Source organism: Silene latifolia, chromosome Y, assembly GCF_048544455.1.
Source record: "Silene latifolia isolate original U9 population chromosome Y, ASM4854445v1, whole genome shotgun sequence".
In the NCBI taxonomy this organism is placed as follows: Eukaryota; Viridiplantae; Streptophyta; class Magnoliopsida; order Caryophyllales; family Caryophyllaceae; genus Silene; species Silene latifolia.
In genome coordinates, this window is record NC_133538.1 from 9,227,934 (window position 1) to 9,516,291 (window position 288,358).

At 38.6% G+C, this 288,358-nt stretch overlaps 4 protein-coding genes, 1 long non-coding RNA gene and 1 other non-coding gene across 8 annotated transcripts; 4 read left to right on the top strand and 2 right to left on the bottom strand.

Annotated features, from left to right (window-relative positions):
• Positions 1–56,030: 56,030 nt before the first annotated feature.
• Positions 56,031–66,205, top strand: LOC141627569 (pentatricopeptide repeat-containing protein At4g21190-like; the record flags this gene model as incomplete). Its single annotated transcript, XM_074440808.1, has 3 exons — positions 56,031–56,171; positions 62,670–62,882; positions 66,008–66,205. Coding segments are annotated over 3 exons (552 nt in total), but the record flags the coding sequence as incomplete, so codon positions are not given.
• A 421-nt stretch (positions 66,206–66,626) lies between these two features.
• LOC141630053 (uncharacterized) lies at positions 66,627–175,482 on the top strand. The gene is made up of 3 exons (XR_012537417.1): positions 66,627–66,697; positions 175,142–175,284; positions 175,331–175,482. It is a non-coding gene; the product is annotated as an uncharacterized LOC141630053 (long non-coding RNA).
• Positions 106,897–107,003, bottom strand: LOC141634985 (small nucleolar RNA R71). The gene has a single exon (XR_012539698.1). It is a non-coding gene; the product is annotated as a small nucleolar RNA R71 (small nucleolar RNA).
• A 32,301-nt stretch (positions 175,483–207,783) lies between the features above and the next one.
• Positions 207,784–208,707, bottom strand: LOC141627570 (uncharacterized). Its single transcript, XM_074440809.1, has one exon. The coding sequence runs from the start codon at positions 208,705–208,707 to the stop codon at positions 207,784–207,786; it is 924 nt and encodes a 307-aa protein (XP_074296910.1).
• Positions 208,708–222,553: 13,846 nt separating this feature from the next.
• LOC141633704 (uncharacterized) lies at positions 222,554–237,599 on the top strand. Of its 3 annotated transcripts, none has more exons than XM_074446129.1 (3): positions 222,554–222,986; positions 224,384–225,860; positions 233,047–237,599. In XM_074446129.1, the coding sequence occupies exons 2-3, from the start codon at positions 224,388–224,390 to the stop codon at positions 234,265–234,267; spliced, it is 2,694 nt and encodes an 897-aa protein (XP_074302230.1). In that variant the 5' UTR covers positions 222,554–222,986; positions 224,384–224,387; the 3' UTR covers positions 234,268–237,599. The 3 variants fall into 3 exon arrangements, with proteins under 3 accessions (XP_074302230.1, XP_074302229.1, XP_074302228.1); XM_074446128.1 differs by lacking the exon at positions 222,554–222,986 and adding an exon at positions 224,088–224,276; XM_074446127.1 differs by lacking the exon at positions 222,554–222,986 and having other exon boundaries at positions 224,264–225,860.
• Positions 236,463–236,858, top strand: LOC141627571 (uncharacterized). Its single transcript, XM_074440810.1, has one exon. The coding sequence runs from the start codon at positions 236,463–236,465 to the stop codon at positions 236,856–236,858; it is 396 nt and encodes a 131-aa protein (XP_074296911.1).
• Positions 237,600–288,358: the final 50,759 nt, after the last annotated feature.

Here is a 288,358-nt window from a genome sequence, read left to right on the forward strand (position 1 = left end):
ATAATCAATATAATCATCTCAGACACGAGCTGAGGTAGTCAATAATAAAATCATCTCAGTCACGAGCTGAGGTAGTCACAATCAATTCATCTCAATGCAATCATCCAACAATCATATATCATCCATCCAAGTAATTCAACCAATTCATTCAGATAATATCATTCAAGTAAACATTAAAGTAGTTGAGTAGCTATCCTACCTCAATAGCAAATCCGAGTCCAAGCAATATTAAAATAATAACAATTAAAAGCGATCTCCTTCTACGAATCTGTCACCTATCAAAGTAATAATAATAGCAATAATTATATTTATGCCCCAAATAAATTAATTAACTAACTACGTTTCAATTTACGATTTAAATATTAAAACCCGTCACCAAACCAAAATATTATAATAATAATTATTATATCCATGCGCGAATAAACTAATTAATTAATTAAAATAACAATTCCCATACGAATTATTAATATTACGATTTACACTATTTGAAACGGTTTCAACAAATATACTAACCCCTCTCCTCAAACCCGGTTTCCCCTTGAACGCGACACCAATACAACCAAGTCACCACCACCTAGTCCCCACCAGGCCGTGGCAGCCACCCTTTGCCATGCCTGCCACCACCTGGCCGAGTCCAAGACCACCAACCAACACCTACTACAGCCGCCAAAAACAACACCGAATCCCTTCTTCAACAATCAAGCAATAAATCCCCTCCTCCCACCTTCACCAACCTCGACACAACCAGACCCGCCACCAAGGCCACTACCATGGTCGACCACTTGACCCACGGTGGAGCCCATAGGTCGGTCATGGCTGTGTCGAAGTAAGGCTGATATCTCGACCTGCAAACAACACCACCACCACGCACAGTAACAACAACAACCCGACAATACACAGCATGCGACACCTCCTGCCACCACGACAACCACCAGTGACAGCCCTAGCATCACCTTGAACCACTCTAGTTAGTCGACCCACCAGCCCAGTACGTAGGGGTCACTAAAACGGGTCTGACAGTTCCTGTTTTTAAAGCAGCAACCAATCGACACTAACCCGTAAAACAGACCGCCACAGCCTACTACCACCTTAACCTCCGCCAAAAACACCACCTTCACGACCCCCATACACCACCCTAGCCCTGCCCTTAAGTCACTTGGGTCGAAATAGTCAATGGGTTGGGTTTTGGGGTCTCTTAAGATGGGTCCAAGTATAAACAACAACAATAATATGCTTTGATTAAATCCTAAACTAAAGCTGGTCAACGGTCAACGGGTCATGGTCAACGAGTCAAGGTCAGTCTAGGTCGAGCCCATGGTCAAAGTCGGGTCTTGGGTCGAGTCAACATATTATTTAAATAAGTGAATTATAATATAAAAGGTTTATGAGACGGTTACCTTAAGACAGTTTTAAGATAGATATATAGCTCCCTTTTTCTTCTTATTTCTCTCTCTCTCACTTTTAATTGTGATTTATGTATATGAGTGACAAACGAATAGCCAGAGGGTCCTATTTATACTAATAGGTAGGTGGAGGAACTTTCCTTATCTTATTTATTATTATTATTATTATTATTATTATTATTATTATTATTATTATTATTATTATTATTATTATTATTATTATTATTATTATTATTATTATTATTATTATTATTATTATTATTATTATTATTATTATTATTATTATTATTATTATTATTATTATTATTATTATTATTATTATTATTATTATTATTATTATTATTATTATTATTATTATTATTATTATTATTATTATTATTATTATTATTATCATCACCTTTGACCATCCTCTAAAATACAGAGTATTACAATTTTCATCTAAATCTATAATTCGTTCCCTTCTCTTTGCCTCTTTATCCCCACTTACCATGTTCGCAATCTTTAAAATCCAAAACGAATATTACCATACAATATCTTAGTTCATAAATACTACAAATTTGTTGGCAAAAACAGTGTGTCTCACACATATAAGGCACACACCTTCCTTTCACTAAAGGGGGATTAGATAACTATTGACTGACACGAATGAAGTATGAAATAAACTAGCTCAAAGTCCGATAAATTAATCCACAAAAAGGATTAAACAAGGTACTAATAAGGGGTCATTATTAACACATATCAACGATAATGAAGGATGATTTAGATTGAAATCATACTTATATATACAATAGCGCCGTTAAATTCAGTCAATCCTAAAAGCTACTTCTATAATATACACTTGATTGAATTCCTCAACTAATCTATATATTCAAACACAAACAATCACAAAACGTAAACAAACGATTAGAATAAGATGAAACAACAACCGATAACTAATGTAATACACAAATAAACAAAACTCACAAAATCAGAAACTCATTATACCCAACAAGCTTCATCTCCTCAAAGCTAAGTAAAATTAACCCTTGTAACGAAATTGTAATTACTTGTTAAGACCGTCTTACACCTTTGTCTAATCCTCCCTTATTCATCTTATGTTAACATAATAAGCTCTAATTTGTAAGGATTAAACTAAAATATTAAAACTAGATTAAAAGTTTAAGGTTAACTTACAAAAATAAAATGGATGATGGTAATGAATTGGGATGAATATGCATGATTTTCCTCTTGTTTCCTCTTGTTTCCTCTTCTTTCTCTCCTACGTTTCCTGCCCTTTCTACACACTTCCAGGGACTTTCTTTTTTCTTTTTTCTTTTTTGTTATTATGAGGTAATTGGTGAGGGAAAAAAACGAGAATTGAGAAAGGAGGGTTTGGTTATATATAATAAAGTTAGTTCTAATTGTATTCGGGCCAATTTTAGTTACGAAACGATACTAACGTTAAGTTATATAGCTTGACTCCCGAGTACTTCACCTTGAAGTAAGGTTTTAAATACGAGGTAGTTTGCGTTCTTAATTATAGTTATCGCACGTCCTTTGTTTTCTTTCCCTTTTTCGTTTCAAGTTATTATTGGTTTTCAATTCGATTTCCAAATTGATGTACGATTTTCTTTGATATTCAAATTTGAATTTTGCATTACAAATATTCTCCTTTCTCTTTCTAAAATTTTTAAACTGACTCAAATTTTTGGGGTGTTACAGTCACTCGCCCTAAAAAGAAGTTTCGTCTTCGAAACTTGAAAATACGAAATGATGAAGTTGTAAGGACAAAAATCAGCTTTCAAAACCAACAATTACAAATATACTCGAAGTGAAAATCCTTTAAAATTCTGTTTTTCCAAAAAGCGTAAGTAAAGTTGTTAAAAAGTGCAGTCTTCATAATTGGAACAAAAGGGTTCCTGCTGCAATGAAGAACACTACCATCCATAATGAAGACTTGTCAAAACCGAACAGTCCACCCACCTTAAGATAAAGTTCAACTTTGAATTTAAAATTCAAACAAATTGCATCTCAAGATTTTTAAAAAGAGTTTGAAAACTAAAATTAGCGATGTTAAGATGTCGATAATTTTCATCTAAATCTGTAATTCGTTCCCTTCGCTTTGCCTCTTTATCCCCACTTCCCATGCTCGCAATCTTTAAAAACCAAAACGAATATTACCATACAATATCTTAGTTCATAAATACTACAAGTTTGTTATCAAAAACAGTGTGTCTCACACATATAAGGCACACACCTTCCTTTCACTAAAAGGGAAATAGATAACTATTGACTGACACGGACGAAGTATGAAATAAACTAGCTCAAAGTCCGATAAATTAATCCACATAAAGGATTAAACAAGGTACTAATAAGGGAGCAATATTAACACATATCAACGATAATGAATGATAATTTAGATTGAAATCATACTTAAATATACAACAGCGCCGTTAAATCCAGTCAATCCTGAAAGTTACTACTATAATATAGACTTGATTGCATTCCTCAACTAATCTCTATATTCAAACATAAACAATCACAAAACGTAAACAAATGATTCGAATAAGATGAAACAACAACCGATAACTAATCTAATACACAAATAAACAAAACTCACAAAATCAGAAACTCATTATACCCAACAAGCTTCATCTCCTCAAAGATAAGTAAAATTAACCCTTGTAACGAAATTGTAATTACTTGTTAAGACCGTCTTACACCTTTGTCTAATCCTCCCTTATTCATCTTTTATTAACATAATAAGCTCTAATTAGTAAGGATTAAACTAAAATATTAAAATTAGATTAAAAGTTTAAGGTTAACTTACAAAAATATAATGGATGATGGTAATGAATTGGGATGAATAAGCATGATTTTCCTCTTGTTTCCTCTTCTTTCTCTCCTACAGTTTCTGCCCTTTCTACACACTTCCAGGGACTTTCTTTTTTATTTTTATTTTTTTGTTATTATGAGGTAATTGGTGAGGAAAAAAACGAGAATTGAGAAAGGGGAGTTTGGTTATATATAATAAAGTTAGTTCTAATTGTATTCGGGTCAATTTTAATTACGAAACGATACTAACATTAAGTTATATAGCTTGACTCCCGAGTGCTTCACCTTGAAGTAAGGTTTTAAATACGAGGTAGTTTGCGTTCTTAATTATAGTTATCGCACGTCCTTTGTTTTCTTTCCCTTTTCCGGTTCAAGTTATTATTGGTTTTCAATTCGATTTCCAAATCGATGTACGATTTTCTTTACTATTCAAATTTGAAATTTGAATTAAAATTATTCTCCTTTCTCTTTCTAAAATTTCAGTTTAGCGAAATTATTTTCCACATATTTCTAAACTGACTCAAATTTTTGGGGTGTTACAGACTCCTATAGAAGGACGCCCAGACCGAACAGATAAAGTCGGGAGGGACACCCGTTAAGGGACACCCTGACCGAAATACCGGAGTAGGCAGGGACTCCCCTAGAGGGACGCCTGAACCAAAACAAAGAGTACGCGGAGACACCCCTAGAGGAATACTCTGACTGAAAATGGCCGGAGTAGGCGTGGACACCCCTAGAGGGACTCCTAGACGAAAACGATGGAAGTAGGCAAGGGCACCGCAAAAAGAACCTTGATCGAAAATTTCGGAGTAGTCAGGGACAAACCCGTAAAGGGACGACCCTGGCAAAACAACGTAAGTAGGGACACCCGAGAAGGGACGCACAACGTTAGGCGAGAACGCGCATGCAAATCTAGAAAGTGACCAAAGCAGAACATTCAACAAAATAAATGTTAACAAATGTTATAAGCCAACCGACCGAATAAGGACCCAACTCCGCCTACGCTAAGCTGAAAACCAAAGTAAGCAAAAATGCAGATAAAAGGTAGGCAGGAAGAGGACCAATGAAGCCCCACGAGAGGACGACCCAGTTGTGTCTTGAAGACTCGGATCTGGTTATCCCGGCACAGAGCACGAATAGTAGGATGATAGCCCGAATCCCTATTTAGGGGATAAGCCCTCCAGCCTCGAATCAGCATCATTTTGGGCATAAAGAGCTCCATCTTCTGCAGAATCTTTATTCACGGCCTCGGCAATAGAGGAAACTACACCCCCCTCGGGTCCAGGAGCCACGACCTCGCCAAAACAACTTCCTCGTTGTCGGCAATAGCTAAAAGGTCATTTTGGTTCCAGCCGAAGTTAGGATCAACTCGAGCAATTCAATCACGCATCTCCTGCTCGCACTCCTCATGGTCTCTAATTACTACCGCAGTTGACAACTCCTCCTAGAAAGCAACGGTCTCTCCTACCTCTGTCCTAAGCTCAGCAATACGAGACGCCATCTCGGCCTCCGACTCACGGGTAGTAGCTCGCGTTTCTTCAAGCTCAGACAACACCCTCTGGTTAATCAAACTAACCCGGGCCAACTCAGCTATTGCCTCACCAGCTTATCGCTTGGAGTGAGCAACCTGACCCAGCAAGTCAGAAGAAGACGTTCTCAAAGCCATCACCTGAGTCTGGACATCCCTAAGGGACGCATTAGAGCAAGATAAGCGCTCCTCCAAATAGCCAACCTTCTTCTCTACCAACTTAAGTGCTGACGCCACCTCCTCCTGTTTCTCAGTCGCAAGCTGGGCCTCGCCCTCGGCGTCTGCCTTGGCCTTCAACGCCAAGTCCCTCTCACGAACAATACCTTGGAGATCCAAAGAAGCACCCTGAATACGCCGATAAGACTGAGAAACATACTCATAGGCAATCAAGGCCCTCTGCATAATGACACCTAGATCCCCCATACAGCCAAAAATGTCCTCAACAGGCCTAGGACGCGGAGGAAGAGGGTCGGGAAGACCCATGTAGCTCATGAAAGAGCTCGAAGGAGGGCCGCTAGTTTCCGCCATAAGCACTCCCTCACGAGGTGCAGAATCGACTTGATCATTGCTAGGAACGACCTTGCCCGACTCCAAGATAAAGTTAGAAAAGTTGATAAACGAGCATTTGAGCCCAGAAAACTTGGGGCTAGTCAAGTCACCAACAGGATGAAGTGGAGGATCCTTGCTAATAAGGACCCCCTTCTCTACGAAATGCACCCTTTTAGCCAAGTGCTCCCTAGGCTCGGAACTTGGTTTACGCTTACCATCCTCGGGACAAGAGCTAATTACAACAACAGTGATACTCCGCCTAGAGACATGAGCGGCAAACTCCTTGTAAGAGGCCGACGACGACTACCGCTGCCGATGAGCGAGGGGGAACGCATGTCGACCCACAGGAGATGTTTGTTCTAGGATGTATGAGGCACAGAGTAGAGGCGCAGGTAACAGAACGAAAACTGGCTTAGCCGCCCGACGAGATCGGGTCACAGGTCGAACTCCAGACGAGGGCTCACCGTGATCACGATCCAAAGATCGAGGCAGCGCCTGAGCTAACGAACGAGTCACACGCACCTGACGACCGCCCCGACTAACCATGTTCAAATTCGCGTCCCTATCCCAGCCGGCACGCCTTATCAACTTGTCAAGGCCAATTTTCTGAAGATCTTGCCTGATCGGAGGAATCCGCTCAAGGATTTCCCAGTTCATCGAAAGCCCGATCATCCTAAGTTCATCGACCATGAACTCCATAGCGCAAAACTCTGCAAGATAGATTACATGCATCAGGAAGACAAAAAACAAAAAGGGAAAGCGCAATGGTTAGAAAACGCGAATGGAAGAGGGTCGGTTAATGACCCTCCCATACCTGAGCGACGGGTCGGAACTAGTCCCACCCGACAAAGGAAATCATCTCTTAGAATCACATCAGTAATAGGCAGCCATTACTTTGGCTCAGGAGCCTTAGCATTATAACTCTGCTCAAACAAGTACAACATCACCTTCTCCTCTTCAGAGAGGGCGGCCAAAGGAGAGGAAGAACCGGCTTTCTTGTAATCCAGACCGAGCCGCACGCCGTTCCTAAAATTCTTGGGAAGCCTTTAACATGGAGGGCACCTGATGTAGAAGAAGCAAGCTTTCCAATGATTTACACCGTCCAACGCCTGAAACACGGTGAGATAGTCAAGACCCTTTACCAGAGTATACGAGGATCTGGTCAGGGTAGGGGTCACATTTCTATGGACCACACACCTCTTGAAGACTTCCAAAGAAGGTGTCAGCCCAGCAAAGAGGCATCACCAACCAAAGGCGACCAAATTCCAAATGGACCGAGGAGTCGCCTGACAAAGGGCCGTATTCACCCTAAAGAAGAACTCCTCGACGAAAGGGTCCAAAGGAAAATGAAGACCGAACTCTAGATGATGCAAGTAGACCACCATGTAACCAGCGGGAGGATCACACACTATGTCAGTGTCGGTCGGAAATTTAATGTCATACTCCGGAGGAGTATCGAAATTGCGATAAACAGGCTCCTGCACTGACAGAAGTCGAATCCAACTTGCAAAAGAATAATCAGGATACGAATGAAGGGCAAGGTCGTACTTAACCTTAGCTAAGGTACGACAGACGAAAACCACAATGTCTAGGCCAACGATTTGAGCGGACCCCGACACGTTGATCGGTTCGATATCAAGAAGTTCGTCATCCGAATTCTTGATATCGGACGCCGACCCCTTTTCATGAGCACCAAGCTCTGCAAACTAGTCGGGGTAACCAAGATGGGGAACGGGTCGACCCAATGGAGCGTCACATGAAAAGCCGGAAACGTCAGACGAGTTCCCTTGACCAACGCCAGATGAATCCATCTCACCGGCAACTCTATATTCCATCACGAAAAAGCTAAGTAAGGAAGGAAACAACTAACCTGAAAATCGAATGATGGTGGATAACAGAAGATCGAGTAAAGAGGGAAATAATATACTCTCAGAAAATTTTCTGAGCAGAGTTTTGAAAAGTGCGAAGATGTTGAGGAGGGAGTAGTTTATAGGGTGAACACAAAGCCCTAAATTCTGCGGATACGATGCGCGGGGGCAAGAGAAGTCCATACATCATCAGACACGCGTCAAACATCCACAAGAAAGGAAACAGAACGGCTGCAAAGCAAGGAAAACATAACCGCCCCAGGTTCAAATTCTAAATATCGATAACTGCGAAACGTGTAAGGAAAGGAAGCAAAAATAAAGGAACTTGAGCCGACAAAGAGATGCCAAGCCAAGATCTTATTGAAATTGCACCATTACAAAATTACACACGTGATTACAGATTACATCCGGCGCAAAGATAAAAGCGCTCAAGCTGACAAAGAGACGCTGAGCCAAGACTTTATCTAATCCGAGAAGTCTCCCAAAGGGTACCCGAGAGTAGACCCACCGAAGGAACTATCTGACCGGAAATATGAAGACTTCCTATCAAAGTAATCCTGCGAGGACGACAATTCTAAGTAATCAACCGGAGAGCCACCCCCTCGCCACCAGAGTCGGGGCAGAAGACAAAGGATCAAGATTCTGAGCCTTGGCACGAACAGTTGTCTTGGCCCTCGCCTTATCCACGTCAAAGATGGCAAACCGATGCAACATAGCCATCAAATGGACTCGAGCTCTCCTACGCCACTCCTTCCGAGGTAAAGCAGCCTTTATCCTATTCTTCTGATGTCGAAGCAAAAGCCCGAAAAAGAGACGAGGTATAAGCTAAAGACGAGAGAAGGAATAAATGATTGGGAAAAGAAGGGATGACAAGATTAAACCTCGAGGTGAAAGTTCTCCACTTATAGTGAGGCAATCACCGGACGGTCCATAAATGGCAGAAAGGGGGGAGTCAATGTGGTCCTCCCAACTACCCAGAGTAGTAAAGAGGAGGAGACTCAACGAAACCTGTTCAAATGATTGAATAAGGGCCCACAAAATTAAAGATCTAGAGATGGAAAATAAATAGAATGACACAAATCATTATTTTATTCAATACAATTCTATGCATTACAAAAGTTACAAACACCGATTGTAGAAGGCAAGACAGCAAATGAAAAAGCTAAAGCTACGAGGACCGGCAGGAGATCTTCAAGTAGTAGATCTTCGACAAAGTAACAAAGTAAGCCGGACGCTTCACCTGAATCCTACGGAGCATGCCACCCCTGGCTCAACAACCATAAGAATGAAGAGAAGTAGCGGCCCGAATGGAATAGGGAGCAAACTTCTGACCTAACTCCCCTGGCTCACCCAAAGCTCACCCCTAAATGATGGAAGGAAACCTTCCTTCGGGCGCCGAGAAGCTGAAACCCTTGAGGAGGGACGTCTACAGATCGGCGAAAACCCAGAGACATGGACCGACCTTAAAGCAAGGACGTGCCCTGAGGAGAAACACTGATGCCGGACAAGAGGACAGGTCCTGGAGCTCCAGCCAAATAGGAAAGGACCTCTCCTGAAGGAAAACCACCAGGGAGGAGGACTGCTAAGCAGCTCGAGCGAGGATATAAACATCCAAGAGATGTCCAATCCTCGCCAATAAGCTAGCCACCCGAAGGCAACCGACCTACGCAGGGGCCAGCGACAATCCGACAAGAGAGCTTCGGCTAACTCTCCACGAATAATCCCGCTGATGAGGTACGTGTCCCCAAAAGCGCCCCTCGTCAAGGCACCATCAGGATCAGCGGAACAATGGACACCACTGGGCAACCAGGCCGCACATCCTATCGAGAGACATGCAACAGGGTGGTAGATCATCCAACAACACTGTCGTGACACGGGTCGGATATTACCCAAAATTTCCATCCAAAATCAGACGAGTAATGGAGACAGAAAATCCATAAGGAAGCATTATGAGGGCCGTGATGACTATTTCTGTTTTCTATGAAATGAGTTTTCTTGATAAAGTATAATCTCCCCGATCCCCCCAGGAGTACAGATCAACTGAGGAGGTCTACAATGAGAGAAAAAGGAGTAAAGGAATCGCGTTCTTACACCCATTTCCGCTGAAGTGCGCAACGAGTTATGCAAAAACCCTAGGCAACGACATTCCTATTTATAGCAAAACCAAAGATGGAAAAAAATGCAGTCAACCCCTACCGAATCTCCTGAGGAATCAGAGGGCGACATATGTATAAAAAAGCAAAAAACGGCTATGGATTCAAAGACGTACTGAATCAGGAAAAGCCCAAAGGAAAAGAAGCCGAATCTACAATCAACATATCAGCCGATTAAAAAGAAAGAGAGCTGAACGCATGTATCTATCTAGCGAATATACAAGGATTACATCTAGAAGACTAGGCTCGAGCTCACCTACCGAAGAGACTGCAGGACACTTCTCCTCCTGCAAAAGATCTCTATGTCGAGATAGCCTTACGTCCGAGAGGAAGAGGATTCTGGAGAGCCCGGGCCTTCCCCCGAATCAGAGAGGGAGGACCGGTCCAACGAATCCCGGCCGACCCGACGCTCAAACGCCCATTTAACTTTGCTCTATACTTCCGAACCAGCTTCACAGCCATGCTACAACGGTTAAGAGAAGTCATGATCGAGGTCACTGTTAAATGTCCTAGGGAAAAACTGACCATTAGGCGATGAAGCATGTACTGTAATCGATGCACCTCCCTTTGAAATATCCTACCGGACGAGCTAAGGCCGGACAAATATGCCTTAAGCTCCACAATGTCCGCAGGGGATAGCTCATAAGGAGACGGGGATCGGCTCAGCATACCAACAGTAGACGGTGAAGAACTGCCTGACAGATAGGGGCACAAGTCTTCAATAGACCGAGTGACCACCAACATCAACAAAAATAGGAGGGTACAATGTAAACTTCAGGGAGTCCCCAGAGAGCATTCCCCAAGAAGAAGTAACACATCCTTTTATAAACATGCGGCACAGAGGGGTAAAAATTTCTATTCAATTCTCACGAGCAAAAGAGATGAAGGTACAAAGATTATAAAAGAAGCTACTTAACTCCTAAGTACAAGAATTAGTCTACCATAGACAAAAAGACGAAAACTCCTACACAAGGATTCCTGCGACGCAGGCGCTCTGACCGCCTTGGACAGGGATAGCTCGATCTCGGCAAAACTCACCTCTGCAACATCAAAGCCCTCATCCTTAGCAGTCTCGGAAATGATTCGCATAGCCTCGGCCTACACCACGGTCGACCAACGATCTCCAAAGAGAAGATCCCAGAATGCCTTCCTTACTCGATAATGGGCATCCCTTTGCCGACTCCGAACCTAAGGAAGACCATCCAAAACCTGCTCCTACTCAGGATTCACGGGCTCTGAAGTCGCCTCACCTTCCTCCGGTTCCGCCACAAGAGCATACACTGTAGAGGTGATCGATTCCTTCGATCTGGCTGGCCGCTTACTCCTAGGCACAATACTCCTACTCGATAACGGCATCATGAAAACTCCACGCCCCAAATTCTTTGTAACCCTAACAGACGAAACACTGCAGAAAAATCTCAAAAGATATCTGTGAACTCGCTTACCAGAGGCATTTATAAAGGGATTGCGCAAGAAGTAGGCAGACCACCTCCAAGCCGCGACCTGGCGCAACATCATTCGCAACGACGAAACTCTCACAAAACTGCATACGAAACAAAACCTTGTTGACCCACCATAAAAGGAAAAATACACTCAGGCACCTAGCTCAGACGCCATCCTATTTGGGATAAATTGATGGGGCACGTCAAGTCGACCCGACCCGCATGCCAATCTGTGGGTCAAACGGGTCCGAATGGTAGCCAAGTCAAAAAGTAAGGTACACATCCTCCCACATAAAATATCTTCCTTGAAGTTCTTCTAAGGGAAGACACTTACTTAGGGGCTAAGTTCTTTGTAAGGAACGACAAAGAAAATAACAAGAATCATTCCATCAACAACCACACAACAACAACAACTACTACTTTCTCTCTCTAGAAATAAGACTACCTTAAGCAAATAAGAGAGAGAACCGAGACCGAGCATTAGGCCAAAGCTCTCGGATAATATCTGAGGTTACCTGACTGACTTAGGCATCAGAGATGGGCCCCTAGAGACACCCTCGAGGCCCTTTGTGTTACGTGTGGATGGACAGTTTGAAGGTAGAGGTAGATAGACATCCATCCAACAAACATTTGAAAGGAGTGCGTTGACCTAACTCCGGGTCGGGCAACGCTGACTTGATTGTTTTCAACCCGAAACAGTTGGTATAGGTAAAATAGGTATTTCTGACTCACACGCCATTGACAACGTGTTGTATGTTAAAGGTTTAAGACACAATTTACTAAGCATATCATAGTTGTGTGATTGAGGAAACAAAGTAGTATTGCATTCAAACGCTTGCCGTATTTTTCGTGAAGGATCTAGTAATGTTCTATTAGACGGCAAGAGAAAGGACACCATTTATATTTGTGATGTCAATTCTATACCCTCTTCTTCTCTAACATGTATGAGTGTAGTTATTAATGATCCTACAATATGCCATAAACGGTTCGGTCACATAAGATCTTATAGTTTGAACAAATTGAAAAGGATGGATCTTGTTGACAGTCTTCCCTCCGTAAAATTTGACACTGACAAACTTTCTAATAATTGTGTTGGTTATAAGCATGTTAGATCATTATTCAAGCTGAAAAAGGATGTAAGTACTTATAAACCTTTACAACTTATTCATATGGATTTATACAGTCCTATGAAGGTAAGTAGTAGAGCTGGTCATCGATATGTTTTCGTCTTGATAGATGATTATTCAAGATTTATTTGGCCTATATTTTTAACTTCTAGATCAGAAATTGACAATCAAGCCTTCATTAAGTTTTGTAGAGAACATGGAGTAGATTATAAATTTTATGCTCCACGAACTCCACAACAAAATGGAGTCGTTGAAATAATGAATAGAACTCTCGAAGATATGTCATGCACTATGTTATTTTATAGTGGTGTACCTAGAAATTTCTGGTCAGAAGCTATTAACAGTGCTTGTTATTTACATAATCGTGCTATGATTAGACCAATCAAAAAGAAAACCCCATACGAATTATTACGAGGAAGAAAACCAAATATTGCACATGACAGGCTAACCGTACACCTAATCAAATATAACCAACATGCCTAAACTAATGTAGTAAAGGAATTCGGGATCATATCAACAGGGAGACTAAGATGTTCTTTTTGCTAATATAAAGTCTGTCTAAGTAACAATTCTGGGAGTTGTTTGTCTGGATTACTAAACTATGAGTAATGAAGGAAAGATAAAAGTGTCTAAAAATAAGGAGAAATAGCTAGGATTGTCGGTTCACCATGGTTTAACGGTCAAAGATAGGGTCAAAGATTGGTCAAATTACGGTTTGAAGGGTAGTGATAAGGTCCTCTCGGTCCCCTAACCACCCTAAAATACTTCTAATATGCTCTCGCTCTATTTAGGGTACCCTATTGTTTGTAGCAGGTCTAACTCTCTCCAATCTCTCGATCTAGATCGGAGTTTACCAAATTAATTAACTAGTTACATGCATTTAATCAATTAACCAGATAATAGATGATACAATTAACAATTCAAACACGATAATTAGGCAGATCTAATAATCTAATTAAAACCATCTCAAAACCATGGCTTCCCTAACTCCTAGCAAAAGAGTTTAGCTACGCATATTTAATATTACGATGACAATAACAAGTATGATGATCGATTTAAACATGATAAGCAATTAACAAGAAATAATAAACATAAAATAAACGAGAAAAAAGAGAAAAAACAAATAAGAAGGAAGAATAAGAGAAGAACGAAGGTTAATTGATTACCGAAATAAGGAAAGATTATAGTTCCAGATCCAAAGTTGAGAGAAAAGTAACGTAAAGAAGTTTTAGCAGTAGAGAAAGATGTCCTAATATGTTTAGTAAAACTAGCTTAAATACTAAGTCCAAAAGATTAAATCAAATAAGAGGCTAATGGGCCAAAATTATAAAGCATATTTCGATCAAACTGGAGATAAATCGATCGACCAATCAGAAAAGTCGATCGACTATTTATCATCGCGCAGTACCTGGAATGCACACATAACTTCAAACAGCCGCCATTTCTTCGTTACTTTGGTAAATAGAGCGTTTTTGGTGGTGTTGGAAAGCTAACAGGATAATCTTTCACCTCCAATTTGAATCACTTGATTATAATTTTAGAACTCGAGTTACGGCTCTTCAAAGTAGACACTAGTAACGTGAATCCTTTATTTTGATCTATAAGCTACCTTACTTCACTAAGGACTCCAAAAAGGATGGTTTCCTAGCTTATTTCATACCAAGGCAAATATTGCATGCTTTAGTGACGGGTTTTAGCTTGTTTACACTTACTCGAGCCTATAACCTACATAAACACAATACGACCCAAAGTAGCCAAAACAAGGGAGAATAGTAGATAACGCTACTCAATAATGCATAGAAATCCGTGTGTAGATACCCAGTATCTGTCGATTCTCCAACAAACACCCGATGATTATCGGACTACAACATGCTTAGGAATCGCAGTGTTTAATCGACAGTTTTTGTATAACTATACGTCGGAAAACTCAAAACGATTTCAAAAACAAAACATTTCAAAAGTTTTCAAAAGAACCTGGAGTGTTTAACGCACGACGACGGGGTCGCAATGATACTAATTAGAGTCAAAACCGACACCGGACCAAAAACCGACTCAAAAATTCAAATCCTGACTCCAACAACGAGTCAAAACGAGTCAAACACTGTTGGAGTATGTGTCCTCAACAATCGTGTGATGACATGATTTAAAATCATAATTAAATATCATTATAAGAATACGTAAGGGATGATTCATTATAAAGTCAACTGATTAACATTAATCGGTAACGATTGACTTGCTAGAGTTTGACGTTACTGTCGTAGGACGGTGGTGGTCAGTTGATCCCTTAAGGTCACACCTATAGGATAATGCCCCAATCAGTAAAGTTAATTAGTTGTATATTGATACAAGTTAATTAATTCCTTAAATAAGAACAATTTAAATTTATGAGAGGAAATATGTATCTTATTGTAATTCAATTAAATAAGATTCGATTTTGTGGATTAATATATTAATTCACTAAATTATATTGAAGTTCTACAAATAGTTTGAGGTAGAGGTAATTAGTTATTTACATTTACAAGAGGTTGTAAATTTAACTAACTAGCTATTATGGGACCCGCCATTATATGTTGATATAATAATATAATATTACTCAATAAGTTGAGTAAATATATGTTTATTAATTTGTCACATAATTGTTGTATGATCAAATTAATATTTAATTATGTAAGATAATTAAACATAACACTTATAAGCATTTGTGGGACAGATATTATAAGAAAAAAATGGACCCATATACACCAATGTGTACTGTCCAAAACATGAGCATGCTAGAGTTTTGGTTTGTCATTTAGTTGTTGGGAAGATGGTCCAGCATGTTATGACAATACTTTACTAAAGCCTACTACCTACACTATTTTGCATGTGATATTGAGAAGACCAAAAATGCTCTAAAAGAGCATCATGGCCGGAATTTTGAAGGCAAGAGAACACTTTGTTGTTCTCATTTTTTCCTTCATTCTTATTCTCTCTAAGATGCAAAAAATCCCTCTCTCTAATTTTCATCTATCTTTCTCTAAAACTTGAGAAGTTTTGATCCAAATTATTCATAAATACTACAAATATTATTAATGTAATATTTGAGTATTAGTAGTCATTTTTAAGGTAGACTACTAAATAAACATCTAGCAAATATATTTAGTAGTGATAAAGGCTAATCTTGGGTGCATCTCTTGAGGAGGGTTTCTACTTTGAGACCAAGGCTGGAGGATCTTCCATTGAGATTTAAGCTCAAGAACAAGTGAAGGTTGGAGACCTTACTTGTGCCAAAAATCCGAAAACGACAATGTAAGGACCATTGTTTTTCTCATTTTATTCCTTATTTAGTTATGCATGCACTAGATCTAAAGAACACATATTATAATGTTAATTAGTTCACCCTTATAAGAATCTAATAATAGGTTTATGAACCTAACAATTGGTATCAGAGCATAGGATGTTGCATGCATAATCGATTTATAGTTTTTTCGAGTTATTATTAACTTAATTAAAACTAAAAATTTGTGATTTATTAGATAAAGCCACGAAATATTGATGCATGCTGTATATTCTGGTCCTAAAATGGTTTTAGGTCATTTTTATGATTTATGGTATTTTATTGCTCATTTTAATGATTTTTAGTTATTTTATTACATTTTTATGACTAAAATGGAAATTAAAATTCTAAAAATATTTAAGCTAAGTTTCTGACCTTGAAATTTTATATGACCTCACATTCATATTTTACTTATTGTATGTAAAATTTCGTATTAATGTGATTAATATTGCATGATTTATGATTTTTATGAGATAAAAATGAATTAAATGGATGTAAAATGGTTAAATATAGTTAAAATTCGAAATAGGCCATGAAATTTTAATATGTTGTCACATGCAAATTTTACTCAATGTGTGTAAAATTTGAGATGAATTTGATTCATTTAGCATGATTTATGAATTTTTAGTTTAAAAATGGCATAAATAGTGACTATTTAGCATAAATAGCTAAAACAAATTACATTGTATGAGAAACTTATTTTAGGTTGAATTTATATCCCACTTATCAGATCTAAAGTTGTAAAATTGATTTGATTAATTTTTGTATACTTTTGATGTTTTATTTGATAAAACCGATAAATCGCAACTATATTTTTCTCGGAATAAATTCAAAAATTTTAACCATGATTTTTGACATTATGAGTGTCTTGGATATATTCCAGAATGTTCAAAAATTTAAAATTCAAATTTTGAAATTATTGTAATTAAATTTGGATTTATTTCATAAATGTTATGATTTTAGGGTAAAAAATGAGCATAAAATTAAATCAAGTTGAATTATTGTCAAAGATTGAGTGATGACTAATTTTTGAGACCTAAGAGTGTTAGGATAATTAACTTGGACTAACATTAGATTTTATTGTTAATTTACGATTTCAATAAGTTAAAATCGTGCATTTCCATAAAACCGGGTTATATAATCGATATAAGTTAAATAGGGCGATTTGACACATAATTTGGCATGATAGACACATATTATAATGCTGCATATTTCATTGTTGAAAGTCATATTTTATTTATATAATTTTGAATTATGTAATTTTATCTTAGTATGGCCTTAGTTTTAATCAATATTATCCGTAATGTAAGGTAATATTGATTCGGTTGTACTTTAATGTGATCTCGTATCACTTTTATTTTCACTAGTTTTTCATTTTAAAAATTTATAATAGGAATAGTTATGTATTTTTATTATTATTTGTAATTCCGGAGTTGCTTCAAGACGGTGCCATTCAGAAAGGCGTTCCGATGAACACGGTGTTCTTGGGAGGCGTGCCACTTGAACATTCAAGAGAGCAAAGGAGTTGGTTTCCGAATATGTAATAGAATATTAGATTTTCTATTTTAGGAAGGCCATACTAGGAAATTTATTATTTGCTTTGCATTTCATTTAATATGTTGCATGCATTGCCAAATCGCCATAACAACACATACATATTATACCGAGTCATCGACCGTGTCAATTATAATTATCGAGAATTGGACTTTTAGTTCACTTAAAATTGATAGATAATAAATTGACAAGACCTTTACTTTTAAAAGATTTAGACTTAGCCTTACCAAATAGTAGGAGCCCATGAATCTAAATTTCATATAAGTACAATACGGTATTGAAATATTATACCGGGGTGCTTGTTTTGATGTTGGGTAAGTTGGGTAATAAGTAGTTATTACACTTTGAAAATTTGGTTGATCTCAACGAAGGTATTTTGAGACCGTAGCCGCAAAAGGTTCGGGCTAAAGACGAACTTAACGTAAATTCATCGACCGAGAGTTCTAATTGTAGAATCGGTTAAGGGGGTTAACCCACCAAAGTTATATTAGTAAAGATGTAGTGGGCCCGTAGGCTCACATCCAAGTTAAAATGAATTTTGGATCTCGGAATCATTTATTATAGTTGGGTAGAGGTCACTATATAAGTTCTTTACTTGTACTAAAATTTACAAGTATTATAACGTTAAATGTTAAATTTTCCTTCGTATCCGTTTTGTAGTCATCTTTTACCGCAATGGATCCATCAAAATCACTTACACCAATCACCATTAATTCATGGCTCCAATCATTCATTGAAAAATGCTCCTTGTATGACAATGACCCGACTAGAGAACTACGCTTTGGCATAGGTGAGGATGTAAATCTTTGCTACCTTACTACTTTCACACCTCCCACTCCTATATTCATGCCCACGTCCTTGGTAAGAGAATCTTGTGAAAAGAATCCCACAAATTCCAAGGCATCCTCGTTTGTAGAAGCAAGGAGAAATATCACATTGAGTGGGAGTTCTAGCAAGAATGTCCTTGCAACTGAAAGGAGTAATGGTATTACTAAAGAAAAAGCAAAGAAGAGTAAGAAACCCAAACCCGATAATGGATTGGAAGTAGATAGTGAGACTACCACAACCAAAACCAAGAAGGGTGCTCAATCCTACGATGAATGTCATTATTGTAATGTCATGGGCCATTGGAAGCGTAATTGCCCCAAGTATTTAGAAGATATCAATGTTGGACTTGTCACTCCACTTGGTAATATTTCTTCCGAAATCTTTCTTATTGATATAAATTATACCTCCACTTCAACGTGGGTATTGGATACCGGTTGTGGTTTTCACCTTTGTAATCATTTACAGGGGCTTGGAAATTTGGAAAAGCTAAACAAGGGTGATGTAGATCTCCGACTAGGAAATGAAGCTAGGGTAGCCGCCACTTCAAGAGGGACTTATGTACTTGGTTTAGTTAATAACTTTGAGTTGTACTAACATAATTGTAATTATGTACCCACTTTGTCTAAAAACATTATTTCCATGTTAGACATGGAAGGATCATTCTTTTGCCATAAAAAACAATCGTTATATTTTGAAAATGACTTGGCCATGAGCCAAGCCACTTCTATAAATGGTATTTATGTTTTAGACACCTTCAACTCAACTAAATATATCTATAACATACAATCCAAAAGACTTATAATAAGTGATCCAAATGAATTGTACATTTGTCTTTTTTTATTAGGTCACATAAATGAGAAACGCATTAAAAGACTAGTGTCGACTGGATTTATTGGACCATTTTATTTTCAATCATATGGAATATACGAATCTTGTCTCATTCGCAAAATGATTAGTACTCCCTTTAGAGGTAAAGGAACACGAGCAAGTGATTTATTGGAACTAATACATGCCGATGTATGTGGTCAAATGAGCATCACCGCAAGGGGAAATTATGACTACTTCGTCACTTTTACCGATGATTTAAGTAGATATGGGTATGTTTACTTAATCAAATATAAAGTGAAGCGTTTGAGAAATTTAAAGAATTTCTAAATGACGTAGAGAACGAATTGAACAAAAGTATTAAAGCATTACGATCCGATCGTCGTGGCAAATATCTAAGTAATGAATTTGATTTATTATATATGGATTATGACCTTGTGTCACTACCCATAAGATCAAACTAATATGAGTCGGGTTGAGTTGTCGAACTCAATTTTGGGGATTTGTGGTCCAAAATGGACACACATTATTTAAACGAAAGGTCAACCTGGAGATACCTAAAATAGCAAGTCTATTTAACATATGACATGAATCAGACTTGCATATTACATGAATCAAGCTGCCATAATAGAGCCGGTATATTTATGAGCTAACATGTTATTCTAGACGAACTTATATTACTTCACCATATATGTTCGTGACTCACAAAGCTATCTCTTAAGAAGATAGAAGTATTTCTAAGAGATAGAGTGGGAGTAGATCGTCACAAACATGTCTTATAGTTAATGTGTTACTTTTTGAAAGTAATGGAACTATAATCTATTGAGATAGAGTGGGAGTAAAGTACACATGTCTTATTGTCAATATGTTACTTTTCGAAAGTAATGGAATTATGACCTATTGAATGATCAATTGCGAGTAATCCCAATATCGACTTTGTTGCATAATAACCATAGCATTACAATCTGAAGAGTAGATTTACTTTAAGGCGATGGTCTCTTTAAAGTAAATAGAGCTTTAGAGTACTTAAATGCATACATTGACATGAAGATGTTGATCAAGATAAATCATGTTAGGAATTGCCACATTTCATTTTGATGAAGAATAGCAAATGATATTAAAAATGTGCTTTTCTAAAATGGGAATTTAGAGAAGGAAGTGTATGGAACACAAAACCTTAGATAAAGATCTAAGAATCCTAACATATTATGCAAAGCTTACTTAAGCGATCCTAGAATGGTCTTAAGCAAGCATCAAAGGATTGTAATTATCATACTTTTCATTCATGTGATAATTGAGAATGGTTTCATTCACATGATTGAAGAATCATGTTTATACATGAATTTAAGTGGGAGCCAGAATTATTTTTCCATGTCTTATTTGTTGATCACATATTACCCATTGAGAATATTGTACCAATGCACTCCTCTGTGAAAGAGTGATTGGGAGACTGGGAAAAGGTGTAATGTATTTGAGATTTCCGAATCTATGTGTTAAATTTGAGAGAATATTGGCATAGAGTCGAGAGCCTTATGATGATAAGTTCTGTCATATCTGTTTAAACATCAACAAGGTTGAGTAGGTTGTTCATAGAGATGAAATTGGAATTACTATGATAGAGTCATAGTCATTCACTGAACCTAAATAAGTTGTTGATAACATGAAATCGATTTCTAATGTTTCCGCCATTAGAACGATTATGTATGCCATTAAATGCACACGACGTGATGAATCAATGCTTGGAGCATAATAAGTCAATAACAAGTTAATTCAAATAAAGTTATTTTGAAAGCCATAAAGAACATCCTTTAAAATTCTTGAGAAGAATTGAGGATTCGTTCTTATGTTTGGATAATATACTAAGTTGTATGTTGAAGGATTACACAAACTTTAGTTTCCAAACCTATAAGGATTTATCGAAATCCTAGGCTGATTTTATTGACTTAAGAGTAAGAGACTAGAGAAATGTTTTAGTTTCAACCATTGCAAGTTCTACAAACAGAATCTAAGTACATTGTGATAAGATGGTCAACATAGGGACTAGGAGTAGATCCCTCTACCATTGACTTTATAACAAGTTATATGATAACAGTGGGAGCATCTTCCAAGTATAAGAGCCCAAGTCTAGTAAGATGACTAGACATCTACTTAGATAAATTCATGTCATTAGAAATGACATTGAATAGGAGGAAATAGTAATTCATAAAGTTGGAAAGTATGGATACATGGTATATCCACTTACCATGCTTTTAATGCATTTTAACTAGTGTAAAAGGTACACTATAAATTATAAGATATGAGGTAGTAATAGTGTATTGACTATTCATATATGATAATCGCATTTATCGTTTTAGTTTCTTTAAATTCACCCATTACTTTTTTACATCCAAATGGGTTGTTGAGACAATATTGAACCCCATTGAAGTGAACTGGATTGACATAGTATGAGCCCCTGGTTACTTATAGGAGGTGACGTCTCGAATTGACTAGAGTGTGATGCGATTGATGGCAAGTTCAAGTGCCATAGAGTCATATGGGATGACTAGTCGATCACATAGACAGACTGTATGGGACAGTTTATCAGGAAGTGACCGCTTATAGAGTTCTGGAAATTCATAAAGCCTGGTCATGGCAAGAGCTACTATATTATTCTTATGAATCGGTTCTTATGACTAGAGACTATTCGCCCAAGTTGGCACAAGTTTCTGATTGGCTTTGATTTATACTCTACGACTGTCGTAACTGAAGTCAAATGAGTATATTTTGGGTCATGATGAACTGTGGCTATACGAAGGGAATAGTGCGACAGTAATTGTCCACCCCCTTGTCAGGGTTGTTTGAAATCTCAGGGCCACCCGAGGAGTAGTGAACTATAAATGTGTGGCCACGCTCGGAAGGTATCTACGGTAGATAATTCCGGTCAGACAGTTACTCTCCAGATCGAGGAAACCACTCAAGATATGATCAAATGCAAATACGACCTGCAAAACACCTTGCATTGAGTGGGAGATTGTAATAGGACAAGAGAATTAGTGACGCACACTTGTCTTGGACAAGTGGGAGATTGTTGGAGTATGTGTCCTCAACAATAGTGCGATCACATGATTTAAACCCATAATTAAATCTCATTATAAGAATATATAAGGGATGATTTATTATATAGTCAACTGATCAACATTAATCGGTAAAGATTGGCTTGCTAGAGTTTGACGTTACTGTCGTAGGACGGTGGTGGTCAGTTGATCCCTTAAAGTCACACCTATAGGATGATGCCCTAAGCAGTAAACTTAATTAGTTGTATATTGATACAAGTTAATTAATTCCTTAAATAAGAACAATTTAAATTTATGAGAGGAAATATGTATCTTATTGTAATTCAATTAAATAAGATTCGATTTAGTGGATTAATATATTAATTCACTAAATTATATTGAAGTTTTACAAATATTTTGAGGTAGAGGTAATTAGTTATTTACATTTACAAGAGGTTGTAAATTTAACTAACTAGCTATTATGGGACCTATTATATGTTTATATAATGATATAATATTACTCAATAAGTTGAGTGAATATATGTTTATTAATTTATCACACAATTGTTGTATGATCAAATTAATATTTAATTATGTAAGATAATTAAACATAAGACTTATAAGCATTTGTGGGACAAATATTGTAAGACAAAAATGGACCCATACACACCAATGTGTACTATCCAAAACATGAGCATGCTAGAGTTTTGGTTTTGTCATTTAGTTGTTGGAAAGATGCTCTAACATCTTATGACAATAATCTAAAGCCTGCTACCTACACTATTTTGCATGTGATATTGAGAAGACAAAAAATGCTCTAAAAGAGCATCATGGCCGGAATTTTGAAGGCAAGAGAACACTTTGTTTTTCTCATGTTTTCCTTCATTCTTATTCTCTGTAAGATGCAAAAAATCCCTCTCTCTAATATTCATCTATCTTTATCTAAAACTTGATAAGTTTTGATCCAAAATGTTCATAAATACTACTAATATTATTAATGTAATATGAGTATTAGTAGTCATTTTTAAGGTAGACTACTAAAAAAACATCTAGCAAATATTATTTAGTAGTGATAAGGGTTAATCTTGGGTGCATCTCTTAACGAGGGTTTCTACTTTGAGACCAAGGCTGGAGGATCTTCCATTGACATTTAAGCTCAAGAACAAGTGAAGGTTGGAGACCTTACTTATGCCCAAAATCCGAAAACAATCATGTAAGGACCATTGTTTTTCTCATTTTATTCCTTATTTAGTTATGCATGCACTAGATCTAAAGAACACATATTAAAATGTTAATTAGGTCACAATTAGAAGAGTCTAATAATAGGTTTATGAACCTAACAAACACAAACTTCTCAAAACTTCCATGTTAAGTATTTTCGGAATGCTTAATGATCAAGTACAAATCATGTCATCCAAAACATAGGATAGAACAAATCATGATTTCATTTCCGTGATAGTGACAAGACAGCTACAAGACCCGCGAAATGGCTCGCGCCTCTTCGAGTAGCCCATGCGGCCACGTCGCTCAAAACACACACAACCATCCATTTCTCTATAAATACCCACCTTCACACCTTACGCGAGTGTCCGCCTCCTCATCTCTCCCTTAAAATTCTAGACTCGACTTCTTAAATCACAAACCGACACGTGTTTTCGACCTACCGATCGAAAACACATGCCTTACACATTGTTTTGTACCGTCATCGAGCATTAAATCACTTGACCGACCATCTCAACCACTAAACTATCACTAAACTTAACAAAACACTCTTTTACATTGCTAAAACAGTATTCAAACCCAGTTTTCCGACCAAACAAGTTCATACACTTTCGTCGATTTCTCTTCTCAAGCCTAGCATGCAAGTATGAGGGTGTAAAAGTTTTTATCTTTCATGTTTTTCATCTGTTTCATGACTATAACATGCTAAAACATGCATAACATGGTTCAAATATAGGTTAGTTGAGCCAAAACCGGATTTTGGCCGGAGATAAGGGTGCTTGTATAGTAGGAGGGCTCGCACCTCATTCCCCTCTCAGGCCTTAATCCAGCCGTGTTTGGTCTCATATTTCCTTCTTTAATTCATTTCTTATTTGTAATCGGTTTTTACCTTTTCAAATATTTCAAATTATTTTCATGACATTTTCATGATAAACTTTTAACCATAAAACACTTTCACCCTTGGTTCCTCATACCATGGCGGTTTAATCCGTATTTCGGTGATAATATTTGGTTAATTACATTTTAAAAGATATTTTAAAGCCTTTTATTTCATTTCTTTACCTTTCAGAACAAACATATTAATCATAAATACAAAGTCATCCTTGGTTCCACATACCATATCGGTTTTAAACCCGAGTACGATGATAAACATTGACTAATTACAAACAAATGAACTTAAAACAATTAGTTCATAATCATTTTCAAAACTTTTCATGTTATGTTTGCAAAACCGAACCCGACATCGAATATCATCAATACAATGGTGATTATTGAAGTCCCGTTCCTCACGATAGCATAAAAAACGGTCTAAACGACCTTTTCAAATCAAGACGGGTCCAAACACCCTCTTTTCAAACCGTTTTAAAAATATTTTAATAGTTAGAAGACGTCCCTTGAACAGTCTGCTGACTCGCGCCTAAACAGGCCAACTATTTTCCAATTTTCAAACCAGGATAGGCCTGTTTGCATTGCCTAACGGCTCGCGCCTCAATAGGCTGCCAGATGTAGACCCTGTTTCCCTTCCAACACTTGTCTAGGACGATCCTGACTTCGGTTAACCCGAATACAGGACGGATCAGATGACAAATCTGCCTTTTTCGTATTGTATTTGCAAAACGCCTTTATAAGACAAATGGATCACGTTATGCACCATAAACCTAACTCGGTAAATGGATGTTTAATTTCCATCTTGCATCCAAATCAACATTAAATTCAACTTGACATCAATTACTTGATATTTGGATAAACAAACCGACACATAAAGCTCACGTGTTAGGTTCAAACTTGTGGATGCGCATTCATGCATTTACCCGTTTTTATCAACTTTTGTATTTAACCAACCAAGATCGATCAGTAGAAGCCGCTACCGCAGGCGGGATTGGGTGTCCGATTAAAAGGACTTCCCAATACGTACCTTAACCTCTTACTCAGAAACTTTGTATAGTGGACGACCTTATCCAAAGGGCGTATGAGAGTCATTCTAGAGATAGGATGCGAAAGAGGGACGACTCCTTATCTTTAGTACCTATGTCAAACACCGCTTTTTGCCTTGGTTGACCTTGGTATAAAGTGGATTCTAACGGGTTCTAAGCATCCCACAAATGCTTGGTGGCGACTCCGAACATCTCTTGCATCGTTTCGAGACCCTTGCCGAGACGAAACCGACCGATCTAAAGCGATCCGGTCAAAAGCATTTTTACGCCGCCGAGCGTGGCTTTCAAAAGACCGCTGCATGTTCACACATGGGCTTGGCGTGCAGGTGGCCCATGTCCACAGATTAGCGACTCCACTGGAGAAATCTAGGACAGTTGTGTCTTTGTGTTCCCTAGATGGTGAGACTCGAACGAGGTCTTGGTTGTAATGCATTAATTGATATTACGGTCATAAGTCGGGTTTCTTGTCTGGGCCCACAACCTAAACCATTTCGACCAATTGGCTCGTCTCGTCGGCGTGAGTTTTCTCATCCCCGCGTTTCGAATCCCGATTGAGTCAAGCATGCCGTTGACGTTAGACATTTCTGTTTCGTCAAAGAGAGTTCATTTCCTTCGAGCACGAGGCTAGGGCACCCTCCTTACACATTTTGTTTCGATTGGTATCCCTCTCGAAAATCGGGGTTTGATCGCTTGGTGTGTAACCAGCCCTTTTACGCCAAAACCCGTGTCAGCATTATGCATAATATAATGAAACTGCAAGTGCTTATGTGTCATGTGATCATAAGTCCTTCCGTGTCATTTTAAACTTTCAAAAACCCCTTTTGCGCCGTTGTAATGGCCGTTTCAAACCTCGGTCTTTCGCCGACCGTCACATTTCAAAAAACACGCCTTTTTAGGCCGTCGTAATGAAGATTTTCAAACATAGTTTTCTACAACCATTTAAAAAAAGCACGCCTTTTTAGGCCGTCGTAATGACTATTTTCAAACTCGGTTTCCTACAACCATTTCAAAAAGCACGCCTTTTTAGGCCGTCGTAATGACGATTTTCAAACCTGGTTTGTACAACCATTTTAAAAAAAAGCACGCCTTTTTAGGCCGTCGGAATGACGATTTTCAAACCCGATTTCCTACAACCATTTCAAAAAGCACGCCTTTTTAGGCCGTCGTAATGACGATTTTCAAACCTGGTTTTCTACAACCATTTCAAAAAACACGCCTTTTAGGCCGTCGTAATGACGATTTTCAAACTCGGTTTCCTACAACCATTTCAAAAAAGCACGCCTTTTTAGGCCGTCGTAAGGACGATTTTCAAACCCGGTTTTCTATAACCGTTCCAAAAACACCTTTTAACGTCGTTATAATCGTCGGGTCAAGACACAGATTTTAACCCATCTCGCGCCGACATAATGGCTCTTTTAAAACCCAAAAAGGCACACACCCCTTTTCGTGGCTTTTTGAAATCCCGAGGACCATACACTGTCCCTGAGACCTTTTCAAACCTTTCAAAACTTGATTTTCAAAACATACAATTTTGAATTTCAAAAACCGTCAAACAACACATTGTTTTCAGACCACCGCAACTCAAACTCAAACCGTCTTTTGAAAAGAAACTTAAGACAACCTTTTCAACTGGTCGACTTTTGAAGGTCCCTATTCTTTGGGAGCCGTCCATAAAGAGACAAACACATCTTTTCTAAAATCTCTATGTTCGAAGTCGTCTCACCTCGAGACACGTTCAACAGTGTCACACCACCACGTTCAATGCGAGTCAAAGTCCGGTCAACACCGTCACATTATAAATCGAGTCAACACCGAGGCACCACACGCGGTCGCCCTCGTCTTGTTGAGATTGATCTGTTTTTCCGTCTCTTGTGTTGTCCGCGTTGAGCCGTTAAACCGTGTCGGATTGGGATGTAACGTGAGCCATTTTTGTGCCTCATAGCCATGGCCCCATCTTCAGCTTCGTCCAACAACAACGATGACAACAGAGATCTCACGACTACTCAGCTAGCCAGCCTACTCACTGCTCTTAAGGTCACCCTAGACCGTGTCGAGACCCGTATCAACACCCTGGAAAACAAGTAAACCGGAGAACAGAACACTCCGCCTTTAACTGAAACCGAGAAGAGGCTCATGCTCTTGGAATAACAACTCCTAGCCCGTGGTAACAACATCTACCTTGAGAACAATCGAAGATTCGAGCCCGTTGGAAATCAACTACCTGACAATTTCACCTTGACTGATGTGCCCAAGTTCAAGGGAGTGGAGGACCCACTCAACCACATTCGAGCCTTCAAGGATTACATGTCCATCCAGTGGGTCAAACAGGAACTCTTCACCCGGATCTTCCCATCATCTCTGGAACCAATTCCCCATCAATGGTACTATTCCCTCGACCCTAAGAACCTCACTACTAGGGACGAAGTCTCCGTTGAATTCACCAAACAATATGCCGACAACATCGAAATCCAAGCTAACACCCGCACTCTTGAGGTCCTGACTCAGAATGATAAGGAAGGGTTCCCAGAATTCCTAACCCGTTGGAGAAGGGTAAGCACTCAATTGATCATTAATCCATGTGAATCAGCTCTGGTGGAGAAATTTGTCAACAACCTCCGCCTAGTTTATGCAACCTGCTGAGATATCGAAACATCAAAACATTCTAGCACCTACAAATCCTTGGCACCCACATCGAAGACGATCTCCGCAAGAGTGTCCTAACCAAAGCCACTGGTAGAGGCTATCAAGGGTCTACATCAACTGGATTTCACCACTATGGTCAAACAAACAAAATCAATGAGGTTAACCTCCTCGAACAACCCACAAATAAAATTGAGCGTCCTCAAACGGTATTCACAAACTTGGGGTCAACCTATGCCAGTGCCCTAAAAAGACTCATGGACCAAGGGAAACTACAACCGATTGGGCCTACTTCGGACCCGTCCGAGGCCAAGAAAACCCGTTTCTGGAATCCCAATGCCTACTGCCAATACCACCAGGGTAAAGGTCATGACACAGAGGCCTGCTTTAAGCTGAAGTACGCCATTCAAGATATGATCGAGAAAGGGGAACTACCTTTACCTCCACCAACCGAACCAAACAACAAGACGAACCCCTTGGGAATCTGCGCCATCTCTGATGATGAGCCAACCTTGATTGCTCACACCTCATCCGGCCAATTGATGACGAGGTGAATGCCTTGGGAAAGGATACCCCGGACGGGATGTTCGTATTCAGCGCCGCAACTATGGTCACCATGTTCCAACAGGTTGAGGAAGTCATAGCCAGTCTCTCAGAAAGGATTACCCGACTTGAGGACGCCTACCACCGGTTGATTTTCAACCCACCAACACCAACACCATGCCCGAGAGAGGGTCCTCCGAACACCCTAAACTACCCTCACCAGAAAGGATTGCTCCTGCGACCATTCTGGCATGGACCCCGCAATAATCCACCCCATAATAATCAACCCCACAATAATTAACCCCACAATAATTACCCCCACAAGAACTTCCCCTACAAAAAAATACCCACCGAGGAATACTCCTCCAATGTATCCTCGCGACCCCGAAATCAACAGTATCTGGAGAGACGACGCAGAGGATGTCTACATGGTTCCGGGAAAGGGCAAACAAGCAAAAGAGATCGTTCATCTTAACTGGTCCGGACGCCCCTACCAAAATCCGAACAATACAACATCCGTTCCAACAACGAATGACCAAGTTGTCCCGGACGTGGATACTCAATCCAAGGTTCCCGAAAACTCGATCCTTAACAACTGCAGAAAGAAAAGGTCAAAATTTCAATTTGGCAACTGATTGCTACATCCTTTGCTACAAGCCTTGGGAAAGTTAACAGTTCCCTCTACCTCCTCTCCAGAAGAAGTGGTAGCACACATGACAAAGCATGTCCCCGACCTGAGCAACCCGGTCATCTTTTCCGACTAAGATATCCCTCCATTCGGAGCCAACTTTAACCTGGCCCTATACATTACTGTAAAATGCCTCCAGAAGAATGTGCTTATGGTTCTAGTGGATGGCGGATATGCGGTCAATGTTATTCCCCTCAAGACGGCTCACAAACTTGGTATCAAAGAAGTTGATTTGGTCCCAACTAACCAAGGAGTACGCGCCTATGACAACACTTGTCGTATGGTTACCGGGCTTATCACCTTGACCATCGCAACTGGACCCTTGGAAAAACAAGACAATTTTCAGGTGGTCGACATCGACGCATCTTCCAATATGCTTCTGGGACGCACCTAGAATCACACCGTCAAGGCCGTCACCTCAACACTTCATCAAAAAATCCGGGTCTCTTTCAACGGGAAGACAATCACAATTTTCGCTTCCCCAATCAAGGCTATCATGAAGAAGGGAATAGCCTCTCAGATCATTGAAGAGGACGACAGCGAAATGTGGGTTGAGGTAAGACATCAGAAGCAACATCTCATGATTGTTCAGTTTACTAATATCCGGTCTCTCATAAAGGAGGTTCGAAATAGAACGAAGAAAGATCCTCAAGGTAACATGTTGAACATCATTAATCAACATGTTGCTTGAGGTGGGAGCTGGCTTTCCGGTAAGACAAGTCATTAGGCGGCAGACACCGCACTCAGAAGGGATCTCACTGATGGAATCCTTGGGAGGCTTGGCCAACCCAAGGTGAGACGCAAAAAGGTCCATGGTCAACAGGAAACTTGTGTTCATCAAACGAAACTCAACAGTTTGTGCAGCTGGCTCGTAGTTAAACGAGCTCATAAACTCCAAAGTCAGGAAAGAGTATGAATGCTTCCTCAACCGATACAACCCCATGAATCCCAAAGTCTCAAAGATGTGACGGACATCCATCTCAATTCCCCAGTCAGTAAGAAGTGTGGTATCCACACAACGGGTAGGCCTCATTTTGCGTTTCTGTAACGCCACAAATCGCTCTCTCTGCTTAAAGTCTACAAACACCACCGAAGGGTACTCCGGTACCGCGGGTACTACGGGTCCACTACCTTCCCCAAGCTCGGGCTGTGAAGCCCTCCCCCTCTTAATCTGACGGGTCCCTATGTTTAGTCTCGGCATTTGTTTCAGCATACGATTTAAACAAACTTGCATAGGCATGTAAAGCACATAATTCACACAATTAAACTTTAAATACTCAGCTAAGTACACACTTTCACCAACAAATTCCCAATTTGATATGTATCAATTCAGTTTATGGCATTCAGACGATCTCTATGACTGTGAAAAGTTTAACCTAATAAACATAATTTACTCGACCAATTCAGCTATCATGGCTTGGCTCAAATGCTACTTCATACACATACTTGATAACATGTGAAATATTATATGTTCATAGAAAGGCAACTCAAAACATGTCATCATCGACCTTCAACTTTAGCAGCAAATAACTCCACTGAAATAGTCAGACGGTCTCTACAGCTGTAACAAATTGACACATTCATTAAGAATTAACATCACAATTACTATACCAAAGTTTAACTCTTTCATATACATTCATATCCAACACTAAATCGCAATTATAGAAAACGAAATTCAATTTGGGGCACTTTTAAGACGAAATTTTAAGGCAATTTTTAAGGTGAAAATCACCAAAATCCATCTTTCAACATGATATATACAGCATATAGTGCTCAATTTCACCATCCAACATGTAGAAAACAACCAAAAATCAATTTTGATTTTGTAAACCCTAGAAAATTCGTCCCAATTTGGCAATTTCTATACTGTTTTTGGAGCAATTAATCATTAATAATCATGAAAGGGAAGCATATGAATCACATTACAACAATTAAACGCAATGATTCGCCCATATGAATAGAAATTTCAGTTAATTCTACTATTCTAACATGTTCCAAGTGATAAAACATGTAAATAAGGAAGAAGTTCATACCTTGATTAGATAGGAAAGTAAAAGAACGAAATTAAACAAGCAAACAACCCAACTAATCACCACCAACACAAGAAGAGGAGAGTTTTGAGAGAGATTTAGGGCTTAGGGTTCGAATAGAAGAAGAAAGAATGAGAGGAATGAGAAAAAATAAGGGTTTTAAGAAACCCGTAAGAGGCTCTGTACTGTAGCCTACTCGATCGAGTGCCCAGGGTACTCGATCGAATGCCCTCTACTCGGTCGAGTAGGTGCTATTTCGTCGAGTAACTGCATAAAATTTCTACATCCCGACGTCATAGTTTCCTAACTAGATCGAGTGAGGTCTACTCGGTCTAGTAAGCACTCGCACTCGGTCAAGTAAGGCTGAGTACTCGGTCAGAAATACGAAGTAAATTGAATATTCCTGCAAAAACAATATCGCGTGTCGATTCCAAACTATATTCGGAATTCGTCACTAGTTAACATACTTACTCATGTATTAACATTACTACTCAAGCATATCATACCGTCTCATCAGATAAGATTCATGTCATATTACGCTACAACAAACTTACCCAACTCGGTTTACCTGCTTTCGAGTCATTCATATACATAATCACGTCATTATACCATATCTAAACTCGTCTTACCACATTGTTATCAGCATATTCTCATGTTAATGCAAAACATATATTTAACGATAATTATTCTTCCATATGTCATTCAAAGGTATTACTAACATGTTCCAATTTCAATCATAAGCAAATTATTCTACACAAATTAATCACCACGCAAGCGGAAATTTTCAATCATAAACATTGCACAAACGCATCTCTATTGGTTATTTCTCACATTATAACTCGACAGTTTTAACTATCCTCATTATAGCTACAGTAGAACTCATAAACTCACATAGGATTACCATTACCAACAACTTGAAAAAAACACCAATATATTCACTTTTCATACTACAGCATACACTTCCACACTTTTCACGCATTCCTATTAAATAAAACCTACATCGCATAAGTTCACTAATTCTACCCAACTTCACCATATACGATCCCAGTGCAACTATCATGCTTATACCAACTTCAACAAGACTCATCCACAGGTAGTCCCAACGAAATTAACATACACATTAGACATACACACGGACTCCACATTCCCATACCCAGTGACTGACTTAAGTACAGTGGGGGCACGATTTTGAAATGAGGGCGCCTACTCACCCAAAATCTAGCATTAGCTGGGGCTCCCATTAAACATACACCAGGTTCATTTTATTAGACTCACTACGTTCAATATGTTCATTGGTTACAAGTTCCAAAATCGTCGCTCTGATACCACTTTGTAACACCCCTATATTCAGAGGAACCTTAACTAGGCCTTCCTTAGCATATAAGGGCGTTACCATCTCGATTGCCCGAGGTAAGTAATCATCAAAAGTCGATAGAAGAACAATTATAGTTATATTACAAGCGTTACAACCAACTTAACAGAATAAAGATACAACTCGTGAGCTACACACTATCTATATCGTAACTCGTGAGAACTCCTCCCGCCAGGACTCCAGCTATCAATGACATCAACACCTGCTATGACTGACTGCTCACCATAAGGGATCACGGCAGACACATAGAAACAACAAGACAACCACACAAGGTCAGTACTGAGATAAGATATGACAAAACCAACAACATCTATCAACACAACACAATCAGTCACACACACAATCACACCCACTCCAACCAATCTCCGTCACCGACTGTCCACTGGACCAGCCCTGCCAGTGGGGACCGCAGCCGTACCCACCAAATCCCCGCTCATCATACCGAGCGATAACCATGTCTCATTAATGTGCACATCCCCTCCCGTGGCGGGTTCCACGGAGGGCAAAACTAGGGCATGAAGTCACTTCCGCAAGTGACTCCACTCAGCCGAGGACGCACCTCGAGAACCAGAGACAAACAATCACAGACAGCTGCAATACAGCAACAACCAACAGACTGTATACACCAACCGACTAATGCATATACGCTGCCACACAAACACAACCATAATACAACAACCACGACACGACAACCGACACACTAGACTATCCACAGAAACTGAGTAGGCGAACCTACCTTTAAGCAACTGCAACCACTCCATGCCAACATACGAAATATCCACCAATCAAGCAACACCTATATCCACAACACAATCATCTATCACTACCAAGCAAACCCTAACTGCAAAGACAAGGATACGGATGATGATGACGACATACCTACAACAAGAAACCTGGCAAAAGACCGCTACCCGACTCAAGCTATGCTCTCCTTAGGCACAAGAACCTTCAAAGGCTTCCATGGAGGTTATATGGTGAAGGGAAGGGAAAGAGGCGGCCTAAGGATCTGAAGAAATGAGGCGGAAATGATTTGCGGATTTAACAAAATGCGATTATAAACCCTCGCTGAAAACCCGTTACTCGATCGAGTGGCCCACATACTCGATCGAGTGTCCCTACTCGATCGAGTATCCAAGCTACTCGATCGAGTAGCCTCTACTCTATCGAGTACCACACATAACTCACAACCCAAGGTAACTTTAGCACGCACTTCTAAGGACTATTACTGCTCCCAAGGTCAGTCAACGCTGGTCAAAGGGTCTCTAAAAGGGCGAGTATTACATCTTCTTTTGGTCTCCTCACGTAGTTCCCTCAAGAACATCTTCTTTTGGTTGCCTCTATGCGAAGAGTTTGTGGCTAAATTCACTCCCACTCTATCTATAGGAAAAATGCCTTTTTTCTTCAAAGATAGCTTTTGAGCCACAAAACAATTTAATAGTGATGGAGAAGGAGGAAAAACGTAGCACATATCAACATAATAATGATTTAATCGAGAAATATTGAAAGCATATCATAAACTAGACGATTTAAATTCTGATAGGTGTATCAAATAAGGTTGGCAACCTTCCCTTGTGTGAGTTCAGCAACTCAATCATAACTTCATAATTGATCTCATAAAAGTAAGTTGTGACTTTTGGTCACAAAGGCATAAGGAGAATTTAATTCATAGCTTATGGATATATAATGACTCTATCATTATAATTGTCTATTGGATCAATTTAAATAGATATTCATATGTTTCTACGTCAAGCATATAAAGATGAATTTTAGAGCAATTAAAATACGACAAACGTAATGAATTGGGTTGCAAACCAAGTCACTATTAATCCAAAATTACAACAATTGTTAAAAGGATTAAAACAAATTTCCATGTCAAACAAGGAAATTAAAATAGTTCTAGAATTCAAGACACAACATGAAATTAAAGACCATAAATAAAGCCAAGCTTCATGGGTGACTACTCCTAGCTCCCTCACGATCTCTTAAGCTTGATTTTCCTCACCCTTGTTGTTGCTTGGAGGAGGCCCTAATTACAATAAAAAGGGGATACTTTATCACAACTTGTATCAAAATACCAAAGTTGAATTAGAAACATAAAAGAAGGGATAGTCATTTACCTACTGGAGTGATCTTTCCAGATTTGATGTCGCCTAGGTACTTAGGAGAATTCCTCATCCAATGCCCAACCCCATTACAATAGTGGCATTTGTCCCCGGAGGGGGCACCCTTCTTGGGCTTTGAGGAGCTAGCTTCGCAAGCCTTTCCTTTGTTTTTGTAGGGAGTTTGCTTCTTTCCCTTGTGACCACCTTTCTTGAAATTCCCTTTGCTCTTTTGATTAATGTTGAGCACATCCTCGGTGGTGCTAGCATTTAGCCCCATGTCCCTCTCGGCTTGCACAAGCATTTTGTGCAATTCATCGAGGGACACTTTCAAGTTTTGCATATTAAAATTCACCCTGAATTGGACATATTCTTTAACCTTGTTCAAGGATTGAAGAATTCGATCAATGATAAGTTCCTCGGGAATCTTTACCTTTTGCATTTTCAAGGTCTCAACATGCTCCATCAACTTGAGCACATGAGGGCTAACTTTTTTGCCCTCCTTGATGTTGAGATCAAAGAATGCGGAAGCCGCTTCATATTGAATGATCCTCGGAGCTTGTGAAAACATGGTCACAAGCTTCGTATAGATCTCATAGGCGGTGCTAATCTTTATAGCACTCCTTTGGAGTTCGGCCTCCATTGAGAAGATCAACACATTTTTGATCGCGGTTGACTCTTTTTGGTAAGTCTCATAGGCTTGCCTAGCGGCGGGGGTAGACCTAGCGGTAGGTGCGGCGGGAGAGGCCTCGATAAGGTAACGAAGCTTGTCGTCACCCTCCGCGGCCAAGCGAAGTTGCGCGTCCTAATCGGCGAAATTGGACCCATTCTTTTCTAATTTATAACGATCCATGAAGGATCGGAGCCATGAAACATTGGTGAGAGTGTTTGAGCTAGCGGTTGCGTTTGAATTTGGAGTTGCCATTGCAATAGAGAAAACAAATTTGACTACAAAATAAAAGTGAAGGAATTAATAAACATCTATTGTTTGATAATACTTGTAAACATTTTAAACAAGTTTTAAGCATTTATATAGTGACCTCTACCCAACTAGTATAAATGATCCCGAGATCCAAATTCATATTAACTCGGGCACGGTGAGCCGATTCATCCCTTATCAATATAACTCGGTGGATTAACTCTTTAATCGATTCTACTTCTAGAACTCTCGATCGATAAAATTACTCTAATATTTATCTTTAGCCCGGAACACATGCGACTACGGTCACGAATACTTCCGTTGAGCTCAATTCAAATTTCGATGTAATAACATTTTACTACCCTCTTACCCAACGTAACAAGTTTAGCACCCCGGTGAGCCGAGCCTACTTCCTTATGAAATTGGGATTCATGGTTTTTACTATTTGGTAAGGCTAATTCTCAATTATTAATTTAGTGAGAGGTCTTGTCAATTTGTTATCTATCACGTTTTAAGGGAACTAAAGCGGTGAACTACGATAGTTATAATTGACACGGTCGATGACTCGATAAAATAAAATGCATGTTTAGTTATGGCGATTTAGCGATGCATGCAAACATATAAATAAATGCAAAACATAAAATATAAAATCCTAGTATGGCCTTCCTAAAAAGAAAATTTAATTAACTATTACAAATTCGGAAACCAAATCCATTGGTCCCTTGAACTTTACTTGGCACACATTCCAAGGCAACACCGTCTTGTCGGAACGCCTTTCCTAATGGCACCGTCTTCAAGGATCTCCGGAATTACAAGTAATAATTAAAAATTACATAATTTCTTATTATAAATTTGTAATAAAAATTAAATCTATTAAATTATAAAAAGGTGATACGAGATCACAAAAAATTACAACCGAATCGATCTTCCCATACATTCCGGGTAATACCAATTAAAAACTATGGCCATACTAAGTAAAATTACATAATTCAAAAATTATATAAATCAAAATATGACAATCATAAATAAAATGCATCATTATAATATGTATGAACATGATTAATTTTATACTAAATCGCCTTTTAAGAGCCAATATCGTATATTACATCGGTTTTTATGGATTTGCGTGATTTAACTTATTAAAATCACAATATGTTACATAAATTCATATTTATGTTCAAGTTAATTACCCTAACCATCTTAGGACTCAAAACTTAGTCTTCACTAACATTTTGACAATGATTCAACTTGATTTCTTAATATTGTTCATAATGGACATTCTAATAATTTCAAAACTTAGTCTTCACTCCAAATTAAATTATAATAATTTCAAAATTTGAAATTCAAACTCATGAACATTCTGAAAAGATACCATGACACTCATAATGTTTAAAACTTAGGTTAAAAATTTCGAAAAATTTTCGAGAAAAACATCGTTGCGGTTTATCGGTTTTATCAAATATGACCATTAAAATATGAGAAAATTAATTTTAATCAACTTTTCACTTTTAGATCTGAAATGTGGGATAAAATGCAACATATAAAGTTTTTCTTTAGTCATGAAATATGTTTTAGCATTATATACTAAATTAAAGCCTCTATTTATCAAATTTGTACTCAAAAAATCATAAATCATGCAAAAATGGTTCAAAACAGCCAAAGATTTAACACACATTGAGTAAATATGCATGTGACAACATATTAAAATTTCATGACCGAATTCAAAATATAACTCATATTAAGCTAATAAACCCTTTAAATTCGATTTTGACTTATAAAATTCATACTTTATGCAAAATAACTTAGTTTTTCACAAAATTTAACATGCAACCAGTAGATAATATATGTGAAGTCATGTCTAAAAATTACTAAAAAAACTCGAAATTTAGCTATTTTTCGTCCAAAAATGACATTTTTCTCATAAAAAACACATTTTAATGCCAATAATATATATAGTGAACAATAAAATCCATAAATCATCCCATATGACCTAAAATCCATTTAGGACCAGAAACTTTTAACATGCAAAATTATTTCGTGATTTATCTTCATAAATCCTAAATAACAAGTTTTATTTGTTAACTAATTAACTCGGAATAACAAACCCGATTTTGCATGCAACAAGCTTGTGCTCTGATACCACTTGTTGGGATTCATTAATCTCATTTGATTACATATTGAATATCTGAATAATTAATTTAGTCATAAAATTAATTCAAGATCTTATGCATGCATAACAAAAGCAAGAGTAAGGAGAAAATCAATTCTTACATTGAGTATTTCGGATCAAAGGGCACTAGGAAGTTCACCTTCTTACTAGATCTTGAGCTTTCCAAAGGTGGAAGAACAAGATTCAAGTGGAGAATCTCTCCCAAGGAATTATACCCAAAGTAACACCCTTAATAATTTTAATTAATATGATCTAGTATTAATTAAAATCTAACTTAAACTTGACACAAAAATTGGATTTTGTTCTCTCCTTTTTCGGTTAAGAGGAGAGGATTTTATTAGTGTTTCTTTCTCTAAAAAATTTCACAAATGTAGAGAGTTCTCTATATTTTCTAACACTAAAAAACTATGTAGTGTAGAGGTGAATAATTATAGATGAACCCTTGGCTTCCTCTAGGTAGAAAAATCGGGTGGGGGTGGGACTTTTGGGAGCCAATGCATGCAAAAGTTGCTCTTCTCAAAAGCTATAGGATTGCATGGCTATAAACTAGAGTGATCATTGTGTTTTCTATTTAAAATAATCAACACAATTTAAAACCCTAACCCTCCCCATTTTCGGTACACCCAACATAAAATGGAAGGTCTATTTTATATTTGTCAATTGTCAATTTTGTCATATGTCACATGTTACATGACATGTTACACTATAGTGTATTTTTACCATATTAAAAATCAACATATTAATAAAATATGTCACATACAAAATTAACTAGTAATTCTTAATTACTTGTACCAAAATGGTTTATCGAATTATAAATTACAACAACTTGTATTTATAATAAATTATTCAACCTGTTTCAATTGTTTCGTAAACAATAATTTAATCTAAGTAATAAAACGATTCGATTACTTAGAACGTATCTTATTTAATCGAATTACAATAAGATATTTAATTTTACTCACAAAATCATCCGTCTATTTTAAGCAATTTAATTAACTCGTATCGGCATACGATTAATTAAATAATCAATTAAGAGCATTACCCTATAGGTATGACCTTAGGGGATCAATTGATCACCACCGTCGTACGACAGTAATGTCAAACTCTATTCAGCCAATCATTACCGATATGTGTGGACCAGTTGACTAAGAAGTATTACTTTCCCTCATGTATTCTTAATATGAGATTTAAACATGTGATCTCAATATGATCAACAATGTGATCGCATTATTGTCGGGGACACTCCAACATATTACTACTGTCACAACCACAAACGAAACCAAGGAAGATGATGATGATGATGATGATGATGATGAAATTCCTATACATAGCATTCCGGCGACAAGACCGCTACCCGACTCATGCTTCCCATCCCCATGGTGTCTCCACTCTCAAAAGCTCCAAAAAGCGTGAATATAGATGAAGGAATAGAGAGATGACGGCAACAAGGTATAAGAAAAATAAAATGAAATGATTTGGGTTTCACGATATCACGATTTATATTTCCCCGCTGAACTCTCGTAACTCAATCGAGTATGTAACTTACTCGATCGAGTGACTGAGCTACTCGATCAAGTAGCCTCCGCTAGATCGACCCTCCAGAACTAAAAAGGTTACTACGTCACAAGGTTAACTCGTAAGGTTTCCGAAGGTCAAATCAGGTGTCTAAGGTCAGTTAACGACGGTCAACGGGTCCCTAAAAGGACAGGTATTATAGCCTTAATTTATTGGAACCTCGCATGACACCCCAAATTCTTAAAACCATTACGCATTATATGCCAAAGACACAAGCGACAGGGCGGATTAGGAAATACGGTCTTTACAGCCAAACCAATTCTCCTACACTAATCAGTGATTATAACCGAATGAGTTGTTCCCATACAATCTAACCAGCTCCTAAACACCCAAGTAAAGCTAACTGCATCCTCGTGTGAAATCAAAGCGGATGCAAGTACAACAGTACTCCAAGATGATTTACGCCAACAAATGGAGTAAACGACATTTTGTACCTATTGAAACAAAACTTGTTAGTAATGTAAATTTTTTAAAAAAAAAACAGAACTTAATTAGAATCGAATGGATTTCTTTCAGGTTTGAAATTATTGCCCTCGTATTTCCACTACAGATCCTTTACGTGGAAAAAATAAAATAATTAGGGTTTAGTCGAAATAATTTTAATTAAACTAATTAGGGTTCTTAAATTAACTCATTTCAATTGATGAAAACTAAGTAGACATTAGGTTTGATTACAAACAAAAGAGTCACATTATCAACTCCAAATTTCAACTAAAATTTTGAACCTAATTCGAACAACTTCTTGTAATTTAGGGCATGTGATTTCTAGTTGAATTTGAATAGTAAATTATTCATTAAAAATTACAAGTGACATTCTACTAATTCGAGCGGCGGAATTAAATTTGATTAATTAACATAATATTGTTACCTGTTACAAAAGAACGTAGCGTCATAATAAACCGCATCGCCAAATATCTTTGCCATATTCCTGCAATGTCCATCGGCCCAAAATACATTAACCAGCATCCCTTTTTGATCTGTCTCGATGGCATAGTAAAAATCGGGATCGACTTCTTTTAACTTAATAAATCTTTCTTCAAGAACATCAACATCACCTTGAATTCTACTACGCCGTCATTCTTGATTGAGCATATTTCTTAAATCACGCTCAATGATAGGTAAATTCTCATGACCACCAACTTCTCTAACCAAAGTGTGAAAGTTTTTAGCAATTGGGATGCCGACTTCATCATTCATCACAGCTCGTCTTTTAAAAAAATCATCCATAGCCTGTATCCGACCATATGACGACTATTTACAGGATCGAGATCATTATGGTTGTGCTCTAATCTAGCCTGCTTGATGACGATGAAATCATTTAGTAACGTGGCTTCTATGACACATTCACATTGTGTACATGAGGAGACGTTCATGACTCCGTTCTTTTTGCTTTAGCCGCCCTAGTGCAACATAATCTGACTCGTTTATACATGTAGAAATGAGGTTCATTCTTCCCCGAACCATTACGCTTTACCCCTTTCCCCGAATAGTAATCCAAAATTTTGCTAGTCCTAATATAAAATTGAAAGCCAAGGTTATAGGCATATAGGTAACAATATGCACCAACTCATCACCATTGGCAAACTGCATTCCTTTTGTCGGAGGATCAACTTCCACAGTGTCAGTGTATCCATTGTTTAGCAACTTAGCGACCTTATGTACAACCCCCCCCCCCCCCCCTTCAACAACAGAATGTTCCTGCAACTCATCTTCAACAACCTCATTGTCGCCAACAACCTCATCGTTGACGTGAGCTTGATTATTCACAGGAGCACCAGCGACACCGTCGTCATATAACAAATCATCTAAGCTAAAGTCATTAAAGCTAACAACCTCCTCTTGATCATTCCCGTCCTGTTGATCTTCCCCGTTATTATCAACATCATCTAACCTAATATTATCAAGATCATCTTTAATATCGTTGTCATCATGAACTTCGTCTTCCCACGACATATTAAAATCGACATTCATCTTTTTAATTAATGATTGGTTTTTTTATCTCTTTGTATTTCCGTTTCAAGTTCCACGTTCAACTACAATCAAATAAAATATTTTTTGAAATCTATAACCTAAACTCTCGGCAAAAAAAAAATTTAAAAACAGAATAATTTAGAAATATTTAAATTTCAAAAATAAAGATACGGATTTAATGTTTCAAAATAAGGAATAATTATATATTATCAAAAGATTCCTTAAATAATTCGGTATTTATTTCCATAAATTAAGCTCATTTACAAAAATAAGGAAAATAAAATCATCAACCATAATGGAAACAATTATGGCCGAAAATTAGGGCTTCTAAATAGGAAACTTTGACTTTTTATAAACAAAGATTAATTATCAAGTGATATAATAAAATGAAATTGGTTAGTAATTGTGCTGATACTCCTTGCTTAATAGGTTACGAGTATACATGCAAAGACTTAAACCCTACTAATACATTGCGTGTTCGAACCTTACTAAAAACATATTTTTTAATTTTTTTTCTTCATTTTCCCCCTAACTCCACGTTAACCTATGCAATTCACCCAAAAATTCGAATTAGGGTTCAATAATAAAATTCGAATTCAATTAGAGTTAATCATCCAATTCACGACATTTTTTTAAAAATTTCGATTTTCTTTATTTTTACCTAATTCCACGCTAACCTATGCAATTCACCCAGAAATTGAATTAGGGTTCATTATTATTAATAAAAAAAATTTAAATTAATTAGGGTTAATTATCAATTTCACGAATTCAATTAGGGGCCATCATCAATTGATGGATCGATTTTTCTGATTAATTGAAATATGGCTAAATTAGGGCTATATGTGAACGAATTAGAAAAATTAGTCGAATTTTTGAACGATTTTGATTACATTGAAAAATTTCTCTCTATTTTCAACGATTTTGATTAATTGTATAAGGGATCAGCAACTTTGTTAATACAATAAAATTAGAGTTCATCAATTGATTGATCAATTTTGATGAATTTGGGTTAGGCAAATCGAATTAAATTAGGGGAAAAAAGTTTGACGAAATTCATTATTTTTAACACTAATTCAATTTTTGGATGAACCCTAATTTAATTTAAAATATTTAGGCAAGTTAGGAAATTCGTTTTTAATTACTTACAATTGCTAAATGTGGAAAATAAATCAAGTATAAAAAAACTAACCTTAAATGATGTAAACTAGGCTACTTAATGAATTAACTATATTTTCAAAATGACTAACCTAACCCTAAACTAATCAAACCTAAATAACTATGGTTTGCCGCGTGTCAAATTGTTATTGGTTTGTGTATGAAAATTCTATACACCATGTGTATGTGTATCATCTTCCTGTTTGTTGAATCTCCCATGTTGAATCTCTTTTGTGTTGGTTTAATTTGCTTAAGTATGAGTAAGTAGTACCCATCTAAGGTTTAGGGGGATTCTTGGTGGGATTATTTGGTTGATTCATGTTGGGATAGTTGGGAAATTTGTTGTAGAGATTGTCTTCTAAGTCATGCATATGAAGTGTTTGTTAGAATGCTAGAATGAAAATTCTAGTATTCATTACCTTATCTACTTGTTTTGGTGAAAACTCTTGTTCTTAGACCTTGTATGAAGAATTGGGTTTTGGTTAGTTTAAGTGAAGATTTGACTAGGCTTGACCTAAAGACCAACTCACAACCGCAATTCCTCACTAATCTCGACCTAGATCAACCCACTCCTACTATGGTGAACCCAACTACCCTAGTTTTACTTTATTTCATTAAGAGATCATCCACTTAGTTTAATTTGCATCTAGTTTACATCGTAGTTTAGTATCAATCAATCAAATCAACTTCTTAGGCTAGACTTAGATTTAGACTACCTTAGTTAGCATAAACCCCTGACATCTTCATGTTCGACCCCGACTTATACTACGTTTATTCGTTGGGATTATATATTATTGTTTGATATATTTGGGAGCACGACAAACCGATTATCAACAATCCCTTGTCAAGATGTCCTCGAGGTTGCTACTCCGCATGTTATAACTAGTTACTTTTGCTTCGGGGTTGCCCCTTAATTGTAAAAAATAAAAAAAAGTGAACAAGTATCAAGGCAAAAAAGAGAAGATACTATGAAGTCGAATTTTATTCCAAAGCGGAAAGAAGCATAATTGCCAACACATCACACATGTGGCGGGTTGTGGAAAAATTGTCACCACTTTGATTGTCCATTACATTATAGGGGTGAGCAAAACCGTTGATACGTGCATTTTATATAATCCTTTTTGGCCTTTTTATGCGCGTATTTCTATGCTATTATCGTAGTTTTATGCTACGAAATGCCCCGAATATGCTACATTTGGTTTGTTTTGTCTTATTTGCAGGAATGAACCAGAAAATAGTGAAATCGAGTCTTTTACCATCCGTTTAGCATTCATTTGGAGGAAGAGTGAATTTTGAGCGGGAATGTAGATGTCTTGAGATGCGCAAAGAAGTACGATAGCTAGGCGAGCAAGGGAAGAACTTCAAATCACTAGTGCCTACTTTGAAGAGCCATATATCGAGTTCTACAACTGATTTTCAGGTGATTCTAATTGGAGATGAAAGGTTGTCCTCTTAGCTTTCCAATGACACCAGAATCGCCCTGTTTTCCCAAGTAACGAAGAAATGGCAGCCGTTTGAAGTTCAGTGCTCGAAGCAGGAAATGTGCGCTGGAAAGTACTCGATCGAGTACAATTATGTTCGATCGAGTCCTTTTTCTAGTCGATCGAGTAGTTGCATTTTAAGGTTTACTCGATCGAGTAGATTTTCTACTCGATCGTGTGGTTTGAGCTTAATTTTACTCGATCGAGTGATATAAAGTTACTCGATCGAGTGGTTTTGATGTTACGCGGGATTAATTAACCCGTGTTGGGCTTAATTTCGGGATAGACTTTGGTTTTCCTATTTAAGATTTGATAATTAGGTTATTTTCGACTCTTCTGAGAACGCATCTCTCACACATCTCTGATCACCTAATACACTGTTTCCGTTACTTTTCTCCTGTTACTTTGTTCATCTTCAATTTCCGGATTTATTTCTGTAATTCTTTCTTTCCCTTTTCTCATTAATTTAATTAATGTTTATTGTTCTTCTTCCTTTTATTCTTGTTCTTTATTTATTCATGTCTAGCTAATTCTCTCTGCTAGGATTAGGTGATTCGATGAATGAATGTTAATTGCTAATTAGGTTTATAGATTTGTCGTTGTTGTTTTAGTTTATGTTGTTAATCACTGCTATAATTGTATCCTGCTAGTTGAGTCGACACAATTAGCCTTTTAACATTGGTAAGCCTTGACTTAGACCGGAAGGTAGAGAGGGGTGAGACCTGCAGCGAACAATAGGATGCTTTAGTGAGGGCAGAAGTTAAGCTAATAACATTTTAGGGCGAATTGAGACCGGAAGGAGATATCTGTTGCCCCTTAGACCGACACATCGACTAATCTGTGATCTTAGCTGCATTTGACTGATAGTCATCGATGACCCGAAATCCTAGTTTCCTTTCTCTTACTGTTAATCCCTCTTTTTATTTCCTCTTGCCTTATTTCAGTAGTTTAGTTAAAACAATCAAAACCCCCATACTGTGACATTAGACAGACCGAATAGACAAGTGAATAGTGACCGCCTCCCTGTGGAGATCGACCCTACTTACCGCTGACTTCTGTTAGTAGTATCTAGGTATTTATTTTTGGTACTGAAATGACGGTATCAACCGTATCGGATATTCGGTTTTCAAAATATCATTTTTGATTTTCCTTATCCGATACGAATTTTCCGTATAACTGAAACCGTATATACGGTATCCGGTTTTCAGTTCAATTTATGTAAGTTTATGTCTTATTTTTAATTTTTTTACGTGATTTTAGGATTTTTCTTAATAACTTAACAAAGTACTCCCTCCTATTCACAATAAACCTCCCATTTCATATTGGCATAAATATTAAGGAAACACACTACCCCACCATATAATTAAATTTCCGTAACAAAAAGAGTAAATTCGATTTCAAATTTTGTTGATGCGTATCTAATACTACCTCCTATTCTACATAAACTTCCCTCTTTCCTTTTTCATCTATTCACAATAACTTCCCTATTTCTTTATTTAGTAAAGTTTTATACGTATTTTAATCACCTTACCCCACAACAATACCCCACCTCAACCCACAACAATACTTATTTTAATCACCCCACCCACAATAATACCCCACAATACCTTCCATATCTCCAATTACCAAACTCCACTACAATACTTTACTTTATTTTAATCACTCTCCTTAATTCTAGTTGTAACACCCCCTCATACCAAGGTGCCTTACCAGGACCACCCTACCATGAAAGTGTGTTACCATCTCGGTTGCCCGAGGTTAGTACATATCAAAAGCGTCTGAACTGAGCACATTTATTAAAGTACTGTAAAGTATAAAGTTTATATCAACCAAATCCAAAAACTTATTCAACTAAATACAACTCCAATGTCTAACAATAAAAGAAATCAACTAAGACTCAAACGGTGATACTATGACTGGTGATGACAATACTCCCATGACTGTCCCCAAGCTCATCACTAGCAATACCTATCAAGCCTGCTCACCATCCGCGAATGGATCACCGCAGATTCCACAAACAACGACGGGGTCAGTATTACTCAATCAATATCAGACAAACAAACGAAGTAATCAACTGATCATCGCCCAATCCCAATCTTTCGTTCTCACATCAGAATCGACTACACACCAAAGTGTGTAGCCCTGCCAGATTACCCATCGCAACAGGTAATCCTCGCCGCCAGTGGGTGACCACAGCCGATCCCACCTAGTCCAGCTCCTCAACGAGCGACAAACAATCCCTGTCCCTTAATGTGCACATCCCCTCCCGTGGCGGGTTCCACGGAGGGCGAACTAGGGTGTGAAGCCACTCCCGCAAGTGACTCCACCACAATCACAATCACAATCACACGATATCACAGCCGTCACAACACCCTCACACCAACATCGTCACAACAATCTCCATACTCCGATGATCAACAGATAACAATAGTCACACAACAAATATGTCTTAACAATGAACAGTAAACTGAGTAGGGAAACCCTACCTTAGCAATCAACAGTAGAATGAACTCGTACAGTCAGAAAGGTTCCTCTACGAAGTCTTCTCTTATACAATAATCACATAACACAATTACACATTGCACAACCCCCATATTCCCAATTCCGTAAATGTACACAGTAACCCCAAAGAATACGAATAACATAGAAATAGAACTTACCAACAGTAGAATGAGGAATTATACGCAAGAACTCCGAAGATTACACACACAACAACGCTATGGAATGATTAGGAAGTGATTAGGGAGAGATTAGGGTTAACGTAGAAATGATGAAGTTTGAAATGATGTTTAGAAACTGACGCGGGATATAAAAATAATCTTAAACACTCCCTAATCAAACCGTCAAAATAACACTCGCCAGACCGGATACTCGGTCGAGTAAAGTTATACTCGGCCGAGTATCCTCTACTCGGTCGAGTATTCACTATACTCGGCCGAGTATTCCTCGGCAGAACCAAAACAACCCACGACAACAGCACTACTCGGCCGAGTAGGCTCTACTCGGTCGAGTAGTCACCAAATAAAATCCGTAGTATTACAGTCTTCCCCCTTAAAAAAAACTTCGTCTTGAAGTTCACACTCCACTCTAAAACAAGGCACAACACAACGCAACAAGACTATACTAACCACATGTAACAACGCCGAAGAACTACACAAGTCACCACAAAATTCACTACCCCGGCTCAAAACAAAACAACAAAACAAGACAAAACACGACCGCGACCATCTCCTACCGCCCTAAAAAGACAACGGTTACGTCCCCGTAACCAAACATACCTGATCAAAAACGGTAGGAAAACGTCCTCGCATAGTTTCCTCAGGTTCCCATGTGGCTTCCTCCACAGTATGATTAGACCAAAGGACCTTGAGTAAAACCGTCTCACCATTCTGGGTCTTACGAACCTTGCGATCAAGAATCTCCTTAGGAATCTCGGCGTAGGACAAGGATTCATCAAGCTCGATGTTCTCCATCTCAAGGATATGCGAAGGATCGCTCACATACTTCCGAAGTTGAGATATATGAAAAACATTGTGTACCCTATCCAAAGCTGGTGGCGACGCTAACCTGTAAGCTACCTCGCCTACACGGTCCAAAATCTCATAAAGACCTATAAACTTTTAGCTTAGCTTACCTTTCTTCCCAAACCTCATAACACCTCGCATAGGTGACACTTTAAAAAGGACCTTGTCACCTACCGTAAACTCAATGTCCCTGCGGTGTAAATCGGCATAGCTCTTCTGACGATCTTGAGCTGCTCTCATCTTTTGCCGAATTAACTGGACTTGCTCAACCATATCTTGTACCAGTTGTGGCCCTAAAACCACTGTCTCAGAACTATCATCCCAACAAACTAGACTTCGGCACTTCCGGCCATACAAAGCTTCAAAAGGTGCCATCCCGATGCTCGTATGATAACTGTTATTGTATGAAAACTCGATCAGATCAAGCCTGTCTTCCCAACTGCCCCTAAACTCCATAACACATGCCCTCAACATGTCCTCAAAGGTCTTGATGGTACGTTCTGTCTGACCATCGGTTGCCGGATAAAAGGCTGTACTCATCTTCAAAGTTGTACCCATCAACTCTTGCAGATCTTGCCAAAACTTGGATATGAACCTCGCATCACGATCAGATTCGATATCTTTAGGTATACCAAGTAACCGAACCACATGCCTCCTGTAACCCAATGCCAGCTGCATCTTAGACCAAGTATCTTTCATGGGAACGAAATGGGCTGACTTGGTTAACCGATCAACAATCACCCAAATCATGTTGTTACCTTGCTGTGACGTAGGCAACCCCACAATGAAGTCCATGGATATCGACTCCCACTTCCACTCGGGTACTTCGAAAGACTGTATCTTACCTTGTGGTCTCCTTTGTTCACCCTTGACCCTTTAACAGGTCAAACATCTGGCTACAAACTCAGCTACATCTCTCTTCATGTTTGGCCACCAAAAAGTCTTCTTAAGGTCTTTGTAAAGCTTGTCACCACCCAGGTGAACTGAATAAGGAGTGCAATGAGCCTCCGTCAACATCACTCTCCGCAACTCTGCATCCTCATGAACACACCATCTCCCATCAAAATGAACACTCCCATCTGTATGGGTAGAAAACCTGGAAACCGTTCCACTCTCTACCCTTGACTTCCACTCCTGAATCTTAGGATCAAGCTCTTGCTTACTTTTGATGTTCTCATACAACTCTGGCTCGATCGTCAAATCCCCGATGGTATCTCCCTTTCGTATCATAAAGATCTCCATCCTAGACATCTCATCCCTCAATTTCAGCAAAGACATGGTTGTACATAGCGAATGGACGCTCTTCCTACTCAGTGCATCTGCAACAACATTAGCCTTACCCTCGTGATAGATGATCTCCATATCGTAATCTCCGATCAGCTCCATCCACCGTCTCTGTCGCATGTTAAGCTCCTTCTGAGTGTACATATATTTTAGACTCTTATGATCAGAGAACACCTTAAAAGTTGCTCCATAAAGGTAGTGCCTCCAAATCTTAAGAGCGAAAACAATCGCACCACTCCGAGTCATGAGTAGGGTAGTTCTCCTCATATTGCTTCAGCTGCCTCGAAGCATAAGCTATGACTTTCCCTTCCTGCATCAAAACACAACCCAGACCATTCTTTGAAGCATCGGTATATACCTCAAAGTTCTCACATCCCTCGGGCAAGGCTAGGATAGGGGCTGTGGTCAAGCGTTCCTTTCAGGTCTGAAACACCGTCTCACAACTCGCATCCCAAAAAAATCTGACTTCCTTCCTCATCAAAGATGTCATAGGCCGTGCTATGGTAGAGAAATCTTTCACGAATCTCCTGTAGTAGCCAGCAAGGCCTAAGAAACTCCGAATCTCAGCAACGTTCTTCGGCGATTCCCACTTGGTTACGGCCTCAATCTTACTAGGATGCACAGAGACCCCCTTCTTAGATATCACATGGCCTAGAAAAGCCACCTCCTCTAACCAGAACTCGCACTTAGATAGCTTGGCATATAGTTGATTCTCTCTAAAAGTCTGCAAGACTATCCTCAAGTGCTCCTCATGCTCTTCCTTAGTCATAGAATAGACTAAGATATCGTCGATGAAAACAACCACAAACCTATCCAAGAACGGTGTAAAGATCCGATTCATTAAATCCATAAAAGCTGCTGGTGCATTGGTCAACCCAAAAGGCATCACCACGTACTCGTAATGACCATATCGAGATCGGAACGCTGTCTTAGGAATATCCTCATCTGCTATCCTCAACTGGAGATATCCTGAACTCAAATCAATCTTGGAAAACACACCTGCTCCACTTAGCTGATCAAACAGGTCATCAATCCTAGGCAACGGATACTTGTTCTTCACTGTGACACGATTGAGCTCTCTGTAATTAATGCACAGTCTCATACCCCCATCTTTCTTCTTTACAAAAAGAACTGGGGCTCCCCATGGTGACACACTAGGCCTGATATAACCCTTGCCTAGCAACTCATGTATCTGCTTTTTCAACTCTGCCAACTCTTTAGGTGCCATACGGTAAGGTGCTTTAGATATAGGACATGTTCCTGGTTTAAGCTCCACGCTGAAATCAACATCCCTCTTGGGAGGCAAACTCGGTATCTCCTCAGGAAAAACGTCTTCGAACTCTCGCACCATAGATATCTCAGAAGCTGTCGGCGGCTCTACTCGGTGGTCTCTCACATGACAGAGAATTAAAGGACACTTCTTCCTCAAACATGACTTTAAAGTCATCACAGCTATGAACCTACACTTAGGCTTTTTCACAAACCCTCTATAGGACACCCTAACACCCTTGGGACCCTTTAAGGACACTCTCTTTTACCGACAATCTATCCTGGCATCATACTTACCCAGCCAATCCATCCCGACAATCACGTCGAACCCATCCATAGGAAACTCTAACAGGTCTACTGGTAAATCTACCCCTCCAACTACTATAGATACTCCCTTATACAACTTGAGACACGACACAGACTCTCCCGAAGGTATGAACACGTCATCTTTAACAACCTCAAACTTTCCCAAACCCATAGACACAGCATGACTCTTAGACACAAAAGAGTGTGTAGCCCCTGAATCAAACAAAACAAAGGACGGTACGTTATGAACAAGAAAGGTACCGATAACTACATGAGCATCATCATGTGCTTCCTGCTTGTCCATCATGAAAATCTTCCCACTGTTTTTCTGTCCTCCACCCTGAACTGAAGCATTGGAGGTACTTGGCTTGGCTGCCGAATCCTGGTGGTCTTTGTTATTCTGCGCGCCGATATGATCCACTACCACCGCGGTTGTAAATCGCCCTGTTGCCCCTGTCCACCTCTGTTGCCCCATGAACCTCCCGGTTGGTTACTAGCAAAACTCTGAGTTGGCCCCTGAGAAAAATCCCCTGGCCGAGCTCCTGAACCAGTGTCGGGCTTGTAACTCGTGCATTCCCGTCTTTCGTGGCCTATCCCACCACAGTTGAAGCATGTAAGATTGGAGTTGTCACTCACACTCCGACCTCCATTCTTTCCCCAGCCACGAGATCCTCTCGAGAAACCAGCTCCACCAGAAAAAGCCTTGGCATGGTTGAAGTTCCCTTTCTTGTTGGCCGACCGATTGTTGCTTCCACCGGCACCTTCCTCTTTCCGCAAAGAGTCCTCTCATCGATCTCTCTTGAGAGATCTACCATTCTCTCAGCTTGACCCGCTCTCAGATACACTTCCTTGAGGTTAGTAGCAACCCCGGCTGGCATACGACTCACGATCTTAGCAGATAAACCCCTCTCAAAACGGAGAGCCAAACCTCTCTGTCCTAGCTGCATGTCCTCAATGTAGTGAGATAGCTCCAGGAACCGATGATAGTAGTCCGTGACTGTCTCCTCAGTCATGGTAAAGGAATCAAAGTCGGATCTCATCTTGTACCGGATATGCTCCGGCAAAAACTGCTCCCTCATAGCACTCTTCAACCCAGACCAAGGAATAGCTCCTTCAGCCTGGTAAAAAGCTCTAGCATCTTCCTTGACGTTTTGCCACCAAACTGCAGCTTCACCTCTTAGATAGTACACTACCTACTCGACGATCATGTCTTCAGGGCACTTAACCATTTCCATGAGAGCTTCAATCTCATGGTGCCACTTCTCGAGTAGCTTTGGTTCACCTACCCCATCATATGTGGGAGGGTTGAAGCGAGCAATGATGATGCTGAGCTGAGTAGCATCCATCGACTTCTCATTCCCCTTTCCCACATTTTTGAGAGCTTCAAGGAGAGCCTCTTGTTGCTCAATCATGCGAGCAACCTCGTCAAGAGTCATCTCCAAAGCTTGGATCTGCGCGGGAGTTCTTTTGGGCGGCATTTTGAGCTGACAAGAAATAAGGAAACGTAAGCACAAAAGGCTACGGCTCAAAACGTAACAATCTTCCGCCAAAGGAACACTCGGCCGAGTATACAACCATACTCGGTCGAGTAAAGACTACTCGGTCGAGTATCCTAGATACTCGGTCGAGTATTCAACTCCAGAAGCAAACGTCAAAAACTCAGAAACAACACTCGGTCGAGTAAAACAACACTCGGCCGAGTAGTCACTACTTGGTCGAGTATACGTACTTACTCGGTCGAGTTATCATATACAGTAGCCACTGCTACTCACTGCCAAACAACACTCGGTCGAGTGCTTGGTTACTCGGCCCAGTGCTCCCTACTCGGTGGAGTACCTACCTTGCTCGGCCGAGCAACACTATAGACGGGTATACGGTATAAAGTTCTCTATCATGCTCACTATTCCCACAGCAAACATATAACATCAAGAACTTAAATGCCACGTTATAATCATATCAACATACAATTCATGCATATTCTAAATCCAACATAACAAACATTCACAAACCCGTCACCTACACCATTTCTCCAATCACCGCACTTACAAATTTAAACACATACCCTTTCAACTATCAACTATTACCAACATGCATCTTCACATACATGTACATACAAAACCCAACTCTCATCACACTTCCCCCATGTTACCGGCTCGAGTTAATGAGGGCCAATTTGCGACTCCGGGACGTCTCCCGAGTCTTTGCGGTAGCTATAAACAACTCTCCCCGGGTTCATTTTATTTAGACTCCCTAAGTTCATTAAATTCATTTGTTTAGGTGCCGGAATCTTCGGCTCTGATACCACTTAGTAACACCCCCTCATACCAAGGTGCCTTACCAGGACCACCCTACCATGAAAGTGTGTTAACATCTCGGTTGCCCGAGGTTAGTACATATCAAAAGCGTCTGACCTGAGCACATTTATTAAAGTACTATAAAGTATAAAGTTTACATCAACCATATCCAAAAACTTATTCAACTAAATACAACTCCAATGTCTAACAATAAAAAAAATCAACTAAGACTCAGACGGTGATACTATGACTGGTGATGACAATACTCCCATGACTGTCCCCAAGCTCATCACTAGCAATACCTGTCAAGCCTGCTCACCATCCCCGAATGGATCACCGCAGATTCCACAAACAACAACGGGGTCAGTATTACCCAATCAATATCAGACAAACAAATGAAGTTATCAACTGATCATCGCCCAATCCCAATCTTTCGTTCTCACACTGTAACCGACTACACACCGAAGTGTCTAACCCTGTCAGATTACCCATCGCAACAGGTAATCCTCGCCGCCAGTGGGTGACCGCAGCCGATCCCACCTAGTCCAGCTCCTCAACGAGCGACAAACAATCCATGTCCCTTAATGTGCACATCCCCTCCCGTGGCGGGTTCCACGGAGGGCGAACTAGAGTGTGAAGCCACTCCCGCAAGTGACTCCACCACAATCACAATCACATGACATCACAGCCGTCACAACACTCTCACATCAACATCGTCACAACAATCTCCATACTCCGATGATCAACAGATAACAATAGTCACACAACAAACATGTCTTAACAATGAACAGTAAACTGAGTAGGGAAACCCTACCTTAGCGATCAACAGTAGAATGAACTCGAACAATCAGAAAGGCTCCTCTACGAAGTCTTCTCCTATACAATAATCACATAACACAATTACACATTGCACAACCCCCATATTCCCAATTCCGTAAATGTACACAGTAACCCCAACGAATACGAATAACATAGAAATAGAACTTACCAACAGTAGAATGAGGAATTATACGCAAGAACTCCGAAGATTACACACACAACAATGCTATGGAATGATTAGGAAGTGATTAGGGAGAGATTAGGGTTAACGTAGAAATGATGAAGTTTGAAATGATGTTTAGAAACTGACGCGGGATATAAAAATAATTTTAAACACTCCCTAATCAAACCTTCAAAATAACAGTCGCCAGACCGGATACTCGGTCGAGTAAAGTTATACTCGGCCGAGTATCCTCTACTCGGTCGAGTATTCACTATACTCGGCCGAGTATTCCTCGGCAGAACCAAAACAACCCACGACAACAGCACTACTCGGCCGAGTAGGCTCTACTCGGTCGAGTAGTCACCAAAGAAAATCCGTAGTATTACACTAGTGCCCCCCATGAATAGGGAGGTTTATCTAGAATAGGAGGGAGTATATATTTTGTATAAAACGTATCTTATATACGGAAGTTTATATCGAATATACGGAATTTCGTATAGTTAAAACGGTATACCATATCGTATGCATATAACCAAACCAAACCAAACCGTACCGTATAATTTATTTTTTTCACCCCAACACTACATCAATTAGTAGATTATACAACTGGTTGTATGTAGTTTATATACTACCTTTTCATTGTTGTCGAGTTTTGGTATAAAGTTGTCGAACTTTACTAACAAAATTGTCGAGTTACAATACAAAGTTATTGAGTTTAAGAGGAATAATTATTAAACTCAATAACTTTTTAAATTAGCTCAATAACTTATAAAATAGCTCGACAACTTTGTGTAAAGAACTCAACAACTTTGAGGCGGTTGTACAATGCTAATATACAACTGGTAAGATAGTATTTGTGAACTCTACATAGCATAGGCATGAAATAAAATAGAGATAAAGGCAAAGGGAAAGCGAAGCTCGCAGAAGCATTGAAAGAATACAAAATCTCATTAAAGACGGCACGTATCCGTCACTTTGGAGTGACGGATATCATTTCCTCTCACAAATGACCCAAATAGAGGAGAGAGGAAGCACATGGGGTGCCCCACCTTGTCCCCCTATCCGTTTTGTGAGTGACATTACCCGTCACTTACTCCGACCTGTCTTCAGCAAGACTAACTGAAGAAAGAAAGCCGTCACCGAGGTTAAGTGACAAGAGCACTTAGCATCTACAGTTTCTGATGTTGAAATCAATTGCACTATTCCTACTCCCTCCATTCAACTCCACTTTACATGTTTGCTTTATCACGTTTGCCAACGCGAGTTTTTCGTGGTAAATATCTTTAGCTACGTATTTGCAAAAATTATAAAAGTTATATATTTTTAATGTAATCTTAAAGACGAATCAAATAAGATCCCACATGAATATATTTTAACTTATGTATCGAGAGAAATTTGAAGTTTAATGTCCGCTTGTGAATAGTGTGCAAATGAGAAACCTGCAAAGTGGAGTTGAATGGAGGGAGTAGTAAACTCCATTTTTACGCTTCTTTTTCTTCTTTATTGATTTTATTAATTTTCTATGTTGTAAATCAATCAGAATTTGTTGTTGTTGTTGTTGTTGTTGTTATTGTTGTTGTTGTTGTTGTTTGTGGTTGTTTGTCAGACTCGGACGTCGCGAAATCGAATTGGTGTGATTCGATGCCAATCCCACATATTTTGGTTCACTACTATCGCTAATCCACCTGCACCAACACCAACGCCAACGCCAATGCCAACGCCAAAACGAACACCAACACTAACACCAACATTGATTCGGGTTTTACTCGATTTTCCTATTTTCCTCTTTTATTTTGTTCTGATTTATTCATGTCGTGTTCGAAAGGGAGGTAATTGTTACCGCGGTAGTGGACCTCTAAACAACCTAGTATAGATGTTATTCCAATTTCATTCTTCTTGCTCACTTTAGCAATTTGTGCAGTCCAACAATATAAAGGATCAAAAGTGGGTGCAAACTAGAACGCCGCAATAATAAGAAATGAAATACCCAAACCTGTTGATCACAAGCTTTCCAGAAAATAGAAGACTACCCTTCTCATCAAAACTCTGTGTTTTATATACCACTCTTCCTACTATTCTTTTCCGTCAAACTCATTATGTTTGAGCATATTCAATTTTACTTTAATCACAACTTTTAGAGCCGGGAGATAGTAAAGATGATATCTATGGTGCGCTAGACACTTATGTCGCATGGGAACAGAATTTTCCAATTGCCGCCCTTAAGAATGTTTTGCTTACTCTAGAGAGGGAGCAGCAGTGGCATAGAGTTGTGCAGGTATCGTTTCGTTTCTGAGTGTTGTATTCCTGATTGTATACTCACATTTGCTTGAACTTGATATAAGTTGGAAGACAAATACCCATACCAATTACTATAATTTATGAAGCACTTGTTTGTATTTGTGTTATGAAGTTTAGCTATATCTGCTTCCATTTTCAGAGGTAATGCTGATGCTGTGTAGGTGTGAGAAATCCATGATCATGACGTTTTTGTTTGAATTTCCTGAGAAAGTCTGCCAGCAAAACCGTTTCATATAACTTGCTTCCTTTATCTTGAGAGTATTCCGTATGTTGTCTAGATGCCCTTGTTCTTTCGAGATTTAATTATTTTTTTGTTATGAAAGAAAGTATGTGGCAAGGGAAAGGGAGTAAGGGTTACTACAAAGTTGTCGAGGTAGTTGGTTTGAGATTGTTTCTTACTTCCTTGATTCTACTTTTTTAAAATTTATAATATATTTTTCCTTATCTGACAATCATATCTGGTAGCAGAGCCTTTCATGAGCCTTCCTGATACGCTAATGAGTGATGCAGAGACGGATATTAGCTTGGATGTGCGGGATGTGCAAGGTACAAGCTCGAGAGAACAAGAAACAGGTTCGATGCTCGGTTCGATGGTTGTTGCTAATAACATGGGCAGTGGTGTCAGTATGCTGGTCGTTGGTACTATTGCAGCAGATTATTGTTAGGATTAATTAATTAATTATTATTATGATTTAGGATATAATTATTAGGGTCTAAGAAAAATATTAGGAACTAATAAGAGGCAATTGTGATGCCTGTAGGAGTTTATTAGATGATCAGTTAGAGGTTGGATCAAGTTAGTTGTCCTACTCTTAATAAATTACGTTTAGCGTACTATAAATAGGGAGGTTGTTTTATCTATCAAGTTGGTTCAGAGATTAATAATAAATTCAGAAAACGATCAAAGTTTTGATCAAAATCCCTGACTTGAGAACGTACTTCAAGTGCCGTTCGATACTAAATAGGTCTTTGGTATTGAGCAAACATTGAACCGATTTTTAGGCGAAATTCAATTCAAATATCTGTTACAATTCGTTACCAATTACCGTTGGTTAGTGCGAGACAAACGTCCCGCATTCGTGTTCGTTATTTAACCGTTTTACTTCCGCTCGCGTATCATTAGTGGTATCAGAGCTTCGGCTCTTGATCCTTTATCGGTATGGATTATAGTAATCCCGAGTTTATGAATACCCTTCGTAGGGCATTGGAAAATTTTCATGAGGCCAATCCGCGTTGGCAGCCAAGGCGTGGAAAACCACCACGACCAGTGGACGAATTCAAGATTACAGAGTTGCCCGAGTTTGAAGGAGGCACGGAACCAGAGGATTACCTGGAGTGGGAAAGAAAGATCGAACGTATGTTCGAATTTAAAGATTTGTCTGATGAAAAGAGTTGCAAGTATGCCATATTGAAGTTGAGCAAAAACGCTTCATTATGGTACGAGAACCTGAAATCCGAGCGTGCACGAGAGGGCAAGGAAAAAATCACGTCTTGGGAAACTCTCAAGCGGAAATTGAGGAAGCGATATGTGCCTAAAACACAAAAATTGGAGTTGTATCGTAAGGTGGCATTATTGATGCAAGGAACCAGAAGCATAGCTGAGTACATCGCGGAATTTGAGAAATTAAATTTGATGAGTGAAATTGAGGAACAAGAAGAGCAGAAGATGGCTCGCTTCTGTCGGGGATTGAACCAAAACATAGCAAAGGTTGTTGACCTACAATAGTATGTTTCGTTTGATATGCTATGTAATCTGTGTTTGAAGGTAGAGGGACAACAAAAGGTTAATCGTTCATCGGTTAAGAACTATTCCAAGCCTTCAACTTGGTCCAAACCCGAGGCTCCCAAGGCAACAGGTGCTAGTTCGAGCACACCCTCGAAACCAGCTACCTTACAAACCAGTCCCACTGACGGTAAGCAAATTATCGATCCAAAGGAGCGTAACTTGTCTAAGGTACGTTGTTTCAAATGTCAGGGATTTGGACACTTACAAAGTTCCTGTCCCAATAAAAGAAACATAACTCTGAGGGAGGTCATGGCAATTAGGGACAAGCTTTATGATACATGCATTGAAGATAAGGGTTTGTTTGTCACAGGAGATGAAGAAAAAGAAATTGAGGAAGAGGAGTTCGTTACGTATGACGCACCTATCTATGACACAACTCTAGTTTTATGCCGCACTTTGCAAGCTTTGAATGAACCCATAAAGAACGAACAGAGGGCCCAAATTTTCCATACAAAGTGCCAGATTGGAGACAAATGGTGCAGTGTCATTATCGACAGGGGGAAGTTGTACTAATGTCGCATCTTCCGATCTGGTAAGTAAATTAGCATTAAAAACTACAGCCCATCCCAGACCGTATGACCTGCATTGGCTTGACGATGGAAATAAGGTAAAAGTTACAAGGCAAGCTCAGGTGGATTTTTCTATGGGGCCTTATCAGGACGAAGTAATTTGTGACGTAATTCCCATGGATGCATGTCACATCTTGTTGGGTCGACCTTCGCAATTTGACCGAGATGTGGTTCACAAGGGAAGGAGCAATGAATATGTTTTATTGTCAAAGGGCAGGAATGTCGTTCTTAAACCTATGTCGCCCGAAGCTATCCGGAAAATGCAATCTGTCAAAGGGAAAAGGCCAAACCTTTCTATATTTGCTAGTAGGCGTGAGGTTGAGCAGCACTTAAATAGTGGGGAGCAATTATTTATATTAATTGCCAAAGGGCAGGCACATGCACAAGGGAAGTTAGAAGTGGATGAACGATTGAAGGGGCTGTTAAAGGAATTTGCGGATGTATTTCCAGATGACTTGCCGCCAGATTTACCTCCTTTTTGTGGTATCGAACATCAGATTGATTTAGTTCCTGGCGCCCCGATACCCAACAAAGCAGCTTATCGTAGTAATCCGGAGGAAACTAAGGAAATACAACGACAAATAGAGGAACTGATGGAGCGGGGTTATATCCAGGAAAGTTTAAGTCCGCGCGCGGTTCCAACCTTGTTGGTTCCAAAGAAAGACGGATCATAGAGAATGTGTATAGACAGCCGCGCGGTGAACAACATTACAATTAAATACCGGTTTCCGATTCCCAGGTTAGATGACATGCTCGATGAACTATATGGCTCTGTTATATTTTCCAAAATAGATTTGAGGAGTGGATATCATCAAATTCGGATGCGGGAAGGGGATGAGTGGAAAACGGCATTTAAAACAAAACATGGTCTGTATGAGTGGTTAGTTATGCCTTTTGGTCTTACTAACGCCCCAAGTACTTTTATGCGATTAATGAATGAGGTGTTGAAGCCGTTTCTTGGTCATTTTGTGGTTGTATATTTGGATGATATTTTAATATACAGTAAAAGCATTGAAGATCACTTGACCCATCTCAGGCGGGTGTTTGAAAGGCTTAGAGACCAGAAACTGTACGGTAAAATCGAGAAATGCTCATTCATGGTGGATGAGGTCGTATTTCTAGGCTATGTTGTGTCCAAAGAAGGAGTGTCAGTGGATCACTCTAAGGTAGAAGCAATCCGGTCTTGGCCCACACCACAATCCGTCACGGCGGTACGTTCTTTTCATGGTTTAGCGTCTTTCTATCGTCGCTTTATTAGGGATTTCAGTTCCGTTATGTTTCCTATCACGGAATGCTTGAAGAAGGGTCCATTTAATTGGTCTAAGGAAGCAGCTGAAGCGTTCAAATTAATCAAGCAGAAATTATGTGAAGCTTCGATTCTTGCCTTGCCCAATTTTTCTATGCCATTCGAGGTCGAGTGTGATGCAAGTGGGGTCGGTATTGGGGCAGTTTTGTTGCAATCAGGTCGTCCCATAGCATTTTTCTCAGAAAAATTAGGAGGAGCGAGGTGCAATTACTCCACTTACGATAAGGAATTTTATGCGATTGTTCGAGCTCTTGATCATTGGAGTCATTATCTCCGTCCTAACCATTTTATTTTGCACTCGGATCACGAATCATTGAAGTACATCCATGGGCAACAGAAGCTAAATCCGCGTCATGCCAAATGGGTCGAATTTCTCCAGTCTTTTAATTTTTCATCAAAATATAAGGCGGGAAAGAGTAATGTGGTCGCCGACGCTTTAACAAGGCGCTATTCGCTGATCACTGTGTTGGGAATTCGATTGTTAGGATTTGAAGTGTTAAAAAATTATTACGCTGATGACGGTGATTTCGGGGAAATTTATGCAGCTTGTAAGACAGGTACCAAGCAGGATTTTGTGCTGCAAGATGGATATTTGTTCAAGGGTAATAAGCTTTGTGTTCCTAAACATCCTGTGCGTGAGCTGTTGGTCCGGGAAGCACACGGTGGGGGACTTGCGGGGCACTTCGGAGTTCAGAAAACTTTAGAAGTATTGCGAGAGCATTTTTATTGGCCGCGAATGCAAGGGAATATCCAGACGATAGTGAGTCGATGCGTTACGTGTCACCTTGCAAAGAGTATTTTTAGGCCAGGCGAATATACACCGCTGCCCGTACCTACCCGTCCTTGGGAAGATGTGTCAATGGACTTTATAATTGCTTTACCCCGCACACAACGGGGCAAGGACGCAATTATGGTAGTGGTAGACCGTTTTTCCAAAATGGCTCACTTTTTAGCTTGCCACAAGACCGATGATGCTAGTAATGTCGCAGATTTATACTATCGGGAAATTGTGAGGTTACACGGAATTCCAAAGATAATAGTGTCAGATCGAGATGTTAAATTTTTGAGCTATTTCTGGAATACGCTTTGGAGGAAGGTGGGCACGAAATTGTTGTTTAGTACGTCACACCATCCTCAAACAGACGGTTAGACGGAAGTAACCAATCGTATCTTGGGAACGATCTTGCGGGGACTGGTTAACAAAGCACAAAAGGACTGGGATCAGAAGCTCGCACACGCCGAATTTACATACAATAGGTCGCCTACATTTGCTACTGGTCGTTCTCCGTTTGAGGTTGTGTATGGCATAAACCCATATTTGCCGATTGATTTATTGCCTATGCCACGTGAGGAACTGGTGCATGATGATGCAGAAGCTAAGTTGCAAGCCATGAGACGATTACATGATCAGGTGAAAGCTCGTATAGAAAAGGTGAAAGAAGCATATAAACGACGTGCTAATCGACATCGCAGACCACGCATTTTTGCCCCAGGTGATTTAGTTTGGTTACATTTAGGAGGTGAACGTTTTCAAAGCAAGAGGAAAAATAAACTAATGCCAAGAGCAAAGGGTCCTTATAAAGTGATAAACCGAGTCAATGACAACGCTTATAAGATCGAACTTCCGGGGGACTATGGAGTTCACGCTACTTTTAATGTTGGGGACTTGGCGCCATACTTGGATGATGATGGCATATCGGAATTGAGGTCAATTCCGTTCAAAGGAGGAGAGGATGATACGCTAATGAGTGATGCAGAGACGGATATTAGCTTGGATGTGCGAGATGTGCAAGGTACAAGCTCGAGAGAACAAGAAACAGGTTCGATGCTCGGTTCGATGGTTGTTGCTAGTAACATGGGCAGTGGTGTCAGCATGCTGGTCGTTGGTACTATTGCAGCAGATTATTGTTAGGATTAATTAATTAATTATTATTATGATTTAGGATATAATTATTAGGGTCTAAGATAAATATTAGGAACTAATAAGAGGCAATTGTGATGCCTGTAGGAGTTTAATAGATGATCAGTTAGAGGTTGGGTCAAGTTAGTTGTCCTACTCTTAATAATTACGTTTAGACTATAAATAGGGAGGTTGTTTTATCTATCAAGTTGGTTCACAGATTAATAATAAATTCAGAAAACGATCAAAGTTTTGATCAAAACCCCTGACTTGAGAACGTACTTCAAGTCCCGTTCGATACTAAATAGGTCTTTGGTATTGAGCAAACATTGAACCGATTTTTAGGCGAAATTCGATTCAAATATCTGTTACAATTCGTTACCAATTACCGTTGGTTAGTGCGAGACAAACATCCCGCATTCGTGTTCGTTATTTAACCGTTTTATTTCCGCTCGCGTATCACTTCCACTTTAATTTTTGAATTATAGCATGCATTATGTATGAATCCGGTGCTCTTAATGCGGTTCCATTTCCCTTCATTTTGTTATTTCTGGCTAAATAATAATCTGAAGGATGAGGTATCTCTTCTTTCATCTGGCGTTTTTGTTTCACATCATTAATAGGGAGGATCTTTGTGCTAAGGAGCCAACTTTCAAATTATTACTTCCATTGTACTCCAAAGTCAAAGAATTGCGAATCTTTGGCTTAAATGCTTAATATTTAAACCAGAGCTTTTGACTGTGGGTCGTCCAAAAAGTCGAAAACCTTTGTGGCTAAGGTCGTTGACTAACTTGACTCACTGCCATAGGTGTAATCATTGAGGCACAGCATAATGTTGCTTGTGTATGTTGTTGTTGTTGATGCATGCCATTGGTTTGACACATATCTCACGAGGCCAGTTTCTGGTTTTGAAGGTTATAAAATGGATGTTAAGTAAAGGTCAAGGCAACACCATGGGAACATACCAGCAGCTTATACTGGCTTTAGACAAGGATCACAGAGCCGATGAAGCTCATAATTTTTGGATGAAAAATATGGGTAATGATCTGCATTCAGTACCATGGCAAGCTTGCCATCTCATGATTTCTGTTTATTTGCGAAACGCTATGTTGGACCATATTGTCAAGGTAATTTCCCTCCTTCCACACCATTTCATTAAGCTGCCGGTTTAGATTTTTCCTGCTGATCTGTTTTCATTCATTTTCGTTATTTAGTATGGGCCATTTCTAGTTTCCATTTCCAATGGAGCCAAATAATCACTATTCTTTGGTTCAAATTACTATAGAATGAAGCAAAAAGGTTTACTACATTGGTTGCGTTTCTATTTGTTGTGATGTAAGAGGCATTCGATGCTAATCTAAATACAATTTTATCATGGGTCATTTAGAACAATTTCTCTTTGTTGTTATACACAAGAGTAAGGTTGCATATGTTCGACCTCCCTTGATCTTGTCATTTGCAGGAGCTCTTGAAGCATAGAGTAATGGTGTCTTACCAGTATGGGCCATGTTTGTTATGTAATGTTGGAATATTTCATATACAAGCAAATTTCACCACTTGGTATTGATGCTTAGGGGGATTGGTATGAAACATTTTATAGAGATGTCTACTAAGTTCAGGTTGTTGTTGTAGTGTGTTTATTGTCTTCATAGACTTATCGATTTCATTTTTGGGCTGATTGCAGCATGTTTATGTTGATTCTCCATGTCTGTATTCTTCATTGTGTTCCTTATATAGTAGATCTTCTCACTAGTCACTAGTACGCTCTCTCATTTCCCTAAATCACTAACTTTTGTGTCACCTCATACAAGTTGAAAAGATAGCTAATTCTATCATGGGTTTGAGTCTTTGAAATCAAGAAGTTAACTATGATCACCTACGGATCAGAAATGAGTCAAATGACTTCTTTACATCATTAGAAGAGTTCATTTGGCCCATCTAATACTTCACGAAGGGGAGACAAAGAAGTTAGTGAAAATAGGAACCTTTATTCACTTTCTGAATTCTGCCTGATAACCCGCTTGAAGGGCGCCAGGACTCTGCAATGTTATGAACAAGTTCCAGTGCATCAGTTACTACTTACTAGGGGGCTGGCAGAAACCACACTTCTCTGGAAACTCATCTGTTGCTGTTGCAAACATCCAAAAGTTTTCTTAAAATCTCTCTCTTTTTGTTTTTCCTCGAGTAAAATTATTTTTGAATGAAACTGAAGATTGTTTGTAATTCCATCACATTTATTCTTATGGTCACCAGCATGTGTTATGTTCATAATATAATGTTTTCTCGTGTTATGAAATCATCTCGTTTCATATAACTATATTTACTAATTTCCATCGTCCCAAGACCAGTGATCATTATTACAATTTGTTTGTCCCATATTCATTGGTGACTTGTTATAGTAGGTTATTGCAATTATAATCTAGCTATATCACCATCTATCAATAACATCAATTGGAAGGGGCAGACAAGAGTACCATTTCACCTGGGGTGAAGATGGGTATCAAGGGTTGGCTAGTTCCACTCATTTAATGAAAACTGGACCTCAATGGAACTGTTAATCGTTTTGGGATGAAGAGACTGATGCTTAGCTTTGAGTTTTGAAGAGTTTTGACTATCTTTGACTTGAAGTCCATTTTTGGAGTCAATGATTAAGAACTTTAGTGCCTGGAATATAGTGGACTGAATCAAAATGTCTCTACGAACCCTTTGTCCATCCTTTAATGAAGTAGCACATGGTCGTCCAGTCGTCCCATTTTTCAATTAACAGGGTCACTTGGAAATAATATCTTTGCTGTTACAAGTGAAAAACCCTGTACATCCAACCCCTCTTACCCCGCTATTTGTGGGAGCCTCTCCAGGCATTGGGGTAATGATGTCAAAGTTTACTTATCATGGTTTAAGTCTTTTTTTGTATGTATTTCTTTTATTCTTCTTTTATTTCCCCTCCATTTCCAGTGGTTTTCCGTGGAAAGATTATGCAAGTTTGAGTTTCCACTTTTGAAAACATGGGCTTGAGACTTGAGTAGATCCTATATTTTTCATAAGTTATATCATTCTTATATGACTAGTGTAGATCCCGAGATCCCGCACATTTGCGGTATATATAGAGGTTTTGTTTTTAGTTATTATTTAAATATTTTAAATTGATACGTCATTAATTTGTCACATACCCCATTGTATTTCGATATAAGGAAAAAATGAACTATGAACTAATCAAGATAATTTAGTAAAGTTATAAAATATATTTAATGATTTTTTTTCTTTAACATAAAACGAATGATTACAAATAATAATTTTTCTCAAATTATGTTAATGATTTTTTTTTTTAACGAAGCTAATAATATCAGTTTAATGTTTTAGTTTGTTTTATACAATATGTGTCAAGTCATTCTCTAATATACTCCCTCCAATTCTATGTATTCTTCCCATTGTTTATGTGCACGGGAATTAAGGAGAGTAATAAAATAAGAGTAAAAAGTTGGGTGGGTTTAATAATTGGAGAGAAAGATGAATAATTATGAGTTAAATAAGGAATGGTGGGGCCAAAACTTTAAGAAAAGTAATAAAATAGGAGTAAAAGTGTTGGGTGGGGTTTGGTGATAGGAGAGAGAAATGAATATAATAAGAGTAAAAGTTTCCAAAATAAGAAATGGGAAGAAAATCTGAATAATCCGTTTTAGGAAATAGGGAAGAATACATAGAATAGGAGGGAGTATAATAATACATAATAAAAATTTATAAATTTACAGTTTATAAAATTATAGTGAATTTATCTTATTTTAATTAAAATATTAAAATTTAGATTTTAAAGAAAATATTATTTTTTGATTAAAAGATTATTATATACTTCCTCCATTCAACTCCACTCTACCACTTTTAATTTTCTACACTATTCACAAATAAACATTCAATTTTAATTTTCGCTTAATACATAAGTGAAAATATATTCATGTGGGATCTTGTTTGATTCATCTTTACGAGTACATTAAAAATATCTTAACTTTTATAATTTTTGTAAATACGTAGCTAACGATATTTACCGCGTAAAACACGTGTTGGCAAACGTGATAAAATAAAGTGGTAGAATGGAGTTGAATGGAGGAAGTATTGATGAAATGATAATAATTTAAAGAAAGAAGTATTTTTGTTTCCTTATTTAACTTGATGCCTTTTAAAGGAAAAATTTTGGAAGTTTTATTCTCTTAGTATATAGGGGGACGCTTGTTTAACGTTCCTAATCTCTACTTTGCAGCTTTTTAAGCGCCTTGAGGCTTTTGGTCGTAAGCCCCCTGATAAGTCAATAGTGCATAAGGTTGTTGATGCATATGATTTGCTGGACTTGAAAAAAGACAAAGAAAGGTTGTTGGAAAAGTATGATGCTCTATTGAAAGAGTCCATTTTTGAAATAATGGTCAAAAATAATATATTTGTTGTTTTGGGTCGGTTTTGAAAATATTTGTCAAAATGGTGTCCACGTAGGTTCGGGATTTCTAGGCCTGAAACACGCCACTACTAATGGCATGTTTTGTGAAGGAAACACGCCATTAGCAGTGGCGTGTCTTTACAACAATTTTTTCCTCAACTGACTGAACTTAAGAATAAAAAAAAAACAAAATTCACATAAGACACGCCATAGGGGGTGGTGTGTTTCCCCTCCGACACCCGCCTTTCCCAATGGCGTGTTTGTTTTAGTCCATTTTTTAATGAAGTTTCTTTCCCTACTCATTATAAACACGTCATTGGTAGTTGCGTGTTTTAGGTCCAGGAATCCCGAGCCTACGTGGACACCATTTTGACAAATATTTTCAAAACCGACTCAAAACAACAAATATTTTATTTTTGACCATTATTTCAAAAATAGATTCCTATTAAAAAACAAAAGAAAGTGACAACTCTGACAAGAAACCCAAGAAAGTGAAATCCAGAATGCATACACTATCAGGTAACACAAATTCTCATTGAAGACATGACATATCCGTCACAAACTTGTGACGGATACCATTTTACCTCACAATATATCCACTTTTTCTCTCTCTGCAACACTATTTATGTGGTCCTCTTTCTCCACTAACCCATTTTGTTACCATTTTATCTCACAAAATATCCGTCACAAATGGTAACCCGTCACAAGGGAGACCAATTGATCAGGTAATGGCTCTTGTCCTTGGAAAATAACTGTTTAGTGATACTTTGTTTATCGGAAAAGTGGATATTGCCATGCACAAGGACTTGTATATATATGTCCCATGATAATACTCGTATTAGTGTGCCTTTATTGCCAAGGGTAATGCCGTAATGGTATATGGTCTGCAGTCTGCACCACATAAGTATTAGTATAGGCGTATAGCCACAAGAATGTGCCCTACTCTAGGACTGTCCATAATTCGGCCGAGGCTAGGACAGGACGGTTCAAACTGACCCGGATCTACCTCATCTCGGTCCGGTCTTTTGATTTGGAATTTATTGAGGTTTGCTCTCCGGTCTGTACTGGTCCAAAAACTCAAAATAGTTTCTCTCTGTTAGAACACACTTGGTTGATGATGCCAAGTTTCATTATGATTTAATCGTTTGCCTCTTAGTTTAATGCTTAGCAAATTGAAGCATCCAATGATAGATCAAAGAAGTTCAAAGATGATCAGGATGAAGAACAAGTCAAGCATGCCCATAGTCTAGAACAAATGTTGTAAACGAGGTAGTTCAACATATTCTTTTTTACGCATAAGTTATGGCAAAACCGTGCAACAGTTCCTGTGACTGTTGCACCATGGTTTTTGGTACTAACGAATGGAGAAATTTTCGGGAAAATTCACAAGTGTTTGAAATTCTTTAAAAAGTTTTTCTATATTCAAGAGGAACATTATTTCAAAACTGAAGAACAAAAAGAACAAAAAGAATATGCTTGCACAATAATTTAAAAGATGTCAATCCCATTTGTGCAAGTTGTTTTTCATGCTAAAAATGGGTCTTATGCTTTTTCCATTTGTGGCAAAATTGTGAGTTCCCATATTTTATGGAAAACACTCCTTCTCTTTGGAAAAACACAGCCACCTTGAGCCTCTCAAACCTGATTGTTCTTTTATATTTTTTAAATGAAAATGCATACTACAAACTTGTGGATATTAGATTAATGTAGTGTTAAGATCCTTCTCTTACACACTACCTTTCTCTATAAATAGCCACTTCATTTTTCATTTATTGCAAGACTTTGAAAGAGCATTCATTGAAAATACTTTGCAAATCTTTTCAGCATTAAAAGCTTTATTCTTCAATCATTTGCAAAACCGTTTTCTGTTTTTCAAAAGTCTTCAATTGTTTTTCAAAGCTGTAAAATCTCCAAGTATCAGTTTGCTTAACTGTTGCATAAACGAATATGTTCAATGATTCTCGTGTTTAGGTCTTAATTGTAATCTCCATGTTCTTAAGTGAACCACTAAGATTCTGACTCTGTAAACCGTTGAGATAGAACCTTAAGTCTTGAAGCGGAGTAACTTTGAGCAAGAGAAAGTCTTGAAGCGGAGTAGCTTTAAGAAATTGCAACCGGAGTAGGTTGGCGAGTTGTTTTCATTGTAATGGTTTAGTTAAGTTTGAATAAATTTCTAAACAAGCAATAAAATAACGGTTGGACGTAGGCTCTGGAGTAGGAGCTGAACCAATTTTTAAACATCGTCTTGTTTTTTTATTTACTTTCACGTTCTCTTATCATTCTTCTTTTACACGTTAATCTCACTCTCAGTACTGTGCAATAGTCTCTCATACTGTTGCATAGACCTGTTGTAACGTTTGTGAACTTACAATCCATTAAGTTTCTCAAACTCGTATTAATAGATCTTACTTGTGTTAGTCATTTACCAAGTAAAGGAGAAAATTTTTAAAAGTTACACCTAATTCACCCCCTCCCCTCTTAGGTGTTTATCGTTCTTAACTCTTCAATTGGTATCAGATCCTAGTGCTCTTCATATTGGTTAAAACCAAAGAGTTGATCCCATAGTTATGGACGATTCAAAACACACTAAGTATCCCATCTTTAAAGGAGAAAACTATGCCTAGTGGAAACATTGCATGGAGCACTATGTTAAAAGTACGGACTACGAATGTTGGTTGATCATTCAAAATGGTCCCCTCAAGATTGAGGTGACTAATGCCGATGGCACTAAGTCTATCAAAAGTGAGGACAAATATGTTGAGGCCGATTATAGAAAAGTCGAGAAAAACTCTAAAGCCATGTCCATCCTTCAATATGGCATCGGTGAACAAGAGATCAACCGGATATCCGGATGTGACTCGGCAAAAGCAATATGGGACACCCTAAATCTTGCTTATGAGGGAACGTCACAAGTCAAAAAGTACCGTGTTGATCTTCTCATGCAACAATATGAGATGTTCAACATGGGAAAAGATGAGTCAATCAATAGTTTGTCTTCTCGTTTCTCTAGTATTGTTAATGACCTCAAGAGTCTAGGTAGAAACTTTGAATCCAAGGATTTAGTACGTAAAATCCTTCGTAGCCTATCTGAAAAATGGCAACCGAAGGTTACAGCTATTGAGGAAGCTAAAGACTTTTCTTTGCTATCCCTTGATGAACTTATGGGCTCACTCATGGCTCATGAGTTAACTCTCATGAAGCGTTCTGGTGAAAACTCTAAAGGGAAAGGACTTGCTCTTTATGCTCTCTCAAGTGATGAGGAGGATGAAGATGACGAGTTTGCAATGTTCACTAAAAACATTGTTGGCATGATTAATGGTCGAAACTCACAAAGATCTAATAACTATACTAGCAAACGCCGCTTTCCCAAAAGAAAGTCTACTTCCACTGTTGGTTGCTTCAAATGTGGTGACAAAGGTCACCAAATCAAAGAATGCCCAAAGTGGAATGACATTAAATCTAAAGAAAAGCGTGAGTTTGCTAAAAGAGAATACAAAAGCAAAGTAATGACTGCCATTTGGGGAATGTCTGATTCTGATGAGGACGATGTCCTTGAGGTAGAATTGGATGCCAAACTTAGCATCTCGTCTCAGTCAAGCAATGATGTTCCAAAGTCAACAAATAAAGAAAGTGTCAAATGTCTTATGGCTCACTCCGTGGACTCAGATTCAGATTCTGACATTGAGGTAAATAAGCTCAAGAAAAAGGTTCGATCTTTCTCTATAGACAAAATCTACCATCTCCTAGACCAATTCATTGATCAGTGTCGTGTCCAAAGCAATAAATTAGAGGCTATGCAAACTGAAATTGAAGACATAGCCGAAGAAAATGTTGGTCTAAAAGAATGTCTAAATGAGGTAGATCAACCTAGTTCATCATCGAGTCTTGAAAAGGAGATTAAAAGGCTCCGAAAACAGAATCTGTTTCTTGCTAAAAGAGTGGATGAATTACATGCAACAGATCAATGCAATGTTGCATCTGTGTCTAACAAGGGAGAAGAGTCCTTTGACAAAGCTGTGTCTTCACTAACCAAAGAACGTGACCAACTTTTGATTGATCTTGCAATATGTCAAAACGAAAAAGAGGAACTTGTCAAAATTGCTGAAATGTTAAATGATGAGTCAAGTCATGCTAAAAGTACTTTAGATCAAGTGCAAAATTCAAATAATGATCTTCTCGTTCAAATTGAAAGTCTGAAAAAGGTTGAACAACTCCATGCAACAGATGATGCGACTGTTGCATCTGAGTCTATGAAGGAAATTGAGACTCTCACAAAACATGTGTCTTCACTAACTAAAGAACGTGACTCTTTGTTAGCTGACCTTACCTTGTGCAAAAGAGACAACAAGCAACTTGAGAAAATTGGCTTATTGCTTAGTAATGAAGTGAGACATGCTAAATATGCGTTCGACAAAGTAGGTCAATTAAATTTTAATCATCTTGCTAAAATTGAAAAACTAACCAAAGAGCTAGATGAGGCTAAGATGTTCTATTTGAAATGGGAAAGAAGTCAGAATGTCTTGAAGTTTCTTCTTAAACAATCTCAAGAATATAAAAACCGTGCAAAAAATGCTGGACTTGGTTTCAAATGCAACAGTTCTACGCACTGTTGCACTCGAAACCAAGACCCGAGCGTAACTGATTTTGTAGAAGAAAGTATGCTGGCTTCCCTGAGTACATTATCTGCAATTACTGTGGTAAAACTGGTCATGAGTTTAATGGTTGTGAAAAGAGAGTCCTTGACCTAGAAAGAAGTACCAAAGTGGCTAAACATGTTTGGATTAAAAAGAAAGAAGTCAAGAAAGTTGTTGTCAAGAAGGAGCCCAAACTTGTTTGGGTTCCTAAACTAAACGTTTGATTTCTTATAGGCATTAGCGAAAGGTATCAGCAATTGGTACTTAGACAGTGGATGCTCTCGTCACATGACGGGAGATGAAAACCAATTCCTTTCGCTAGAAGCCTACGATGGTGGCATGGTGACTTTAGGTGACAACAAACGAGGTGAAATCATTGGTATTGGAAAAGTTGGTAAGTCAAAGTCACCATGTATCGACAAAGTGTTGCTTGTCAAAGGTTTGAAACACAATCTTCTAAGCATATCACAATTGTGTGATCGAGGTAACATCGTTGAATTTCTTGCTAGTGAATGTAGAATAATTGATGGATAAACTAGAGAACTCATTCTTGAAGGTAAACGTGTCAAAGATGTTTACATGACTAACTTATACTCATTGTCAAGTCAAACACTTTCATGCATGAGTGTCCAAAAGAATGACCCTTGGCTTTGGCATAAACGACTTGGTCATGTAAATGCTAAAACACTTAATACCCTTAAGAGGCTTGATCTAGTTGATGGCATTCCTAACATCAAATTTGAATTCAAATCACTTTGTGACGATTGTGTTAAAGGTAAACAAGTAAAATGCTCCATTAAATCCAAAAAGATTGTTAGCACTTCCTTACCTCTTGAACTCATTCACATAGACTTATGTGGACCTATGCGTATTGTTAGTAAAGGTAGAAGTCGCTATATTTGTGTCATTGTTGATGATTTTACAAGATTTGTTTGGCTTCTTTTCTTAAGTTCTAAAGATCAAACTTTTGATGAATTCTTAATTTGGGTTAAAAAGGTCCAAAACAAATTTGGTTATAAACTTGTCTCCTTGAGATCCGACCATGGAACCGAATTTGAGAATTTATCATTTGAGTCTTATTGCAATGAGTACGGTATTAGCCACAATTTTTCGGTCGCAAGAACCCCTCAACAAAATGGGGTTGTGGAACGAATGAATCGAACTCTTAAAAATATGGCTAGGACCATGCTCATTAGCTCCAAAGTGCCAAGAAACGTTTGGGCCGAGGCCGTTAACACATCTTGTTATATCTATAATCGAGTCATGATTAGAAAAATCATTAACAAAACCCCTTATGAATTACTACGAGGAAGAAAACCTAACATCTCCCATCTAAAGTGCTTTGGTAGTAAATGCTTTGTACATAATAATGGAAAAGACAACCTAGGCAAATTTGATGCTCGTAGTGATGAAGGTTTTTTGTTGGTTATTCCGACCATAGTAAAGCTTACAAAGTTTATAACAAGAGAACCATGAAAATGGAAGAAAGCGTTCATGTAATATTTGACGAATCTAGTCTCTTTGTTTCAAACACTCAGGTTAATGATGAAGATGATGAGGAAGACGATGACTTTGAAATTGGAATGATACGTCATGACATGGATCAAGTCGTGGAAGAAGCTGAGCAACAGTTGGAGCCACTGTTGCTTGAGGAAGCTGGCCAAAATTCAGGGGGAACTAACCCTCCCTCATCTCAAAATGGAGCCAGCTCATCCAGGGGGAATGAGGAGTGCAGTGAACCAACCACTAACCAAATTGAAACCAATCCACAAACACCCTCACACAATATTCCCCATGCAACAGTCACTGACACTGTTGCATCAGAACCAAACGAAACAAATGAGGCCTCTAACACCCTTGTTCCAAAGAAATGAAAGCATCAAGGTTCCCATCCTCTTTCAAATTTAACCAGTGACCTTACCTCTGGAATCAAAACCAGATCATCTCTCCAAAATCACTGTGCTTTCGAATCATTCATATCACAAATTGAACCCACAAATATTACAATGGCACTAGCCGATGAATATTGGGTCACGGCTATGCAAGAATAATTGGAGCAATTTGAGAGAAATAAGGTATGACATCTGGTCCCTGGACCATCTCAACGTACTGTAATTGGTACGAGATGGGTCTATCGCAATAAACTTGATGATGTTGGAGAAATTGTAAGGAATAAAGCTAGACTAGTGGTACAAGGGTTTAATCAACAAGAAGGGATTGATTACGATGAAACCTTTGCACCGGTAGCTAGGCTTGAGGCCATACGAATGCTCATAGCTTTTGCATCTCATGTTGGCATAAAACTTTTTCAAATGGATGTTGAAATCGCTTTCTTAAATGGCTATCTTGAAGAAGAAGTTTTTGTCGAACAACCTCCGGGCTTTATAAACAATGAGTTCCCTAATCACGTATTTAAACTTGACAAAGCACTTTATGGTTTAAAACAGGCTCCCCGAGCCTGGTATGATAGGCTTTCCAAATTCCTATTAGAAAATGATTTTGTACGTGGTTCGGTTGATAAGACATTGTTTATCAAGTCACAGTCAGAGGAACTATTGCTTGTGCAAGTATATGTCGATGACATTATTTTCGGTGCAACTAACAACATTCTTTACAAGTACTTTTCGGATCTTATGACTTCTGAATTTGAAATGAGCATGATGGGAGAACTTGGATTCTTCCTTGTTCTTCAAATTAAGCAAGATGAAAAAGGAACCATGATCCACCAACAAAAGTACTTAAAGGAAATGATAAGTAAGTTTGGGTTAACTAGCTCGAATCCTATGCCTACACCTATGATTGCCAAGCTTAATCTTGACAAAGAAGAAAATGGTAAGAGTGTTAGTGAAAGGGTATATCGAGGTATGATCGGTTCATTGCTTTATTTAACCGCTAGTCGACCCGACATACAATTTAGTGTGTGCGTATGCACTCGTTTCCAATCAAATCCTAAAGAATCACATTTCAAAGCCGTCAAACGGATTTTTAGGTATTCAATTGGACGCAAGGTTTATACCTTTGGTACCCAACTCATTATGACATTGATCTTGTAGGATTTTCGGATGCGGATTATGCCGGGAGTTCGTTGGATAGAAAAAGCACCTCGGGTATTGCCACTTTCTTAGGACCGTGCCTTATCTCATGGGCATCCAAGAAACAAAATACCGTTGCTCTATCCACGGCCGAAAGTGAGTATGTAAGTGCCGCTCTTTGTTGTGCTCAAATTCTTTGGGTACGACAACAATTGCGTGATTACGGTCTTATTTTCGAAACTACTCCCATATTTTTTGATAATACAAGTGCCATTAACATATCGAAAATCCAATAAAACATTCTAGGACAAAACACATTGACATAAGGCATCACTTTTTACGTGATCAAGTCGAAAAAGGAAATATATGCCTAACCTTTTGTAGAACGGAAAATCAAATTGCGGACATTTTTACAAAACCGTTAGAAAGGGAACAATTCGTAAAACTTCGGTTGGAAATTGGTTTGTTAGGCGACATGTGAAACAAATTAAAATTATCTTTCCCATATTATTGACTAGAGATGAGATGATGTATATATGTTCTCAAGTTTAAGAATGTCTAATTTATCATTTGACAAGTGTGCCGAAAAAATTGCCTTGGAACTCCACATTTTGCATTTGAATTATTTGCATTGAGCCTTGCACTTACTTTATGTCCCATCTAGCACATCCTACTCTAGTCGCCCCTATGCCATCATTTCTCTCATTTACACTCCACCTCAACCTTTAACCACTCCCTCTTTAACACTCCAACCGTCCCTAAAATAAAACCCCCATGTAATAACCCCACTTTCCCATTTACCCACAAACTCACTTGAAAATTCAAAAGTTCCCTTAACCTCTTTCATCTCCTAAACCGTCAAACCCATCACCCTCATAATGTCTCCCAAAAAATCAAATAGAGGAGAAATTCAAAACCTTAGAAATACATTCAACGCCAAATATGTTGCCCAGCAAAAAATGGCCACAAAATCCGCTGCAAGTGTTGAAAAATCCGACATACCCACCCCGTCTCCTACCAAGCCGCCAACAGTCAAGCCAAATGTTGCACGAAAGAAATCCATGGCTGTCAAAGGAAGAGGGCGTGGTAGAGGAGGCCGTGGTGGATTAAAACGAAGTCCACCAATCTCGTTGATGTTGGACCCAAATGTTGATGTTGATTCCGAGGAAGACGAGCCCACGCTCAAACAAATAGCAAGCAACATCCACAAAGACAAAGAAATTGATGATGATGATGTGGTTGTTGCTACTGTTATTGAAGAAGAAAAGGAAAATGAGGTTGTTGATGATGTTGTTGAGGAGGAAAAAGAAAAAGAATCAGAAAAAGTGAATGAGAAAGATGTTGAAGAGAAAAATGAAATTGAAAAGAATGATGATAAGGAAGAAAAAATGAGTGAAAAAGATGAGGAGGAAAAAGAGAAAGAAAGTGAACTAGAGAAAGAAAAGGGAACAGTGAATGAGAAAGATGCCGAAAAAATTGATTCCCCAAATCAAAATTCAGAAAAAGAAGTCCTCCATGATGAAGAAGTCATTCCCAACATTGAAACCACAAATGAACCCATTAATGAAGACATTGTTGCTGATAAATTTGACCCCCTTTCCACCGAAAACCCCTAAACCAAATCCCAAATCAAAATCACCGAACTGTTTGGTGATGATGATGATGAAATTATCATTGAAACTCCCACCAAATCAAAGGCAAAATCTAAGGTGGGTATCAAAAGAAAGAAGGAATCAAAGCCAAAAGCGGCTAAAAAGCCGAGGTACCCACAGAAGAAGGAGGTGGTCCTTCCAACGAAAGATGATGATGTTATTGAGGATAAAATTCCTCTCAATACATGCACAGAGTTGATGGTCACCACTCACGATGAGGCATTCAAGAACGAGGTCCTTGCTCATCTCAACTCTCTCGACCTTCCGGTTGACACCCTCAAGCTATGTCACGGCATGCTTACATGTTGCTTCCACAGTGGGAGACGATACAAGAAATCATGGTATGATTCTTCCCCGGCTTTTGAATTCTTCAAAGCCGCTATTTTTTTGTCAGGGTTGGTTTAATCTCCTCGGCAAATACTCTCCGGTTTACATGTTGGAGTTAATTCAGTTCTATGCAACAGTCAAGGTTGATGTTGCATCAGGAACTCTCTCGGCATTTATAAACCAAAAACCCTTTGTCTTGACCATTGACCAACTTGCCTCTTACCTTGAGGTTGAAGACGTGGGTCTTACCACCTTTCCTAAGACTACTTGGGGTGATGTTGATGAAACTATGGCTAGTGAGGTTATGAGAACCCTTCGACCCGACAATGAAAATGGCACCACCAAGATATATGCCCATGAACTTCAAGTCCCCCACCGTTTCACCTTTAACCTTGTTCACCGAGCCATTTTACCAAGCAATAACAGTAGGGGACGATGTTCTCTCCTTGAGATGCTCCTTATTTACCACATTATCAAACGCCGTCCCATCAACGTTCCTCAACTAATCTTCCACTGTATCAATGAGATTGCCCCCGACCTCCAAAAAGGGAAATTTGACAAGAAAACCGTGATTCCATACGGTATGTGGTTGTCCATTGTCTTCATGAAAAGGAAGATAGTCATGAAAGGTAGCCCCGGTATTGAAAAACTCAGTGATGACATGACCATGGGTTTGCTTTCTCAAATGAATTTGGCTATCAACAATGGGAAGTTGACTCGCAAGTACTTGGGTAGAGGTAAAACTGGTGCAACAGTTGGCTCAATCCTGTTGAAATGGGTCTTTGACTCTCGGTAAGTTGGACAAGCTTATGAACATGGTGTCCAAATTGGTTGTGGATAATGAGACCCTTAAGGAAGATGTTGCTGAGCTCCAAACCCTGAATGAAGATCTCATTGAGCGTGTGAAAGCTCTTGGTGGTCATGTGTCCGATGATGAATGAGGCATCCGTACCTACCCTTGCCCTCCTATCCTTTTGGCTCTTTGTTCTTAATTCTTATGCAAACTATGGGCTGTTTCTTTTCTCTTATTTTGAACATTTGTCTTTGGTTTAATTATGTACTACTTGAACATGTTTCTGTCCTTCTCTTGATGATGTCAAGAGGGGGAAGTAGTTAAATTATGTGTTTATGTGTTAACTAACAACTCTTCGGCTAACGTTCACCGTGAATTTGTCTTAGCTATGATGATTAGATGTTCTACTTAGGCCAAGCATGTTGACCCCCATTCACCTTGATCATGTTTAATTGATTTTCTTACTATTTAGTTCAAAGACCGACTCACCATGGGCTTAGGGGGAACTTCACACAGATTTAAAACTTGCCATCATCAAAGGAGGGAATCTGTTAGAACACACTTGGTTGATGATGCCAAGTTTCATTATGATTTAATCGTTTGCCTCTTAGTTTAATGCTTAGCAAATTGAAGCATCCAATGATAGATCAAAGAAATTCAAAGATGATCAAGATGAAGAACAAGTCAAGCATGCCCATAGTCTAGAACAAATATTGTAAACGAGGTAGTTCAACATATTCTTTTTTACGCATAAGTTATGGCAAAACCGTGCAACAGTTCCTGTGACTGTTGCACCATGGTTTCTGGTACTAACGAATGGAGAAATTTTCGGGAAAATTCACAAGTGTTTGAAATTCTTTAAAAGCTTTTCTATATTCAAGAGGAACATTATTTCAAAACCGAAGAACAAAAAGAACAAAAAGAATATGCTTGCACAATAATTTAAAAGATGTCAATCCCATTTGTGCAAGTTGTTTTTCATGCTAAAAATGGGTCTTATGCTTTTTCCATTTGTGGCAAAATTGTGAGTTCCCATATTTTATGGAAAACACTCCTTCTCTTTGGAAAAACGCAGCCACCTTGAGCCTCTCAAACCTGATTGTTCTTTTATATTTTTTAAATGAAAATGCATACTACAAACTTGTGGATATTAGATTAATGTAGTGTTAAGATCCTTCTCTTACACACTACCTTTCTCTATAAATAGCCACTTCATTTTTCATTTATTGCAAGACTTTGAAAGAGCATTCATTGTAAACACTTTGCAAATCTTTTCAGCATTAAAAGCTTTGTTCTTCAATCATTTGCAAAACCGTTTTCTGTTTTTCAAAAGTCTTCAATTGTTTTTCAAAGTCAGTAAAATCTCCAAGTATCGGTTAAACTTAATCGCTGTTGCATAAACGAATATGTTCAATGATTCTCGTGTTTAGGTCTTGATTGTAATCTCCATGTTCTTAAGTGAACCACTAAGATTCTGACTCTGTAAACCGTTGAGATAGAACCTTAAGTCTTGAAGCGAAGTAGCTTTGAGCAAGAGAAAGTCTTGAAGCGGAGTAGTTTTAAGCAATTATTGCAACCGGAGTAGGTTGGCGAGTTGTTTTCATTGTAATGGTTTAGTTAAGTTTGAGTAAATTTCTAAACAAGCAATAAAATAACGGTTGGACGTAGGCTCCGGAGTAGGAGCTGAACCAATTTTTAAACATCATCTTGTTTGTTTATTTACTTTCACGTTCTCTTATCATTCTTCTTTTACACGTTAATCTCGCTCTCAGTACTGTGCAACAGTCTCTCATACTGTTGCATAGACCTGCTGTACCGTTTGTGAACTTACAATCCATTAAGTTTCTCAAACTCGTATTAATAGATCTTACTTGTGTTAGTCATTAACCAAGTAAAAGAGAAAATTTTTAAAAGGTATACCTAATTCACCCTCTCCCCCTCTTAGGTGTTTATCGTTCTTAACTCTTCACTCTCCAATTGTGGTTTTGTCACAATGTTGCCAAATATTTTCCTCTCTTTTCCTTGTTTAAGCCCATGTTGGACGTACCACAAGAGTAAAAGTGCATTTACCCGTGGCAATATGTCTTTGCCCAAATCTTGTCATGTGATTGTTGACCATATGAGAATATAAATGAGGTAGTTATAAGTTAAATGAGACCGTCTCACATTATATTAACATGAGACCGTCTTACGATAGAGTAAGTGTAAAAAGATTTGTTTATTTTTGGTTCATGAGTTAGAATTAGATTTAAATGAAGAATGGTCATTCTTTCATCTTTTTCTTGTCAAAATTATTATTTGTTCATTGGTTTGGAGTTGTATTTCAAAAGAAAATTAAAAAAGGAGGTAAAACTAATGCTCAATACAAAACATAATTCTTAAGCAGGGAGAAAGAGAAGTGTTATAAAAGCCCTGAAACGGAAGCGTGGGACAAGGACTCAGCAAAATGCATGATATTGATGTTTGAGGTGTCAGATATCACCATATGCAAGTTTTCGTGCATCTCGAAGTTTTGTATCATCCATGTGTAGAACTATTGGACAATAAAACACGAATGCTGGGCTCGTGTGAGGAATTGGCACAAAGATCAAATATTTTTCTTATATCTCCAACCCTAGTCACTTGAATCATTCTCAGCCCTGGGATTTGACGTGCATGACGTCCGATCATTCTCAACCTTGGAGCGATTAGTAGGGATATAGGGTCTCTCATATTGGCTCAATATGGGGACGCCAAAGTTTGGTCAACTTTGGGTCAGAATGGGTCAGTTTGAGTTATTTGTCATGTGGGGTTGTGCTTTTGTTTAAGTGAGGTCATGGTTTGAAGTTGGGTCATTTGGGTCCTCATTTTTGTTACCAAGCTGCTACTTGACGTCACAAATTACTAACAATTGGTCTCCCTTATAACGGGTTACCATTTGTGACGGATATTTTGTGAGATAAAATGGTAACAAAATGGGTTAGTGGAGAAAGGGGACCACATAAATAGTGTTGCAGAGAGAGAAAAAGTGGGTACATTGTGAGGTAAAATGGTATCCGTCTTCAGCTTGTGACGGATATGTCATGTCTTCAATGAGAATTTGTGAATTACTAAACAACGTTGATAATATTAAATGGATTTCTTAATTTGCCCCTCTTATTCCAAACATTTCAATTAAACAATCGACAAACAACTTAATAGACAAACCGAAACTAACAACTAATATCGAATGGTAAACAATTGAAGAACCTTAGATTTGATCCATGAATCGAAAAACGTTAAACTAATCGATGGAAAATGAATCGTTTTTTCTAAAATCAAAATAATGAATTACTAAGTGAAATAACGTAAAACGACAAATCGATATTAAGTAATTCCAAGTGGAGGTGATAGCTTATCCTCTTACAGTTCTAATGGTAGGTCATATGCCCTAAATAGACAAGAAACAAGAGAGATATGACCGTTTACGAAAATGCGACGGTGCAAGAAAACGTTGGACGTGGACCATTCACGTCCAAACCCTAGGCCTGGACGTGGACAACTTTGGACGTGGAACATACACGTCCAGACCAAGGTTTGGACGTAAATGGTCCACGTCCAAACCTAGGATCGGATGTGAATGGTCCACGTCTGGGACTAAGTTTGGAATTCTAACGTTTTGCTATTTAAAGGTAGTCCTTCCTCACTAACACAATTATATTAACAATGTTGTAACAGTAATCTTGTTCAGTTTAACATTACTGTTCGACATGAACATCGGGTAAAATTTAACACGATATAATAATGTTAATATATAGGGAGATTGCTCAAAACAATAGAATTTAAGTCATATGCAGTTCATGCCAACCAAAATGCCGCAACGATAGTGTTTAAAACTTGAAACCTCAACCGCATCACTGGACAACTCCGCCACAATGCAGTATATGATGATCAAAGTCGAATAAGATCAATTATAATCGTTGGAGGTGTAAGATTAACTTTACGATTTCAATGATGAAATCAGTCCCAAGAATCAATATAGACTTGAATTAATTCAATCCTAATACAATCAATAGACGGAATAAAGGACTAACTTTGGCCCATGTCTTACAGACGCAATCAATTCAATAATAAGAAGTATAAACCAATTGATTCTCCTCCTTAACCCTTTCTTTAATGTTCCTGGATGATGGAGAAGAAACTGTCTTTCACCCTTATTGGTTTTGATGTACGTATGTTTTGTTTTGGCAGAATAATTGTTTCTGTATTTTATTTCTGTCACGTAGATCCTCTTATTTATATAATGGGCCACGTACCTTTTCGCAAAAACAAACCCGCTCGTACCTTTTCGTGAAAGACGACTTATTAGGGTAAGGTAAGAGGGAATAATAATTCCCGAACTTTAATTACATTAATCGGGACCGATCCATCATGATACCGTCTTTTATATTAAAGTCTCGTAATATTAATGTGAACTTAACTTTTATTAAAACCCGAAACACATAGGCCATACGAATATTATTAATTATTCTAACATTCTCTCACTTGGCCTTTGTGCTGACTTAATGGTTTAATAACTATAATGTGCACTTTTATGTTAAATTCACTAACTTTCATATTCTTAATTGAAATAGAACTAATTGGATCATGGCGGTCACACGTCATTTATTAATCAACATGATTCCTTCCATATATCATAAATCAATTCCAAATCTAGGTAAAACTTTAATTTGAGAAGAACATTAATTCTCACAATTAGTCACATGTAATCTAATAACTGTAATGTATACATATACTATAATGATTAACATGTCTATTATAACAGAAACAATACTATAAGTGAATTCTAGATGTCATATTTATTACAATCATATTAACTTCATAATAACAAGGCCTTTGATACAACACCCATGCGTTCTACATGGCCAATGAACGCCTTGGGTGGTAATCCTTTAGTTAATGGATTTGCCACCATTTTATCCGTTCTTATATGCTCAAATAACACTCTTTGCTTCTGTACTTCCTCTTTGACCGATAAGAACTTTAATTCCATGTGTTTAGCACCCTTGGAGTATTTATCGTTCTTAGGCCCTGTTCTTTTGGACTGAAACGAATCTGATCTGAACTGAACTGAACTTATAGGATCTAAACTGAACTGAACTGAACTTATAGGATCTGAACTGAACTTATAGGATCTGAACTAATGTGAACTTATAGGATCTCGAATCGAACTTATAGAATCAACCCAATCGAACTTATAGGATCTGAATCGAATCGAACTTATAAGATCGAACTTTTCTCGAATCAACTTATAGGAGCCGAACTTAACTTAATTTTATTTTATTTTATTTAACTTAACTATTATTATTATTATTATTATTATTATTATTATTATTATTATTATTATTATTATTATTATTATTATTATTATTATTATTATTATTATTATTATTATTATTATTATTATTATTATTATTATTATTATTATTATTATTATTATTATTATTATTATTATTATTATTATTATTATTATTATTATTATTATTATTATTATTATTATTATTATTATTATTATTATTATTATTATTATTATTATTATTATTATTATTATTATTACTACTACTACTTGCCAAGAGAGAACATTGATAAAAAAAAAATATAGTTTTTGACTATGTTGTTTCGTACCTAATACATGGCCTTATTCCGCTTTTTATCAAATATGCCCAAATCTATTGTGACGCTGAAATTATTAATGAGAGGAGTGATTTTTTTTTAAATAATAATGTATGTATCGAATAATTAATGTCAAATGTTTTTGTATCGGTCTTTAAAAATAAAACTCCGTATATAGCTTTTCTGAACTAAATTTATAGGATCTGAATTTTTTCAAAATGAACTTATAGGATCTCGAATCAATCAACTTATAGGATCTCGAATCAACTTATTGGATCTCGAATCGAATCAACTTATAAGATCTCGAATCGAATCAACTTATTGGATCTGAATCAACTTATAGGATCTCGAATCGAATCGAATCAACTTATAGGATCTCAAGTGAACTGAAATTAAGTGACTTTAAGTCCAAAAGAACAGGGCCTTAGAGAAGAAGACGGTTGCAGAACTGTCAAAATAAATTCTCAGCGGCTTGGCAATTCTATCGACGATTCCAAGTCCTGAGATAAAGTTTCGCAACCACAATGCATGAATAGTGGCCTCAAAGCATGCCACAAATTCGGCTTCCATAGTAGAAGTAGCAATGACAGATCGCTTCCCACTTTTCCATGATAATCGCCCCTTCACTAAAAGGAACAAGTAGCCAAATGTTGATTTTCTACTATCAACACATCCTAAGATAATCAATCAATAACCAATCACCTCAAGATGATCGGATCTCCTATAAGTAAGCATGAGCTCCTTAGTGCCTTGTAAGTACCTAAGGACCTTCTTCGCAGCTTTCCAGTGGTCCATCTCGGGATTACTTTGGTACCGACCCGGATTCCAACAAAGAAAGCGATATCCGGTCGAGTACATGTCCAACATAGTTCAAACTCCCAACCACGAGATGCATAGGGGATTCTCTCCATTTCTTTTCGTTCCAGTTCATTACGGGGACATTGCATTTTACTAAATTTGTCCCCTTTCTGTATAGGAACTATCCCTGCGGAGCATTCATTCATTCTATATCTCTCTAAAACTTTGTCAATGTAAGCTTTCTGAGACAACCCTAACAATCCTTGTGATCTATCACGGAAAATTTCAATTCCGATCACATAGGATGCCTCACTCATATCTTTCATTTCAAAGTTCTTAGATAGATATTTCTTTACATCATGCAACATGCCTAGATCATTCGCAGCAAGCAAAATATCGTCAACATATAAGACTAAAATAACAAATCTGCTCCCACTGATCTTAATGTAGATACACCGATCAACGGTAATCTCTACAAACCCATATGACGTGATGGTATCATTAAACTTTAAATACCATTGTCTGGAAGCTTGTTTTAGCCCATATATCGAGTTTCTCAGCCTACACACCTTATCTTCATTACCTGGGGACGCAAATCCCTCAGGTTGGTCCATATATACTTCTTCCTCAAGCTCACCGTTTAAAAATGCGGTTTTTACATCCATTTGGTGAAGCTCTAGATCATAATGAGCTACCAAAGGCAACACAATTCTTAAAGAATCTTTCTTTGACACCGGAGAGAAAATTTCTTTATAGTCAATGCCATCTTTCTGGGTGAAACATTTGGCAACAAGTCGAGCCTTATACCTTTCAATGTTACCTTTAGAGTCCCTTTTGGTCTTATAGACCCATTTCGACCCAACGGCCTTAGAACCCTCAGGTAACACTACTAAGTCCCATACTTTGTTGTCATCCATAGATTTCATCTCCTCTTTCATGGCAATTAACCACTTTTCAGAATTATCACTTTCCATGGCCTTACAGAATGAGACGGGATCCTAACTAATGCTCAAGTCACATTCAACGTTATATGTCTCGTAGTCATCTGGGATGGCTGATCTTCTTTCTCTTATAGATCGCCTTAATTGTTCCTATGGAACATTGACTACCCTTCTTCGCCTTACAGGTTGCCTTGACTGTTCACGTGACATATTATTCTCCCCTTGAATTGTGACTTGATCATCATTGTTATTGTCATTTTGTGGGTCTTGCACTTCATTTTGTTGTTGTCCCATTATGTCATTTGACTGTGACGACATGATTGGTACAACAATTTCATGTGCAACTTCAAGAGAAGAAACTTTAACCTGAATTTCTTTAATGTCCACTTTTCGTGGTTCAATGATCCCACTAGTTTGACCGTTCTCAATGAATCTAGCATTTTCAGTCTCTACTATTCTCGTACTGTGATTAGGACAGTAAAATCTATACCCCTTTGACTTTTCAGGATAGCCAATGAAATAACCACTGACTGTCCTAGGATCTAGCTTCTTTTTATTTGGGTTATACAACCTTACTTCAGCTGGGAAACCCTAAACTCGAAGATGTCTTAAACTCGGTTTCTTTCCCGTCCATAGTTCATAAGGAGTCTTAGGAACTGCTTTACTAGGAACGCGGTTTAAAACTTAGGTTGCTGTCTTTAATGCATAAATACATAGTGAAAGAGGTAAAGAACAATTACTTAGCATGCTCCTAACCATTTCCATTAAAGTACGGTTCCGCCTTTCAGCAACACCGTTCTGCGGAGGTGTACCGGGCATTGTATATTGTGCACAAATACCCCTACTTTCAAGTAACTTTGCAAATGGACCAGGACATTGTCCATTTTCAGTAAACCTTCCATAAAACTCACCACCTCTATCCGATCTCACAATTTTCACTTTCTTTTCTAGCTGCCTTTCCACCTCATTTATGAATATCTCAAGGACATCCACGGAATGAGCCTTTTCATGCAACAAATACGTGAAACCATACCGCGAAAAATCATCTATAAAAGTGATAAAGTACTTTTCACCACTCCATGATAGAATGTCAAAAGGTCCACAAATATCGGTGTGTATAATTTCTAAAGGCTGAGAGCTCCTTGTAGTTGATTTCTTTACTGTATGTTTAGTCTGCTTACCTTTAATGCAGTCTACACACACATCTAAGTCACTAAAATCCAATTGAGGTAGAATTTTATCTTTTACCAACCTCATTAACCTTTCTTTGGATATGTGACCTAGTCGTTGATGCCACAAGTAAGCTGATTGTTTATTCAATGCACTACGTTTAATACCTTGACTCTCAACAATAAATAGGGAATCAGAAAATTTAACATCAAGATTGAACTTATAAAGTGAATCAATCAAAGTACCACTACCATAAAAGTATTCATTACGGTACATAGAAAATACACCATGTCCAAACTTAAAGTTAAAACCTAAATAATCCAATTTACTTAATGATACAAGATTTCTAGCACAATCGGGTACATAGAGACAATCTGTAAGATCTATATGACAACCATGTTAGAAATATAGATCTCTTTACTAATATATTCATATATGTTTTATGTTAATTTAATCATAAAATTAAATGGTGATCTTATGCATGCAAACAATAATATAATTAAAGAAGAAATCTTCATCTTACATTGTGATTTTCGGATCAATAGGGCACAAGAGAGTTCACCTACTCTCTTGTTCTTGAGCTCTCCTTAAATGGATGAACAAAAGGATACAAGTATAGTATCCCTCCCAAGGAATAATACCCAAGATATACTCTTAATAAAAATTAATATTATTAGTACTAGAATAACATTAACTTAAATAAAATGACCCAAAGATTATTTTGGTCCTCTTGGATTTCGGTCAAGAGGAGGATGAAGAAGGAAGAAATATTTTATCTCTCTAAAATATTTTTGAATGATAGAATGAAAATGAATTGCCACACTAAATTTGCATGTAGTGTATGTTGGGAAAAATAAGAGAAAACCCTTGGCTTCTCTTATGACAAAACCGGGTAGGGTGAGGGCATTAAGCCAATGCATGACATTTTGTCTTACCCATAAAAGTAGGCTTGTAAGAGTAGGCATTAGTGTGATAATTGTGCTTTTAAATAAAATATAAAACCCACTCAAATACACTACTCCACCCTTATATTTCGGTACATATAGTGTAACATGGAAAGTCCATTTTACACATTATTTTGTCAACATGTCACATGTAACATGTTCCATGATATTAGGTGCATAAAATGTATTTTTAACAATTAAAAATCAACATATTAACAAAATATGTCACTTATAAAAATAACCCAGTAATTCATAATTATTTGTACCGAAATGAGTTCCCGAGTTATTAAAATACAACATTCTGTATTAATAATAATAAATTCATTCTGTTTCAATTTGTTTCTGTAAACAATAATTTCATCTAAGTGATAAAACAGTTCGATCACTTAGACCGTATCATATTTAATCATATTATAATGAGATACGCAAATTTTACTTCCAAAATTGTCCGTCAATTTTCAAGTAATTTAATTAACTCGTAACGTTATACGATTAATTAAATGATCAATTAAGAGTATTATCCTTTAGGTATGACCTAGGGGATCAACTGATAACCACCGTCTCACGACAGTAATGTCAAACTCCAGTCAGCCACTCATTACCGATATGTGTGGACCAGTTGACAGTAAAAATACTTCCCAATTGTATTCTTTGAAATGAGACTTAAACATGTGATCATCATGATCAACAGTTGTGATCGCATTATTGTCGGAGGACACATATTCCATCAATCTCCCACTTGTCCTCGACAAGTGTGCGTCACCAATTCTCTTGTCCTATTACTATCTCCCACTCAATGCAAGGTGTCTTTCAGGTCGTACTTGCAAGTGATCATATCGAGAGTGGTTTCCTCGATCTGGAGAATAACTGATTGACCGGATTTATCCACCATGGATACATTCCGAGCGTGGCCACGCATTTCCTGTTCATTACTCCTCGAGTGGCCCTGAGATATTGTTATAACCCTGACTAGGGGTGGACAATTCCTATCGCACTCATTCCCTTTGACTAGCCACATCCATCATAACCCAAAATATGCCCATTTGACCCCATTTACGAAGGTCGTAATAACACAAATCAAAGTTAATTTGAAACTATGCCATCTTAGGCGAATAGTCTTTAGTCAAAAGAATCGACTCATTAGAATACTATAGTAGCTCTCGCCACGACCAGGCTATATAAATTTGCCAGAACTCTATAAGGGATCATAAGGCCCGACAAAATGTTCCTAACAGTCTGCCTATGTGATCGACTAGTCATCTCACATGACTCTATGGCACTTGAACTTGCCATCAATCGCATCACACTCTAGTCACTTCGAGACGTCACCTCATACAAGTGACTATGGGCAAATACTATGTTAATCCATGTTCACTTTAACGGGGTTCAATTGTCACTACAACCCGTTTGGATGTAACAATGTATAAATTAAAGATAAAAGACAAATGTGATTGTGAACATGAACAAAAACAACACTTTTATTTCATTTCAAAATCTAACAAAAACTCGGTACACGTTTAAGTCCCATGGACGCAACATGTCCATCATGCCTGGCCTGCGATAAAGGCTTGGTGAGCGGATCGGCTATGTTGTCATCCGTCCCAACCTTACAAATCGCAATTTCCTTTCTCTCAATGAAATCTCTTATTACATGATATTTTCTAAGTACATGTCTAGATCTATTACTAGACTTTGGCTCCTTAGCTTGGAAGATCGTCCCACTATTATCACAATAGAGAGTGATGGGATCATTGGCGGTAGGTACTACTCTTAGACCTTCCATGAATTGACTGATCCACACAGCTTCCATGGCAGCTTCTGATGCTGCAATGTACTCAGCCTCCGTTGTTGAATCCGCGGTCACAGCTTCCTTGAAGCTTCCCCAGCTAACGACACTACCATTGAGCATGAAAACGAAACCAGCTTGTGATTTCATGTCATCTCTATCTGTTTGAAAACTTGAGTCCGTGTATCCATTAATACGGAGTTCGGTGTCTCCTCCAAACACTAAGATAGAATCCTTAGTCCTTCTCAAGTACTTAAGGTTGTTCTTGACGGCAATCCAGTGACTCTCACCTGGATTTCCTTGATATCTACTCGTTATGCTCAAGGCATACGAGACATCAGGACGTGTGCATATCATGGCATACATGATTGATCCAACAGCGGAAGCGTAAGGGATCATCTTCATGCGTTCAACATCATGGGGTTCAGAGGGAGATTGAGTCTTGCTCAATATAGTCCCAGTTACCATAGGTACCAGACCCCTTTTAGATTTGTCCATGCTGAACCGTCTAAGAATCTTATCGACATAAGACTCTTGACTTAGCGCCAATATCCTCTTGGATCTATCTCTATGGATCCGGATACCTAATATGCGTTGCGCTTCTCCTAAATCCTTCATTTGGAAGTGGTTACCTAACCACTTCTTAACAGAAAGCAACATTGGAATATCATTTCCAATGAGTAGTGATGCGTGTCTATAATATGATGTTTTACATCTTTATTTCCACGCATTTTATGTCTATTATATGTAGTTTATTCTACTATTTCCCCTATTTCTGTCTACTCTCGTATTTTTATGTAATATTGCAGATTATTGCGGAAATGAGCAGAAAATGAACCAAATCTTGACCCCGAAAGCTAAGCTTAGGAAGGACATGAATACTTGACTCGGACTTGAAGTTTAGAATGCATTTCAAGGCCTGAAAGGTGTATTTGCGTGAATTTTAGAAGCGGATTGCCAGCTACAGTGGTCTATAGACTGACCTACAAGGTCTATAGACCATCAGAATGCTTATCGACATTGCAGGCTGCTTCATATGGCTATATCTCGAGTTCTAAAGCAGATAATCGAGTTATTCCAATTGGAGGTGAAAGCTTATCCTCTTAGTTTTCCAACGCCGCGTAGAACGTCTGATTTGACCAAGTAACGAAGAAATGGCAGCTGTTTTAAGATTGGTGCGCGCTGCAGGAATCGTCAGTTGGCAATTCTGTACAGCGCTGTTGGTCGATCGACTGGTCCAAGTGGTCGATCGACCACTCCACGGGTCTGACGAGAATTTAAAGACGAGATTTAGCTTAAGCCCATTGTATATTAGGTTTAGGAATAAGAAGTTGCGTGATATTCCTATATAACGTAGCTTAGTTTTCAGAATATGCATCCAGTTTTTATCAGTTTTAGATCATAAAACAATTAGGGTTCTTGAGATTATTGATCTTTCATTAATAAAGTTTCTGTTTTGCATTCGATCTCTCCTTCACAATTCCTCTTCACGGTACCTTTCTGTTCTTATATTCAGTTTCATTACTTTGTTCGTTTGTAGTATAGAATTGCTAGAGTAGTAATCCCAAAAGCCAATTATCGTTTATTGTTATTTGCTTATTTAATTATTTCTAGCATGAATACATTAGTTTTAATCGTTAATCTTGTTGTTGTTTTTACCAATATCATGAGTAGCTAAATTATTCGTGCTAGGAATTAGGGAATCCATGGCGTCATGAGTTAATTTTATTTAGTCTAGGTTGAACCCGTACCGGCCTTATTTACCTTTGTGAGATTTTTACCCCTTGCTAGATTGAGAAATTAGCAAAGTTTGACTTCTTGCAAGTAATTGAAAAGACTATAGTGCGAAAGTAATTTAGTTTCTTTCTAGGGTGGAAAAGAGACCGAAAGGCTTAATTTGAATAGGGACTTAGACGAACTATTTGACATCCTGAGACGGTATTGGATAGACCTTGACTTTACTAGACTGACCCTTAAGCCATGGTGAACCGAAATTCCTAGGTACCTTTTTATTGTCTATTTTAAACTTCATTTAATTTTCAGTAATTAGTTTACAATCAACCAATCAACCCCCCCCCCCCCCCCCCCCCCCCAAATTTCCCAGACTTAAATTAAGACAACTTTAACTCCCTACCTCCTTGTGGTTCGACCCTTACTATCACTATCTATAGTTTTAGTTTGGATTATAAATTAAATTTTGATACAAAACGACGGTATCAAATTTTGGCGCCGTTGCCGGGGAGGCAGCGCTAGTTTTAGTTGTTTTTATTTTAGTCTGTCTTTAGCCTCAAGGGATTTATTCCTTGAGGCAGTTCTCATCTTTTTCCTTTAGTTTTGTTTTTATAGGTCTTTCAGGTCCTATCTAAGCAAGATTTTGGAAGGAGAACATCAAAGGGAAGGCTTGAGTACCTTTGATTCTTCCACCAAGATGTCTAACGTCTCCAGAATTGTAGCACAATTTGAAGCTCAGAATGCAAAATATGACAAGCTGGAGAGTAGACAGTCGCGGAAAGCAAGTGTAGAGATGAGTACTGTTGCGGCACTTGAGTCTTCTGTTAACGTTCAATCTGAAAAGCTTGAGGTGGCACAATTGAAGCAAGAAAATTTAGAGCAGAATGCTTCGGTTCATGGCACCAATGAGATTGCGGAATTGAGAACGGCAGTCCATGCTCTTATGGCCCATATGGTGAAAATTGAAAGCCAAATAGCAATCTTAACGGCTAATCAGCAAGGAAAGGATTCGGGAAATATGGAGAAGCTTATTAAAATTTCTGATGCGGAAAGAGATCACGTTTCTAGTGCTCATGGTCGATCGACCAACACCACTGGTCGACCGACCATTATACCTGAGCTGAACGCAAATCCGTCAATTAATTTGCATGACACCACAGCTAATGGTAATATGACGAAGGTTTTGAACATGCGCAAGTTCGATGTTGTTGATTTGCGTGATACTTCAGCCCGAGTTATTGACGGGTCGTTCATTTCAAGAGCTATGAAGTCACTTTCGAGAGTTGATAAGGACAAGGTCCTTAATTCAAAGGATGTTTCAAAGAAGGAAGTAGAGGAGCGAGCCGAGTTGTCAATAAAGCCTCCATTTCCTGAGCGGCTCCAGAAGTCGGCAGATGAGGTACACTATCGACTGCATATTTATGATGTCCCATTTTTTATTCCTACCCTTATTACTGCTCTAACACCTCTGCCCCAGATTGGGAGCAAGATGGAGGAAGATTTTGCTGCTTTGACTATTTCAGGAGCTGGTTTGGGGAAGAAAGCGCCACCTGATTTTCCAGCTTTGAAGAAGTCAGAGCGAGGCATGGAGTATGATTTGGAGTTCGATGAGCCGGACGATACTAGAGCATGGAGGGCTAGAGCTGCTGACGATCCATTGAGCTACCTAGATGACGGAGATGGGTGGTCTCCATTTGCTGAGATTAGTATTGCTGAGGCGACTGCATCTAGCCAAAGGCCATGGTCGGAGTTATCCCGCGATTTTTGCGGATAAATATTTTAATGCTTGAGTTTTTAAGACAATTTATCGCATTTAAGACTATTTACTGTTTTTGGTTTGCGCGAGACTTCGCACTTTATATAAGTTTGCTTAGGATTTATTTATGCTTTAGACTATTACTTTGGGTTGTGCGCAATTTTGGGCGCGTTATTTATGTGCATTTGCAGGTTCTAGACCATATTAACTCAATTTATTGAGTTAATTTCGAAGAAAACAAAGCTTCTGCTTAGGTATAGTGGTCGATCGACTGGTCCTTTTGGTCGATCGACCGGATTGCGACTTCCAGGAGCTTCTGTTCATGTTCACTCTGGTCGATCGACTGGGTGATGTGGTCGATCGACCGCCTAGCACTGTTGTACCTATTTTCGATCACTCCCCAGCAGTGTTTGGTCGATTTGCGGAATTGAGGGAGTTTTCTCTCCACTTTATTCCCCGACATATTTCTGTTTTCCTCCGTTTTCTCATTTTCGCACATAATTTTACCGTCCCAATTTTGTTTTCTTGGAATTACGCATGGTATTGTTTGTCTTTTCAGGCACTTATTGGTAGCACTGCTGGCTACTGAAACCTCCTAGCTCACGCTGGTTTGGGGAGGTTTCCTTTTCCTGCGCTTAAAGTCTTGTGAGTTTCTGAGTTTCACTTTATGTCTTATTTCGTTATTTATCACAAATTCCCATTTCCTTTTGCTTCTTTATACATGATTTTGCACAATGGGGACATTGTGTGATTTGGTTTGGGGAAGGGTTTTGCATTGCATTTCATTCTGTTTTGCATTCACGTTTACATTTTTGTCTTGCATTGTTTTTTTTTTTCCATATATACAAAATTTCAAAAAAATTAAATTAGAAAAAATTCAAAAATTCAAAAACATCACGTTTAATTTTGCATATTAGGTTGAGTCAGATTGGAGTATTCATTGCTGATAGTTGTCATTTGCTTAAACCCTGCATTTTATCACATCTTTTAGCAAAAGTTTTTGCAATATCTCGAATTTCGTTTCAAAATTTGTTGAACAATTAGACTTGACTTAAAATTTTGGCAAACTACAAAACTTTCTAAGGAATTAGAGCCTATAAACTTGTGTCATTCATGACCAGTTTCATTTAGGATTGTGAGTAGTTACTCCCTGCATATCGTGTAATATTAATTTGCGCAAGTATGACATTTAATTTCTTTTTGCCTGCATACATTCGGGTTAGTGGTTGGTATTGCATGTTTGGAGAATGCTTGCGAAAATCTCTTTTATTCATTTTACCCATTAGCTTCACATTAGCCAAAAAATTGCCAGTTGACCCTTTAGCTACAATCCATAAACTAAGCCTACCCTTTGCTGAGCTAGTTTAGTAGTTTTAGTGGTATTCGTTGTATTGTATCATTTTTGGCTCGATTTTCACTCTATTAAGTTGGTAATGAATGAAGGAGAAAAGAAAAAGAGAAAAAAAAAATTTTTGAAAAAAAATTAGTGACTGCCGAAGAAAAAACGAAAAAAAAAGAAAACAAAAGAAAAAGAAACGGCAAGGAAAAAAAAAGTTTACTCTTATGTTTGCTCTATATTTTTATGAGGAGTGTTATTTGGATTAGTGAAGTGTTTGCCTAATTCATTAAGGCATTTGAGCTTATTTCATTGAGTTAGAAGTGGATGTTTTATTCGGTTTGTTAGGATGCTAGCTTGGCTATTTCCCTCTCATTCCCATATTGTTTTGCCTCTTCTTACCCATAGCCTCACTTATCCAAATCTTTGCAAGTATTCGGCATGTGACGGACCCTGAATGATTGGAATGTATGTGCACGGTAGCTAGAATTACTTATCATAGTATATTGCATGCATGATCATGTTGGTTGAGTCTAGGTGAGCGACTTTTGTCTCTTTCTCTCTTACATATAAATCGCTTACCATTTGCTTTGTTGAGAGAAGAGTGACCCGGGAGAGTCCAATCTTGAAAGTCTTGCAAGGTCAAAAGTTCAACATATTTTCGAAATATGCATAAATTCGTTTGCGTAACTTTGATCTATTAGTAGTTGATTCATATGCATTAAATTGGTTTAAGTAGACGATTTTCAGTTTGTCCATGTTTTGCTCCTTTCTATCTAGATTTAGTTTTGCATTTAGTTTGCTTGGGGACAAGCAAAGGTTTGGTTTGGGGAAGTTTGACGCGTGTCTATAATATGATGTTTTACATCTTTATTTCCACGCATTTTATGTCTATTATATGTAGTTTATTCTACTATTTCCCCTATTTCTGTCTACTCTCGTATTTTTATGTAATATTGCAGATTATTGCGGAAATGAGCAGAAAATGAACCAAATCTTGACCCCGAAAGCTAAGCTTAGGAAGGACATGAATACTTGACTCGGACTTGAAGTTTAGAATGCATTTCATGGCCTGAAAGGTGTATTTGCATGAGTTTTAGAAGCGGATTGCCAGCTACAGTGGTCTATAGACTGACCTACATGGTCTATAGTCCGTCAGAATGCTTCTCGACATTGCAGGCTGCTTCAGATGGCTATATCTCGAGTTCTAGAGCAGATAATCGAGTGATTCCAATTGGAGGTGAAAGCTTATCCTCTTAGCTTTCCAACACCGCGTAGAACGCCTGATTTGACCAAGTAACGAAGAAATGACAGCTGTTTTAAGATCGGTGCGCGCTGCAGGAATCGTCAGTTGGCAATTCTGTACAGCGCTGTTGGTCGATCGACTGGTCCAAGTGGTCGATCGACCACTCCACGGGTCTGACGAGAATTTAAAGACGAGATTTAGCTTAAGCCCATTGTATATTAGGTTTAGGAATAAGAAGTTGCGTGATATTCCTATATAACGTAGCTTAGTTTTCAGAATATGCATCCAGTTTTTATCAGTTTTAGATCATAAAACAATTAGGGTTCTTGAGATTATTGATCTTTCATTAATAAAGTTTCTGTTTTGCATTCGATCTCTCCTTCACAATTCCTCTTCACGGTACCTTTCTGTTCTTATATTCAGTTTCATTACTTTGTTCGTTTGTAGTATAGAATTGCTAGAGTAGTAATCCCAAAAGCCAATTATCGTTTATTGTTATTTGCTTATTTAATTATTTCTAGCATGAATACATTAGTTTTAATCGTTAATCTTGTTGTTGTTTTTACCAATATCATGAGTAGCTAAATTATTCGTGCTAGGAATTAGGGAATCCATGGCGTCATGAGTTAATTTTATTTAGTCTAGGTTGAACCCGTACCGGCCTTATTTACCTTTGTGAGATTTTTACCCCTTGCTAGATTGAGAAATTAGCAAAGTTTGACTTCTTGCAAGTAATTGAAAAGACTATAGTGCGAAAGTAATTTAGTTTCTTTCTAGGGTGGAAAAGAGACCGAAAGGCTTAATTTGAATAGGGACTTAGACGAACTATTTGACATCCTGAGACGGTATTGGATAGACCTTGACTTTACTAGACTGACCCTTAAGCCATGGTGAACCGAAATTCCTAGGTACCTTTTTATTGTCTATTTTAAACTTCATTTAATTTTCAGTAATTAGTTTATAATCAACCAATCACACCCCCCCCCCCCCAAATTTCATAGACTAAAATTAAGACAACTATAACTCCCTACCTCTTTGTGGTTCGACCCTTACTATCACTATCTATAGTTTTAGTTTGGATTATAAATTTAATTTTGATACAAAACGACGGTATCAAGTAGTATGTCATCGACATACAAGATTAGGAACGCAACATTGCTCCCACTAAAGTTCATGTATAAACATGGTTCCTCAACACTTCGAGTGAAACCATTTTTCTTTATAACATGATTGAATCGATGATTCCAACTTCTAGATGCTTGCTTAAGACCATAAATGGATCTCTTAAGCTTGCACACTTTGTTAGGATTTTTAGAATCAACAAAACCTTCGGGTTGTATCATGTACACCTCCTCTTCTAAATGCCCATTTAGAAAAGCGGTTTTGACATCCATTTGCCATATTTCATAATTATGAAATGCGGCGATCGCAAACAAAATCCGTATGGATCTTAGCATGGCTACGGGCGCGAAGGTCTCATCATAATGGAGACCTTGGACTTGGGTAAATCCTTTTGCCACTAGCCTAGCTTTGTAGACATCATCATGTCCTTCTATGCCATTTTTGACTTTGAATATCCATTTGCATTTAAGAGGTCTTGCCCCTTTAGGCAAATCTACCAAGTCCCAAACTTGGTTTTCATGCATAGAATCCATTTCGGACTTCATGGCTTCAAGCCATAAGAAGGAATTTGGACTAGAGATTGCGGCCTTGTAGGTGGCGGGTTCGTCACTTTCTATAAGCAACACATCGAGTGTTCCATCTTCTTCGATAAGTCCCACATATCGATCGGGATGGCGAGTAACTCGGCCCGTTCTTCTAAGTGGAGGAGGGATAACCGCGTTAGACGACGAAGGAACATATTCTTGTGTCTCTACCTCGGTTTGTGGTTCTTGAACTTCATCAAGTTCAAAATTTCTCCCACTCTGTCTCTTAGAAATGAATTGGCTTTCTAAGAAGACAGCCTCGGAAGACACAAACACTTTGTTTTCTTGAGGTTTGTAGAAGTAGTAACCTCGAGAGGTCAAAGGGTAACCTACAAAGATGCATTTTATGGATCTTGGGGCAAGCTTATTGTCGGTTTTTGCCTTGACATAAGCATCACATCCTCAAATTTTCATGTAGGATAGATTAGGAACTCTTCCTTTCCACATTTCAAATGGAGTCTTTTCGGTGGCTTTAGTGGGACTATTATTCAAAGATAGAATTGCAGTTTGGATTGCAAATCCCCAAAACGAGTTCGGTAACTCGGTTTGACTCATCATGGATCGAACCATATCAAGTAGGGTTCGATTTCTCCTTTCGGCAACACCATTGAGTTGTGGTGTTCCGGGTGGAGAAAGTTGTGATATAATACCACAACCTTTCAAGTGTGAATAGAATTCTAGACTAAGATATTCTCCACCACGATCGGATCGTAGTGCCTTAATCTTTTTGTTCAATTGGTTCTCTACTTCTTTTTGAAATTCCTTGAATTTCTCAAACGCTTTACTCTTATGCTTCATTAAATAGATATACCCATATCTACTTAAATCATCGGTAAAAGTTATGAAGTAGTCATAATTTCCACAAGCGATGATGCTCATTGGTCCATACACATCGGTGTGTATGAGTCCCAATAGTTCACTAGCTCGTGTCCCTTTACCACTAAAAGGATTACGAGTCATTTTGCCAAGAAGGCAATATTCGCACGTACCATATGATTGAAAATCAAATGGTGTAATCACATTAGTCGAAATTAATCTTTTGATGCGATTCTCGTTTATGTGACCTAATCGACAATGCCAAATGAACGCTTCACTTGGGTCACTTGTTTTGAGTTTCTTTGATTGAATGTTATAGATATCATTAGTCGGATTTGAGGTCTCTAAAATGTAAATGCCATTGATGGAAGAAGCTTGGCCTATAACCAAATCATTCCTTGAAATAGTACAACGATTGTTCTTAATGACAAAACAAAAACCGTCCATGTCTAGCATGGCGATTGAAATAATGTTTTTAGAGAGTGTAGGCACATAAAAACAATTATGTAAATACAACTCAAATCCGTTAGGCAAAGCTAAAACATAAGTTCCTTTGGATTCGGCCGCTACTCGAGCTCCATTTCCAAGGCGTAGATCCACATCTCCCTTGCTAAGCCTCTTCAAATCTCTTAAACCCTGTAAATGATTACAAAGGTGAGAACCACAACCGGTATCTAGTACCCATGTTGTAGTGGAAGTATAATTTATATCAATAACATAAATTTCTTTAGAAATTTTACCTTTTGGAACGATGATTCCTTCCCTTATATTTCGCAAATATACGGGAAAATTCCTAAGCCAATGTCCCATGCCATAGCAATAATGGCACTCATCATTAACTTGCTTGAAGTTTTTGACTTTCTTTCCCTTCTTCTTGAACTTTTTGCCCTTTGAAGCAAGAACTTGATTGCTTGAGCTCCCACTAGTTATGGCATCTTTATCTACCAGAGACAAAGACCCTATAGATTGTATAAGGTAATCTTCCTGAGACGGGCTCACACGAGATCTAGTAGTAGTAGGTGGTTTAGAAGAAGTGATGAAGTTAATGTTTCCATCCGAACCTATCCCAAAATGAAGTTCTCTAGTAGTGTCGAAATCATTGTTGGAGCAAACGTCGTCAAAAACATTGTGGTAAGACTTAATAGTTATCGGTGCGGTAGCATTTGATGGATTCATTGTAATGAACTACAAGTATGGAGGAAAAAGGAAATATTAACATTTGTCTTTTTAAATCATACTTGTAAAAAGATTAACAAGATATGAGCATTTATATAGTGAGCTCTACCCAACTATTATAAATGATTCCGAGATCCAAATTCATATTAACTTGGGCACGGGGTAGCCGATGAAACCCTTATCAATATAACTCGGTGGACTAACTTTTTAATCGATTCTACTTTTAGAACTCTCGGTCGATAAAATTACTCTAATATTTATCTATAGCCCAAAACACATCCGACAAGGGCACGGGGTAGCCGATGAAACCCTTATCAAAAACTTTTGTTGAGTTCAATCCAAATTTCGAATAAATGTGTCCATGATCCAAACCCACATTAACTTGGGCACGGGGTAGCCGATGAAACCCTCATCAACATGAATTCGGTGGATAGACATTTATCACCCATTTCCCCTACGTAACAAGGTTTGTACCCCGGGGTGGCCGAGTGCACTCCCTCGCGAAATAGGGTTTCATGGTTTATATTATTTGGTAAGGCTATGTCTCAATTGATTGTTTTAGCGAGAGGTCATGTCAATTTATTATCTATCACGTTTTAAGTGAACTAAAGCGGTGAACTACGATAATTGTAATTGACACGGTCGATATACTCGATTAAAAGATAATGCATGTTTTAGTTATGACGATTTAGCGATCCATGCAACATATAAATAAAATGCAAAGTATAATAAAAATATAAATCCTAGTATGGCCTTCCTAAAATAGAAAATCTAATTAACTATTACATATTCGGAAACCAACTCCATTGGTCCCTTGAACTTCGGTTATGGCACGCATCTAGAGGTAACACCGTCTTTATGTATCGCCTTCTTGAATGACACCGTCTTCAAGGAACTCCGAAATAAATAAAATTACATAACAAATTACATAATTTCCTATTATACATTTGTAAATAAAATAAAATAAATCTATTAAATTACAAAACGGTGATACGAGATCACAATAAATTACAACCGAATCGATAGTCCCATACATTTCGGGTAATACCAATTAAAAACTAAGGCCATACTAAGTAAAATTACATAATTCAAAAAATTACATAAAATAAAATTATGACAATCATAAATAAAATGCAGCATTATAATATGTATGAACATGCCCAATTTTATGCTAAATCGTCTTTAACTAGCCAATATCGTATATTACTCGGTTTTTACGGATTTGTGTGATTCAACATTTTATAATCACAAAAATTACATAAATTCATATTTATGCATAAGTTAATTACCCTAACCTCTTAGGACTCAAAATTTAGTCTTTACTAATTATTTGCCATAATTAACTCATATTTCTAAAATTTGTTTATTAATGGACTTAAAATTACAATAAAATGCTATAAACTTCAAATAAATCACAAAAATTTCAAATAAATTTGAAATTTGAAATTTAAACTCATGAACATTCTGGAAAAATACCATGACACTCATAATGTTCAAAAAACTTAGGTTAAATATTTCGAAATTTATCCGGAAAAACAATGTTGCGGTTTATCGGTTTTAACAAAAATAATCATAAAAACATGAGAAAAATTATATTCATCAACTTTTCAATTTTAGATCTGAAAAATATAATAAAATGCAACATATGAAGTTTTTCCTTAGTCATGGAATATGTTTTATTAATATTTCACTAATTAAGTCACTATTTATGCTATCTTTCTTCAAAAAATCATAAATCATGCATAAAGATTTCAATATAGCCTATTATTTTACACACATCTTGTAAAATTTTATGTGACAACATAATAAATTTCTATGACCAGATTCGAAATTTATCTTATATTAACCTATTTTTCATCTAAATCCGATTTTAATAATGAAAAATCCATTTTTCATGCATAAGAAGTCCAAAAATTATGAATATTTACAGGTCATCTCAAAATAATATATGTGATAACATATCCAAAAATCACTTGAAAATTCAAAATTTAGCTAATTTTAGTCAGAAAATGAAATTTTATTCATAAAATCATATTTTTAATGCCATTATTATATAAGATGAACAATAAAAATCCATAAAACAACCAAAATATCCTAAAAATATTTTAGGATCTGAAACTTTAACATGCGTAATTATTTTCGTGATATATCATAATAACACAAATTTAACAAGTTTTATATGTTAATCGTATAACTCGGAAAAACTTTTAACCGATTTGCATGCAAACAACCAAGGCTCTTGATACCGCTTGTTAGAAATCTAGATCTCTTTACTAACATATTCATATATGTTTTATGTTAATTTAATCATAAAATTAAATGGTGATCTTATGCATGCAAACAATAATATAATTAAAGAAGAAATCTTCATCTTACATTGTGATTTTTGGATCGATAGGGCACAAGAGAGTTCACCTACTCTCTTGTTATTGAGCTCTCCTTAAATGGATGAACAAAAGGATACAAGTATAGTATCCCTCCCAAGGAATAATACCCAAGATATACTCTTAATAAAAATTAATATTATTAGTACTAGAATAACATTAACTTAAATAAAATGACCCAAAGATTATTTTGGTCCTCTTGGATTTCGGTCAAGAGGAGGATGAAGAAGACAAAAATATTTTATCTCTCTAAAATATTTTTGAATGATAGAATGAAAATGAATTGCCACACTAAATTTGCATGTAGTGTATGTTGGGAAAAATAAGAGAAAACTATTGGCTTCTCTTATGACAAAACCGGGTAGGGTGAGGGCATTAGGCCAATGCATGGCATTTTGTCTTACCCATAAAGTAGGCTTGTAAGAGTAGGCATTAGTGTGATAATTGTGCTTTTAAATAAAATATAAAACACACTCAAATACACTACTCCACCCTTATATTTCGGTACATATAGTGTAACATGGAAAGTCCATTTTACACATTATTTTGTCAACATGTCACATGTAACATGTTCCATGATATTAGGTGCATAAAATGTATTTTTAACAATTAAAAATCAACATATTAACAAAATATGTCACTTATAAAAATAACCTAGTAATTCATAATTATTTGTACCGAAATGAGTTCTCGAGTTATTAAAATACAACATTCTGTATTAATAATAATAAATTCATTCTGTTTCAATTTGTTTCTGTAAACAATAATTTCATCTAAGTGATAAAACAATTCGATCACTTAGACCGTATCTTATTTAATCATATTATAATGAGATACGTAAATTTTACTTCCAAAATCTTCCGTCAATTTTCAAGTAATTTAATTAACTCGTAACGTTATACGATTAATTAAATGATCAATTAAGAGTATTATCCTTTAGGTATGACCTAGAGGATCAACTGATCACCACCGTCTCACGACAGTAATGTCAAACTCTAGTCAGCCAATCATTACCGATATGTGTGGACCAGTTGACAGTAAAAATACTTCCCAATTGTATTCTTTAAAATGAGACTTAAACATGTGATCATCATGATCAACAGTTGTGATCGCATTATTGTCGGAGGACACATATTCCAACAAACCAGTGTCTAATATTAATCTGTAAGTCCTAATGCCCTCAATGTGTGCTTTCATCTTGTTTCCCATGGATACAAACTGTTAAGCTTCTCTTATGGGCTGGATTATACGATATCCCTGTTTAATGTGATAAATATGAGTAGTTTCACCAGAATCTAACCACCAAGTATTACTAGGTACTTCTATAAGATTTGATTCAAAGCAAACAAAACTATAATGTTTACCTTTCTTTTCGAACCATGCCTTCCTTTTAGGACAATCCTTCTTGAAGTGTCCAGGTTTCTTGCAAAAGTGACACTTCTTTTCTTTTTGGATCGTACTTTCAGGTCCTTTAAAGAAAGACTTTCCCTTCTTACCCTTCTTACTCGGTTTAGCCTTACTGCTGCTGGCACCATCATGACTCAGGAAATGAACAACTTGATCTTTCATCTTCTTTAATCTCCCCTCCTCCTGTATAAGCATGGCTTTTAACTCTTGATAGTTCCATTTATCTTTTATGGTGTTATAGTTCACCTGAAACTGGCCAAACTCATAAGGTAGAGAGTTAATGATGAATTGTACCAAGAAAGTATCACTTACAGCCATCCCTAAAGTCTTCAACTTTGCTGCCAGGTTAGACATGTGTGTCACATGATCATGAATCGGTTGAGACCAGTCAAACCTTTTAGTAGTCATCTCACTCATTAAACTACCAACAATTTACTTATCAGCTAAATCCGACTGTGAACACTCCTTTACTTTAAGCATGAATTCCCTTGCTTTCTCTGTTTTAGGCATGGAGGGCTTAATGTTATCTGCCATTGTCATCCTCATGAGGTGTAAACCCAATCTGTTAGATTTCTCCCAAGACTGATAATGACACTTTTCGGCTTCGGAGCTCTGAGGTGTAATTTCTGTTGGCACCTCATCTGTCAGGATGGCAATGTCCAAAGTCATTATACCCAGTGTATACTGGATCTTTAAGGCCCATTCATCATAATTAAGCCCATTGAACTTTATAAAAGAGTCAGCAGATGCAAACATATTTGGAGATGCTACAAACATTTATACATGTTACCAATTACTGCTTTGAAAAACTATCATACGGATTCAAATAATATTATATAAACTTTTATACATGTATTTAAATGACCTTTGGGCAACACTTAAATACAAGTAACCATCATTGATGTTAATGTATACTTTAATAATTAATTATAATACACATGAATCACATAAGAATGCTATCTTTGGATATACATACTATTAGACCCACTTTATGAATAATTAATCCTTTTATATTATCAACTATATTTAATGACTCACCTTTGGGTGATCTCCCAAAATATAGATGACAAAAATAAATTGATCAATCTATCTATAATGTCATTTATACATCTCTTTTAATCATGATCAACTAATAACTTTTATTTTAAATGTCTAAATATAATATAAGAAGGCCACTTTGGTGACTACATATCATATGCAAAATAAACATTTGACTTTAATGGTATATTATGTTTCAATGTGTTAATACTTCATAACACTAATTACCTTTTACTTTAATGTTAACTATTCTATTGTTTAACTTCATGTGTGTTAGTATAAGAAATCTGTTAACCTTTATATCTTCCCAAACACACAGCCTAAAGGTAACAATATAATACGAGTAAATATGCTGTCATAGTGCCAAATGGTAATTACTGAACAATAACAAACTATGGTCCTGCAACTTTGACTGGTAATCCATACAATTTGCCAAATGGTAATCACCAAGTCCCCATAACATAATCTATCATTTGCATATAGTTCTTTGATTTATGCAAAAACAATAATAATATTAATGAAAAACATTATTATGTAAAAGTGCATAAAATAAAAAAAACAATACTGATGCAGCGGAAAAGAGAATGTAATGTTCCATCCTTCATACGTAATTTATGGTCATAGAGATTGAGAACATTCCAACATTGTCATACTGATCAAGACAAAAATTTGCAGGGGATCGGATAGTGCTAACAATACAACAAAATATCAATAGTATCACTTGATTATTCGCAATCCCTCATAGCAGACGAACAAAAGATGAATTCAATTCGACTTGCAAAAAATACACTTTTATGGATAAATTAATTAAGTTTATACCGCTCTGATACCAAATGTAAGATTAACTTTACGATTTCAATGATGAAATCAGTCCCAAGAATCAATATAGACTTGAATTAATTCAACCCTAATACAATCAATAGACGGAATAAAGGACTAACCTTGGTCCATGTCTTACAGACGCAATCAATTTAATAATAAGAAGTATAAACCAATTGATTCTCCTCCTTAACCCTTTCTTCAATGTTCCTGGATGATGGAGAAGAAACTGTCTTTCACCCTTCTTGGTTTTGATGTACGTATGTTTTGTTTTGTCAGAATAATTGTTTCTGTATTTTATTTCTGTCACGTAGATCCTCTTATTTATATAATGGGCTACGTACCTTTTCGCAAAAACAAACGCGATCGTACCTTTTCGTGAAAGACGACTTATTAGGGTAAGGTAAGAGGGAATAATAACTCACGAACTTTAATTACATTAATCGGGACCGATCCATCACGATACCGTATTTTATATTAAAGTTTCGTAATATTAATGTGAACTTAACTTTTATTAAAACCCGAAACACATAGGCCATACGAATATTATTAATTATTCTAACAGGAGGAAGTAGCATTTAGAGGACAATGTAACCAGTCGAAACTCCCCCGATTGACACAGTTCTATACGATTCTTATAAACAGTTACTCTGTTATTAAGACTACGATCAGATAGATTGACATGAGCAACGCTGAAAGAATCCCCTTTCTCAATCACAAATTCCCATTCTTGTCTGGAAATCCTAAACCCGTTATTCCCTTCATTTCTAGAAGCTTTTACTTCAATGTAATCTTTGCTCTCTTCTTCCCCCACTAAAATGGGCAAATTATATCCTACTCCAAGGAGTAGGGAGCATCATACTCCCATAAAAGTTATAAACAAAATTAAAAAATAAAAGAAAAAGAAAAATAGTTAACTACCCAGTACATGAATAACTACCACTACTTATTCATTGTACGTTTCTTTTTCTATTCCAAATTACTCAACTTGTCAATTTAAAATCATATAAAATTCATCAAATATATAGTTTCATTTGGTTGTACTCAAATTTACGAAGTTAATAGTTTATAGACATTAAATTAAACCACCACATTCAATGAAATTAAAAATGAATATAATAGGGTCATTGAGTGAATATGACATTAAATCTCTCATATTCATAAAATTGTACTATCATATTCACTGAGCTCAAAGTGAATATGATAGTGAATATGACACTACATCATACAAATTCATCAAATTACACTATCATATTCACTGAATTCAAAGTGAATATAATAGTGTCATATTGTGAATATGACATTCCATAATACATATTCATCAAATTATACTATTATATTCACTGATATGTTCATTTTATATATACTTTTACCCCTCATTTTAGCTCGGTTTCTATTGATTATCATACTTTAATTAGTATATTTTTGAGCTAATTTTGTGTTCTAGGTGTATTGTTGTGTTTGTTACGGTTTTGTAGGAATCTAAGCATTTAGAGGCTTTTCCCTATGATTTTGTACACCAAGTTCACTAAGCTAAACAAGGCCAAATATTGGACTAAGTATGTGAAGATTACTTGGGTTTTGCATGAAGATTAGTGGATTGAAGTAAGGAATTACAAATGAAGCCAAATGCAAAGTCAAGCCCAAAATAAAGGTCCATATCAAGGTGCAAGCATTGGATGCCAAGAGAGCTTAGGATGCTAGGAATTTAGAGCATTAACCGGGTGATTAATCGCACAATTAATCACCAACATTGGATACCCTTAGCAATTAAGAGGAGAATTAAGACAATTGACCGAGGATCACATGACCCCGATCGGGGCCGCCTAACCCCGATCGGGGTTGCATGACCATTGGTGCTTACGTTTTTCTCCTCCTCTCCTATAAATAGGAGAGGTATTCCTAGGTTTACGGCATCCCATTTTACGTCCAAGTTTACTACATTAAGCCTCAAGCATTATAAGTTTTCTCTCATTAGTTTTCATTTCAAATTTAAGTTGTTTAAGCATTCCTTAGTTAATCTTTCAACAATTTGTATTTCAAGAGATTCTCAAGCATTTGTTATTCAATCCTTTGGTTTTAGTTATTTGTTCTTCCATAAAAGTCTTCCTTATTAAGGTATTTCTTATTACAAGTTTACAATTTACATCATTGCTTTAGTTATCACATAGTTATTATAATCAAGTATTTCATATTTACTTAGCTTTATTCTTTTCGTATGTTATATCACCTAATTAGCATAATTCATATAACCATGTTCAACATTACTTACAATTTAGTTTACATTTTACATCTTACTATGAGTAGCTAAATTCTCTAGTCTAAAGGCTAGGGGAGCCATGCAAAATCAAACATATAATATGATTAAATAAAGTTCATAATAATATTGATCAATTGCTTCCATCACATGTTTGCTTTGTCACGCTTAATCTTTGATTATCGGCCGTAGTTGTAGATTAAAACTTTTTTATTCGTTCTAAAGTCGAGAGGCACGGAATTGAATTAGACTAAGCATGTGTGCTAGGACGACCTAGTCATGGACGAGAGTTTTTCTAGGACCCGGTCTATGGTTGATACTAATATCGTAAGGTGGGTATCTTTAAGCCTAAGTAGTTGACAAGATTATTAGTATCAAGTTTATCATGTTCATATGTTTACCTTTGCATGAGTGACCCGAACCCTTTAGACTATCTTTTATCATATTATTTACGTTTCAATTTTCATTAATCATCAAACCAAACAAATCAAACCCAAAACGTAATCGACCTTGATAAAAATCCACCCATTTCCTTGTGTTCGACCCCTATTACTACATTAACTTGTGTCTAGGGAAATTATTTTTGCATAGGTACGCGATAAGCTTATCAAATTTTGGCGCCGTTGCCGGGGAAACGGTTTTATTGCTTTTTGAATTGTCGATTTTTATCTTGTTTTTCTTTGTCTTGGGGAACACTTGTTCCTTGAGACCGTTACTTATCACTTCTCTAGAAATTGTTGTCTTATGCCCAGGTCCTCTCGAAGTGGAGAATTGCTTTCACTGGATTCCGATCCCGAGAAAACATTTAGGAGAAGACGACGTTTTTGGAGGGAAGTGAAAGAAGCCACTTCTCCCGTACAAGTTGAAAGTGCTAGAAAGTCTTATTTAGACGATCTAGAGGTTCTTGAAGAGGAGGAGGTTTCTTGTTCATCAACTCCACCACCATCACCATCTACTACCAAAAAGATGGTGACACTTTCCGATCACTCAAAGCCCACCGCGGCCATGCTTCCGGCCGGAATCACAACCACTCAAATCACCGCGCCGGACTTCGAGATCAAACCGGCTTTCATTAGCCTTGTGGAGAGAAAGCAATTTGGAGGAAGTCCTTTGAAGGATCCCAATTTGCATGTACAAAACTTTTGCGACTATTGCTCCATGATCCGTCAAACGGGCGTCACCCAAGCCCAAATAAGGGAAATACTTTTCCCTTTCTCTTTGAAGGACAAGGCCAAGCTTTGGATCAATAGCCTTGACCGCACCGCCATGGAAATCACCAATTGGGAGACTTTGGCTCTTGCTTTTTATCAAAAGTTTTTTCCACCGGAGAAAACTCAAACTTTGAGGAGCCAAATCACCGGATTCCATCAACAAGCTCTTGAGAGCTTATATGAGGCTTGGGAGAGGTATAAAGAGCTTCAAAGGCAATGCCCACATCATGGGTTAGATGATTGGTTCCTAGCAATAACATTCTACAATGGATGTTGTGCCGAGTCCCGAAGGATTCTTGATTCCGCCAACAATGGGCTGTTTGATCAAATTGACACCGATCTTGCTCATTCCACGATCGAATCTATGGCGATCCATGATGCCCAATATGTCAATTCTCAAGTTGTGCCATCTAAAGGTAAAGAAGAATCCTCTAACAACTCTGTTTTGCTAGCTCAAATTGCTTTGCTCCAACAACAATTGGCGGAAAGGGATGCTAGAGATTCCATTCAACAAGTCAATGCCATGTCTTCAACGAGCCAAATCGTTGTGTGTGAAGGTTGCGGAGGTGCGGGCCACTATGCCGCTCATTGCCAAGCTCCCATTGAAGAGGTAAATGCCTTTTTAGCTTTAAGACAAAATGCACAAAATGCTTATCCACCGGGTACATTCTCAAACACATATAACCCAAATTCAAGGTTTCACCCGAATATGTCTTATAGAAGCAACAATGTGCTAAATCCTCAACCACAACCCCCACCACAACAAAATGCCTATGTCCCTCAACAACAAAAATATATCCCTCCACCGGGGTATCAAAATCAACAAAGGCCCCCACAAAACAATTTCCAACAAACTCAACCTCCACAACAAAATGCCCAACAAAATAACCAAGAGGGAGGTAAGCTTGAGGGCTTGATAATCCGTATGCAAAAGGAATTGTTGGCTCAAATTCAAAAGAATGAGCAAGCTCAAAATGCCGCAATCAAAATGTTGGAGCAACAAATGGCTCAATTGGCCTCATCTAGCTCTTCAAGGAAATCGGGTCAACTACCCCCTCAAGGTGAGCAACCTCATGCTACCCTTAATGCTATCTCCTTAAGAATTGGTACGAAATATGATGGGCCATCCATGCCCAAAGATGATGAGGAGGTACTTGTTGAGTTGGAGGTCTCTCCAAATGATAAGGAAGTTGAAGAAATTCCCAAGAAAGTGGATGACCCACTTGTTGTTGTTGAGAAAGACAAGGAAGTGGAGGATGCTCTTCCAAAGAAAGATATTGAAGCAAAGATTCCGGAAAGAGTCAAAGTGCCATTTCCTCATAGGTTGGCAAAGCATCAAAAGAATTCCCAATTCGGTAAGTTCATGGAAGTTGTGAAGAACTTACAGGTAACCGTTTCTTTTACCGAATTAATCACTCAAATTCCATCTTATACTAAGTTCATGAAAGACATTTTAACTAAGAAGAGGACTTTTGATGAGGTTGAAATAATAGCTCTCACCGCCGAGGTGAGTGCTCTTTTGCAAAACAAGTCCCCTCCTAAGTTAAAAGATCCCAGTAGCTTTTCTATTCCATGCACAATTGGTACCTACCAAATTGATAAAGCCTTATGCGATTTAGGTGCTAGTGTGAGTGTCATACCTTACTCTATTTGTGCTAAGCTTAATATGGGAGTCTTAAAATGCACTAGTGTCACATTGCAAATGGCGGACCGTTCTATAAAACGCCCTTTGGGAGTTTTGGAGGATGTTCCCGTTAAGGTTGGTAAGTTTTTCATTCCGGTTGATTTTATTGTTCTTGACATGGCCGAAGATGCCCAAATCCCAATCATTTTGGGAAGACCATTTTTACACACCGCGGGTGCGTTGATCGATGTCAAGAACGGTAAAATTAAATTGGAAGTGGGTGACGATAAGGTCACATATAATTTGAATAGTGCCATGAAGAGTCCTATTATAGAAGAGTCTTGTTATTCTATTGACATTTTGGATGCCGTTAACATTGTTATAGAAGACTCTACACCTCGATCTTTGTCTAAAGATCCCTTGGAGGCACTCTTGCTTTTAGAATCATTTGCAGGTGATGATGAGATTGGAAATGAAGATATTGATGCTTTGGAGCGAGAATTGGATGGAGAGGAGCTATTATTGGAGGAGAGCTCACGCTTTATAGGCTTGGTTGCTACACCCCAAGATGTTGAGGTACAAAAACCCGAGCTTAAGCCTCTTCCTTCCAATTTGAGGTATGCTTTTCTTGATAATGAGGGAATGTGTCCGGTAATCGTTAGTGCTAAATTAGATGAGAGTCAATTGGCTAAATTGCTTCATGTCTTGAGGTCTCACAAGAAAGCCATTGGTTACAAACTTGACGATTTAAAAGGCATAAGTCCCGAATTTTGCATGCACCGAATCAATCTTGAGGAAGATCATAAACCATGTGTCCAAGGTCAAAGACGACTAAATCCTAACATGCAAGAAGTGGTAAAAAAGGAAGTGCTTAAATTGTTAGATGCGAGAATTATCTATGCGATTTCCGATTCTAAATGGGTGAGTCCGGTCCAAGTGGTTCCTAAGAAAGGAGGAACCACCGTAGCCAAAAATGATAAAAATGAGTTAATTCCAACTAGAATTGTGATGGGTTGGAGAATGTGCATTGACTATAGGAGGCTAAATCTAGCCACTAAGAAAGACCACTACCCACTACCTTTTATTGACCAAATGTTGGAAAGGTTGGCATGTTACAAATACTTTTGCTACCTAGATGGCTATTCCGGGTTCTTTCAAATACCCATTCACCCGGATGACCAAGAGAAGACCACGTTTACATGTCCCTATGGTACATTTGCCTACCGTAGAATGCCTTTTGGTCTTTGTAATGCCCCCTCCACCTTCCAACGTTGCATGATAAGCATATTTTCCGACTACATTGAGTCTATCATGGAGGTGTTTATGGATGACTTTAGTGTTTATGGTTCTTCTTTTGATGCTTGTTTGACTAACTTGTCCAAAGTTTTAAAGCGTTGTGAAGAAGTTGATTTGGTGTTGAATTGGGAAAAGTGCCACTTCATGGTAAATGAAGGAGTGGTACTTAGTCATATTGTTTTGGAAAGAGGAATTGAGGTGGACCGTGCTAAGGTCCAAGTTATTGAGCAACTACCCCCACCGGTAAATGTGAAGAGTGTAAGGAGTTTCCTAGGCCATGCGGGTTTCTACCGCCGTTTTATTAAAGATTTTTCTAAGATTGCCAAACCCCTTACGGAGCTTCTTTTAAAAGATGCTCCCTTTGTGTTTACTAATGATTGTCTTGAGTCTTTTAATAGGATCAAGAAGGCTTTGATTTCCGCACCTATCATCCAATCACCGGATTGGAACTTGCCATTCGAGATCATGTGTGATGCAAGTGACTATGCGGTAGGTGCCGTGCTAGGACAAAGAAAGGACAAGGTTCTCCATGCTATCTACTACGCTAGCAAAACCTTGGATGCGGCTCAAATCAATTATGCCACGACGGAGAAAGAGCTACTTGCCATTGTCTATGCCTTAGACAAATTTCGCTCTTACTTGATTGGTTCCAAAGTCATTGTTCATACCGATCATGCTGCATTGAAGCATCTCCTAGTCAAACAAGAAGCTAAGCCAAGGTTCATTTTATATATACTTTTACCCCTCATTTTAGCTCGGTTTTTATTGATTATCATACTTTAATTAGTATATTTTTGAGCTAATTTTGTGTTCTAGGTGTATTGTTGTGTTTGTTACGGTTTTGTAGGAATTTAAGCATTTAGAGGCTTTTTCCTATGATTTTGTACACCAAGTTCACTAAGATAAACAAGACCAAATATTGGACTAAGTATGTGAAGATTACTTGGGTTTTGCATGAAGATTAGTGGATTGAAGTAAGAAATTACAAATGAAGCCAAATGCAAAGTCAAGCCCAAAATAAAGGTCCATATCAAGGTGCAAGCATTGGATGCCAAGAGAGCTTAGGATGCTAGGAATTTAGAGCATTAACCGGGTGATTAATCGCACAATTTATCACCAACATTGGATACCCTTAGCAATTAAGAGGAGAATTAAGACAATTGACCGAGGATCACACGACCCCGATCGGGGCGGCCTAACCCCGATCGGGGTTGCATGACCATTGGTGCTTACGTTTTTCTCCTCCTCTCCTATAAATAGGAGAGGTATTCATAGGTTTACGGCATCCCATTTTACGTCCAAGTTTACTACATTAAGCCTAAAGCATTATAAGTTTTCTCTCATTAGTTTTCATTTCAAGTTTAAGTTGTTTAAGCATTTCTTAGTTAATCTTTCAACAATTTGTATTTCAAGAGATTCTCAAGCATTTGTTATTCAATCCTTTGGTTTTAGTTATTTGTTCTTCCATACAAGTCTTCCTTATTAAGGTATTTCTTATTACAAGTTTACAATTTACATCATTGCTTTAGTTATCACATAGTTATTATAATCAAGTATTTCATATTTACTTAGCTTTATTCTTTTTGTATGTTATATCACCTAATTAGCATAATTCATATAACCATGTTCACCATTACTTACAATTTAGTTTACATTTTACATCTTAGTATGAGTAGCTAAATTCTCTAGTCTAAAGGCTAGGGGAGCCATGCAAAATCAAACATATAATATGATTAAATAAAGTTCATAATAATATTGATCAATTGCTTCCATCACATGTTTGCTTTGTCACGCTTAATGTTTGATTATCGGCCGTAGTCGTAGATTAAAACTTGTTTATTCGTTCTAAAGTCGAGAGGCACGGAATTGAATAAGACTAAGCATGTGTGGTAGGACGACCTAGTCATGGACGAGAGTTTTTCTAGGACCCGGTCTATGGTTGATACTAATACCGTAAGGTGGGTATCTTTAAGTTTAAGTAGTTGACAAGATTATTAGTATCAAGTTTATCTTGTTCATATGTTTACCTTTGCATGAGTGACCCGAACCCTTTAGACTATCTTTTATCATATTATTTACGTTTCAATTTTCATTAATCATCAAACCAAACAAATCAAACCCAAAACGTAATCGACCTTGATAAAAATCCACCCATAGCAATTCACGACGTAATTTCCGTTTCCTTGTGTTCGACCCCTATTACTACATTAACTTGTGTCTAGGGAAATTATTTTTGCATAGGTACGCGATAAGCCTATCATTCACTAAATTCAAATTGAATATAATAGTGTTATATGATGAATATTACATTAAATGACATGTATTCATCAAACTAAATTATCATATTCACTAAATTAAAAGTGAATATTATACTCTCATATGATGAATTACACCGCCCCAAAATCACAAAACTAACAATGAATAATTAGAGACAAAATATAAAAATCAATTCAATTAATACACTTACCTGATAAGTTAGAAGATAATCAATCAAAATACAAATCTAGGATTACAAAACTAATAGGTTTGGAAATTAAATTTTATGCATAATTTTTTTTGTAATTATGAAATATCTAGGTAGGAAAGGGGAGGAAAAAGGGTTTATACCAAGTGTTGTTAACTGCTTAATATTGTGATTGAATTTTTTATCTTTAAATTTTATTTATTTTATTTTTAATAGTGAGAGTAGGAAGTATCATACACCTGGGTTTATGGTATAAGAATTGACTAAAATGTCATACGGGAATCCTGTCTCCTTTTCTTGATTAACCAACTTCACAGCAGCCCCACCATCTCTTTCAGTGTAGTATCGGAAAGCAGCCTCCTCCCTTTGTCTACCGGTCAATGCGTTCTGAGAGCTACATGTACTTTGTAAGACCGGAGCTTTTCCACTGATTTCTTATTAGATGGATATTGTGCGAAATATCGGGCATATATTAGCAGAATATTCGTTCCTCATTATTAGAGCATCTCCAATGGTTTATCTTGAGAACTTGCTTGCAATTTTATAAAATTGTAAGCTAGTAGCTTAACCATTGGAGTAGTCCAAGTAGACTAGCTTTGCTCAAAATATTTTGAGCTAGTAGCTCCATGGGGCTACTTGCTTAACTGGACCCACTAGATATATGTACCCAATAAGAAAATAATGGCCATACTAATTAAATTTTAATTTTATGTTGAAAATTTGGAACTTAAATAAATAAATAGAAAAATGTGTTAAGTGGGTCCAATCAAGCTATTAGTAAGTTGGCTAAATCATTGGAGCAAATTGTAGCTTAAAATTGTTGTAGCTCAAAAATTTGATGTGGCAAAGGTAAGCTAGTACCAACTAGCTTACCAATGATGATGCTCTTAGTAATTGTTTCCTATTTAATAGCAATTACTTTTATCCATTCCTATTTTCTAGCCATTAGTTTTGGTAACAAATCAATTTGTTACTCCTTTGTACTATAAATTCGGCAGATTATCAATGAGCAAAACAACACAATTACGATGTCTTCTCCTCTGTACTTCACGCTTCAATAGTTATAATGGTATCATCGAGCCAATTTTTCTATAAAAAAAAAAGAAAAAAAAAAGAAAAACACAAAATCAAAACTCAACACACCTCCTTCATGCCATGACTAATGGCGAAGTTGCAATTTCTTCCCAATCGGGAACTTCCACACCTAGAATTAATCCCCTTTCTCCGCTTTATCTCGGTTCAGGGGATCTACAAAACCTTAAACATTCTACAGTTCTCTTAAACACCCATAACTATGATGACTGGAGTCGTTCGATGCGGATGGCGCTGAAATCTCGTCGAAAATTTTGTTTTTGTGACGCGACTGTTGAAAAACCGACGGATGCGTTTATGCTTGGACAATGGGAGGTGGTTCATTGTATAATTGTTTCCTAGCTTCGGGCTACAATTGACCCGTCTGTGCTTGAGAGCGTTCTATATGTCGAGGATGCAGCCGCTATATGGAAGGATTTGGCAGAACGCTTCGCCGTGGTTGATGGTACGTCGATTCATTCTTTAAAAACCGAACTCGGTGAATGTCGGCATAAGAAAGTGTAGGAAATATCGGTATACTTCCAATAACATTATAAAGATTATAACGAAATTATAATTATGAATACGAGTCATAAAAGAAATTACATAAACAAAATAGTAGAGGATTAATAATCAACCTTTGGTCCTTACAAATTCGGCCTAAGAACAATATCAAAATGATATTCGCCTAATCGTTGCACCCAAGATGATATGAGAAATGCCCCTCAAATTGCTAGAATGATATCCCCTTAATGCTTGAAGAGGAACCCTAATTTCGAAAATTTTAGGGTTTTTGTGTTTATTTTGATGAGAGAATTTTTGGTAAAAATTACGTTAAGAAAAATGATCTTCTACCCTCTTATTATAACCGAAATAAGAGAAGTAAATGGGAGATATTTTTCTCCTCATTTTTGGCCAAAACAACCGAAATAATAAGGAGGATTATCTCCTTATTTTCGGTTTGTCCACCTACCAAAATAAGGTGATTATATCTTCTTATTTTTGGTAGTTTACAAAATGTATATAAAGTGTATAATTTATAAATTGTCATTTAATTTATTCCGTATTAATAAGTCTATATACAACAGCTTGCAGTCGATTTATTAATGCCGGTTTGTAATAATTTATTATGACAATATCGTATAATATATATACTTTAACTATAAATATCGCATATTTATAATTAGCTAATTAAATATAACTGGTTACGTTTAATTACGAATTAACATCTTAATTCGTTCAAGCCAACATTATATACATTAATTAAATATAACATATTATATTCAATTTACGAATTGACAGTTAATTCATCTCAGCTAATATTATTTAATTAAATTAAATAATCGTCTCATCAACACATTGACTAACTGTTTAGTCAAATACATGGACTAACCTTTTAGTCAGGCATCAATGTGATTATATTTTCATACAATCACATCTCTCAAACACATCCTTTAGGTGTGACTTTTAGGGATCAGTTGATCACCGCCATCTGTATGATAATAACGTCAAACTTTCTAGCAAACCAACCGTTATTAAGTATTCGTTAATCAACTGATAAAATACGAAGTATACCCTTGTGAACCTATAAGAGGTTTATAAATGTTATCACACTAATTTGTGGAGGACACAAGATCCAACAGAAAGGTATAACTGTTACTGAATATTACGACAAATTAAAAACACTTTGGGATGCTCTTACCATACATGAACCCCCGTTTGCTTGTGAGTGCGGTAAATGCACTTGTGACATCGCTGCCAAAGTCTTTAAGAGACTTGATAATGAACGCCTCCACCAATTTTTTGTGGGCCTCGACCGTAGCTTGTACGGACCACTCCGCAACTAAGAATTTTAACTTGAACCACTCCCTTCTCTTAACCGCGGGTATCATGGCGTACTTCAGGCTGAACGACTTCTTCAAGATTATTCGTCATCTCCTGATGTGACTGATGTTGTCGCTTATGCGGTCCCTGGTGTTCAACGCACTCCTTCCGATTGGAAGGCTTTGCATGAACAGGAAAAATTAGAACGTCGCAAATTGTTTTGTGATCACTGTCAAATTAACGGGCATAATTTAAAATCCTGTTTCATTAAACTCAATAAATTTCCGGATTGGTGGGGTAGTCGACCTCGGACATTGGCTGAATTATGTCGTAGTAAGGGTGCGGTTGCGGGTTCTGCTGCGAGCACGAGTGCAGGGGTAGGAAGTAGCTCGGGGTCTGGGTCACCTGATGACGGCCTGGTCCATGCTAATGCTCTTCATACTCTTTCCTCGGATCGTTTATCTGGTACGTCTGTTTCTTGGATCATAGATACCGGTGCTTCTAACCATGTTACAGATGATTTATCCTTATTTACGGATAGTATGGTTATCCCTCCAAGGGCAGTCGGGCTGCCCAAAGGGAAACGGATTTTGGCGTCCAAAAAGGGCACGGTTTGTATAGATAGCCATATTGTTTTACGACGGGGTCTCTTTGTTCCACATTTAACTTGCAATTTAATTTCCGTTTCTCTATTAACGGAAGACAATGATTATGTGTTGCAATTTACTAAAGATCGTTGTCTCATACAGGACCGTTCCTTGAGGAAGATGATTGGAGTAGGTGAGCTTCGGGATGGACTGTTCTTGCTGTCTTCAACCAATTCGACTACGGTGAACACGCTTGGGTCTTATGATTTGTGGCATCGAAGGCTCGGTCATCTAGGGGCAAATGTGTAATACTCCGTATTTATAAGTCTTGGGGTACTCTATCGAGTAGGCCTTACTCTGTCGAGTAAGGGTAAGTTGCAAAATAAAATAGTTTCTGACCTGTTGGGTACTCGATCGAGTAGCTGGGGCACTCGATTTAGTAAGGGGGTACTCGATCGAGTACCTTGGGTACTCGATCGAGTATCCGGTTTTACGGGGAGTTTTCTCGGGTTTTGTTAATTATGCGATTAAGGTATTTAAGCTTCATCGTCATTATTCTAAATCACTTTTACAAAACCTAAATTCCTGTTTAAGAGAGAAAGCAAACAAGTTCATCATCTTAATCGCATTCTTAGCAATTCCCGGAGTTCAGACGGTCAGTTCTTGTCGTTGTTCGTACCGTTGAGTTCCTTGCGTCGAGGGTAAGATCTATGCACCCTTTTTATTATGTTTCCTTCGTTTCGGTTAAACCCTAATTTAGAGATTGGGGGTTTTTATGTGTAGTATGTGATGTGGTAGTCTCTATGTGTTGTATGATAGGAGGAGGGTTCATAGAAGAGGCTTTTTGACTCGGCGAGAGAGACCGTCGATTGTGTGCATACCAGGTAGGATTTCCTACTCGGTATTAGTCCCATAATGGGATATTGGTTGATGTATTGTATTTGGTTGTTTGATATAATAATTGTCTTGTGATTGTGGTTGTGATCGTTGTTGATGGTTCGCGAGGCGTGGCCTCGGCCGAGTGGGGTCACTTGCGGAGTGGCTTCACGCCTAGTTTCGCCTCTGTGGAACCCGCCACAAAAGGGATGTGCACATTAATGGACAGGGTTTATCGCTCACTATGTGGAGCGGGGATTTGTGGGTACGTACCGCAGTCCCCCACTGGCATGGTCCGGTCCAAAGGGACAGATCAGATTGAGATGATTGGAATCGATGGGTTGTGTGTGTGTGTGTGTGACGCTTAAGTTTGTTTGTTTACCTTATCATTGTTGTTTATATTGATTGTGTGATTACTATCGACCCGGTGTTGTTTTGTAAACCTGCGGTGATCCATTCGGGATGGTGAGCGAGATATTGAGCGGTATTGAGATGAGTACTGGGATAGGCGGATGCCACGACATGATGATAGGAGTCTTCCGCTGTAGCCTTTAGTTTATTTACATTTCATTAGAAATAAATCATTTGAAATCATGTATCGTACTTTTGGTTTGGTTTTGAGGATTGTAACTATTCGCTAAACTATTTATATTAAACGTTGTTTCTTCATTGTTGTTTGATTATCATTGCCTCGAGTAACCGAGATGGTAATGTCTTCATACCTGAGTGGTCCTGGTAAGGCACTTGGAGTATGGGGGTGTTACAAATGGTATCATAGCGACGATCCTGAAACCTGTAACCAATGAACCTAATGAACATAGGGAGTCAATTAAAATGAACCCGGGGTAAAAGTGGTAGGAGCTAGTGCAAAGGCTTGGGAGACGTCCTGAAGTCGCAGGGGTCGCCCTACAACTTTGAACCGGTCACATGGGGGAAGTGTTTGTCGAGTCGTATGTGCGTTTGGTTAACTTGTGTAAGAATGTGGTGAAATGTGTTAATTGTTGGGTGTTGGAGTAGAAAGTTGAGCATGTGAAAGAAAATGGTGATATGTGGGAATTTGTTGAAGAGATGATAACATGTTGGATGATTTACAATGTGGCATTTAATAACATGATGAAATGATCTCGTAGATGGTAGAAAAGATGCGTAGCATGTGTATTATGATATAATGTGGTTTATAAGTTTAGCATGTTAGCATATGACGTAACATGTGGGTAGCTTTTATGTATTAGCGTGACTCGATCGAGTGGGACTGACTCGATCGGGTGGGTTTTTGACGATTTTGAGTCCAGAATCGTGTTTTTGGGCACTCGATCGAGTAACTAGGGGTACTCGATCGAGTAGGGGTCACTCGATCGATGTAGCCTAGATACTCGATCGAGTAGGTAAGAGATCGAAGGTCCATTAAGGTCCGATGTTTGGGTACTCGATCGAGTATGTTGGGCACTCGATCGAGTAGCCCGTTACTCGATCGAGTGTGTTTGGGAACTCGATCGAGTAGGTTCTGGGTGTCGTGTCTTCGTGTTTTGAAGTTTAGTACGTATGTTCATATCTACCCTTTCTTATATATGTATAGTTTCAAGATGCCGCCCAAGAGAACTGCTTTGTATGCGAGAGCTGAGCTTATGACCGTGGATGACATCGTTAAGATGTTAGAGCACCAGGATGCTCTTACTGAGACCCTAAAGAAAGTGAATGAGGATAAGAATAAGGATAAGGAGAAGGAGGTTGACCATTCAAAAATCAGCCTTTACATAGCGAGGTTTAACCCGAAAGAGTACAAGGGAGTTGGGGAGCCTAACCTTCTTGATAGTTGGCTGAGAGAGATGGAGAACATATTAGATTTGGTTCACTGTCCTGATGAGATGAGGGTGGAACAGGCTGCGTTCTATCTGAGGGAGGCAGCAGGCAAGTGGTGGGATTCAGTGAAAGTGAGTGCTAAGGAAATATATACAAACCAAGGCTTACCTGCTATACCTTGGGAGGAGTTTCGTAGGGCTGTGAGGAAGGAGTTTGTACCGGAACATGTGAGGAGTAAGATGAGAGAAGAGTTTGATGGTTTTAAGATGACTGCTGAGATGTCTGTGGCTGAGTATTACAGGCTGTTCAATGAGAAGTCTAGGTATGCTGAGGATATGGGTTTGAGTGAGGAGAATCTGGCATTGAGGTTTGAGAGGGGGTTGACCCCTAAGATTATGGATAAGTTACCCGTGGGAATCCTTACAGATGTTAAGGAAGCTTATGAGAGAGTTGGGAGAGCTGAGAGGTTGGTGGAGATGGCTCGGAGAGGTTAGGTGGTGAGAAGAGGAAGTTCGAGAGCGAGGGTGGTGGCCAATCGAATCACAAGAAAGGCAACCACAATCGATCTAAGGGATTTTCTTCCTGGGTCCGGGTTCGATCTTTGGGGCTTCCTTTGGGCGTGGGCGTGGAAGTGTGAGTAATAGTTGGGGAGTGAACTGCTATAGCTGTGGTGGTGTAGGCCACAAGAGACATGAGTGCACAAGTGCACCGATCTTTCCGCAGATCTCGCGAGCTTCGCGAGCAACAGACCGGCTGGATCATGGCCAAACCGGGGAAGTCAGAGTTACCAGAGTGGAGGCAACCGCAACGGCAGTAATTCTTATCAGAAACCACCAGCGAACAACAACAACAATCAAGGGTCGGGTGCTAAGCCGACCACTTCAGCCAGTACTGTCCAGGGAGGTGGGCAGAAGACCAGTGGCAAGTTATTCATGATGGAGAAGAAAGCAAATGAGGAAGATGCGCACGTTATCACCCCAGACATTCCTTGTTAATGGTATTCCTACCTTTTTTTGTTTGATTCGGGGCTTCTCGACGTTCGTGTCTTCGAGTCATGTCAAACAGTTGGGTTTGAGAGTATATGAGTCTGTTAGTGAGCAAGTTTTCATACCTTCGGGTGAGTCTGTATCGTGTGGGAGATTGTTCAGAGATGTATCTTTGATAGTTGGGCAAGTTGATTTCCCGGTAGACTTGCTAGAGTTTCCTTTTAACGGTTTTGAGATGATAGTTGGGATGGATTGGTTAGGAAAGTATAAAGCTAAGATAGACTGTCATCAAAAGAAAGTGTCTTTAAGAGGTCCTAAGGGTGTTAGTGTGTCTTATCGTGGGTTTCTAGTCAAACCCAAAGTTAAGTTGATTGCAAATCACCTTGAAGTCTTATCTGAGGAAGGGATGTCCTCTGATCTTGTGCCATGTGAGAGATGATCGGATAGAGAGTCCGACGCTTGATGAGATACCAGTGGTGGGGAGTTTGCGAGATGTTTTTCCGGAGGAGATTCCGGGGTTGCCACCGAAGAGGGAGATAGATTTCACTGTTGAGTTGAAGCCAGGGACGGGGCCAATCTCTAAGGCACCGTACCGTATGGGTCCTAAGGAGATGGAGGAACTTAGGAGGCAGTTGGATGATCTAATAGAGAAGGGATACATTAGACCAAGTGTATCGCCGTGGGGAGCACCCGATTCTTTTCGTGAAGAAGAAGGATGGGAGTTTGAGGTTATGCATAGATTACGGGAGCCGAACCGTGACGATAAAGAACAAGTATCCTTTGCCAAGGATAGATGACCTGTTTGATCAGTTGAGCGGTGCAACAGTCTTTTCTAAGATTGATTTGAGGTCGGGGTACCATCAGGTGAAGATTAGAGAGGTGGACATACCAAAGACAACTTTCACGTCGAGGTATGGCCATTATGAGTATGTGGTGATGCCGTTTGGATTGTCTAATGCGCCGGCATTGTTTATGGATTTGATGAACAGAATTTTTAGACAGTTCTTGGACCAGTTTATAGTGGTGTTTATCGATGATATCTTAGTCTACTCTAAGACTAAGGAGGAGCATGAGGAGCATCTGAGGATCGTGTTGCAGACTTTGAGGGATCATGAGTTGTATGCTAAAATTTGTCTAAGTGTGAGTTACGTTAGAGAAAGTTGCTTTTCTGGGGCATGTGATCTCTAAAGATGGGGTAGCTGTGGATCCGGCGAAGATTGAGGCAGTGACAAAGTGGGAAGCACCGAAGAACGTTGCTGAGGTTAGGAGTTTCTTGGGTTTAGCTGGATACTACAGACGGTTCGTGAAGGATTTCTCCAAGATAGCTAGACCGATGACAGCGTTGATGAGGAAAGAGAACAGGTTTCGTTGGGATGAGAGTTGTGAGACGGCGTTCCAAACATTAAAAGAGCGTTTGACCACAGCTCCTGTCTTAGCATTGCCTGAAGGGAGCGAGAACTTTGAGGTTTATACGGATGCCTCGAAGAATGGGCTGGGATGTGTGTTGATGCAGAATGGTAAAGTGATTGCCTATGCTTCTAGGCAATTGACGCCTTATGAGGAGAACTACCCTACTCATGATCTGGAGTTGGGTGCAGTGGTGTTTGCTCTCAAGATTTGGAGACATTACCTTTATGGAGCAATCTTTAAGGTATTTTCTGATCACAAGAGTCTCAAGTACATCTTCACGCAGAAGGAGTTGAACATGAGACAGAGGAGGTGGATGGAGCTGATTGGCGATTATGACATGGAAATCATCTACCATGAAGGGAAAGCCAATGTTGTAGCTGATGCTTTGTGTAGGAAGAGTGTACATTCCCTATGTACAGCTCTGTCTTTGATGAGGCTGAGGGATGAGGTAGCGAGTTTTGGGATACATATGATGCAGAAAGGAGATGCCATGGGTGATATGACAAAGACATCCGGAGTTTTATGATGATATTCGGGGTAAGCAGGCTTTGGATCCTAAGATAGTGGAGTGGAGAGCTGGAGTAGAGAAAGGGACAGTGTCCCGGTTTTCTATTCATACAGATGGTAGTTTGAGGTTTGATGGTAGGTGGTGTGTTCCTAATGACGAGGAGTTGAAAAAGACTATCATGACAGAGGCACATTGCACACCATATTCAGTTCATCCAGGTGGAGACAAGCTATACAAGGATTTGAAGAAAACGTTTTGGTGGCCTGGGATGAAGAAAGAGACAGCTGAGTTTGTGTCCCGTTGTTTGGCATGCCAGAGAGTTAAAGGGGAACAGAGACGACCACAAGGTAAGATTCAGTCTTTAGAGGTACCTGAGTGGAAGTGGGAATCCATTTCCATGGATTTCATTGTGGGTTTACCAAAGAGTCAACAAGGTAACAACATGATTTGGGTGATAGTGAATCGTCTGACCAAGTCAGCTCACTTTGTTCCAATGAAAGATACATGGACTAAGGCACAATTGGCTATGGCTAATCGAAAGAACGTGCTTAAGTTACATGGAGTCCCTAAGGACATAGTGTCTGACAGAGATGCGAGGTTTATATCGAGGTTTTGGAAGGAGTTGCAGGAATCGTTGGGAACAACTTTGAAGATGAGTACAGCATTTCATCCTGCGACAGACGGGCAGACTGAGAGAACAATCAAGACTCTTGAGGATATGTTGCGAGCTTGTGTGATGGATTTTGGTGGTAGCTGGGAGCAGAGGTTGGACTTGATAGAATTTTCTTACAATAACAGTCATCACACCAGTATAGGTATGGCACCGTTTGAGGCTTTGTATGGGAGGAGATGTAGGAGTCCAATTTGTTGGGACGATAGTGCTGAGGCAGTGGTTTTAGGACCAGAGATGGTGTATGAGATGGTGGAACAGATTAAGATGATCAGGGAACGGATGAGAGCAGCCCAGGATCGACAAAAGAGTTATACAGATCTACATCGTCGGGACATAGAGTTTCAAGTTGGGGACAAGGTTCTTTTGAAAGTTTCTCCTATGCGCGGGGTTATGAGATTTGGGAAGAAAGGCAAGCTAAGTCAGAAGTTTATAGGGCCTTATGAGATCTTAGAGCGAGTTGGGGAAGTTGCTTATCGTCTGGCTTTACCAGCTGCGTTAGAGAGAGTGCATAATGTGTTTCATGTATCGCAGCTGCGGAAGTATGTGAGTGACCCGTCACATGTGTTAGAGGCAGAGAGCTTAGAGCTAGATGAGTCCTTATAATATCTTGAAGTGCCTAAGCAGATTCTAGACCGAAAGGTTAGAAAGACTAGGAGTGGTGAGACAGTTTTGCTTAAGATCCTGTGGTCTAACCACGAGACCGAGGAAGCTACATGGGAGCCAGAGGAAGCTTTGAAAGAGCGTTACCCTTTCCTTTTTGATCAGGTATGTATGGTTACGGGGACGTAACCTTGTTTCTTTTAGGGGGGTAGGAGATGATCGCGAGCAGTTTTTAAGAGTTTTATACCCCTTTTATATGTTGTGTCGGTGTGTTGGTCGGGATGAATTGGGTTAGTGTCATGTTTTATGTTGAATTTTGTTTGACTTTTGAGTCGGGAATGTTGTGGGAGTACCTTTGTTTAGTAGTGGTTTGAACTTCGGGGACGAAGTTCCTTTTAAGGAGGGAAGACTGTAATACTCCGTATTTATAAGTCTTGGGGTACTCTATCAAGTAGGCCTTACTCTGTCGAGTAAGAGTAAGTTGCGAAATAAAATAGTTTCTGACCTGTTGGGTACTCGATCGAGTAGTCAGGGGCACTCGATCGAGTAAGGGGTACTCGATCGAGTACCTTGGGTACTCGATCGAGTGTCCGGTTTTACGGGGAGTTTTCTCGGGTTTTGTTAATTATGCGATTAAGGTATTTAAGCTTCATCGTCATTATTCTAAATCACTTTTACAAAACCTAAATTCCTGTTTAAGAGAGAAAGCAAACAAGTTCATCTTCTTAATCGCATTCTTAGCAATTCCCGGAGTTCAGACGGTCAGTTCTTGTCGTTGTTCGTACCGTTGAATTCCTTGCGTCGAGGGTAAGATCTATGCACCCTTTTTATTATGTTTCCTTAGATTCGGTTAAACCCTAATTTAGAGATTGGGGGTTTTTATGTGTAGTATGTGATGTGGTAGTCTCTATGTGTTGTATGATAGGAGGAGGGTTCATAGAAGAGGCTTTTTGACTGAGCAGTAGAGACCGTCTGATTGTGTGCATACCAGGTAGGATTTCCTACTCAGTATTAGTTCCATAATGGGATATTGGTTGATGTATTGTATTTGGTTGTTTGATATAATAATTGTACTGTGATTGTGGTTGTGATCGTTGTTGATGGTTCGCGAGGCGTGGCCTCGGCTGAGTGGGGTCACTTGCGGGAGTGGCTTCACGCCCTAGTTTCGCCTTCTGTGGAACCCGCCACAGAAGGGATGTGCACATTAATGGACAGGGTTTATCGCTCACTATGTGGAGCGGGGATTTGGTGGGTGCAGGCTGCGGTCCCCCATCGGGGCTGGTCCGGTGGACGATCGATATTGAGATGATTGGAATCGATGGGTTGTGTGTGTGTGTGTGACAGATTAAGCTGTCTGCTTACCTTATCATTGTTGTTTATATTGATTGTGTGATTAGTACGACCCGGTGTTGTTTTGTAAACTGCGGTGATCCATTCGGGGATGGTGAGCGATATTGAGCGGTATTGAGATGAGTCTTGATAGCTGGGATGCCACGACATGATGATAGGAGTCTTCCGCTGTAGCCTTTAGTTTATTTACATTTCAGTTAGAACAGTCAGTTTGAAATCATGTATTGTACTTTTGGTTTGGTTTTGAGGATTGTAACTATTCGCTAAACTATTTATATTAAACGTTGTTTCTTCATTGTTGTTTGATTATCATTGCCTCGGGTAACCGAGATGGTAATGTCTTCATACCTGAGTGGTCCTGGTAAGGCACTTGGAGTATGGGGGTGTTACAAAATGTGGTTAAACATATTCCTTTAGCTCAACCTATTCCGGTTAATAAAAACTTGGTGTGCACACAATTTTCGAAACAGGTGAAGGTGGTACGTAGCGATAATAGAAATGAGTTTAATCATATGGCAGATTATTTTTTACAGTAGGGTGTTCAGTTTCAAACTTCTTGCGTTGGCACGCCCCAACAAAATAGGCGTGTTGAACGTAAGCATCGGCATATTCTTAATGTTGCCCGGGCCTTGCCTTTTAAGGGAAATCTTCCAAAGAAGTTTTGGGGTGAGTGCATTCTTACTGCTGCTTATTTAATTAACCGGACACCTTCCGCTATTCTTAATCATAAAACCCCATATGAAATATTATTCGGTATTCCTCCGTCTTACCAGAATGTAAGAGTCTTTGGTTGTCTTTTTTTTGTACATAACCAAAAAACTCGGGGTGATAAGTTTAAGCCTCGTAGCCGGAATTGTATTTTCCTTGGTTACCCACACAATCAAAAAGGTTGGAAGGTCTATGTTATTGAAACAGAGTCTATTACTGTGTCTTGCGATGTCGTTTTTTATGAGGATGTTTTTCACTTTCCTGATCCGAGAAGTACCGCATCTGCTCCGCCACTAGACCTTTTACTTTTTCCACCTAATGACGAGCCTTGTTCGACTCCGTCTCACCCTGTTGTCACCGTCACTCATGACCCTCATACCGAGATGTCAGCCGTGGAAAACACGGGTGTTGAGGAACCCAAAACCACTATAATTGAGCCCGATAATAGTATCATTAACTCGCCCCCTGCCTCTGATCTTGGACGAGGACATCGTCTCAAATTTCCTAACTCACGGCTGCAAGGCTATGTTCTTGACTCGATTAACAGTCCATCTCTTCCCGACTCACCAGAATCTCCTTCATCTCCCTCAGGTACGCCGTATACTTTAGCTAATTATGTCAATTGTCATAAATTTTCATCTCGACATAGGCATTTTTTGGCTGCTATAACCACAGGTGTCGAACCCTCTTCTTTTAAAATTCCGATGCAAGATGATGGTTGGTGCCGGGCTATGCAAGATGAAATTGACGCTCTTGAACATAATGGTACTTGGGAATTAGCCGACCTACCTCCTGGTAAAAAGGCTCTCGGTTTTCGTTGGGTTTATAAGATCAAATATAAATTCGATGATTCTATTGAAAGGTTAAAAGCACGGCTTGTTGTTTTCGGCAATCATCAAGTCGAGGCTCGATTATGGGGAGACTTTTGCACCTATTGTGAAGATGGTGACTGTCTGTACCTTCCTTGCAGTTGCCGCTATTAAAAGATGGGAGTTACATCAAATGGATGTACATAACGACTTTTTACATGGTGATTTAAAAGAAGAAGTGTATATGAAGCTTCCTCCGGGTTTTAGCCGGGGTCACGATGGCAAGGTATGTCGTCTTAAAAAATACCTGTATGGTCTTCGTCAAGCTCCTTGGTGCTGGTTTGCCATGCTCGCTGGGGCTCTTCGCCAATACGGGTTTCGACAATCCTATTCCGATTATTCGCTATTTACATACTCTTTTAATACGGTTCGTTTACATGTTTTAATTTATGTGGACAACCTTGTTATTGCGGGTAGCGACTCCACTACAATCTCGCGGTTTAAAGACTATCTCCATCGTTGCTTCAAAATGAAAGATTTAGGACCTTTGAAGTATTTTCTCGGGCTTGAAGTTCCGCGCAATTCCGAAAGCATCTTCCTAAATCAAAGAAAGTATACTCTCAACATCATTACTGAATCCGGGGTCTTGGGTGATAAACCCGCTTCTACTCCTATGGACCTCGATCACAAACTTGGTGTTTCAACCAGCCCTTTTTTGGGCGAGCCAGAGCGATATAGGCGTTTAATTAGCCGGCTTGTCTAATTAGCTGTTACACGACCAGATTTGTCTTTTTCCGTACATGTTCTCTCGCAGTTTCTCCAGCACCCCCGCGAATCTCAAATGGAGGCCGCCTTAAGGGTTGTGCGCTATCTTAAGGGCAGCCCCGACAAAGGTGTGTTACTTCGTTCCGACAGTTCACTTACGGTCTCCGGTTGGTGCGATTCTGACTACAGAGCGTGTCCTTTAACCCGTTGTTCCGTCACGGGATGGTTTGTCTTCCTCGGTGACTCTCCCGTCTCTTGGAAGACCAAGAAACAACACACGGTCTCATTCTCGTCAGTTGAAGCAGAATATCGCTCCATGGCTGCTCTTGTGTGCGAGTTAAAATGGCTCAAGGGGTTGCTAGCGAGTTTGGATGTTCTTATTTCCGTTCCCATGAAGTTGTTTTGTGACAATCAATCCGCGATACACCTCGCTCAGAATCCCGTATTTCATGAGCGCACTAAACATATCGAAATTGATTGTCACTTTTTTCGGGATGCTATTACGGAAGGTCTCGTCACACAATAACATGTTCCCACAAACGAGCAAGTCGCTGATATTTTCACCAAGCCATTGGGTGTCCGTCAAGTTCACTAGTTACTCCGCAAACTGGGCATTCTTGACCTCCATGCTCCAGTTTAAGGGGAGTATTAGACGGATATTGTGCGAAATATCGGGCATATATTAGCACAATATTTGTTCCTCATTATTAGTAATTGTTTCCTATTTACTAGCAGTTAGTTTTATCCTTTCCTATTTGCTAGCCATTAGTTTTGGTAACAAATCAATTTGTTACTCGTTTGTACTATAAATTCGACAGATTATCAATGAGTAAAACAACACAATTACGATCTCTTCTCCTCTGTTCTTCTTCTCGCTTCACGCTTCAATAGTTATCATTTCTGATGGATCCTCTTCCGCACAAAAAGACTCCAAAGCAATGTCGGAGGGAGCATCAATGGCACCGCCCATGCTTGAACTGGTCCGGTCATTTACCCGACCCATTTGATTTTTGAGAATATTGGGAAGTGTGGGACCCGATTCTGGAACATCATTTGCACCTGGCAAAGTATCAGATTTTTTTAGCAGTATACCATCAGAAACATCATTGTTGCCCAAACTGCCATTATCTTTGCTAGTGATGACAGTTTGCGTCTTTGCACTTGTCTTAGGTTTCCAAATGACAGCAGGCGCGAGTTAAAGAATGTTGGTTTTCCCTTGGTGCCGGTTCGCACTGCTTTTTGAGAGATGGACCCACTGCTTTCTGATGGCTTCCCTTCAAGCTGAAGGGATTCCAAAGCAATGTCGGAGGGATCAACTAAAGCTGCGATGCCCGATCGGGTCAGGTCATCTACCTTAACTGTTTGATTTTCAAGAAGACAATAGAATATCGGAGCAGGATCTAGAACATCATTTGTACTTGGCGGAGCATCAGGTTGTTTAGTACGGAGTAATGAGTCGACCCGACCCGATAACCCAACCCGTTTTTAGGGTTACAGACCCGGTTTTTTCAACCCGCGACCCGTTTGACCCGAACCCGAAATGACTTGATATTTTAGGGTCGAGATCCGACCCGAACGAGTCGACCCGTTCGGTCAAAGGTAAATCAAGAATTTTATTAAAATATTAATATTTATATATTATATTTGAAAAAATATTAAAAAAATATTTTTTTTATCACTTAAAATTACAAAAACAACTAAAAAGTTAATTTTATAATTTATATAAAATTTAATAATAAAATAATTATTAAAAAAAAATATTTTAATAATTATGTCAATATAATTAAGGTAAACATTGAATATGATTAAAATATTAATTTTAAATATGATTTACATTTTTAAAAAATATATTTTTAATTAAAAAAATCGTTTAAAAAAGATGTTAAAAATTATTTCTGGACTCGTATTCTGACCCTAACCCGACCCGTGACCCGTATAAACCGACCAGTATCTGACCCAACCCGTATTTAACCTGACCCGTATTCAGATCCGACCCGTATGACCCGACCCGCCTGACCCGTTTGACAGGTCTAGTAATGACTGTGCGTGACTTCATAGCTGACTTGGGTTTCCAGATAACAGAGAGTGGGGCAGAGGAGGTCGACTTTTCCTTGGACATGCTCGATATCTGATCATTAATGTTAGGACTATCTGGGACCACAGCATCATTCGTAAGCAAGGTAAGTGGAGAGATGATAGACGAGATAGATTCCTCATTCGGTAGTTTTACCATTTTCTGGTTCAGGATAAACAGTTCAATTTGCTCTTTACTTGAACCTGATTTGGCCATGAGAGTTATCATGTGAAGAAAACTGGTGAAATGTGAATTTGGAGTACTATCAAATAGTAACCGAGAGAGTTCCATGAAAATAGAGTGAAGGTCCGAATCCTTTGTTGTGTACAGAAATGTTATCCTACAAAATTGAATCCAATCAGGCAAACATAATACGAATCAATCATATGAAAGAGTGGCAAGAAGCAACGGGGCCACCAAGGTATCTGAAGAACGGAGCTACATTCGAACCGTTTCTTGGATATGCAATAAATTTTCTTTGTGATTATGACTTTTCGATAAAATAACTTTTCCACCGCAACAATCCGCAAGTGACATATTTTGCTGAATCCAGACAGCTTGTGTTGATTGTAACTTTCACGATGCAAATTATAGAGATAGCAGAAGGCAAATGGCAGAACCGCTTTATAACCGAAGTTGTAATGCCAGAATCAATAGGGCTGCAGCATATCTATTAGGAGATTGGGCCTATGCTAGGCCCGACTACCATTAGGGTTGGCCATATTAGATTTAGGGTTTCATTAATTTGGGAGGTATTATAAATAACTCACCATATCGATGTAACTAATGGTGAGTTATTTATAATACCTCCCAAATTAATGAAACCCTAAATCTAATATGGCCAAGCCTAATGGTAGTCGGGCCTAGTATAGGCCCAATATCCTAATAATATCGCTTCACGAGATACAATCTGTATATAACCATACACAATTTCAAGAAAAGGCAGCTTCAAAACTGATAGATGGTTTACCAAAACAAGGAAGAATTAGTCCAACTAGAAGCCGCCTAGTCGAAACCATACCTATAAGAAGATAGAACAAATCTTCCATTTCAATCAGTTATGCCCATTATTCAAAATTCTTTTGCAAATAAGAGAAGCAAATGGGAATAATAGAGTGAAATGAAGTAAAGGGTTGAAAGGTAGAGACACCAAGAGGGAACTCGAAAAGACGATAAGAAAAAAATAAGGCAACTAAGAGAAATAAAAGAAAAGAAAATTGAGACAAGTGAATAAGTTATTTGTGCTTGGGTGTAAGTGAAACCGCAAGGGATTGAAGTTAGGGTTGCGGCTGACTCATTTCAAATTTAAATAATGACTCCTGAGTATCAGCCTTTTAACGGCTTTACGCCTTTACCAACTAAATTTTGCAAACAAACAGAGGTGGTGGAAAGAAGAAGTAAGAGGAAAGAAACTATACATCGGACAGAGAGCGTACTCCCAACTTTTGCAGGAGTACAAAGAGACTAGTACGGAGCATCTCTGTTTCCTTGTCGGTCAGCTCTCCAAAGTATAGAACGCCTATACTCTTAAAGTGGTCAAACTCTCCCTTTAAATTATCATCCCTACACAAACATACCAGCCCAAAAGATGGATGTGCAGAAACCCATTTGTCTTGCATTGCTGGAAGCACACTAAATTGAGAAATGCAGGACTTCAAGTCAACAATGTCATCAGGACTAAGTGTACCACACTCTAAGCCAAAGGACCACTATGAGAGGATTCGGAAAACCTAAAGCAAGAAATGATAATAAGAAATAGAAAGACATGAAAGAGTGCAACCATGGTTTAAAATCTCGGCTGATACGTATCGTATTGTCCAAAAAGTATTGGTATCAGAGCAGCCGATATGAGATGTATACAACAACAACAACAACAACAACAACAACAACAACAACAACAACAACAACAACAACAACAACAACAACAACAACAACAACAACAAAGCCTTAATCCCAAAATGATTTGGGGTCGGCTGACATGAATCATCTTTTAGAACCGTCCATGAGTGAACGCACACCTCAAAATGCGAATAGAAAAGGGAAAAATGAATAACAAAAGGGAGAGCGAAATGTAATACAAAGGCAAGGTAAATTTACAGGTTTTAAAATCGAATTCCGGATTTCTTTTATAGAAACTTAAAACTTAAATCGAGAATAAATATTAAAACCATTTTGAAAACCGAAATAGAATTAAGGATCCGGAATGCCTTAAAAGTAAACAAGTAAAATATATAAGAAAGTGGTTGGTAAAAAGGTGTAATAAAGGAGAGAAGAACAAATAAATTTTTTAAAAATTAAATAAAAATACTAAATATGTAAAAAAAAACATCAAATAATAAAATTCCACATGTATTTTTTCCCTCCATTGTGCCCTCTCCGTCACCATACTCTCCTCAAGCCCCAGAAATCTCATATCGTGCTCTATCACTCTTACCCATGTCTGTCTCGGTCTCCCCCTACCCCTAGGGACCTTGTATCACGTAAATTAAAAATAGGGAAATATCCGCCGAGAGGACGTATTTATAACGTATATCGGCCAACTTGGCCCGATACGAATTGCGATGAACCCTAGATGAATGAGTTATATTCTTGTACCGGCTAAACTTTGTAACAAAAAAACTCTTGAAATTGGTCAATTTAATTATTGTAAATAGATTTTAACCTTACTTTATGTATGAAATAGCCAATAGATGATAAAGACCTACAAAAGCTTCTTAAATAAATATCACTGTGATAACCAAAACTCGTAGCATGACAGTCGAGTCGAGTGCGATTCCGCGATACCGTTACCGTGACTGCGATCGCAGCTGATATCACGATTTTAAACCACGAGTGCAACAGAAATAAAATATACATGCTTTACCGAACTAAATAGAGTTTCTCCCATCGTTATGAAACTAATTGTCCCTATGTGACTTTAGTGGTCAAGTTGATAATTTCTAAAGCAACGCAATACATGGAGGTGGCTGCCAAAAGGTTTCTTATTATTGAATGAGAAGGCAAATAAGAATTACAACATATATATATTAAGCTAACCCTAATGCACACCCTACACTTAAGGTAACAATAAGATACATATAATACATATACCATAACTAAATATATACGATATTCTAATACTCCCCCTCAAGTTGGCGATCTTGGCAAGCCTAATCCCAACTTGAACTGCAAATGCTCAAACAACTAGCCTCCTAATGCCTTCGTAAACAAGTCCGCAATTTTCTCCTTGCTACGAACATGAGTAACATTAATTGTATTGGAAACAAGATGTTGACGCACAAAATGACAATCAACTTCAATGTGCTTCGTTCTATCATGAAAAACCGGGTTCCTAGCAATATGAATGGCCGATTGATTGTCACAAAAGATCATCATAGGTTTCGAATGAAAAACTCCAAGCGATGCCAAAAACGACTTCAACCAAATTAATTCGGCTGTCACCGCTCTCATCGATCTATACTCCGCCTCTGCCGTGGACAGTGCTACCGTGGCCTGCTTCTTAACTTTCCACGAAAGAGGTGACCCGCCAAGAGATGTATAATAACCCGTCAATGATCTCCTCGTTAGTGGACATCTAGCATAATCCGAATCACAATAACCCATCAAACTTAATAGAGCATCTCGCTTCAAAATAATCCCCTTACTCGAATTTCTTTTAAGATAACGAACCACTCTCAAGGCCGCTTCCCAATGCTCTTTCCTCGGTTCATTCACAAATTGCGATAATATGTGCACTGCGTAAACTAAATCCGGTCTTGTGATGGTTAAATATACTAATCTTTCAATGAGACGACGATATTTCATAATACCCTTCAAGACATAACCTTTGGCCAACGCCAAATTATGGTTCGGCTGCATTGGTGTATATGCAATCCGTGCTCCCTTCATCCCCGTCTCTTCAATAATACCAATTGCATATTTTCTTTGATTAAGGAAGAGGCCATCTTTATTATGTTCTACCTCAATACCCAAGAAATAACTAAGTCGTCCTAAGTCCTTTATACCAAAACTCTTGTCTAAGAAAACTTTGAAATTTTGACAAGCTCCTTTATCATTAGTAACAACGATCATATCATCGACATAAACCAACACACCAATAAATACGCCATTTTTGTTGTAAGTAAATAACAAATAATCCGCCAGGGACTGCACGAAATCGTATCCTTTCAACGAGACTGATAATTTGGAAAACCAGTTTCGTGAAGCCTGTTTTAGACCATAGATCGACTTAGTTAATTTACATACCTTGCCCTTCACATTTCTCTCGAAGCCTTGTGGAATCCTCATATACACTTCCTCGTCAAGGTCTCCGTGTAAGAAAGGGTTGTTGACATCCAACTGTTCTATAACCCAACCTTTGGTCACAGCTACTGCCAACAAACACCGTACACTCGTCATCTTTGCCACCGGTGCATAAGTCTCATGGTAATCCACTCCCTCAATTTGAGTAAATCCTTGCGCCACTAGCCGCGCTTTATATCGCTCCACTATACCATCTGCTTTATACTTGATCTTATAAACCCATTTACATCCAATAGGTTTCTTTCCGGCTGGCAAATTTACAATCTTCCACGTCCCATTTTTCTCCAAGGCCTCGACTTCCTTCTTCATAGCTGTTATCCACATTTTATCTTTAACAACCTCCTGATAATTCTTTGGTTCACAAATTTTATCAATTCTTGTCATAAAAGCCTTGTGAGAATCGGAAAAACAATTAGTAATAACATAATCATCTAAACAATAACGCGTACCTGACTTCGAGGAAGTATTTTGGTCGAGATGAGCTTTCGGTGTCGGGGTAATTATTCTTGTCGATTTGCAATAATAATCTTTCTTCCACGCGGGTTCAAATTTTTCCCGTTCACCATGCCCCAATCCCTCCTGTCCATCGTGACCTACACCCTGATTTCCAGCTGCATTCGAAACAGAGCCATCACCATTCTCCCCATTCGAAACAGGGCCATCACCATTCTGCCCACTGTCAACGTGACTATCTCCACTCGCATTACCATTCGTTTCCCCTGTTACTTCACCTTCTGCATCACTCTCGCTCCCCCTTTCAGCTGAGGTCGGATCCTCGGTGGGAACATCAACAAAAATGCCCATTTGGTCAAGTGTAGGGTCTGACCGAGGGCTATCAGCGGAAGACATGATCGCACCATTCGGTGATGCTAAAGAGTAAACATGCTCATAAAATACAACATCACGGGAGACAAAAACTCGATTCTCCTTTAAATCATATACCTTCCATCCTTTCTTACTATGGGGGTACCCTATGAAAATACACCATTTTCCTCGCTCACCAAATTTATCTTTCGGTCTCTCTTTATTATGAGCATAACATAAGAAACCTAATATTTTTAAATTATCCAAATTCGGTTTCTTACGATATAAGATCTCATATGGTGTTTTCCCATCAAGTAAAGAGGTAGGTGTCCTATTGATCAAATATGCAGCTGTCATAATGCATTCTCCCCAAAACTGGAGTGGCAATCCTCCTTGAAAACGTAACGCTCTAGCTTTTTCTAGAATATGTCGGTGTTTTCTCTCGACTCTACCATTTTTCTGAGGTGTATCGACATTGGTAGTTTGAAAAACAATTCCATTCTCTTCATAGTATTCTCTCATATTTCCCGCTAACAACTCCGTTCCATTATCACTTTGAATTATTTTAACTATTTTGTCAAATTGTGTTTTAACCATTTGACAAAAAATTTTCAAATAATTCCCTGCTTCGCTCTTTTCTTTCATCAAATAAATCCAAACGGCTCTACTATGGTCATCAACAATAGTTAGGAAATAATGAGCTCGGGTTAAACTAGCAACTCGATATGGCCCCCAAATATCACAGTGTATGAGACCAAATAAAACATCGCACTTTTTATCATTAAGCTTAAACGGGTTACGTGTTTGTTTAGCCCTACAACATGAATCACAAACAATATCCAAATTCCAATGCAAATCACAACCAACTAAACTAGAAAAGCGAGAAAAAATACTCTTTGACGGATGCCCCAATCTCATGTGCCACATCCGACTATCTTTCGACACTATAGCTTTATTCGCCACATTATGCTGCTTCACTTGCAAATAATATACCCCTTGCCTATGCTCACCTCGTCCAATCTCCATCCTCGTAGTCGGGTCCTGCATTAGACAATATTTAGAATGAAAAGTTACTACACAATTGTTTTCACAAATCAATTGTTGAACCGAAATCAAATTACAAGTAAGAGATGGCACATATAAAACGTCCTTGAGTACAAAATCGGCACTCAATTTAATTTCTCCATGGACTTTGGCTGCTATCGTCCGACCGTCAGGGAGACTCACTGTCGACGCCTTATCGATCCATTCATTCACCAAAAATTCTCGCTTTCCTGTCATATGGTGCGAAGCACTACTGTCAATTAACCATTCTATATTTGATTTACTACCTTCCAGCTTTTCATTACCAGATGGACTGTCACCTAAGAGGGAACGAATTTTCTCCATCTCCTCGGGTGTGAACGCAACACCTTTTGAGGTGCTCGCCTCTTTGCCATCGCCTGACCTAACAGCGCGTGCCTTCTCTTTGGAGCCACGACCTCTGCCATCCAGACCGTTCTTCACCACTTCGGCCCACATGTCATAATTTTCTCCATTGAAAATTATCTGCGTCACATTCATGCTTGGATTATCGGAAGAATGCAAATACAAAGACGACGTCATTGCAATAGTCTTTGGACCACTGCCTCCTTGCCCTTTGTTCTTCTCGATTCCTCCAGTCATATCGATTGATCGTATGATTTTTGTTTTGATTGAATTTGTGTGATTTATTTATTTTGTTTGATTGGATCGAGCTTATTGCTCTGATACCATGATAATTTCTAAAGCAACGCAATACATGGAGGTGGCTGCCAAAAGGTTTCTTATTATTGAATGAGAAGGCAAATAAGAATTACAACATATATATATATATATATATATATATATATATATATATATATATATATATATATATATATATAAACATATATATATTAAGCTAACCCTAATGCACACCCTACACTTAAGGTAACAATAAGATACATATAATACATATACCATAACTAAATATATACGATATTCTAATAGTCGTATCACATTGATCACTCATTTCTCCAAACATGTATAGAATGTTAAATTTTTGATGTTATGATTTATCAATACAACTATTTTCATAGCCAATTTTAAAAGTTGTAGAAATGATATATTTTGGAAAAATATCGGTCAAAGTTGACAATGTTTAACCACCAAAATGAAATGGAGACCACATAAACAGGATGAAGTATGACATACCATTTTTGCTACCCGTTTAGAAAGAGGAATGATAGATAAATGCTTCAAAATCTGAATGTACTGATGAAATGAAGGAGCCACATTCACGCTACACTCAGCGACAAAGAACTTATGAAGGCTTGGATATATAGAGCACAATGCCCTATTCAAATGGATGCTACTCTTCTTGACTGATTCTCAATGTTTTTCAAATTCAGACACGATGCAATTTTGTAGTACTTGTTAGAACACATTTAGTTGATGATGGCAAGTCCCTTTGTTATTTGATTGTTTGCTTTTAGTTGAAAATGATTAGTAATTGAAGCAGTCAAATGGACTCTTAATGACGGCTCAACATGATCAAGATGAAGCAATCAAGAAATCAAGACAATAATATTATCCTAGCCTTAGTCGAAAATTGTAAGAGTAAGTGTAACACTCTCATTTATGTCAAGTAGCTGCAAAACCATTCAACAGTGCACTGCACTGTGGTTTCTGATACTACCGTATGGAGGAGCTTTTTACTCGAAATGTTTTAAGTGTTAAAACTTTACAAATTTCATATTATCAAAACTTTAACATTTGAATCTAAAAGAGTTTATTCCTTGATTTGCATAAGTGAATATTACCTACAATATATACATTCTAAGCTTCCTAAGTTAAGGGATTACAATCCCACTGATTGAGGCTAAGATACAGGAAGTCAACATCTAATTAGCTACATAATCTCTAAATTAGGTACTACAAAATATTTGCTAATAATATAAAAGATATATGAATGAATATAGACATATTCATATTCTAATACGCCCCCGCAGTCGAAGCGGGTGGTGGTCGGATGCTTAGTCTGGCTCGAAAATCATCGAAAAGAATTTTGGGCAGGCCTTTGGTGAAGATGTCCGCAAATTGGTAGCGCGAGGGGACATGTCGGACTTGAACTTTCCCGAGGGCTACCTGTTCCCGTACAAAATGTATATCGATTTCGATATGTTTTGTGCGTTGGTGATTGACGGGATTTCTAGATAAGTAAATGGTCGAAACATTGTCACATTAGACCATGGTGGCTTTACGGATAGGGCAATGAAGCTCAAGGAGAAAGTTTCGCAACTAGCATGATTCGGCCACTACATTGGCTACTCCACGATATTCAGATTCGACGCTTGATCGAGAAACTGTAGCTTGACGTTTGGAAGACTAGGAGATCAAGTTGTCACCGAGGTAGACACAGTAACCGGATGTGGAGCGTCTGGTATTGGGACAGCCACCCCAGTCGCCGTCAGTATAGGCTACTAAGGATGAAACTGAGGAGGCATGAAGGTTGAGACCAAAGGACGAGGCTCCCTGTATGTATCGAATAATTCGTTTAAGAGCATGGAAATGGGCCTCGCGCGGATCATGCATGAATAAACATATTTGTTGAACCGCATATGATATATCGGGTCGAGTAAACGTCAAGTACTGGAGAGCTCCAGCAAGGCTCCGATATATTGATGGATTGGAAACGGGTGGACCGGAGTTGGCGTGGAGCTTGGACTTAGTATCGACCGGTGTTTGAGCTGGTTTACAGGAGGACATGTTAGCTCGAGCAATAATTTCCTGAGCATATTTAGATTGATGAAGAAATAGCCCGGATGAATCACGATGAGCAGAGATACCGAGGAAGAAATTTAGAGACCCGAGATCGATCATGGCAAACTCAAACCGTAGATGAGCCGTGATCTGTACCCGAAGTGCTTCAGTGGAGGTAGCAAGTATTATATCGTAGACATACAATAATAGATATGCCATATTGTCACCATCACGGAAAATAAATAGAGAATTATCACACTTGCTATGGATAAATCCAATTTTGGAAACATATGTGGCGAACCGTTGATACCATGCTCTCGGAGCTTGTTTAAGGCCGTAAAGGGATTTTTTAAGAAGGCAAACATGATCCGGATTGATACGGTCTCGAAAAACCGGCGGTTGGTGCATATAAATAGTCTCGGCAAGATGGCCATGTAGGAAAGCATTTTTCACATCGAATTGATGAATAGACCAATTTTTAGAGACCGCTAAGCTGAGAACGGTTCGAATTGTGGCCGGCTTAACCACGGGACTGAAAGTTTCATCATAATCTATGCCCACTTGTTGAGACCTGCCATTGACAACAAGGCGAGCTTTGTATCGCTCCAAATCACCATTAGCTTTAAATTTATATTTAAACAACCATAAACAACGTGTAATATTGACGTCAGGAGGTCGTGGTACGAGCACCCAAGTCTCATTCTTAATGAGGGCATCGAATTCGTCTTTCATGGCACGATTCCAATTGGGGTCATTAAGGGCAGTTTTGGGGCACTTTGGGATGGGAGAAAGAGACGTCGTGGCACATAGGTCGAAAATATGTTTAGGTTTAAAAATACCGTGTTGTGCACGGGTAGTCATTTGAGGTGATGGTTGAGCTTGGTTGTCGAGGTTGGTGCCTTGGTTGAGGTCAGGGGACAGTTGAGGTATAGGGGAGGGGACCTCGGGAGAGGGTACCGTGGGAGAGGGGACCTCGGGAGAGGGAGGGGGTGATGAGCGGACCGGGGAGGCAGTGATGGGGGTACGTGGGGCAACCGGGTCAGCCGTAGGTGGGGGGTTCTGGTGAAGGTGATATGACACATAGAGAGATGGGTCAGTCACATAAAAATCATAGGATGAGTTGGGGATGGGTTTTTGGGAGGCAAAGGGAAATACCGATTCATCGAATGTTACGTGTCGAGCAATGATAATTTTCCGAGTGGCAAGGTCATAGCACTTATAACCGCGATGGGTAGACGGGTAGCCTAAGAAGACACAAGGAGTAGCACGAGGTGCAAGCTTATGAATGGTTGATGGAGGGGTATGAGGATAACATAGACACCCGAAAGTTCGAAGATGGTTATATGATGGGACTCAGTGGTATAGACTCGAGGTGGGAGACTCATTGTGATTGGCTTTGCTAGGTATGATATTATGTAGATAAGTGGCCATAGCTAAGGCGTGGTGCCACATAGATGGAGGCATGTGAGCATGAATAAGAAGGGTACGGATGGTGTTATTGATGGTTCGAATTTTACGCTCGGCCTTACCATTTTGGGGCGATGTATGAGGACATGAAAACCGAAATATCATACCTTTATTAGCAAAAAATTTGTGAAGAGGAGAGTTATTAAATTCACGACCATTATCACATTGAAGGGTGTTAATGAGACAATTGAATTGAGTATTAATCATTTTATAAAAAATAGTAAACACATCACATACTTGAGATTTATTTGTGAGGGGATAAGTCCATAGGAAATTAGTGTAATCCTCTAACAAAAGAATATAATATCGATGACCTATGGTACTTAAAACCGGAGATGTCCATAAATCCGTATGCATAATGTCAAAAGCATGTAAAGTACTAGATAAAGAAGCATGAAACGAAAGTTTAACATGTTTGCCCAATTGACAAGAATGACAAATAGACAAAGACTTGATGGGGCGACAGTCAACATGTTTATTATGACAAAGAGAATTAAAAATAGCAGAGCCGGGATGTCCGAGTCGGCTGTGCCAGGTGGTGGACGAAGTGGCAGCGAAGGCATGAGCAGCGGGTTTGGGAGCAGTTTGAGACGCAAAGATGGGGTAGAGGTCACCCGTGCTATGGCTTCTCATAGTCGGCATCCCCGTCTTGAAATCCTTTACAGTAAAACCAAACGGATCAAACTCAACAGACACTCGATTCTCGGTAGTGAATTTTCGGGCTGACACAAGGTTCTTAATAATGTTAGGCACGTGTAAAACATTTTTTTAAGAGAAGGCAATGGTGTGGGAATGGGAACGAGGCAGTACCATAACCAACAATCAGAATCGTGTTACCATTACCGACAATTATATGACGATTACCACTCAAAGAAGAATAAGAAGAGAGCGTACCCGCATGAGAAGTCATGTGAAACGAAGCCCATGTATCCATATAATAATTATCGTCTGGTTGTTGAAGGGTAAGAGTCTGCATAGCTGCTGCGATATCGGTCGGAACGAAAGCCTCTGGAGTTGTTCCAATATTTCCTGGTTGAGCAACAAATGCTTGCTGCGGCTTGGGTCCAAGGATACCCTTGGAGTTGCCGTGAGAGGACCACTCCATGGTGGGGGTAAGGACAGAGAGGCGGTCCCCACCCTTGCTGCTGCTGTGGCTGCCAAGGAGAGAGTGGGACCCACCTCCAAGATGGTGCACCGGTGTTCTGCTGCTGGCCATGGCATGAAGATGATTTGTTGTAGCCATTCTGGTTACCTCCTCCACTATATTTGCCTTTATAATATCCCCTGTTATTATTCCCCTTGTTCTTTCCCTTGGAATTATTAGAATTACTGGAATTTGAGGAACCCTTACCTTGATTTGACGAAGATCGATTACCCGACTCAGAACCACTGTCCCCCTAAGAAGACAAGAGTGTCGTGTCAGAGGAGGGAGCAACAGCCTTAGCACGCCTGGTCTCCTCCAAAGTAAGCATTGATCGGGCTTTGTAGAATGGCGGAAGTGAGTCGCTTTGGTGAATAATGGTAGCGATCCCATCGTACCCATCAAAGAGATGAGTAACAAATTGCAGCACAAGGCGCGTTTCAGAAACCGGGGCCCCGACATTAGAGAGCTGATCAGCGATCATTTTGAGAGCCTGACAGTAAGGCGACATATTTGGGTAATTATCCATGTGAATATTGGTAAATTGTTGTTCAATCATGACGGCACGGGAATTCTTATTGTCGTTGAATATGTCTTTAATGCGATCCCAGGCTTGTTGGGCAGAGGCGCCTGGTTCGAGGATTGTGTGTAGGAGATCAAGGGATATGGTACTATAAATCCATTGTTTGACAATGGCATCAAGGCGATCCCATTGAGCATCATTTTTTAGAACAGCGCCCTCAGGAGGAGCGATGTGATCACCAACATCGAATGCTCGTGCTGTGTTCAGAAACAATCGTGCTGTGTTCAGAAACAATTCTGCCCACGATGTATAATGAACATTTTCGGTTTCAAGGGTGATTGGGACAAAATTTTTGACATTGGAAACAGAGTAAGCAGGATGAAAGGCTGGTTTGGAAGATTGGGAGGATTCAGTGGTAGTGTCGTTTATAATGGCGAGAGGTTGAAAAAGAAGTTTTTGTAGCGGAAGATGAGATTGGATCGAAGGAAGACTCGTGATACCATAAAAGAGTTTGTTCCTTGATTTGCATAAGTGAATATTACCTACAATATATACATTCTAAGCTTCCTAAGTTAAGGGATTACAATCCCACTGATTAAGGCTAAGATACAAGAAGTCAACACCTAATTAGCTACATAATCTCTAAATTAGGTACTACAAAATATTTGCTAATAATATAAAAGATATGTGAATGAATAGACATATTCATATTCTAATAGAATCTTCAAAGTTTGAAAACAAATCTGAAATTTGAAGTCACAAATCCACATTGATTAAACCTCTAGATTTGTGCATTTACTTTTTACCAAAATGGTAAGTTAGACTTGTCAAAGTTTTAAAGCTAGAAAAGTTTTTTGCCAATTTGGTAAAGTGTCACATGTTGAGTGTTTTGGGAAGAGTTTTCTGATTTTGATTCAAGACTTGTGCTCCAAGCCTACAACCTAACACTTACCATCACTCAAAGGCTATCTATTTAATATTGGATTCAATTATCTAAGTTGTACTACTTAGATGATCAAATCCACTATAAATAGAGTGTCTTAGTCTCATTTATTTCTTAAAACTTTCCAAAGCATTTATTTTAAAACCTTGCAAATCATTTGTGAATTTAAAGCTTTGTTCTTCAAATATTTGCAAAACGTTTTTCAGATTTTAAAGTCTTCATTTGTTTTTGAAAAGCTGTAAACCTCCAAGTATCAGTTCGCTGTACTGTGACATAATGAGTTTGTTCCATGATTCTCGTGTTAATTCTTAATTGTAATCTCCATGTTCATTAAGTGAACTCTTGAGATTCAAAGATTCTGCACACCTTGAGATAGAACACATAAACTCTTAAAGCGGAGTAGTTTTAAGTTTGAGTGAAACCGGAGTAGGTTGGCGAGTTATTTTCATTGTAAGGGGTTTAGTAAATTTGAGTAAATTTCTAAACAAGCAATAAAATAACGGTTGGACGTAGGCCTCGGAGTAGAGGCTGAACCAATTTTTAAATGTCGTTTGTTTGTTCATTTACTTTTACGTTCTTTCACTTTGCCATTTCTCGTCTATATCTAATTAAGTTCCGTGTCACAGTCAGTTATACTGTAAGATAAAACGGCTGTACTATCTTGTGAACTTACATTCTATTAAGTTTTTCAAGGTTTGTGCTTTAACGTTCTTTACTTACGTTATCAATTAACTAAGTTAAGGACAAAATTTAAAAAGGTACACCTAATTCACCTCCTCCCCCTCTTAGGTGTTTATTGTTTCTAATTCTTCAATTGGTATCAGAGCCTCATGCTCTTGATATTGGTTAAAACCAAAGAGTTGATCCTATAGTTATGGACGATTCAAAAGACACTAAGTATCCCATCTTCAAGGGAGAAAACTATGCTTGATGGAAACATGGCATGGAGCACTATGTCAAAAGTGCGGACTATGAATGTTGGTTGATCATTCAAAAGGGTCCCCTTAAAATCGAAGTGACTAATGCAGATGGCACTAGTACCTTAAAAAGTGAAGACAAGTATGTTGAGGCTGGTTATAGGAAAATCGAGAAAAACTCTAAGGCCATGTCCGTTCTTCAATATGGCATTGGTGAACAAGAGATCAATCGAATATCCGTATGTAACTCAGCTAAAGAAATTTGGGACACCCTAAACCTTGCCTATGACGGAACGTCTTAAGTTAAAAAATACCGTATTGATCTTCTCATGCAACAATATGAGATGTTCAACATGGAAAGAGATGAGTCAATTAATAACGTTTTTTTAGTATTGTCAATGACCTTAAGAGTTTAGGTAGAAGTTTTCAATCGATTTTGTTCGTAAAATCCTTCGTAGCCTAACTGAAAAATGGCAACCGAAGGTTACGGCTATTGAGGAAGCTAAAGAACTTTCATTGCTCACCCTTGATGAACTTATGGGCTCACTCATGGCTCATGAGTTAACTCTCATGAAGCGTTCTAGTGAAAGTTTTAAAGGGAAAGGACTCGCTCTTAATGCTCTCTCAAGTGATGAGGAGAATGAAGATGATGGGTTCGCAATGTTTACTAAAAACATTGTTGGCATGATAAATGGTCGAAACTCACAAAGGTATAGCAACAATACTAACAAACGTCGCTTTCCTAAGAGAAGATCTAATTCTACTGTTGGTTGCTTTAAGTGTGGTGACAAAGGTCATCAAATAAAAGAATGCCCAAAGTGGAATGACATCAATTCCAAAGAAAAGCGCGACTTTGCCAAACGGGATTACAAAAAAAAAAGGTAATGACTGCCATTTGGGGTAAGTCTGATTCTGAAGAGGATGACATCCTTGAGGAAGAATTAGACGCCAATTTGTGCATCTAATCCGGTTCCTCTAAGGATAATTGCAAGCCACCAAAGAAAGAAAACATCAAGTGCCTTATGGCTTATTCAGTTGACTCAGATTCAGATTCAGACAATGAGGTAAATAGGCTCAAGAAAAAGGTTCGATCTTTCTCTAAAGACAAAGTTTGTCTCCTCCTAGACCAATTCATTGATAAGTGTCGTGTCCAAACTAACAAATTAGAAGCTATGCAAACTGAAATTGAGGACATAGCCGAAGAAAATGTTCACTTAAAAGAATGTCTAAATGAGGTTGATCAACCTAGTTCTTTGTTGAGTCTTGAAAAAGAAATAAAAAAGTTTCAAAAATAAAATCTGTTTCTAGCCAATAAGGTTGATGAAACGCATGCAACAGATCCCCGCACTGTTGCATCAGGTTCCAACAAAGAAAGTATGTCGTCACTAACTCAAGAACGTAACCAACTTTTGATTGACTTAGCAACTCGTGAAACTGAAAAAGATGATCTTGTCAAGATTTCTAAAATGTTAAATGATGAGTCAAGTCATGTCAAAAGTGCTTTAGATCAAGTGCAAAAATAAAACAATGACCTTCTTGTTCAAATTGAGACCTTGAAAAAGGCTGAACAGACTCATGCAACAGATGCTGCTATTGTGGCATCTGAATCGAGAAAAGAAATTGATACTCTCACTAAAATAGTGTCTTCTTTAACTAAAGAACGTGTCTCTCTTCTAGCTGACCTCACCATGTATAAAAGAGATAACAAGCAACTTGATCAAATTGGCTTATTGCTTAGTGATGAAGTAAGACATGCAAAACAAGCTTTCGACAATGTTGGTCAACTAAATCTTAACCATCTTGCTAAAATCGAAACATTGACAAAAGAGCTAGATGAGGCTAAGATGTTCTACTTAAAATGGGAAGGAAGTCAGAATGTTTTGGAGTTTCTTTTAAAACAATCACAAGAATATGAAAAATTTGCAAAGAAATCTGGACTTGGTTTCAAATGCAACAGTAAGACGCACTGTTGCACTCGAAACCAGGATCCAAGCAAAACTGACTTTCGAAGAAGAAAGTATGCTGGTCTTCCTGAATATATCATCTGTAATTACTATGGTAAAATAGGTCATGAGTTTAATGGTTTTGAGAAAAGAGTCCGTGACTTAGAAATAAACACTAAAATGGCTAAACAAGTTTGGATCAAGAAAGAGGAAGTCAAGAAAATTATTGTCAAGAAGGAACCCTAACAAGTTTGGGTTCCTAAACTAAATGTTTGATTTCTTATAGGCATTAGTGAGAGGCAGCAACAATTGGCACATAGACTGTAGATGCTCTCGTCATATGACTGGAGATGAAAGCTAATTCCTCTCGCTAGAAGCCTACGATGGTGGCATGGTGACTTTTGGCGGTAACAAAATGGGTGAAATCATTTGTATTGGAAGGGTTGGTAAGTCAAAATCACTATGCATCGACAAAGTGTTGCTTGTCAAAGGTTTGAAACACAATCTCTTGAGCATTTTACAACTATGTGATCGAGGTAATATTGTTGAATTTCTTGCTAGTGAATGTAGAATTATCAATGGAAAAACTAGAGAGCTCATACTTGAAGGTAAACGTGTCAAATATGTCTACAAAGTGAAAAAGGAACAATGATTCATCAACAAAAATACTTAAAAGAAATGCTAAGTAAGTTTGGGTTGACTAATTCTAATCCTATGTCTACACCAATGGTGCCGAAAATCAAGCTTGATAAGGACGAAAATAGTATGAGCATTAGTGAAAAGGTATATCGAGGTATGATCGGTTCATTACTCTATTTAACCGCTAGTCTACCCGACATACAATTTAGTGTATGTGTTTGTGCTCGTTTCCAATTAAATCCTAAGGAATCACATTTCAAAGCCGTCAAACAGATTTTTAGGTATTTGATTGGAACACAAGGGATATATCTTTGGTACCCAACTCACTATGAACTTGATCTTGTAGGATTTTCGGATGCGGATTATGCCGGTGACTCGTTGGATAGGAAGAGTACCTTGGGTATTGCTACATTCTTAGGACCATGTCTCATCTCATGGGCATCCAAGAAACAAATTACGGTTGCATTATCCACGACCAAAAGTGAGTATGTAAGTGCCGCTCTTTGTTGTGCACAAATTCTTTGGCTACGTCAATAGTTGCATGACTATGGTATTACTTTTGAGACCACTCTCATATTTTGTGATAATACTAGTGAAATTAACATATCAAAGAATCCAATACAACACTCACGCACTAAACACATCGACATAAGACATCATTTCTTGCGTGATCAAGTTAAAAAAGGCAATATATGTCTAAACTTTTGTAGAACGGAAAATCAAATTGCGGACATTTTTACAAAACCGTTAGTAAGAGAACAATTCGTAAAACTTCGGTTGGAAATTGGTTTATTAGGTGACATGTGACACGATTGGATTAATTCTCTCAATGATTGATTAGAGGATGGATTAACATGTAAATAAAAATTAGCTAATAACATTATTTGTTGCATGCAAATGAACCGAACAAAACAAATTAATAACCTCTTGTTGCATTTGAGATAATTGTTACATTGAGCCACTAAATACCTTTATGTCACATCACTCAAAAGCCTAAACCTAGCCTTCACTATTCAACACTCAACCGTCCACTTTTACTACCTTCTCCTAGTTAACCACACCAACCATACAATTACTTCCCATATACCCACACTAACTCCCTATTATCCACTAAACAAAACCACCCATCAACTCCTTTTGAATTGCCAAAACCGTCAAAACCCCCTTTTTTCTTTTAAAATACTTGAAATGTCTTCAAACCAAACTACCCCAAAGAAGTTCTCAAACTTAGAAATACTTTCAAAACAAAATACATTGCAAAAAGAAAAATGCCTTCCAAATCCGCTGCAAAAACTGATGTAACCATTCCTGCTACTGCCAAGGCCACCGTTGCACGAAAGAAAACAACTGCCAAAAGAGGTGGTGGTCGGGGCAGAGGAGGTCGTGGTAGGAGACCTCCGATCTCGCTACAGCTGGACACAGAGGTTGACTTTGATACTAATGAGGAGGAACCCGCTACCATGCAATCTGAGAAAGTTGGAACAATTGAAAAGGAGGATGAAATTGAGAAGTCGAAAGAAAAAGAAAAGGAGAAAAAGAGTCATTCGAGTGAAAATAAAAAGGAGAAAGAGGGGGGAACTTCATGAGGGAAAATCAAAAGAAAATGAGGGAGAATCAAAAGAAAAAGAGAAAGATTTGAGAGAAAAGGAGGAAAAATCGAAAGAAAATGAGGAGAAAAGTGATGAACTTGAAGTTGAGAAAAAAAAAGGAAAAGATTGATGAAGTTGGGGAAGTAGAAATCGGTAATAAGGCAGAAAATATAGATGAACCCCCAAACAATGATGCAACAAAGGAGGTGCATGTTAAAGAAATCATCAATGTGGAAGATGGTAATGACCAAGGGCATGCCGAGCAAGTGTTTGACGATGGGCTTGACCCATTGTTCTCAAAACCCGCTTCTTGAACCCGATCCAAGAGAAAAGTGGTGGAGATATTTGGTGATGATTATGATGTGACCCCTGAATCATCTCCTCCAAAATCCAAAACCGGTGGCAAAAGAAGAAAAGGATCCGGGTCAAAACCTCGGGCTCCCAAAAGGCCTCGGCACCCACGAACCATACCCGGTTTAGAGGAAGGTGTGGCTAATGAAGATGACATCATTGAGGCCAAAGTCCCTTTTAACACATGCACGGACCTCGTTGTTGAACCCTTTGGAGAATCATTCAAGAATGATGTCCTCAATCATCTCAACTCACTTGATCTTCCGGAGGATGTACTCAAGCTATGTCACCGTATGCTGATCCGTTGCTTTCACAATGGAAGGATGTGATACCCCCATACTCCAAGTGCCTTACCAGGACCACTCAGGTATAAGAACGTCACCATCTCGGTTTCTCGAGGCAATGATAATCAAATGACAATAAAGAAACATAATTTAAATAGCCAAACTGTTTAAAGTGATTACAAGTCCAAAACCAAACTGATAAAAGGTACAATACATGTTCTCAAAAACCAAAGGTCTAAACAACAAAAGTGTGACAGCAGAAGACTCTAATCAGCTCGTGGTGACACATCCCAGCTAGCCCAAATGCCTCTAGTCAAACCTACTCAATAACTGCTCACCATCCCCGAATGGATCACCACAGTTTTTAAAACAATTAAATGGGGTCAGTACTAATTACACAAAACAAGATACAATACAACAATTACCAAACAACACAATCTTCACATCAAACCCCGGTCTCCATGAACAATCTCCACGTAACTGACTACACACTAAAGTGTGTAGCCCTGCCAGAGTACCCATCGCAACAGATACTCCACACCGCCAGTGGGGGACCGCAGCCGTACCCACCAAATCCCCGCTCATCTCCATCGAGCGATAACCCACGTCCATTAATGTGCACATCCCTTCTGTGGCGGGTTCCACAGAAGGCGAATCATGGGCGTGAAGCCACTCCCGCAAGTGACTCCACTCAGCCAAGGACACGCCCCGAAGAACACAGACAGACAATCAGCAATCACAATATAACTCAACAATTGTCTGAAACAATCAACAACACTAACTACAGCACAAATCACCACACATATCATGTAACTAATACTGAGTAGGGAAAACCCTACTTGAAATGCAATCACAAGCAGCAGACGATCTAAAAGCTGTCTCAAAAATGCTCTTCTATGAATCCTCCTCCTATTCACATAATCATATACTCCCTCCGGTCCAGACAGATGTAAACGTAAGCAAAAAGTGGTTATTTAAGAAAAGGTGGAAAAGTGAGGGGTAAAGTAGGAAATATTGATTGGGGCCACATGAGTTTAGGTGGATTAAATAAGTAGTTGGTGAGTGGATGATAAAGTTGTAAATAGGCAGTGGATATAAGGGTAATTTAGTTATTTTTTACCTGTCACATCTGCATTACCTGTCATATCTGCTCACCATCCCCGAATGGATCACCGCAGGTTTTACAAAACAACAACACGGGGTCAGTTACCGCATAATTCAAATAAGACAAACAAATAATGTAACCGGCTGATCATCCTCCATCCCCGGTCTCCCAATTTCACACATTAACCGACTACACACCGAAGTGTGTAGCCCTGCCAGATTACCCATCGCAACAGATAATCCTCGCCGCCAGTGGGTGACCGCAGCCCATCCCCACCTAGTCCAGCTCATCAACGAACGACTAACAATCCTTGTCCCTTAATGTGCACATCCCCTCCCGTGACGGGTTCCACGGAGGGCGAACTAGGGCGTGAAGCCACTCCCGCAAGTGACTCCACCACAATCACACATACCACAGCATCACAGCTGTCACAACACCACTTCCGTCACAACACAACCACATCACCACCGTCACCACAACACCAACACTCCGATGATCGTGACAACAATCATACACAATACAACAAATATCTCAATTCAATTACACAAGAACTGAGTAGGGAAACCCTACCTTTTCGCAATCCGCTTACGCTGCAATCAACCATACAAATGCATAACAATTACCACATCGTCACCTACAACAACAATCATATAGTTCCAATCACTAATCGCAAAACCCCATTTCCCCAATTCATGAATAAAGACAAACCCTATAATTAATCATCAACAACATAGGGATAAAGACTTACCGGCGAAAGAAACAAAGGATGAATGCACTTGCTATGATCACACACACACACAATGGGAGATTTAGAGAGGATTAGAGCGTCGTTTGAGTGATTAGGTTTTATGAAATGTAATAGGAAACTGTTTTGCGTTTATAAATAACTCTAATCCTTTCTAAATCAAACGCGGAAAAAATATAACCCGTCAGACCGGATACTCGGTCGAGTAAAATGTATACTCGGCCGAGTATCCTCTACTCGGTCGAGTATTCACCATACTCGGCCGAGTATTCCTCGGCAGAACCCAAACAAACTACACTCTTGGCACTACTCGGCCGAGTAGGCTCTACTCGGTTGAGTACTTAGCTTATAAAATCCGTAGTATTACATTGTGAGTCTGGTGTGTGAAGAGAATGATGGTCGAAGAGAGATAAAGAGACATGAGTGATAAAGGAAAATTACAAAAATGATTTGAGTTTACAGAATTTGGGGGTTGGGGGTGCGTAAGTTTACCGGGTTAGAAGAGTTTATCTCATCCGTCCAGTTCATCTTAAATCTAAGGGTTGTCAGTGGTTCTCACAGTTCTCATTATCTTGGTGGTTCTCAAATGATCTTAATATACATACATATATAAATATATATATATATATATATATATATATATAGCGGCGGGATCTCGTGAGTTTGGTTCTTACGGTGAGTTTGTGCTTTAAAATCTCAGCTATTAGATCATGGAGAACCAACGACTGAGATTAAATTTCAAAAATAAAACAAAGCATGGCATTCGTTCTTTCCAAGACTCTGACATCAAAACTAAAGAAGCCCCTTCAAAGTTTTTATCTTCATCTTCTCTCCCCTCAAAAGGAAAACCCATATTTGTGCGAAAAAATAGATTAATAAACAAATAAATACATAGAATTTTGGGGAAAAAATTATAGTAGCAATGTTATCTCAATGAAATTTCCCGATTTCTAAACTCAAATTCATGTTGTTAAGTTTCGACATTTTCGAGACCAAATATTACGACGCCGTCGCACGTACTGTCGATTTTGACGACTTTGTGATCAGGGAGGTAGTTGAGAGGGCAATTATGCTCGGAAAAACGATGATTAAAGTTAAAGGGAGATATTTGTAGGACTTGATGATGATTTGGGGGAATTGATCGAAAAATAGGGTTTCTTGATTGAGGTATAGATTGATGAATTTGGGGTAATTGATCCGCTATTTTGCGACTCCGGTACTCGATTTTGATAGGCGACTATTTGTTACAAATTATAATTTTGATTGATTGGATGAATTTCATAGTATTTTTTGTTCGTTATTCTTGTGTGATATTTTATCGGAGTTGATTTGATGAGTTTGATATTGGCCTCGTCTGCAATAGCGGAGAGATATGGCGGCAGCGGCTCTAGTTGAAACGGTGTCCTATCAGTTTAAGAGATTGGAAGGAGTGGAGAGAGTGTTAATGAGGCCGATATGAGTGGTTTTAGTTCGATGCCGCTACCGCTTTGAGTATGTGCACGAGAATTCAAGCTTGATGGTGCAAGTGGTGGCAATTGAGTCGAGCTACTGCTGCTTAGTGCCTTAGTGCGGTAGTCACGGTAAGTGATGGAGTCCGGGGAAAGTGATGCTGCATGTCTTGTTTCGCAAGAGCAAAGCATGACCTGTGGGTAGTTGTCGATTGGCGAGCTCCGTTGAATTGTGGTGATGCTGGTGCTTTTCTTGTCGGAATCTGAATTTAATCGCTAGCCATGGTGAGTCGTGGTCGGTGGTTGTGGTAGACTCCTGTGATTGTCGACTAATGATGAACGGTACGGTGTCGCGGGCAGCCATGGTAAAGGTGTTGATGGAAGGACGAAAAATGGTGATTAGTGAGGTGGTTTATAGAAATGAGATTTAGTGGAGAAAGAAGGGAATTCATTTGGAATCATGTTAAAGGAATCATGTTAAAAGAGAGAGGAGCATACTAGTTATCTAAAACAAAAGAAATGCACGACGTTTGTCACACAATTACTGTTTCGAGGTTGTTACACAACAGTATTACGGCAAAGTGCTCCTAACTCATACATGGAAAAAAAAAGTGAGACCAGAATAACATCACAATACCCCCAATCACACGTATAACACTACAATAACACTAGAATAATACTCCAACCGCACGGATAACACTACAATAACATCACAATAACAGCACAATAACACGGAAAAAAAAGTGAGAAAAAAAATCAAAGTAGTAAAAAGTTCAAAGTGACACCGGAATAACATCACAATAATACCAGAATAACAATACCACCAGAATAACAGCACAATAACACATGGTAAAAATATCAAAGTAGTCAAAAAAAATCAAAGTGACACCGGAATAACATCACAATAACACCAGAATAACAACACAATAACAAGTGGTAAAAAAAGAATAAAAAAATTAATGTAGTTGTTGAACCATATAGAATATATGTTTATGTTTTGATGATGTCAAGTGTGCTTTATATTTTATATACTCGTTGCGCGTAATCGTTTGTTTAAGTCTTTTAGATTAAACTTATTTATTACAAGCAATAAAGAAGAATTGTGATGGAAGTATATCGTGATCAAGCCTCAATTGAAGATCAAGGTATATCGTGATCAAGCCTCAATTGAAGATCAAGATTTTCTAAGAATCATTCAAGTATTATAAGAAGACAAAGTCCGTCTAAAGATTAATCAAGCTTAGATGATGAAGTAGCCTATGCTCGAAGATCTCCTATGAAGATTAGAATAGTATAGGTGATTATCTCGTAATGGTAACTAAGAGTGAATTTCTTGTATTGGTAAAGTTATAGCCTTGCAGCTATAACATTACTAGTAAAAGAGCTTAATGTTATAGCTCTTCTACTATAACATTGAGATGCTGAGTTTTTATTACACGACTTGAATTGTTTCAAAATTGTTTTTGAAAAACGTTTTTGTTTATTTTAAATGTTTTAGTAAAAGTATTTATTAAATAAAGCCCGGTTTAGTGCGGAGTTCGGTTATATGTTAAACGTTAGTTAGTAATCGTTGTGGGTCAACTTATGATTGGACCATATTACTAATTAGGGTTTTGATATAGCTACTCCTAAAACCTAAATTCTAACCTAATATTAAGCTAGGGTTTACACGAGTCACGAGGCATATGAGTCGTGATATCTCGTTTGACCTGAGGTATATTTTGTAAAGATTTTATTTCTTAGGAATATCTTTACATATCTTTTATATCTTACTTGATATTATTATAAAGATATTCTTATTATGGAAAATCTTATCATATCTTAGAATTTATGGAAAAGATAATAATAGAATAATTTATATTTTATCTTTTGGAATATTCTTTATTATCTTTAAGGCTTTAAGGAAAGAAATAATAGAAGATATGATTTGTTTACATATCTCTTATTTCGGCTATTAGGGTTTCGTGAAAACCGACTAGCCTTGCTCTCTCCTCTTCTATAAATACTTTGCTTTTGCAATATTTAAATCAGAGACCTTAAGCATAAAATTGATTTAATATTTTAAAGCAAAACCGTGTGTTTCAAGCAAGAAAAGCAATTTGCTATTTTCAAAAGGTCGTGTGTTTTAAACACGTATGTTCATTTGATAGTTATCGTTATAAGATAATAGTGCTCAATAGATTTCTTACTTGTTCATTAACGTGAACCTTTGCAAGACTCATTAGTACTTTCTTATTAGCGTAAGTTAGTCACTCGAGTATTTAACGGAACTCATTGAGTTACAGCAAGAGTTAGTTGTACGAGTTGGGTTAGTAAATTTGTAATATGTAGAAAGGTACTAAATTTATTAATTGAGAATAGTGGACGCAGGTTTCGATTTGTGAAACTGAACCACTTCAAAAACCGTGTGTCTCCTTCTCTTTCATTTGTTTGTTTACTTCGTTCTTACTTGTTCATTAGTCGGTTAGTTAAAGTTTAATCAATAAACTTTAAATAATCAATTATACTCATACAATCGAAAAAGCTTTAAAAGTTTTGAATCCTAAATTCACCCCCCCCCCCCCCCCGTCTTGAGTATTTTGGTTCTATAGATTCTTCAGTAGTATAAAAAATCAAAGCGCCACCGTAATAACATCACAATAACACAAGAATAACAATATCACCAGAACAACAACACAATAACACGTGATAAAAAAAGAGTAAAAAAATCAAAGTAGTAAAAAAAATCGAAGTGACACCGGAATAACATCACAACAACACCAGAATAACAGCACAATAACAAGTGGTAAAAAAAGAGTAAAAAATCAAAGTGACACCGGAATAACATCACAATAACACCAGAATAACAGCACAATAACATGCTGTAAAAAAAAAAGAGTAAAAAAATCAAAATAGTAAAAAAAATCAAAGTGACACAGGAATAACATCACAATAACAGCAGAATAACAGTAGAATAACAGCACAATAACACGTGGTAAAAAAAACAAAATCAAAGTCGTAAAAAAAACCAAAGTGACAGCAAAATAACATCACAATAACAACGTAGTAACAATAACAGCACAATAACACGTGGTAAAAAAAGAAAAAAAATCAAAGTCGTAAAAAAAAATCAAAGTGACAGCAGAATAACATCACCATAACAGCGGAGTAACAATAACCGCACAATAACACGTGGTAAAAAAAATCAAAGTCGTTAAAAAAACACAATAACAGCATAATAACACGAGGTAAAAAAAATAAGAGTAAAAAAAATTTTGGTACAAAAAGAAAAAGAAAAAAGGTAACATAATGAGAAAATTAGAGAAAAACATAAGAGAAAAAAAAAACCAAAGTCGTAAAAAAAAAAAGCACAATAACAGCATAATAACACGAGAAAAAAAAAGAGATAAAAAAAATTAAGGTAAAAAAAAAAGAGTAACACTAGAAAAAAGAGAAAATAAGTAAATGACAGTGGTTTATATGACATGTAAGATTAGATCTTGACCATTCATCTCAAATATAATCTAGTGGCTGAGATTTCAAAGCACAAACTCACCATAAGAAACCAAACTCACAAGATCCCAACTATATATATATATATATATATATATATATATATATATATATATATATATATATATATATATATATATATATATAGTAATAAGATCAAATGAGTCCTCCTCTTACATGTGAGTCCATAAGTCCTATTTTGTACCATTAGATCTCGAAAATAAGGGGCTGAGATTGAAAGGCCAAAATTGTGTTTAATTACACCCTCTCTCATACTCTAACTAATTAATCACTAACCTATCTAATTAAAAACTCCCCTTTCTCTCATCTCCCTCATTAAATCATTATCCCACACCACTAATCTCTCTCTCTATACCACATTCTCTCAACAAAAAAACCAACACTCATCCTCACCTCACCGGTTCACCAACCCACCACTTCTTCCCAACCCACCGACCGCCACCACCTCCTACCCCGCTGCCACCATTTCCCTTCCCGCCGCCAACAACCCACCCACCGGCCCTTCCCGCCGCCAACAACCCACCACTTCTTCCCAACCCACCGAGCGCCACCACCTCCCACCCCGCTGCCACCATTTCCCTTCCCGCCGCCAACAACCCATCCACCGGCCCTTCCCGCAGCCAACAACCTACCCACGAACTCCCACCCTTCATTCGCGTTTTTCAGATCTGGGTTTTTTTTTTCCAGATATTATTGGGTCTGTTTGTTTTCGTTAGAATTTCGTTTTTTTTAATATTATTATTGGGTCTGTTTGTTTATGTTAAAATTTCTTTTTTTTTTTCCGTATATTATTGGGCCTGTTTGTGTTTCGTTTTTTTTTTTTTTTTTAAAATTTCGTGTTTGTGTTTTGTTTTTTATTTAAAATTTTAGATCTAATATTATTTTAGGTATGTTGGTTTTATTTTGGTTTTTTATTATTTTAGGTCTAGTATTGTTTGTTTTTTTTGGTTTTTTATTTTTATTTTTAATGTTGGTTTTATTATTTTAGGTCTAGTATTGTTGGATCTTGTTTTTTTTTAAAAAAAAATTGTACAACCTTCAAATATTATAGTTTTAGATCTTTAATGTTGCGGGTGTTATATTTTTTTTTCAGATTTGGTATTTAAAATATCGTCTTATTATTATATTGTCTAGTTTTATATTTTACAAATCTCGCCTTGTTAATATCCATCTTGTTTATATTTGCCAATTTTCGTATTTAAAATTGTCTTGGTATTGTGTGAGTTAGGATCTATTAAAATTACACTTTTTCCTGTTAAAATTACACATTTTTTCTGTTAAAATTACAGTTTTTTCTTTTAAAATTACACTTTTTTCTGTTAAAATTATACTTTTTTCTATTAACATTACACTTTTGTTAGCTAAAATTACACTTTTGTTGCTTAAAATACACTTTTGTCTGTTACAATTACACTTTTATTAGCTAAAATTACACTTTTGTTGCTTAAAATTACACTTTTGTCTGTTACAATTACACTTTTGTTAGCTAAAATTACACTTTTCTTGCTTAAAAATACACTTTTGTCTGTTACAATTACACTTTTGTTAGCTAAAATTACACTTTTGTTGCTTAAAATTACACTTTTCTCTGTTACAATTACACTTTTGTTACCTAAAATTACACTTATCTCTACTAAGTTTACCCTCTCAATTACTAAAGTTTCACTCTCAATGGACTAAAATTACATTATCAATGGACTAAAATTACATTCTCAATAGACTAAAGTTGCACAATTTGGACAATTTGGACTAACTAATGGATTTATTAGTAATTTACACAATTTGGACTAAAGTTATACAAATATGGATTAAAATGACACAATTTGGACTAAAACTACACTATTTACGATTAAATTTAGACAAAAAAATACAATTTTGGACTGAAAATACACTATTTACGATAAATTTTGGACTGAAAATACACTATTTACGACAAAATTTGGACTAAAAATACACTATTTACGACTAAATTCGGAGTAAAAATATATAGTTTGGACTAAAGTGACACAATTCATTTATTTTGAGTCATTGAGATAGAGCAATTTCAATCATTGTCAACTAAAGTGTAACTTTAGTAAATTAATAGTATGTATCTTTTATCATTTTATGAGTGTAATTTTAGTAAACAAAAGTTTAATTTTAGTCCACAAATGTGTAACTTTAATACATTGATAGTGTGCATCTTTTATCATTTTATGACTTATGAGTGTAATTTTAGTCCACAAAAGAATAATTTTAGTCCAGAAAAGTGTAATTTTAGTCCATAAATGTGTAAATTTAGTCCACGGAAGTGTAACTTTAATCTACAAAAGTGTAATGTTAGTTCACAAAAGTGTAATTTTAGTCCACAAAAGTGTAATTTTTGTCCGCAAAAGTGTAATTTTAATTCATAAAAGTGCCATTTTAGTCCACGGAAGTGTAATTTTAGTCCACAAAAGTGTAATTTTAGTCCACAAACACGTAACTTTAATCCTCAAATGTGCAACTTTAGTCTACAAAAGTGTAATTTTAGTCCACAAAAGTGTAATTTTAGTCCACAAAAGTGTAATTTCAGTCCATAAAAGTGTAACTTTAGTTTATTGAGGTTGTAATTTTATTACATGGCGATGTAACTATAATCATTTTAAGTCATTTATATATGAAAATTTCAAAAATAACAAATATCAAAATTGAAAAAAAAAAAAAACGCAAATGAAGAAAAAAAAAAACGGGCTAACGAATATCAAAATAGGAAAAAAAACGGGTTAATGAAAATAATATTTGATCTATTTTAGTAGATCTAAAATCAAAATAAAAAAAACTCACAAATTTGAAACAAGATTGTATAGCAAAACGATATTTGTGAAAAAAAGAACAAAAATAAAAATAAAAACATCTAAAAAAAAACTCATTGGCGGCGGTGGCGGTTGGGTGACGGCGCCGGTGGCGGTGGTGGCGGCAGCGGCGCCGGTGGTGGTGTCGAGTGGTGGTGGTAGGTGGGTGGTGAATGAGAAATAGATGAGTAAATGATTTTTTTGGATTTTTGGTTTTTTTATTTGTTTGGTTTTTGGGTTTTTTTTCTTGGGTTTTTATTTTTTGGGGTTTTGAGAGAGAAAAGTAGTGAAATGTGTGAGATGAGAGAGAACTGAGTGAGTGGAAAATATATATAGTGAATTAATGTTTAATTATTTTGTTAGTGATTAATTAAAATGTGTAGGAGAGAGAGTGGAAAATTAGTGTTAATGGTGCTTTTTGGTTTCAATCTCCACCATCCATATTGGATGATCCAAGGGCTATAGTGAAGTCTTAGGGACTCAAAGGTATATGGTGGACTTATAAGAACTTTACTCTCTCTCTCTCTCTCTCTCTCTCTCTCTCTCTCTCTCTCTCTCTCTCTCTCTCTCTCTCTCTCTCTCTCTCTCTCTCTCTCTCTCTCTCTCTCTCTCTCTCTCTCTCTCTCTCTCTCTCTCTCTCTCTATATATATATATATATATATATATATATATATATATATATATATATATATATATATATATATATATATATATATATATAGAGGCAAGATCCTGAGTCCACCCATATATTTGAGTCCATAAAACAATATCACGCACTATACAAAATAATATCACGAATTTTTTTTTCAAATTTTTTTTTTTCAATTTTTTTTTTTTCAATTTTTTTTTTGCAAATTTTTTTTTCGAAATTTTTTTTTTTGAAATTTTTTTTTTGGAAAAAGTTTTTTTTTTTTTTTTTTTTAGTTGTGATATTGTTTACTATAACATGTGATATTGTACTACAAAACAATATCACGACTTTTTTTTTCAAAAACTTTTTTTTTTCCAGCTGTGATATTGTTTAGTATAACGTGGTATACTGTAAGCTGTGATATTGTGTAGCATAACGAGTGATATTATATTACAACACAATATTACGATTTTTTTAGTATAAGCTGTGATATTGTTTAATATAACGTGTGATATTGTATCATGGACTCACGGACTCAAAAAGATAGGGTGGACTCATGTGATCCTAATTCTATATATATATATATATATATATATATATATATATATATATATATATATATATATATATATATATATATATATATGATCTGTGCGAACCTAAAGTTCGGTGCAAACTTACGAACTAACTTAAAATCCTTCACCCAAACACACGCTTATACCAAACCATTCCCGCACTCCCCTTTTCACATTATCCCTATCATTAAATTATTCCCCACATTAACACTTTGTATCATCCTCACCCTCCAACCACCACCACCCTTCGTCGGCGGCCTCAACGTCAATTGTTTTGCCGGCGTTTTGTCGGAACTACTATTCTCTAACCAATCTGTCTATCTTTCCCTTCCCCTTTCTCCGTCTGTCCTCTCATTCGCTGACGATCAAATCGATGCTTTTTCGGCAAAGCCAACTTTTGCCCGTGGTCGATTCTTAATAATTCAAAAAGAGGATGACTTGCTAACAAAAAGCTGTTGCGAGAAGAAAGGAGATTGAAAAGGCGATATTGCTATCGTATCTGGGCTCGATTAAAGTTGGATTCCGATTCCGAGTTTCATTGTGGTGATGTTGTGCTGCCACTGCTGCTTGATGGATGCGTGAAGTGGTGGCCTGAAGTCGACGACCTAGGGAATAGCAGTTCGTTGTTAGTTATGGGCTTGGAATCGCGGTGATTGAAGGTGGAGATGGTCCGTGTTGATTTGGTGGTAGATCTAGAACAAATGAAGACTATTTTCTAAAAATTGAGTACGCCGGGGTTCATTTCAAACCACATAATGTAATCATCGGTCAGAAATGGCGCCATCGGTGTCCGATGCGGTGGATCTGAGGCGGCTATGACTGTGGTGGTGCGGCACAGGTTTCACGGATTGAGTAGGTGACTAGTGTGGTCTTATTTTGGTGGCAATGGTGGCCACTGTGGTGTTTGTCGGTGCTGTGTACCTGGTAGTACTAATAGGATTTGTGTACCGTGATCGTGTTGGAAGTAGGTTCATGTGGTTGTCGAGGTAGAGGTGGTGGTGGTGGTGGGTGAGGTGGCATGATGGTGTTGTTGGTGGTGAAAGTGGATACACAGATTACCACCTCAGATACATACAGTATAGTTATTAGATACATGTGTATCCGGTAGTATAGCCATCTGTATCCCGTAGTATGAACTTGGGTATCCAGACGTAGTATACTGTGTATGTGAGTAGTTCGTACAGTTCGCACCGTACTTTAGTTCGCACAGACCGCGCCCAATATATATATATATGTATGTGTGTATATATGTATGTATATATATATATATATATATATGTATATATATATATATATATATATATATATATATATATATAAATATAAATGGGATCCTATAAGTCCACCTTATTTAGGTGAGTCTTTGAGTTCTCATTCTAACCTTTGGATCTAGATTATGGATGACTGAGATTAGAGCAAAATAAAGGTCTCAGATATAAATACTACAAAACCCTAATCTCTCACATCCATTTCTTTTCACTGCCTCATTTCTCACTTTTCACTTATCTCTCTTCCTGTCATCTTCACACTCCCTCTCATCTCTCTACAACTCCAACACCCACCACACAACACCCATCACCTCTCTCTCACCCCGCCGCCGTCGCCACCCGATGTGCCCAACACGTCTTCTTCATTCTTTTTCCTCCTCTTCCCCTCTATACTTCTCCTCTTGTCCTCCACTGCCGGCAGCCACATCACGCCGCCACGGTGACGTCGTCCCCCACTGCTGCCCACGCGCCGCCCTTGCTGCCACACGCCGTCAGATCTGGCTTTTGTTTTTAAAAAAAATGTTGTGACAATTTTTTGCGGTTGTTGTTGGTGTTCTTGTGGTGATGCTGGTGGCATGGTAGTGGGTCTCGTCTTATGGTGGTTGATGCCGCCAGATTTACTTCCTCCATTCGTTTTTTTTTTTCAATTCTCTTTTTTTTTTGGTTGGCTGATGGTGGCGGCGAGGGTGGTGGTCATGGTCGTTTTTTTTCAATTCTCTGTTTTTTTTTTTTGTTTTAATTTAATTTGTTGTATGGTGGTCAGAATGCGGCGAGGGTGGTGCGGTGGTGGGAATGTTTGTACATAAGGTGGTTACAATAAAATTACACTCATTTCAGACTAAATTTACACTCCTTACGTAGTAAAGTTACACTCATTTCGGACTAAAGTTACACTTATGTCGGACTAAAGTTACACACGTAAAGGACTACAGTTACACCTATATCGAACTAAACTTACACTCATAAATGAGTAAAATTACATAAACAAAATGTTAAAATTATAAAAATTCAACCTATAATAAAAATTACATAAATTTAAATTTTAACATAAAAAATGACTCTCAAAATACTAAAGTTACACTCTTAAAATACTAAAGTTACACTTGTAAAACAGTAAAGTTACACTCATAAAGTGTTGAAATTACATAAATCGTTAAAATTACATAAATTCAAATTTATATATTCAAAATAATAACAAAAAATAGCCATAAATTCAAATTTTTTGTATAAAAATTAGGCATAAATTCAAATTTCATATAAAAAATAGCCTTAAACGATTAAAGTTACACCGTAAAGTATTAAAATTACACTCTTAGACTAAAGTTACACTCATAAAATACTGAAGTTACACTCTCTCTCTCTCTCTCTCTCTCTCTCTCTCTCTCTCTATATATATATATATATATATATATATATATATATATATATATATATATATATATATATATATATATATATATATATAGTGCGAACTGTACGAACCTTATTACTCAAAGACACATATAAGCCTAAACACAGCCATACTAAGAAAAGCCCAAACACTTTCAAGCCTTAAACCAAAACTTAAACTCCTTCCACCATACCAGCAACCACTCCCGACATAGTCACGCTAGCACACCACCGCCGCCACCGTCAGACCACCCAGAAAACGTCGGCCGGTGACACTTCTTCCTCTCTCCTTGTCGCGTCCCTTCTTTTCTCTCTCCAGGCCCACTATTCAATGTTGGATCTTCATACTACCGTCGATGGAAGCCATTTGCGGCTCTCGACTTTCCTAAAATATCCCCGACGACTCGTCGTTCTCATTTCCACCTCCATACTTTGGTCGTTATCCGCCATACCCCACCATAAGTGCGACGGTGTTTGTTATTTCTTGTGTTTTTCCTTACTTTTTCTAAATTCGGTGATCTAAATCGAATATCTACTCAAATTGAGGTGGAATTTCAAATAAATAATCAGATTTATGATTCAGTCGGAATATTTAGAGTGGTGGGAGAAGAGGGCGAGGGGTTGTCGGAAAGAATGTTGGTGGTGGCTACCAGAGCATCGATGTCGGCGTCAGTAGATGAAGATCTTGTTTGTCAAAATTGAGATCTTGTAAAATGAGGGATTGTGATCTGGTGGTTGTTTACAGACTTCGCAGCTGTGGGGAGTGGTGGTTGGTTGGTGCTGAAGTGGTGGTTGTATGTAGTGGTAGTTCATGGGTTGGAAAATGGTGTTAATGAGAGGAAGTGATGGTTGTTGGGGTGACTGGTAGTAGTGGTGGTGGTGTGTTCACCGGTATTGTCAGATACACTTGTATATTTGTGTATCCGGAGCATTCTCTTTGTGTATCTAGGGTGCCGTCGGTGATGTCGTCAGAAGGTAGCCGGAGTAATGAGTGGTGGTGGGGAGGGGGTGATTCGGTTTAGCTGGTAGTCCGGTGGTGTTGGGGTCACCATTGGTGGTGATGGTTGTGGTCGCAGTTGGGGTGCGCGTTGGTGGCGGCGGTGGTGGTCTGAGGTGGGTGCATAAAGCAAGGCCCCTAGATACACAACCCACTGTTTCTAGATACACAAATCAATGTGTGTATCCGGAGGTAGTATAAAACGTATCCGCAAATAATATAAGGTGTATCCGCAAATAGTATAAAACGTATCCGAAAATAATATAAAGTGTATCCGCAAATAATATAAGATGTGTATCTGGCTTTGATGACATGTGTATCCGCAAAAAATATAAAATGTATCTACAAACAGCATAAAAAGTGTAAAAGTGTATCTAGAATTTTAGTGTGGAAAAAGTGTATCTACTAATGTTATAAAATGTATCTGAATAAGAAGTGTATCTGGTAAGGTGATAAAATGTATCTGGAAAAGGAAAAGAAAAAAAAAATTTAGAGCGATATTAGTGGTCGATGATAAGATAAGAATAGTCCAAGTTTTGTAAACAACTTAATTTGTAAATTATAAAATATTTAAATTAGAAATTACCAATTAATTAATTAATTAAGATAGCAATGATACTAATAGTCCGTATTAAAGTTGACATCATCTAGATTTGTTATTTTTTTTTTTGTTACTTCTTTGTTTTATAAAAGCGGTGCTTGGTTATGGCAACACAATACCAGACCACAAGTATGCAACATCTAGACTTCTTTGTTTTCATATATTAATAACCGGATGTTAGCAAGCACGTCGCTGCCATGGTTAATTTGTTCATGTAGCAAGCACATCGCTACCATGGTTAGTTCGTGTAGCAAGCACGACGTCATTGCGGCTACTTCGTATAGCAAGCATAAAAGTCCCTTACTGATTTCGTGATTCGGTTACCTTACTGGTTCGCACACAATGATGCTGCCACGGACAGTTCTATAGGTCTATGCACGAGGATGGAAGTCAGGGTGCTGTGAGTGGAACTATGGAAGTCATGTGAATGGAATTATGGCGGCAACACTCTTAAAATGATCAAATTACTCATCAAGTTCATTCTTAAAATAGAAAGGACAACAATTTTACTTATTTATTGTCAAGCTTTAAAATTGACTTATAAAAAGCAAATGTGGAAGATCTTGAAAACAAAAAGTGTGACACCCGCGATTTCATATTTATGGGTAACATATTAAAATTGATAATTTAATAATACTCGATTTTATTTGGTATACTATTTATTTGGTTTTATATTTTCAAAATCGTGTTTTATTTTCATAAAAATTTATTTGGTTTTGTTTTGACTCGAAAACCCCCTTAAAATTCGTGTTGTGAGTCTTTTAGTGCAAAACCGAGTCACAAACCTCGTGCCTTTGATTTTGGGCCTAAACAAACCTATGTACCCTCTTTAAGACAACCAAAACTCCATCTTTTAGGGTTTTATTCTCAAAATTTCAGCAACTCCCCTTCATCTTCTTCCCTTAGAAAATATGTGTTTTCCTCTATTAAAGCCTTCACAAATCAAACCTTAAGACGGATGTCATTTCTTCGTTTCTCAACGAAATCCAGTGATTTTTGTACCAATCTTCTCCTCTCCTTATCCTCCTTCTTTCTGTAAGAAAAATCTTACCTTTTGAATCTTTTAGAAAATCCATCTGTTTGTGAGATTAGTTTTCTAAACCTTTTTGTCTTAATCTTGTTTCTAAGTGTAAGCTTTAGTATCGCGAAGTAGTTTTGGGTCAGAATCTTATTTATTGAAAAGCTAAAAGGTAACGGTGATGAGTTACTCGGTATTATATCTTCTATGTGAAATTATATGTTGGGTTTTAGTCTTTAACTAGTAAAGTTATTACCTTTACATGTTATTGATGAATTTTGTTGGATTATTAATGTTAGATGATGTTTTAATTGTGTTTTTATGTTATTGAGATGGTTTATTGCAAATAATATCAATTGGATAATGTTGGTTTGTGAGGAATGAGGTGTTGTTTAGCTATTGTATGTATCTTGTAGTTTGCGACGATCTTTGCTACATGTTGTGGGTGTTTATTGTTGAGATATGGTGGGTATGTCGTAGTTGTGATGGTCTTCAGTTATATGATTAATTTGGGGTTGTGAATCTACCATAAAATTGAATTGGGAATGAAGTTCATGCCTTGTCTGTGTCGTGGGAAGGAGCCCGCAGTGTGGCTTTCAGCCTGACTAGTTTTTGTAAAATGGTCATAACTCCTTCGTTAGTTGTTTGTTTTGGGCTTATAACCTACCGTTAGAATTGTAAGAGGATAAGTTATCACCTCCAATTAGTTTCACCTCATTCTCATGTCTAGAACTTAAGTTATGATCATTTGAAGTTGACCCTTGTTGAAGTCGAGTCCTAAATTTGTTGTTTTATTGGGATTTAGGTTTCTTGTTGGTTATGCTTATTAACCTTGGTTCTATTGCTTTTGTATGGTGTGTTGAAACTTGTTTATCATTGGAGCCCCTTGCTTATGTCTCATTCATTATTTATTATCATTTATATATTTCTCACATGAATGGTAAATGTGGAACTTATTATTTATTTATGTCATAACTATATGAAATGACATATTTTATTTATAATAATAACTTTAATTCATTCATTCTCATTTATTTATCTTATTTCAATTATGGTTAATTTAATCTACATAAATAATTGGATGAGCCGTATCCATGTGAAATTGCCACTATACTTTTGCTTGAATTATAATTATACCCCACTTGTGCTGTTCTGGCAAGTGTGGGTTTATCTCACTCTTTGCCCACCTCTTTCGTGTTGTTCTGGCGAACTTGGTATACCCGGCTTCCGTTCTGTTGCCTGGGTCTTAGATGTGAGATGTTGATTGCATACTGAGAAGGTAATGAACTAGTGTGGTTCTTGGGTGTCTACTTATGGTGGTGTCATATTGTGTAGCATACTAGCTTGACTATCCTTACGCCCCACTTGTGCTGTTCTGGCAAGTGCGTGTCTAACCTACTTGTGCTGTACTGGCAAGTATGGTTTATCTCTTTCCTTTTTCGTCCTACTTGTGTTGTTCTGGCAAGTGTGGGTTATCTCATTTTATTTCCGCCACTTTCGTGCTGTTCTGGCGATTGGGGTACTCGATTTCCGCTCTGTCATCGAGTCTTAAATGCGGGCTGTTCTGCCGTATGTCGAATCGAAAGTGTACACTCTGAGAGTCTGGCAAGATTTAGACTAGGACCGTATTATTATCTTAGTCCTACCAGATGAATCTGAGTTTTCGAGAGTAAAAGTCTTGCATAGTTATGAATCTTACATATGCCATTTACCGTGAGAATGATACCTTTTGATTGTTTTGATGGTAAAAGTCTTTTGGTCCTATTGAGCATTAGGGGTGAGATGCAGGCCACCTAGTATCGATATGATCGTCGGGAATGATGTTCTCATTCGTATTTATGGTGAGATGCAAGCCATAAGTATGCCTGGGACATTAGTAGCCACATCCCGTCTTATATGTTAAAATGATTTCAAAGTAAATGGCTAGTGGTTTTCATTCACATGTATTCTATTGTTGGCCTTCGGTTACCCATTGCGCATGATATCTATGATTTACTTAGAGTTGTGTACCATGTATGATGCATTGGTCAGTTTGTCTCACACGTATGTCTCATATGACATTGTTCTTGTTTAACCTCACATGTATTGGATATTGTTCACATGTATTGAATATTGACTATGTCTCAAATACTATAATATATTCTTGTTCATCGTGTTTTGATATAACATGGCTGAGAGAACCCTGAGTTACTCCCCACTGACTGTGGCATTCATTTTAATGAATGAATAGGTTGCATGTTGGTGCTTATTTGGTGTTTACGACGAGTGAGCTAGCGAGCGTTGTACATTCAACAATTGGCCCTACACGTAGTAGTTTCTAGTAATGTATAGTACCGTATTTGTGTGTTATCAAGGGATCGGAATCCCTTGCATTCATTTGATTAAGTTAATATTTGTATAAAAGCCTTTTCTTACCTTTCAATTTCTTTATGTTTTATTGAACCCGCGCTTTGAACTTAAAAAAGTTTTAAAATTTTCATAAGTTCTGCTGCATTTTACTAGTTTTATGTTACGTTTATTGCGGGGGTTCACACAAAGGGTATAGAGTAAGTTATACGGAGTAATACTTGTTTATCACAAATACTATTCTACAACCAGTTGTATATTAGCATTTTAAAACTGGCTCAAACCAAGACAATATTTGAAAAAAAATCCTAAACCTAACAAAATCAAACGTTGAACCTCTCACACTTTTCTTAAAAAAACATTCATTACTCTCCTATTCATCATGGAAAAAAATAAGCAATTGATAATAACATCAAGAAGAAAAAATGTTTGTAACAATATTTTTAGGTAAATTTCGACATCAATTTGTATATTGACATGTATTTTTTGGGCATTTTATAAGATCTTGAGTTTTGTATGATTCTTTCTGAGCTTTCGAGTAAACTTCTTGAGCTCTGTAGTTTTTGTAGCCTTGTATTTTTTTGAGTTCACAAGTAAAGGTTTCGAGCTTTTGAAGATATAACGAGCTTGCGAATAACTTTTTCGAGCTGTGTAAGAAACTTTACGAGCTCTGTAAGAAATTTCATGAGCTTAGAAACAAAGTTTTCGAGTTTTGTATGTATCTAAGCGCAATGTTATGAATTATTAATAAATCTAAGTTCACATAAGCATGACTTCGTGGTTTGACTATGAATTATGATTTTTGTAATCTATTTTACGAAAAAAAATTCTAACTTACATAATAGTTTCGTAGTTTCAAAAAATGTAAGATTCTTAGCGTTACAGTAAATTTTCCGAACTATGTAACAAATCTTCTGCATAAATTTCTAGAGCCGCGTAAATTTGACATATCTTCCGTTTGAGATTGTAACTATTGACTAAATCGTTGATTTTTTTTTTTTACAGATGGAGAATTAAAAATAGTCGAAAAAATGAATTGAGGGAGAAGATGATTGAGTAATTGGAGAAGCAGTTAGAAACATATGGAGAGAAGTTAGAGAGAGAGAGAGGAGGAGAGGAGAGTTACGTTGAATTTGTTTTGTAGGTTACAAAAATTATTAGAAGAAAAAGACTAAAATATCCTTGGTTGTGTAATAGCACTATACAACAGGAGGTATAGTCTATTAACTGCTTGTTTATAGTGTGTGTCTGTGTGATATTGTGTTTCATATTATATGTGAGACGGTATTTTAGAAAATTTACTATGCTTTGTTTGCTTAAAATGGATTCTTATGAGACTTATCCTAACTAATTTACCTCCATATAATGGTGGATGGACGAATTCCAAGCATGTCGTGAGGGAGATGAATTGGTAAATTGGTAGATTAAAGATTAAATTTATTACCTTGCATTAAAAATAGGTCGCGTGTTCATGTTTTGTTAAGAGATGAATATAGTAGCGGTTAAAATTTATTACGTTGCATTTAAAATAGGTAGAATTTTATGTAGGTGAGGAATTTCATCTAATATAAGTAGGAATAAAGAAGCTCTTTAAGACGACTTTAGTAGCGGTTAGTCGGTTAAGCTAACTAATGTCGAAAATGACTCTAAAAAATTGCAGGGACTTGCTAAATCCCGCACGCCAATTTACTCAATTCCGCGCATTTTCCCCCTTTATTCCGAGTATACCCCTCTCATTTCTAATACCACTAAAAGAGAAACAAGAGAGAGACACAAACACATTTGTTAATGCACCAAAGGTTGCAGTTAATTATAGCTCTGCAATTAGAACATATATATCAATTAATAATTAAGTTAACTATTTCATTCTAAACTCACACTTTCATTGGCTATAAGTATTAATCTCATATTAACCTAATTAATAAACTATCAAAACATTCTTAAACTAATCAAACCCACTAATTTTAATGAATACCATTAAAAAAGTGTTGATAAAATAGAAAAAATACATGTGATATGCACGAATTACGATCCATTATTGTCGAATTATTAACGAATTGGTTAGAGGTTTTGAGAGGAAGAGAAAAGCGAGAGTTTTTTTAATTATCTTTTAAGACGAAGGGCACTTATGGAATACCATGGGAAAATGCGCGAGATTGAGTAATTCATGCGCAGAATTTAACAATTGCGAAAAAGTATCGCCCATGCTACATAATATTTGTTCCGACTCCAGTTGACGCCCATGTGTTAGGGTTTAAAAAGCACTAATACGTTTCTTGCGTTTAAAGAACTACGTGTATATTTTTTTTTGGTGTAAACCATGGTTTCCATTGTCGACAACAGTGTATAAGTCCCTCGCCGCGGGTGCTCTCACGAAGAGGTAAACGACTAGCCAAAGAGTTTGCTCCATTCCCATGGGAAGGGATCGAACCACTTATCTCATGGTTAAGGGATGAGGTGGGAAACTACCACACCAAACCCATTTGGTTCAACTACGTGTATATATGTACACTAAATCTTAAGCAAATTACTAAAAATAAGAAAGATTCTCTCTTATGAGAGAGTTCATAGAGTTAAGCTATATTCTTTTCGACTGAAAACAACAGAACTGAAATGAAATAAGAGTTAATTTGTAATAGATGAGATGAACTGAACTAAATAGAGCTAGACTGGACTGAAATAAGCTGAAATTAAAACCAAAAGAACTATGATAGTAAGTTTGTATAATGATAAAATAGTTATAGTGACTTAACCATTGGTATGACATAGTTGAGTTTCTTAATGAATTTCCTCACACAAGTATTTTCTTCCCTTTTTAAATTAAAAGATTCGATCTCAAGCATTATTAGATACTTAAATTTTATAGAACTACCTGGTCTTATAAGATTAAAAGGGCTCCAGACTATAACTTCTTGAAAATGAATTCATTTCAGTCCCGTGATAAATATTTCGAAATCATTGTTTAGATATTACCCGGACAACGTCCGAGCATGAAATCTAGTAATAATATAATTTCATACTCCAGAATAAAAACGAGAAACTTCTAGATTTTACTTTTTAATCCCCAATTGTAGAAAAACGGCGCTTACAAATGCAAACAAAGCTCAACCTCTCAATAAACTTACTACAATCTCGGTCATCCTGAATAAATGTCACGCAGATTCTAGTGTCATACTTACATACTAGTTTTATACCCGTGCAACAAAATTGCACGAGATTATATATTCAACAATTTAATCAAATACATAAATATTAAAAACAGAATTCCAAATAATTATAACTTAAAATACTAATATAATTACATTTCTCGAAAAATTTCTTTGAAAACTGTCTCGTCCATATAGCTATGTAAGAATAATTATTTATGCTTAATTTTTAATAGCTGAGATGAATGAACTGAATAGAGCTAGACTGGACTGAAATAAGCTAAACTTAAAACCAAAAGAATGGGGCCTTAATACAGAGTACTCCCTCCGTCCCGGTCATTTGTTGTCCTTTTCCATTTTGGGGTGTCTCAGTCATTTGTTGTCCTTTCTATATTAGGAATACATTTGATGAACAATTTGGTTATTCACACTCAATTTGGCCCACATGTCATCTAATAATTGCCTCTCTCCTCTTCTCTTGGTATTTGTGCCAAAACCAAAGGACAACAAATGACCGGGACGAAAGGCGTATATGATAGTAAGTTTGTATAATGATAAAATAGTTATAAAGATTTAACCATTGGTATGACATAGTTGAGGTTCTTAACGAATTTCCTCACACAAGTGTTTTCTTCCTTTTTTAAATTAAAAGATTCGATCTCAAGCATTATTAGATACTTAAATTTTATAGAACTACCTGGTCTTATAAGATTAAAAGGGCTCCATACTATACCTTCTTGATAATGAATTCATTTTAGTCCCGTGATAAATATTTCGAAATCATTGTTTATATATTACCCGGACAACCCCCGAGCATGAAATCTAGTAATAATATAATTTCATACTCCAGAATAACAACGAGAAACTTCTAGATTTTACTTTTTAATCCCCAATTGTAGAAAAACGGCGCTTACAAATGCGAACAAAGCTCAACCTCTCAATAAACTTACTACAATCTCGGTCATCCTAAATAAATGTCATGCAGATTCTACTCATTCTAGTGTCATACTGACATACTAGTTTTATACCCGTGCAACAAAATTGCACGAGATTATATATTATAACAATTTAATCAAATGCATAAATATTAAAAATAAAATTCCAAATAATTATAACTTAAAATACTAATATAATTACATTTCTCAAAAAATTTCTTTGAAAACTATATTGTCCATATAGCTATGTAAGAATAATTATTTATGCTTAATTTTTAATAGGTGAGATGAATGAACTTAATAGAGCTAGACTGGACTAAAATAAGCTAAAATTAAAACCAAAAGAACGGGGCCTTAATACAGAGTACTCCCTCCGTCCCGGTCATTTGTTTTCCTTTTCCATATTAGGGTGTCTCAGTCATTTGTTGTCCTTTCTATATTAGGAATACATTTGATGAACAATTTCGTTATTCACACTCAATTTGGTCCGCATGTCATTTAGTAATTGGCTCTCTCCTCTTTTCTTGGTATTTGTGCCAAAACCAAAGGACAACAAATGACCGGGACAGAGGGAGTGTATGATAGTAAGTTTGTATAATGCTAAAATAGTTATAGTAATTTAACCATTGGTATGACATAGTTTAGTTTCTTAATGAATTTCCTCACACAAGTGTTTTCTTCCTTTTTTTAAATTAAAAGATTTGATCTTAAGCATGATTAGATACTTAAATTTTATAGAACTACCTGGTCTTATAAGATTAAACGGGTTCCAGGCTATACCTTTTTGAAAATCAATTCATTTTAATCCCGTGATAAATATTTCGAAATCATTGTTTAGATATTACCCGGGCAACACCCGGGCATGAAATCTACTCCCTTCATACCACAACAATGGTAACATTGACCTTTTTCACACTTGTCGAAACACGTTTTGCAACGTGAATATCTTTAGTTACGAATTATTAAAAATTATAAAAATTTGATATTCTTATAACATTCATGACGATAAATCAAATAAGATCTCACATGACTATATTTTGTCTTAGAGATTAAGAATAATATCGAAGATTCCTTACGTACATAAATAGTGCCAAGATTCTCAATGTTACCATTGGTGTGGTATGGAAAGAGTAGTAATAATATAATTTCATACACAAGAATAACAATGAGAAACTGCTAGATTTTACTTTTTAATCCCCAATTGTAGAAACAATTGGTCTCCCTTGTGACGGGTTACCATTTGTGGCGGATATTTTGTGAGATAAAATGGTAACAAAATGGGTTAGTGGAGAAAGGGGACCACATGAATAGTGTTGCAGAGAGAGAAAAAGTGGGTACATTGTGAGGTAAAATGGTATCCGTCACAAGCTTGTGACGGATATGTCATGTCTTCAATGAGAATTTGTGTTGTAGAAAAACAGCGCTTACAAATGTAAACAAAGCTCAACCACTCAATAAACTCACTACAATATCTGCCATCATGCATAAATATCACGCAAATTCTAGTGTCATACTGTCATACTAGTTTTATACCCGTGCAATAAAATTGCACGAGATTTTATATTTAACAATTTAGTCAAATGCATAAATATTAAAAAAATAATTCCAAATAATTATAACTTAAAATACTAATATAATTACATTTCTCGAAAAATTTCTTTGAAAACTGTCTCGTCCATATAGCTATGTAAGAATAATTATTTATGCTTAATTTTTAATAGGTGAGATGAATGAACTGAATAGAGCTAGACTGGACTGAAATAAGCTAAACTTAAAACCAAAAGAATGGGGCCTTAATACAGAGTACTCCCTCCGTCCCGGTCATTTGTTGTCCTTTTCCATTTTGGGGTGTCTCAGTCATTTGTTGTCCTTTCTATATTAGGAATACATTTGATGAACAATTTGGTTATTCACACTCAATTTAATTAGCCCACATGTCATCTAGTAATTGGCTCTCTCCTCTTTTCTTGGTATTTGTGCCAAAACCAAAGGACAACAAATGACCGGGTCGGAGGGAGTATATGATAGTAAGTTTGTATAATGATAAAATAGTTATAGTGATTTAACCATTGGTATGACATAGTTGAGGTTCTTAACGAATTTCCTCACACAAGTATTTTCTTCCTTTTTTAAATTAAAAGATTCGATCTCAAGCATTATTAGATACTTAAATTTTATAGAACTACCTGGTCTTATAAGATTAAAAGGGCTCCATACTATACCTTCTTGATAATGAATTCATTTTAGTCCCGTGATAAATATTTCGAAATCATTGTTTATATATTACCCGGACAACGCCCGAGCATGAAATCTAGTAATAATATAATTTCATACTCCAGAATAACAACGAGAAACTTCTAGATTTTACTTTTTAATCCCCAATTGTAGAAAAACGGCGCTTACAAATGCGAACAAAGCTCAACCTCTCAATAAACTTACTACAATCTCGGTCATCCTAAATTAATGTCATGCAGATTCTAGTAGGGCTGAGCAAAAAATCCGATTATCCAATCTGATCCGATATCCGATCTGAATCCGATCCGAATTTTTGGATATCTGATCCGAAAGTTAAGTTTGGTTTGGATATCTGATCCGAAATATTTGGTTTTGGTTTGGATATGGATATTAGAACTAAAACATTTGGATATCCGATCAGATCCGAAACTATATTTTTCTAGTATAATTTCGAGAAAATGAAATTTTATTTGATAAAACAACTTAATTAATGTTTAAAATATTAGAGAAATAATTAAGTGGTATTTAAATTTTATGTCGAGAATATTGGAGTAAGAATACTAAAGAAAATTATCAGGTAAAACTATGAATATAATCGTGTTTCAAACTTAATTTTAAAGTGAATTCAAAAGTATGGATATCCGTTGGATATCCGCATGCGATCAGATTATTTTGGATACCCGGACATTGGATATCCGAAACATTTGGTTTGGATATTGGATATCTAATTTTAGGATTTTTAATATGGATATCCGATCCGAACTAGCACTTTGGATCGGATACCCGATCCGTACTCTGCCCTAGATTCTAGTGTCATACTAACATACTAGTTTTATACCCGTGCAACAAAATTGCACGAGATTATATATTAAAACAATTTAATCAAATGCATAAATATTAAAAATAAAATTCCAAATAATTATATCTTAAAATACTAATATAATTACATTTCTCAAAAAATTTCTTTGAAAACTATATTGTCCATATAGCTATGTAAGAATAATTATTTATGCTTAATTTTTAATAGGTGAGATGAATGAACTGAATAGAGCTAGACTGGACTGAAATAAGCTAAAATTAAAACAAAAAGAACGGGGCCTTAATACAGAGTACTCCCTCCGTCCCGGTCATTTGTTGTCCTTTTCCATTTTAGGGTGTCTCAGTCATTTGTTGTCCTTTCTATATTAGGTATACATTTGATGAACAATTTGGTTATTCACACTCAATTTGGTCCGCATGTCATTTAGTAATTGGCTGTCTCCTCTTTTCTTGGTATTTGTGCCAAAACCAAAGGACAACAAATGACCGGGACAGAGGGAGTATATGATAGTAAGTTTGTATAATGATAAAATAGTTATAGTGATTTAACCATTGGTATGACATAGTTTAGTTTCTTAATGAATTTCCTCACACAAGTGTTTTCTTCCTTTTTATAAATTAAAAGATTCGATTTTAAGCATTATTAGATACTTAAATTTTATAGAACTACCTGGTCTTATAAGATTAAAAGGGTTCCAGGCTATACCTTCTTGAAAATCAATTCATTTTAATCCCGTGATAAATATTTCGAAATCATTGTTTTGATATTACCCGGGCAACACCCGGGCATGAAATCTACTCCCTCCATACCACAACAATGGTAACATTGACCTTTTTCACACTTGTCGAAACACGTTTTGCAACGTGAATATCTTTAGTAACACATTATAAAAAATTATAAAAATGTGATATTCTTATAACATTCATGACGATAAATCAAACAAGATCTCACATGACTATATTTTGTCTTATAGATTAAGAATAATATCGAAGATTCTCTACGACCATAAATAGTGTCAAGATTTTCAATGTTACCATTGGTGTGGTATGGAAGGAGTAGTAATAATATAATTTCATACTCCAGAATAACAATGAGAAACTTCTAGATTTTACTTTTTTAATCCCTAGTTGTAGAAAAACAGCGGTTACAAATGCAAACAAAGCTTAACGTCTCAATAAACTTACTACAATCTCGGTCATCCTGAATAAATGTCACGCAGATTCTAGTGTCATACTGTCATACTAGTTTTATACCTGTGCAATAAAATTGCACGAGATTATATATTCAACAATTTAGCCAAATGCATAAATATTAAAAACAAAATTCCAAATAAGTATAACTTAAAATACTAATATAATTACATTTCTCGAAAAATTTCTTTGAAAACTATCTCGTCCATATAGCTATATAAGAATAATTATTTATGCTTTTAATATATACATTTTATAGTTATACGTTAATCTTTTTATAATATATTAAGAAAACATAATATAGTGTAAGGTATTTATTTAAAAAAGGTAGGAATTAGAGAGTAGAGTAATTAATTTAAGAAAGTAGGAGAGATAGTAATTAAATATATATATATATATATATATATATATATATATGAAGAACAGAGGGGGCTACCAAAATAAAAGTTTTTTCAAGTCTTGAAAGTTATTGGCCAATAGGAATGCAAGAAATAACTTGCCTTTTATACTATGTATATATGCTAGAACTTTCTACCTCACTAATTTATCTATTTCAGAGCTTCATAACAAATTTCAACTTTCTAGCTCTAGTTTTCCCTGATACGGTTTTCATCACATTGTCAATGAGCCCTTGTAAAGTTATACGGGCATACATAAAAAAATATGTAGACAATTTTTAAAAACAATATTATTAGTAATTTATATTGGCTTTGAATTTACCATCTTACACAAACAATGTACATAAATAAATTATTATAGACAAATGTAAAAGAGCGCTTGTGATATTAACGTGACATTTGAGCAAATGATAAAAAAAATACTCTCATTTTTTCGCCCAACCATTCATAAGCAACCATGATTATGCTCATTACTTATACCAGGTTGATAATTTGGAAGTGTAAACAAATTATACTCGTCCGCACAATATGAAAACTACTAATAGAAAAATCATAAAATTCTTAAAAATGAACGTGTAAACTAAAATTTTGAATTTCACTGGTAAGAAAATCCACTGCAAATGATCTTTCGAAGAACATAACTTTACATGTATACTAATTTTACTCCTGTGCAAAAAAAAAAAAATGCATGAGTCAGTTTTTAAATTATCATATACTACCTTGTATGAATATAATTAGAATATTTATTTTATCAACAATTAAATAAAAATATATGAATTGAAATTAAATTAGAGAATTGACATTGAATTAAATTGAAATTTAGTGGTAATAAATTAAATAAATTACCCAAACACTTGTAGAGAATTTGTTGAAAATTTTAATTAATTGCTGTTAAGATCATGAATAGGTCCCACATTAAAAAATTATTTTTTACCCCTAAAATCAACACCAATCACAATTCACCAAAAAACTTACTTTTATACTATGTAGATATATTAGAACTTTCTACCTCACTCATTTATCTATTTCAGGGCTTCATAACAAATTTAACCTTTCTAGCTCAAGTTTTCCCTGATACGGTTTTCATCACATTGTCAATGCTTTCTAGATCAGAAATATTTATGACGACTTAGTCAATCGGAAACTCAAGTGTGATATACTGCATGACATCGAACAAACAAGTGCAGAGAAGTACAAATGCAGGACGACGAATGTAAAAGGGAAGTATAAGCAACATGTTGCTGACTGAGAGTAAGGATGTACACAATTACATTGAACGTCATAGATTTGTGCTCAGGTACTCAGGGAAGAGGATCTTGGAGTTGGAAATAAAATGAGAGACAAAGCTGCTCAATTCAACGAAGGTGAACATTTCTAAAGAAATCTAAGGCATTTGAAGTTTGAATAGAAACCTGAACAGGCTGACATACTAACAAGAAAATGAGAAAAAAAAAACCCTGAAATTTCATAAAGGTGGACTAAAATCACATGATGCAACAATGTGTGAAGTATCGCATTCCATCTCTGTTCGAAGAGAATAGCACCAACATATTGGAGAAAGTGTTGGTGCGAAAACGAAGCAGTAACAATGAAAAATAAGGAGATCAGAAAATATAACCGGTTTTGTAGTGACGTGGTATGATGGCCAATGCCTTGAAAATTATTTCGACAGAACCGTGGTGGCGATCAGCAATTGCCGGTAGTCCCTCAAGGATTTACTCTACAGCGCTTAAACCCACCTACTCGAGAATATTTGCTTTGGAACGATTTAATTACTTTACCTAGAAATAATAAGAGAAGAAGAGAGAATGAGAAAGATGATGTTGTGTTTTTAGAGGCTGATGAAGTGCTCTATATATAACGAAATATGGAGCAATTGAGGAGCCAGATAATGCTTCTAAACAACAGCAGTCAAAACATAAGTGGGGGAGAAAAACTCTCAACCCACTAACAGCTCCTTTGAGTGACTTACGAAACACAACAACAGAAATAATGAACCTGGATAAAAAAAACTCGGACCAGGTCCAAAAAGATAGGCACAACCCGCCGCTCCCGATTCCCGAATCCCGAATCCCGAATCCCGAATCCCGAATCCCTATCCGGGCCGGGCAGGCTCGGGCATGGCGCACGCGCGCGTGTGCGAGCTGAATTAAGCACCTCGCAAAGCCTCTACAAAAGGCTCCCTTGACCCACTAGTGATATGGTAATGTGTAGTTGGATATATAAACACCAAAAACCAACTAAATTCTACCAATGTGGGACAATTGGAAAAAAACTACACAAGGCAAATGAGCCCCTATTTCCAACAATCCCCTACTAGGGGCGACAGAGACAGAGAAAGAAATTCCTGGGTAAAGGAAGGATTGGATAATTAGGTATCAATATCTTTCGATTTGAATTGACACTTTAGTGAGATGAGGAAACAACTTACTTACAGCGAGAGAATATCTTGCGATTTGAATTCCAAGTTGAGCTTCAGTCGATACCCCCCACAACACATATCATACCTTTAGAAATGGGATCGTTCCGCGATTTCAATGTGCAACGCGCTCTTTTAGAGCATTGCGTTTTCCTTGGTTCTAATATAGATGTATACACAAGACTTCTCATAGTCTTATGATCATTACACCTACGTAGGTGGCTCAAGTGCTTCTCAATAGCACCTCTCACACGAGCCATTAAGGACATAAGTCCAATCTGGTGTATGATTCATCAAGTGCATCTCAAAAGCACCACCATTAAGGCTATGAATCATACTACGTCACTGGAGTAGAAGATTGAGACCTAGTCACTCTTGACTTAAGGACTTAAGCCCCATTCCCCTCGACGTTTCAACGTCTAGTCTTCTAGTCAACCCCATAGTAAAGGCATCGGCCAGATTACTTTCGGACGTCACATAGTCCAAAGCGATTATTCTATTATCAAGGAGTTGTCTAACTGCAGCGTGCCTGATTCGAATGTGTCGTTTCTTCGCATTATAAAAACTATTCTTTGCAACACCAATAGATGCTTGTGAGTCAAAGTGTAAGGAGACCAGAATTCGTTATCCTCCCCACACTGGTACATCTGCCAATAGGTTTTCAACCAATCAGCCTCTTGTCCTGCCAACTCAAGAGCTATGAACTCCGACTCCATGGTAGAGCGTGCAATACAAGTCTGTTTAGTAGACTTCCACGATATAGCACCACCACCCAAGATGAAGACATAACCACTAGTAGAACAGATCTCATCGTTACCTAAAACCCAATTTGCATCACAATATCCTTCTAACACAGCAGAAAATTTGCTATAATGCAAACATATATCAGATGTTCATTTTAGGTACTTTAGTAAACGACGAAGAGCAGTCCAATGTTCACTACTAGGGTTATGCGTGTAACGACTCAGTCTACTAACCGTATATGCAATATCTGGTCGAGTACAGTTCATAAGAAACATCACACTACGTAGGATTTTAGCATACTCTTCTTATGAAACACTCTTATCCAAGTTTTTACATAAAGGTATACTAGCGTCGTAGTGTGTTCTAGCAGGCATATCATCAAAGCAGTTAAACTTTTTCAACACTTTTTCCACATAATGAGATTGACTTAAAGAAATTCCATTAGAGTTTCGAATAACCTTAACTCCTTGGATTACATCAGCTTCTCCTAAGTCCTTCATCTCAAATTGTGATGACAAAAATTCTTTGATTTTAATTATTACCTCCAAATTATTACTAAGTATTAACATGTCGTCAACATAAAGGCATATGATCACACAATCAAATTCTATTACTTTTGAATAAATATATGAATCAGAATTGTTAACCATATAGCCATTATTTACAAAAGTGTTGTTAAATTTCTCATACCACTGTTTAGGTGCTTGTTTTAGACCATATAGTGATTTATTCAGTTTACACACCTTATTCTCTTGACCCTTTACCACAAACCCTTCAGGTTGCGACATATAAATCTCTTCCCTTAGCTCACCATTCAAAAAAGCAGTTTTAACATTCATCTGATCTATAAAAAGGTTATGAATAGCAGCTAAGGCGACCAGAGTTCTAATTGTTGAAATTTTGGTCACAGGTGAATAAGTATCAAAATAATCAATATCTTTCTTTTGTGTAAAACCTCAAACCACAAGTCTAGCTTTGAACCTTTCTGTTGTACCGTCAGGTCTCATTTTCTTTTTACAGATCCATTTACTCGTAATGGGTTTACTACCTTTAGGTAAATCAGTCAACTCCCAAGTTTGATTAGATACAATAGAATCAAGTTCACTATTAAAAGCATCTTCCAAAAATTAGCATCAATAGATTTCATTGCCTCATTGTACGTTTTTGGATCATCTTCTATTAAAAAAGCTGAAACAAACTCATTACTAGCACAAACAGTGTATCCATGTTCAGACAACAAAGTTGAAACAAAATCAGCTCCGAATTCCTTTGGACATCTAGGTCTCTTATTCCTTCTAGGTTCAGCAATATGATCAATAGAAGTGCTACTACTAGCATGTAAAGGGATATCTATAGATGTAGCAGGTAAACTAGGTTATGAATCAACATTCTTTTGTAATGGAAAAACATGCTCAAAAAACACAGCATCTATAGCTTCAGATATAGAACGATCACTCAAAGACATGAATCGATAAGCAGAGCTATTTTGAGCATAACCAATAACAACACAATCATAGGTTTTCAGTCCAACGGTAGGTCTCCTAAAGTCAGGTAAACCCACTTTAGCCAAACATCCCCATACCTTAAGGAAGCTCAGGTTAGGAGGATAGCCCTTCCAAATCTCGTAGGGTGTCTTATCAATTATCTTATGAGGTACACGGTTAAGAATATGACAAGCCGATAGAATTGCTTCTCCCCACATATCGTTAGATAGGCCAGAACTTAAAAGCATAGCATTCATCATCTCAATTAATGTTCTATTTTCCGTTCAGATACTCTATTAGAATAAGGTAAGTAAGGTGGACTAGTCTCATGTATTAGACTGTTTTTCTCATAAAACTCGGCTAAATTGTTTAATTTATACTCACCTCCTCTGTCAGACCTTACCCTTTTGATTTTTCTGTCAAGTTGGTTTTCGACTTCATTCTTAAAACTTATAAACGATTGTTCTGCTTCATCTTTAGTCTTAAGCAGATAAACAGGGGTGTATCTTGAACAATCGTCTATAAAAGTGACATAATAATTTTTACCACCCCTACTTGCAACATTTTTAAAGTCAGCTAGGTCGGTGTGAATTAGCTCAAGAAGACTCATATTCCTAGTTGTAACTGGATTACTAGGTTTCTTTGTGAATTTAGCCTCAACACAACTAGCACATTTAGAGAATTCTTTACTCGACAAACTTGGAATTAAACTCATAGTTCTAAGCTTTTTAATGTAGTCAACATTCACATGACCTAATCTACCATGCCAAACATCAATAGACTCAGCAATATATGCAGAAGTAGAAGCAATATTATTAACAACTGAATCAGTGTTCAATACAAATAAACCCCCAGACAGATAATCCTTGCCCACAAATTCCCCATTACGCCACATTACAACCTTGTCAGCCTCAAAAACAAGTTTTAAAACAACTTTGTTCAATAAGGCACCAGAGACGAGGTTTCGATGCAATGAAGGTACAAACAAGACATTAGTGAGAGCAAGTGTTTTCCCTAAGGCGAGTTTGAGAAAGATCTTGCCTTTGCCTGTGATCAATTCAGATGAAGAGTTACCCATGTAGACGCATTCCCTATCAGCTACCTCTTCGAACTCAGCAAATAACCCCTTATCAGCATAGAGGTGTCTAGAAGCACCAGTATCCAAGACCCATTCAGCAACATTACCCACCAGATTTGCTTCCATAACCACAGTAGCATTGACATCGTCAGTTACAGCAACATTGGCTTCAACAGTTTTCTTTTCAGTGCATTGGTAGACTTTGTAACCACCTTTTCCACAAACATAGCAAACAAGTGGACCCTTTGGTTTCTGGATCTTAGCAACTGGTTTAGTGTGTTTCCCTGGACCATTCTTATTTGTATTAACCTGACCACCCTTGGCCTTACCCTTACCCTTGAACTTATCAGCATTAGATGGACCACCAGACTCAACCAGATTAGCAGCAACAGTAGCATTCGCAGTTTGACTAACAGGTTTATCTTTGAGACGGTTTGCCTCCTCGGTCCTCATATGACTCACTAGTTCTTGGAGTGAAAGGTCTTTTTTCTTATGCTTTAGGTGGTTTTTGTATTCAGACCAGGAAAGGGGAAAAAGTTCTAAGAGAACATTGGCCATGAAAATGTCATCTAGTTTCATCCCCTCATTAACGACATCAGCACATAAATTTTCATAGACATGTATTTGTTCCATGATAGGTTTCCCATCGACCATCTAAAATCCTAACCATTTACCCACAACATATCTCTTTTTTTCCTGCATCATCAGCCCCATATTTCGTTTCCAACGATTCCCAAATGGTACGGGTAGACTTATGAATCATAAACAATTCAAACAGGATATCAGTCATGTTATTCAATAAATGGTATTTAGCAGTTTTATTGTCCTTATCAAACTTCTTAATAGCCTCTTCATTTGACTTAACTGCAGAAATAACTGGAGGGGTTTGTTCTGCAGTAGCAGCGGTCTCGGTAACAGCAGGAGAAGGGTCACTAAACAGAACATAATCAATTTCGAGTAGTTCAAAGAACATCATCAATTTTTGTGACCAACGTTTGTAGTTGTTACCATCTAGACGCTCAAGTTTAGGCAAATGAGGAAGACTCTTTGATAATACAGACGACATTGTTACAACACTAGACAACAACAAAAAACATTTTGCAAATTGTTGGTGCGAAAACGAAGCAGTAACAATGAAAAATAAGGAGATCAGAAAATATAACCGGTTTCGTAGTGACGTGGTATGATGGCCACTACCTTGAAAACTATTTCAGCACGACCGTGGTGGCGATCAAAAATTATCGGTAGTCCCCCAAGGATTTACACTACAACGCTTAAACCCGCCCACTCGAGAATAAGTGCCTTGGAACGATTTAATTACTTTACCCAGAAATTATAAGAGAGAAGGAGAGAATGAGAGTGATGATGTTGTATTTTTAGAGGCTGATGAAGTGCTCTATATATGACGAAATATGAAGCAGTTGAGGAGCTAGATAATGCTCCTAAACAACTGCAGTCAAAACGTAAGTGGGGGAGAAAAACACTCAAACCACTAACAGCTCCTTTGACTGACTTACTTAACACAACAACAGAAATAATGAACCTGGATAAAAAACTCGGACCAGGTCCAAAAAGATAGGCACAGCCCGTCGCAGGCGATTCCGGAATCCGGATCTGGGCCAGGCCGGGCTAATGCAAGGCGCGCGCGCGTGTGCTAGCTGAATTAAGCACCTCGAAAAGCCTCTACAAAAGGCTCCCGTGACCCACTAGTGATATGGTAATGTGTAGTCGGATATATAAACACCAAAAACCCCACATAATTCTACCAATGTAGGACAATTGGAAAAAACTACACAAGGCAAGTGAGCCCCTATATCCAACATTGCTCCACTAGGGGCGACAGAGACAGAGAAAGAAATTCCTGGGTAAAGGAAGGATTGGATACTTAGGTATCAATGTCTTTCGATTTGAATTGACACTTTAGTGAGATAAGGAAACAACTTACTTGCAGTGAGTAAATATCTTGCGATTTGAATTCCTAGCTGAGCATCGGTCGATACCCCCCACAACACATATCATATCTTCATAAATGTGATCGTTCCGCGATTTTAATGTGCAACGCGCTCTTTTAGAGCATTGCGTTTTCCTTGGTACTAATAGATGTATACACAAGACTTCTCATAGTCTTACGATCATTATACCTATGTAGGTGGGTCAAGTGCTTCTCAATAGCACTTCTCACACGAGCCATTAAGGACATAAGTCCAACCTGGTGTATGATTTATCAAATGCATCTCAAAAGCACCACCGTTAATGCTATGAATCATACTACGTCACAGGAGTAGAAGCTTGAGACCTAGTCACTCTTGACTTAAGGACTTAAGCCCCATTGCCCTCAATGTTTCAACAACTAGTCTTCTAGTCAACCCCTTAGTAAAGGGATCGGCCAGATTGCTTTCGGACTTCACATAGTCCAAAGCGATTACTCCATTATCAAGGAGTTGTCTAACTGCGGCGTGCCTAATTCGAATGTGTCGTTTATTCGCATTATAGAGACTATTGTTAGCAACACCAATAGCTGCTTATGAGTCACAGTGTAAGGAGACCAAAATCTGTTATCCCCCCCCCCCCCCCACACTGGTACATCTGCTAATATATTTTTCAACCAATCAGCCTCTTATCCTGCCAACTCAAGAGCTATGAACTCCGACTCCATGGTAGAGCGTGCAAAACAAGTCTGTTTAGTAGATTTCCACGATATAGAACCTCCACCCATGGTGAAGACATAACCACTAGTAGAACATATCTCATCGTTACCTGAAACCCAGTTTGTAACACAATATCTTTCTAACATAGCAGGAAATTTACTATAATGCAAACCATAAATCCGATGTTCCTTTTAGGTACTTTAGTAAACGATGAAGAGCAGTCCAATGTTCACTACTAGGGTTATGTGTGTAATGACTCAGTCTACTAACCGTATATGCAATTTGTGGTCGAGTACAGTTCATAAGAAACATCACACTACCTAGAATTTTAGCATACTCTTCTTGGGAAACACTCTTACCCGAGTTTTTATATAAAGTTATACTAGCGTCGTAGGGTTTTCTAGCAGGCAGATCATCAAAGCAGTTAAAATTTTTCAACACTTTTTCCACATAACGAGATTGAGTTAAAGAAATTCCATTAGAGTTTCGAATAACCTTAACTCCTAGGATTACATCAGCTTCTCCTAAGTCCTTCATCTCAATCTGTGATAACAAAAAGTCTTTGATTTTAAATATTACCTCGAAATTACAACCAAGTATTAACATGTCATCAACATAAAAGCATATAATCACACAATCAGATTCTATTACTTTTGAATAAACACATGAATCAGAATTGTTAACCATATAGCCATTATTTACCAAAGTGTTGTTAAATTTCTCATACCACTGTTTAGGTGCTTGTTTTAGACCATATTGTGATTTATTCAGTTTACACATCTTATTCTCTTGACCCTTTATCGCAAACCCTTCAGGTTGCGACATATAAATCCCTCCCCTTAGCTCATGATTCAAAAAGGCAGTTTTAGCATCCATCTGATGTATAAAAAGATTATGAATAGCAGCTAAGGCGACAAGAGTTCTAATTGTCGAAATTTTGGTCACAGGTTAATAAGTATCAAAATCATCAATATCTTTCTTTTGTGTAAAATCTCTAACCACAAGTCTAGCTTTGAACCTTTCTATTGTACCGTCAGGTCTCATTTTCTTTTTAAAGATCGATTTACTCGTAATGGGTTTACTACTTTTAGGTAAATCAGTCAACTCCCAATTCTGATTAGACACAATAGAATCAAGTTCACTATTAATAGCATCTTTCCAAAACTTAGCATCAATATATTTCATTGCCTCATTATACGTTTTTGGATCATCTTCTATTAAAAAAGCTGAAACAAACTCACCACTAGCACAAACAGTGTATCCATGTTCAGACAGCAAAGTTGAAACAAAATGAGCTCCAAAGTTCTTTGGACATCTAGGTCTTTTAGTCCTTCTAGGTTCAGCAATATGATCAATAAAAGTGCTACTACTAGCATGTGAAGAGATATCAATAGATGTAGCAGATAAACTAGGTGATGAATCAACATTCTTCTGTAATGGAAAAACATGCTCAAAAAACACATCATCTCTAGCTCAGATATAGAACAATCACTCAACGACATGAATCAATAAGCAGAGCTATTTTGACCATAACCAATAAAAACACAATCATTGGTTTTCGGTCCAATGGTAGGTCTCCTAAAGTCAGATAAACCCACTTTAGCTAGACACCCCCATACCCTAAGGAAGCTCAGGTTAGGAGGATAGCCCTTCCAAATCTCGTAGGGTGTCTTATCAATTTTCTTATGAGGTACACGGTTAAGAATATGACAAGCCGATATATAATTGCTTCCCCCCACATATCGTCAGATAGGCAAGAACTTAAAAGCATAGAATTCCTCATCTCTTTTAATGTTCTATTTTTCCGTTCAGCTACTCTATTAGACTGAGGTAAGTAAGGTAGACTAGTCTCATGTATTAGACCGTTTTTTTCACAAAACTCGGCTAAATAGTTTCATTTATACTCGCCACCTCTGTCAGACCTTACCCTTTTCATTTTTCTGTCAAGTTGGTTTTCGACTTCATTCTTAAAACTTATAAACAATTGTTCTGATTCATCTTTAGTCTTAAGCAGATAAACACAGGTGTATCTTGAACAGTAGTCTATAAAAGTGACATAATAATTTTTACCACCACTACTTGCAACATTTTTGAAGTCAGCTTGGTCGGTGTGAATTAGATCAAGAAGACTCGTATTCCTAGTTGTAGCTGGTTTACTTGGTTTCTTTGTGAATTTAGCCTCAACAGAGCTAGCACATTTAGAGAATTTTTGACTCGGCAAACATGGAATTAAACTCATAGTTCTAAGCTTTTTAATGTAGTCAACATTCACATGACCTAATCTACCGTGCCGAACATCAATAGACTCAACAATATAAGCAGAAGTAGAAGCAATATTATTAAAAACTGAATCAGTGTTCAATATAAATAAACCCCCAGACAGATAACCCTTGCCCACAAATTCCCCATTACGCGACATTACAACCTTGTCAGCCTCAAAAACAAGTTTCAAAACAGCTTTGTTCAATAAGGCACCAAACACGAGGTTTCGACGCAATGAGGGTACAAAGAAGACATTAGTGAGAGCAAGTGTGTTCCCCAAGGCGAGTTTGAGAAAGATCTTGCCTTTTCCTGTGATCAATGCAGATGAAGAGTTACCCATGTAGACGCATTCCCCATCAGCTATCTCCTCGAACTCAGCAAATAACCCCTTATCAGCACAGAGGTGTCTAGAAGCACCAGTATCCAAGACCCATTCAGCAACATTACCCAGCAGATTCGCTTCCACAACCACAGCAGCAATGATATTGTCAGTTACAGCAACATTGGCTTCAGCAGTTTTATTTTCAGTGCATTGGTAGGCTTTAGGACCAGCTTTTCCACAAACATATTAAACAAGTGGACCCTTTGGTTTCTGGATTTTAGCAACTGGTTTAGTGTGTTTCCCTGGACCATTCTTCCTTGTATTAACCTGACACTTAGCTTGACCACCCTTGGCCTTACCCTTACCCTTGAACATTTTAGCATTAGATGGACCACCAGACTCAACCAGATTAGCAGCAACAGTAGCATTCGCAGTTTGACTAACAGGTTTATCTTTGAGACTGTTTGCCTCCTCGGTCCTCATGTGACTCACTAGTTCTTGGAGTGAAAGGTTTTTTTTCTTATGCTTTAGGTGGTTTCGGTATTCAGACCCGGAAGGGTGAAAACGTTCTAAGAGAACATTGTCCAGGAAAATGTCATCTAGTTTCATCCCCTCGTTAACGACATCATCACATAAATTTTCATAGACATGTACTTGTTCCATGATTGGTTTCCCATCGACCATCTGAAATCCCAACCATTTACCCACAACATATTTCTTTTTTCCTGCGCCATCACCCTCATATTTCGTTTCCAACGATTCCCAAATGGTACGGGCAGACTTATAAATCATAAACAAATCAAACAAGATATCAGTCATGTCGTTCAGTAGATGGTATTTAGCAGTTTTATTGTCCTTATCAAACTTCTTAATAGCCTCTTCATTTGACTTAACAGCTGAAATAACTGGAGAGTTTTGTTCTGCAGTAGCAGCAGTCTAGGTAACAACAGGAGAAGGGTCACTAAACAGAACATAATCAATTTCGAGTTGTTCAAAAAACAACAGCAATTTTTGTGACCAACGTTTGTAGTTGTTACCATCTAGACGCTCAAGTTTAGGCAAATCAGGAAGACTCTTTGACAATACAGACGACATTTTTACAGCAGTAGACAACAACAAAAATCAGTTTTCAAATTGTTGGTGCGAAAACGAAGCAATAACAATGAAAAAAAAGGGGATCAGAAAATATCACCGGTTTCATATTGACGTGGTATGATGGCCACTGCCTTGAAAACTATTTCGGCACGATCGTGGTGGTGATCAGGAATTACCGGTAGTCGCCCAAGGATTTACACTACAACGCTTAAACCCGCCCACTCGAGAATAAGTGCCTTGGAACGATTTAATTACTTTACCCAGAAATTATAAGAGAGAAAGAGAGAATGAGAGTGATGATGTTGTGTGTTTAGAGGCTAATGAAGTGCTCTATATAAAGCGAAATATGGAGCAGTTAAAGAGCCAGATAATGCTCTTAAACAACAGCATTCAAAACGTAAGTGGGGGAGAAAAACTCTCAACCCACTAACAGATCCTTTGACTGACCTACTAAACACAACAACAGAAATAATGAACCTGGATAAAAAACTCGGACCAGGTCCAAAAAGATAGGCACAGCCCGCCGCAGGCAATTCCCGATTCCCGAATCCGGATCCGGATCCGGGCCGGGCCGGGTTCAGGCACGGCGCGCGCGCTTGTCTTCGAGCTGAATTAAGCACCTCGCAAAGCCTCTACAAAAGGCTCCCTTTTCCCACTAGTGATATGGTAATGTGTAGTTGGATATATAAACACCAAAAACCAACTAAATTCTACCTATGTGGGACAATTGGAAAAAACTACACAAGGCAAATGAGTCCCTATTTCCAACAATCCCCCACTAGGGGCGACAGAGACAGAGAAAGAAATTCCTGGCTAAAGGAAGGATTGGATACTTAGGTATCAATATCCTTCGATTTGAATTGACACTTTAGTGAGATGAGGAAACAACTTATTTACAGCGAGAGAATATCTTGCGATTTGAATTCCTAGCTGAGCTTCGGTCGATACCCCCCCCCCCCAATAACACATATCATACCTTCAGAAATGTGATCGTTCCGCGATTTTAATGTGCAACGCGCTCTTTTAGAGCATTGCGTTTTCCTTGGTACTAATAGATGTATACACAAGACTTCTCATAGTCTTATGATCATTACACCTACGTAGGTGGCTCAAGTGCTTCTCAATAGCACTTCTCACACGAGCCATTAAGGACATAAGTCCAACCTGGTGTATGATTCATCAAGTGCATCTCAAAAGCACCACCGTTAAGGCTATGAATCATACTACGTCATAGGAGTAGATGATTGAGACCTAGTCACTCTTGACTTAAGGACTTAAGCCCCATTTCCCTCGACGTTTCAACGACTAGTCTCCTAGTCAATCCCTTAGTAAAGGGATCGACCAGATTACTTTCTGAATTCACATAGTCCAAAGCGATCACTCCATTATCAAGGAGTTGTCTAACTCCAGTGTGCCTGATTCGAATGTGTCCTTTCTTCACACTATAGACACTATTCTTAGCAACACAAATAGGTGCTTGTGAGTCACAGTGTAATGAGACCGGAATTTGTTGTCCTCCCTGTGGGATTTATCAGTATGCATCCCTTTAATTTTAAGGATTATAACGAATTATAATGACGAATGCAAGTCATAAAATGAATTACATAAACAAAAGGTAGAGAATTAAGGAATAACCTTCGGTCCTAGCAAAATCGGCCTAAGAACAATATCGCAATGATATTCGCCTATCATTTGCACCCAAGATGATATAAGATATGCCCTTAACTTGTTGCTAGAATCGATCCCTCAATTTCTGTAAAATTGCTTAGGGTTTTTCGTTTTTGTGTTTTTAGATGAGAGGGAAGAATAGGTTAGAATTAGGTTAGAAAATTACTCCCTCTCCTCCCTCTTAAACCGTGAAAGAGGAAGAGCAATAGGGTTATTTTTTCCTTCCTATTTTCGGCCCATATACCGAATTAATAAGGAGTATTATTTCCATATTTTCGGTTTTGGCAACTACCGAAAATGAGGATAAAAATCCTTATTTTCGGTTATTCCAAAAATGTATAAAATGTGTTAAATATAAATTGTCATTAATATTATTCCGTTTTATTAATACGGGTCAATAATGACAATCGTATAATTATCATTCGCTGATTAAATATAACCGATTACATTTAATTACAAATTAACATATTAATTCGTCCAAACTAACATTATATACATTAATTAAATATAACATATTATATTCAATTTAACGAATTTGACAGTTAATTCGTCTCAGCTAATATTATTTAATCGGCATTAAATAATCGTCTCATCAACCGCATTGACTAACTGTTTAGTCATATAAGGCATCAATGTGATTACATTTCCATAACCACATCTCTCAAACACATCCTTTAGGTGTGACTTTTAGGGACCAGTTGATCACCGCCATCTGTATGATAATAACGTCAAACTTTCTAGCAAGCCAACCGTTATTAGGTAATCGTTAATCAACTGATAAAATACGAAGTATACCCTTGTGAACCTTTAAGAGATTTACAAATGTTATCACACTAATTTGTGGAGGACACAAGCTCCAACAAACTCCCACTTGTCCTCACAAGTATATGTGCGCTAACCGATTCTCATATCCTAAAATTTCTCCCACTCAATGTAAAACAATTTGCAAAATCTGTATTCACAAAGGTCATATTTTACAAGTGATCTGTATCAAGAGTGGTTTCCCTGATTAGAGAGTAACTTAACTGATAAACGAATCATCATTCGAGCATGGCCATGCATTTCAGTTACTACTCCTAGAGTGGCCCTGAGAAATAATTATACCCGATAAAGGTTGGATATTTTTCTTAACTCGAATCCTGCAGATGTAAGCACAGTATGAAATGACCCAGAAAAAATCTACTTAGCCTCCAGTTACGGCAGACCGTAAGAAAGAAACCAAAGTCACCCAAAAACTGCCTTAATCTCAAGAGACAGTCGATAGTCAAAAGAATCGACTCTAGGAACACAATGGATGTCCTATCCACGACCTGGCACCGAATGTTTTTAAACCTTTAGGACTCCATCGCGTTGTCACAAAAATTTGTCCTACGAGGTATCGTTATAATCTCGCATCTGTGATCGATCAGTCAACCGTTTGACTTTTGGCTCGTTGAACCCACCATCAATCGACTGCACAATATAATAGCCAGAGTTATCAGCTCATTAAGGCGATTACGGACCAAACAAAATATAATGTAATTCAGTTCACTTTGTGGCGTTCAAAGTTGTCAGTACAATCCACATGAAAAACAAAATATTATAAAAAACGATAAAGTTATAAATAGTATATGAAAAAAAATAATGTATCAAATCCATAATCAACTACTACAACTCAGGAACACGTTTAATTCCCATGGAAATAACATGCCCTACATGCTTATCATAATTCAACGGTTTAGTGAGAGGATCCGCGATGTTATCATCCGTCGCAATCTTGTTAATCACTCTCTCCTCTTGCTCCACGTAATCACGGATCAGGTGAGCCTTCCGATGTACATGTCTAGATTTGTTGCTAGACTTTGGCTCCTTAGCTTGGAAGATGGCACCTCTATTGTCACAATAGATGGTGATCGGGTCATTCGAACTAGGAACTATCGTAAGTCCTTGTAAGAATTGACGCATCCATATCGCTTCCTTTGCTGCATCCGAAGCGGCATAGTACTCGGATTCAGTAGTAGAATCTGCTACAACACTCTGTTTGGAACTCTTCCAGCTGACCGCAGCACCATTAAGAGTAAAGACGTACCCGGGCTGAGATTTTGAGTCATCTCGATCCGTTTGGAAGCTAGCATCTGCGTAACCGATTGCGCATAGCTTAGTGTCTCCTCCATAAGTCAATACCCAATCCTTAGTCCTCCGTAGGTACTTGAGGATGTTTTTAACAGCTATCCAGTGTGTTTCCCCTGGAGTCTTTTGGTACCGACTCGTCATACTCAATGCATATGCCACGTCTGGACGTGTGCATATCATGGCATACATGATTGATCCTATTGCAGATGCATAAGGAACACGACTCATGCGCTCAATCCCTTCAGGCGTCGTGGGTGACTGAGACTTGCTCAACTGCATCCCAGACGTCATTGGAAGGTTCCCCTTCTTGGAGTTGGTCATGCTGAACTTCTCAAGAATCTTATCCAAATAAGACTCCTGACTAAGTGATAACATCCGTCGTGATCTATCTCGGTAGATACGGATTCCCAAAATACGTTGTGCCTCACCCAGATCTTTCATCTGGAAATGGTTCTTCAACCATTGCTTAACCGAAGATAGGAGAGGAATGTCATTCCCAATCAAGAGTATGTCATCGACATACAATATCAAGAATACAATCTTGCTCCCACTCGACTTGATATATAAGCATGGTTCCTCGACTGATCGAGTGAAACCATATTCTTTTATCACTTGGTCGAAACGATGATTCCAACTCCGAGAAGCTTGCTTAAGTTCATAAATGGAGCGTTTAAGCTTGCATACTTTCTTAGGATGTTCAGGATCTATGAAACCTTCGGGTTGCACCATGTACAACTCTTCCTCCAAATAACCGTTTAAGAAGGCGGTTTTCACATCCATTTGCCAAATTTCATAGTCATGAAATGCGGCAATCGCTAAGATTATCTGAATAGAGCGTAGCATGACTACAGGTGCAAAAATTTCATCATAATGCAATCCGTGCACTTGAGTGAAATCTTTTGCCACTAGTCGTGCCTTATAGGTATCTGGTTGCGCGTCTACAGAACGCTTTATTTTGTAAAGCCATTTGCACTGTAGAGGTTTTACCTTATTAGGTAAATGATGGGTGATGTCGTCGGGTCACATCCAATCAAACACATTTATAATACTCAACAAACAACTAGTTAGTGGTAAGTCGAGGTCGATCCATGGGACGGTGTGCTTTGGGTTCTAAGTCTATCTATCTCAATTTATGCTAGTGTCACAATTGATGGGGTTTGTAGTTGTGTCTAGACTAATGCAAGCAATAAAGTAGAACGAGCAATAAAAGGAAAGATGTAAACAATTGATGAAAAGTGCTAGGATATCATGGGGTCATGGGGGATTCATGGTGTTGATCACACAAATATGTTTGCAAGGTTGCAAGCAATTAATGTTGTGGAGGAACCGAGTTGGGTTATATCTTACGGTTCATAGGAAGAGTTGGGTCCCGAAGCCGAATCGATTAGATTGTACAACACCTACAAGTCGACTTACTTTCCTCCTATTCAACTTCTATGCATGGTCTAACAAGACTCGAGTTGGTTTATATCTTATGAGTCAAGTTGAGTAGATAAGAGATGGTAAAAATGCAAGGATTCATAGGCTTAGCATTTCATCAAACATAACATGTGCATAAAATTGACATCACAACAAGCAAGCAATTTAATCATGTGAACATATTAGATTAAGCATGAATCAATCCCATGTTGGTTTCCCCTAATTACCCACTAATCCTAGCTAAGAGACTACTCACTCATTATCATGGGAAACATGTCATTAATGGTGTTAATCATCACAACAAGTATAAACATGATAATAGAATGAAGAAATGAACAATAAAGATTAAAGAGTAAAGGAATTATACCAACTTAAGATGATCCAAATGATAAAGCAAAGAATAATAGAAGAAACTTGATTGATTGATGGAAGGTTGTCAATCTCCCAATAATAACCCAATAATCTTCAATTACCCAATATTAAACTTGAATAATAAACTTGAACAATAATTAAGGAGAGATTAATGTGTAATTTGTGTGGAAAGATTGAGATTAATCCATTCTAATCTACTCCTAGTCTAATCTAAGAAAGCTTGATTTAATCTAATAAAACTTGGTTCTAATCTAATAAAAACTTGATAAAAAGGATTATTACAAATGGGGTATTTATAGTGGAAATTAGGTGGATGCATTAGGGTTAACTAAGAGCTAAACTAGTAATTACACTTTTGAGATTTGAGCAGGGAGACTCCGGTATTTTTCGAAGGAAGGGCTTCTTTCTTTGTAGCTTGGAGAAGACGAAATTATGCTGCGAAGGAATCCGGGCGTATTGGAATGAGGACGGGCGGATTCTGTCGGTAGAAGACGAGCGGATTCAAGAGAATCCGGGCGGATTCCAGTGGTGCAATCCGAGCGTCTTTGGAGGAAACCGCTCGGATTCTGCTGTGAGGAGACGGACGGATAGTGGAGAATCCGCTCGGATTGTTCCTCAACAATAATTCTTCATCTTTTCTTCCCTTTTGTTCACTTCCATTTTATTCTTGTGGGATTGGTCTTTAGTCCTTGCTTCCTCTTCATACTAGTCCATCTAGTATCGTCAAGTAGCTTCCAAATATGCACGAAAGACGGGAATTTCCGCCTTATTATCTCCTTTTCTACAAAACATATGAAATGCGATAGAAAAGCAAATAGGGAGGTTTTGACGGATAAAATGGCCAAAGAATGTTATAATAGTATGCAAAATAGGCTCAATTAGGGGACTAAATGTGTGCAAATAATGGTCACATCAAATATCCCCAAACCGAACCTTTACTCGTCCCGAGTAAAGAGGTGACTAAAACTAGACCTTTATTTAAACTAACCTAATAATATAAGCGATATAAGACAATTAGCGGGTCTCACTCCGCCCCTTCAACTCACAACAAGACAACCATGAGGTAGGATGCCTTTTTGCAAGGCAAGGTGGGTCTTGCCAAAATGGCGACACATCCAAACATTACGCACACAAAATCAAGTAATGGATGCATCTACAAAAGAATAGCCACTTTCCTCATCTAAGTGGCGGAAATTATCTACAAGGGAAGCAATTCAAGGGTACACAATCCTTCATAGATGCAATTTGTTCAAACTACTAAGCCTAGAAGGATACCAATAAATCACCTCCAAAATGTGTCAAGCTAGGGTACCTTTGTCCTCAATCGTTAAATGCTTTTGTCAAGAGTAGACTCCCTATGGTGTTAGAAACACTGGAGGATCGCGGAATTCCCCCTTTTGCCTAGACAAGAAGAAGGGTCGTCCCCTCTCTACCATGCACAAAAATGGATACGATGGATAAAGGGATCAATAGATATTTGAGTTTCACTTTGGGAGTTTGCTTTTGTTTTTGTTTTTCCCCCCAATTTCTTGTGGCATATAACATTTGAGAACACTTTCTTTTTGCCATTTCTTTTTGATTTTTGGCATTTCAACACTTGACAACTTTCAACTTTTCTTTGCATTTCTTTTTGAACATTTTCAAAGTCACCCCATATGTAGGGAGGGTGCCTTATTTTTGAAGCTTTTAGGAGTTCTTTTTTGCTCCTCTTTTCATTTGATGCATTTTTTTTTTTTTTTTTGCAAACTTTCTTTCACTTTTCATTTCATTGAACTCAAATTGATTTCTTTTTGTGCCCATTCCCTTTGATGACAAAAATGTTGTAGAACATGGATGATGGATGGATGGATGCATAGTTTCAAGGGTCACCTTGGAATAAACGGTAGCCAAGGAGTTATCACACCACAAGGTACTCTTGACTAGGCCTTAATCCATGGGTCAAGGGATACTAGCATGACACATCCTAGGGTGTTTTACAAGTATTCTAACAAGCAAAGTCTTAAGAAGAAAAAGCATCTACTAGGGCCTATATACACTAGTCAAGCTTCCCAAGTAGACGGTTTCGCAAAATTTTTTCTAACATGCAAACTACATGCCAGTGATGCAACTAACATATATACATCCTAATGCAAATGATTCTACCAACTAATATGCCATATATACTAAATGCAAGTCCTAAGTTCACATTGTTTTTACCGCATCAATCAAAATAAAGCCACATAGTCATTAACATAAAGAGGAAAAAGGAGATTAGAAAGATCATACCATGCGGTCTTCAATATCCTCATGTCTCGGATGTGGCGTAGTCAATCAATATGAAAAAGGATGAACAAACATAATATATACAAAACAATATATACAAATCTACACTACAAAGGAAATGAACTTGTTTTTGGATTTTTCAATTTTTCAAATTTTTATGGTTTTTGTTTTTATGATATTAAAAGACATATTTTTGTGATTTTTCGAAATTTTTCAATTTTTATGCATTTTTGGAATATAAATTCCCATCCCCCACTTTATTTTGGACATTGTCCTCAATGTACATGTAGGAGTAGGAATGAAAAAGAAATACATGTTTTTGGATTTTTTGAGTTTTTGAAATAAAGTACAAATGCAATGATATGATATGAATGAATGCATGCTCTAACTAAATGCAATTCTATATGACAAATATAACAAATGAATGCAAACTAAACTATATTATATGATGCATGATAAATGCTTAAGTCACCTATGATCAAACCTCCCCAAACCGATTTAAACACCATTTCTAGTGTAGAAAAGAATAGGTTTGGTCATTAGTAACTATGCATGAATTCTAATCTATATGCAACTATCTACATGAATCATGTGGGATAAATGCAATGCAAACTAATCTAATCATGTGAGGTATATTACAATGCAAACTATACTACATGAACTAACTAATGCAAATGCAAAATGAAATATAATACAAATGCAAGTGAAAGCTATACTAAATGCAATGTATATACAAAAGAGAGAGGGAAAGATGGTTGTCATACAAATGGAGGTGGTAAGGTAGGACTCTTTCACTCGTCATCCTCATCATCTTGATCATAACCATAATGATGAGAGCTTCCGGCTTGATCATACCCTCTTGCTTGACCCCAATACCCTCCTTGGTCAAATTCTCCTCCTTGCCCCGAGTACCCTCCACCTTGGCTAGAATGCCCTCCGTCCCCTCGACTCCAAGCTTGGTCCCCTTGATTCGGGAACAAGAGCTCCGGTTGTGCCCAAGAGGGCTTAAGACCATTCGGGTCAATATACCCTTGCTGAGCCATGTTATAGTATTGGGGGTAGAGGGCCAAGTAGTTGTCTTCCCTCCCTTCATGTACCCCTAGGTCCACTCTATTCATGAGTGCCATCAAATCATTAATACCCGGGTTACCGGGGATTGCCGGCCTAAATTCGGTATATGGAGTAGGGTATGGCAGGATAGGTACGTAGGAAGGTGGGCGAATAGGCCTTCCCGGTCCTCCACGAGGTATTTGGCGATGCGGCTCTTCTCTTTGAGGGGGATTATCAAGAATTTGGATATCAAGGAGGTAGCTTGGTGGAGGCGAGTAAGGACTCAATCTTGGGTCAATGCCCGGTATCTTCCATCCTTCAAGGATCATTGAGGTGCATCCCTTGGTGTGCCACTCTACACTCCCATCTCGAGTGTAGTTACACCATCGGTGACTGTGGAAGATGGTGTGCTCATCAATCAAAGTCCTCCCCTCAAGAGGAATATAGGTTCCTCGGGCATTGAACCCGGGACAAAGGTGGTTGGCCAAAATGGTAATTAGACCTCTCATCACGAAGGTTTTGAGTTGGGTGGTCCCTTGAGGAAAATCATGGAACCTAGTAAGTATCTCAAGTGGCGTATTAAAGTTATAACGCCTCACCGCTCGAACATTCAAATAGGACTCAAGAAAAGTTAAGTCGATGAGAGTACACCTATCTTGTTCGTACCTCCCATTGATGCAACCGGCTACAAAGCGCTCGGTGAATCGAATCACCGGATGTTGGATGGCAAAGGTATAGCAACGCTTTATATGGGTAAAGTCCCTCCCGGAGATAGCCTTTCAAAGAAAGTCCACACCAAAATTATCGGGCTTTTCGGTATAGTCGGTGGGTACTTCAAGACCGAAAACATAGGCAAATTCCTCAAGCGAAAGACTATGGTCTAGGTTGCATAACCTAAACTCCATGCCCACATTGTTGTGGGTATCTGCCACAATGCGAAGGCTACTCAAGAATTCAAGGGTGAGACTAAGGTAAGTCTCTTCATGGGCATGGAAAAGTTTCCCAATGCCAAGGCCATTAAAGAACATCTCGGTAGGGTACCTTATCTTAAGGATTTCCAACACCCTAGTGTCTACAAATTGAGTGGGTTCGTACTTCTTACCTAGTAGCTTGACAAAGTTTTCGCGGTGGTCGTCGGATTGAAAGAGAACCTCTTGAAAGTGGTTGAGTTGTTCAATCCCTCCCCTCATTAAGGGTTGGGAGCTCCTTGGTAGCACTACCTCTCGCGGCGTTGAAGAGGTTGATCCCTTGCGCTTCTTCCCGATTGATTCAACCAATTTCTTGGCCTTTCCTTTGGTGTTCATCAATGGTGCCATTTGGATGTTGGTGATGGGGGTGTTTTTGAGGATGGGAGGGTGATTTTGAGGATTGAGATGAGTGTTTTAGGGTTTGGTAAGGTGATGAAATGAGGGAGAAAAGAGGGTGATTATATAGAAGAAGTAGGGAATCCGAACGGATAAGGTTGGATCAAACCCGTTTTATCCGAAGGAACAGGGCAATCCGAGCGGATTTCCATCGGGACGGGCGGGTTGTGGAAGAAGAAGACGGGCGTCTTTGCTCGAATCCGCACGGATTCTAACACAGCGATCTTTCTTGACTGAGAGGTGGGAAAAGACGGGCGTCTTGCCTCTGGGACGTGCGGCTTGACTGGGACGGGCGTCTTACTCAAAATCCGCCCGGATTCAGGAGCAGCACAAAATCTCGTTTCTGGGTGACACACGGGACGGGCGTCCCGTGAAGAAAACGGACGTATTGTCCAGGACGGGCGGATTCTGCCGAATCCGCACGTCTTCCTCTGCAGCGGTAATTATTTTTCTAACGTGGGCCCTGGTCGGGCGTCTTCTTCTCGATCCGGGCGTCTTCTGCCTCTTTCCTTCTTCTTCTTTCTTTTGTCGTGAAATAACACACCCCTTTTCACCAATTTTCTCTTTTTCCTTATCTTCTTCTGAAATTTGCTCATGAAACATGTAAGATGACTCTCTCTCTCTTCTCTCTCATGCAAGAAATTAAATGTAAATGTAATAATGTACAATATTATACAAAGTAAAGGGTCCAAGAAATATCTTACAAATGGTGGTTTGAGGTAGGACTCCACCAAACTAGTTCAATTTGTAGAAATTCTTATCCATAGAGCTCAAAGCTCTTAATAAAAGATCAAAAGCTTGTGAACAAGCTCCAAATAAGCACAAGTATGGGTTGCTCAATTTGAATATGAAATTTGGCCAAGGAAGCTTGTAGAATGTTCTTTTCCTTGCCTTCTCCTTAGCGTTAGAGCTTTCCCGATGCTTCAAATAGGTAAACCCATGATTCTTGTCAACACTAAGCATGAAGTGTGGTTCATTTTCATCCGTGGACTTCCACTTACCAACTTCTTCTTCAATTTTGGTGATGATGATAGCATTTCGATTTTTCAATCCTTCCAAGGTAGAAGGAGAATTTTCATGACTTTGATGATTGGATACTATAGGAGTTGAGATTGTGGGTGCCAAATCTTCACAAGTAGCCTCACGAGCAATTTTCTCTTTGAGCTTTTTCACCAAGTAGCTCTTGTAAGAAACTTTGGCCTTTTGAAGAAGGTCTATCATATCCTCTTCAATGATCGTTGGCTCCATGATAGGTGTCAAGTGGTCTCCATGAGGAATAAAGGAAGGACGTTCTTCTTCATGATAGGGTATCTCAAATGCCTCAAGGATAGGCTCCTCAAGCAAGGTGATATTGTGAGTCCCTCCTCTAGGTTTATCATCATTGTTGCTATCTTTATATGAAACATAGATGTGGGCTTCATGTAACTCTTTTTCCAACACCTCAACGTTCACATCAAAAGACACACCCTCATACTCACAAAGGTTAAGAGTATTTGGCTCATTTAATCTCATGTCTTCATCATCAAATACCATACTCTCATACTCACAAGAGCTCAAGGAACTTGGCTCTTCCCACTTCTCATCTTTCATATCAAAGGTCACTACTTCAAATTCGCATTTATGCTCAATGTCCAAAGAATGGTGGGGAGTGATTGCTTGGGATTCTTTTAATTGGGCAATTTGAATCCCCAATTCCCCTCTTTGGATAACAATGTCTTTAAGAACATTATCTTCTTTTCGGCTCTCTTCTAGCATTTGTTTTAAGAAGTTTTGTTGATCTCCCATCATTTGGAGAATCATGTTTTGAATGGGTTTATCTTTTTGTTGTGGGTAGGTGTGAAAATGGTTGTATTGTGGCATTTGGAATTCATTTTGAAGTGGGTATTGGGTGGGTGGTTGTTATTGATATTGGGTGTGGTGATTTTGGTGGGAAAAATTGGGGTAGTGGTTAGGATTTTCGTTGTACAAATAATAAGGTAGGTTTGTGTTGACTTGCTCCTCAAACTCCCCGTACCCATAGTCATACTCAAAGAATCTACCACATATTCCATAACACATGTCTTGAGTCATCATAGCTAAGACAAGGAAACAACTACAAGCATGGAAACTACACAAAAACGGTAAGAACAATCCTTGAGGAACAAGTTCCTCAAGGTGAAAGCAAAATCAAAATAGACAAACAAGTAAGAACTTAATCACATAGCACCATCCCCGGCAACGGCGCCATTTTGATGGGTGATGTCGTCGGGTCACATCCAATCAAACACATTTATAATACTCAACAAACAACTAGTTAGTGGTAAGTCGAGGTCGATCCATGGGACGGTGTGCTTTGAGTTCTAAGTCTATCTATCTCAATTTATGCTAGTGTCACAATTGATGGGGTTTGTAGTTGTGTCTAGACTAATGCAAGCAATAAAGTAGAACGAGCAATAAAAGGAAAGATGTAAACAATTGATTAAAAGTGCTAGGATATCATGGGGTCATGGGGGATTCATGGTGTTGATCACACAAACATGTTTACAAGGTTGCAAGCAAATAATGTTGTGGAGGAACCGAGTTGGGTTATATCTTACGGTTCATAGGAAGAGTTGGGTCCCGGAGCCGAATCGATTAGATTGTACAACACCTACAAGTTGACTTACTTTCCTCCTATTCAACTTCTATGCATGGTCTAACAAGACTCGAGTTGGTGTATATCTTATGAGTCAAGTTGAGTAGATAAGAGATGGTAAAAATGCAAGGATTCATAGGCTTAGCATTTCATCAAACATAACATGTGCATAAAATTGACATCACAACAAGCAAGCAATTTAATCATGTGAACAAATTAGATTAAGCATGAATCAATCCCATGTTGGTTTCCCCTAATTACCCACTAATCCTAGCTAAGAGACTACTCACTCATTATCATGGGAAACATGTCATTAATGGTGTTAATCATCACAACAAGTATAAACATGATAATAGAATGAAGAAATGAACAATAAAGATTAAAGAGTAAAGGAATTATACCAACTTAAGATTATCCAAATGATAAAGCAAAGAATAATAGAAGAAACTTGATTGAATGATGGAAGGTTGTCAATCTCCCAATAATAACCCAATAATCTTCAATTACCCAATATTAAACTTGAATAATAAACTTGAACAATAATTAAGGAGAGATTAATGTGTAATTTGTGTGGAAAGATTGAGATTAATCCATTCTAATCTACTCCTAGTCTAATCTAAGAAAGCTTGATTTAATCTAATAAAACTTGGTTCTAATCTAATAAAAACTTGATAAAAAGGATTATTACAAATGGGGTATTTATAGTGGAAATTAGGTGGATGCATTAGGGTTAACTAAGGGCTAAACTAGTAATTACACTTTTGAGATTTGAGCAGGGAGACTCCGGTATTTTTCGAAGGAAGGGCTTCTTTCTTTGTAGCTTGGAGAAGACGAAATTATGCTGCGAAGGAATCCGGGCGTATTGGAATGAGGACGGGCGGATTCTGTCGGTAGAAGACGAGCGGATTCAAGAGAATCCGGGCGGATTCCAGTGGTGCAATCCGAGCGTCTTTGGAGGAAACCGCTCGGATTCTGCTGTGAGGAGACGGGTGGATAGTGGACAATTCGCTCGGATTGTTCCTCAGCAATAATTCTTCGTCTTTTCTTCCCTTTTGTTCACTTCCATTTTATTCTTGTGGGATTGGTCTTTAGTCCTTGCTTCCTCTTCATACTAGTCCATCTAGTATCGTCAAGTAGCTTCCAAATATGCACGAAAGACGGGAATTTCCGCCTTATTATCTCCTTTTCTACAAAACATATGAAATGCGATAGAAAAGCAAATAAGAAGGTTTTGACGGATAAAATGGCCAAAGAATGTTATAATAGTATGCAAAATAGGCTCAATTAGGGGACTAAATGTGTGCAAATAATGGTCACATCAGTAAATCAACAAGATCTCATACGTCATTCTCATACATGGAGTCCATCTCGAATTGCATGGCTTCGAGCCATAGCTTTTAGTCGGAACAGGCCATAGCACCTTTATAGGTAGCGGGTTCATTACTCTCTAGGAATAAAATGTCATTCTCCTCGACCATACCAATGTATCTGTCCGGAGGATTAGAGACTCTACCCGACCTCCTAGGTTCCTCAGGAATATTAACCGTATCATCAGTTGGAGGAATAAATTCCTCCATCTGTTCCTCGGTTGTTGGTTCTGGAATCTCCGACAGCTCGAAGGTTCTATTACTTGTCTTGTTCTCAAGAATTTTTTTCTCTAAGAACGTCGCACTAGCCGCAACAAAAACTCGATGTTCGGTAGGCGAATAGAAGTAATGACCAAACGTTCCTTTTGGATAACCTATAAAGTATGTCTTGACCGATCGCGGGCCGAGCTTATCCTCGTGTCTCCACTTGACATAAGCCTCACAGCCCCAAACCCGAATAAAGGACAAGTTAGGGACCGTTCCCTTCCACATTTCATATGGAGTCTTGTCAACAACTTTAGTCGGACTTCGGTTAACTATAAGAGCAGCTGACAAAAGAGCAAAACCCCATAATGAATCAGGAACTACCGTGTGACTCATCATGGATCAAACCATATCAAGTAAGGTTCGATTTCTCCGTTCGGATACACCATTTAATTGAGGTGTTCCAGGTGGAGTTAACTGTAGAACGATTCCACAGTCTTTAAGGTGTTGATCAAACTCATTTGAAAAATATTCGCCACCCCGATCTGAACGGAGTGCTTTAACCTTTCTACCCAGTTTGTTTTCAACCCTGTTCTGGTATTCCTTGAATTTCTCAAAGGACTCAATTTTATGCTTCATTAAGTAGACATATCCGTATCTACTCAAATCGTCCGTGAAAGTGATAAAATATCTATAGCCTTCTCTAGCGGTAATTGACATAGGTCCACAAACATCAGTATGTATGAGTCCTAATAGGTCACTAGTGCGCATTCCAACACCTTTGAAGGAAATTCGAGTCATTTTGCCAATGAGACATGATTCACACGTGCCATATGTATAAAAATCGAATGGGGGAATAGTCCCATTATCGACGAGTTTCTTTACACGTTTCTCATTTATGTGTCCCATTCGACAATGCCATAAAGAGGTTTGATCTTTGTCACCAACCTTTAATTTCTTATTATTCACGTGTAATACTTCCGTGGTTTGATCTAAGATATAAATTCCATTCATGGAAACTGCTTTGCCATAAATCATTTCATTTAAAGAGAAAATACAGCTATTATCCTTTATTAAAAATGAAAATCCGTCTTTATCAAGTACGGAAACTGAAATAATGTTCTTAGAAAAACTGGGTACATAGTAACAGTTATTTAAAAATAACTCAAAACCACTAGGGAGTTGGATTACATATGTTCCCTTCGAGACAGAAGCAACTCTAGCTCCATTCCCGACTTGCAGGTCCACATCACCCTTTCCGAGAGGTGTGATGTTTCTTAGGCCCTGCAAATGATTACACATATGAGAATCACAACCAGTATCAAGTACCCAAGTTCCGAAACTTGCATGGTTAATCTCAATCATATGAATATAAGATGACATACCAACAGGAACGACGCGGCCTGCTTTAATGTCCTCACGGTACACGGGACAGTTCCTCCTCCAATGTCCAGTCTTGTGAGAATGGTGGCACTCAATGTCACCGCCCTTGCTCTTTGCCTTGCCCTGTGAGCCACTAGTCTCACCGAGCCCACTCTTACCGTTTCCTGGCTTCTTGAATTTTGGCTTACCTACAGTTAGGTCGCCTGGAGCTTTGCCCTTACCTTTACCCTTGTTGGAAATCGTGAGAACATCCTGCTTCATGCTCCCACTCAATTTCATATCCTTCTCGGTTTGTACGAGAAGGGAGTGTAGCTCATGAGGACTCTTTTTCAAGTCATTCATGTAGTAGTTCGCCCTGAAAAGGGCAAAACCATCATGAAGAGAATGAAGAATACGGTCAATGACTATGCTCTCACTGATTTTACAATCAAGTGCCTCCAATTTCTCGACATTCTCAATCATGTTAAGAATGTGTGGGCTAACCGATTGGCCCTTTTGGAGTTTCGCATCAAAGAAACGACATGTATGCTCATAACTAACGATTCTCGGTGCTTTTGAGAACTCGTTAGTGAGCGTGGTGAAAGTTCGCACCTTGGGCAATGAAGCGTCTCTGCAAATTGGTTTCCATTGCAAAGATGAGTACGTTCTTTATCGCACCCGCTTCCATAATGAAATCACTATAAGCAAGTGACTCGTTAACTCCCGCATTGGGGCCTAGGTTTACCGGTATTGGTTCAGTTAAGTACTTGAGCTTACCGTCAGCAATGTCAGCATTTCGTAGTGCTGCCTCCCAGTCCGCAAAGTTGGACCCATCATTCTTCAGTCGCGTGTACTGATTCATGTTGTCCATAAAAACTTTCAGCCAGGACTCGCGTCCAAGTGTGGCACTTGGCATTGAGATTTCGTTATTTCCAGCCATTTGTTGTAACAGTAATATAAATGTGTTCTACACTGCGAAAAGAAGAATAAATAATAAGCATGTGCATCGATTTTAATTTAAGTCTAATGCAATACTGTTATAACGCGAAGACTCATGCATTTATACAATTGACCTTCCTCAAGAATTATATAAATGATCCCAAGACTCAATTATCTGTAAATTGATAAGTCAACCTTTTGGCTAATTCTACTGTTAGAATTCTTGGTCGATAAATTTCTGTAAATTCTATCTTTAGTCCATCATAATCACGAGAAACTCTTCGGACTATAATGTTGAGATAAACTAAGTCAACACAAACTACTTACCCAACGTAGAAGGGGTCATATTATGCCTACCGACGAAGAAGGGATTTATAGTTGTTTGCCCTTATAAAGACTAATCTCAATTTCCGTTTTAGAGGAAGATCCCATCAACTTTATTTTAATTCATTTTAAGTGAACTAATATCTAGCATGCGTGAATGAATAAACTAAGGTGATGGCTTAATAAACATGTGACATCTGTATGTCTATGAAAACTAACATACAACCTATATGTGTCAATTTTCATGCATTTTAGTAGGTGGTTTGGTTTTAGGCAGAATATGATGCATTAACTAGCATGTGAATGAAAAGCAATAAGAACGGTAAAACGTAAAAAAAATAAAGTCCTAGTGTGGCCTATCCTATCAAAATGAACATAAGTACAAATTTGGAATCCGTCCTTAGACCCGAGAAGCTTGTCTTGATGTTCCATCTTGATCCATGTAGCGGGAGTGAGCTCCAATCTCCATCTTTAGTCTTCTCAAAAATTACAATTTAAAATTACATAATAAACCTATTTAAATTCTAATTTCAAAACCGTAATAGATAAAGAAAACCAAACGGAGATACGAGATCTCAAATTACATTAAAAATTATGTTCCCATCATTACGAAAACATAATTTGACTAAGGCCACACTAAGTATTACAAATTACAACCGATTGCAAAAATACGTAAATTAAACCATTCAAACGATTCATTCAAAAACAAAAAACGCATCAACTAAAAAAAATTAAACAAGCAAGACATAATTCTTTAATTATGTAGATTAATTTTATCCAAACCACCTATTTAATTAATCAAATTAAGTGACAGTTCCTCAATTACTCACTATAAATTTAATCTTAATTCATATTAAACTTGTAATATGAATTTAATCCATCAATATTTTAAACTACTTTAAAATAATTAGGTATCAATGAATTATGAACCGCTTCACAATAGTTAATTGGCCCAAAAAACAAAAAAATCCTTTTTTTTTTCTCTTTTGGTCTCGGCAAAACAAAAAACACCCGATTTTTTTTTTTTTCAGCTCGGCTGAAAGAAACAGAAATCAAAAAAAAAATTATTTCTTTCTTTCCTTTGGCAATTCTGTAAAGAAACGAAACAAAAAAAAACCAATTTTTTTTTAGCAAAAAACGAAGAAGGAAAAAAAAACAGAAACCCGTTATTTTTCTTTTGCATTCGGCAAACCAAAAAAACAGCCGTCAATTTTTTTTTCTTGCGGCAAAAATGCCCTAAAACAAAAAAAATTAAGATGAAGAAAATCGTTTATAGTTGCTATTAGAACACGATTAGCATATGAATTAATGAAGCGTGATTAACCGTATATGCCAAAAACTATATAGCAAAAACGAATTTTATATCATCAACATGACGATTCCATTTACAATTTAATTTAATCCGACTTAAATCAAAGCATCTACAAATTCATTTTATTATTATCTTAACTGATTAAAACATCAATATGTATGAATCAAATGGAAATCAAAATATCAAAAACGAAAAAAAAAAAAAAATCGGTCGATCAGTCGAGGCAGTCGTTCGACCAAGGGTATTGGTCGATCGACCAAACCGTGAAACGAAATCAGCTAAGGCTTCAAAAAAAATTACAGCCGAAACCCTAATTTTGGAGACCAATTTTTGTTTACATCCAATTTTATGAAAATCATCAAAATAAAATTCGTGGTCTTGTCTCTGACACCACTTGTGGGATTTATCAGTATGCATCCCTTTAATTTTAAGGATTATAACGAATTATAATGACGAATGCGAGTCATAAAATGAATTACATAAACAAAAGGTAAAGAATTAAGGAACAACCTTTGGTCCTAGCAAAATCGGCCTAAGAACAATATCGCAATGATATTCGCCTATCAGTTGCACCCAAGATGATATAAGATATGCCCTTAACTTGTTGCTAGAATCGATCCCTCAATTTCTGTAAAACTGCTTAGGGTTTTTCGTTTTTGTGTTTTTAGATGAGAGGGAAGAATAGGTTAGAATTAGGTTAGAAAATTACTCCCTCTCCTCCCTCTTAAACCGTGAAAGAGGAAGAGCAATAGGGTTATTTTTTCCTTCCTATTTTCGGCCCATATACCGAATTAATAAGGAGTATTATTTCCTTATTTTCGGTTTTGGCAACTACCGAAAATGAGAATAAAAATCCTTATTTTCGGTTATTCCAAAAATGTATAAAATGTGTTAAATATAAATTGTCATTAATATTATTCCGTTTTATTAATACGGGTCAATAATGACAATATCGTATAATTATCATTCGCTGATTAAATATAACCGATTACATTTAATTACGAATTAACATATTAATTCGTCCAAGCTAACATTATATACATTAATTAAATATAACATATTATATTCAATTTTACGAATTTGACAGTTAATTCGTCTCAGCTAATATTATTTAATCGGCATTAAATAATCGTCTCATCAACACATTGACTAATTGTTTAGTCATATAAGGCATCAATGTGATTACATTTCCATAACCACATCTCTCAAACACATCCTTTAGATGTGACTTTTAGGGACCAGTTGATCACCGCCATCTGTATGATAATAACGTCAAACTTTCTAGGAAGCCAACCGTTATTACGTAATCGTTAATCAACTGATAAAATACGAAGTATACCCTTTTGAACCTTTAAGAGATTTACAAATCTTATCACACTCATTTGTGGAGGACACAAACTCCAACACTCCCCACACTGGTACATCTGCCAATAGGTTTTTCAACCAATCAACCTCATGTCTTGAAAACTCAAGAGCTATGAACTCCAACTCCATGGTAGAGCGTGCAATACAAGTCTGTTTAGAAGACTTCCATGATATAACACCTCCACCCATGGTGAAGACATAACCACTAGTAGAACAGATCTCATCGTTACATGAAACACAATTTGCATCACAATATCCTTCTAACACAACAAGAAATTTACTATAATGCAAACATAAATCAGATGTTCCTTTTAGGTACTTTAGTAAACGACGAAGAGCAGTCCAATGTTCACTACTAGGGTTATGTGTGTAACGACTCAGTCTACTAACCGCATATGCAATATCTGGTCGAGTATAGTTTATAAGAAATATCACACTACCTAGGATTTTAGCATACTCTTCTTAGGAAACACTCTTACCCAAGTTTTTACATAAAGGTATACTAGCGTCAAAGGGTGTTCTAGCAGGCATATCATCAAAGGAGTTAAACTTTTTCAACACTTTTTCCACATAACGAGATTGACTTAAAGAAATTCCATTAGAGTTTCGAATAACCTTAACTCCTAGGATTACATCAGCTTTTCCTAAGTCCTTCATCTCAAATTGTGATGACAAAAATTCTTTGGTTTTAATTATTACTTCCAAATTATTACCAAGTATTAACATGTCATCAACATAAAGGCATATAATCACACAATCAGATTCTACTACTTTTGAATAAACACATGAATCAGAATTGTTAACCATATAGCCATTACTTACCAAAGTGTTGTTAAATTTCTCATACCACTGTTTCGGTGCTTGTTTTAGACCATATAGTGATTTATTCAGTTTCCACAGCTTATTCTCTTGATCCTTTACCACAAACCCTTCAGGTTGCGACATATAAATCTCTTCCCTTAGTTCACCATTCAAAAAGGCAGTTTTGACATCCATCTGTTGTATAAAAAGGTTATGAATAGCAGCTAAGGCGACCAGAGTTCTAATTGTCGAAAATTTGGTCACAGGTGAATACGTATCAAAATAATCAATATCTTTCTTTTGTGTAAAACCTCTAACCAGAAGTCTAGCTTTGAACCTTTCTATTGTACCGTCAGGTCTCATTTTCCCATTTACTCGTAATGAGTTTACTACTTTTAGGTAAAACAGTCAACTCCCAAGTCTGATTAGAAACAATAGAATCAAGTTCACTATTAATAGCATCTTTCCAAAAATTAGCATCAATAGATTTCATTGCCTCATTATAAGTTTTTGGATCATCTTCTATTAAAAAAGCTAAAACAAACTCATCACTAGCACAAACAGTGTATCCATGTTCAGACAGCAAAGTTGAAAAAAATCAGTTCCAAAGTTCTTTGGACATCTAGGTCTCTTAGTCCTTCTAGGTTCAGCAATATGATCAATAGAAGTGCTACTACTAGAATGTGAAGAGATATCAATAGATATAGCAGGTAAACTAGGTGATGAATCAACATTCTTCTGTAATGGAAAAACATGCTCAAAAAACACAGCATCTCTAGCTTCAGATATATAACGATCACTCAAAGACATGAATCGATAAGCAGAGATATTTTGAGCATAACCAATAAAAACACAATCATAGGTTTTCGGTCCAACGGTAGGTCTCCTAAAGTCAGGTAAACCCACTTTAGCCAAACACCCCTATACCCTAAGGAAGCTCAGGTTAGGAGGATAGCCCTTCCAAATCTCGTAGGGCGAGTTATCAATTTTCTTATGAGGTACACGGTTAAGAATATGACAGGCCGATAGAATTGCTTCCCCCCATATATCGTCAGATAGGCTAGAACTTAAAAGCATAGCATTCATCATCTCTTTTAATGTTCTATTTTTCCGTTCAGCTACTCCATTAGACTGAGGTAAGTAAGCTGGACTAGTCTCATGTATTAAACCCATTCAGCAACATTACCCACTAGATTTGCTTCCACAACCACAACAGCAATGACATCGCCAGTTACAGCAACATTGGCTTCAGCAATTTTCTTTTCAGTGCATTGGTAGGCTTTGTGATCAGCTTTTCCACAAACATAGCAAACAAGTGGACCCTTTGGTTTCTGGATCTTAGCAACTGGTTTAGTGTGTTTCCCTGGACCATTCTTCTTTGTATTAACCTGACCCTTAGCTTGACCACCCTTGGCCTTACCCTTACCCTTGAACTTTTCAGCATTATTAGATGGACCACTAGACTCAACCAAATTAGCAGTAACAGTAGCATTCGCAGTTTGACTAACAGGTTTATCTTTGAGACGGTTTGCCTCCTCGGTCCTCATGTGACTCACTAGTTCTTGGAGTGAAAGGTCTTTTTTCTTATGTTTTAGGTGGTTTCGGTATCCAGACCAGGAAGGGGGAAAACGTTCTAAGAGAACATTGGTCAGGAAAATGTAATCTAGTTTCATCGCCTCATTAACGACATCAGCATATAAATTTTCATAGACATGTACTTGTTCCATGATAGGTTTCCCATCGACCATCTGAAATCCCAACCATTTACCCACAACATATTTCTTTTTTCCTGCGTCATCAGCCCCATATTTCGTTTCCAACGATTCCCAAATGGTACGGGAAGACTTCTGAATCATAAACAAATCAAACAGGATATCAGTCATGTTGTTCAGTAGATGGTATTTAGCAGTTTTATTGTCCTTATCAAACTTCTTAATAGCCTCTATATTTGACTTAACTGCAGAAATAACTGGAGGGGTTTGTTCTGCAGTAGCAGCAGTCTCGGTAACAGCAGGAGGAGGGTCACGAAACAGAACATAATCAATTTCGAGTTGTTCAAAGAACATCATCAATTTTGTGACCAACATTTGTAGTTGTTACCATCTAGACCCTCAAGTTTAGGCAAACCAGGAAGATTCTTTGAAAATACAGACGACATTGTTACAGCAGTAGACAACAACAAAAAAATAGTTTTCAAATTGTTGGTGCGAAAACGAAACAGTAACAATGAAAAATAAGGAGATCAGAAAATATAACCGGTTTCGTAGTGACGTGATATGATGGCCACTGCCTTGAAAACTATTTCGGCACGACCGTGGTGGCGATCAACAATTGCCGGTAGTCCCCCAAGGATTTACACTACAGCGCTTAAACCCGCCCACTCGAGAATAAGTGCCTTGGAACGATTTAATTACTTTACCCAGAAATTATAAGAGAGGAAGAGAGAATGAGAGTGATGATGTTGTGTGTTTAGAGGCTGATGAAGTGATCTATATATAACGAAATATGGAGTAGTTGAGGAGCCAGATAATGCTCCTAAACAACAGCAGTCAAAACGTAAGTGGGGGAGAAAAACTCTCAGCCTACTAACAACTCCTTTGACTGACTTACTAAACACAACAACATAAATAATGAACCTGGATAAAAAAAACTCGGACTAGGTTCAAAAAGATAGGCACAGCCCGCCGCAGACAATTCCCGATTCCCGATTCCGGGCTAGGACACGGGCACGGCGACACGACGAGCGCATGTGTGAGCCAAATTAAACACCTCGCAAAGCCTCTACAAAAAGCTCCCTTAACCTACTAGTGATATGGTACTGTGTAGTTGGTTATATAAACACCAAAAACCCATTAAATTCTATCAATGTGGGACAATTGGAAAAAACTACCCAAGGCAAATGAGCCCCTATTTCCAACAGAAAGTTAATCAGGAAACTCTTTGGCCGGGAACTCAGTTATAATTTTTTTTGGAACAATGCCAGATGTACAGCATGGTTGCCTTCCTCTTATTTCACGAGCATTTTAGATGAACAACTATTGCACCTCTATTGCTATTGAAAACTTTTCTCTCCTTATATTGCCCAAACGAAACTCCCCACATCAATCACATCCACCCATCCAACATTGTACCATAACATGGGCTCGAATGTCTACCAGCACAATTGTACTAACTCCCTCGCCTATCCGCTTATACTTGTGTTAAAATGCACGGTTAGTTTTAAAATGAGTGAGGCGCCTCGACTCCCTGAGGCAGTGATGACCCATGATTTAATCTGTACTGCCCGTTATTTTTGGTAGTAAATACTGGTCAGAAAAAAGGTTACAATAGAAAGACGATAGGGATAGGCTACAAACAAGAGAAACCAACTCAAATAATTACCAAGTAAATCCTTAAGAAGAACTGAAGATTTAATGCATGAAATAAACTCTCTTAAATTACAGCCGCACTGGTTGCAATCAGTTATGTCTCATCTGCAACCTATTATGATAATTCATGACTTTACCTTTGACCAACGACCAGTAATACATATTTCATGCCATGAGTTTAACAAAAAACAACTACAACAAAAACGTAGATCATAATTTATTACACTTTCAAAAGACAAGCAACTCAGAAAGCAATTAAAATCTACGAGAAGGGATGCATGAAATATCGAGGTCTCGTTGAAACCTGACCTTAACAGTAACTACACCAATGCACAAACACACAAGTTTAGTTAAGATAAATTCTGCTTATTTAATCACAAATACAGAAATAAGATAGGCAAATACAACTTCAACTTACTAACAATCAGGCAATGTAAAGTAACGGGCTTGCACCAGAAATTAATACTATACCTCGCTGTAAAAGGAGATTTCAAGCTTCTCCAAGTTTGAAGAATTGCCAACGCATCATCAAGTGTAACTTGAGTTTTGAAACTCATTTCAGATGATAATTTTACGCTTTTTAACTGTTCCAATGAAACAAAGGAAATGAATATGATTAGGATTATGTGCAAGGAATCTCAAACTGAAAAATTAATTGTTACCCCCAGACAGTTGCAATGGTATATAAACAAGTAAAACCCAATCCTTTCAGTTTAGGCACAGTATATAGATGACCAATCCATGTCAAAACAGTAGTGCTTTTATCAAAATAAAAGACTGACCTTAGGAACAGCATAAGGTGCAATGAGAACCAAGAACCGAGTGGACAGCATCACAGTCGTAAAATAGCTCACTTGGAAAGTGAAGCTTACTATCAGCACTAGAAACCACCCACTTAACATCAGATAAGCAAGACACCAGTGAAGATTTGAAATATAATTTATTTTTATCACCGAGACTCCTGAAATATCCAATAGCTTTGTCACTTAAACAAAGAGCATCCAGAACTTCCAAGAAGTACTTGCACCTCTCTTGGCTGCCATCTTTCGAGAATAAAGAAAGTATATCAACTAACTCTGGCGACTCCCAATCTTCAACAAACAATCCTGGGGAAATGATATTTTTACTCTTCGTCATGTGATTCAGCACGACAATCGATTTCTCAGATGGAACTACCTTAACTAAATCCGTGACTCCTAACTTCTGAAAAAACTCTCTCCACTATTTCAACCCACATGACAATTTTGTTAATCTGGCTATTCAAATATAATGGATCAATTTCATGCCATTTATAATCCAACCAATGCAAAAATTTGCTCGGATCAACAGAATTTCCAAATTCTCTACTGAAATGAATTGGAACTACCTTAACTAAATCCGTGACTCCTAACTTCTGAAAAAACTCTCTCCACTATTTCAACCCACATGACAATTTTGTTAATCTGGCTATTCAAATATAATGCATCAATTTCATGCCATTTATAATCCAACTGTTGTGCGGAAGCGTGAATATCCCGTGTTGGGCCTCTGCGGCATCTGTGTCTACTGACCATAATAGTACGATATTGTCCGCTTTGGGCCAAGCCCTCACGGATTTACTCTTGGGCTCCTTCCCAAAAGGCCTCGTACTATTATATTTCATGGATACTTATAAAGATAATCTTCCATCTCTATTCTACCGATGTGGGACAAGAGTTTGCACCCTAACAATCCTCCACTCAAACCAAGGACCATCATCTTGACTCGGACCTTGACCTCCATGGAGAACTCCCCACACCATGCAGCCCCATCACCTAGACACCCGTATCACCAAGTCTTGATAACCTCCCCTTAAACGACACACCATGTGTCTCACGGGGCTTGTGCTACACTTGCATACCAAACTCCTCTGCATCCAATATACCCTGGACTGGTCTGAATCCACTGCCTCAGCGCGTCACACCGGACCGCCTTTTTGGACTTACGATGGACCGCTTTTGTTGCCTCCATTAAGCCTCAGCCCACCTCGCCGGTTTGCTGACGATCTTCTCTTGGACGGCCTGCCGTCTCAACGCCGTGAGACCATGTCGCTTCTCGCGAACATATTAGCTCTCCCCCGAGCTATAGGAATTCCACGTCTTATAGTGTAAGTCCACCTTCAAGTCTTGGCCTGATGAATCTCCGTGTCTAGACTCTAGCTCAAGTAGAACCTTGGGCTCTGATACCACTTGTTGTGCGGAAGCGTGAATATCCCCGTGTTGGGTCTCTGCTGTATCTGTGTCCACAACCCATAATAGTACGATATTGTCCGCTTTGGGCCAAGCCCTCACGGATTTACTCTTGGGCTCCTTCCCAAAAAGCCTCGTACTATTATATTTTGTAGACACTTATAAAGATGATCTTCCATCTTTATTCTACCGATGTGGGACAATGGTTTGCACCCTAACAATATGTCGGAGTAAGATTAAAGATGATAAAAATAAACTAAGGGAGGAAATATAAGAGCTAAGACAAAAAGAAGAATTGTCCGAATGTCACACGGGTCGCGTATAATTGGTATTCGGTTGATGCGTAGTACTGCTGTACAAGAAGCTACGTGATTTTGCTTGGTTTTAGGAGATTAGTGGGTCCCTCCCACTTTCCTTATTAAAGTAGAATTTGTTGATTGTTTTTTTGGTTTTAGTCGTTTCCTAAGTTTAGTTTAGAAAATAGTTTTTTTAACTTTGTTTATTTATTTCTTAATTAGAATAATCTTTGTTAGGGTAGTTTAATACATAAACACTACTCTAACCTAGTTATTCTTTTAAGGAGAGATTTGTGAGCCAAACACATTGAGAGTTTTAATAGGCAGATCTAGAAAAACTCTGTGCTCATCTTTTGTAATCTGTAATTCTCCCGACATAGTGAATTATTCTCTCTCGCCCTGGTGGATGTAGCTATCGTATTGATAGTGAACCACGTTAAATCTTTGTGTCTTTTATTCTTGCATCTACTTCGTATCGCTTCCGCACAACAATTGGCACCAGAGCTTAGGTTTTTGGATCCAGGGAGGAGAAGATGGCAACTGACACAATAAGGATTGAGAAGTTCGACGGGAGGAATAGTTTTGCACTATGGCAGATAAAGATGAGGGCTTTGCTAAAGGAGCGGTGCATCTGGAAACCCTTGACGCCGGGTTTCTCCACGAAGGTGACGAAGACTGAAGCTTCGGCTGCAGGTGCTGAATCTAGGGTGACTAAGACGGAAGATCCTGCCTTGTTAACAATGGAGGAGAGGGCTCATTCATCGATCTTGTTGAGTTTGTCAGACGATGTCCTAACTGAGGTAGCCGATGAGTCGACTACAATGGGGTTATGGCTGAAATTGGGGAGTTTGTACATGACAAAGTCGCTCACCAATAAGTTGTTGTTGAAACAACGTCTGTTCTCTTTCAAGATGCAGATAGGTATGTCACTTCTTGATCATCTAGACAAATATAATACTATATTACTAGATCTGCGTAATATAGATGTTAAGATTGAGGATGAAGATGCTGCTTTAGTTCTGCTGGTTTCTTTACCTGCGTCGTATGGGAATTTTGTGGATTCTTTTGTTCTTGGTAAAGAAACATTGACCCTAGAGGAAGTGAAGTCAGCACTTTGCACTAGGGAGTTGCGACAAAAAGCAACTGTTGACTTAGAAAACGGATCAGTGGCAGGTTTAGTTGTTGGTAATACTAAAAAGGGTGGAGCTCGGAAGAAAAAGGCTAGGGCTAATATTCCAGACACTAATACTGCTGATAATTCTGTTATTTGTTATCTATGTAAGGAACCCGGGCATAAAAGACCTAGTTGTCCTAAGTTGAAAGTTAAGTCTAATGCGGCTGTAGTTCAAAGTAAGAATTTGGAGTACGATTCTGAGGCGGACTATGCACTTGTGGTTGATTCTGTTCGTCCTATTGATCGTTGGATTCTAGATTCGGGGTGTTCTTATCATATGTGTCCACACAAGCATTGGTTTAATACTTATGAGTCCTTTAATGAGGGTCGCGTTGTTGTTGGTAACAATGCTACTTGTGAGGTAGTGGGTATTGGGTCAATCAAGGTGAAGACTGCTGAGGGTAAGAATTGTACTTTGACTAATGTGAGACATGTTCCAGCTTTAGGGAAGAATCTTATATCACTTGGTTTATTAAGTAATTTAGGATATGAGTTCCAGAGTAAAGGGGAAATTTTGTCTGTCTCGAAGGGTTCTAGTTTGGTGCTGAAAGGTGTCAAACAAAATACCTTGTATGTATTTCAAGGTGAAACACTGACTAATTTTGCAAGTTGTGCATCCGTAAATCACAAGAAGAAGACTAAGGTCTTGCATAAGCGACTTGGTCATATGGGTGATAGAGGGATACAACAATTGTGCAAGAGGGATCTTCTTAATGGTGTCAAGGTAAGTAACCTTGAGTTTAATGAGCAGCGTGTGTTTGGTAAGAAACACAGATTTAAATTTAGCAAGAGTGCTCATAAAACAAAAGAAGTCTCTGACCCTTCGGGGTGCTGAGCTTAAGGTGTAGCATCTTTGAGCGGCCCGGTCCAGGGCTAAATGGACGCATGCCTAGTCCAGGGCTTATTGGACGGCAGACCCAATCCAGGGTATATTGGATGGTTATAGACTCAAGGTGGAGTCTATGGTGTTCTAGTGTGAGAGCTCAATTTGCTAGAACATGGCAGATATAAGTCTACTTGAGTGACTTGTATATTGGTCGAGTGATTTGGAAGTCGTTTGCTAAATGCGACTGTCCGAGTCAAGGTGGAGAATTGTTAGTATGTGACTCGTTTATCGCATACGAAATATGTCGAAGTAAGATTAAAGATGATAAAAATAAACTAAGGGAGGAAATATAGGAGCTAAGACAAAAAGAAGAATTGTCCGAATGTCACACGGGTCGCGTACAAGAAGCTACGTGATTTTGCTTGGTTTTAGGAGATTAGTGGGTCCCTCCCACTTTCCTAATTAAAGTAGAATTTGTTGATTGTTTTTTTGGTCTTAGTCGTTTCCTAAGCTTAGTTTAGGAAATAGTTTGTTTAACTTTGTTTATTTATTTCTTAATTAGAATAATCTTTGTTAGGGTAGTTTAATATATAAACACTACTCTAACCTAGTTATTCTTTTAAGGAGATATTTGTGAGGTAAACACATTGAGAGTTTTAAGAGGCAGATCTAGAAAAACTCTGTGCTCATCTTTTGTAATCTGTAATTCTCCCGACATAGTGAATTATTCTCCCTCGCCCTGGTGGATGTAGCTATCGCATTGATAGTGAACCACGTTAAATCTTTGTGTCTTTTATTCTTGCATCTACTCCGTATCGCTTCCGCACAACAATTGGCACCAGAGCTTAGGTTTTTGGATCCAGGGAGGAGAAGATGGCAACTGACACTATAAGGATTAAGAAGTTCGACGGGAGGAATATTTTTGCACTATGGCAGATAAAGATGAGGGCTTTGCTAAAAGAGCGGTGCATCTGGAAACCCTTGACGCCGGGTTTCTCCACGAAGGTGACGAAGACTGAAGCTTCGGCTGCAGGTGCTGAATCTAGGGTGACTAAGACGGAAGATCTTGCCTTGTTAACAATGGAGGAGAGGGCTCATTCATCGATCTTGTTGAGTTTGTCAGACGATGTCCTAACTGAGGTAGCCGATGAGTCGACTGCAATGGGGTTATGGCTGAAATTGGAGAGTTTGTACATGACAAAGTCGCTCACCAATAAGTTGTTGTTGAAACAACGTCTGTTCTCTTTCAAGATGCAGATAGGTATGTCACTTCGTGATCATCTAGACAAATATAATACTATATTACTAGATCTGCGTAATATAGATGTTAAGATTGAGGATGAAGATGCTGCTTTAATTCTGCTGGTTTCTTTACCTAGGTCGTATGGGAATTTTGTGGATTCTTTTATTCTTGGTAAAGAAACATTGACCCTAGAGAAAGTGAAGTCAGCACTTTGCACTAGGGAGTTGCGACAAAAAGCAACTGTTGACTTAGAAAACGGATCAGGGGCAGGTTTAGTTGTTGATAATACTAAAAAGGGTGGAGCTCGGAAGAAAAAGGCTAGGGCTAATATTCCAGACACCAATACTGCTGATAATTCTGTTATCTGTTATCTATGTAAGAAACCCGGGCATAAAAGACCTAGTTGTCCTAAGTTGAAAGCTAAGTCTAATGCGGCTGTAGTTCAAAGTAAGAATTTGGAGTACGATTCTGAGGCGGACTATGCACTTGTTGTTGATTCTGTTCGTCCTATTGATCGTTGGATTCTAGATTCGGGGTGTTCTTATCATATGTGTTCACACAAGCATTGGTTTAATACTTATGAGTCCTTTAATGAGGGTCGCGTTGTTGTTGGTAACAATGCTACTTGTGAGGTAGTGGGGTATTGGGTCAATCAAAGTGAAGACTGCTAAGGGTAAGAATTGTACTTTGACTAATGTGAGACATGTTCCAGCTTTAGGGAAGAATCTTATATCACTTGGTTTATTAAGTAATTTAGGATATGAGTTCCAGAGTAAAGGAGAAATTTTGTCTGTCTCGAAGGGTCCTAGTTTGGTGCTGAAAGGTGTCAAACAAAATACCTTGTATGTATTTCAAGGTGAAACACTGACTAATTTTGCAAGTTGTGCATCCGTAAATCACAAGAAGAAGACTAAGGTCTGGCATAAGCGACTTGGTCATATGGGTGATAAAGGGATACAACAATTGTGCAAGAGGGATCTTCTTAATGGTGTCAAGGTAAGTAACCTTGAGTTTAATGAGCAGCGTGTGTTTGGTAAGAAACACAGATTTAAATTTAGCAAGAGTGCTCATAAAACAAAAGAAGTCTCTGACCCTTCGGGGTGCTGAGCACAAGGTGGATCGGAGCATCCTTGAGCGGCCCGGTCCAGGGCTAAATGGACGCAGGCCTAGTCCAGGGCTTATTGGACGGCAGACCCAGTCCAGAGTATATTGGATGGTTATAGACTCAAGGTCGAGTCTATGGTGTTCTAGTGTGAGAGCTCAATTTGCTAGAACATGGCAGATATAAGTCTACTTGAGTGACTTGTATATTGGTCGAGTGATTTGGAAGTCGTTTGCTAAATGCGACCGTCCGAGTCAAGGTGGAGAATTGTTAGTATGTGACTCGTTTATCGCATACAAAATATGTCGAAGTAAGATTAAAGATGATAAAAACAAACTAAGGGAGGAAATATAGGAGCTAAGACAAAAAGAAGAATTGTCCGAATGTCACACGGGTCGCGTACAAGAAGCTACGTGATTTTGCTTGGTTTTAGGAGATTAGTGGGTCCATCCCACTTTCCTAATTAAAGTAGAATTTGTTGATTGTTTTTTTGGTCTTAGTCGTTTCCTAAGTTTAGTTTAGGAAATAGTTTGTTTAACTTTGTTTATTTATTTCTTAATTAGAATAATCTTTGTTAGGGTAGTTTAATATATAAACACTACGCTAACCTAGTTATTCTTTTAAGGAGATATTTGTGAGGCAAACACATTAAGAGTTTTAAGAGGCAGATCTAGAAAAACTCTGTGCTCATCTTTTGTAATCTGTAATTCTCCCGACATAGTGAATTATTCTCCCTCGCCCTGGTGGATGTAGCTATCGCATTGATAGTGAACCACGTTAAATCTTTGTGTCTTTTATTCTTGCATCTACTCCGTATCCCTTCCGCACAACACCAACCCATGCAAAAATTTGCTCGGATCAACAGAAGTTCCTTAATTTATATGTTGTTGGGTTTATTAAGTGTGATTTCCTTGTAATCCCATGTTGCAACAACTTGTTATTAGACTAATCATTGTGATTTCTTCTTGGTTTAATTAACAGTAGAGAGATTAAGTTGTGATTGCTCATTAATTGTGATTTCATTGTGAGTAATTCCACCTATTAGATTCCTATTGCTTCATCTTCTTGTTAATTAATCTATGTGTGTGCCCACTAGAGGAGTTAATAAGTTGGGTCAATTATTAAGTTTGATTTCCTTGTGATTGACTTTTAATTAAGGGAATTTGGAGATTTAATCTCACTAATAGGACAATAATATTAATTAGAAGGATTGATTGAGTGGTTTTGTCAACTAAAGTGCCTAACTTTGGGTTGGATTAAGTCTCTCTTAAAATTGATTAATTTCCATCTTAAGACTCTTGATTGATTGCTTGCCTCACACTCTTGTTTGAATTTCCTTTAATTGTCCTTGAAAACCAACCTAAAAAACCCCCTTTTTTACATATTTGTTGTTATTGTTGTCACAATTATTCTAATTGCTCTTTTAATTTCATTATTGCAAAACCCATCTTCTCTTGGGTTCGATCCCTTGCTTACTATTTTACTAGTTTATAATTAGTGCTAATTAGTGCTAATTAGTGGTATATAAATTGTTAATTTGGCCGTCTTTAATTGCGACATTCTAGGCGTGTCAAATTTTGGCGCCGTTGCCGGGGAAGGTAACGGTTTTGCTACTGTTTTTATTGGTGTTTTTAGGATAGTTGTGTTAGTTAATCTTTGTTTCTTGTTGATAGTGTCTTGTCCATCACTTGTGTGAACTTTTTGATTGTGTGCTCTTGTGTAGAGTTGTTTATGGTCAATACTAGGAATTCAAGTGAACCACTTTTTCCATTCAATCCGAAAATTCAAAGATCACTTGCTTGGATAGGAGGAGGTATTAGAAGAGACACCCCGGTTATTGAAGAAGTTAACCCCGTTACTCAACAAGGCCAAGAGGGAGAGAACACCCTTTCCTTTGAATCCGAAGCCATACCCATTCAAATCATCATGGGTGATCGTGAGGAAGAACAACCACATGGACATGGAGAGAGAGAGATAGAGAACCCACCAAGGCCTAGAACCATTAAGGAACTTACCGCCCCGAATCTTACACAAGTGCCCTTGTGTATTTCCTTTCCGGCCTTAGCGGAAAATGCCACCTTTGAATTGAAGTCCGGGCTCATTCACCAATTGCCCCAATTCCATGGACTTAGCACGGAAGATCCCAACAAGCATCTAAACAAAATTCATGTGGTTTGCTCAAGCATGAAGCCTAATGGGGTTACCGATGAGCAACTTCAACTAAGGGCCTTCCATTTCTCACTCAAGGACGCGGCAAATGATTGGCTTTATTATCTTCCTACCGGGAGCATCACCACTTGGAATCAAATGAAGAAGGCTTTCTTAGAAAAGTATTTTCCCGCCAGTCTCTCCTCTAAATTGAAGAAAGAAATAAGTTTGTTAACCTTGAGACCCAAGTTGGTCAAATGGCAATGCAAAACAATAACAAGGAATTTCAAACCGCCGTGCTTCAACAAAACCGACTCACCGACTCTAGGTTTGTTAACCTTGAGACCCAAGTTAGTAAAATCCTCACTACACTCAATTCTAAACCCACACAAGGAGGGAGTCTCCCTTCTCACACCATTCCTCCACCCACCAAGGAACAAGAAAAAGCGGTCTCTTTGAGGAATGGTAGAGAGTTGGTAGAGGCACCCAAGACTCCTAAGAAGACAAGACCACTTCCTATTGTTCATGAAGTGGAGGATGTGGTTGAAGATGAAATTGAAGTGGTAGTGGAACAAGGGGAATCATCTACACCTCAACAAGTAAGGGTCAATGAACCGCTTCCGGAATATGAGCCACAAGCTCCATTTCCAGGTGCTTTGAATGATACAAGGATAATTGACAAGAAAACTTCAAGCCTTTAGGATATCTTTCTTAAAGTGGAGGTAAACATTCCTCTCCTTGATCTTCTTAGTAGTGTGCCCAAGCATGCAAAATTTTTGAAAGAGTTGTGCACTACTAAGAGGACCAATAAGGCAAAAAGCATGAAAAAGGTAAGGGCTAGTGAACATGTATCGGCAATCTTTCAAAAACGTTTGCCACAAAAATTTAGTGATCCGGGCATGTTCACCATCCCTTGTAAAATTGGTGACTTGGATTGTCAACATGCTATGCTTGATTTAGGTGCATCCATTAATGTCTTGCGCAATTACCTTTATGAGTCACTCAAGTTAGGGCCTTTGAAACCGACTCGTACGGTCATTTCTTTGGCCGATAGGTCCAATATCTATCCTAAGGAGGTTGTGTAAGATGTCTTGGTAAAGGTGGGGGGGGATGCTTTTCCCCGCTGACTTCTATGTGATTGAAATGGAACCCGAGAAAGGCTTCACTCCCATTTTGCTGGGAAGGCCTTTCATGAGAACTTCCAACACCAAGATTGATGTATCTAGTGGACGCCTCACAATGGAATTTGAGGGGGAAAAGATTGAGTATAGCATACATGAGGCTATGAAATACCCATCCGAGACTTCATCCTTGTGTTTTCTTGAAATTTTTGAACCAATTGTGCAAACCGTGTATGAATTGTGCAAAGTTGATGCATTCGATGTTGTTTTAACTAATGGATTGGTTGGAAAGGATACGGGGTATGCTTTGTCTTGTAATTTGCAGGAAACAGTCAATGAACTAGAGGAAAATCCCCCAATGGAAGAATGGGAAGAAAAGGAAGAAATCCGGAAGGCAACAGCAAACTCGCACCGTGCGAGTTTTCCAGCCTCAGAACTCGCACGGTGCGAATTCTCCCCTGTCCAGGACTTTTGCTTCCTTTCTTCCAAATTGTTAGAAGAGCTACCAAAAGAGAAACGCGTTCCCTCTATTGTCAAGCCTCCTATTGTTGAATTGAAGCCCTTACCAAGCCACTTGAAGTATGCATTTCTAGGAAATGAAGAAACTTTACCGGTAATTATTTCAAGCAAGCTTACTAAGGAGCAAGAAGAGGCTCTTATCCGAGTTCTTAATCAACACAAGGAATCAATTGGGTGGAAAATGGCCGACATCAAAGGCATTAGTCCCACTTTATTCATGCACCGAATTCTTCTTGAAGATGAAGCAAAGCCACAACCACAAAGGCGTTTGAATCCTCCAATGATGGATGTTGTGAAGAAAGAGGTACTCAAACTCCTTCATGTAGGTATGATTTATCCTATCTCCGATATTCAATGGGTTAGTCCAACCCAAGTTTTCCCAAAGAAATCCGGGCTAACGGTAGTCGAGAATCATGAAGGTGTTTTAACCCCCACTCGAGTTCAAAATGGGTGGCGGGTATGTATCGACTACCGTAGGCTCAATGCCGTGACCCGAAAAGATCACTTCCCGCTTCCCTTCATGGATCAAATGTTGGAGAGGTTAGTGGGAAAAGCTTTTTATTGCTTTTTGGATGGCTACTCGGGGTATTTTCAAATCCCAATTGCACCCGAGGACCAAACAAAAAAAAACCTTTACATGTCCCTTTGGAACGTTTGCCTATAGAAAGATGCCTTTCGGTCTTTGTAATGCTCCGGGAACGTTCCAAAGGTGCATGATGAGTATCTTTTCGGATAATGTTGAGGACTTTATTGAAGTATTCATGGACGATTTTACTGTTCATGGCCAATCTTTTGAGGATTGTTTGAATCATCTCACTTGGGTCTTGCAAAGATGTATTGATACCAACCTCGTTCTCAACCATGAGAAATGTCATTTCATGGTTGATGAAGGAATAGTCTTGGGACATGTGATCTCCTCTAGGGGGATTGAGGTTGATAAGGCCAAGGTCGATACCATTCGCACCTTGCCTAATCCTACTAATGTGCGTGAAGTGAGATCTTTCTTAGGTCACGCCGGGTTCTACCGCCGTTTTATTAATGATTTCTCCAAGATTGCCGGTCCTCTATGAAAGCTAATTCAAAAGGATTATGAATTTATCATGAGTGAAGAATGCAAGGGAGCTTTTGATATGCTCAAGGAGAAGCTTATTTCAGCACCTATAATCCAACCTCCCAATTGGAATGAACCGTTTGAGATAATTTCGGACGCAAGCAATTATGCCCTTGGCGCGGTTCTTGGCCAAAGGGTAGGAAGAGCACCTCATGTTATTCAATATGCGTCGACGATGATGAATGAGGCTCAAAGAAACTATACAACTACCGAGAAAGAATTTCTTGCGGTGGTGTTTGCCTTAGAGAAATTTCGACCTTATATTCTTGGAGCCAAGGTCATCATCTTCACGGATCATACCGCCTTAAGGCATTTGGTGAACAAGAAGGAGTCCAAGCCCCGTTTGATGAGATGGGTGCTACTTTTGAGTGAGTTTGACATTGAACTCAAAGACAAGAAGGGCACAACTAATACGGTGGCGGATCACCTAAGTCGAATAGTGCAAGAGAAGCCTCAAGAAGTCTTGGAATCACCAATACAAGCTTCCTTTCCGGATGACACATGATAAGCCCATAATTATATATGTTTTTATCCCATATCCGTATATTGTTAGTGTCGTCTTTCGTATTATTTGAGTTATATTATTATATATTCGTTAGTTTCGAGATTTAATTAATGTTATTATTATTTTAGATGTAAATGGGCTTATTTAGTGTGTTTTGGTATAGCAGATTACAAGACGGAAGATAATGGGCCGAATGACAAGCTTAATGGATTAAAAGTATGACTCAAGTATGTGTAAAACGGACCAAGGGAACAAAATAAGAACGAAGCATAGGAAATAAAGAAGCACGCAAGCAGGCACGTACGTAATTATTAATTAATTTCGCAAGTTCGGCAGCCCATGAATTAGGAAATTGGACGAGAGATTGGGAGTTCAACAAAGAAGCGACGAAGGTCAAGTCGCTTGAGCGAAAGATTATCCATGGGTACTCCGTCTTCATCTCAAATTCAATTTCTATCTCTAACCTTAATTCAATCACAAACTCTATCCTATTGCTTTGCAAAAATTTGTTCCCAAATCATCAAAAGACCGACTTTGTCCGAGTATAAATACCCTGGTTCCTTAATCCTAATTGGGGCAAGCAAGTTTATACGAAATACCCAAATTACTAGTGAGCGAGATTGACGGCGATCGGAGATACGAGCAGTCCATCGATTGAAGCGGCTTCAATTCGAAGGAAGAAGGAGAAAGCACTTGCAGAGGCTTGCAACCGAACCAAGGAGGCATTCTTCGGTCTTAATTATTAAGTTCTCCACTCCTTTAGCTTGTTAATCTCAGTTTACTAGTTTTCTTTTAAACCTTGGATGATTTAATCTTTCAGTTATCATAAAGTTTGATTTCAATTCTAGCATTATTGAGTTAGTAGTATTCATATTATACTCGTTCATATTGTTTCCGATTCATTCTGTTGGCTGCAATTATTTGCTTAATTTGCTTAGTAGTTTGAACCGTTAGCTAGTTGTGTTATTTAGCGCGGCGTTAAATCGTACAACATAGTAGCAACTAATTTAATTTGGGACTGCAATGATGTCGCTAGATTTAATTAGGAGTATAATTTGGTCTGACTAATTAATTGGTTAGGGTTAATGACGTCTTTCTAGTACTTAATGCAGTTAACTAATTTGCGGAACTTTGCAACTTGCGAGAATTGGTTAGCTAGAACTGGTAGTCGAGCGGCTCGCTACTGGTTAAAACTAAGGATTGATAGGGAGGATTTAGCGGCTAAGTTCTCTACAGTTAACCTGTTATTGACTTAAATATTCGCTAGAGGAATCGACGAGTTAACTAAGTTATTAATTGAATCTGAGAAACATGTGCTTAAACGTCATGCTTGCTTCACTAGTGAGTAGTAGGACTGGTATTAGCTTATTATTCTCCAATCGAAACATTAAAAGAACCCCCCCTCTTCGTACATAATGTTAATACTGTCAATAGCTAACTCTTACTTGTAAATAATACACTTGCATATTGTCCGCTGAGTAGTTGTCTTTTAACATTGAATAAATAATCTCTCCGTGGGATCGACCCTTACTTTTACTATACTACCTATATTTAACATGAATTTTATGCAGAGTAAGGTTTATAAATTATTAATTTGTATGCGCTAACGACACGTATCAAATTTTTTATGTTCTTGGGGAGATTATATTATTTTTCGTTCAATAATATCAACTATTATTGGTGTATGATAATATTCTGTGCAGTGTAACTTTATTTTATTTTTACTTTTATTTTTTTTAAAACCTTATTTTTAGTGTATATGTGAAAGTTCTTTATATCTAACTTAATAATGAGGCCTATTTATTAGAATGCTACTGAAATATGCTTCCTTTTGCTCATTCCCATGTGTGCACATTTATGCTCTCAAGTTGTGCCCGTCTATCTAGCTATTGTTTTTACTGGGTTACTAATATGCTGCTCCTATGTCGACATTAAGTACTACTAGTCACTTATTTTTGCTTCAAGCCTGAATTTCAATGCATTTATACTGATTACTTAATGTACATGGGAGTACCTCAGAAAATATATCAGAACATGTGAGAATAGAGCATAACTGTACTTGTCTAATCTGCATACACTTAGCTTGTTGTGGACTATCACGGATGAACCAATTGCTGACATTATCTCATGTTCACTCTTATAGGTGTATGCACAACACTCGTCGCTCAAAGGGACCAGTGACTTTTGATCCAGAGATAGAGAAGACAGCAAGGAGGCTGAGGAAAGAGTTCTTGGAAAAGAAAGCGGAAGAAGCCTTACACCTGGACAAGTTCTTTTGCGAAAAAGAAATTAAAATGGCTGAAAAGACACTGAAGCAGCTGGCCACGCCTGATGTGACCACAACTCCTCTGAGTATCGTATTTCCTACTCTTCAAAAGCCTTTAAAATTAAATTCCAGTTTTCTTAATTTACTCCCTAAGTTTTATGGTCGATCAAATGAGTTACCTAACATGCATTTAGTTGCATTTGACCTGGCATGTTCATCTATGGAGAGTGAGGGGGTAAAACCTGAGGATATTAAATTACGTTCTTTTCCATTCTCATTAGAGGAGTCTGCTAAAGAATGGCTGTTTTACTTGCCACCTGGTTCAATCACTAGCTGGGATAAACTTAAAATTGCTTTTCTAGAAAAATTTCAACCAGCTAGTAGAGTCGCGTCAATAAGAAAAGAGATAAGTGGTATAAAACAGGGCCGGGATGAGTCCTTATGCGAATATTGGGAAAGATTTAATCGTTTATGTGCATCTTGTCCCCAACACCAAATCAGTGAACAACTCCTCCTGTTTTATTTCTATGAAGGTCTTTTAACTAAAGATCGCGGTTACATTGATGCTGCTAGTGGTGGGTCTTTAGCTGAAAAAACACCCACAGAAGCTAGAAATTTGATAAATAATATGGCATTAAACACCCAACAGTTTGGTACTAGGAGAGATGTAGGAGAAGCTAGTAGGGTAAATAATGTTGACATTACGTCTATTAAGGATCAAATGCAAGAAAATGCCCAACAAATTGCTACTCTCACTACATTAGTTTCAAAACTTGTATCTGATCAGTCTAAACCAACTGTCTGTTCAATGAATTCTGATATTGTGTACACTGACACTGCTGGTCAGCCGTTTATTATTGCTAATCCTGAACAGGTTAATGCTTTGGATGGGTTTAATAATCAACAAAGAAAATATGACCCTCTCTCAAACACTTATAATGAGGGTTGGAAGGATCACCCCAATTTAAGGTATGGTTCGGGACCTAGACCACAACAAAATTTTCAAAATAATTTTCAGAATAATTTTAGGCAACAGGCACCCCAACCACCGTCACTAGAAGAGATGATGAAACAGTTAACCTCTACTGTGAGTCAAGTTCATAATCAGGGTGTCTCTTACCAACAGAAAACTGATGCTCACCTACAACAAATAGACACACAAATGGGTCAAATCTGCACTACTCTGAGTAATATCCAAACTACCTTGGGGGGTAAACTACCAGCTCAACCAATTCCTAATCCTAAAGAGAGTGCTCAATCTGTAACACTTAGAAGTGGTAGGGTCTTAAGTGAACCTGAAGTAAATGCGAATATTGAGAAAGAACTTGAGGTTCGACCGTTAGGAAAACCAGAGGTAGTGTAACACCCCCATACTCCAAGTGCCTTACCAGGACCACTCAGGTGTAAGGATGCTACCATCTCGGTTGCCCGAGGCATGATAATCATAAGACAATGAAGAAACATACTTTATTAAATAAGTTTAAGTGATTACATTACAAACCAACTGTAAGCAAAATACAACTATTCTCAAACTATAAACCAACCGAAAGGAACTGTTTCTAATAAACACAAAGTGGAAGACTAAAGACTCGATATGTGATGACTCCATCCCCACTAGATCCCACGCGTATCCAAGATATACCGCTTGAAGCAACGCTCACCACCCCGAATGGATCACCACGATTTTAAAACATTTAAACGGGGTCGCACTAATCACACAATTAACATACATGTCACAATAAGATAAGCGGATGACTTAATCACACATACACAACCAACCCAACTCCAATCACCTCAATCACCGATCGTCCCACCGGACCGGCCACACCAGGGGGACCGCAGCCGTTCCCACCTAAGCCCCGCTCATCATACGAGCGATAACCCCGTCCCATTAATGTGCACATCCCCTTTCGTGGCGGGTTCCACGAAGGGCGAAACTAGGGCGTGAAGTCACTCCCGCAAGTGACCCCACTCAACCGAGAACGCATCTCGAGAGCCATAGACAACCAATCACAATCACAATCACAATCACAATCATCATATCAAACAACTAACTACAAAGACATCACCAATATCCCATTATGGGACTAATACCGAGTAGGAAATCCTACCCGAAAGCACAACACGCAGACGGTATCTACAAATTTGTATCAAAACGGCTTCTCTACGAATTCTCCTCCTACCATACAACACATAGATGCTACCATTCAAATACTACTCATAAAAACCCCCAATTCCTAAATTAGGGTTTCACCAATCTTAACAAAACATTATATAAATTATATTAAAAGCTTACCCTCGACGCAAGGAATCCAACGACACGAACTACGATACGAACCGACCGTCAACTCCGGAATTGTCAAGAACGCGATTAGGAAGGAGAACTAGTTGCTTTCTCTCTTAAACAGGTTTTAGGTTTTGTAAAAAGTGATTTAAAACAATTACGAATATGTTTAAATACCTTAATCGCGTAATTAACAAAACCCGAGAAAACTCCCCCGTAAGACCGGACACTCGATCGAGTACCCAAGGCACTCGATCGAGTACCCCCCTACTCGATCGAGTGCCCCAGCTACTCGATCGAGTACCCAACAGGTCAGAAACTATTTTATTCCGCAACTTGCCCATACTCGACAGAGTAAGGGCTACTCGATAGAGTACCCCCAAGACATATAAATACGGAGTATTACAGTCTTCCCTCCTTAAAAAGAACTTCGTCCCCGAAGTTCAACCCATACTCTAAAAGCAACCATACTAACTCGACCCAGACACAACAACATAACTAAGAACTCAACAACTCGACCAAACATAAAACATGAACTCTTAACACCCACTCCACCAACTATGTTTACTTCCTTAATATGGCTCACGATATCGTATCCACCACATATATATCTCTCACGACACCAACTTCATACATAACCAACCACCATCCACTAACACTGCTAGCTCCATAATATCATCCACTATCAAATCCAAAATCAAGACACTCCTAGACATCAAACGGAATGTTACATTCTACCACCCTTAAAAGGAATTTCGTCCTCGAAGTTTACTCAGACTCATAACATCATCCTTCAACTGTCAACACTATATAAAATATTCCCACACTCTGAAGCATCACACTACTACAAGCACGGCCATGGCCTTTTATAAGTATTGTCCACAAAACAAATCCCTCCTTTACGCTACGCTAACACTCTACTTCCAATTATATTACCGCATGCACCACCATGAAACTCTCTTTTATTGCATCCTACTCCTCTTAAGACAAATGTTACGTCCTCGTAACTCACTAATACTAAATCCTTAGCTATATTATCTCATTATCCTCATCACCACCACATGTCAAAGATAACCGCCTATAACTTCATTTCCATAACCACTCCTATTTCTCAAGGCTCTCTTACTTCAACAGTTCTCATACTTCAAATCAATCCGCACACCCCTAACCTATACCATAAGGCTCGTAGCAAAATCACCATACTAACTCTCCATTATCACTGCAAACCAACATACCTCGCTAAGTAAAGCACTTATCTTCCGTAAGCATAACTCTCGATCCACACTCGTTACTTATACTCACACTAGATCCTCAAGTTCTTTCCTTCATTACCGCAAAACTCATACATAACTTAATATGACACTAACTCCCCCAACACCCTACACTCACCGTCCCAACAAAAGATTATGAACTACCCGCCGCTTTGGATCATTACAACACATGTTCCACGAATCATTTTCCATTACCATGTCTACTAAAGCCTTATCTAGAACAAGATCAAAATTATCAGAACAACCTCTCACAACCGTGTCCCATCAATAGAACATCACTATACCATGACAACAACGAAAACATATTCAACTCTATTTCATATCATACTCTACCTCATTCTTAACTTAACCTGGTAAAGAAAACATCAATAAGCAAGACAACTGTCTACATGTTCAACCAAAACTCACAAAGAACAACAAAGAAACAAAACAACAATCTATGTATAACTGGTATGCACTTTCGAAAACTCGTATCATAATCATCCCGCCTACTCCACCACAACCGGTGACGGCATCACCACACCGCCACCAACAGCTAGACCGTAGTGCGAAAATACCCGCATCACAACACTAAATATCGAGCCCGGATCACCACCCGAGGCACCCCAACCACATCGATAGACATCACAACTACATACAATTCCATAAATACTGACTCGGAAATAACCTTTCGGACAAGAAAACTTACTCAAATCCACTTTACTCAATCACAACGCAACATATTATATGAATAAACCGATAAGCATCTCATGAACATCATCTCTACCATTTCACGGAATACACATGTGTTATTAATACACATAAAATTATAACTAGCCATGTCAAATTAATCAAATTATTACCTTTTTGGATATCATTCAATTAAACTACCGTGTCCAACATATATATTACGAACGTTCAAAAAACAAAATGCTTTATAATTATCACACCATACCACTTCTTGTGAGGTCAGAACCTCACACAAACATTTACACATATCATAGACCCGTAATCACAACCAACTAGTCAATCCTGACCACGTAAGTTACCACTCAGCAAAGGTTACCTGTTGTCCGAGCTTAACTCGCATGCCCCTCATCACATTCTTCCATTCGCATCACCAGCACCTTCTGCCATACATAACCATACAACTAACACTCATTATGAGAAACCACCTCCTAAGACTATGTCTTATACTTCCTGACAACCATACTTTTATCAATTCAGTCTTTACAAAATCAGCCTCTTTAGAATTGCCACTTTTCTAATATACCCTTAACCTTAACCACTAGCCAAAGACCATAACACTACCACTGTCCGGACATCAAACCTCTTCACTCATCTCTAAACATCATGATTTCTTTTCTATCTTTGGTTAACATCCCAAACAACGAACATCAAATCCATGAACAAAATTACCTCAACATTCTTCCCAATATTTTCCTTAATTGAATCATCACCCATTTTTCCACCAAAATCTCATATCATGCAGATATTCTACTAACTTCTTACTTTCCTTAATTTCTCGAAACTCATTATTAAACATGTTGTCCTGAAGCTCCCATATAACCATTAACTAACATCCTCATGACAATATCACACATTTCGATGATTCCTTACCTTTATATCACATAACTCCGGTGAATATTTTCCTCAGCTTACTTTTATCCTTCTTTTCTCTTTACACTCTATAATACCAATTAATAGTTCAACTCCTTATTCTTTCTAGCTAACTCTTTAGAAATCCAGTTACCCTTTCGTTGCTCCAAAACTCAAATTCCATTATTTTCTACCGACATCATCCCACTCTTTCTTACCATGGATCTTCTCTTATTATGCTATCACTCACACTTGCCACTAATCTATCCATAGAATCAACGTTTAATGTTCAAACAATTGCATCTCCCTTTTTACATCTCTAGAAATCATAATTCATTTAATACCGTTAATTACCCAAGGAAATCACACAGTAGTTTCGTCTCTCGATAACACAAATTTCCAAACTCGGTCACTACCCCGCAAATCCACGTCGCGACATGTCCCATTAAGTTCGCTATATTCCACTATTTCCAAACGACCTTTCATTACATATGTTCTTACTCAACACTGTTTCTAGCCATCTCCCTCCATAATTTATTATACATCTCAGGTTGCTACTATCCACATCCTTTCTTTCAAACTTTTCATTCTCACGTTCCTTAACCTTACATCATGCCTTGCCCACATTCACTTACATTTTCATTACTCAACATATAATCATGTCACTCATCTCGTCTCACACAACATGCTCTATGCCTCAATTAAGTCTTACTAATCCCAACACATATAAATCATGTCCTCCCCACCGAACTCATACTCATCATAGGTGCCACTCTTTACACCACAAAATTGGGTAACTTACGCGTCAAGACCAACATACATGTAAAACAATGCATAAAGAAGCAAAATAACGCCTTTGAATTAAACATAATATGCAACGAAGTCAGAAGATAAACATATGACCCAAAATAGGGGTCACTAGATCGAGTACAGGCCACTCGATCGAGTAAGGGACTTACTCGATCGAGTAGGTCAAGATCAGAAGCACGTAAAACAAATCACCAGGGCTACTCGATCGAGTAGCTAAGGTACTCGATCGAGTGCCCCCTTACTCGATCGAGTATCCTAGTTACTCGATCGAGTACCCCAATTCTCAAAGACTGTCCCAGTTTTCGTAAAACAATCATAACTCACTCATTTCTTGGTCGTTTTGGACGTGTGACCTATCGTTAGAATCGTAAAAGAACAAGCTATCACCTCCAATTGGAATCACATTAAAATCATTTACGCATCTCAAGTTATAACAGTTTAAAGACAACTTTGCTGTAATCAGACGACATAATTATTTGATTTTTACTTCCAAACAACAACCAAGTTAAACGAAAACAACCCAAAACTCATAAAACCAGTATTCATAACCATATGTTACTATTTTCAAAAGCCAAACAACAACATTCATCATGCACTTAGCTTATCTAACTTGCCAATTATGACTTACCCACATGTTTTTATTCTATCACTTTTCGTAAACAAAATCACAAATACATGACATCAAGTCCCCTATTCAAATGTTACTACCACGATGATTCATCTTTTCCACTAATTCATCCATCATAACACATATTTATCCACCATACCACATATTTATCCACCATATACGTTCAACATATTCACCTAGCACATGTTCAATTCATACTCCTAACCTTCTGTACTTTTACTCAACACGACAACAACAACATGTATACTTACACATCGCTTTATATATATATATAGACAAAACACTTTTCCTTGCGTAATTATAACATGTCAAATTACATGTATCAATAATTATACTTTCATGCTTTACAATCAACCAACATACAATTCACGTTATTATCATCTTTCATCCATCAATTCATACAACATACTACTACATAAATACACAAAGCACACAATAAGCACATAACGATCCCGACACATATCCCATGGTGACCGGTTCAAAATTGTAGGGCGAGTTCGCGACTTTAGGACGTCTCCCAAGTCTTTGCATTAGCTCCTACAACCTTTACCCCGGGTTCATTTTAATTGACTCCCTAGATTCATTAGATTCATTGGTTACAGGTTTCAGGATCGTCGCTCTGATACCATTTGTAACACCCCCATACTCCAAGTGCCTTACCAGGACCACTCAGGTGTAAGGATGCTACCATCTCGGTTGCCCGAGGCATGATAATCATAAGACAATGAAGAAACATACTTTATTAAATAAGTTTAAGTGATTACATTACAAACCAACTGTAAGCAAAATACAACTATTCTCAAACTATAAACCAACTGAAAGGAACTGTTCTAATAAACACAATGGAAGACTAAAGACTCGATATGTGATGACTCCATCCCCGACTAGATCCCACGCGTATCCAAGATATACCGCCAAGCAGCTCGCTCACCACCCCGAATGGATCACCACAGTTTTTAAAACATTTAAACGGGGTCAGTACTAATCACACAATTAACATACATGTCACAATAAGATAAGCAGACAGCTTAACTGTCACACATACACAACCAACCCAACTCCAATCACCTCAATCACTGACTGTCCACTGGACCAGCCCTGCCAGTGGGGGACCGCAGCCGTTCCCACCTAAGCCCCGCTCATCGTACGAGCGATAACCCTGTCCCATTAATGTGCACATCCCCTTTCGTGGCGGGTTCCACGAAGGGCGAAACTAGGGCGTGAAGTCACTCCCGCAAGTGACCCCACTCAGCCGAGAACGCATCTCGAGAGCCATAGACAACCAATCACAATCACAATCACAATCACAATCATCATATCAAACAACTAACTACAGCACATCACCAATATCCCATTATGGGACTAATACTGAGTAGGAAATCCTGCCTGGAAAGCACAACACGCAGACGGTATCTACAAACAGTATCAAAACGGCTCCTCTACGAATTCTCCTCCTACCATACAACACATAGATGCTACCATTCAAATACTACTCATAAAAACCCCCAATTCCTAAATTAGGGTTTCACCAATCTTAACAAAACATTATATAAATTATATTAAAAGCTTACCCTCGACGCAAGGAATCCAACGACACGAACTACGATACGAACCGACCGTCCCAACTCCGGAATTGTCAAGAACGCGATTAGGAAGGAGAACTAGTTGCTTTCTCTCTTAAACAGGTTTTAGGTTTTGTAAAAAGTGATTTAAAACAATTACGAATATGTTTAAATACCTTAATCGCGTAATTAACAAAACCCGAGAAAACTCCCCCGTAAGACCGGACACTCGATCGAGTACCCAAGGCACTCGATCGAGTACCCCCCTACTCGATCGAGTGCCCCAGCTACTCGATCGAGTACCCAACAGGTCAGAAACTATTTTATTCCGCAACTTGCCCATACTCGACAGAGTAAGGGCTACTCGATAGAGTACCCCCAAGACATATAAATACGGAGTATTACAGGTAGAGGGTCAAGTAATTCACAAGAGTAAAGGTCTTAAGTCTGATTTGACTGTACCAACCTTTAAAGATCCTTCCCCTTTCCCGACAAGGTTTGCTAAAACAAAGAAAATTGAACTTGAAAATGAAATCCTGAAAACTTTTAGGAAAGTGGAACTGAATTTACCCTTGCTTGATGCCATTAAACAAATTCCTAAGTATGCAAAATTTTTAAAAGAGCTTTGTACTAATAAGAGGAATATTAAAAATAAGACTGCTGAAAAAGTAAGTGTTGGGGAAAATGTGTCTGCTCTCATTCAAAGAAAAGTTCCTACGAAATTTAATGATCCAGGGATGTTCTCTATTCCCTGCACTATTGGTTCGTCTAAATTTGAAAGATGCATGCTAGACTTAGGGGCTTCCATTAATGTCATGCCTAAATCTGTGTATGAGTCTTTACATGGTGGAAAATTGGTCGGAACTGATGTCATGATCCAGCTAGCTGATAGATCATATGCATACCCATTAGGTGTTCTAGAAGATGTTCTTGTTCAAGTGGGTGACTTAATTTTTCCTGCTGATTTTTATATTCTTGATATGGGTGATTCTCGTGATTCGACTAATGTGCCATTGCTGCTAGGTAGACCTTTTCTTAAAACTTCACGAGCTAAAATTGATGTGCATAATGGTATTTTAACAATGGAATTTGATGGTGAAGTTATCACATTTAACATTTTTGATGCTATGAAGTATTCTGACACAATTGGCAGTGTGTGTGCTGTCAATTATATTGATGTTATAGACTGGATTGCACAACAAGTTTTTGACGATGACCATGCTACTAATCTGTCCGATATGACAGGAACTCTTGTACCCACTTCTGATATAGTGAACCTTAGCTTTGTTGACTCTGGTAAGGAATCTACTAAACTTTCCCTACCCCCATCGAGTCAAAAACTTGTCCCATCTATTATTAAAGCACCTGAACTTGAACTTAAACCTCTTCCTGCTAATTTAAAATATGCTTTTCTTGGTGAAAATGAAACATTGCCTGTGATTATTTCTAGTTCATTATCATTGCAGCAGGAAGAAAAATTGTTAAATGTGCTTAGAAAGTATAAAGAAGCTATAGGATGGACTTTAGCTGACATAAAAGGAATCAGTCCCACTCTTTGTATGCATAGAATATTTTTAGAGAAGGATGCTAAACCTTCTCAAAAACCACAACGTAGATTAAATCCTTAAATGTTAGAGGTCGTTAAGAAGGAAATGGTAAAATGGAGGGATGCTGGAGTTATATACCCTATTTCTGATGCCGAGTGGGTCAGCCCTATTCATGTTGTCCCGAAGAAGTCTGGTATAACTGTAGTTGAAAATGATAAGGGTGAACTTGTTCCTACAAGAGTATCTAATGGGTGGAGGGTTTGTATAGATTATAGGAAACTTAATAAGGCCACTAGAAAGGACCATTTCCCACTACCTTTCATTGATCAGATGCTAGAAAAATTGGCTGGAAAATCTTATTTTTGTTTTCTAGATGGTTATTCAGGTTATACCCAAGTACCCATAGCACCCGAAGATCAAGAAAAGACCACTTTCACAGGCCCCTTTGGTACTTATGCCTTTAGAAGAATGTCGTTTGGCCTATGCAATGCACCTGGAACTTTTCAGAGGTGTATGATGAGTATATTTTCTGACTTAATTGATAACTGTTTAGAAGTATTTATGGATGACTTTACTGTTTTTGGTGACTCTTTTGATTTTTGTCTACACAATTTATCCCTTGTGCTGAAAAGATGCGTTGAAACGAACCTTGTTTTAAACTTTGAAAAGTGTCATTTTATGGTCCAACAAGGAGTCGTCTTGGGTCATATTGTGAGTTCTAAAGGTTTAGAAGTAGGCAAAGCAAAAATTGATGTCATAAGTTCTCTGCCATACCCTACTTGTGTGCGAGAGATTAGATCTTTCTTAGGTCACGCGGGGTTTTACAGACGTTTCATTAAAGATTTTTCGAAAATTTCAGCCCCGTTGTGTTCTTTACTTGCTAAAGATGTTGCTTTTGTGTTTGATGATGCATGTAAAGAAGCTTTTGACACTCTAAAAGCCAAACTAACTTCTGCCCCTGTTATGCGCCCACCTGACTGGAACTTACCTTTTGAAATTATGTGTGACGCTAGCAATAAAGCAGTAGGAGCTGTCCTTGGTCAAAAAGCTGATAAAGAGTCATATGCTATTCACTATGCTTCAAAATTATTAGACCCTGCCCAATGTAACTATACAGTTACTGAGAAAGAAATGTATGCTGTAATTTATGCGTTTGAAAAGTTCAGACCATATTTGCTAGGCACTCACGTGATAGTCTATTCTGACCATTCGGCATTAAAATATCTCTTAAAAAAGAAAGAGTCTAAACCACGATTGCTACGCTGGCTGCTTTTATTACAAGAATTTGACCTAGAAATTAGAGATAAAAAGGGAGCTGAAAACCTAGTTGCTGATCATTTAAGTAGAATAGTCCCTAAGGAAGACTGCCCTATGGTGACCGAGTTCTTCCCGATGAACAATTGTATTCCTTGCGTCATGAAGCAACTCCATGGTATCTTTGATATGGTAAATTACTTGGTAACTACTTCTTTTCCATCCACATTGTCTAGGGCACGAGAGAAAAAAATAAAATCTGAATCAAAGCATTATTATTGGGATGACCCATATTTGTGGAAAAGATGTAGTGACCAAATTATTAGGAGATGTATTGACGAGTCCAAGTGCAGTCCATTCTAACTTTCTGTCATAGTTTGGAAACAGGAGGTCACTTTGGCCCTAAAAGAACAAATAAGCACAAGGTTCTAGAGTGTGGATTCTATTGGCCCACACTACATTGAGATGCTTTTACCTTTTGTAAATCTTGTGAACGCTGTCGAAGACCGGTAATTTAACTAGAAGAACTGAGATGCCTCAACATGGAATTATTGTGTGTGAAATATTTGATATTTGGGGTATAGACTTTATGGGTCCCTTTCCTGTGTCGCATGGCTATCTTTATATTTTGCTTGCTGATGACTACGTTTCTAAGTGGGTCGAAGTGAAGGCTACTAAGTGTGATGATGCTAAGACTGTAGTGAAGTTTATAAAGAGTCGCATTTTAAACAGATTTGGAATTCCTAAAGCATTCATTAGTGACCGTGGTACCCATTTACGTAATCATATGATGGCAACATTGCTTCGTAAATACCATGTTTTTCATAGGATTGCTACGCATACCACCCGCAAACCAACGGGCGGTGAAGTGTCTAATAGGGAAATTAAGTCAATTTTAGAGAAGATGGTTAACCCAACTAGAAAAGACTGAGCTTACGAGTTGATGATGCGGCACTGGCATATAGAATCGCTTATAAAACCCCTATTGGAATGTCACCCTATAGACTAGTTTTTGGAAAAGCATGTCATTTACCAAAGTGGAATTGGAACATAAGTCCGAATGGGCGGTGAAACAATGTAACTTAGACTACGATCTGGCTGGCCAAGAACGGAAATTGCAATTACAAGAGTTAGAGGAACTGAGATTAGAGTCGTATGAGAATGCTAGGAACTATAAGGAGAGGGCTAAGGTTTTTCATGATCAGAACATTGCTCGAAGGTCTTTTAGAGTCGGACAGAAGGTGTTATTGTTTAATTCTCGTTTAAAGTTGTTTTCTAGAAAGCTCAGATCACGATGGTTGGGCCCTTATGTTATTACTAATATTTTCCCCCATGGAGCTGTTGAAATACGAAGTATTGATACTAACCATACTTTTAAGGTGAATGGTCACAGTCAAGCCCTTTTACGAAAGGAGTGAGGTAATGGTCTTTGGAAGAAGTATTACTCGAGGAACCATAGATTAGTTGGGGAACTATGTCGAGCCACGACATAAACCAAGGCGCTTCTTGGGAGGCAACCCAAGTTTACTTATTTATTGTTTTCCTGTGTGTTTATTTTATATGCTTTCGTTGAGTCGGCTTCAGTGCCTCCCCGAGTTTCGCTACCTTTGTAGGGGGATGTTAATAGTGTCGGTAGCACAAAAAAAATTAAAAAATATAAAAATACGAAAAGAGATTTTACTACTATTCCTGCTGATTTTCTGGGTATTTTGCTTGCTTTCTATTTCACTTGCCTTGGTCGAGTGTTTCATTTTTCAGGATTCGGGATGCATATAGCTGATTGGGTTTCAACTTGATTGAAAAAAAAAGGCATTGCTGCCTTGCTGGAAGCCATGGTCCTACGTTGATCGGACAGAGCATTATCATAACCAAATTTGGAGCATCTTGCTGTGAACTTCACATGAATCCGCTAAGTTCCTTCTTCCCTCTTATTTTTTATATATGCTGAACATCGAGGACGATGTCGAGTTCAAGTGTGGAGGAGAGGCAAGGCCTAAAAACTGGGTTACTTAAAAAATTTGCTTTTTTAGGGGAGATGCTGTCAAAATTCGGTCAGAATTAAAAATAACCTCTGTTTTTATAAGACTAACTAGGATAAGGGAGTCGGAATGGTGATACAACGATGATAAAACTGCTTTTATGCTTTTGGATTCTCACTTTAGCCTTGCATTTTCAACACTTCTCTTTTGTATACTCATTTGCTTATCTACGAGTGTGTGACCGATACTACTGAACGAATAGACTTGACTAAAATGTTGGCAAACTACTAAAATTTCTGAGATTTAGAGCCTTCAAAACCGATGACATCTATGATCGGTTTCTATTTATAGGATGAGAGTAGTACTCCTTATGAGGCATGTAACATCAAATTGCATAAGCATGAAATTTGTCTCTTAACCTGTATGCATTCGGGTTTGTGGCGGTGACACATGTGGAGAGGCAACATTTCCCTTTTGTTATACCATTGAACTTCACTTAGCCAAATTGACTTGTTTTGACCCATTCGATCAACTACATTCCTAAATAGCCTACCCTAGTCAAGCTAGTCTAGTTGATGTGTTTGGCACGTTCTTTGTGGTCATTTTTGGTATCGTGCTATTATTATCTTAAAAAGGGGAGTTGGACAAAAAAAAAATGGAAGAAAAAAAAAAAAAAAAAGATGTCTGAAAGAAGAAAAATCAATGTGAAAAAAAAAGGAAAAGATGAGAATTGTTGACAGAAAAAAAAAATCCCTTATAATTAAACTCCTATTCTTGACAGTATATTCTACATATGAGGAGTTATCTTTGTTGTGCGCGAGTTTATGCCATGTATGGCATCGTTTATCACTTTGTAAGTTGGGTTTCTAAGCGGAATACGTGTAATCTTGGTTACGGTCGGTACTAGCTTGACTTTTACCTCCACATATCCAAAAATATTTGCCCCTTTTCACCCAATTACCTTATCTTGCACCTCTTGTAAGTCCTCGGCATGTGTCTTGGTCCTCGTTTGGTTGGAATGCGTATGTATGGTTGTAGAGATCGATTTCATGTTAGATTGCATGCATGTTTTTATAAGTCGAGTTAGGTGAGTGACTCATATTTTCTCTCTCTTTCACATTATACTCACCTATTCTTATAACGAGTGATGAGCGAACCGCGAGAGTCCAACATGTATAAGTCTGGCAAGGTCGACGGTTCAGTAGTAGTGTCATTGTCCTATTCGTTTGCATCTGAGTTCGTATTTTTCCCGCTATGGAATTTGTTTCCTTAGCATTGGTGTTGATTTGTTGCATAAATGCTATTTAAGTGAGTCAATAGTATGGATAGCTATGAGTTGTATACCATGCCATTTATCCCTATATTCTATCTTATGTCTAGAATTTTTGAGGTTGATAATTTACTTATAGCTCATGATTTGTTATTGTCGAGGGCGACAATAAGCTAAGTGTGGGGGAATTTGATAAGCCCATAATTATATATGTTTTTATCCCATATCCGTATATTGTTAGTGTCGTATTTCGTATTATTTGAGCTATATTATTATATATTCGTTAGTTTCGAGATTTAATTAATGTTATTATTATTTTAGATGTAAATGGGCTTATTTAGTGTGTTTTGGTATAGCAGATTACAAGACGGAAGATAATGGGCCGAATGACAAGCTTAATGGATTTAAAGTATGACTCAAGTATGTGTAAAACGGACCAAGGGAACAAAATAAGAACGAAGCATAGGAAATAAAGAAGCACGCAAGCAGGCACGTACGTAATTATTAATTAATTTCGCAAGTTCGGCAGCCCATGAATTAGGAAATAGGACGAGAGATTGGGAGTTCAACAAAGAAGCAGACGAAGGTCAAGCTGCTGAGCGAAAGATTATCCATGGGTACTCCGTCTTCATCTCAAATTCAATTTCTATCTCTAACCTTAATTCAATCACAAACTCTATCCTATTGCTTTGCAAAAATTTGTTCCCAAATCATCACAAAGACCGACTTTGTCCGAGTATAAATACCCGGTTCCTTAATCCTAATTGGGGCAAGCAAGTTTATACGAAATACCCAAATTACTAGTGAGCGAGATTGACGGCGATCGGAGATAGGAGCAGTCCATCGATTGAAGCGGCTTCAATTCGAAGGAAGAAGGAGAAAGCACTTGCAGAGGCTTGCAACCGAACCAAGGAGGCATTCTTCGGTCTTAATTATTAAGTTCTCCACTCCTTTAGCTTGTTAATCTCAGTTTACTAGTTTTCTTTTAAACCTTGGATGATTTAATCTTTCAGTTATCATAAAGTTTGATTTCAATTCTAGCATTATTGAGTTAGTAGTATTCATATTATACTCGTTCATATTGTTTCCGATTCATTCTGTTGGCTGCAATTATTTGCTTAATTTGCTTAGTAGTTTGAACCGTTAGCTAGTTGTGTTATTTAGCGCGGCGTTAAATCGTACAACATAGTAGCAACTAATTTAATTTGGGACTGCAATGATGTCGCTAGATTGAATTAGGAGTATAATTTGGTCTGACTAATTAATTGGTTAGGGTTAATGACGTCTTTCTAGTACTTAATGCAGTTAACTAATTTGCGGAACTTTGCAACTTGCGTAGAATTGGTTAGCTAGAACTGGTAGTCGAGCGGCTCGCTACTGGTTAAAACTAAGGATTGATAGGGAGGATTTAGCGGCTAAGTTCTCTACAGTTAACCTGTTATTGACTTAAATATTCGCTAGAGGAATCGACGAGTTAACTAAGTTATTAATTGAATCTGAGAAACATGTGCTTAAACGTCATGCTTGCTTCACTAGTGAGTAGTAGGACTGGTATTAGCTTATTATTCTCCAATCGAAACATTAAAAGAACCCCCCCTCTTCGTACATAATGTTAATACTGTCAATAGCTAACTCTTACTTGTAAATAATACACTTGCAAATTGTCCGCTGAGTAGTTGTCTTTTAACATTGAATAAATAATCTCTCCGTGGGATCGACCCTTACTTTTACTATACTACCTATATTTAACATGAATTTTATGCAGAGTAAGGTTTATAAATTATTAATTTGTATGCGCTAACGACACGTATCAACACACTCCTAGCATTGTCCTCCATTGAACCATGGTATGCCCATATAGTTAACTTTTTGGTCTTACAAGAGTTTCCAAAGGGTCTTTCTCGCTCCCAACGAGATAAGATCAAGAGTGATGCTAAATACTATGTGTGGGATGACCCATATCTTTGGAAATTTTGTGCCGATCAAGTTATTAGGAGATGTGTCCCGGATACCGAAATCCTTCCAATTCTTAAATTTTGTCACGAGTATGCTTGCGGTGGGCATTTTGGAGCCAAGAAGACGGCTAGAAAGGTCTTGGAAAGCGGATTATTTTGGCCCACATTATTCCGAGATGCTCATGCCATGGTGAAGACATGTGATAGATGTCAAAGAGTTGGCAACATTTCAAAAAGAGGAGAAATTCCACAAACACCAATGGTCTATTGTTAAATATTTGATGTGTGGCGTATTGACTTCATGGGACCATTTCCCACATATTGTGGCAATGTTTATATACTTTTGGCGGTGGACTATGTCTCCAAGTGGGTGGAGGCTAAAGCCACCAAGACCGATGATACAAAGGTAGTTGGAGAATTCATTAAAACCAACATCTTTTCTCGGTTTGGCTTCCCAAAAGCCTTGATAAGCGACCGTGGCACTCACTTTGGGAACAAAGCCATTGGAGCTCTTCTAAAAAAGTATGGGGTACTTCATAAAGTATCAACCGCCTATCACCCTCAAACCAACGGTCAAGCCGAGGTTTCTAATAGGGAGATTAAGGCTATCCTTGAGAAGACGGTGAATCCAGACCGCAAGGATTGGAGCTTGAGGTTAAATGATGCCTTGTGGGCCTATCGCACGGCTTACAAAACGCCAATCAGGATGTCACCATACCGCTTAATTTTTGGGAAACCATGTCATCTACCCGTTGAGGTTGAGCATCGAGCTTATTGGGCGGTCAAGTCGTTCAACTTGCAAATGAATGAAGCGGTCCTTCATAGGAAACTTCAACTTCAAGAATTGGAATAAATTCGGAATGATGCTTATGAGAATGGTTCCATTTACAAGGCAAGAACAAGAGCATGACACGATAATATGATTTCAAGAAGAGTGTTTCAAGTGGGAGAGAAAGTCTTACCCTTTCAAAATCGGCTTAGACTTTTCTCCGGGAAATTGAGGTCTAGGTGGATGGGACCATATGAAGTGGTTCGTGTTTTTCCATATGGAGCACTTGAAATCAAATGCTTGAAATCCGGGAAAGTGTTGAAAGTGAATGGTCAAAGACTTAAGCATTATCATGAAGGAATTGAAGTGGGTAAAGTGGAAACACTCCACCTTGTTGATCCAATTTACTCAAATTAATGAAGATGCAACTTTGTCGAGCCATCGACGGTAAATAAACGGCAAAACTTTGTAAATATTTCTTTCCCTTGCACATTTAAATTCCGCATTGCAATGTTTTTATTGCATTTTGCATGTTTAAATTAATTGCATCCTTTAATTCTTGCATTATAAATTAAATCATGTGCATTTTTATTAATGTTTTGGCATGTTAGAATGGTTTAATGCGTGTTTTAGTGATAGGATACCAACTCAAGGGCATATGTGAAGACAAGGAGGAAGAATGATGTGTGAAAGAATTGGCTAGAGTGAAGAATTAAACAACAAAAAGAGCGACTCCAGCAGCAAACTCGCACGGTGCAAGTTTTCTGGACCTATTTCTCGCACCGTGCGAGAAAACCCCAAATCCCAGTTTTCAGCTTCAATTCCCACGACACCCTCATTTGTTCTTCCCCAATTCGTTTAACACTTACCTTCTCTCCTCATCCTAACCCTAACCCCCCTCAAAATCACTCATCAAACCCTTCTCAAATCATCAAAAATTAAGCAATTAACCTTCAAGTTTTACCAACTTTCATTACCCAACATCAATTTGGGCAAGGTAATTGCAGAAAAATCACAACACCATCAACTATTTCGACCTAGGGTTTCGAGTAATTGAATAAGGTTTTTGGGATGCAAATTGGATTGAAGGGACGAATTTAAGCATTCTTGGTAGCATTCATCAACCAACAACACAAACAAGGATCAAAGAGAGGTATAACACCTTATTCTTCTCCTTATCATTCATAGTTACCTAAATTTCGAATTTGAGTGCTTCAAAATCGAAATTTAGTTGTTTAATTATGTTGAAGTTTGTCCTTAACCAATATTTTAACTTGTGAGGCGTTTTTATTCCAACAAATAACTAATTAGGACATCATTTTTGTAGTGCATATTAGGTGTTTGTTCTTTTGCCGGTATCATTTCCAAAAAAAATTGTGTTTTTCTGAAAAGTAATTGTTCTACAATGGGCAAGGGTAAAGCTACCGAGGCTTCTTCCTCAAAAGGACCCAAGGGAGCCTCGGCATATGATGAGAATGAATACTTGGGTAAGAAGGGCCTCCGAGACAAGGCCCTCTCGAATTGGAAAAAGTTTGCTTCGGTGTCAACCATGGCACAAACTAAATTCTTGGACCAAAATGTTCTTTCTAAATTGGGAATGCTTCCCATGGCCCGAATGCTCTTGGAAAACGTCGGACTTGAGGCCTACACTGTAACACCCCCGCACACCAGGACGCCTTACCAAGGACCATTCCAGTGTATGACGGTGTCACCATCTCGGTTTCCCGAGGAAGTAGATCATATCAGACAATAAAAGAACAATTATAAAATATTAATGTATCTTATACAATAAAACTCAATACAAACTCTTTATACCAAAGATAAAACTACAACACTCATGACACAACACTTCTAGACTGGTAGCGTGATGACTCGATCCCTCCAATCCTAGCAGCCACAATTAACAATACCTGCTAAGCCAACTGCTCACCATCCCCGAATGGATCACCGCAGATACCACAAAACAACATGGGGTCAGTACCGACTAATCAAATGTAAAACAGGTAAACAATGTAACCAGCTGATCATCCTCTAACCCAGTCTCCCGATCTCGCACAGTAACCGACTACACACCGAAGTGTGTAGCTCTGCCAGATTACCCATCGCAACAGGTAACCCTCGCCGCCAGTGGGTGACCGCAGCCCCTCCTACCTAGTCCAGCTCATCAACGAGCGACTAAAAATCCGTGTCCCTTAATGTGCACATCCCCTCCCGTGACGGGTTCCACGGAGGGCGAACCAGGGTGTGAAGCCACTCCCGCAAGTGACTCCACCACAATCACAACACGCACAGCACCCCAGCTGTCACTACACCTCCATACCAACATCGTCACCACAACTCTCAAACACCGATGATCAGCAGATAACAAAAGATATGAAACAATAACAATCACAATCAATTAACGGTACTGAGTAGGAAAACCTACCTCGACACAACCATGGAAGACATCTATAATAGCCAAGCAGGACTCCAGTACGCATCCTACAACGATAACCATTCCTATTACACAACTATTCTCAACGAACTACCCAAAAGAAGCACAAGGCAGAAACTTACCTATCACACGCCTCGACGGCGGCACAGACGACAACCACGCACGCCATCCTTCCTAAGTGAATCCCGTCCTTCCCTTGGTGAAGGTTTAGTCTATACTCATGAGAGTGTGTAGAAATGGGTGATAGGAGAGGGAGGCATGCTAGGGTTAGAGAAAGAGGAACTGTCGAGAAAATGGGAAATGAAATAAATCTCGCGAACTTGCATTTTATATTAACGCGTCAACAGCAGCCATACTCGGTCGAGTACCAGAGTACTTGGCCGAGTAGGCTCTACTCGGTCGAGTATTGAAGATACCCGGCCAAGCAGCCTCTGCTATGTCGAGTAAGTCATCCTATCAAATATGTGTTGTAAGTCTGGTCCTTCCCCCATTCCTCCCCAAGGTCGGTCTTGGTCAACAGAGTCAGTCAACAAGGCCCTTAAATATCCTGGGTATTACAGTCTCCCCCCCTTAAAAAGAACTTCGTCCCCGAAGTTCCGTCTCCGCGACATCAACAACAAGACCCCGAAAACACAATCCACACACATAACGACATACGAACTCCGGCCGTACTCGATACTACCCCCACATCACATTATTCAACCAACAAACATACCACCAGGGTTAACACGTACAAAATATACGGAAAGGATACTCCCTCATAGACTCACAGCAAGGTACGTTCAAATCCCATACCACATGTTTTTCGTATACTAATCCGGTGAAAGCAACACAACGACTACCAAAAGTACACATCCTACACACCCATAGAGGATTGCACGTTCAAGCTACCTACAATATAACATAGATACAACTTCAAGGAAACGTAATGAACTTCAATAATAACGTGTAACATAGTGTGATTCCAAATACCAACGTAGAAGTAGAAGTTGTTCAAGTATTATAGACATAATTTCATCATTTGTCCTCGCGACATTACTCTTCCCCTCTTAAAGGAACTTCGTCCCCGAAGTTCACCGCTAGCTACTTCCCGTACCCAAAGCCAACGCACACATCATGACTGTGACATTACCCATAAACTCTTGTTGCACAACTTACTTTATGACATTACACGCTTGTGACTCATAGAGACAGAATGTTTCCGCAATTAAGTAGTGTATATAAATCCAAATATGGGGTTAGCAAATGATAGCAGCTTTATTCATAAGCTTTTAGGTTAAACATGTACCGACCACTAGTTTCACTCATCCAGTTGGAGCGATTATAACCGTACCCAGTCATATGCACGTATAAGATTGGTGACAGCTACATCACCGTCTGGGTATTGTGTTCCATTTCTATTTTGTTTAAAGGCTCGTGTATCACCCTGAACAATTTTAGTTCCTGGATATTAACCAATACCATATAACTAAACATTCACAAATTAATATGTTATCCAAGCAATCACATACCTGTGACATGATCATAGTCCATCTTTTGAACAATTTATTGCACAAAATGACAATATAAGGCACCCACAGATTCCGTCATACAATTATTCACATAACTCTTGCAATTCACATAACTATCACACGTCATGGTCTCTGTATCAACAGTAATCGGCCGAGTATGAATGGCTACTCGGTCGAGTAAGCTCTACTCAGTCGAGTATATTTGTATACTCGGCCGAGTAAGCTATACTCGGTCGAGTAGTGACTATACTCGGTCGAGTTATGACAGGCAGAGGGCTTTTGACGCCATCACGTAGAGCATTCACAAATTAACCTGCAACCAAACTCTTCACAACGATACCAAACATAACTAATTCCTAACATAACGAAATCCAACACGTCTCCACACGATAAGTTAAGTAAATAACGGCCTTATGGCCGAGTACAGTCATCCAACAGTAAATAATAAATCCCGAAAGTGAACATCCAACGCAAAAGTAATAAATCTAACACAAAAGAAATAAATCCGACACCAAAGAAGTCAATCCAAGCAATATAACAACACATGATCAATAACCAGGACCCTCCTCCATGTCATCGTCACCACCTGCACCAGAAGTACCTGCACCGGAACTGCCCGCTCCTGGAAAGCCTGCTGCTGCTGAGTAATCCCCTCCGAGCCGGCTGCCGTAGTTGGATCCCCACGGTCCCGCGAGGCAGCCAAACTCTGTCTCCTCCGGTGGCCTCCAATAACTCGTATCAACTTCGTAGTTGTGGAATACTCCCGTGTCCACTCCCGGTCCTCTCCACCAAGCAGGCTGTGCTAGCTGTGTCCCTATGCCCTGGTTATGGGCCATCTCATGCATGTTGCGGAGCACCAAAGTAGTGGAGATCCGCTCAGCCAGGTCACTCGGCTGCATCCTGGGGTCGTGCAATGTGGGGTAGGGCGAGTACTGGTAAGGGTAGAAGTCAGGGGCGGAGTAAGAGGGCTCAGGTACAACCGGGTCTGCCCTAGACTACCTCAACCTACGGCGCTCTCGAGGTGGGGGAGGTGCCTGCTGCTGTCCCTCGGGAACGGTGACAGGCTCAAGTAGGTCCAAGAGAATCCTTGGGTCAATCAGGTAGGTCTGGGGCTCAGGCCTAGGAATGGCACAAGGCTCCCACTCAGCCAAATGGTCAACAACAGGGAGATGGGCTTGGTCTGGAAGCACCATCCACATATATTCCCTCACCCTCCAGGCATAAGACCCGTCATCCATCTTCCTCAACCATCTGTTCTGACGCCAGTACTGAGCGTCCATGGTAGGCACAATCTCTACACACTCATCCCCCTCAGGAGGTGGGGCCTCAAAATCTATTAGGCGCTGATCTAGGCAGGTTACTATGGCCCCGCAAGCAATGTGTCGGGTATCGGACTGTGCCATGCGCTCAAGACTAGAGCACACTACCCTGGAGCACTGTAATAGAACGGTTTCTGACGGTGTAGGTTAAGGTAAGACATAAGCAACATGACCTCGTGAGAATTAAGATTACTTACGTCGTTCCTCGCATACAACAGGCAGGTCATCATCCTCAAGAACATACTGAGAACAACATGCTGAACATCGTTAATTAGCATGGAATTCGCACTAGGAGTAGGTCGGCCAGTCAAGTATGAAAGGTAAAGAGGGGCACCGTTGTTCTTGGCCACTTCACTAAGGTACCCTTCCCCCTCGGCCTCTAGACCCAAATGGTCGGCAAACTCGTCTAGGGTAAGCTCATGATCCTCATTCATGAGGCGAAAAGAGACAGTCTTTCCCTTCTTGTCATAAACATAGGAGCTCAAAAACTCCAAGGTCAAGTGGGGGTAAGATTTCTTCCTCGGGTGATACAACCCCTCCATACCCAGAATCCGAAAGATATGAAATATGTCCTCCTTAATCCCTAAAGTCTCAAGAATACCAGGATTAATACAGCGGGTGGGACGGAAAGGATGACGCATAAGGGCCACAAAAGCCTTACATTGATTGAAATCAGAGAAAATTACCGATGGATGTGCCTCCACCGGTGGAACTACAAGTTTACTGCTTGACTGACCCGTCTCAAGCTGGACATTAGCACGAGTTTTTTTGTTGGGTAGGCCTCTGATTTTCACCATGCTGCAAAAGAACAAGTTTTAACAGGGGATTGACACACCAACTCTTATCGCAAAAAGACGGACTGTTTTCAATTCTATACAGATTTTGAAACAATCTTTTAAGACAAATGTTATCAGAAAATAACCAAATACCTTACAAGTTATATGGTTACAAAGCTTCAAGTTGTCTCAAACCAAAGGATAAACAACAACAGAAAGTATTTCGTTTTTAGCAACCCTAGAATACAGAAATCAAATTTTAAACCATGAAATTGCTTAAACAAGGGAATACACGAGGTTTATATACGATTAAATCCAAGAAATAACAAGATGAAGACTCAATTTCAGTTGCCTAAAATGAAAATTCGAAGTATAGCTGAAATCATACCATAACTTTGAAAACAAAGAGAAAAATCAAATTAAAACCTTACCTTGGGTTGATGTATAGCAAGGGAGAATGAATTAATCACCAAGGATTGACCCAAAAAGCTTGAGAAAGGTAGGGTATGGAGTTTTAGAGAGAGAGGAATGTGAAGATGGGAGGCGAAAATAAGAAAGAATGGGACGAGAATAGGGTTTTTGTATAACCCACTTAAGTCCCGATAAAACAATATTCGGTCGAGTGTCGGGCATACTCGGCCGAGTGTCGACTACTCGGTCGAGTATCCTTCTTGCTCGGTCGAGTTTTCAAGGTCAGTAGCGATTTTAATTTTTCACCAAACGGACACTCGGTCGAGCAGCTTTATACTCGGCCGAGTATGATCTACTTGGTCGAGTACAGTTATCTACTCGGTCGAGTTTCCAAAGGTGAAGACGAAATCATATTTTTCATTGTTCCTGCAAAATAAATAACATCGTTCGGAGTTCCGTGCAACCGGCTCGTCACTATTAGAGCTTACTTCTACCACATTAACACACACCAACACGAATTCTTTTGCACATACATCATCAACTTGTCGTTACTTCTACCTACATACCTTACTTTTACTAAAGAACAATTCACATGTCACCTTAAACATATGTAACTATTTAACCACAGTAACCGCAAGGTTTAACTTATGTATTACATTATTACACGTTCCGCTAATCATAATATACTTACCTTAACCAACATTTACAAGACAGCCATTATCACATACGTAACCATTGTGGAACAATTAAATGGGCTTACCTCTCATCACTCTTCGCTACGATTCATTCACCAACTCTAGACTTTTCCATACACATTGATACGCATTACATAAACACAGATGCACACAACGACACCACTAAGCAACCAACGACTCTTACTAGCTACCCTTATTCCCGTGTCTGGCTTAAGTTCGATTGGGCCATGATTTTGAAATGAGGGCGCCTTCTCACCCAAAATCTAGCATCGGATGGGGCTCCCAACGCACATACACCAGGTTCATTTTAGTTGACACCCTACATTCAATAGGTTCATTGGTTCAGGTTCCAAAATCGTCGGCTCTGATACCACTTTGTAACCCCCCCGCACACCAGGACACCTTACCAAGGACCATTCCAGTGTATGACGGTGTCACCATCTCGGTTTCCCGAGGAAGTAGATCAAATCAGACAATAAAAGAACAATTATAAAATATTAATGTATCTTATACAATACAACTCAATACAAACTCTTTATACCAAAGATAAAACTACAACACTCATGACACAGCACTTCTAGACTGGTAGCGTGATGACTCGATCCCTTCAATCCTAGCAGCCACAATCAACAGTACCTGCTAAGCGAACTGCTCACCATCCCCGAATGGATCACCGCAGATACCACAAAACAACACGGGGTCAGTACCGACTAAACAAATGTAAAACAGGTAAACAATGTAACCAGCTGATCATCCTCAAACCCAGTCTCCCGTTCTCGCACAGTAACCGACTACACACCGAAGTGTGCAGCCCTGCCAGATTACCCATCGCAACAGGTAACCCTCGCCGCCAGTAGGTGACCGCAGCCCCTCCCACCTAGTCCAGCTCATCAACGAGCGACTAACAATCTCTGTCCCTTAATGTGCACATCCCCTCCCGTGACGGGTTCCACGGAGGGGGAACCAGGGTGTGAAGCAACTCCCGCAAGTGACTCCATCACAATCACAACACGCACAGCACCCCAGCTGTCACTACACCTCCACACCAACATCGTCACCACAACGCTCAAACACCGATGATCAGCAGATAACTAAAGATATGAAACAATAACAGTCACAATCAATTAACGGTACTAAGTAGGAAAACCTACCTCGACACAACCATGGAAGACATCTATAACAGCCAAGCAGGACTCCACTATGCATCCTACAACGATAATCATTCCTATTACACAACTATTCTCAACGAACTACCCAAAAGAAGAACAAGGCAGAAACTTACCTATCACACGCCTCGACGGCGGCACAGACGACAACCATGCACGCCATCCTTCCTAAGTGAATCCCGTCCTTCCCTTGGTGAATGTTTAGCCTATACTCATGATAGTGTGTAGAAATGGGTGATAGGAGAGGGAGGCAGACTAGGGTTAGAGAAAGAGGAACTGTCGAGAAAACGGGAAATGAAATAAATCTCGCGAACTTGCGTTTTATATTAACGCGTCAACAGCAGCCATACTCGGTCGAGTACCAGAGTACTCGGCCGAGTAGGCTCTACTCGGTCGAGTATTGAAGATACTCAGCCGAGTAGCCTCTGCTAGGTCGAGTAAGTCATCCTATCAAATATGTGTTGTAAGTCTGGTCCTTCCCCCATTCATCCCTAAGGTCGGTCTTGGTTAACAGAGTCAGTCAATAAGGCCCTTAAATATCCTGGGTATTACATACACTAACATGGCCGCACACACCCGAAGGTGTGTTACCTTTGAGTTTCTTTCTTCGTTGGAAAAAGTGAAATTGGGAAGGGACAAGATCCCGGGGATCAAATTTTGGGCATGCCGCCTTATCCATACCTTGACTTATGATGAGGTATGAGAGGCCCTACATATCACCAAAGCCCCCATCAAAGAAAACCTTAACAAAAAATTGATGAGTGCCTTTTGGAATGATATCACGGGGGATGTAAGACATGGAAACTCAAAGAACTCCACCATTCCCAACCCGGTTTTATGCCTCCTAAGCCGCCATATAAATACCAACTTCTTGGTTATGACCGAACCAACAATAATGCAATATCAACAAATTCAATGCCTATTGTCCATGACCCCGGAAGGGAGGGGAATACCGGATTGGGTTGACTTGTTTGTAAGTGGTTGCCTTGAATTACAAAAGAATCCAAAAGGGACCATTTCATTGGGGGCATGATCGATTTGATTGTGCAAAAGACGGGTGTACCATTTCCACCCAATGCTTATGAACTTGATGGTAGTGGTCGCATGGACTTCCATTACTTGAAGCACGCACACATGCTTGAGGTGGTTGACAAAATCACCCCCTTGGTCATTTGGTGCATGGGTGGGCAAAACTCCAAGCATTACATGTTCCTACCCCGTCCCCCTAACTCACCCTTGGGTTGAGGGAGTGCACAAGATTTCTATATGCCTCCCGACGATGCATTTGTGGACCTTTGGGTTGATAGAGCCCAAGTAGTTGAACCGAATGAGGATGAGGGTGGAGAGCAACCACAAGTGGGGGGGGGGGGGCTTTGACTTTTGGTGACATTCCTCATGATGATGCACCATATGATGAACCCATGCCTAATGCCCCGTTTGATGAACCCCATTTCACTCCACCCCAAATGCCACAACAACAACAACAATACCCTTTTTTTGGACTCTCAATTCAACTACCCGTCTTTCCAAACATGGCAAACCAACATCACAAACCGTGTCTCAAACCTTTAGTCTACCCTTTCTCAAATGCAACTTACGGAGAATGCTCGGTGGGGAATCACCGAAAACCGCTACCACCACTACCAAGAGGATTTGGAAGAGATGCGTTATACTTCAAACGCAACTTTTGATATGGTGGCCGCGATGAATGCTCAATTCATGCATCAATTCCCCACCCAATACCAAGGGTATGATGAGACTAGGGTTGGGGAAACAAGAGCCGAAATGGCTAGATTTCAAAGAAGAAGAGAATCAAGAAGAAGGGGAGGACCTCCGGACTATGGAGGTGCCTCAAGCTCACACTCTTGAGTGAGTTTAGGGTGTTCACCTCGCACTTTGGGGACAAAGTGAAGATTTAAGTGTGGGGTGGGCATGAGTTGGTATCATGTATATATTGTAACATATTCAATTCCATGCATTGTATTATTATTGTTCTAAAAAAAAGAAAAAAAGAAAAAAAAAGAAAAAAAAAAGAAAGAAGAGAAAAAGAAAAACCCGGCTAGGATGAAAACCTGAAAGGGCATCCTAGGCAAAAGTGGGAAAGTGGCCGAGGCCAGAGTGAAAACCCGAAAGGGCGCTCCGGGCAAAATGAAAAAAAAAAGAGTGCGAGCCACGAGAGTAGAGGTGAGGAAAAGAGCTAAACCGAAAACCCGAAAGGGCGGTTTAGGCAAAATGAGAGAAGTAGGAAAAAAAATTGAAAAATCTTGTGACCTCTTTGAAGCCTTGAAATCATGTCACATACATGACTATTTCCATTTGGAGGTTGGTGACATAAGTGGTGGAGCTCTAGAAGGCCGGAAGGGTAGGTTAGTAGTATGCCAAGACTAGGAGAGGGATTTGGAAGCTTACTTTGTTACTTGTGCTTGGCATACTTGTTGTGTGGGATTGTGTGGACTTGTCTTTTGCATTGTTAGAGAGGTTGTGTTTGGTTGTTGAGTTGATTGAGTTGTTAGAGAATTGTTGAAGAATGGAGGTGTTTGAGGTTGCCTAATTGATAGGTCAGGAGAGGTTTTGATGACCATGGTAGCCTTGTGTGAACCAAGTGGAGTGATAAGGGGGAGTAATAAGGAGGATGTGATGAGTTTTGGAAAAGGGTGAATGGATGAATTGGTGGACTTAGGATCATCATAGAAGAGGGATGACATAAGGAGGGGGAGTGAGAGAAGAGAGGTTCGTATTGGTGGAATTTGGGTCACTTACTCACTTGTTGGAGCTATGAAGAAAAGTGACCATGTGCTTAGTCGAGGGATGATATAAGTAGGAAGAGCGAGTTGAAGAGAGGGGAATTAGTAGTGGCCATACTTCTTGGCCAAGGTGGTGATTAGGTTTACTCTAGTTTGCTCGGGACGAGCAAAGGGCTATGTTTGGGGGGTGTGATGAGCTCCTATTTCTACTAAGTTTTGGCACCTTTTTGAGCTCATTTGGTAACATTAAGGGATGGTTTTTGACGATTTTCACATTGTTTAACCAATTCCGAATGCTTCACCATTTAGCATAATTTCAAGTGAAGAACAAGAAGCCAAGAGATCGAGAGAAGTGTCCAAGGAAGAGCCAAAAACAAGCATTGAAGAAGTACCATGAGAAAGCTTTCCAAGGATCAATTGAAGCACGAAAGAAAGACGCGTTCCATGACCAAAATCGCACCGTGCGAGTTTCCAGACACTAGAACTCGCACGGTGCGAAAAATCTGGGTTTATAGCGTTTTGTATTACGGGCCTTTTCTGTGTTAAGTCCATAATTATTAGGTTACGTTAGACTATAAATAGGATGTTTGCAAGTAGGTTAAGACATCTTATGCTCACTTTAATTAATCAAGTTGTAATTTGGGAATATTTTCATCTTTTTTAATTGGGTTTAGATCTAAGCATGGAGAACTAATCTCCCTTTCTTAATCCGACTCAAAGGCTTAATATTTGGTTGTAAGACTCCTTAATCTTTCCTTAATTATTATTATTGTTCTTAATCTCTTGTGTTTAATTGCTTAATTTTGGAATCCTTGTTAGATTATTGTGATTAAGTGTGATTTCCTTGTTGCATAATCTTTCCAAGTTCCTTAATTTATATGTTGTTGGGTTTATTAAGTGTGATTTCCTTGTAATCCCATGTTGCAACAACTTGTTATTAGACTAATGAATGTGATTTCTTCTTGGTTTAATTAACATTAGAGAGATTAAGTTGTGATTGCTCATTAATTATGATTTCATTGTGAGTAATTCCACCTATTAGATTCCTATTGCTTCATCTTCTTGTTAATTAATCTATGAGTGTGATTTCCACTAGAGGAGTTAATAAGTTGGGTCAATTATTAAGTGTGATTTCCTTATGATTGACTTTTAATTAAGGGAATTTGGAGATTTAATCTCACTAATAGGACAATAATATTAATTAGAAGGATTGATTGAGTGGTTTTGTCAACTAAAGTGCCTAACTTTGGGTTGGATTAAGTCTCTCTTAAAATTGATTAATTTCCATCTTAAAACTCTTGATTAATTGCTTGCCTCATACTCTTGTTTGAATTTCCTTTAATTGTCCTTGAAAACCAACCCCAAAACCTCCTTTTTTTACATATTTGTTGTTATTTTTGTCACAATTGTTCTAATTGCTATTTTAATTTCACTATTGCAAAACCCATCTTCTCTTGGGTTCGATCCCTTGCTTACTATTTTACTAGTTTATAATTAGTGCTAATTAGTGTGTTTAGTGGTATATAAATTGTTAATTTGGCCGTCTTTTATTGCGACATTCTAGGCGTGTCAATAAACATAGATCTTTTAACAATGATAAACTTTTGTGGCATTAGGATTATGTTGTTGTTGTTGTTGTTGTTGTTGTTGTTGTTGTTGTTGTTGTTGTTGTTGTTGTTGTTGTTGTTGTTGTTGTTGTTGTTGTTGTTGTTGTTGTTGTTGTTGTTGTTGTTGTTGTTGTTGTTGCTGCTGCTATAATGTCTTCATTTCTCGATAAGTAGGATGTCCCTTACTAATGAAATATTAACACTTACTTAAATAATTGTCATGACAGGTTTATCAAGATAGCAATTGTTCATGATATTTCTGAAGGTATGCCCATGCCCTTTGCCATGGTAACTTATGTCGCTCTTGTTGGCTGGCTGTATAGCTTAGTATCATTGGATTTTTCTGTTACTGTAACAGGGAAAGTAGGTCGGTTTCTAACTGCTTGGCATCCCAAATGTCTTCTTTGATGCATAGCAATGAAATTTAATTGTTATTACGCTGCAAACCTATTCTTTAAAGGGTTCATTTAAGCTTTCGAAGAAATACTACGACATAGGTCCCGACATCTTTTTTATTTCATGGAGTGATATTTGGTTTCAAGACTATTCTCATCATAGCACACTACCCAATGAGTACTTTCAGTAGGAGCTTTCTTTTAACATAAAACGATCATGTTTGGGTAGGGTATTGACAAAGGCTGGAGTTTAGGATACCTGTTAAAAATGAAACAAGTTTGAACATTCATCTTTAGCTTAAGTTAGCAAGAGCCTTTTGAGAGGTTACGGTAATGGTTTGGTATGACGTTGGATTGACTCATTGTGTTAGGGGTGTTATCGAGCCGAGCCGAGTCGAGCCCGAGCTTGGCCTTGCTCGGCTTGTGCTCATAAAGTAAAACTCGAGCTCGAACCGATCTCGAGCTTATCCGAGCTTGAAAAAAGTATGCTCGTTATCAAGCTTGCAAGCTTTAACGCGAGCTCGAGTTCGAGCCAAACTCGAGCTCAACTCGAGCCTATATATAATTGTTGAATTGTATGTAGTGGGTTCACAGTACACTTATCACCGTAAGTTTATATGATATAGCAACTTGATGAAGGTTACTGTTGAGTTTATGGATTCAAGTACCTAAGAGGGGGAGGGGGTGAATTAGGTACTATTTAAAAATTTTAACTTCAACTTTATTAATTTAAAGTGAGTTGAATGAATCAAAAGAGATGAGAGAATACTTCGAATAATATTGCAAGATTAAACGAGTATTAAAATGAATGTTTGCTGAAGTATGAAAGTAACAACTGTTCTGACTGTAGCTATTTGTCTCAGTTTATGGAGTACAAACTGCAGACCAAATGTGACAGTATATGGAACTGTTACTTCGAAAGTTAAGCAAAGCAAAGAAAACGATATAAAGAGCAGCGGAATAAAACAAAGAAAATCAAACACGAGATTTTTGAATTGGTTCGGCAAGAACACAAGTGCCTACGTCCAATCTACTTTTTATTGATTAATTTTAGTGATCTACTTCGACTACTAAAAACCCGTACAATAAAAAGACAACAACCTACTCCGGTTGTGACACAAGTTCAAGAACTACTCCGTTCTAGAACAAGCCAACTCGCAACCTACTCCGGTTGCCAAAGAGTTGAAGACTACTACGTCCTAAATTCTACACACAAACTTAGAATGTTATAAGGATCAAGTTTCCACTTGCTTATTCTTAAAATAGAATTGAGATGGACAACTTTTACAAGATCAACAATTCATAAGTGAGAGAGTCTAGTATGTTAAAGTAACAGTAGCCATGATTGTAACACTTGAAGACTTTTAAAAGATTTGCAAAGTAAGACTCGGTTTTTAAGCTTTGAAAAACAATTTGCAAACTTAGATTAAATCTCAGGAAAAAGTCTTGGAGTTTTGAGAGGGTGAGGCACGCCTTTTATAGAGAGGATGAGCAAGGGGGTTATTAGGGTTTTGAGGGTCAAAGACCATCACATGTGATGAGTCTCAACAACCTCCCAAACTTGCACAAAATAAGGTTCTTATTCAAAAGGCAAAAGAGAGAAAGAGTGTTTGAGATTATCCAAAAGTGACCACAAGTTTTCAGAAAACAAAGGATGTGAAACAAGTCACATGATGACAAGCTTTCACAAAAATGGGAAAAAAGCAAACCTTTCTTTATGAAAGACCAAAGGGTCAAAATAGGACAAAGAGGAAACAATTGGAAAATGATAATTACTCAAACCACTTTTTCTTGAAGGCCAAATCCTTGTAAAAATCTTAAAGTTATCTTTCAAAATATGAGACACGTAAATGGCTTTTGAAAGATAAGAAAGTGCTCAAGTGTTACGAATTGAGGCAACAGTCCAGGCTGCTGTTACTTGTGAAAGTAACAGTGGTCTTGACTGTTTCTATTACTTTAAGATACTTTACTTTCTAACTTGTACATTAGATGACACCTAGGACTCAATACAATAGGATGATCAACAACTCAACACTTCTTAATCCAAGCTTGATTTAACCATAAATCCTGAAAAGGTAAACTAAGAAGGCACACATTAAATGGGCATGTTATCATTAATTAAAGGAACCCAACAAATTCCCCCTTTGATGATGACAAGCCCTAAAAAGAATGTAAGCAATGTAAACACCTTAATTCAAGATTTTAATCAAGCAAGATCATATGAGAGAAGGGACTATATTACCTTATGGAACAAGAACTTAGATCAAACTTACCATGGCAAGTTTACATTGCCCCAAAACAAGAGTAAAAGTTGTGAAGGTTAGGCCTAGTTATGAGTTAACCAATATGCTAAGAGATTAAGATCATGAGTTTACCTTTTCCCCCTCTTGACATCATCAAAAAAGGGCAGGGATGTCAAAAGCATTCAAGAGCAAACACACATAAGAAAACACAAAAAGACACACATAAGCGTGACAAGATAACAAGGTCAACACAAACATACGGTTTAACATAGTCTAACCATAGTTCACCATGGCTAAAAGTAGTTTAACATACACCACCAAGCAAAATATTAAGAGTGAAAAAAGTTTTGAAAAAGGGCGCAACAAGGTGGGACAAAAGCAAGGATAATATGGGAAGGGGAGTTTGTTTAAGGGGAGGAGGCTTGGTCACCATCCGACTCTTCACCCAAGGGATCCTCGTCCAACGGGTCAACTACACCATCGTCACCGTGCTCCATGGTTGAGACAAGAGTGGAAATAATATCCACTTTCCATGAATCATGTCCACGGTGGAGGCAAGAGCCGAGATAGCCGCATCTTTTTGAAGCTCATCTTGCTTTACCCAAGCACTCAAATCCGCAATGGCTTGAAATACTTCACTCAAACTACCCGTACCAATATGACTAGAAGACCCACCCTACGGATCCGTTTTGATTTTCACCGAAATAAGTTCATCATTTTAAACCTTAATCAACATTTTTCCCATTTGCCTGTCACTCATCGTGTTACACATATCCAAAGATCCCACACTAGAGCTAATAAGAACTCCTTGTGCCTTAAGCACCACCGACAACCACATACCATATGGAAGATGAAGGACACTTTTTGAGGGTTTTCGGAGTTTAGCCAAGATGAGGGTAAAGCGTTTGGACATTAGCCTAATAAGATTGACCTTTTTGTGAGTGGCTATGTGATAGATGAGGTATTGTTGAGCTATGGATAATTTGCCCCGATCACCCGAAGGGTAAAGGGAGCGACACAGTATGTTGAAAATTAGGCGAAGGGAAGGGGGTATAGTGGTGTTACTCACGGGTCCACATGTTACAGCTTTGGGATACACGACTTTGGCAACAGATAAAGGGGAGGCATAAGGTAAGGGAACCCAAGATTCGGCTGGGAGATTGTCATAACCTCCGGGTGGAATATTTAGAGCAGTGGCAAAATCAGATTGAAGGAGTTTAAGAGGTTTACCATGCAATTTAGCCGTGAGGAAATCACTGGACTTGTCCACATGCACAGTCGCGAAAAACTGAACCACTTCACTTACAAACACAGGTTCACGAATTTTCAGAAGCTTTTCCCAACCTTGAGCAGCCATCGCATATCTCAGACTAAATGAAAAGCAGGATATTCGTACCAAGATTGATGATAAACTCGAGGGGAGTGAATAGCTTTGGGGTTCATCAATTTCTCACTGTTTTTGTAGATGGAGGTAGGGAGAGCCAAGTTTTCAAGTTGTTGCCAAACACTAGCCATATCCGTTTGGAAATCAAGGATAAAGAATCTGAAGGAGAGAGGTATACCAATTTTTTCTTCGAGGGTTTTGATTTTTTGGACGGGGGTTCAAGAGACGGTTCAACAGGAGGATTGATTGTTGGGGTTTCGATTTCACTTTGTTCAACACTTTCATAAATAGGGGGTAACTGCAATGAAGTAGCGTTATCCGTTTCTTTTATTTATTTTCTTTGACGGAGTCGCAGTGAAATCGGCAGACATAGACGGATTCTCAGTTGTACTCGCCGGAGTTTCTACACTTTCATCAATATCCACATTCACAGTTTCGATGGAGGAGCTGGGGACCGCAGTATTCTTTTTGCGACCACCTCGGGTTCGACGTCCAACCATGGTGGAGATTGGGACATCGTCAGATGGGATCGTGGTTGGTGGAATAGTGGCAAGAGGTGTTGGGTGAGGGTTTACTGGTTCTGGGTTAGGGGTAGGTGATGGAGTTGTGGATGGGTTTTGATGGCGAGGAAAGTCATAGGAGTCTTTTTGAGATGGCATTGTTTGAGAGGTAGGTGGTGGGTCTGTTGATCTGGATGGGTTAGTCATTTTCACGGGTTTGATGGGGATGGTGGTATTAAAGGAAGTTTTGACCATGGTGGGTAAAAGGAGGGTTTAATGGGTAGGTGAGATGAAGGGAGTTGAAGGTGAAAGGTTTGTGGGTTGTAGGGATTTGGACGGGATTAAGAGAGATAGGTGGCCCAAACAATAAATGAGGTGAGTGGAGTAGTTGGCCCAAAAAATTAATTTGATCACTCGAAATAAAACGCAAGGTAGCATAATATAAACGTAAATTTAGATATGAGGTTGAGTGATTATCGACTCACAAATATGGTGTCTATTTTCGGTCTAAAAATGATATGAATGCACTTAGAACACTTAAGAACATATGTCCATTTTAGTTTAATCAATTAAGGAAATTAGCAAAACTCACACTAAAAATCACAAGCAGTTAATTAACCCAATTCCTAGTCTAAATTTCTCAAAATGTTCTCTTGCAAGTGGCTTAGTGAAAATGTCGGCAATTTGATTTTCGGTTTTGCAAAAGATAAGTCTAACATGTCCTTTCTCCACATGATCACGAATGAAATGATGAAGAATATTAATATGTTTGGTTTTAGAGTGTTGAATAGGATTTTTGGAAATATTTATTGCACTCGTATTATCACACATTATGGGAACAGAGTCAAAAATAATACCAAAATCCAAGAGTTGTTGTCTTACCCAAAGGAGTTGAGAACAACAATGTGCGACACTAACATACTCGCTTTCGACCGTTGAAAGAGCTACCGTGTTTTGTTTCTTTGAGCCCCAAGAAATCAAACAAGGACCAAAGAATGTTGCGATTCCGGAGGTGCTCTTTCTATCAACCGTGCACCCCGCATAGTCCGCATCCGAAAAGCCTATGAGATCAAAAGGACAATGTAAGGGATAGCATAAGTAGAGATTTTGTGTTCCAATCAAATACCGAAGAATTCGTTTAACGGCTTTAAAATGGGATTCTTTCGGATTTGCTTGGAACCTAGCACATAAACAAACGCTAAAGAGAATGTCGGGACGACTTGCGGTCAAGTAGAGAAGTGAGCCTATCATACCTCTATACACCTTTTCACTAACATTCTTACCGAGTTCATCTTTGTCCAATTTGGACCCGGCTACCATAGGTGTATCGTGTGACCTACCATTTGTCATCCCAAATTTCTTAAGCATTTCCTTAATGTACTTTTGTCGATGAATCATGATTCCATCCTTTGATTGTTTAATTTGAAGCCCAAGGAAAAATCCTAGCTCACCCATCATGCTCATTTCAAACTCCGATTTCATTAGTTCCGAAAAATATAAGTAAAGGAGTTCATTTGTTGCACCAAATATAATGTCATCAACATTGATGTGGCTAAAGTCGTATTACCAAATCAAAGTAAAACTATCTCAGGACTAACAAGAATAGCTAGTGATAAGACAGGTATCGAATCCACAGGGAGGCGGTAAAAGCTAGTCTAAGAGTATTTAAACTGTCTAGAAGTAACCAATTTCGGGGGTTTTGTTTTGAGTTGATTCTAACAAACTAATTGCAATGTAATTAAAGGATGAACAACAATATTATTAAAAGTCTAGGAATTAGGTTCACTAGGTCAATCAGTCGGGGATTATCAATCAATTACTAAATCTATCAAGTTGTTTAAGGTCATAAGATCGGTCGACTCAATTATGCCCTTTAGATCGATTCTAACATGCGGTCGCTATGATTAGATACTTTCTATTTGATTATCGCAGCCTATATCAATTCTAACCCGGTCGGCGATAGGATCGATTCGCTACACTAATTAATAACTCAGGCCTCAAGTAATTAACTAGAAGAATTACAATAATCAAACAACAACTTTAATGATATCAATAGCAACTAATTGATTTTCCCTTTTAATTAACCTAGATCCCCTTCATCCTAGATGAGGGGATTAGCTACTCATAATTATAATAACAATAACAAATATGATTAAAGGTGAAGGCATGATTGCAAGTATAAAACAATAATTGAAGAACATAAAACAATGATTAAATTAATGAGGAAAGATTAGTACCATACAAAAGAGAGATTAGGGTTCTAAGAGAGTTTTCCAAAGAAATTCCAAGCAAAGTATAACGTAGGTTTACAATAAAACACGAGTCTTTAATTTATAACAAAAGATTAATCGTTTTAGGAAATTCCTAAAATAAACCCGCTTGAGAGAGGATCCTCGATCGAGTCGAGGTGACTCGATCGAGGACAACCGCTCGAGTCAGTCGTGACTCGATCGAGGAACTTGCTTCACAGGTCCTTTCTTCTCTTTTTCACTTCTAGTCTTCATGATTCCTCGTTTCCCGTGCCATGCTTCGTGTATTCTTCTATGCCGTCTCCGCCATGCTAATCTTAGCTTGATCATACTCATAACGAGTCATTTCTGCATCAAAACACAAAATAGCGGCAGTATCGACAATTCATTGAAATAAAACATATAAATGATATAAGAGGCACGAAACGGTATGTAAAACGGTATAAAGGGAGCTATAAAAGTATATATGAAAGTGATACATCAAACTCCCCCAAACCAAACCTTTGCTTGTCCTCAAGCAAAGCAGTCAGACCAAACAAAGGACAACAAACATATGGTGAATGAATAACTCAGAGCAAATGTCTAAGCACATACAAGACTCAGCTGTCCATATCTATAACAAAGTAATAACCGAAGTTGTTCTAATAAAACAAATTCAAAAGCACGGGTAATAGACTCACGCAGCTCTTACTCAAGATGTGACATGATACCGAGACTCAGCCGAATACTTTTCAACCTTGCAAGACAATTCTGTTGGATTCTCGCGGTTTCACTCATGCACTCATAATGGGTGATATATATGTAAGATAGAAAGAAATAAGACACTCACTCAACTTATGAGATATGCATGCAATCTAATGTGATAAGAGATTCTCCAGCTAATACGCATTCACGAAACAGACCAAGTACATGTATCAAGGACAGAATGGTGGCAAAGTGGCATGGGTATAGAAGTGGCTTGTGCAAAAGCACGTATGGATATGTGGGGCTCAGACGGTAGTCGCAGCTCTAGGCCAATAGCCAAAACTAATAAGTAATAAATCAAACATCCAACTGGAGAAATAATCTCAACTTTGACAACATATGAGAGAAATGTAAAGGCTCTCCAAATGTGCATTCGACTCCAGTAATTACCACACACGACCTCCTAACAAAACTGAATGAAGCAAACATTTTTCTTCTTTTCTCTTTTGAATTCTTTTTTTTTCGAAACTTTCTTTTTCTCATCTCTTTTTCTTTTCTTTTTTTTTTTTTTTTGTTTTTTTTTTGTTTTTTTTTTCGAGACTTTCATTTTTTTTTCTTTTTCTCGCTGCTTCATAATACTTCTCTTTTTCAACATAAGAGGTCACACAATTGCTACAAAAAGATAGCTACTACCCACAAGACAAATAAAGTCCCAACCCAACCAAAGTAGCTATAACAATAAAGATTCAAGCAACTGCGACTGTCCCGAAAAGGTAGGCAAATTCTGGAATGTAGCTAAGAAATAGGATATAAAATGGCTAAATGGTTCAAACGGGCTAACAAAACTGGGTAATGTAAGGCTTATTTGAACGATAAGAATTGCCTATCCACATGTACTTAATCAAATGAACGCGCAAAAGCTAAGAAACTAATGTCACACTTATGCAGTTTGATGTTACATATACCACAAGGAGACCACACTCATTAGCCTAAATAACAATGAGACCGGTTTATTAATGTTCCCGGCCTAGGAAGCTCTAAAGACCTCAGAAATTTAAGTGGTTTACCAACAAAATAAAGTCAAGTCTACTCGGCATAAGGCATATTGTGACGGTCAAGACTTGAGTAAAGAGCTTTGTTCATCATAGCTAACAGGTCAAAACAATGTACATGGACAACTAGATGAGACTCAAATGCAAAGACAAAGCAAGTTATCATCATTGCTATACAATTCACCAAGACTCGACTCAAAATAAACAAAAATAAACAAAAGACATGTTTTTGGATTTTATAATTTTTCAATTTTTTTGGAATTTTGATTTTTTCACACAACAATAAATAAAAGCACACAAATGAAATAAACACACTCCCCCAAACCTAAATGTCACAAAGTGTCCTCATTGTGACGCCTCTGATAACAACAATCACACAAATCCAAAGAACCTATAGGACACTACTAATAAAGGAAAGAGGGTAAAAAGGAAATGCAATAAAACAAAACAAGAAAGATAATACCAAATTTGTAATGCAAAGCCTCCCCAAACCAAATGGAAAGAGAGGGATGTAGTGACCACCGTCACTCTTTGGCTCCTAAGTGTAACACCCCCATACTCCAAGTGCCTTACCAGGACCACTCGGGTATGAAGACATCACCATCTCGGTCGCCCGAGGTATGATAATCAAATAGACAAAACAGAAACAACATTTATTATAAATAGTTTAATGAATAAATACAATCCTCAAAACCAAACCAAAGTGTGATGCAATATTCTCAAATGACTGTTCTAACTGAAATGTAAATAAACTAAGGCTACAAATGAAGACTCCTATCATCATGTCGTGGCATCCCAAACTATCCCAAGACTCATCTCAATACCTGCTCAATATCCGCTCACCATCCCCGAATGGATCACCGCAGGTTTACAAAACAACACCGGGTCAGTACTAATCACACAATCAATATAGATAACAATAATAAGGCAAACAGACAAATTAATCACACACACACACACACACCACCAACTCCCATCATCTCAATACTGACTGTCCACTGGACGAACCCTGCCAGTGGGGGACCGCAGCCGTTCCCATCTAAGCCCCGCTCATCATACGAGCGATAACCCTGTCCCATTAATGTGCACATCCCCTTCCGTGGCGGGTTCCACGAAGGGTGAAACTAGGGCGTGAAGTCACTCCCGCAAGTGACCCCACTCAGCCGAGAACGCATCTCGAGAACCATCAACAACAGTCACAACCACAAACACAATACAATAATCATACCAAACAACTAACTACAGCACATCACCAATATCCCATTATGGGACTAATACCGAGTAGGAAATCCTACCCGGAAAGCACAACAAGCGAGACGGTATCTACACAATTTGTATCAAAACGCCTCTTCTACGAATTCTCCTCCTATCATACAACACATAAAGACTACACATCACAAACTACACACCAAAACCCCCAATCTCTAAATTAGGGTTTAACCAATCTTAACAAAACATTATAAAAATTATGTTAAAAGCTTACCCTCGACGCAAGGAACTCAACGATACGAATTACGACACGAACTGACCGTCTGAACTCCGGGAATTGCTAAGAATGCGATTATGAAGATGAACTGACTGCTTTCTCTCTTAAACAGGGTTTTAGGTTTTGCAAAAGTGATTTAAAACAATGACGGCTATGTTTAAATACCTTAATCGCATAATTAACAAAACCCGAGAAAAACCCCCGTAAAACCGGACACTCGATCGAGTACCCAAGGTACTCGATCGAGTACCCCCTTACTCGATCGAGTACCCCACTACTCGATCGAGTACCCAACAGTCGAAACTATTTTATTTCGCAACTTGCCCTTACTCGACAGAGTAAGGGCTACTCGATAGAGTACCCCAAGACTTATTAATACGGAGTATTACAGTCTTCCCTCCTTAAAAGGAACTTCGTCCCCGAAGTTCAAACCACTACTAAACAAAGGTACTCCCCTAACATTCCCGACTCAGCAACCAAACATAAAACATGATGCTAACCCAACTTATCCCGACAAACATCCCGACACAACATATAAAAGGTGTACAAAACTCTTAAAAACTGCTCGCGATCATCTCCTATCCCCCTAAAAGAAACAAGGTTACGTCCTCGTAACCATACATACCTGATCAAAGAGGAAAGGGTAACGCTCTTTCATGATATCCTCTGCCTCCCATGTAGCTTCCTCGGTCTCGTGGTTAGACCAAAGGATCTTAAGCAAAACTGTCTCACCACTCCTGATCTTTCTAACCTTTCGGTCTAGAATCTGTTTAGGCACCTCAAGATATGATAAGGACTCATCTAGCTCTAAGCTCTCTGCCTCCAACACATGTGACGGGTCACTCACATACTTCCGCAGCTGCGACACATGAAACACATTATGCACTCTCTCTAATGCAAACAAAGCCGGACGATAAGCAACTTCCCAACTCGCTCTAAGATCTCATAAGGCCCTATAAACTTCTGACTTAGCTTGCCTTTCTTCCCAAATCTCATAACTCCACGCATCGGAGACACTTTCAGAAGAACCTTGTCCCCAACTTGAAACTCTATGTCCCGACGATGTAGGTCTGCATAACTCTTTTGTCGATCCTGGGCTGCTCTCATCCGTTCCCTGATCATCTTAATCTGTTCCACCATCTCATGCACCATCTCTGGTCTTAAAACCACTGCCTCAGCACTATCGTCCCAACAGATTGGACTCCGACATCTCCTCCCATACAAAGCCTCAAACGGTGCCATACCAATACTGGTGTGATAGCTGTTGTTGTAAGAAAACTCTATCAAGTCCAACCTATGCTCCCAGCTACCACCAAAATCCATCACACAAGCTCGCAACATATCCTCGAGAGTCTTGATTGTTCTCTCAGCCTGTCCATCTGTCGCAGGATGAAACGCTGTACTCATCTTCAAAGTTGTTCCCAACGATTCCTGCAACTCCTTCCAAAACCTTGATATAAACCTCGCATCTCTGTCAGACACTATATCCTTAGGGACTCCATGTAACTTAAGCACGTTCTTTCGATAGGCCATAGCCAATTGTGCCTTAGTCCATGTATCTTTCATTGGAACAAAGTGAGCTGACTTGGTCAGACGATCTACTATCACCCAAATCATGTTGTTACCTTGTTGACTCTTAGGCAAACCCACAATGAAATCCATGGAAATGGATTCCCACTTCCACTCAGGCACCTCTAAAGACCGAATCTTACCTTGTGGTCTTCTCTGTTCCCCTTTAACTCTTTGGCATGTCAAACAACGGACACAAACTCAAAGTATCCTTCTTCATCCCAGGCCACCAAAACGTTTTCTTCAAATCCTTGTATAACTTGTCTCCACCTGGATGAACTGAATATGGTGTGCAATGCGCCTCTGTCATGATCGTCTTTTTCAACTCCTCATCATTAGGGACACACCACCTACCATCAAACCTCAAACTACCATCTCAGATGAATCGAATACCGGACACTTTGTCCCTTTCTCTACTCCAGCTCTCCACTCCACTATCTTAGGATCCAAAGCCTGCTTATCCCGAATATCATCATAAAACTCCAGGTGTACTGTCATATCACCCATGGCATCTCCTTTCTGCATCATATGTATCCCAAAGCTCGCTACCTCATCCCCAAGCCTCATCAAAGATAGAGCTGTACACAAGGAATGTACACTCTTCCTACTCAAAGCATCAGCAACAACATTGGCCTTCCCTTCATGATAGATGATTTCCATGTCGTAGTCGCCAATCAACTCCATCCACCTCCTCTGTCTCATGTTCAACTCCTTCTGCGTGAAGATGTACTTAAGACTCTTGTGATCAGAAAATACCTTAAAGATTGCTCCATAAAGGTAATGTCTTCAAATCTTGAGAGCAAACACCACTGCACCCAACTCCAGATCATGAGTAGGGTAGTTTTCCTCATAAGGCTTCAACTGCCTAGAAGCATAGGCAATCACTTTACCATTCTGCATCAACACACACCCCAGCCCATTCTTCGAGGCATCTGTATAAACCTCAAAATTCTCGCTCCCTTCAGTAATGCGAGGACAGGAGCCGTGGTCAAACGCTCCTTTAATGTTTGGAACGCCGTCTCACAACTCTCATCCCAACGAAACCTGTTCTCTTTCCTCATCAACGCTGTCATCGGTCTAGCTATCTTGGAGAAATCTTTCACGAACCGTCTGTAGTATCCAGCTAAACCCAAGAAACTCCTAACCTCAAGAAACATTCTTTGGTGCTTCCCACTTTGTCATCGCTTCAATCTTCGCCGGATCCACAACTACCCCATCTTTAGAGATTACATGCCCCAGAAAAGCAACTTTCTCTAACCAGAACTCACACTTGGACAGCTTAGCATACAACTCATGATCCCTCAAAGTCTGCAACACGATCCTCAGATGCTCCTCATGCTCCTCCTTAGTCTTAGAGTAGACTAAGATATCATCGATAAACACCACTACAAACTGGTCCAAGAACTGTCTGAAGATTCTATTCATCAAATCCATAAACACTGCCGGCGCATTAGACAACCCAAACGGCATAACCACATACTCATAATGGCCATACCTTGACGTGAAAGCTGTCTTCGGTATGTCCACCTCTCTAATCTTCACTTGATGGTACCCCGACCTCAAATCAATCTTACAAAAGACTGTTGCACCACACAACTGATCAAACAGGTCATCTATCCTTGGCAAAGGATACTTGTTCTTTATCGTCACACGGTTCGGCTCCCCGTCTCTATGCACACCCTCAAGCTCCCATCTTTCTTCTTCACGAACAATCGGTGCTCCCCAAGGCGATACACTTGGTCTAATGTATCCCTTCTCTATCAAATCATCCAACTGCTTCCTAAGTTCCTCCATCTCCTTAGGACCCATACGGTACGGTGCCTTGGAGATTGGCCCCGTCCCTGGCTTCAACTCAACGGTGAAGTCTATCTCCCTCTTCGGTGGCAACCCCGGAATCTCCTCCGGAAAAACATCTGCAAACTCCCCCACCACTGGTATCTCCTCCACTGCCGGGCTCTCTATCCGGTCATCTCTTACATGGCACAAAATCAGAGGACATCCCTTCCTCAGATAAGACTTCAAGGTGACAGCTGCAATCAACTTAACTCTGGGTTTGACTAGGAACCCACGGTAAGACACACTAACACCCTTTGGACCTCTTAGAGACACTTTCTTTTGATGACAGTCTATCTTAGCTTTATACTTTCCTAACCAATCCATCCCAACTATCATCTCAAAACCGTTAAAAGGAAACTCTAGCAAGTCTACAGGGAAATCGACTTGCCCAACTATCAAAGATACATCTCTAAACAACCTCCCACACGATACAGACTCACCCGAAGGTATGAAAACTTGCTCACTCACAGACTCATATACTCTCAAACCCAACTGTTTTACATGACTCGAAGACACAAACGACTGAGAAGCCCCCGAATCAAACAAAACAAACGTAGGAATACCATTAACAAGGAATGTACCGGTGATAACGTGCGCATCTTCCTCACCGCCTTCTTCTCCATCATGAATAACTTGCCACCGGTCTTCTCCGCCCACCTCCCCGGACAAGATCTTGGCCGATGCGGCCGGCTTAGCACCCGACCCTTGATTGTTGTTGTTGTTCGTCGGTGTCTTCGATAAGAATTACCGCCGTTGCGGTTGCCTCCACTGGTAACTCGACTTCCCGGTTTGGCCATGATCCAGGCCGGTCTGTTGCTCGCGAAGCTCATGCGCAGTCTCTCGAAAGATCCCGGTGCACTCGTGCACTCATGTCTCTTGTGGCCTACGCCACCACAACCAAAGCAGGTCACTCCCCAACTATTACTCACACTCCCTCGGCCACGCCCAAAGGAAGCCCCAGCACTAAATCCAGACCCAAAAGAAAATCCTTTAGACTGATTGTGGTTGCCTTTCTTGTGATTAGATTGCCACCACCCTCGCTCTCGACTTCCTCTTCTCACCACCGGACCTCTCCCGAGCCATCTCCACCAGCCTCTCGGCTCTTCCACCCTCTCATAAGCTTCCTTAACATCGGTAAGGATTCCCACAGGTAACTTATCCATAATCGTGGTAGTCAACCCTCTCTCAAACCTCAATGCCAGGTTCTCCTCACTCAAACCCATATCCTCGATACCGGACTTCTCATTGAACCGCCCGTAGTACTCGGCTACGACATCTCGTGATCATCTTAAACTTATCAAACTCTTCCCTCAACTTACTCCTCACATGCTCCGTGCGAACTCCTTCCTCACAGCCCTACGAAACTCCTCCCAAGGTATAGCGGGTAAGCCTTGGTTGGTATATATCTCCTTAGCACTCAACTTCACCGAATCCCACCACTTGCCTGCTTTGCCTCCCTCGAGATAGAACGCACTGTTCCACTCTCATCTCATCAGGGCAATGAACCAAGTCTAAGATGTTCTCCATCTCTCTCACCAACTATCCAAAGCAGATTAGGCTCCCCAACTCCCTTGTATTCTTTCGGGTTAAACCTCGCAATATAGAGGCTGATTTTAGAATGATCAACCTCCTTCTCCTTACTCTTATCCTTGTCCTCATTCACTCTCTTCGTGGTCTCGGTAAGAGCATCCTGGTGCTCTAACATCTTAACGATGTCATCCGTGGTCATAAGCTCAGCTCTCGCGTACAAAGCGTTTCTCTTGGGCGGCATCTTGAAGCTATATAAGAAAGGGTAAACATAAACACACGTACTAAACCTCAAAACACGAAAACACGATGCCCAGAACCCACTCGATCGAGTTCCCAAACACACTCGATCGAGTAACGGGCTACTCGATCGAGTGCCCCACGTACTCGATCGAGTACCCAAACTCCAGAACCAAACAGACCTTCTGATCTCTTACCTACTCGATCGAGTATCTAGGCTACTCGATCGAGTGACCCCCTACTCGATCGAGTACCCCTAGTTACTCGATCGAGTACCCCAAAACTCGATTCTGGACTCAAAATCGCCAAAAACCCACCCGATCGAGTCAGTCTCACTCGATCGAGTAACACTAACTCGTAAGAGCTACCCGTATGTTACGTCGTACACTAACATGCTAAACTTTATAAAACCACATGATAACATAATAAATATGCTACGCATCTATTCTACTATCAACAAGATCAATTCATCATGCTATTAAAGCCACATTGTAAACATCCAACATGTTATTCCAACATCAAGTCTACACATATATTACTTTTCTTTCACATTCTCAACTTCTCCTTCAACATCCAACAATCACACACTTCATCACACTGTTAACAAGTTAACCAAGCACACATATGACTCGACAAACACTTTCCCATGTGACCGGTTCAAAGTTGTAGGGCGACCCCCGCGACTTTAGGACGTCTCCCAAGCCTTTGCACTAGCTCCTACAACTTTTACCCCGGGTTCATTTTAATTGACTCCCTATGTTCATTAAGTTCATTGGTTACAGGTTTCAGAATCGTCGCTCTGATACCATTTGTAACACCCCCATACTCCAAGTGCCTTACCAGGACCACTCAGGTATGAAGACATCACCATCTCGGTCGCCCGAGGTATGATAATCAAATAGACAAAACAGAAACAACATTTATTATAAATAGTTTAATGAATAAATACAATCCTCAAAACCAAACCAAAGTGCGATACAATATTCTCAAATGACTGTTCTAACTGAAATGTAAATAAACTAAGGCTACAGCGGAAGACTCCTATCATCATGTCGTGGCATCCCAGCTATCCCAAAGATTTCATCTCAATTACCGCTCAATATCTGCTCACCATCCCCGAATGGATCACCGCAGTTTACAAAACAACACCGGGTCGATTAATCACACAATCAATATAGATAACAATAATAAGGCAAACAGACAACCGAATCACACACACACACACACCACCAACTCCCATCATCTCAATACTGACTGTCCACTGGACCAGCCCTGCCAGTGGGGGACCGCAGCCGTTCCCACCTAAGCCCCGCTCATCATACGAGCGATAACCCTGTCCTATTAATGTGCACATCCCCTTCCGTGGCGGGTTTCACGAAGGGCGAAACTAGGGCGTGAAGTCACTCCCGCAAGTGACCCCACTCAGCCGAGAACACATCTCGAGAACCATCAACAACAGTCACAACCACAAACACAATACAATCATCATACCAAACAACTAACTACAGCACATCACCAATATCCCATTATGGGACTAATACTGAGTAGGAAATCCTACCTGGAAAGCACAACAAGCAGACGGTATCTACAGCTGTATCAAAACGCCTCTTCTACGAATTCTCCTCCTATCATACAGCACATAAAGACTACAAATCACAAACTACACACCAAAACCCCCAATCTCTAAATTAGGGTTTAACCAATCTTAACAAAACATTATAAAAATTATGTTAAAAGCTTACCCTCGACGCAAGGAACTCAACGATACGAATTACGACACGAACTGACCGTCTGAACTCCGGGAATTGCTAAGAATGCGATTAGGAAGATGAACTGACTGCTTTCTCTCTTAAACATGGTTTTAGGTTTTGCAAAAGTGATTTAAAACAATGACGGCTATGTTTAAATACCTTAATCGCATAATTAACAAAACCCGAGAAAAACCCCCGTAAAACCGGACACTCGATCGAGTACCCAAGGTACTCGATCGAGTACCCCCTTACTCGATCGAGTACCCCAGCTACTCGATCGAGTACCCAACAGGTCAGAAACTATTTTATTTCGCAACTTGCCCTTACTCGACAGAGTAAGGGCTACTCGATAGAGTACCCCAAGACTTATAAATACGGAGTATTACAGGAAGCATCATCAAAATCATCAATATCAGCATATAAAGACACAAGCTCAGGATCAGGAACGGCACTGCGGCCACGGCCTCTACCACGAGTGGGTCTCCGAACACGGCCTCGACCACGAGTGCCTCCAGGAGTAGTAGCGGTGGAAGTAGAAGCAGCAAACTGGCCGAATGGGCCTCTCTGGGAACAAGGGATGCCGGTGTCCTCCGCAAAAACAGAAGTAGGCTGAGAGGGATGGACTGGAGTGTAGAAGGGACGGCCTAATGCACCAAACTCGGTGCTAAACTCGTCCCAAACTCTGCAGTAGGAGTCACTCCGTAAAGATGAAACACACGGTGTCGTCACCGGGAGTAGTGTAGTAAGAAGGTGACACACCGCCATACTCGTCCCCCCAGAAGCTAAAGTCATAGCCTCCATCTGTTCCCACATCCTCCTCTCTCACAAAGCGGTGTTGATGCCGTATGCATCCTCACTTCCCGTTCAACGACGGATCAAAATGGTAACCCAGAGCATAGCCCGAAGTGGGATAGGTGAAGGAGGTGGAGGAGGAGCGGGGCCGGTAGGAACCCGGCGGATGGGTAGTGGGTGCACGTCGTCTCCGGCGCCCGCCGATGGTGGTAGTAGTACTAGACCCGGAAAAGTAACCAAAAGATCCTCGAATCGATAAGTAACGGGTGGGGGTCGCTCCACAGCCCGTACTCTCCTCGAGGGGGTTAACGGTAGGCAAGCGGGCGCAAGGAAGAAGCATGTACGACTCACCGCGGACCCTCCAAGAATGGTCCTTCCCATTCTTAATATCAATATAAGAAATGTCATAGCGAAGGTGGTCATCATCAACAAGTGGCTCATAGTCAGCCATGGGCTCATGTGGGTCATCACCCTCAAAGTCACAAAATGACCCTAGCAATTTTGGTGACAAGAGCACCACATCAAGGTTCCCGTGCACGCCCAATTGCCCTATCAAATGCTTTGAGCGACAAGAGCGGGGGAGAGAATTGGAATGTCTCCTCCCTATAAGGATTCAAGTAACTAGCAAGTATTAAGACCTCAATAGTGGAGGTCTTGCTCTTATCACTCCGACCATACAACAAATAGCTCAAATATCTCAAAAACATACGAAGGCAAACATGTTGGACATCTAACAAAGCCATAGCACCGACATCCGCATCCATGTAACCGAAAACAATGGAAAATAACGAACGGCGGACAACCCACCAACACCATACAAGTCCCCTTCAGTATGCTTATCCAACTCCAAAATTTCAGAAATACGGCCAAAGGTTAAAGACCGTTCAACATTAAGCAAACAAAATCTGATTAGGTGATCACTGGGGAAATAAGTTTAAGAGCTCAGATATTCAAGAGTTAGGGCAGGGTAAGATAACTCGTGGAGCGTGAAAAGACCCTGCAACCCGATTTCATTAAACATGCCAAACATAATGTCGTCTATCTTCAAAGTGCGCAAAATTTTCCTATCAACACATAGAGTGGCACTCATATACTTGGATAACAGATACACAAACCTGTCCTTCTGCACTTTGTCACGAAATTCGATAAACGGACAATCGTCTAAGGGAGACAAATCATCCTCTGAAGACACAACCTCCTCAGGAATTACTTCGGGTTGTTGAACCGGTGCTCTCCTTTCTCTAGTCCGCTTATTTCCTTGCCTGGAAGTCGTAATTATCTACATAAGAGCAAGTAGAAAATTAAACTCCAACAATGTCAGAAAACAGTCCCGGTTTTGGCACTCATGGGTCCGAAAAATCAATTTTTAAGACTCCAAATGACAATGAAAGCATCCAAAAACTTAGGGGAACATGAGTATGTATCAAATATGGAAGATTCCAAGCAATAGAATACAATTCTAACCAATTTAATGCAAAATTTCTACCCGGATTTTGAAGAACCCTAATTCCCAAATTAGCAAATTAGGCATGAATTTCAACAAGTAAGGGGCTAGAAAGCAAGGAAATAGCAATTGTATACTAGCAATGGAAGATTTAATACAATAAACTCAAGATTTAAGCAAGAAAAATCCAAATTTTCGAGACATACAAAGACCAAATCGCGACTCACCTTGGTAGTTTAAGCAATAGAATGGAGAAAATAAGCACAAGAGAATGATTCAATCAAGTAATAAGCAAGAAAGCACAAAGTTTAAGTGAGTTTTGATGATGATTATGATGAATAAAGAGAGAATGAGTAGTAGAGGAGGAAGGAATGCAGGAATTATGGCGATAAAGGAAGAAGGAAAGTGAAAGAAGTAGGAGCAATTAATCACAAAACCGGTATAAACAAAGCACGGAACCGGGTTTAAATTGGATCCTCGATCGAGTCGCATGTGACTCGGTCGAGGAACCAATTTCAGGAATACCCAACTCTCGTTTTAAACTTTTCTAAATTCACCACAGGTTCCTCGATCGAGTCGCAAGTGACTCGATCGAGCTGATAGGTTCCTCGATCGAGTCGCCATTGAATCGATCGAGGAAGTAGGTACAGGCTTCTTTCTTCGTCATTTGTTACTCATAACTTCAAATCCCGTCAAATTTCCTGCAAAAGACACTTGAAAGCACATCAAGTACCCTCTCCTCGTCTCTCCAAGTTCAAAGAAACATAAAAACAAATGCAATACGTGAATTTAAATCCTAATTACAAACTAATGATTTACAAAATCCGAGCCTCTCGGAGCGCTGGTTTTTTTGGTCCTGCACGACCGTAATTCTTCATCAATAAGAAGAATCAATGGGGAAGAGGTCAAGAGCCTCTATTACCCCCACGAAAGCACCTTCATAATAAGTCTTCAAGCGTTGCCCATTCACTTTGAAGGTCTTTCCTGTGTCAGAATGCAGTGTAACTGACCCAAATTTGTTCACATCGAGAATGAGAACGGTCCAGACCATCTACTCTTCAATTTACTTGGAAACAAGTGCAAACGAGAGTTAAACAAGAGAACTTTCTCACCAACATGAAATTCTCTTTGCAAGATATGCTTGTCATGCCACTTCTTCGTTCGCTCCTTGTAAACTTGAGCACTATCATAGGCATGCAAATCAAATTCATCTAGCTCATTCAATCGCATCGTCGTTTCTCACCCGCCAAATGAGAGGATCCATATTCAGCTCCTTAATGGCCCACATAGCCCTATACTCAAGCTCCACAGGTAAATGACAGGACTTGCCATAGACAAGTCGGTAAGGTGAGGTGCCAATCGGCGTTTTGAAGGCAGTACGGTAAGCCCACAAAGTATCATCGAGCTTCCGACTCCAATCCTTTCTATTCTTGCTTACCAAACATATACTTGTACAACCAACAGTTCGTCTGACTGTGACTTTAAGAACAATGTTTTGTCAACGGAGCCTCTTTTAAAACCATTTTCAATAAGAAATTTGGACAATCTATCATACCAACACCTAGGTGCTTGTTTTAAACCATAAAGAGCTTTGTCTAATTTGAAAACTTGGTTAGGCAAATCATTGTTCTCAAAACCCGGTGGTTGCTCTACAAAGACATCTTCTTCCAAATATCCATTTAAGAACGTGGTTTTAACATCCATTTGGAAGAGTTTAATGCCTTTGTGAGCCGGAAAAGCTATAAGTAATCGAATGGCTTCAAGTCTAGCTACCGGTGCATAGGTCTCATCATAGTCAATACCCTCTTGTTGGTTATAACCTTGCACCACTAGCCTAGCCTTGTTCCTTACAATTTCTCCCGAGTTGTCAAGCTTATTGTGAAAGACCCATCTAGTACCAATGACGGTACGATTAGGCGGTCTAGGGACTAAGTGCCATACCTCGTTTCTTTTGAATTGATTGAGTTCTTCTTGCATAGCAAGCAACCAGTCTGCATCAGTCAGAGCGACTGTTACATTTGAAGATTTAATTTGAGAAAGGAAGGCATTGTGGGCACAATATTCGTTGAGATGAGCGAGATTGTTGAGGGATGATCTTGTTCGAATTCCCGAGTTGAGATCGCTTGTGAGATTGGAGAGTGGATGAGAGCTTTGATGTTTCCACTTCTTTGGAACAACGGTTTCTTGTTCCCCCTCAGCAGCGTCAGTCACAATGACTGTTTCTTTTTGCTTGGAGTGATTTTCATCATCAATGTTTTGCGTTGATTCAGTTCTGGAGGTGGAGGCAACAGTCGTTAGGTTTGTTGCATCTAGAGAGGAAACAGCAGCAAGTGTGCTACGTGTTCCCCCTAAGCTGCTGACTTCCTTTGAAGGTAACAGTCCCTGTGTCTGTTGCGAATCATCGTTGGGAGATTTTACTTCCTCGAACACGAAGTCCTTTCGAGCAAGACCAATCTCAAACTCATCATCATCATCATCATCATCTTCCACGTTTTGTACCTGTCCAAGCACACTAGATTCATCAAAAATGACATGGATGCTTTCTTCAATCAACATGGTTCGTTTATTGTAAACTTTATAGGCCTTGCTATGATCGAAGTAGCCAATAAATACTCCTTCATCACTACGTGGATCGAACTTACCCAAGTTATTTTTACAATTGTTATGAACAAAACATTTGCTTCCAAAACATCTAAAATATGAAATATTGGGTTTTCTTCCACGTAGCAATTCATAGGGAGTTTTATTCAATATACTCCTTATCATGACACGATTATGAATGTAGCAAGCGGTATTTACCGCTTCGGCCCAAAAGTTCTTAGGCAACTTACTACATAATAACATTGTTCTAGCCATACCTTCAAGGGTCCTATTCATCCTTTCAACCACACTATTTTGTTGTGGGGTTCTGTAATACCCGCCCATTTAGGGACCCTTTGACCAACATTGATTGAACTTGGGAGCGGGAATAGTTCTTAGAAGTGCGTGCCAAAGCCATCTTGGGTTACGAGTTATGGGTGGTACTCGATAGAGTAGAGGCTACTCGATCGAGTAGCGTGGTTACTCGATCGAGTAGGGGGTCACTCGATCGAGTATGTGTGGTACTCGATCGAGTATCGGGTTTTCAGCGAGGGTTTTTAATCGCGTTTTGTTAAATCCGCAAATCATTTCCGCCTCATTCCTTCTATCCTTTAGTCTCCCCTTTCCCTTCCCTTCACCATAAAACCTCCATGGAAGCCTTTTGAAGGTCCTTTTGCCTTAGGAGAGCATAGCTTGAGTCGGGTAGCGGTCTTTTGCCGGGTTTCTCCTCATAGGTATGTCGTCATCATCATCCGTATCCTTGTCTTTTCAGTTAGGGTTTGCTTGGTAGTAATAGATGATTGTGTTGTGGTTATAGGCTTTGCTTGGTTGCTGGATATGTCATATGTTGGCATAGATTGGTTGCAGTTGCTTAAAGGTAGGTTCGCCTACTCAGTTTCTGTAGATGGTCTAGTGCGTCAGTTGTTATGGTTGTTGTGTATTATCGTAATTGTATTGTGAAGGTTGTTGATTGATTGCTGTTGATGGTTGTGATTGTTTATCTCTGGTTCTCGAGATGTGTTCTTGGCTGAGTCGAGTCACTTGCGGGAGTGGCTTCACGCCCTAGTTTCGCCCTTCGTGGAACCCGCCACGGAAGGGGATGTGCACATTAATGGGACAGGGTTATCGCTCGGTATCATGAGCGGGGATTTGGTGGGTACAGCTGCGGTCCCCCATCGGCGGGGTGGTCCAAAGGGACGATCGGTGACGAGATTGATCGGTGTGGGTGTGCTTGTGTGTGACTGATTGTGTTGTGTTGTATTGTTAGGTGTTGTTGGCATTGTTGTATCTTATCTCAGTACTGACCTTGTATGGTTTCTTGTTGTTTTATGTGTCTGCCGTGATCCCTTATGGTGAGTAGTCTGTCTTAGCAGGTGTTGATATCGTTGATAGCTGGAGTCCGGGCAGGGATGAGTCTTCACGAGATTTGATAGTTATAGCGAGTAGTTTTTTGGTTGTATCGTTTATTTCATCAGTTGGTTTTAAATCACTTGTAATATAACATAATAGTTCTTTTATCGACATTTGATTATTACTGTCCTCGGGCAACCGAGATGGTAATGCCCTTATATGCTAAGGAAGGCCTAGTTAAGGCTCCTCTGGATATGGGGGTGTTACAAAGTGGTATCAGAGCGACGATTTTGGAACCTGTAATAAATGAACTTAATGAACTTAGCGAGTCTAATAAAATAAACCTGGTGTATGTATAATGAGAGCCCCAGCTGATGCTATATTTTGGGTGAGTAGGCTCCCTCATTTCAAAATCTTGGCCCCATAGTACTCAAGCCAGTCACAGGGTATGGGAATGTGCAGTCCGTGTGTATATATGTGATGTATATGTTAGTTATGTCGTCGGAATTATTTGAGGTTGAGTCTTTGCTAACGTAGAGATGGGTTAGTTGCATTTGGAGGGTGCTTAGTGAAGTATTGGCATGATTAGTGGGCTTATACGATGATTATGAGAAACGTGGCAAGGGTATAGATGATAGAGTGGTAAAAATGTGGAAGTGTATACTATGGTATGAATAGTAATCGTGTTGGTATTTGCTTCAGGATTGTTAATAACGGTATAGTTATAGAATTGTTGAGTTATAATATGAAACATAGCATATAGTAATGCATATATGCCTTGTTTATTGGTTGAGATTTTTCCGCTGCGTGACAAACGATTTATGTAAGATGATTTTCTTATGATTGGATTTGGAATATGATAGATTAATTTGTTATGTAGAGTATACATTATATTTTTATGACATGTGAAAGAACGAATTAATGTTAATTATAAGTTTCATGTTGATGTGAACACGAGTTGGTAGATTTGCGGTAAGATAAGTTTAAGTAAGGTATGATAACGTGATTATGCTTATGAATGACTCGGTAGCAGGTAAACCGAGTTGGGTAATTTGTTGTAGCATAGTATGGCATAAGCCTTAATTGTTGAGACGATATGGTAAGCTTGAGTAATAATGGTAATGCGTGAGTAAGTGTGATGACTAGTGGCGAATTCCGAACTCAGTTTGGAATCGACATGCGGTATTGTTTTTGCAGGAATCTTCGATTTATCTCATATTTCTGACCGAGTACTTAACTATACTTGACCGAGTGCGAGTGCGTACTAGACCGAGTAGACCTCACTCGATCTAGTTAGGAAGCTATGACGTCGGGATGTGGAAAAATTTCTGCAGATACTCGATGAAATAGCTCCTACTCGATCGAGTAGGGTGGTACTCGATCGAGTACCATAGACACTCGATCGAGTAGGCTATAATACAGAGCCACTTACGGGTTTCTTAAAACCCCTATTCTTCCTTATTCCTCTCATTCCTCCTTCTTATTTAGAACCCTAATCCTATATTCCTCTCAAAAGCTTCCTCATATCTTGTGGTTGTGGTGACTAGTTTGTGTTAATTACTTGTTAGTTTTGTTCTTTTACTTGCGTATTTAATCAAGGTATGATCTTTCCTCTATTTACATGCTTTTATTGCTTTAAATTTGTTGGAATGAAGGTGTAATCTGAAATTTTCGATTCATGTGGATAGATTATTGCTTTTAATTGTTGTAATATGATTCACATGCCTTCTTTTCTTGATTGTTGGTGATTAATTGCTGTAAAATAGATTAGAAATCACGAAATTTGGGGGCCGAAATTTCTAGGGTTACGAAATCAAAAATTTATTTTGGTTGTTTTACATTGATTAGATGATGGAATTGAGTGCTATACATTATATATATCATGTTGAAGGATGAGTTTTGATGATTTTCCCCTTAAAAGTTGCCTTAAAACTCCGTCTTAAAAGTGCCCCAAATTGAAATTCGTCTTTTATATTTGAAATTTGGTGATGAATATGAATGTTTAGGTAAGGGATAAAATTCAATATGATAGTGGTAATGTTAATTGATGGGGAATATGTCAAAATTGTTACAGCGGTAGAGACCGTCTGACAAGCCTAATTGAATTGTTTTGTGTCTAATAATGAAGGTTGATGATGATATGTTCTAAATTACGTTTCTATAAGCATGTATACGTATCTCACATGTTATTAAAGCATATGTATAGAATAGCGGTTGAATCATGCTAGGATGTTAGAATGGGTTGAGTAAACCATGTATATCGTGCTAAACTTTTCACAACTATCGGTTATGAGTTGCTATAAACTGAATTTGCATTTCAAAATTGGGAACTTGTTGGTGAATTTGTGTACCTAGCTGAGTATGTAAATTCCAATTACATGAAGTATATGCTTTACATGTTTATGCAAGTTGTTTAAGTTATATGCTGAAACAGATGCCGAGACCGAACGTAGGGACCCGTCAGAGTAAACGGGGAAGGGTTACACAACCTGAGATTGGGGAGGGGAGTGGACCCGTGGTACCCGCGGTACCAGAATACCCTTCGGTAGAGATTTCAAACAAAGAGAGCGTTTTGTAGCTTTGCAAAAACGCAAAATGAGGCCAACAAGGTGTGTGGATACCACACTTCTGACTGATTTGGGAATAGAGACGGATGTCCGTCACATATTTAAGACTTTGGGCTTTACGGGTTTGTATCGGCTGAGGAAACACTCCTACCCTTTTCTTACCTTGGAGTTTATGAGCTCCTTTAGCTATGACCCAGCTGCCCAGACCGTTGAGTTTCGGTTGATGAATACTAGTTTCTTGCTTACTATGGACCTTTTTGTTTCTCACCTTGGGTTGGCCAAGCCTCCCAAGGATTCTATCACTGATATTCCTGCTGAGTGCGGTGTCTGCCGCCTAATGCCTTGTCTGACCGGAAAACCAGCTCCCACCTCAAACAACATGCTGATTAATGATGTTCAGCATGTCACATTGAGGATCTTTCTTCGTTCTCTCTCGAACCTCCTTTATGATAAACCGGATATCAGTAAACTGAACAACCATGTGGTGTTGCTTCTTATGTCTTACTTGAACCCGGAGCGGGCCAGGAAGGTGGTCTTCAATGCTCCTGCCATCGTCTGCGCTAGCCTTGCTTTGATGGCTACTGCCTCTTCCCGGTATTTGAGCTGCGGTGTTATCGCCACTCGGTTAGCTGAAAAGCTAACCTCCTTTGAGGCTTCTTCGGAGTACGTGCCTCTGGCTACACCGGTGCCCACGATGGACCGTGACTACTATCTCGACCTGAAATGGTTGAGAACTTTGGCTGACGGTAGCCTAGCCTAGAGAGTGTGGGGGATGAGTTGGATGGGGATCCCGGCTCCTGAGCACCTTCCACCGACCGAGCCGTTAGAGCCGGTGGTGACAACTGTTAACTCCGACGAGGAGGAAGAGGAGGATGATAAAGTGCCCCGCCAGTTGCAGACCTATCTCATTGATGATACGATCCTCGAGGTGATGCCCGAGCCGAGGAAGAGGAAGAACGCGGCGGTAGCGGAGGTGAGGCCCAGGTTGGGGAGAGGACCCCGTCGAGTGAGAGAGAGGACCGCTGAGGCTACACCACGACCGGTAGCACCACCACAGCAGCACCCTTTTCCATGCTACCCATACCTTGACACCCCGGAGACGCGATCGAGCTACTTAGCAAAGAGAGTGTCATCTACCTTGACACTCCGGAACATGCACGAGATGGCGTACACTCAGGGGATTGGGACAGAGGGACCGCATCCGGTTTGGTGGAGTGGAGTTGGGGACTATAGTGGGGTTTTCCACTCCTACGGGGTGGATCAGTCAGCTTGGGGGACGCCGCAGTCCTTTGCTTATGGTGGCTTGACCCCATGGTACGTAGGTCCTGGAGCTAGAGCGGGGGTTGATGCGGGGATTGGGTCATTTGGAGCGGGCACATCAAGAGGTGATGGTGGTGGTGATGAGGTGATGGAGGAGGAGCTGCAGCAGCAGCAGGAGTGATACTCCTATTTCTTGATTCTTGGTTATGGTCGTTGGTGTTGGATGTTAGTAGTTTTTAGTAGTTAGAACTTTTATTTTCGGATTTGTATGCTTGGCCATAAGGCCGGATTTGCTAGTTGACTTTGTGGCAGGATTTTGTGAGTCGGGAGGTCATTCCGACTCAAGTTATGTGACGAGTATGTATATGTCCATGTGGTTTATGACAGGTTTCCCATGGCATTTGACCTGTAGGTACTCGACAGAGTACCCCATACTCGGTCGAGTAGCTGCAGGTATGACAGAATTGATGTATTCTGATCTCAGGGCTACTCGATCGAGTAGCCAAGACACTCGATCGAGTAGCAGGGCACTCGATCGAGTACCGTTAGATACTCGATCGAGTAACACTGTTACAGGAACTTTTCAAAAATTAAAATTGTTTAATGGTTACATAATTGTATGTTTGATGTTTAGCATGGTTAGTGATGCTTAGTAACACCTTTGAACCGTTAATGTCACATGTTAGAAGTCGCGTTTGGGTTTTATATGCATATTTGTAACAAGTAGTGAAGTGGCGATTGTTTCTTGTTGCTTTAATATTACATCCGCCATATTTACTAGCTATTCATCGGAGATACATATTCTCATACACTTGTACACATGATATTAACATGCTTTCTCGACAGCGACTAGTTGTTCGGGTGGGTTGTGTATGTTTTCTAATTTAATGAGTATATAATTAGTGAGTAATTACCGTAATAAATAATATGGTTTTAATTTATGACATGATACAAGTAATAAGTAACGTGTGTGATAATTTGGTGGTGAACCTCGGGGACGAAGTTCCTTTTTAGAGGGGAAGAGTAATGTCGCAAAATAAAAAGGCTGATTTTGAAATTATGTTGTTGTTCGTTTAAAATGTTTTGTTGTTTATTTACAAAATTTTCTATTGCTTCGGTCACATTGCTTGTATGAAGTTTGTAATCGGTTACTTTATTTCGTTGAGTAATTCATGCATTGAAGTGAAAGTTGATTGTGTGTTTTAAAGGACGGTCATAAAGAGACAGTTGTGGTGCCATGTGTTGTAATGAAATCGCGTGTTGAGTCACATGGTGGTATAGTCGTGCGACATGAATTCGATATGAGATATGTTTCGTGTTGATAGTTGTTACCAATGAGTGGGGTAATTTCATATACGATGGGTGATCGTTGTGTTGGTTGGTGTTGCAAGGTCGGTGTTTTAGACGATGGTTTGTAAGAGCCGATATACATATACATATACATGTACATATACTTAGTACGTTAGATAATGATGATGATGACATGGGGGATGGCGTTTCAATAGAGTAGGTGACTTGTCTCGAAAGAGTGGTGAGATCGTTGTTCCCGTGTCTTGTGTGTTGAGGTAGGTGAGTTGAACTTCGGGGACGAAGTTCTTTTTTAGGGGGGGAAAACTGTAATACCCGCCCTTTTAGGGACCCTTTGACCAGCATTGACTGACCTTGGGAGCGGGAATAGTTCTTAGAAGTACGTGCCAAATCCATCTTGGGTTACCAGTTATGGGTGGTACTCGATAGAGTAGAGGCTACTCGATCGAGTAGCGTGGTTACTCGATCGAGTAGGGGGTCACTCGATCGAGTATGTGTGGTACTCGATCGAGTATCGGGTTTTCAGCGAGGGTTTTTAATCGCGTTTTGTTAAATCCGCAAATCATTTCCGCCTCATTCCTTCTATCCTTTAGTCCCCCCTTTCCCTTCCCTTCACCATAAAACCTCCATGAAAGCCTTTTGAAGGTCCTTGTGCCTTAGGAGAGCATAGCTTGAGTCGGGTATCGGTCTTTTGCCGGGTTTCTCCTCATAGGTATGTCGTCATCATTATCTGTATCCTTGTCTTTGCAGTTAGGGTTTGCTTGGTAGTAATTATGGGATTTATCTGTATGCATCCCTTTAAATATAAGGACTATAACGAATTAATCATGATGAAAGCATGTTATAAAATAAATTGCATAAACAAAAAGGGTAAAGAGATGACGAAATAACCTTCGGTCCTAGCTAATTCGGCCTATGAACAATATCGCAATGATATTCTCCTATCAGTTGCACCCAAGATGCTCCAAGAAAAGCCCTTTGATTTTGCTCGAATCGATTCCTAAATTTTCTGAAAAATTTTAGGTTATTTTTGTGTTTTTTCTGATGAGAGGAGGCAAGAAGCAGTGAAAAATTAGGTTAGGATTATTAGGGTAGAACAATGAGCTCCCTCTTCCTCTTATTCTAACCGAAAAAGAGGAGTGAATGGGGAGATATTTTTACCCTCCTAATTTTCGGCCCAATGCTAACCGAAATAAGAGAGATCCATTTCTCTTTTTTCGGTTTTTCCAAAAATGTATAAAATGTGTTAAATTGTGATCCAGTGAGGATCGAACCCATGACCTCTTGGTTTGAGTACCCTCACTATTACCCCTATGACACATTCATCTTGTTGATATTAAATATAACCGATTACATTTAATTACGAATTAACAGATTAATTCGTCCAAGCTAACATTACATACATTTAATTAAATATAACTTATTATATTCAATTTACGAATTGACAGTTAATTCGCCTCAACTAATATTATTTAATCTTCATTAAATAATTGTCTAATAAACACATTGACTAACTATTTAGTCATATAAGGCATCAATGTGATGATATTTCTATAACCACATCTCTCAAACACATCCTATAGGTGTGACCTTTAGGGACCAGTTGATCACCGCCATCTGTATGATAATAACGTCAAACTTTCTAGTAAGCCAACTGTTATTAGGTAATCGTTAATCAACTGATTAAAATACGAAGTATACCCTTGTGAACCTTTAAGAGATTTATTAATGTTATCACACTAATTTGTGGAGGACACAAGCTCCAACAAACTCTCACTTGTCCTCACAAGTGTATGTGCGATAACCGATTCTCATATCCTAAAATTTCTCCCACTCAATGTAAAACAATTTGCAAATCCATATTCACAAAGGTCGTATTTTACAAGCAATCATCATCAAGAGTGGTTTCCCCGACTAGAGAGTAACTTAACTGATAAACGAATCATTATTCGAGCGTGGCCATGCATTTCAGTTACAACTCCTCGAGTGGCCCTGAGAAATAACTATACCTGATAAGGGTTGGATATTTTCCTCAACTCGAATCCTGCAGATGTAAGCACAGTATGAAATGACCCAGAAAAAATATACTTAGCCTCCAGTTACGGTAGACCATGAGAAAGAAACCAAAGTCACCCAAAAACTGCCTTAATCTCAAAAGACAGTCGATAGTCAAAAGAATCGCCTCTAGGAACACAATGGATGTCCTATCCACGACCTGGCACCGAATGTTATTAAACATTTAGGACTCCATTATGTTGTCACAAAAAGTTGTCCTACGAGGTATCGTTATAATCTCGCATTTGTGAGCGATCAGTCAACCGTTTGACTTATGGCTCGTTGAACCCACCATCAACCGACTGCACAATATAATAACCGGAGTTATCAGCTCACATTGGAGATTATGGACCAAAACAAATATAATGTAATTCAGTTCACTTTGTGGCGTTCAATGTTGTCAGTACAATCAACATGAAAAACAATATATTATAATAAAACGATGAAGTTATAAATAGTATATGAAAAAGATAATGTATCAAATCCATAATCAAGTACTGCAACTCAGGAACACGTTTAATTCCCATGGATATAACGTGCCCTACATGCTTATCATAATTCAATGGTTAAGTGAGAGGATTCGCAATGTTATCATCCGTCGCAATCTTGTCTATCACTATCTCTTCTTGCTCCACGTAATCACGGATCAGGTGAGCTTTCCGATGTACATGTCTAGATTTGTTGCTAGACTTTGGCTCCATAGCCTGGAAGATGGCACCACTATTGTCACAATAGATGGTGATCGGGTCATTCGAACTAGGAACTACCGAAAGTCCTTGTAAGAATTGACGCATCCATATCGCTTCCTTCGCTGCCTCCGAAGCGGCATAGTACTCGGATTCAGTAGTAGAATGTGCTACAACACTCTGTTTGGAACTCTTCCAGCTGACCGCAGCACCATTAAGAGGGAAGACGAACCCGGACTGAGATTTTGAGTCATCTCGATCCGTTTGGAAGCTAGCATCTGCGTAACCGATTGCGCATAGCTTAGTATCGCCTCCATAAGTCAATACCCAATCCTTAGTCCTCCGTAGGTACTGGAGGATGTTTTTGACAGTTTTCCAGTGTGTTTCACCTGGAGTCTTTTGGTACCAACTCGTCGTACTCAATGCATATGCTATGTCTGGACGTGTGCATATCATGGCATACATGATCGATCCTATTTCAGATGCATAAGGAACACGACTTATGCGCTCAATCCCTTCAGGCGTCGTGGGTGACTGAGACTTGCTCAACTGTATCCCAGTCGTCATTGGAAGGTTCCCCTTCTTGGAGTTGGTCATGCTGAACTTCTCAAGAATCTTATCCAAATAAGACTCCTGACTAAGTGATAACGTCCGTCGTGATCTATCTCGGTAGATACGGATTCCCAAAATGCGTTGTGCCTCACCCAAATCTTTCATCTGGAAATGGTTCTTCAACCATTCTTTAACCGAAGATAGGAGAGGAATGTCATTCCCAATCAAGAGTATGTCATCGACATACAATATCAAGAATACAATCTTGCTCCCACTCGACTTGATATATAAGCATGGTTCCTCGACCGATCGAGTGAAACCATACTCTTTTATCACCTGGTCGAAACGATGATTCCAACTCCGAGAAGCTTGCTTAAGTCCATAAATGGAACGCTTAAGCTTTCATACTTTCTTAGGATGTTTAGGATCTATGAAACCTTCGGGTTGCACCATGTACAACTCTTCCTCCAAATAACCGTTTAAGAAGGCGATTTTCACATCCATGTGCCAAATTTCTTAATCATGAAAAGCGGTAATTGCTAAGATTATCCGAATGGAACGTAGCATGACTACAGGTGCAAAAATCTCATCATAATGCAATCCGTGCATTTGAGTGAAACCTTTTTCCACTAGTCGTGCCTTATAGGTATCTGGTTGCGCGTCTACAGAACGCTTTATTTTGTAAAGCCATTTGCACTGTAGAGGATTTACCTTATTAGGTAAATCAACTAGATCCCATACGTCATTCTCATACATGGAGTCCATCTCGGATTGCATGGCTTCTAGCCATAGCTTTGAGTCGGAATAGATCATGGCACCTTTATAGGTAGCGGGCTCAATATTCTCTAGGAGTAAAACATCATTCTCCTCGACCATACCAATGTATCTATCCGGAGGATGAGAGACTCTATCCGACCTCCTAGATTCCTCAGGAATATTAGCCGTATCATCAGTTGGAGGAACAACTTCCTCCATCCGTTCCTTGGTTGTTGGTTCTGGAATCTTCGACAGCTCGAAGGTTCTATTACTCGTCTTGTTCTCGAGAAATTCTTTCTCTAAGAACGTCGCACTAGCCGCAACAAAAACTCGATGTTCGGTAGGCGAATAGAAGTAATGACCAAATGTTCCTTTTGGATAACCTATAAAGTATGTCTTGACCGACCGTGGGCCAAGCTTATCCTCGTGTCTTCACTTAACATAAGCCTCGCAGCCCCAAACCCGAATAAAGGACAAGTTAGGGACCGTTCCCTTCCACATTTCATATGGAGTCTTTTCGACAGCTTTAGACGGACTTCGGTTAAGTATAAGAGCAGCTGACAAAAGAGCAAAACCCCATAATGAATCAGGCACTACCGTATGACTCATCATGGATCGAACTATATCAAGTAAGGTTCGATTTCTCCATTCGGACACACCATTTAATTGAGGTGTTCCTGGTGGAGTTAATTGTAGAATGATTCCACAGTCTTTAAGGTGTTGATCAAACTCATTTGAAAGATATTTGCCACCCGGATCTGAATGGAGTGCTTTAACCTTTCTACCCAGTTGGTTCTGAACCCTGTTCTGGTATTCCTTGTATTTCTCAAAGGACTTACTTTTATGCTTCATTAAGTAGACATATCCGTATCTACTCAAATCGTCCGTGAAAGTGATAAAATATCTATAGCCATCTCTAGCGGTAATTGACATAGGTCCACAAACATCAGTATGTATGAGTCCTAATAGGTCACTAGCGCGCATTCCAACACCTTTGAAGGAAATTCGAGTAATTTTGCCAATGAGACATGATTCACACGTGCCATATGTAGAAAAATCGAATGCGGGAATAGTCCCATTATCGACGAGTTTCTTCACGCGTTTCTCATTTATGTGTCCTATTTGACAATGCCATAGATAGGTTTGATCTTTGTCACCAACCTTTATTTTCTTATTATTCACGTGTAATACTTCCTTGGTTTGGTCTAAGATGTAAATTCTATTCATGGAAACTGCTTTGTTATAAATCATTTCATTGAAAGAGAAAATACTGCTATTATCCTTTATTGAAAATGCAAAACCGTCTTTAGCAAATACAGAAACTGAAATAATGTTCTTAGACAAACTGGGTACATAGTAACAGTTATATAAAAATAACTCAAAACCACTAGGGAGTTGGATTACGTATGTTCCCTTCGAGACAAGAAAGAACTCGTGCTCCATTCCCGACTCGCAAGTCCACATCACCTTTTTCGAGAGGTATGATGTTCTTTAGGCCACTGCAAATGATTACACTGAGATGAGAACCACAACCAAAGATTATCTAGTATCCAAGTTCCGAAACTTGTATGGTTAATCTCAATCATATGAATATAAGATGACATACCAACAGGAACGACGCGGCCTGCTTTGATGTCCTCACGGTACACGGGACAGTTCCTCCTCCAATGTCCAGTCTTGTGACAATGGTGGCACTCAATGTCACCGCCCTTGATCTTTGCCTTGCCCTGTGAGCCACTAGTCTCACCAGGCGCACTCTTACCGTTTCCTGTCTTTTTAAACTTTGGCTTACCTACAGCTAGGTCGCCATGAGCCTTGCCCTTACCTTTACTCTTGTTGTAAATCGTGAGAACATCCTGCTTCATGCTCCCACTAAATTTCATATCCTTCTCGGTCTGTACGAGAAGAGAGTGTAGCTCATGAGGACTATTTTTCAAGTCATTCATGTAGTAGTTCGCCCTGAAAAGGGCAAAACCATCGTGAAGAGAATGAAGCATTCGGTCTATGACAATGCTC

Excerpts from the sequence above, each read along its gene's own strand:
- LOC141627570 (XM_074440809.1), bottom strand. The coding sequence starts at position 208,707 with ATGTTGGTCACAAAATTGATGATGTTCTTTGAACAACTCGAAATTGAT.
- LOC141633704 (XM_074446127.1), top strand. The coding sequence starts at position 224,343 with ATGAACCAATTGCTGACATTATCTCATGTTCACTCTTATAGGTGTATG. Across the intron at positions 225,861-233,046 it reads GACCGTTAGGAAAACCAGAG|GTAGAGGGTCAAGTAATTCA; the intron begins GTAGTGTAACAC and ends GGAGTATTACAG.
- LOC141627571 (XM_074440810.1), top strand. The coding sequence starts at position 236,463 with ATGTCATTTACCAAAGTGGAATTGGAACATAAGTCCGAATGGGCGGTG.